At 41.3% G+C, this 243,793-nt stretch overlaps 13 protein-coding genes and 1 long non-coding RNA gene across 21 annotated transcripts; 8 read left to right on the top strand and 6 right to left on the bottom strand.

The window, feature by feature from the left end:
• Positions 1 to 607: 607 nt before the first annotated feature.
• Positions 608 to 27,830, bottom strand: efemp1 (EGF containing fibulin extracellular matrix protein 1). 4 transcript variants are annotated; one of them, XM_066696897.1, is made up of 11 exons: positions 27,693 to 27,830; positions 26,751 to 26,838; positions 25,690 to 25,738; positions 24,985 to 25,206; positions 5,772 to 5,894; positions 5,093 to 5,212; positions 4,310 to 4,429; positions 4,007 to 4,126; positions 3,111 to 3,234; positions 2,716 to 2,908; positions 608 to 2,376 (listed from the first exon to the last, which is right to left on the bottom strand). In XM_066696897.1, exons 2-11 carry the CDS (start codon positions 26,829 to 26,831, stop codon positions 2,215 to 2,217), a joined length of 1,314 nt encoding a protein of 437 aa, XP_066552994.1. In that variant the 5' UTR covers positions 26,832 to 26,838; positions 27,693 to 27,830; the 3' UTR covers positions 608 to 2,214. The 4 variants fall into 4 exon arrangements, with proteins under 4 accessions (XP_066552994.1, XP_066552996.1, XP_066552995.1 ...); XM_066696899.1 differs by having other exon boundaries at positions 25,690 to 25,735; XM_066696898.1 differs by lacking the exon at positions 27,693 to 27,830 and adding an exon at positions 26,967 to 27,087.
• Positions 27,831 to 36,073: 8,243 nt separating this feature from the next.
• On the bottom strand, positions 36,074 to 62,610 carry LOC136719186 (cystatin). Of its 2 annotated transcripts, XM_066697037.1 has the most exons (5): positions 62,218 to 62,610; positions 61,549 to 61,656; positions 60,797 to 60,928; positions 50,527 to 50,683; positions 36,074 to 37,028 (listed from the first exon to the last, which is right to left on the bottom strand). In XM_066697037.1, the coding sequence occupies exons 1-5, from the start codon at positions 62,431 to 62,433 to the stop codon at positions 36,850 to 36,852; spliced, it is 792 nt and encodes a 263-aa protein (XP_066553134.1). In that variant the 5' UTR covers positions 62,434 to 62,610; the 3' UTR covers positions 36,074 to 36,849. The 2 variants fall into 2 exon arrangements, with proteins under 2 accessions (XP_066553134.1, XP_066553135.1); XM_066697038.1 differs by lacking the exon at positions 50,527 to 50,683 and having other exon boundaries at positions 62,218 to 62,605.
• A 1,363-nt stretch (positions 62,611 to 63,973) lies between these two features.
• Positions 63,974 to 71,351, top strand: LOC136718745 (uncharacterized). Its single transcript, XM_066696470.1, has 14 exons — positions 63,974 to 64,215; positions 64,799 to 64,906; positions 65,541 to 65,792; positions 65,876 to 65,983; positions 66,143 to 66,394; positions 66,478 to 66,585; positions 67,738 to 67,989; positions 68,073 to 68,180; positions 69,333 to 69,584; positions 69,668 to 69,775; positions 69,935 to 70,186; positions 70,270 to 70,377; positions 70,537 to 70,691; positions 71,201 to 71,351. Exons 1-14 carry the CDS (start codon positions 64,012 to 64,014, stop codon positions 71,205 to 71,207), a joined length of 2,274 nt encoding a protein of 757 aa, XP_066552567.1. The 5' UTR covers positions 63,974 to 64,011; the 3' UTR covers positions 71,208 to 71,351.
• Positions 71,352 to 71,730: 379 nt separating this feature from the next.
• xpo5 (exportin 5) lies at positions 71,731 to 89,753 on the bottom strand. Of its 2 annotated transcripts, none has more exons than XM_066696468.1 (32): positions 89,512 to 89,753; positions 88,816 to 88,937; positions 88,513 to 88,585; positions 88,052 to 88,189; positions 87,773 to 87,955; positions 87,158 to 87,184; positions 86,656 to 86,841; positions 86,337 to 86,413; positions 86,106 to 86,205; positions 85,889 to 85,972; positions 85,427 to 85,552; positions 84,999 to 85,089; positions 84,296 to 84,502; positions 83,370 to 83,485; positions 83,095 to 83,250; positions 82,724 to 82,765; positions 82,189 to 82,278; positions 81,500 to 81,699; positions 81,022 to 81,121; positions 79,875 to 80,056; positions 77,050 to 77,150; positions 76,467 to 76,563; positions 75,933 to 76,068; positions 75,670 to 75,768; positions 75,129 to 75,175; positions 74,907 to 75,010; positions 74,759 to 74,818; positions 74,481 to 74,581; positions 74,283 to 74,390; positions 74,014 to 74,151; positions 73,397 to 73,561; positions 71,731 to 73,230 (listed from the first exon to the last, which is right to left on the bottom strand). In XM_066696468.1, the coding sequence occupies exons 1-32, from the start codon at positions 89,614 to 89,616 to the stop codon at positions 73,078 to 73,080; spliced, it is 3,714 nt and encodes a 1,237-aa protein (XP_066552565.1). In that variant the 5' UTR covers positions 89,617 to 89,753; the 3' UTR covers positions 71,731 to 73,077. The 2 variants fall into 2 exon arrangements, with proteins under 2 accessions (XP_066552565.1, XP_066552566.1); XM_066696469.1 differs by having other exon boundaries at positions 84,374 to 84,502.
• A 3,110-nt stretch (positions 89,754 to 92,863) lies between these two features.
• Positions 92,864 to 134,997, top strand: LOC136718880 (apoptosis-stimulating of p53 protein 2). Of its 3 annotated transcripts, XM_066696663.1 has the most exons (21): positions 92,864 to 93,373; positions 112,056 to 112,203; positions 114,314 to 114,427; positions 116,390 to 116,466; positions 117,405 to 117,506; positions 117,679 to 117,850; positions 120,244 to 120,425; positions 120,622 to 120,786; positions 122,412 to 122,459; positions 123,605 to 123,830; positions 124,165 to 124,236; positions 125,300 to 125,350; positions 125,972 to 126,094; positions 126,393 to 126,538; positions 126,710 to 127,160; positions 130,036 to 130,850; positions 131,339 to 131,476; positions 131,926 to 132,059; positions 132,283 to 132,449; positions 132,576 to 132,775; positions 132,936 to 134,997. In XM_066696663.1, exons 1-21 carry the CDS (start codon positions 93,347 to 93,349, stop codon positions 132,975 to 132,977), a joined length of 3,600 nt encoding a protein of 1,199 aa, XP_066552760.1. In that variant the 5' UTR covers positions 92,864 to 93,346; the 3' UTR covers positions 132,978 to 134,997. The 3 variants fall into 3 exon arrangements, with proteins under 3 accessions (XP_066552760.1, XP_066552761.1, XP_066552762.1); XM_066696664.1 differs by lacking the exon at positions 124,165 to 124,236 and having other exon boundaries at positions 92,865 to 93,373; XM_066696665.1 differs by lacking the exons at positions 124,165 to 124,236; positions 125,300 to 125,350 and having other exon boundaries at positions 92,866 to 93,373.
• A 91-nt stretch (positions 134,998 to 135,088) lies between these two features.
• On the top strand, positions 135,089 to 145,756 carry LOC136718881 (DNA polymerase eta). Its single transcript, XM_066696666.1, has 17 exons — positions 135,089 to 135,702; positions 136,161 to 136,316; positions 136,388 to 136,522; positions 136,759 to 136,976; positions 137,415 to 137,587; positions 137,871 to 137,974; positions 138,072 to 138,191; positions 138,359 to 138,482; positions 138,709 to 138,774; positions 139,084 to 139,256; positions 139,513 to 139,837; positions 143,114 to 143,268; positions 143,625 to 143,759; positions 144,131 to 144,348; positions 144,738 to 144,910; positions 145,299 to 145,402; positions 145,633 to 145,756. Exons 2-17 carry the CDS (start codon positions 136,180 to 136,182, stop codon positions 145,754 to 145,756), a joined length of 2,484 nt encoding a protein of 827 aa, XP_066552763.1. The 5' UTR covers positions 135,089 to 135,702; positions 136,161 to 136,179.
• A 6,037-nt stretch (positions 145,757 to 151,793) lies between these two features.
• gtpbp2a (GTP binding protein 2a) lies at positions 151,794 to 166,212 on the bottom strand. The gene is made up of 12 exons (XM_066696662.1): positions 165,805 to 166,212; positions 162,279 to 162,305; positions 161,255 to 161,439; positions 161,031 to 161,139; positions 160,524 to 160,721; positions 159,788 to 159,962; positions 156,575 to 156,794; positions 156,183 to 156,318; positions 155,901 to 155,959; positions 155,597 to 155,768; positions 155,067 to 155,231; positions 151,794 to 154,849 (listed from the first exon to the last, which is right to left on the bottom strand). The coding sequence occupies exons 1-12, from the start codon at positions 165,997 to 165,999 to the stop codon at positions 154,685 to 154,687; spliced, it is 1,806 nt and encodes a 601-aa protein (XP_066552759.1). The 5' UTR covers positions 166,000 to 166,212; the 3' UTR covers positions 151,794 to 154,684.
• Positions 166,213 to 168,855: 2,643 nt separating this feature from the next.
• On the top strand, positions 168,856 to 171,934 carry mad2l1bp (MAD2L1 binding protein). The gene is made up of 3 exons (XM_066697010.1): positions 168,856 to 169,360; positions 170,021 to 170,337; positions 170,728 to 171,934. The coding sequence occupies exons 1-3, from the start codon at positions 168,967 to 168,969 to the stop codon at positions 171,253 to 171,255; spliced, it is 1,239 nt and encodes a 412-aa protein (XP_066553107.1). The 5' UTR covers positions 168,856 to 168,966; the 3' UTR covers positions 171,256 to 171,934.
• A 3,753-nt stretch (positions 171,935 to 175,687) lies between these two features.
• ephx5 (epoxide hydrolase 5) lies at positions 175,688 to 181,940 on the bottom strand. The gene is made up of 9 exons (XM_066697009.1): positions 181,790 to 181,940; positions 180,385 to 180,604; positions 179,908 to 180,088; positions 179,380 to 179,592; positions 177,726 to 177,855; positions 177,330 to 177,544; positions 176,639 to 176,747; positions 176,418 to 176,543; positions 175,688 to 176,047 (listed from the first exon to the last, which is right to left on the bottom strand). Exons 1-9 carry the CDS (start codon positions 181,810 to 181,812, stop codon positions 175,843 to 175,845), a joined length of 1,422 nt encoding a protein of 473 aa, XP_066553106.1. The 5' UTR covers positions 181,813 to 181,940; the 3' UTR covers positions 175,688 to 175,842.
• Positions 181,941 to 184,785: 2,845 nt separating this feature from the next.
• On the bottom strand, positions 184,786 to 188,623 carry LOC136719156 (cystatin). Its single transcript, XM_066697006.1, has 4 exons — positions 188,346 to 188,623; positions 186,688 to 186,893; positions 185,724 to 185,843; positions 184,786 to 185,097 (listed from the first exon to the last, which is right to left on the bottom strand). Exons 1-4 carry the CDS (start codon positions 188,476 to 188,478, stop codon positions 185,017 to 185,019), a joined length of 540 nt encoding a protein of 179 aa, XP_066553103.1. The 5' UTR covers positions 188,479 to 188,623; the 3' UTR covers positions 184,786 to 185,016.
• Positions 188,624 to 190,659: 2,036 nt separating this feature from the next.
• Positions 190,660 to 192,968, top strand: LOC136719158 (cystatin). Its single transcript, XM_066697008.1, has 3 exons — positions 190,660 to 190,956; positions 192,117 to 192,233; positions 192,611 to 192,968. The coding sequence occupies exons 1-3, from the start codon at positions 190,738 to 190,740 to the stop codon at positions 192,683 to 192,685; spliced, it is 411 nt and encodes a 136-aa protein (XP_066553105.1). The 5' UTR covers positions 190,660 to 190,737; the 3' UTR covers positions 192,686 to 192,968.
• A 3,020-nt stretch (positions 192,969 to 195,988) lies between these two features.
• On the top strand, positions 195,989 to 198,367 carry LOC136719157 (cystatin). The gene is made up of 3 exons (XM_066697007.1): positions 195,989 to 196,247; positions 197,719 to 197,835; positions 198,000 to 198,367. The coding sequence occupies exons 1-3, from the start codon at positions 196,023 to 196,025 to the stop codon at positions 198,075 to 198,077; spliced, it is 420 nt and encodes a 139-aa protein (XP_066553104.1). The 5' UTR covers positions 195,989 to 196,022; the 3' UTR covers positions 198,078 to 198,367.
• A 1,293-nt stretch (positions 198,368 to 199,660) lies between these two features.
• LOC136719159 (uncharacterized) lies at positions 199,661 to 202,233 on the top strand. Its single transcript, XR_010805366.1, has 3 exons — positions 199,661 to 199,991; positions 201,018 to 201,125; positions 201,580 to 202,233. It is a non-coding gene; the product is annotated as an uncharacterized LOC136719159 (long non-coding RNA).
• Positions 202,234 to 235,225: 32,992 nt separating this feature from the next.
• Positions 235,226 to 237,131, top strand: LOC136719172 (cystatin). The gene is made up of 3 exons (XM_066697025.1): positions 235,226 to 235,550; positions 236,251 to 236,358; positions 236,903 to 237,131. The coding sequence occupies exons 1-3, from the start codon at positions 235,326 to 235,328 to the stop codon at positions 236,978 to 236,980; spliced, it is 411 nt and encodes a 136-aa protein (XP_066553122.1). The 5' UTR covers positions 235,226 to 235,325; the 3' UTR covers positions 236,981 to 237,131.
• The last annotated feature ends 6,662 nt before the right edge of the window (positions 237,132 to 243,793 follow it).

Raw genomic sequence — 243,793 nt, 5'->3', positions numbered from 1 at the left:
GTGGGTGCCCAAGATCGGCCCAGGAGCCAAGAGCAGAGAGGAATTATTTTTCTTGGCTTGCCTACATCCATTAAAATCCTTTGCTTGGAGTGCAAGATGGGCATCAATGCCAGGAGGGTTCTTGTTCAAATGCCACTAGCGGACTGTTTCTGGGTGGACTTCAAAGATGCCTGCTTTTTTGTGTAGATGTACATTCTGCAGGTTAGGTGCCTCTGAGTCCAGCCAATAATAATACGTGCTGTGTCAATTAAACTAAATGCCATAGTTTGTGTCCTAGGATTAAAACAAATGAGGAGAATGACAGGATGCATCAGACAACACAAGCAAATTGTCCTAATGTCTCCTGGGCCAGTATAAGACGTTTAATCACACTCCTTTTTTTGAAAGTGTACAAATGGAGAGAGCTTAATGAGAGCACAATCAAATGTTCGTTTCTCTGACAACACGCACAATTTCCTTTAATAATTACATTCAGAGAAAAATGTCTCTCTATAAATCATATGTCAGTTCCAAACTTGTGACCTGTAGTTTTCCCCATTAAGAATGACTCTTGGCTTGCCTACGATTTGGCCAGTAAGGAAATAAAAGTACACAGAGAAAAAAAAAATCGATTTCAATTTTATTTCATTATAAAATTACTTTGTACATCAGAGCAAATGTTTTTCCAATATTAAACGTGAAACAACTCAGTTTTAAATAGAAAGATACAATGTGTACTTATCAAACTGTTGATCTACTATCATCTTTGAGGCACTTTTTTACAGAGGAAAAATAAACACTTTCTCTTTCAGTCTTTTAAAAGCATTACATAACCTGTAAAAAAAATACAAATAAAAAGTCACACGGATCAGTATATGATAACTACAAATGCTTATGTATTTGGAGTAAAATATGCATTGTGGCCCCCTTTTACAACATAAGAGAGACGGCTGTACATATGAACTAATATATGCCCTATATAAAAATGCTTTCATCTCCCCTTCATACCACAGTGTTCTGCCGCTTGCCATGTTAGAGAGATTAGGTAACAAGAAACATCCCTGGGAATTTGACAATAAGTGCTTTAAACTGAATAGTGTTCAGGTGAATGTTAATAAAGAAACATCTTCAAAAAGCCCATGTCTTGTACAGTGATTCCCAAGATATGTGTTGCGTTTGTGGTGTGATGATGGTAAGGATATATAATTCATCTGTAACTATTCTGTTTTATTCTTGATAGAATTTAGTGAGGATTTTCCATTTTATAAGGTACAGAAAAAAGTTTAAGACGGAGGTATTTGCATCTGAGCTGTAGGTAGTCTCTCGTTGTTTGTGAGAGACTAGTTTCAGAGCAAAACACACTTCTAGACTGATGAGATTGTCAGCTTGTTCTTTTATAGTTTATTGGACTATGGGTGGAGAACAATGCCCTTGAACTCTGACACTCACTGACTGCAGAACACACATCATATGCTGTGGAGAGCACACATTTATTAAGTTTATATATGACAAAGTTAATCTAAAAGACAGGCCACGTTCTTTTAAGAGACAGATATAATTTTTGCCCTCTGTGATTTTCAACAAAGAACAACAAAGACGTTCCAAGTTGCGACAAATTCCAGCAGGCCTTTGTCACACAACAACCCCTTCCATCTGTAAAGCGGTGGAAGTACATTCAAAAAACGCTTCCCAAATTATGTAGACCAGTAGGTAAGTGCTTGGGTAAGAAATACTCCTCAGCCACACAGCTAGAACCTGACATGTGACAAGGGAAAAGTGTTCTGAACTGGGGGGAGAGGAGCAGTTTTCAGTGGATAAGTCCTATTTATTTCTGTTCACGGCCAACTGCGCTCAAGGCTTATTTTTTAGTCGCTTCAGTTCATTTAAATTGTGAAATGAATGTTGATTATATTGCACAGGAGGGGGGGGCTCTTACAAATTGAGATATCGACAGTCCGTCTTCGTGCTGCTTCTGCTCCTCACAATAGTACTATTAAAGAGTAGGAACGTAATTTGCATCCTATAATGCTTGGTTTTAATATGACACCTTACACTTGAACTGAAGCAAGCTGCCCATCATCTCTTCCAATAACGGCATTACATGACTATAGTTTGCATAACTGATAACTCAAAAATTAAGCAATATTAAACAATTAAGTGTTTTTTTGGTTGTTGGGTGTTTTTTTTTTTCAGATGTTCTTTGGTTGCACTTCTACAGCACGTGTGACAGTGTGACTAGAAGGGGTAAGGGCCCACTATAATGGTGAGCCGTAATAGTGAGCTGGAGCGGTAGTTCATGACGGTGTTGAAAGTGACCATCTCCAGGTCCACGATGTGCTCCCTCGGCCCCGACACCGGCTTTGTCATGACCAGCATCGCGCTGACATTGCTGGATTGCTGGGAAGACACAATGGGACAATGCCATCAGTTCATTCCCGGTCACGTCCAGTCCTGTATACGACGAGTGGTGGTAAGAGATGTTGTGTTGTGCTGGTGGTACGTGTTCAATTCTCACAGTGTATTTTGTGTATAGAACTATAACTTGATGCCAGGAAAATGGTACACTCCAGGGGCTGGTTGCATAAAACTATATTAGACTGGTCTTAATATGTAGGCCACAATGGCAGTTAACCCTGGTGGAATGAACGAACTGAGCTAAAAGAGCCAAAAAGCAGGAGCTCTGCAATTTAGGCATTCATCACCTCAGAGACATGCTGGAAGCGGATCCAAACTCACCCTGAGAAAGAACTCCCCTCCCTCGTTGCCCGCTTTGATCCGGAAGGTGTTAATTGTGTTGGGGTAGATGCTGGTGGCTTGGATCTGGAAGATGTCCGCTGGTATGGAGCGATCTGACGGGATGCTCATGTACTTGTACACGATGGACTGTGGCAAGCCTCTGCACACGGCCGACGACGGACACATGCAACGACTGGAGGAGAAGAATGGGAGACAAAGAAAATTCAAGGCATAAGGAATAACATTTGCGTCATACAGTGGTTCCCAACCCTGGGTTCAAGACCCCATTTGGGGTGGCACCATGAAAAAATGGTGTCACATATTCAGGGTGATTGTTAATATTTCTGAACAGTTCTGCTTTCAACTCTAAATAGCAGCACTGGATGAAGACTTACTTCTCTGCCGTTTTCACGTACGGCTCTTGGCAGGGGTTCTTGGGGTAACACCTGAAGCCACCGTAGTAATTCCAGCACATCTCGTCCTCCCGACAGTTGTGACCCGTGTCACACTCATTGATATCTGTCCCCCAGAAAAAGTGAGACAGCATGGTCAAAAGCCTCACAGAACAACACATGGAACATGTTCGGGCAGCCATTAGAAACCAATTAGAGATCACAGAGCTGGTCATGGTGGGGGGGATGTGTTCTCTCTCTACATTCAGAGGGGGATTATGTCACCATGATGAGCTCATAAAATAGGTAGCAAAGGCAAAGTTAACCAGAACAGATTTTATAAAAGGGCATGATTGTAAGAATCCAAGGCCTAACTGGAACTGAGAAACGAAGGCCAACCCTCCACCGGTGAGCATAACTCCAGGCAGCGGAAACCAGCCAGCTGGGTGGCGTCGGACACACGGCGGGGAGCCACAGATGTTCGACAGTCATGAAATGTCACAGAAATAAGATCACGGTCGTCAGGGACAGAGGTGGCCGAGCACCCTGCCTGTGGAAATCTGGACTCTTCTCCCCTCTACATGCCCTGGGTCGTCAAACTCTGAAAACTGCAGATCCACACTCCTTGCCCAAGAGAGATTCAGCTCAGGCCTTTTCATTTTTTGCAATTAAAAATAATAATAAAAAAATAATAAAATAGATGAAGCTGCCTGCTTCTCTTTATTGCCCCAGCATTCTTTCTGCCACAATCTCCTCAGTGCTCATATGCCACTATATATCTCTACCATCCTGCAACTAAAATGGAGAAATACATGGTCCTCCATTTTCTGGGAGGAGCTCTGGGTGGGGGAATGGCCTATTGACATTTCTGCAGTATTTCAGCATAAAGAGGACAGTACCTTGACACATCCGTGTTCCCTGCAGCTGGTATCCATCAGGGCAGGTGCAGGAGTAGCCTCCCGGGGTGTTCACACACTGATACTGGCACATGTAGCTGGAGAAACTGCACTCGTCGATATCTGGATTGGGACCAAGCAAAAACACCAACAGTAGTGTTCATCAAACGGAGGCTTAAGAGGGTTAAAGGCAATTCACGGACAGCTTGTTAAACAGATACATGTTAAAAGTGTAAATAAAAGCCATTGACGGGAAATAAAGGAAATAAACATGCTAAAGGAGGTGAATGCAGTGTGAGTACAGACCTTGGCAGGACACCGTGTCTATAGCCAGCTCGTAACCCTGGTCACACTGGCAGACGAAGGAGCCCAGGATGTTGTAGCACTGGTGCTGGCACTGGTTACTGACTTCACACTCGTTCACATCTGACACGCAAGACAAGACATTCATATGAACAACGGCATTATAATCTCATAATTCTACGGGGTGATTTTTACAATTTTATTTGTGGGAGGGTAGTCCAAGACGCTACGTGTACATGCTGTTTGTTAACACGCACATGACTAACTGGATAATCAAAATCCAAGGTGACTTTTCCCCCTCATGTCATTATCTTAGGCAGTGATAGTTAGGCTGATGTGAGGCCTTCTCCCTTCTTGTCACGGTCTAAGTGTCTCTGAGCTAAAACACTAGGTCTTCCTCAGACATGCGGCAGCCAGCAGAATGTCAGCAACAGTAATCCAATGGAAAAGATCACAGAAACAGACTGGGAATGTGGCCCTGGCTGATTAATAGCTGTCAACGCTATATAATAAGACAAGCGTCGGGACACATTAACAGCACAATGCAGATATAAATGGCTCCTTTAGGGTCTTTGGAGAGGTGGGCCAGAGGTGAGCTTTTGTTTTGGAAAAGGAGGAAATCCTGATAAATGCTGTGTGGCACTCCAAACCTCTAGGAAAGTTTCTTTCCTCGTTCTTTAGCTCTTAGCTCAGTTTTAACAAGCCTGGTAAACCTCTACTGAGATTTTTCATTGTCCTACAGGACGGCGATAGACTCCCTGTACATGTGGGGACCAGGTCACTTACCTATGCAACTGTGATTGTTGCTGGCCAACTGGTAGCCTGGATTGCACACACAGAAATAGGAGCCATGTGTATTCACGCATCTGTGCATGCAATAATTGGGCCCAGCACATTCATCTTTGTCTGTGGAGAGATATGGACCTCATTGAAATACATAAATGAATTAGTCATAATAAATAAATAAATAAATAAATAAATAAATAAATAAATAAACATTACAAAACTCCTTGTGCTCTGTGATTCATCGCCTGCCAAAGACACATAATTGTTGTTGGGACCGCTGAATATAGTCATGCAATATTAAAGTGAGACATTGCTTAGGTGTACTGCTCTCTGTAATATTTAGTTATCAGCGTTACAGAAACTCCTTCTGGTTGTCGAGTCTGAAACTTGCACAACCTCCAGGCATCCTTGCTGCTCTTTGTTTTTGCTCAGCAAGTGTTCTAATGTGTCCTCCCCCCTCCTCGACAGCTAGTTAGCACCAGATCCTATTAAGCCTGATCATGAAACAAAATCACTTTGCTAAAACTCTCTGGGCAGTCTTGTTAAGATATTAAAGGAGAGGTTTTCATAGACCTGGGAAAGCAATGCTATTGGGTGGGGTACAACGAAGGGGCTTTAGGGATCAGGATTTTACCAGGGTACCCAGTGGTGTTCCTGCTTTGGCCACCCCGAAACTTACCTACACACTGTTCCCCATTCCTCTGGAAGCCAGGGAGGCACTGGCAGGCGTAGGAGCCCCTGGTGTTGTAACACATCTGCTCAGGGGTGCAGCTGTGCGTTCCCATGCTGCACTCGTCTACATCTACATCGGAACAAACAAGCGACAACAAGGGTTCAAGGTTACAGGGTGTTCAGGAATTCAGAGGGGTGCTGGGGGAGTAGTTGCCCAGGTTATAACAAGAGCAAACACTCAGACAGCCTTTAATTTGAACAAAGGTGTCAAGAGAACAACCTCAAACTTGCAATGACGGCCAGGCCAAAAGACTGGCACCACTGCAGCAAAGAACACAGAAACACAATAATTAGGCAGCAGACACAAATTAGAAAGAAACAGAAATGCTAACTCAATCGTAATACATATGACACAGCATATCAGACACAGATGTCAGTCAGATTGAGTCAATTGAAAGCATGCTGAGATAGAAGTCAACCTGGCTGTAACTTTATTTTGTTACTCAGTCCTTCCAGTCATGGGCTATGGCAAGCTGGTATGACTTGATGACCGAAAACCGCCACAACCCAATGCCCTGACAATTTTTAATGACATGACTTGATCTAAGTCGTACCATTATGAAGATATCAGAACAGCAAGATCAAAAGGAGACAATCACCGACCAGATCAGGGTGGGGAGAGGTTAGGCAGATGTTATCACACTGTAACGGTTTTGGCTGTGGGAACCATGTCTCTGTGAAGACTGCCACAGGAGAGATGGAAACAGGACTTAAATTGCACAGCAGTTTGAGCGATATCTAGTTTCACAGTCTTACTGAAGTGTGTAAGAGACCTGGTTCTTCTCTTTCTTCTTTAGTATGGCTTTAGAATGGCCTCAGAAATATTGGGAGTCTAATCCAGAATCAAAGGAGGGGAGGGTTTTGGGTTTAAAGCCCAGGGACAACCAACAATTGTCTCCTGCTTTGAAAGGTATACCTAAAAAAGAAGACATCGTTTGGCAGCTTTGATCAGACAGTGCTTTAGTGAGGTGAAGGCACCATCAGTAATTAGTCTGCCAGCTGTAGACAAGTTCAGGTCTGCGGGGCTCACTGGTGGATCGGATGAGCAATGGGATGCGGCGTCTCTTACACCTTGGCCTCCAGTGCCAGGGTTCACTTAAACAGGAGAGTGATGGTTATTCAAGTAACTTACTGTACAAGGTTCTCATTCTGACTCACCACTCGCTTAAGCAGCTCAGCAGTATAATTAAAATGCCATGTGTACCAAGGGGTACCCATAATTTCCTGTTTACAGAGTAGTTATGGACAAACAAATTCCACCTGTCTGTTTTTGTTTTGTAGGGAATGTGGTTTTCCAAACTATTATACCATTATACACACCAGTCTAACATGTGTATAACCGCAAGAAGAAAAAAACGATATAAAAAATAAAAGCTTTAGTTGGATTTATTTTTTGTGCACTCTAGTGAAATCGAATCTGAATCCTACCATGCTCAGTTCCCACTGTGCATTTTGGACAATGCAACACTGACATACATTTTCACTGTGGTTTATACATAAGAAAGGAGGTAAAACAGCTCAAAAACACAAAATCTGTGCACCATACATTTACACGTAGTTGATTTCTTTACAGGCAAGGCAGTTTTAGCAAAACATCACAGATATGTTACTGTAAATACGTATTAACAAAAATAAGCCATTTTCAAGTAATGACTTGCATTCAAAACAGAAGAAAGCAAACAGTTTCAGGTTGCGTTTTAATATGATCTGGCAACGTCTTCAATAATGGTTTACCTTTCCCCGAAACACACTGAGGACTTTTCTGTTTTCTTGCCCGATGATGTGTCGTCCTGCAGCTCCCACTAAATACCAACCCAGTGAACCCATCACTGACTCAAGTTCATCACTAAACACAATGATTTGATACTGGGAGTACAAGCGGCACACATAAAGAGTCATTAAGAACTCTGAAGACTTCATTCAGAGCTGGAAAATATGATCCCACCGTGATCTCACAACAGCAACAGAATGAAACTGCCCATGTTTTCCTTATCGAGAAACCGGCAAGTGTTACTTTGGCTTCTCCACATTCTTCCCTTGAATTTTTAAGCTGATTAAGACGACCACGTATGTTGTCAGATTAAATATGCCAAACTGTGTAGTGCTTCCTAAACACACACACACACACACACACACTCACTCACTAGGCACTGAACTGAGAAGGGCCTGTTAACAGCGCGGAGCCCCTGCCTGCCGCCCAGATGCGCACGGCCCTCTCGTGTTCAAGGGGCATCGTGGGTGGTCTGTAGTTACCAGCAATGCACAGCAAACAGAAACTACAAACAGGGCTATCAAAAGGATGCTTATGTGGTGGGGGGGGGGGGGTGGTTATGGGAATATTGTAGTTTCACATGTCAGTCAGTGGGTTCATAATTGAAAAAAACTAAAAAATGATAGCTGGAGTGAGTTTATCTACTAAAGTATGCTACATGGGTGATTCGGACTATGATAACCAGATGCTGTTTAAGGTAGTCCCTCATTTTTCTGCTTCTTCTTCTTGCGCTAATGTTACTTTCTGGTAACCTTGAGGAGAACATACAATGCGAGGATTATGTCATTTTGGCCCAGAGCCCTAAGTGGAGCCTGTAGTCTGTGTAAACAAATCCTCTTATACGCAGCTCGACTTCCAGTTTACAAACCTCGGCTGAACCCGTGCTTGGCTTGTGCGCAGGGGAAACTTGAACACCGCTGGTAGCAGAAGCAGGCCCCTGTGTTGTGTGGAAAAAGTGATGAGGTCCCCCCCCCAGCTGAGTCAAAGTGCTTTTTCGATAGCCTTTCAGACTCATTCTGTAATTATAATAAATAAGAATATTAATAATAACTAGACTTGGCCCTGCGTGGAGCGTGGCAGTACTTTTGGGTACCCCAACATTTAGAGAAAAAGGTAATTCAGATGTAGTCTAATATTACACCTGATATCAAACAGTCTAATTAGTCAAGGTACTTTATTAAGTAAGAATATGAATATGGAAAATGTGTATATTTCAAGCACAAGCAATAGTCACCTGTACTAAAGCTACATAACTAACCGTAGGAGAAGAAGCTGTTTAAAGAACCGTAAGAAAAAAGATCCAATGCTAGATAAAAATGTCTGTGTCTCCACGCTTTTATGTGTGATTTTCAAGTTTATTCAAGGGGAGAGTATGCAGGTGAGTGGGCAGGAGGGTTTAGTGCACCATGCACATTTTAAGTTAACTAGGTGTGCCTTGAGCTTTAAAGGGTCGAGAACACTGGCCTAAACTGAATATTTGCCATAAATACAGTTCAAAATCTGGGGATTTAATTTTCCAGGATCACCATTAATTCTGAAGTTATTTTTGAGGTGGTGCATCTTTGAAGCCTCTGCATACATTTTAATATTAATTTTCAACAGCATGTCTGGTTAGGAGTTTGTTGGTTAGTGGACTGTGGGAGCTCCTTATTTCCTTTGCAAACAAGGGTCTCCCTTCACAAAGTGTGATGATTAGTATTTGTAACGCACCATACCATAATGAGTGCACTGCAGCACTGAAGTCTTCATCAGTGTAGGACAAGGATCAAACAATAACCACTATATATAAAAAGAGAGCTGAAGTCTCCCCCTTCGTTTGCATTGTTGGCCGACTTTGCGCCTGAACACCTGTTCCGTTGTGTTCTTAATTAGTGGGCCCTTGTTTGTGTCGTGTCGAGGTTTGTTTCCAATATTGCGAGTCAACCAACTTCAGAGAAAACCAAATAGAAGCCCTGTGGTTGACATGACGGTCTGAGCCTACAATAGCAGGCTGTTCCCGGCCCATAGGTGCTTATATAGTCCATTGTTAGAATAGTCAAACAGCCGGGTCACAGTATTCTAGACTGTTCTTTGAATTTGCTTTGTCTTTTGCAGGTAGAGTACACTGCATGCTCAATTGAAAATACTTAAAAAACTAAAAACAATGAATTTCTAACATTAATTGTCAAAACGTGGACACGGATATGGCCTCAATAACAGATGTTTTCAAGGCAAAATGCATTTATAGGGCATACCTAATCTACCTGCCACTTCCCAGTGTGATCATATCGTTAATTAAAAGCAGGATCCCCCATTTCTTAGCCGCATTGACGGCATATGAAAAGGGAACCAAAGTGGCCAGATCTTGTAAATACCAGGCTTTCGGATGGATGCAAATCAAATCACTCCCACAGTTTTACTGCCATTCATTCGATTGGTCATGAAATGGAAATGGTTCCTTTTAAGGTTTATGGAAGGTTCAAAACATTATTTCAGTTTGGATTTTGGGGCGAACATGCCTTTCATCATTTACTTTTGATTTATTGGGCTTCCCAGGCATTTGATCTCCCATCTAGCTGCAAGCTTTCAACGGGATGGATTTTAATGTACTTGTGGGAGTTTAAGGCCGGACTGGATGTGATTCAGACTACAAGAGCTCGGTGGCTGTAACCTTTTTGTGGTTTTATATTTGTATTAATTTGATCCCCACAGCCCTCCGTGGTATGGCAGGGTGTCCACGTTGATGCAGCTGCTCTGTGTTATGTGTCCCTGCTGCCAGGGCTTTGCAAAGTGAACACAGCAACAACAACAACAAAAAGAAATGACAGCATTCGGAATGGAACATGTTCACAGGTTTTTTTTAAAAAGGACATCAAATTAAATTAAATTAAATGCTCCATGAATTCCAGCAAATAATAATCTGGAGAGGTGTAGACATTTGGCAAGACATGGGGCCAAAAATCATAACAGATTCCTTCAAGTACCCTGGAGGACTGCTTCCAAAGTGCTTTATTTTTTCCCTGTGTGATTGCTAAAGGAGACCTCTGGGAAATATGCAGCCAGCGGGGCGCCCTCTCAGAGATTTGCCGACAACTAGACAGAAGTGAAAAAGGCACATAAAAAGATGGGATTTGTACAAGACTGATAAAGGCCTTTTTTGATTTTTTTCTCCTCCTTTCAGTGACTCAGCTAATGTGTTAAGCATCTCGCACTGAATGTAGTCAAGACACTTCAGAGATGCATTCAGAGGGAAGCTGCCAGTCCACAGCTTGGCTCAGCTCAGTTGAACATCCTGCACACTGCGCTCCCTGTACAGCCAAGGCAGGGACACCTCCTCAGAGCTCCGTGCTACGGGCTGGCGCTGTGCCACTCCGAGCTACTCTGGGGCCGCACAGGAACAGAGAGACACAGTCTTGAAGAACAGGGAGACAGGGTTTGACTTTCACTCCCTATGGCAATTCTGGTCCTGGGAGATCTACTGATTTTCATTTCAACCAAACCACCATTTCCTTCCTTATCAAGCCCTTTATTGAACTCTATCTCCAGTGCTAGATGTGCACACAGATCCACGCCAGGTTAAAAAATATAGCTACCCTGTTCCAACTGTGTTAGAAATCAGGAATCACAGCCAGTGACTAGATATGTCAGCTTTAGAAAGGTTAGGCATTCTTAGAGCTCTCCACACACATGTTCACTGACATGTAAAAACTTGCTGTAATTACCAATAAATATTTATGGTTTGTTACAATCCAAAGATCTGTGACGGCAAATATGAACTTCTCAGAAAGAATGTTTGAGTCGTATCATTTGACACGTAGGCTGTTTTGCAAGGCATTAGACTGGATGGTATCATTTCTTAGAAAAGCAGAGACAGAGAGGACAGTCTTAGGTTACCAATTTCAGCAATCTGTGTTTGGGTACCGCAAGTGGTTCAAGTTTTTGCAGGCTCGGTTTGAAAAAAGTGTATTCAGTAATTAATTCACAGTAATAAATATTGATGAGTGATGCCTTGTCTAAATTCGTTGAACAATCTTTCTAACTGGCGGTGATGAAGGTCGTCTTGTGAAAATTATTAACTTAAGTTTGCAAGGTCCCGATAATTAGGACTGCATACATGAGTGCTTGTTCTTTCATGGAGCCTTATGGCTGCAGCTGTAGAGTTTTAACTTCCAAATCTGACTCATTAAACCTCGAGAAAATTAAAATAGACAGTGAGTCTTTGATTCCGACAGCACCAAACCATTTGTTATCTGACCACGTTTATTTAGTATTGGTTTCATGCCTTCTGGTTTCAATACAGCAGGCAGCTTTGTGAAGTATGCCATGTTTGGAGCTAGAGCAGGAGTGTGTGTGTGTCAGTCGGAAAAAGAAAAAGAAATAAAATCAGAAAAAACACTTTCTGTTTTATTAAATGTCAAAGTAATTGCACAATTAGAATGTCCGGGAACTGACCTTGGAGTGTTGTCAATGAGCTCAAATATTTGTTATTTTTAAGTTTGTGACCTAAAGCCGAAATATCTCACAAAGTTGTGGTATTTGAGAAGCAATGAATGATTTCTTGAAGCTGTTGTTACTTCTTGATTACCCCCCCCCCATCTTCATTACCACACACACACCAACTTTATTCTCCTATCGGTCATCTTCAGATTCAAAATGGCGTCATGCTGAAGGGCAGTGGCATCAGTCCGGATGCAAAAAAGGGAAACATTCTCTGTGACCTTCTGAGAATTTCAAAAAAAAAACAAGACAAGACTTGTATCTCCTCTGCATAGTTATAATCTTACTAAGGTGTGTTGATGCTCAGGACTCCTGGGTATCTTAGTTGGGAAAAGCCTCTGTGCAGAGACTCCAGGATGTGCCAGTTTCCAAATACAAATCTACAGTGAGAAACTGGCAGGGCACCCCTGGATGTGGCTGGGCAGACCTACAAGGGAAATCCTGGGCTACTTGTGTGGCTGGTGGTACAGAGAGTTCCTGTCGTCACTGCTGCCCCACCATCCCCGTTCCACTTCACAGAGACTAAGCAATGTTTACAACCGCAGCTAACCTCGGGCTCCCACCGGGGGGCGGCAGCGCAGCAGGTTGAATCCCCCTTGTGCTTTTCACAAGCGCCTATTCTACAAATGTCATTACAAGACCGTGGGTTACTAGACGGTGAGGAAGAGCTAAATGAAGGAAGTCTATTCGATTAGCCTCTACAACCGAAGCTAATATAAAGAATAAATATGTCAACTGAAGGCAATTTCCCCAATTGGTTCAAATCTCTACAGACAGCCTTGACACATTTAGGTCCAACATCTCAGAACTCCCCTTTCCATCAAGTCTTCCCCAGCTCAGATGGGAGCTTTCTCTGTGCTGACCAGCACTACTTTACATGGACTGGCACCTACTTCTATGTGTGAATCTGGAATTCCAGTTTGGAGAGCTGCCTTCACTTGATCCAGTCTACTATGCCCATGATTTGGGTCTGACATTTTGGATGCATTTCCCTACAGTATTTCAAACCTCCCTACATTTGTATTAAATATTTATGTGTGTGTGTTGTTAAACAATGATCATAACTTAATTTGGTGAAGTGCCTAATAGAGTTCACATACAGCCCAACTCCACAGGCCCTGCCACCCTGAGGAGCAAGGGCTTCACTCCCAGCATCCTCTCTTCTGACTGCTTTGGACTTGTTTGTGCATCTGGGCAACTAAATAGTTTACTTAATCAGCAGGACATTTCCCTTGAAGGGTACATGAAGTTATTTACAGTTTTTTATATTATTATTTAAGCCTGGTTTGAAGAGAGGAATAGATATCTTAACTTGAGTGCCAAAAAAAAGAGAAAAGAAAAAAAGCACTTGTTGTTTCCAACGCTCCGTCATCATGTCATACGCTGTAATCACACCGGCTCCTTCACACATGAAAGTGGGAACACTAGCCTGAGGCAAAACGCTGGCTTTCGTTGAGATAAATGAATGGAACAAGTCAAAGGGGTTACTTCCAATCCGTCATCCCCCGTTTATCAGATAAAATAACAAGAGTATTACAAATCGGGAATGACTCCCAATGCTTTCCAGAGGCGCCTGGCCCATGTTTTAAACTTCACGGTGAGCTCTATCAGCGAAGAGGGTCCGCTTGCTCTTAGCACTGTTTTGTTTGCAGGTTTCTAGGGAAACGCTGCCCATAACTAAATCAATCGGACCAAGTGGTGCAACTTCAAAAACAAACTAGGAAAAAAGAAAAGAAAAAACACTAGCCACCAACAAAAACAATTAATTAATCTGTCACGTCAGTTTAAACAGGTTTAAAATAACTAGGGTTTACAAGAACAGGCTGTGGATGTTTATACGGATTTGACATTTGGTATTATTATGCATTTTCCCCCCAATTTGAGATGCCGGTTAATTTCGTGTGATGGATTCAAGGTTCTGTGCTGCTCTTTCTGCTTTGAAACGCGAATTTACAGTTCAGGGGAAGGCCGCTTTCGGACCAGACTCAAGCGACGGCAAGCAAGTGCAGCTGGGAAGCCTTTTAGAAACAGGGAAAGAAACACGGGTTCCCCTTCGTTCGGCAGTTTGATCGATTTCACGACTTAGCTAGTAAAACACGCAAATGACAGTGAGGAAGCACATTTGAAATTAATGACCTCTTGCAAAGGGAAATACTGAAGTCATCAGGACCTATGCTCCTGCCCCACCGCTGTGCTGTGCTGACAGTGGTTTATACACAGGTCAGCGACACTGTCCAACGCATAAAGCACAGCTTGCGGCCAAACAGTGGACAAGTGGAACATTTCATCCAGCGGTGAAACCTGTCCACCCACTGTTCCCTCCACACTGCACATATTTTAACAGCTGGATCGCTGGCCACAGCGTTCTTATAAGTAGATACAAGACAAATTCGCAAATGAATGCTCCGTTTTGTATCTCTTATATTTTAGGAGGAGGCAAGGGAGGCATATCATACACTAAACGTGCACTCTTGACACCCTGATGAGGAACGATAACAGAAGTGTCTTTTCTTGGGATAGGATGTATGGTTTGGATGGCTTTTTCCAGGGAGAGAGAGAGAAAGTGGGGAAACTGTTAAATTCTTGTCTTTCTATGTTGAATAAATGGTTTGACCAAAATAGCCCTGCACAAAAAAGAAAAACAATAAGCTTAACACATGCTCACGTATCACGGATCAATAAGCATGATTAGGCAAGTTCTAAGCACATTACCAGAGCTGTCACAATCCGCTGCCTATCTGAAAGATGATTTCTGTGCTCGGCCCTAGATAGCAGAGGCTGTACCAGCACGCTATAATCTCCACAACTCCTAGTGTAAACAAGCAGATTCCTGATTTTATTCCAACTTATATAAATGTCTTTGAAGGTGTAGCGGTGATTTATACTGGAAGGCAGGCTGGTCTTCCACGATCAAGCTTACCGCAGCCGCGATCGGTGCAGCTGTGCAATGCCACAGACTTTGCTGAAAAAAGCAGGTTTCAGTCATCGGCTGTGCATACGCTATGATGGGAATTATAGGCTGTAGTGTAATCTGCAGTGATGGGAATCAAGTTGTTTATGTATTATTTATTATTACAGATTAAACTGATATTTTAAATTAAAACAGAAATGGGAAGTCCAATGACTTGTTTATGGAAAAGGAGTTGAGACAGCTTTATTCATGTCATGACAGTAAATAATTTCAGTTACTATAAAAGCACTGGTGGTGGGAGGTAGATTATCTGCTTTTTTCTGCTTGCATGGAGGTAAAACCTTTCACATAGATATTAATTAAAATGTATCTGATTCAGGCATTCAGCAGAGGAAAAACAAACAAAACAAACCACAACCTTTTTGTAAAAGCTTCAAAAGTATGATGTGTGGCTGGACCAAACCTAACCAGTAGAGTTAGAAATGTAAATCTCCTGTCGTCTTTATCTGTGAAAGGTTCTGGGAATCACTATGCTACGCGATTCATCTGGACAGGGGAAAGAAAAAGCAAAAAAGCCTTCTTCAGCAATCCCACGCTTGTGCCAGAAACAGAAGAACGGAGCTTTTACCTCCCCCGGAACGATTTGAAGAGAGACATGCTGTGGGAGGGGTGTGTATACTTAAAGGATTTTGATGGCTCCACACATTCCAAGACATTTCAGGCATGTGGAAGTACAGCAGTGCCTTGCTATAAGGCACACTGTTGCAACGCTACTCCTCTTATAGCACCACCGCCCCATGACTCCAGCTTTTTTCCTTCTCCTAAACATGAATTACTTTGTTTCAAACCACATTAAAGGCAGTGACTTGCTAGTCCAGAATGTTGCTATACAGTGTCCATTTGTATTATATATATATTATATGTTCACTGGGTTGGGTCTCTAAAGTAAAGAGGACATTTAAAAGTGCCCCGCATTATCCAGGGAGTTGATCTTCCCAGCTCTACCAATTCCACCAAATCCAAGTCACTTGGTCCTGATCTTCTCCAACTTTGAAGGGGACAGGTGGTTGAGAAGATTATGTACAGATCAATCTGGATTCATTTGAAAGGTGGGGCACTTGGTAGAAGAGTGAGAAGAAGGCCTTGATGAACACAAAGGTTTTGAAGAGCATTGCTAACACAAAGGCAGACCTTCCAAGCCTGGTCTCAGCCTCCTCCACCTCAGTCTCCTTGTGCTGTTCCATTTAATCTCCTATGATGGACGAACCCAACATTTGCTCATGGACAATAGCTTTGTAAAGAGATGCATGCCTTTATCTGATGCTAAACATTGCCAGTCCTTTGATTTTAATTCCCATAATGATCATGTCAATCACAAGAGAGAAAACAAGCAGGCACTCTAGCATTCACAAAACCTGCAGATCTGTAGGAACTCCCAGCCTTGATGCCTCACAAATTGGAGGAGATCTGCTGTAGACACAGAGACCCTTCTCCGGAGATGCTTTTATGTCTACATAACTTTTACGACTGGATTCAGATCTATCCAAAACAACCGACTGTCTTTCCAAACTGAAATTTAAAACTTAAACTTAAAATTTATTAAGATATCAAAGATTTCCTTGTACTGTTTTCCCACCGGGTGTAGTAAGAAAGGAGGGTGGGGGACTTATTGAAGTCTACCTGGGCAGCAGTAGACGCAGCACCTGTGCCAGGAGTTATTATAGCTGCAGGCCCCATGCTGCGGCGTTGGGAAAGTCTCAAGACCCTTTGAGTGAAAGACTACAAAGAAGCATGTAAGTGCTTCGTAAACAATAACGACAGGTGTGCCGCTGTTTTGAGAAACACAGCGGCCTCTGAGCTGGCCTATTACAGGCTCTGAAAGAAGACTGTAAACATGGATAAGAGCTGCTTTTATTCCACGAATATATAAATAGACCACGCAAATCAAAGTGAGCCAGCTGAACCTTTTGTCCACCCCCTCAAAGTGTAGAGATATGTTATGATTAAAGCTGATCGTACCTAATCCACACACTGACTGGCTGGCTGACTCTGAGCCATAGTTTTGGCCATTGCCCCATGTAGCAGGCCTGCTTGGAACAGGTCTGTAGCAAAGTGATCGAGTGCAAATGTTCACCGGAGAAGCAACACACTCACTTAGGACTGAAGTTAAGCACTGGAAAAGTGGATTCAATTAAATAAAAACAAATGGCCTTTATAGCAACAGATATATATATATATATATATATATACACTCACATACTCATACACACTTGCACAGCATTCTCCAAAGAAAATATTATTGTCATACATTGCAATAACCCAAGGGTTTCCTGTCAACCCTCTTCTGCAGAACTGACCACATCTCATTTGCAACGATTACTCAGCTATGGATTAAACTTTGAAGATGTAGATGCTAATAATCAACAGCTGCATTGAATTGTTTGTGTCATATTTATTTTCCCCTGTTATTCATCCCATACTCCTTAAGGATAGGATTGATACTGAAGGGCACACAGAGTTTTCAATGGTTTTATTTTTTTGAGTGAGTTTAGTTTGAAAGAAAAAAGAAAACAGTGATCGTTATTAAAAGTGAGAACACCTTTGTTTCCTCTCTGTGTTTTGATGGTGCTCAAAAGCCAGCTAATAGGTGAACCGAGAAGTTTTTGAGCAGAATAGAGTGCATTGTATTTTTTTGGGGGTGTTACTTTCAAAGTCTTTTTATTCCACCGCTGTTCTTATTGTTGTGTGTCATTTTTATTTAAATCACCACTGATAGCATCAGATCTGAAGGCATTTCCTGTCAAATGTTATCAGCAACATAAAAAAGGATCGCACCCTATTTTTGTATGGAATGCCTTTTGTTTTTGTCCGGTTTTTGCTTAAGGAAATACACTGGGATGCTAAGAAGTTACTGCCAAGACAGTGTAGAAGCGAGTGGCCGCACAAACTCACTTCTAAATGGGAGGAAAATGTTTATCTCTAGTAACCCTGTCAAAATTATTTTTTGGACACTAATATATTTACTTTATAGCCTTATGCAGGGTGACTTACCATTTCACAAAACATTATAATAAGTGCTAATCAAAATGGAAAAGAAACACCATAGAATCAAAAAAAAGTGAACTCAAAACTCAAACACCTAAATGGAATCATTCCCATCATCGGCTGTTATGTATCAGATCACTTCTTTCCCTTTTCCCTGTCATGTTAATTCCCTGTCACGTTCCAGCAGATAATAAAGTGTGGAAAAACTTGCCAAGAAGAACATTGCAAGGAAGAGCTCAAGCAAAAGTAAGCAAGATTTATGTAACATGGAAAATAATTTCCTCTTTCATTTCGGTTCAGCCTCACGGAATGAATGTTTTGGTAACTAGTTCACCGAGAGCAACTCAACCGGCTCTGGCCATTACAAAAAAAGCCAACCAGCTCACAACATGCTAAATGTACACAAGAAAGACCATTCCTACCTTCCTCTGTATCTTAAGGGAGATGTGTGTGGGTGGGTGAGTCACATAGGCATTGTGTAGGCATGACAGCATTGATGAGAACTACAGAGCAGACACACAGACTGAGATGAGGGCCCCAGAGACAGTTGTGTGTGTTAGTAAGAAGTATTTGACGTGTCCCTGTGGATTTAACACTGTACTGAGCCAGTCATTGGTTCTGTCGTGTTGGAACACTTTACTAAGTGTCGTGATGTTGAACCAGCTGTGCGTTTAGTGCCTGAGCATTCATTCGAGTCAAAAAGTGTCATTTAGGAAATGTCTCAACCAAAAACAAAACAAAATAAATCACACAAAAAATAAAAAAAACGTGCTTCAGGTTACTTTTTCCAAAATGCAGTTCAAACATTGCCAATAAACCATGTAGCAACATAGCTTAGTTCATTTCGCAACTGGCAGGTATTTTCCTGCGGTATGTCTGGATTTTAAAACTATCAAATAATACGTGACTTCTGAATGTAGCCGATCATGTACCGTCATGTTTTTTCCAATAATTTGTTACACATAACAGAAAAAAAAATTGTCAAAAAAAAAAAAGAATCATGGAATGTTTTGAACTTTAATTCTGTACTGCGAGACTGATATGTTAATGATGAGATGTGTTTGTGTTATAAGCAATGGAAATGACAAGAAAGTGCTGTAAGAAAACTCAATTCCAAGTTCTTCCAAGCTAGTAGGCAGTTTGGAGAGATTAAAAAAAGGTTGCAAATATTTTTCTTAATGCTTAAGTTTCAAAAAACACTATACAATTTACTCAAGCTCCCCATACAGAGTAGCTGCATTTTCTCCAATAAAGTCAAATGGAAACAACAATCCCAAACAACAGCCATGCTCCCTCTACAGTTGAAGCAATGCATTGTGGTATAAAACATTATGTTAGACTGAACCCTGCAATAGTTTTTTACAATCTATTTTTCAGATGGCTGCCTGAAATCACAGCTTTTTTCCCCAATGCTAGATCACAGAACATCCCTGAGCACTGCGTGACTCTTATCACTGTTTGCTTGCGAGTACCTCAGGCATAAACAAGACCGATTCTGTAATATGACTCTTGTCAAGTTATTTAACTGGTTAGTTTTTCCATATCTGACGCCCATCTTATTTTGGATCTGACTGTAATGCAGAATAGCATTTTGCACATGTCTTTCAGTGTGTTTATATGAGGAACAAGCTGTGCTTCGGATAATGTGATAACATCTGTGTGAATCAAAGCGTGTTGCATTGAATCGGGCAGAAGAGTCTACAATCCTGAGCCCACACTGGCACTCTCTCTACCCGGGGTGGACTTGGCGACTGCATTCACAGTCACAGTGGGCCACATTTCTCTATTCAGAGTGACACCGCTCCTTGCTGAATGAGAAAACAAGTTGTGGTGCTGCGTGCCATTAAGAAGCCATTAGCCAGCAACTCTGACAGTCTTTTCCCAGCAGAGTGGGGAGAACAAAAGCAGCTTTTAATAGACAGCACAGCTCCGAGGCACTAAGTCTGCAGTTTGTCAAAGGAAAAGCACCAGCCGCCCCAGTAGCACTAAATACGCCCGGCTCCAGCATTGTGTTGGTTTAGTGACACACTCGATCCACAGGCACTGCGGTCGGTGTCGATAGCGAACTCTGGGTCCAGGCCATTAACACGCCTCTGCCTGGCTCAATATAAGATCCAGATTTCTGCGAGGAGTGCGCTGTCGTGTAAGCAGTATTTGATACAGTGAGGTTTCTGCAATAATGAATTTATGAAGACTAACTGAGTCAATGTCTAGCCCTTATGCAAACTAAGCACTAAATAAAGCTTATTAAGAGCCGCTTCAGCACAAAACTAACACCCTCCAGAGGAGACAGGGCGTCGCATAATACATTAAAGGGGAACACTAACACTGTAAATACATATACATAGAGATACATACATTGTTTTCCAAGTGAATAACAGACGGTCATCCAGAATGATATTTAACAGCCATCGACAAGACCACAAGATGTACCAATGAGGTTAACGCACAAAGCATAACTTCTTCCCAATGCTCCTCCTCTTTTTAATAAACAATAGCCTCTTTGAGGAAAGTGTCTCCTACCCTAAGCCTTGACATTACATTTACTGGATTACCAGGTCCCTCACTGGCCTGAGAAACATGAAGAAACCCTCACTGTATTTGTTATACCTCTTGTAATACTGCGGACTTCCCTTGACCTGATTCTATTCTTACATTCTAGAATTTTTCACTTCCGCTGTAATGTGGCTCATTCCTTCTTACGGACTTCTTTGTCATATAAAGCACCCTCATAGAAATACAAATTGGCTTCACCTGTGAGCCATCTACACCGAGATCTGTATTTTAATATAAAATCCAACTTCCTAGCGTATCTTAATTCAAATCTTCCCCTAACCCGCAGTATTTCATACGATTTAAGGTATTGACCACATCCCCGGGCGACAAACTGCAAAAACTTCCCTAGCAAAAACAGGCATCCAGCCGGGCCTCTGAAATATAATCCCAATCTTTCATCTTCATCGTCTCAAAGAATTCAAAATAAAATGCAACAGGCAAATCGAGCTTTCCCTCCAAAACCAGGGGATGGGAGGCGAGGAAACGATGCGTGAGAAGATTGATATCTATTGTTGTGTGATCTTTTTACACACACATCTTGACTTGAAATACTTATTTCATGGTGAACAACACCTCGCACGTTCAAGCAGGGCTCACAGTTAAGGTCTAAAGAGCGTACTTCAAAATATATACTGTTTTAGACATAATAATAACTGCTGAATAATTTGTCAGTCGAATCTTCTCTGATGTCAAGAACTGCGAAGCCATAGAGGGTAAAAATGGAAGTCACATAAATGGAGTAGTCTAGGGCATTCTGTATTCTCTGCCATTGATTTTAGTAACACAAACATGTAATTTGATACTGTAATGAGTGAGAATGTATCCCAATGCTCCTGAAGTAGCCCTAATTACTGATGATATTGCGAATACTGTGAAAACTAACTGTGCAGGCATATACACTATAACTTGTTTTAATTAGCGTAAGAAGAATCACCAGAAGTCTTTCTCTGTGGCATGTTTTAAGAACAGGCGTGTTAAGTATCTTATAAAACTGAAAATGCTGAAAAAGAGGGGGCTACTTATCTAAACACAACATAAGTAAGTAATGGAGCCATCAACAGCTGTAATTGTGACTCATACCCCGGCCGTCTTTTATCCAGTCAAACACAGCATAATAAATGTGGTTGGATTGTCGTGTCATGACTCTAGAGGGAATTTACATCTATATCAACACAGAAGCCTCCAACATGATGTCAGCATGGGAAGGTCCTCTGAGTATCGTTTTGTTTTGAACCGAGTTTTCGAAATGCAACGTTGGGTAATAAAATACGATTTCAAAAACACAAATCGCATCCCCGGGGAGCTTCGTGCTGCTGGACTGGAAAGAAAACGCAAAACATCTGCAAGTAATTAAAGAGTGAACGGTACTCCGTGTTTTATTAACTAATGACTTAAACAAACTCTAGCACGCTGCTGGTGCACTGGTAGCCGCGATGCCACAACAAAGGCAAACCATCAAAACGCCAGCGACCTGCTAAAGGATTTGCTGCCATCAAAACATTTTGTTTCTCAATCTTCTCTTCAACTGGCATTTAGATAACACATTGTGATAAAACCCATAGAGAATCATGGTTAATGTTTCAGCTGGTGGGCTTCTGTTTTTTGGGGGCTACAAAGACATTGAGGTGAACTTAGATGAGTACACCTTGTCTTTCATGGATCAAATGGATGAAAGACCATTTACTTCTTAAAAAACATATACACCCCCACAAAAAAGAAACAATTCCTTCATCCAAGTTCAATAAAATGTATGTGTCACCACAATAGAAAAAAAACTAAACATATTCCTAAAAAAGGTGTTTTTCTTTTGATGGAAAGTGATCAGTGTATGAAAGTTTTTATATGATTGGCAGAAACACAGGAATTATCTTGCTGTGAATGAGACCTAATGATGAAAACGTATTTCACTTTTGGATGTCCAAAAAAGTCCAAGAATTTGTCTGAGATCCAACTATATGCACATGCTAACATGGTCCCTTAAAAAAGCATATGATCCCTGGTACAACAATTTGGGGGTAGCAAAGTTTATGTATTGGTTAAAGCAAACATATAATACTGCTCACCTAAAAAAGTGTTCTTACCTATAGTTCTAGGAAAGTCAAGATTAAGTTGTACAGGTTGCAAGTAAAAAGCCGTTTTGAGATTCTGGTACCGTCACTAATTGGGTTTTGTAAGGAAGTGCTTTCTAAACAGTCACAAAAGATCTGTGAAAAGAATCTCCAGTAGTAAAAAAGTCACAGTGAATGTTCTGAAACATGATAAAAAAGGATAATAATAATAGGAAATCCAGCAGTTCCCTGGATTAAGGCAGCGAATTTCAGAGCGTGCCCTTGTAACAGTTCTCTAGAAGTTTCAAAGCAATTTCATGTTCATGTTTTCAGAGGAAACGACACACTGGCCAAAAACATCTTACTGGAAGCAGAGCGAGTCAAAGTAACTTGGCATCGACGCATATGGACCAGAGCAGCCGTGGCTCTGCTCAGCGCAACGCTCTAGATATGTCTTTTGCTACTAACTGGGCTCTTTTTCAACTGTTACCATTAAATTAACAGGGTTAAAAGGGGCTTTAAACTGCCATTCCATTTTTTTGTGTATCATTATTATATTACAAAATTTACAAATGAGAATCAGAGGTTTTATACAGAATAAAAATTGACTTAAAGGAACCCCCCCGGCTCTACACTCAGTGCAGTTAGTACTAGTAGTAGTAGTCAACGGTTAATACTTTAAAGGTGGTGTTTAAAAGCAGAAAACACTGAAAGTTTAATCACCAAGTTCTGTGTATGTTTTTTTTTAACAGATATTTGAAGATAATCAGAAATCCTCAAGAATATATTGTGCAGAGGGGGAAAAAAACACCTAAGAAAGCCATACTTAAAACCTTTTTTTCATATTATTTCACAAATCACTCTTTCACATCCTTCTCTGTGTACCTTGTGACTCCTGCATGTTTCTTCCAACCTCCATGTTCTCCTTTCTCTCTGGCAGCTGGGCGAGACCCCCTGTGTTCCTTAAGACCAATAATGTCTACAGCTCTGGGGACGAGTTACCTGGCTCCACACTCTCTGACACATTGCTTGGTCAAGTCTTTCCAGAAACTGTTCTGGACTGTAATAGAGTCAGCGTGGCTAAATGACAAAAATAACAAACGCAGCGGAACACAGATCCGAGGACAGCCAGCAAGAAAGAAGGCAAGGAAATACAGCTGCTATGATCAATCCCTCTTAAGGTGACTCATATATCCGAGGCCCTCGTGTCTTCTACAGGAATATGTTGTGTAATATTTTGGAAAACGCTTTCGTTCTGTCCTCACGGGCTTCAGTTATAAAAAGGAAGGTGAGTCACTTCACGAGAAGGGACCCTGGATGCAGTGTGCAGACCTCAGCAGGGGAACAACAGAGTGTGTTGCATAAGATGTGAAAGATATACACGCCTGCAAGACAAATGGGCTGCACACGCCTCCATCAAACGGGGAGTACTCTCCAGGAACACACAGAGATATGGCCACAACACGGAGACAAGACACAAGGGCATGGAGAGACGGTGCATCCTGTAAATATGACGTCTATGTCAACACTAAACATCGACTTGGAAAGCACCATGATTCCTTTGAACACCATCACATCAGTTCTGTGTGAACAGTCTGCATTCATCTTCTGCTGACTACTTTTTTTTCGAAGAACAGGTAATGGTGTATTAGAAAAGGACTGCAGAAGTGAGAGACAATCACAGCATCCTTTGACTATAAATTATATACTGACATGCCCCCCCCACCTAACACTGCTGCTCTACACTGTCATTTGTGGGCTGCTCACATCAGCTCCCTGTGTCAGCACAGTTCTTCAAATTGCAGAGCGGTTTCCTTTTCTACAGGGACTCGGTCTGCCCTGTGGTTACAGGTGAAGGAGACATTCCCATGAGCCTTTGCTGCTCTCTAATCCCAGCTCACCATTCATCTCGCTGATCCCCACAGTCAAAAGGCTGTAATAAGGACCTCATGGGGTAAGTCGTGTATTTTAGGGAGGTTACGGCATTGAAAGGGTAAACTGATGGTCTGTGAGGGAATAGTACAGTTTGCCCTCTTATAAAACTGATGCTTCAGCTGCACAGAATTAATATCAAGCAATTAACATTTTTTTTAGGTTTGTACTAATGAAATAACAGATTAATTAGATCATCACATGTCCCTCAAAGCAAATATATACAGTAGGATTTGTTTTGTAGTGACATTTTAGCTTCATTTCAGTCTCAGATAATCAGTTGGCAGGCACCCTCGAACGAAAAAAGGCCTGTTCTTGTATCGAAGACATGGTAGACCATAGTAAATCATAGTGAACCATAGTACACCTTAGTAAACCATGACCTGAGCTCCTGTACAATCCTGGCTGGGGAGGGTCTTACCTCTGCAGTAGTTGTGGTCGTCCAGAGCGAACCCCGCAGCACACTGCACGATGGGGCCACTGGGGGGGACAGTGGGTACGATGCGCACAGGCCGTTCGGGGCGAGGCGGCTCGTCGACAATGATCTGGGCGCTCCTGGGAAGGCAGAGGTATCCGCCAAAATGGTTGACGCACTTCATCCCCCCTTTGCAGGCATCGGACACAATGATGCATTCGTCGATGTCTGTGGGGGTGGAAGGGAAGCCCGCAAGGCATGGGGACACTTAACAAATCAAACCAGAAGATGACAAAAACACAACACTGGACTCCATTTGTTTTGGGTTTCTGGACAACCTTCTTTGCGACAGGAGTCTTTGGATGCATGCATGGCATTTGTTCAATATCGTTAACACGCGGTACACTCTTCCCATCAGAAGAAACATTGACACCAAAGACTTACATGTCAGCACCACATAGGCAGACCGCACACATTGAAGAGCTAAATGGAAGATCAGTCATAATGGTAAGAATTAAAGATTTGACTGCAAAGATTAAGATTGGGGGAAGAGGGCAAATATCTGGATAATATTTTAACACTTATCACAGCAACAGATGTTAAAAGCCGTTTTCAGACTTTTAGAAAGTATTCACAATGGTGCCATGCACAAGTTAGAAGTCTTTAAAAGGGAGATACTGTTAGTCTGGCTGTAAGGTGTGCTTGTCTTACCTTTGCATAACTCTCTGACAGGATCATATTCATAGCCATCAGTGCACTGCTGCGAACACGGAAAGACCATTAAGGCTTTTATAATAGCAAGAAACTGTAGAGCATTAGTAATAATAATAATAATAACATGCTTTAATGCATTGCAATGTTAATTATCTTACGTAGCATTTCGTCCTTTCCTATTCCTAAAACAAAGGCAACAGGAGAATTCGATTTCATTGGCTGCTTTTCTGTGATATTTTACAATGCCACAGGGTCTCATCCACCATGGTTTTTTTTGCCATCAGTCCACGTTCTTTTAAAGGCACCAACCTCAAATGTGAACCAGCCCTCACATATTTTGCTTTAAATAGGTATGTCAACATTATGACAACTACATGGAAAATACATATGTTATGTATGTGCCATTATTTAATCTGGAACCTCTACAGATATGATTTGTTTACACAGGCATCCAGATGATCAACCTCAAACTTTTTTTTAAAGAACTAAGAACTGTTGGCAAGATGACACAAAAATGTAAAAAGTTATTTTCAGAAATTATTTATTATATAGATACACCCAGAATTCCAGTGAGTACACCTGGAGTAAATCCATTCTACATAGAATGCCAGGTTGGCATGAAAACACCTTAGAAAACAAATTAAGATGAAATGCTACACAGATGCATATTTGTTTTTACACTTTTACACCTTGTGTGCACTGCACAATGGACCTATTTTAAGTGACTTGTCAATTAGTAATGCAGCTCTGTTTTTGAATGCAAGTAATCATCATTTAAATCTGAATTAATCTGGTGGATACGCGTCTTTGGAAACCTTCATGAGAACTAGTGTGCACTCTGCAACTGCAAGATTAATTACAATCATCACATTTCTTGCATCCTCCTCACAATCTTCCCTGCACAGGAAAATAAAGGACAAGCGCAACCTCAGATTCAGTCTTGACATCTCCAGAAACACCTGATGAGAGTTCATTATTAAACAAAACGCAAACTTCGCCTCAGTGTGTTTCTGAGGTAACCTTTCTAATAAGGCTTGCATTTTTGTTAGAAGACTTACCGTATAAGTGATGGTATCTTCTCCGTTTTGGGCAAGGATACAATTGACAACCAGGCTCAGACAAAGGCAGAAACTCAACATTTTGGATCTTCAATATTTAAAGAGGCAGAGAGACAGAGAGAGAGAGAGAGAGAGAGAGAGAGAGAGAGAGAAATTAAACCTAAGCCATTGTATTTTAAGGCAGTTTCTTTCCTGACAGTCAACACAATGTAATACCCGTAATTAGATCAGTAGTCGAATTGTGGAGCAAGTGCTAACACATCTCCCAGCGGTTTCGCACTGCTGTCACTGCTGTGTATCCAACTACATCTTAAATCTCCAAGACAGTGGTTTACTGTCTTTCTTTCGTCTCAGTCGAGTTGCTTTGTAATGTGCCCTCTCAAACGCAAGTGCTACTGTGCAGCCGTGACGTTTGGATCTGACATCATAAGCACCCGAATTGCACGTCTGATAAAGCGTCGGATTAGCATTTGCATAAACCCCTGCAAATGAATGCATGTGACGTGCGCAAGCCTGCTTAGCATTTGTCAATACCGACACAATGTAATAACCTGTGCAGTTAACGACGCTGTGATTTCACATGTACAAATAAGTTTGCATGGCCAATATTTGATCATAAACCTCATATTCCACACACACAAGGAGGTATCGCACATACCTGTGGGGGGGGGGGGGGGGGGGGGCGTGGGAGGAGATTGATTCCCACACGGCTACCGGTAGATTTGCATTCGTTTAAACTTAATTTGTTAAAGGTAGTATAATATTTCCACTTCATTTTCTCCTGTCCCGAAGATGCATCAGAGCCATTCATGCAGTCCTGTAACGATGCGCTCCACTGTAACTGATCCAGTCTGTTCACCTGGAGCAGCACCAGTTACAGCAGCTCACCTCACTGCCAGTTCCCTTGCACGCATGCAGGAGTGTGTGTATGTGTCACCGTACCTGAGGGGGATGCTGTCCCGGGGAGGCACACAGGTAGCGGCTGTCGTGCTGGCTGTCCCTTTGATGCGTCCACGGCGCTGTGCTGCTCGGCGTGACGCGCGGGTTTAATAGGAAGCGCCATCGCGGGGCTCGGCGCGCGGGGGGCGGGGGCGGCGCCTCGCTCGCGCAGGTTGCCGAGCGCGGCGCGAGACCGGCGGGGCTGCCTCGCGCCGCACGCGCTGCCGGCGGGGCGGGACCGCGGCGAGGAGCGCCCTCTGCAGGTCAGTGCGCACCGCCGCTACTACTGCTGCATAATAATGATTATTAATAAATCATAATGTCGAAGAGGAACCTTGTTTAGACATTACAGGAATTGAATTCGGTGATGTGCTGTAATGTATATTAAACAGGCTCTATTATGAAAACCTAATATGAAATACGTCACCTTCACTTGGGTAAGACTTTGCTATGTAACGGTATGCTGTGTAAAGTATAAGTATGTTCCCTATCGCGGTTTAATTTTATGTTAACAGTCACTTTATGCTATTTATAAATCAAAACGAGATTTTTGGATATATTATTATTATTATAAAAACAATAATCATGTCGTCATCTCATTCAGTGTAGGCTAGTACTAGTAGAAGCATTTTTTTTCGATACACACAATAATCAATTAAATGTTTTATTTTTGTGAGAAGTACAATATATTATACAGTGTATGCTGTATGCATGACAAAACATGTTTTTGACGGACTGCGCTATATGACCCCAAAATTAAAAGCACTAAAATGTTACCTTGACTAAGAATAAGCAGTATTGTATAGGCCTACAGATTAATTAATAGAATTATAATGTAGAAGCACGTGTTGTTTAATACTAATCAAAAACTGAATTAGTAAATAGGCCTACAGCATATAACTATAATGAAATATTAGGCTATTTAAAATGCTATTAAAGCAATAAATGCACAGAATGGGAGAGACAAATCTCACTGTCCTGCAGAACTCTCAGCTCTTTGTCATTTCTCTAAATAATAATAAATACATAATTATTACCACCTGTTCAACATCTTACGACCTGTGAAGCACACTAACATATTATCAAGAGAAGAAAATGTGCAATAAGACCTAAATCCTTCTTCATATTACCTGTAATCCCAAATAATCTGTAAAGTGTCTTGAAACATTGGCTTTGTAGTGTACAAATAAACAATTTATTTGGATTGAAATGGAAATTACAACATAATGATCTTTCAGATTATATGAGGCCTTGCCATGCTATAGGGCACCATATGTAAATATCCAAATATGCATATCTTCTACATGTGAGGTACCTGTACGAACTCAATACATTTGCATTCACCATTTACTATACAAACATTATGTTAATACCGGCATTTCCAAATGATGTTTTGGTGACAGTTTTTCAGTAGTAACAAAGGAATGCATGTTGGCACTCAATGCTTTTGCATATTTTTAAGACTGCCAGTATGACCTGTGCCAGTATGCCATTTGCTCATATCAATATACCCACTGTGCAATCTGTCTGATAAACAGTCACAGTTATGGTGATGAAAATGGCAACTGCAAGATATAATTAAGAACCCTTGCCCAAAATGGACCGATACACAATTGGTTGTATAATTCCCAGGGAAAAGCATGTGCTTCCCCCAACAAACACACACATTTAAGACCTCTGTCAGCATGAGGCATATTAGCCGCTAATACATTTCATGGTGTTTACTAGATAGTTGTGTTTTATGAACATCTGCCGAGCTCGGCAATGCAGGCCAACTTTCCCAGAGTTAAAAGCATGTGTATGCCAACAGCTCGAACAGCAAATCTCTGTTGTGTGTGTGAGGGGGTGGAACTGGCACCGTCTCTGCTCACCTTTTAACCCCCTTGCCATTTATTAATGGAAACAGTGTTTCTAGTGGTTCAACTGTACAGAAGAGATTTAATAAATATGTAGGCTATATATATATATATATATACATATATATATACACACACACACATACATGAATTCTAAAAATGAGAGACTGTAGCTGTTGCAGCTACTTACAGTTGTTGTTATGCTTATAGTACATGCAGAGTAACCAAAATACAAATATATTTAAATAAAGTAATGACACTAATGTAGGTAGTGTTGGCACAAGTTTGAAAATGGCATATTCAATTCCTTGTGCCATGCACTAGCATAGAAGTAAGGTTCACTGAAAACGATTTTCTGTTCTCATGGTGATTAAATCATTCATGTCTATTAAGAAAACTCCCAGGTTAAATTTATTAGTCGGTTTATCTCTGTGAGTCAGAGCTCCTGTCACAGTATAGTTTATGGCGTGTAAAAATATTGGGTTCTAACTGTGTTGACACCGAGAAAATAGCCACAAACTCTTATAATTGTGCTTTGCAATCTCTCACACAGAAGGCCTCAAATTGGAGGCCCTGTCCAAAAGAAAATAAAAAAAACTACAAGGTAAGGAAAAGGGAAACACAATTACTCAAAACATACAGAAAAGCAAAACAGAAAAGAGAGTTATTCCCTTTTGGTGGGAAAAAGAAATCCCAAAAGAATCAAAGAACATCACAGAGATTCCTCTAGATTTTTAAGAAAGGGGCCGCACTACACATTGTATTTTCTTATCCTTTAGAAGCTCCTTTTTTTACAGTACTGTCGGTTTGGATTAATTAGAGATTGCTTGTAAAACCAAAAAACATTCTCACTTATCCATATGTCTCCATATGTGTAAAGGGAAACATAGCCCTTGGTGATGAAAGCTTTTAACATATTTTCATCTCCTCATTTCTCAAAGTATTCCTCTTGCCCCCGTGCTGAGTTTCTGCATTGATAATCCCACTGCTGACAGATGTGCTGAAATCACCAGAGATTCTGTCACGTTCGTTGCCTGGGCAAATAGTTTAAAAAGCGTCATATACAATTCCCTGCAAACTGATACCCCTCTAAGGGGAGGTGAATATTTTTTGTTATTTGATAACAATGTGTCAAAGATCCCTAGAATACAATCCCTGGAAGAGGCAGAAAGCTTTTAAAATGACTTATACACTGTTTGTTTGTAAAAAGGTCATTGAATTAGAGCCAGCATCAGCTATATAATAAAGATACATTACATAAAAAGTCAGTTGCACAATTGTACAGGCCCCAAAATGGACAGTTTGAAATGTAGTGTTTATACACTTTCAGGGCAATGTGTGACTGTCATTTTAGGAAACTATCATTATAATGAGCTAGAACATCTGATACTGTTGCTACAGTGTCACCTGTGCAATCCACAAAGAAACATCTCTTTGTTTCGTGAGCAACTACCTCTGCTTTTATTTGCATATGCTGCTTCAGAGGAGCTGTTAAAAAGCCGTTCCTCAGCAGTGTCAAAATAAAAGTACATCACTTGGCGCACTGCAGTGTTTCTGTGATTTATACCAGTATATGCTCTCACTGTTCAGATGATAGCCAAAAATTATAGAAAAAAAACAGATGTCGATGTACACCTTATGTAACCATTTCATAAGGCTCTCGTTGCTAATTGTTTTATTCCGTGTTTTCTGTGAGGGATCTCCGTGGGGTTGTAAACCAAACTAGGATCGTTTGATTTAACTTCTGCCAACAAAGAAAAAAAAATTAAATGTTGTGGATACAGTATATCCACTGAAATTGGCTTCCTTCTGAAGGTTTTGTGTGTGTCCATTCAGAGTCAGGGTATGTTTACTCTAAGCTTCAGTTCAAAGGTCATTTTGAAGTTAATGTATTTTACTCTTACAAATGGGGTACTCTCAAATCATCACTATCTCTTTTACTTTTTGGATCTCCCATATTTTTCCGAATCCTTTTTGCAGCCCTTCTCCACTTCCCCAGCCATGGTGAGCATACATGCCATGTTTGTATGGCAGCTTTGCTTGGTCCTCATCTATTTTCAATAGGCAGAGAGGATGATTTTAATTAGAAAATATTGTAGTTATATTTAACCACATCCCACAATATACTTTTAAGCAGATTAAGTCAATTATGTCAGTTTAACCTTTGCATGTTTATCATAAATAAAGCTATAGTTAGACAGATGAAGTCTGTGATCCAATATTTCTGTTGCAGTTCACACAGAGATCTTTCAATCATTATTAAGTTGTAAGGGTTCATGGAGTTGTGTAATTGTGTAATTACTCAGACTGTGTAGTACATCTAATTAGTAGGTTTCAGATAAAATAAAGACCAGTTTATCCTGTAGTCCTCAAAACTTTTATTTTTAAAGTGTTTTATTGAATATACACCAAGCTTTAGATCACAACTTTGACCCACGCGCAGCCAATGAAAACTCCAAACCTAACTGATTCACAATCTATGGCATTAGATTTGTAGATATGAAAATCAATATATGGCAATTGCATTGCCCCTTCTCATCTAATTCGGCCACCATCTCTGTTTGAACCCACTGTATCCAAAAGAAGAACCTAATGCGCTTGGTCAGCCCACTGACACAAGCCACATGCAGGGGTGATGAGATTAATTCTGTTTTCGTCACTGCCGTCTTCTGTCGTAGCAGCTGCATGCGTGTGATCTCAGTTGCACCGGGCTGGGCCTTGCTCCAGCTGCACTGTGGGATTGTTAGGGTAAACAAGGTACTGCAGTTTGTCCAGAGAGGTGGCATGGGCCAACCAGAAGGTGGCTCCCTCTCTCTCTGTCTCTCTCTCTCTCTCATGTTCCCTGTGCATGAAGATCTATACTAATAGGTGGAGGAGCCTTTTAGGTATTCAAACCAAGATCCAGGCTGGCTTCTTTGTGTGACTCTGCTGTGCCCTATTTTAGAGGTAGCCCCTTTTCAATTAAGCACCTTACATTTTCCTGATGTGAGTTACATGTCACAGTGAGTAGCATTCAACATGTCAAGCATTTAGAAGAAAATTTGATTATACTGACAATTTGCCCTATTGTCCACATCTCACTGTGCCAAAAAGTGCGTTTAACTGTCATTTGTTCTTGCGCTAGAACAAGACAACAACAAGTGATTTATTGGGATATTAAAATGATAAAGCCTAGCATAGGATGTGCCTGTGGAGCTGTATAGCTCTTGTGTGAAAGCAGCACATAGGCTAGAAGATGCCTAAAAACATTCCTTGGTGAATTTTTGCTAAGATTAATAATGAGTCGTTGAAATAAATCATTGTTTTGGCTTGGAAGAAAAAAAAAAGAACAAAAGCATGCTTTCCGTGTTTGGAATGATCAAACATTCATAGCTTGATCTGTGAAACCTACCACTGTTATAGAGGTAGAGAGTAAGAAAGAAAAAGAAAGACTTTTCAGTGTCTTCCAGGAGCCTTCAAATCTGCCTAATATTTCAATGACTTATTATTAATACTCGCCAAGGAATGTTTTTAGGCGTCTTCTAGCATGTGCAGCTGTATCAAAACCAAATTTATTTTGAAACCATAATGTGTTTAGTTATAAGAATCTTTGTGGAAGAACTGTAAATAATGAAGCATTGTAAATTATAATTTTGGTACATAAATATATTTACATAGTTGGAAATATACTATAGTATTTCAGTTGTATTTAAATCAGTACTTTGAGTCAGGATAAACATTTCCACATTTAACCAACTATAGTGTTTATGTTTCCTTACCTTCTGACACCATCATAATGATCAATATAGCAGACCTTGCTTTGATTGTGACCAAGATCAGAAGGTTCGAAGAGGAATGGGTCTAAATTGATGTCTGCTACATTTTGACGTTGAACTTTTGGGTGCATTAAAAAAAGATAACTGCTAAGTATTTTTTCATTATCGGTTTTTATTTTTAGACATGATAGGGAATGGACACAGTCCGCCTTGTTGACTACTCTCACACGCCGTGTCGCTTCTTTCGATGCTGAAGGCAATGCATCAAGAACTGATGGCCCCTGTACATTATCCAATCAGTTCCTGATGCAGTATCTGCGACATCAGAAAGCTCCGCATCCCCTCAGCGCCAACACGGGCACTTAAGTGCGCAAAATGGCACCATCTGTTCAGTGCTGTGATCAAACAAAACCCCACGCCTGGAGACGGAAGACAGAGATTACCTGAGTAAAGAAATCACTATGATACAAAATTATACTCACAGGAAGGAAGGAAGAAAAGAAGGAAAGAAAAAGATAAGCAGCAACATAAGGAACTTCTGAGTGGGGCAGTTAAGACACGCTCCTGTAATCGCAGTGACATCTCTTTTCAGATCCCCCCAGGTTTTTTTTTTTTTTTTTTTTTTTTTTTTTTTTCAGGCTCCCAGTGGTGGACATGGGGCGATCGATCTCACAGCGTGGGGAAATTGCTGCGTTTAGCATAATCCCAGTGGCCACTGTGAGAGGAGCCATTTACTGCTCACAGTTGCCAGCTGAGATTATGCCAGATCACAGCCAAGGAGGTATAGGCCAACAAGAGCATGCATGTGGGTCTCAGGCTCCTGGAGGATGTGTGGCACATGTCCACACACACACATGCATCGTCAGTCCCTGCACCTGGCATGCTTGACAGTCAATAAAAACATATTGCATCAATATGTCATAGCTTGTTCAACCGCTGCGAATCAAGCTCCTCTGCGCCTAACAAGCAAGACTTATTAAAAGGTCAATTCAGAAACAGAAAGAAATAGAAAAAAAAAAAAAAAAAAAAACTGGCAGCCTCCTGTAATTCTCCCCTATAAGTAAAGAATAATAACCACTGACTTTTATTCCAAGCCACTGAAGTGACTGACAGAAATTAAAACCGAAGCAGCGTTTTCAATTGATTTCCATCTGCCCCTGTTTTGGTTTTTTTTTTTCACTCCCATCCATTGATTTCTGTTGTTATCCTTAATTAGACTTCCAATTCCATATGTAAGGATGGAAAAGTACTTTTGGTATATATTTTATAGAGCTGGGTGTGAATTTGTACAATGGCTATTACAAGACATTTGTGGAATTTGTAACTTCATTATGACCAGATACAGATATATCTTTAACCAAACATTTGAAAACGCTGGTTAATAATGAACCCAAGCTCAGGAACAACAGTTCTCTCAAGAAGTCCATTATGAAAGATTTTTTAAATGTGAATGTTAATAATTCTGCCTGTGTTCTAGTTAAAAACATGAGTCTGTAAATAAAAAGTTAGTTATTTTGAGTTGAAAAAATGACAGATTGTTCTTGAATTGTTAAAATATGGGTTTAAGTAGACGGGAAAAATAAGTAACCACAAATGTTAAAAACAATATAGCCAGTTTATTTCTCCTTATAACCTATTATCTATATTTCTGTATTTGTATTTTTTTTCCAAGTTACATACCCACTCATTCTGCTAGGAGGGCTTTAACCCCCTTCTTGATGGAGACAGACTGATAGGAAGGAAAATGAGCCGCGCCCGGAGACACAGACTGAGGAACCCACAGTACCCATCCCCAAGCCTCGCCGTCGGGCCTGTGGAGGGTGGGCAGGCTGCCCAGCGATCGCAGGAATGCACAGCGCAGGCAGACCACAGAATCTCTCCAGGTGATTGTGAGATATGGCAGCACATCACAGTTGCCTGCAGAGATTAGCCAGTCTGCCCCTGGCCTTCAGGTGTGCCACACGTATATGCTGTACCAGGTCACCGTGCAAACACAGGGAGCCACACGTCAACACGATGGAGAGACAGACAGCTGTAAACCTGTGCCCATCCACTTGTTAATGTCATGTGAGTAGCATTAAACACACCAAGACATTAAAAGAAACAGAAAAAAAAAACGCTCTGCATACATTGATCTAGTTTGAAAATTGCAAACCGATTTCACACTGATTAAGGTGTAAATTACTGACATTTTCAGTGCTCCTCCATCCCTCTTACGTCCATTTTCATTCTAATCAATATAAATCAGAATCAAGTCAATAAAGGGACATAACATAATCTCACCCGAGTCCTGAATGTCTGCCTCAATGTAAAAAAACAAACTAACAAAAAACATAAGTTAACAGTTAATTTTTTCACCTAAATATATATGTTTTTACTTTAAAGAACTTTAAACAATAAATTGTCAAATCTGTAGAAAACATAGGAATTTGTGGACAACAGACTATTTTTATAGTCTTTAACACTGTGAACCAAAGATATTTTTCGTTCATTAATTATGAGCCCTCTAGAGCAGGGGTCTGGAGTCCATGGGCCCCCACGTGGGTGCCTGGAACATAAATGATCATTAAAGGAAGCTCCTGAATAAAATAATTTAAAACCACAAATCCAGGGGTTGCAGAGGTTCTGATACCTGGAAGCTCATATGGAAACATCAAAAAAATGTCAGAATTTGATTTAAATTAATATTTTTTCAAAATTAAGGATCCCAGCTCTAGAGGTTTTAGTGACAGATGTAAATGGCGAAGAAAAATAATATCCATTTACAAAATCGTAACAAAGTCTTTATGGATTTTAATCTGTCCCGCCAGGTCGTTTTTATTTCAATCAATAAGCACACTTATTAAACCTCGGACTGGAGTTCACCACTGTATTTCACACTGCACTTCAAACCGAGGAGTGGATGTAGCTTTTCAAAACGAATTAAATATTGTTATACAGAGCTGGTCATTTTAGATTTTGCTTACACAGTACCCAAGGGAATAATTAATGTAAATGTCAGATTAAATTAGTTACTTTAATGAGCACGGTCCTATTAAACCTGTGAAACCAAGTATTATACCCGTTAAAGAACCAAATTCAATATTTCTGTTTATTCTCCCATAATGATTAATATTCAGGTGTATTCTGTTTGAGCATTGTTTTTCTGCTCATGTACATAAGTCACTAAACAGGACAGCTGATGCAAAAGTATTTAGCTAAATGTTATGAATGTGGAAAGTAATGTGTATTTTTACAGTTTAAAAATAAAGAAATCAACTCTGGATGAACAATGAAAACCTTTTCTCTGTGGTTATACTAATATTTGAATGCATTTTTCTTCTGTTTGGCTTTAACAATAACATTGTGTGTGTCACATGGGAATGACTTTAGTTGAGCAAAGTGTGCTTTTCATGTAAATAAACACAATATAATGACATTTGGTGACAAACAATCGAAAGCTTAACCTGATAACCAGATTGCTGAATGGAAGCTGGCCCGTTGACGGTTAACTCCTGCTGGTACACCGCACCGGTTTTCCAGTAACAGCTGGCACGTGTACTGTCCTTGCTAAGCCCCCACTGGGGACAGACCTCCGTACTGGTAAAGTCCAGTGGTTACTGTGGCGACCGTGTAGGAGCACGTGCCCATTGTTGTGGTCTCTCCGCCCAGGTCAGCTGGAGGCCTCCGAGACATGCTGCCTTTAAAGTGAGGTCTCGACCCTTTCACCTCGCAGATACTGCAACAAACTGAGAGGGAGAGAGGGGAGAGAAAGAGGGAAAATAAGGATTCTGTTATTGTTCTGAAAAACATCTACTGTGATGATCAAACTTTAAGTAAATATCTGCCATAAATTAAAGGATAATCCTGATTTTTCTCTTCTATAACCTGGTGACCTAATACATCCAGGAGGTTACAAAGGAATTTCGTTAAAGGTATTTTAGATCTGCAGGTCATTTAAAATAAAAACACACTTCCAAATCTTCATAAACTCCACAATAAAATATACAAACTCAATTTAATCTATCTAATGATTATTTTATATTTGTATTCACTAATATTAATACAAATGTCTGCTATTTTTTAACAAGGTGTTGCATTTTTGCTGTTATTTGGACTCAACTGCAATTGCATATTATTTTGTATACAATTGTATGTGCTATTGGCTCCCTCTTCTGGTTAATTGCCATTTTATTTAGAAGAAAGAATATTCAGTATTATACTGGTGATAATTCCTCTTATTGGACATTAATACAAATGAGACCTTGAATCAGGGCAACAGCTCTCTGGCAAACACAGCCCAGACTCCATGTAATGCACCCAATACAAGACAGATTTCTGGTGAATACATAATATCATACTGTAGAATAACAAATTACTTAAACCATTATGATTTAAACAAATAACAAAAGAACGCACATAACATGTTATATATAACCTATTATAGGCTAACAAATAGTATATTTTTTATTTTATTTTTTTTAATACATCGGTATTAAATATCTATTATGTCGTTCATTCCAAGCATAACGTGTATCCGCATTTTTACTTTAAAACGAAAAAAGCAAATCTGTAATACTGCCATTTAATTTAACGCCTTCCAGTGTCATTGTATTTGCCAGACAATTGTAAAATGTGTATATATAGATATAGAAAGATAGATAGGCTTATTTAAAAAAAAAACTCTTGCTTAACGAGATGTATAAGTAAATACAAGATAAGCTTCCACGAAATAAATAAAAATAAAGAACAATTCCGCTGATCTATAAACGTGTCTAAGACATTGAAATCAATACGCTGTCCATGGTTAAGTATGACAATTATGTTTACACGCAAACACTGCCAATTAAAATCTGCGTGTCTTTTTAACAAACGAAGCGTGTTCAACAGGACCTCAATTTATTTCCATACAGTCCACAGTAAATGTGCAATATTCACAACGACATTTAAACAGAAGGATTAAACACTTTGATTTGAAGTCTATTCATGATCACTCTTTTCGATTACATTTTTTCTGCAACTGGTAACAACTCCGTTTTAAAGGCAATCGCGGAATCAAAGGGACACAGGTAACCTACGACAGCTGAGTGCTGAAATAACTGCTTTCGGTGCAGTTAGTACAGTAGTAGGCAAAATATCTTCTGTCTCTAGACTTAGTCGAAATGTGTAGGCTATAACTGAAAAAAACGAAAACGAAATGAAAGTACAGCAACACCAAATAGCAGTAGTTTAGTAAAGGCGATGTGCGCGTATTTGCAGCTGCATCTTGCTAAACCAGGTCCCGGCACGCAGCGTCACAGCGGCTGGGAGGAGCGGCCTCTACCTGCGCCAGTGCCTGTGCGGGGTCTCAGCCGTGCAGGCCAGTGCACAGTAACTCTGAAGTGTTTTACATTACTTTCTGTCTTACAATAGACAAAGCTCAAGTTTATTGGAGGGAGCAGGCTGGCAGTGCTGTGCAGTCAGTGGGCAGAGTCTTTCTGACAGGCCTAACCTGCTAAGCTGCGGCCCCGCTGCGCACAGCGGGACTGGGACGCTCAGTGCCATCTGTCAGATCTGCCCCATATAAGCACCCCGTGTAACCCACCTCCAGAGCAAGCGAATTCCCAATCATTTGCCTGCCATATAACTCATTTACTTCGAGTAAACGGTTAGTAATTTTGCTTAAATATCGAATCACTATCTGCTTGCTGTCTTTAATAATAACAAATATAGAGAGATTTTCTTATTCTGTAGTTTTTGCATGCGCGTTCATATGAAGTCAACACGTTACACTACACACAGGCAACCAGCGCTCTGGCGTCACTAATTGTAAAAAGGTAAATTGGTGACAATGTTAACAGAATGAATGACCGAATTATTATTTTTACATCACTATATTTTATAAGATGGAATTGTTTTTAGACGATATAAAGGATAAATGCTAGTCGGCAGATAATATATGCTATAACTTTTTATAACTTATTTAAATAATAATTGTTTAAGAATAACAATTTAATTGAACACAAATATGTTCAAATGGAAAACACTGTCAAAATCCATATCAATGTATTGTCTAATGCCACATTTGCAACTTTTAAACTGTGCAAAATGCTTTGAATATCAAATATGCATAAGCACAGCTGAACAAACCGCGCATGCTAATCTCAAATGGCGGAGTAACAGAACCAAATGCACTCGTATTTACATAACCAGAGGGATGCGAAGTACTGCCTGCGCGTCTCCAGGTAAACTCATTTCAGTGCCGGGTAGCTGCTACGCAAATACAGCGTCATGATCTCCTTCTTGCGTTCAGCTGTGCTGCAAGAATGCTAAAGAAAATCATTAACCTTATGCTGCATAGATTTAGTTCAGTGTAAAATATTTATGTCAGTTATCTTTTGATTTCAGCGCTGCCTGGGGGTTGGGGGAGCTGGATCATGGATTTTGCAAGTGTGGTAGGATGGTAAAAATATGTGATGGATATACAAGTCTGTGACTTAAATCAGCCTGGAGTTGTTCTCCTTCAGCCATCTCTGTACTGCAGCTGTAGTTTTTCTTCCCAAGAAAAATAAGATGCAACTTGTCAGTTGGAGGCAATTTTCAAAGGCCCACTGTACAATAGCCCTGCCATCTGAATTATGAAGAAGTTTGGGCAGACTGGCCTCCTGGAGAGATTAATTGTACTGTATGTCTTCAAGGGCTCAGTGGATAAAGAATTCGGCTGAAGGGAGGAGAGAGGAGGGTAAACACAGCGAAACGCTATTTAAATGTTATTGAAGACAAAGCCCCGAGACCTCTGGGGTTCAGCTTGCCTGGAAACAAACGGAAACAACGTGAACAGACCTGACATTTTGATTTCTCTGAGTCCAACAAAGCCAGAGCAGCTGAGAGACAAAATAAAACTCAATGTGGAAACATGCTCTTTGGCAGTAGAAACAGGTTTCCCCTTCTTAGGCAATTTTACCTTTTGATCACTGGAGGGAACAAAGTATATACAGAGAGCAGGGAACCAAAAGGTCACAAAGATCATCTCAAATGCCTCCTTCAATGTTTGCTTCTACAGTAGGTTGGGCTTTCCTAATTCGTAGTTATGTACTTACTTGCATACTTACTTATTTCTTTTACTATTTAGATGATTTAGGACTCTTTATTATTTTTAAATCCTTCTTTTGGTTTATTTATTAAGTAATTGATGACTTCTCAGTGTAAGTTTGGCAGTCCTGCTACCAATAAAACTCAGCCAGGTTGGTGGGTCACAAACCATGTCTGTAAATGTTTCTTTCAATATTTTATCTAATCAAGTAATTTCATAATTAAGACTGTGAAGAGAAAAAAACAGCTGAAAGGACACTATACAAATCACTGGGCAGGAAACTAATGGGATTTTCAATGCACCCAGTACTGCAATTTATAATTTATATGTAATATCGGAGTATCTTTCTGGCTCTCCTGTGGCCTTTTAGGATGCCCTGGTTGGAATGCAGTGCAATGTGTACTGTGTCAAGGGCAACTGATTTTAGTGAAGAGTTTTATTGTATAAGGCAAAATATTACTACAAGCCTGTTATGAGCTGGGCTGTTCTTTTAATCAGTCAATTAATTTAATACCAATCCACCCTGCACACAGCTATAGGAACCTTTCCAAATTGCCAATCTGTCTGCTACATTGCTGCATTTCATTTACGGAGCCAATGAAACAGTCCACTGACATGCCAAGCTCCCCTCACCGTCAGGCAATATTTATTTGCAGTCCACTTTATTGGGCACATAATTTCTCTGCATCCTTGGTGTCAGCTGACACAGTGAGCGGATAGGGGTGGCATGCGATTAACTTTTACAGGTTTGCATATATCACAGTGGCAATTTGTAGTGATTTAAATCTGCATCTATGCACCATGCAAATGAAGACAAAGCAATTTAGAGCGTATAAAAGCCACTGACCTTTCTGATGCACATTTTGTTTGGGTGATCCCAGCGATCAATACAAACCACATCATATCAAGAGTTTTATAGCTGTAATTTCATTATGTGGTGACGATAAAAGTGGCTTTTTGTTTTCCCCACTAATTCCACAGCCTTTTATTTCAACCAAACCTTGGAACAACAATGACATATACGTACATAAACTGACTTTAAATAATGCCCCATTAAAAAAAGCTATATCTTTTTTAATCTCTTCACAGTTATAACCTTTTAACTGATGGCAGAATAAAATAATACCACTACTACTACTACTAATTATTCTTATTAGTTACAAAAATGTTTATTATGTACAAAAAGTACAAAATCAACTGAACTTCAATGGTGTCATAACCACTTTAGCAATTTTGCTCTAGTAACACTTATGTATGGGATCTGACAACTGCCAAACAAAGCAAAACTTCTGGATAAACATGCACAATTTAATTTTTAACATAATACACTTAAATCACACTGTAAACAAAGTTAGCAAATCAAAACATTTCTTTTTGCATTTTGCCCAGAACCATTTTACATAAATAATAATAATAATAATAATAATAATAATAATAATAATAATGGCTCTCATGTACAGAAGAAAAAACATGATGCAACATTCCTTACCTTTAAACAGAAAGTGTCCCAAGTGAAACCTAATCAGTTTTTCATTAAATGCCTTCAAGTTACCCTAAGGGAAACTACTCCTTTCCTCCCAGCATGCCGTCTTCTCCGGTCCCTTCATTGGTTTGATAAATGACTGAGTTATACACCTGTTTAACCATCTGGAAACACAATTGTTCAATATAGCCAATTATCAGATGGTTTGGAGGAAAAGCGGCATCAAAGGTTGGGCATTAGAATAAGTGACCTTTTAAAAACAAGTTTATGGCGACAAGGCACCGGGGAAAGGCACGACAAAATCTCCTTATAAAGCCCTGTGCCGGGCTCTGCTGCAGGATGATTAAATTTAAGTATTGCCCAGCTAAGAATAAGGAGCGTGTCTAGTCAGGTATGCCGGCTGCCCACTTAGGGGAAATCTTTCCTGTCATATTGAGAATCGTTCAAGTTGAAATATTGTGTCAAGGAGGTTATTCATTAATGTGGACCTGAAGGACGCTGGGACAGTGTGTTTGGTCTTGAAATCTATGAGACCCTATAGGACAAATAACTGTTACAGAATAACACACCTGAAATGTATATTGTCAGCTTACAAGAGGCGCAAAATCATTTTCAATACTTTAATTTATACTCATCGTTAAGGATTTGGTTTTGTTACCTGGTACATGTTTTTATCAAAAAATAAGTTTTTTCAACCTGTTAAGAAATTGTTGGCGGTTATGAATTTATTAAGTGTGTTTTGCTACCACTAGTGTGCTACTATTATAAATTTCCTTTTATTGAGACTTCTCTCCCATTTATTTCCAAGTATTATTTACGGTTAATAAGAAAAAAAAGACTCGGTGAGTGAGACGGACACAGCTAGGTTGAATGATAACTGCCAATTACAAATCATGACTTATTTTTCTTAAAACCCCCGTCTACTTAATTATTTCACTTGATTTTGAAGCATAAAATTTGTACTCCACCTGTTTTCCAAAGCAAAGTACACTCCTGTGAAAGGGTGTGCTGATGATAAAGTGCCAGGGTATCACGCTGTAAATGTCAAAGGCTATTTTCCTTATTCTCTCTTGCAACATGTTGAGTCTTGTTCCTGAAATATCAATGCTTTGTTACTGACACTCTCTCCATTCTGACTGGCTGCTAAAATCCATGACTGCTGATGTCAAACATACTGGAAACTGGACCAAATTCTCTGGAACTAGAAGACACGGCTTTAAAATTGCGCTTTGTACAGATGTGCTGTTTTTGTTTTACCTACATGTGCCTACTATATACTGTAGTCTTTATAGCAAAGTATTATAAAAATAGCAGGTCAGTAGATTTGAATTATGAAATCAATTCTCAAGTGATCAAAATGTCATCACTTTCCCCTGCCTTAAATTATCTTCAATAAGAGTTTGCTTGTGCAGCTCTGAGATATGAATTATGTATTTATTGCCACTCCATTTATAAATGAAGAAATAAAACTGACCCAGAAAAACTGTTGGGAGCTTCCACATGAGCAGAATTTACACTTTATAATTTTGAGGATATTATATGCCATACTCCTCTTCATACAAAACAAATATTTGGATTTTATCAGGTCTGGGTTACAGGTAAAATGGCAAATTTAGTTACATTAACATCAATGGAGACAAAGATGCTAACTTGACCAATCATTTGACACCCAGAAATGCCCAGAAATGATTTATATATAGTGATCCATTTGAAATTCCAGAATCCTCTTTGTATTCCGGCAGTGCATTAATATGTGAAATGATATTTGGTGGAGAGGACTTTGCTCTTTTGCAACTCTGATAGGCTTTCTTATCATTGCCAATGAGTCCAGCTGGTGTTGTCTCACCAATTCACTTTTTGCTCCCTGTGAAAGTGGGCCTACTGTATCTCAAGGCCTTGTTTCAAGTGAAGAGGACCTCCACTTCACACACAGCTGCTTTTTTCCCCCCAATTTTGCTTTACTTTCCCACTGCAATTGACTTTAAATATTTCGGATTGAAACAGATAGCCATTTTGATTGGTTTAATTCTGTATTTATTTACCATTTGGAATCTCTAGTGTTGAGACTAATTTGCAACTAAAGCTTAAAGGAAGATGTGTATCTTAATTTAAGATCTCTCCAGTTTTCCAAATACTGTTTTCTACTCATTCAGCAGACGTAAACAGCAATGCATTTATGTATGTATGTATATTACGGTATGCTATATCTATATACACAAATTCTTACAGTACCATACAAAGGGCAGTGGCCAATAAAAAAACAAGGCCCAATATTGTAATATAATGCTGTAAATACTGCGCTTTGTAATAAATGAGAACAAAACCAATAATACAAGAAATAGTGATGCGTCACAATTTGAGCCACTTTCATGATTGTGTAGATAGAATATGGGATGACCTGAACCCTGCACAGCTCGATCACAACGTGTACAAGAACTTGTTTTCTGGTGCACCATTCAGCAGCAAATACTGCAACTGGTTACATATACTGTAAAAGCAGACAGAAACCGTGACCCTGGAGACTCCACAGTGCCGTTTGTACAGGTTTTGTGATTGATAGCGTGTCTCAATATTAGCTGAGTGAGCAACACATGCAACGTTCACTCTCCAACATTGTGTCTGATCTGGCCACCGCCCAGATCCAGCCAACAGACACTGAGGAGAACTTGATGTACCAGAGTCAAGGCACTGAAGCACAGCAATTGTCCCTCAAAAAGGATAATCTGAGGGAGACACACGAAATACAAGGCCTCATGAAACAGCTGCACAAGGTGATAGGTCAGATGACAACAGTAAACTCTGCAGAATTCAAAGTAAAAACATTGGTGAACAACAGGTGGGGAAAAAATGAACAAGAACATTCTCTAATCTAATCTCAAATAGATGCAATAGTGCATGTCCAGCTAAAAGTTTCACTCTTTCCTAATTGCAAAGTGTGAGTGTGTACATGTAATACATCAAGTCCTTCATTCATTTGTTGCATTTGCACGTCTCTAGCATGGCTTCAATTCAAAATCCAAATTCAAAAATGCCCTTTCCGCCAATGTATTTTACAAACTATGCAATTCAGAACACAACTGTAAAATGTAAAGGGAAATGCATATTATATTATAGCAATTTCATATATTTCAAAACAATGGGATCAATAACTGATCCACACAAGAGTAAAGTGATTTTAAAAGAATGGCAGCTACCTCTGACTGCAGTGTAGTGTTTTATTTTTTTCCTTTACCTTTTTCATACGATATTGATCACAAATAATTAAACATTTATTGCGGTGCAGATTTCATTCCTACCAGGGACCCAAGCACTTCCTCAAAAGGTTGAACATGTCAGCTTTGAAACTGTCTGTAAAACGCATCCACACACACGCTTCATATACCCTGATTTAAAAAAATATATATACAAAATCATAAAAAACTGCCATTCTCCTTTCCTGACTGATACAAAAACCTGGAGGCTAAGCTGACTGTTCACAAAACACCGCTTTCATTGTTTGTTCACTTTTCATTAAAGTTTAAATATTGATTAATATTTTACAGTCCTCACTGTAGCAAGTCGGTCTAACATTACAGATGCCCAGAGTATTGCAGCAGCAGCTGCAGTTCAGTAACATATCTTGCAGCTAAAAATACGGGGAAGGCAAACACATTGAGATAAGGCCCAGAAAAGTGTGAAGTTTCCCTAGAAAACATTAACATGGCGATTCAGAGTATTCCAAGCGGGGAAAAGGTGTGTGTGTGAGGTTGACTTTAAAGAGCTGATGGCAGGGTTATAAAAAAATATCCAATACATCACCATGTTTTACTTTTCAGTCTTGATATATGTAAGCCTACCTTCATTAAAAAAATCGTGCAATTCAAATTGAAAAAGATGGCAGTCTGTGACTATCAGTAGAGTCTTTTTCTTTATCAACCAATTTTTCTTTAATAACCTGCTTTTTCTTTTCCTTTTTCCCATTCCAAACAAAGTATTTTACACAAAAACGTGGAGGGTTTAAACATGCCAAGTGAGGCATGCTCAGCAATCACAGACATGTTTAATACCAACTCAACCACACTACAAGTCTCATCAGGATTGATGTTTAGACAGAGGACTTCAGGTAGGAATAGTGAACCTAATTTATTAAAAAGCTATTAGCTTCAGTCGACTACAATTATTCTCAATGCCAATCATCTAAAACAAAATCCTTTCTTGTTTCACATACATCTCCAGTGCCTCAACGCAGCACAAGACTGGCGGATGAACTCACTCCCATCTGCTGAATCTGGGACAGAAGCAAGCAATGTTCAGGTGAGGATGGAATCACCCCTAAACACCTTCAACAGTCCAGTTCAGAGATATTGTGTCGGTCGAACAAATTAAAGGGAGTGTGCAGGGAGAACTAGGAAAAATCCTGTCAGAAAGGATGTCTTTGGCCCAGTGAACTGCTCATATTCTAGTCACCACACCTGAAACTAACAAAACACCAACACCTCAATTCCTTAATAATTTTCCTCTGGGTTACAGGTGGATTAAGTGGTATTCCTGTCCACAGTAAATATATAGTATCCTCAAGCTTTGAACCTGTACAATGTAAGTGGAAATGCGTTTCCCATTTTGTTTTTAAAGTTACTCTTTGTCTTAACTAAATTTTTGTTGTAGCAAAGTATTTTTTAATATGAGGAACGAGGTGAGGGGGGAAAAAAAACAACGCAATGGCTACCGCCTGAATAAAATGTTCACATTGAAAACAGAAGGCTTGTGAAGTGTTTATTTCTGCTGCCAGATGGTGCCATGTATCAGTCAGATAATAATCAAATCTTAAGCCATATGTAAAACAAAGCGCTGTCTAGTTGAATTAGATTCCCTCCATCCTCTCATTCTAATACAAGAAATGCAGAACCTGAATGATACCAACTGTGGATATATATTTTTTTTTTATGAAGGCCCGGTTTGAGAGGCTTTGAGAGGAAACAATTGGATGAAATGGATATCTATGAATTATAACATTATGTATTTGTGTGTGTATATGTGTTAAACCACCTGGATATAAATTTAATGCAATTGAGTATCTTCCCTCACCTATAAAAATCAGCCATGTATCCTTGCAGCATGTTTTAAGCCTCTATTCAACTTAATTTATTTCTCCAAGCTTCAATTCCAGCTCTACAGAAAAAAAAACACAAATATAAATATTATTGTTATACTGTCCATTTAATTTAGTGCTCTGTATGTATTATCTGAGAACATAATCCTTACATCCATGGGGCCTTTATTATGAACTTTACTACGTTGTTACTTCAGTATGAAACACAAATACAGTTTAAACCGTACAGGCATTCACACTTTATAATATCCTGCAGAATAAACAAATACATTAATTAACTCAGTTTAAATTGGAATCTGAACCTTTGAGAGGCACTGAGAGGTATTATCCTTTCGTACCACAACAAGCTTCCCTTATGTACTCATACACATTTATATCGAATATAGTGTGCTATATAGAAGATCTCTTTAAATCTATGAGAGCCGAGTGATTTTGTTTTTACAGGGTACAGTTTGCATGACTTTTACACCACTGGTCAGTGCAAAGGAGTGCTTGTATATTATTGAATGATGATTTCAAAGCAAACACTTCATATATATTCCAACAGCCTCTGATTCTTTTGAGTGAACTAAAGTAAGGCTTCTCTCTAGAAAAGCCATTTCTCTTTGCATTTATTAATTGCCACTTATTTAGCAGCATTTAAAGTAAAATTATTTTATCCCACAATTTAATGTCACCTTAAAAAAGACACTGCATATATATATATATATACATATATAACCATATGTTAACACAATTTATAATAACAATAGTTTTTTTAAATTCCGCATGTTTTTTGTGACATCACTCAATAAAACACTTCCTGAATGCAGTTTCTTGGCAGTGTAGCATAAAAACGTTTTTCAAATGCAAATGTTCTTATATTTATAGTGCCAAACAATACATGATGTATATATATTTTAGAATGATGATATAACGTAGTTTATGGAAATAAAGTTCAATTTTTTGTATATACTACAGTTTTGGGCATTTACTTTTTTTTTTTTTTAAGAATCTTGCAAGCTGCTTCCTCTATAATTCTCATTTGAATAAATATGGAAGGTGCATTCACCAGCACTGAGATGGAAAATAATTGAGGACCGAGGTGATTGATTGGGGGACCCTATTCCAATAGCAATCTGGGTAACCTTGCCCTCTGCAGGGATAAACTAATTAGCCTCTGCCTCATAATGACCCCATCTGACCTCTGGCAAGAATGGAATGAAATTGAAAGATGACCACAACCGTATCCTCACTGGCCTTCTGTTAACCCTTTTCAACGGCCATGAAGGGGTCAGCGCTGTAACCCCCTGGAACAATGACCACAACTGAGCCACGCGCCAAGGATTAATACCGTGAAGGAGTCGATATATGCAAATAAATAAATAAATAAATAACAAATGAAGGGGAGCAGGAACTTTGGCCTTGGTCCCTCGATGGAGTCTCTTTATGATATGTATTAATGTAAGGGGCCTGTTCTATGTTTACAGGCCTTAGATATATATTTAGAAACGACAAACAAACAATATTTAGACATTTAAGAGAAGTAAACTAATACTAGGCTACGCAAGAGAATCACAAACGAAAAGAGGTTTTGGAATGAATACGTGTTAAAAAGAATAAAAATGCAGGGTTTTGTTTCTAATAAATAAAAAAATAACACTAAAGGGACACAAAACATTAATTGGCACGAACGCACACTTAGCAGAGAAAAACAGATGCTATTTTAACACACAGAATTACCTTCGAAGCATGGATTTAAGTCTATAACATCACTCTTTCTGACAAATCCAATAAATTATATGATTTTTTTTAAATGCCTTTGCTTCCTTCCCCAAACTCTAAGAGCCAAGATTTCTCATCCCAGGCTGAACCACAGTGTTGCTTTGTCATTCAAGAAGCACTGGCTGCAGCAGCGTCTGTTACAAACGTTCTGCTAGAGTCGGCATGTACCAGCCGATCGCTCACAAGTGATGCTGTGGTCAGAAGATGCTCTCGGAGTGTCATCTGATTTCTGTCTAAAATAATCAATAGATGATTTTTACTAGTATGTGGAAACCCCCCCCACACAAAAAAAAGAACATGGTCATCTTTTGTGACTGTGTATAAAATTGTTTCTGTATGATGTGGCGTGGAAATAGAATAAGTCTCAGACCTGCACACCTACTTGTTGTTTAAATGAAGGCCTATCTGTGTTTATTTCTATTACAGAACGATTTAGGGTTGGCTGCTGTCGGCCTGGCACCGATGTAGCTTCACTAATCTCTATAATATATATTAGGATGCCCGAGTCATCGAAGAGAAAGAACCAAAGGTCCCGTTTCTGTACTGGCCCAGGAAAGCACAATCATGCTTTTAATGTATTACACATTTTAAGGAAATAGTACTCTGTCCCTGACTAGCCTGGCTCTATTTAATGGACTCAAGACAGTAACCTAACAAAGATTGACATTTTGTCACAATTTTTTAACATGTAAAGCTTCAGAAACTACAGAAACAGGCCTAACTGAAATTGTTTTGTTTTGGCCGTTTGATTTTTCTCTCTCTCTTAATTTGAAGGGGTAACCAATTATAAATAAATTCACATGTATATCTAAAAACACAAAGGCAAAATATGCAGCTCTGGAGACCACTACAAATGTTTCTTAAATCAGCATCTCTAGCATGTATGGCAGCCATTCCATTCCATTCCATTCATATTTTTATTTGGAATTTGGGAGAAATGTTGTCAGTAGTTTATAGAATAAAACAAATGTTCATTTTACCCAAACACATACCTATAAATAGTAAAACCAGAGAAACTGTTTTTCTGTTTTTCAGTGTGTGTGTATATATATATATACACACACACACACACACACACACACACACATATAAATGACTGCTTGCTTGGGTCTGCTAACAATACAACACTTGCTGAAGTAAGAAAACATGCAGTTTCTGTGGATTTCTTAAGTGGATTAAAGTGATAACAAAATTGCTTTCCTATAAACAATGTAAACTGACACCACTGAACACTTGGCAAGCACTGTATCAATATCCCAATTAGGATTTTAGAACATGTGTGTTAATTTTGTCCCCATCAAAATGAGTAAATATACATTTTTGATTTTAGCAGTACATACTTTAATTAGCTATTGTCAATCCTAGGCTGTAATTCACTTCTATGCATTACAGTGACAGAGAATGTTAAGAGTTTTACAAGCAACAGTAGTAAGATCAGGAAGAAAATATTTTCATGTTTAAAAACTATTTAAGACATCCTGCAACACTTTCTGCATGAGATTTTGTTTACAGTCGGAAAAGTAGCTGTAAAATTAAGCTTTGTCGAAGATGAAAAGTCTGCACAATTTGTTTTATACCGAGATGTAACCAGCCAGACACAGGAAGGAAGACGCGGCACTAAGTACCAGCCCTGTCTACACAGAAAACACTGTCAGTCAACACTTAACTGAATTAAAGGGCCAGTTTTGCATCCTACTTGCACAAAAGTTGTCCGAACTCTCTGCATTTTCAGAAACACAATCACACACAGGTGGACTCTCCAACCTCAGACACTTATTAGCACAGAAAACCTTTAGATTGCATGAGAAGAATGTAAAAATAAATAAATAGACAAATTACCTCTTGCAACTAGTTGTTTTTTTTTACAGAAGAGGGCAACAACTGAAGTGGAGCAGTCTGTAAGTCCGTACTGAAATTGTTGCTTAGCCAGGGTGTCCAGTTGATGCCTCTGTTTCTGTAGGGATGCTACCCTCCCGTGCTGTCCCTTGGACTGGCCCTAAATTGGATTGAGAAGGCGGGGGAGGGAGGTTGAATGACCGCAGCCCATAGATCAAGCGTGCTCTCTCTCTCTCGCTCTCTGTCTCTCTCTCTCCACCCCCTCCCTCCCCCTTTTTCTTTTTGCAGTACGTTAATATTAATACAGACTCATTAATCTGGCGAAGACATATGCTGCCTTAGATGATAGTCCACAGAAACTGCTTTGCGTTTGGTGTGTGTGCCGCTTTCGGTGCCTCACTCTGTCTCGCAATACTATAGCCAGGGATTAATGCTGGAGAGAGGGAGAGAGGGAGAGAGAGAGAGAGCGAGAGAGAGAAAAATAAAAATCTGGTCATTGGAATAATCACTGCAGTCCAGCTCTCACCCCACACCTCTCTCTTTCTTTCTCTCTCTCTCTCTCTCTCTCTCCCTCCCCACACGAAGCCCCAGCTGATTCAGGCTGTATCCATCCATACATAAATCATTCCCTTATTCCATTGGCTACATGCTACATGGCAAGTATTGATTTTTTCCCCTTCCTCCTTCTTATTGCTAGGGAACCCATGGTTTTAGCAAGACTGGAAGCGAAATACACACACCCAGACATAAAGGGATTGAAAAGATTCTGTACACCGGAGCAGGATTTGAAGGACACAGCCACAGCTCGGATTTATGAAACCACACAACTCCCGAGCCCCTGCCATGACCACAGTTAACCCCACCCTCGGAGCAGCGGAGGAAATCAAAACTGCGCCAAAGTGCCGATGGCTGGAGACCCAAAGTCAACCAGGCAGTGGAAAAACGATCTGATGTCGGCAAGGATCTAAACAGGACCCCAGAGAGCGAGGAATCAAATCACTGCTTGCTTAAGCTAGTATAATATAAAGTAGCACCAACAAGGCTTCACACAGGAGAGAAGCCACACGATGCCAACGAAGAACCCCTTGCATTCACTTCCATATGGAGTCATCTTTCGAACCGTGTCAGCATCCTCCCAAACTCAGATACAAGACAGTAATTCTGCTCCCCTGAGTAAACATTTGATCCAACCCATCCAACACGTTTCAGTGCAAAATTGTCTTATGTCATTTGAATTTATAATTAACAGAAAAAGCATCAGGGTTTTTCATATGTATATATATTTATAAGCAGCAACAGCCTTAGTTGATCCACTGCTGGATGAAGACCTCTCCAAGATGTTTCCACCTGTTTAACGTACAGCATCTCTTTTCCACGTCACGCCAGCAGAGCATCCAATTTCCTCTTCCCATCTTCAATGAGGTGGTCTTCTTGATTTTTATATATATATCATTTTGTTTCATATATCAGCTACTATAAAAAGTATTATCTCGATAGACAAATACCAGAAGACAGCCATCCTAAAAGTGCATAAAATAAACATCGTAAATTTGCAGGCCGGTTTCACAAATACAGATTGCAGCCAATGTTGCCGCCGAACCGGCTTTCTAGATAAATGATCACCAGTTACACCTTGATGAGACAAAAAAAAAAAAAAGATCAGATCATAAGGAAGGTTTACGAGCAAAAGGAGACCAATTGGCCGGTATCACTCTTCTAGCTATTAGTAGCCTATTGATCTAAATTCCTCATCGTGCCAGTTCTTGAGAGGCCCCAGTGACTCAGCATCTACAACACAAATGGCTGTTTTTAAGTCACCCATTCACTCACAATGTAGGCAAAACCTCTTTGGTCAGACCCAATCCCTGAAACTCAGTAAGATAAGTCAACTGGGAACCCTGACTGTACAGAGCAAAATACAAATTTGCAGAACCTCAACCCATTTTCTAAAACACTAAGCGTGTATTACTATTAATCATGAGCCCTCTGGGTAATAGCAGGCAGTAGAACATTGTGGATTTTAGTATTTTCATTGTAAAAATGTCCAACATGGCCATCAAGTTTAGATTCAACAGGAATTTATATCTATCCAGGAGCTTTTTTTCCCAGAAGGAAATCTTTTATCGACCCTTCAACGTCCATAGGATGTTGTTGGAGAATAAACTCTGATTGTCAAACGACACTGTGGCTGACTGTATATGCATACTTTTTGTGGATTTTCTTGAGAAGGGGCTTCCACCTTGGCCTGTAAGCATTGACGCCCTGCTTGTTTATATACAGGTAACCCGTTCTCCCAGGACTCAGGTTCTTCCACATAATCCTGGAGGTCAAAGTAGTGCCGTTTCTGGGTCAGACAAATAGCTGTGTGCTTACTGTTAATTAGCTCATCCCACTGGATTCTGGGATTTGGGAGATTAAGGTTACGATTGCTGATGATTATTGTTCTTCTATTGATTTTTGCTTGTCCCTGTGTATTTCCTATGTCAGTCTACATGCCCAGTCTGTTTACATTTGTGTGTGAGTCTCAGATGACTACATCCATCCGTCTGTGTGTAGTAGATTGGGCTCCACAAGGCCTGTTTTTCTCCCTCTGTTGTAACATGTGAGGCAGTGAGTAAAACAGAGTATAAAGACTGTGAGCTGAAGTTGTTACTTTAAAATACACTAATTGCCAGGGCTCTCAACTTCTGACCAGTCCTAAGTGGGACACTGCTGTTGTACCCTTGAGAAGAAAAAAAAAAACTAAAAAAACAGCTGTATGAAAGGGTAATTGTATGTAAAAATACTGATATATGTTAACAATCCTAAATCGCCTGGATAAGGGTATTTTTTGAAGAAATATAACAATAAAATAATAATATTAAGGGCATGATTCCAAGAATAAGAGAATTACATCAGCTGGTGTTCGTCCTGTAAGATTCTTTGTATTCTGTGTCCAGGTTCTTTGTATTGTGTTATTGCTCCACTGTTCCTGCCTTTAAAGTGTAATCAAGTAATTAAAGCATCCGCATTCGTTATCTAACCAGGCGACGCCTGTTAGCAGCAAAGGAAGTTGAAGCATTTTTATGGCACAGCTTTAACAAAGGCTTGAGGTGCAGCTGGTAAAACTGCGCCAGTGGGGGGAAAAGGACAAACTTTTGTTAAGATGACCTTCTAATCTCCCACAATGCACTGCACTCCTCCAGTGACCCAGGCGCTCAGATGCTCCGGCAATGCGGTTTGAAAAGCAGTGGGACACATCCACCAGCCACGGAACAAAAGAAGCTTAAATCGTAGGGATCACAGAGGCACCATGGGAAGCCACAGATGTGCAAGAGTTGCGCAAATCTGACTGATCAAAAATGAACAAGATCAAGACCAGGCCACCACCAACAGCAGCAGGAAAAGGCTGTGTAGCCCAGACAGAGCCCAGAAAGCCAACTTCTCCTTAGTCTGTATGTCTGAAAAAGCAAAGATGCATTTATATAGTGAAGTTCTTGACTGAGGTCTTTACAGGTGTCAAAGCATATGTGACTAATAAGAGCTTGGAGTTTACCAAGAAGTCTACCAAGTTTACTAGATCTATAAAATGAATGCCACTGTGCCAGTCTGTGCCAATCAAAGTTTCAGGTACAACTGTGGCAGCTTTTTGTGGCACAATGTAGCAGTAAAGAGACATGTCCTTGTCAATTATTAATCTGAATTCTGCTCATACTTGTTTCCAGCATCAAATACTGAAAGAGGTGCCAGGAGTAACCACAGCCAGAAACAGTATGTATGGGCCCATATTACTCAATAGACACTCCCAGTTTTTGTATAGGGAGCACAACTAACACAAAGTGGGCATATTAGTCCTTTCCAAAATGAAACAATCTTGTGGGTATTTATTGAAGAAAAACCAAACATTTAATTTGATTAATTTCTTTTTCACCTTTCTCTGTGTTTAAGATGATAGCCACCACAGGGCTCCAACTCCACTTCACCTGCCAATTATAATTCTTATCAACGTCTCCACGCAGATGTGGCAAAGCCGGGAAACAAGCGACATATCGGCAACAAGAAGGAAACCAGATGAATTTGTTTTCCACAAGTGGGCAGCATTTGAAAATGTAAAAAAAAAAAGGGCAAAAAAAGTGAAACAGACTGAGGAAATACGGCCCGTGTGGCTCACGACACGCGACAGGCAGATTAAACAGCTTTTTCTCCTGACAAGCACATTAGACCACCTCACTGCGTCTCTTCATCGTCCAGCCCACAAACACAATGGCGGGGAGGGAGGCCTGTCTGTTGTTTTGCTCGAACGGCCTACAAAAGAGAGGGGACGTGAACTTTGCCATCTGCCGTGGAGCCGAAGGGTTCTGCTCCCAATTCAAGCTGAAACCTATTAATGGAAACGATGGGCTAAGTCACCGAAATTAGACCAGACCCCCACAGACTAATCTGTAGGAGCCAGCCAATTCTTTCTTATTTTCTTATGTTTGATTAGTGCGGCAGTAATTAGAGAAATTACTGTCTGGCTAAGATTAGGCAACATATGTAGCAGGCTTCTCTCCTTGGAGGCCATCCATACATCCCTCATATAGTGGAATAAAATATATGAATGCTGTATATTCTTGCTCAATGTGGCGAAGACAATCTATTGTTTTATTTTTTTCATTTCCAGTTTTATTATTTATAGTGTCATTTCAAAGCATTTGAAATACAGCCAATTTAATCTGAAACTCAAATATTCTCCATTCACTTCCCGTTTAAAAAGAAAAGACAGGTCCACAAAACGCCTCCGGGGAATCCCAGCAGCTGTGTGTTGATCATGTTATGCTACAGGATCCATTAGTAGACCATGTGTGCCTGCTGCACCTCTGTATTATAAGGATACAATCTGTAAATCAAAATTACAGTAATGGAACCTGTAACATTGTCCACAAGTCCTCTCTGGGACCTAGAAGCTCATCAGTCAACAGCTAATTGACCCAGGAATATCATTCAGCTGTTTCTTCGAGGTTCGCAGCTTCAAGCACAAAGCTAAGTAGCTCCACATCACAAGTCTCACTGTAAAGCTTAGTCTTGTTTTTCTACTTTCAACTCTGTGATCCCAGGCTGCTATTTTTTGAGGGCCTGTTCTGCAAAGTCAGTACAAGATTCATATACAATTACTTACATTGTACAGTTTTAACTCAGCAATTACTTTTGTAAACATTTATTATATATTTCAAGTTTTTACTTTTAATGTAGAGGTGATATTCAAAATGTCAAATGTCTCCTTTTTGAGGTTGAAGCAGGCCATTATTGCAACTGTCAAACTTCTCACGTGGGAAGAGTTTTAGTTTCATTAACTTGTCTTTTGTGACGCTAGTTATTCCAGTCACTATTATCAAGGCAGCAAGAGTTTTTAAGATCAGGCTTTTCTGGAATTGTAAGCCTTAAACTTTAGGTATACCAGAAGAATTTTAAGCTCTCCTTCAAAGATACTATGTGGTGATCACAATTCCCCAGCAATCCTCTCCCTGCTGTCTTCCATACTCTCGTCTCGGTTCTTCCGAAAGCAGTAGATCAATGCAAGCAACTCCTCTTTTGGGGGCCTTGAGAAATCGGGTTAGAAAAAGCCGAAAACCAGAGAAAAAAAAAAAAAAAAGAATGCATACATGTCCAGGGCCACAACATAGCCTCAACAAAATGTTTCCCCCAGAACAATTAGTACCCTACACAAGTCCCATAATGTGTCACAAGACAAAATAGGGGCAGGCATTGAAACAGGAAGGATCCCCTTAGAGTCTCAGTTGCCAATTGCTAAAGCAATGTTGTGTAGCACACAGCAGGATTGCAGGGGCTTACTATACACTGGCACCACCGCTCCATTATTCTGCATTTTGAAGGGAACAAAGGGATTTTAATGAACAGCATGGAAGAAAGACTGGACTAAGCCGAACCCTTCTTCTGCATTGTTGAAGGAGCCATCCACGACTACTTTATTCACTCATTTACCGCTCCTCGAGTTGCATGCAAACAGAAACTGTAGTTTTTCAGGGCAGTGTGACTGAAGGCAACTAGCTCTCCATCCATTTGATTCATTATTTGTTTATTTTATTTCAACAGGCATACGTTTGAGCCATGTCTCTAATGCTCATATGAAGTTTACTGAAGTCACAGTCCTCAGTGTGAGGTTCTCTCCTCCTGTGTGTTTTAAAGGCTTCAGGAGTGTGGAATGGTCAGTCGCCATGGGCTTTGGTTGCAGGCCTTTAGACAGCTCTTCATGACCCACCAGCTGTGCGGCAAAGCATCTGCATTGAACTCCCCAGCTTCATCGTCCCCAGTGGGAGGGTCAAAGAGTGATGTAACAGCAACACACCCAACACTCCCTCTTACGAGGGCTGCCCAACTCTGATGGCGGCCACTGGCTGGGAGATGCCTGGTGGTACATGCGAAGAGCTCAACCAACGTGCCGCCCCAGGGATTACGTCACATTACACAACCAGAACCTGCCATTGCCAAATAGGTGACCGGAGATAGAAATGCTTTGCAAGTGAGTAAGTGCAAGACCTTGAAACCAAGACAACCGCACACAATGAACTGTGAGGGTCATGGGCACCCCCCGGCCATCACTGCATACTGTCCACAAGTCTGATAGTGCAGGTTTAGCAATGAACAGGCGCTGCACTGTGTGAATGAGGAGACAAGAGTGGGGAGTTTGTCTTGTCCAGTAGTAATCTACTAATCTAAACCCAAAGAGCATAACTGGCCAAATCACAAATCAGTGGTGTATAGAGACAACAGCCCTCTACTACCTTACCGATAGTGATGCTGTAAAGGGTATAGAGATGGAGATCCAGGGATGGAGCAAGCAGGGTGAAGACAGATCACCCTCCATCTGCCTGGGATTTAACGTGATCATAAACAGAGGCCTTGTGCTTCCCCTCTGCGTCTTTTAAAAAGTGCTCAGGACTGAGGAGGAAGTTCCTGGACTAGCCGTCGATATTTGGGACACTGGCGAAATTGTGCTCTTCCTTTGTCGTGTAATTATTCTTTTTTCCAGGGGCATCAGTTACCTCCACTTCAGTTGTCCGAGATGCATCGGAACAGGCCAAAAAATAAAGGGGGTCACAGACAGTGACATCATATTGAGACATAATCTGAAAATGCCAGTAATCCTGAAGGAAAAGCTTTGTAAAGACGACAAGGCATCTGCTTACAGTACTCTGCTCGGGATGTAAGTAACTGAAAAGCACTCTTCAGCAATAAGGAAATCACAGCATAATAATATATGTAGAGAGGCCCCCCACCCCCATCTCCACTACTGCACCCCCCTGCCTCTTAAGATACTACAGTAAGAAAATGTGGCATGTTTTTACAATCAGCCTGCTGCTTGGACAAAGAGGGACAATACTTCTGAGTCCCCGCATAAAACTGAATATATTTTACAATCTTAAGGTCAAAGGTGCAGGTCAAAGGGGAAACACCCAGGGTTAATTTGAAGGGACCAATTGCTCAAGGGAAATGGAGGCAATGCAGTCATTTGAAAAGCAAACCGATCTATACCATCCCCTAGATCTATCTATATCAGTCCATCTCTCCTCTAGATGCACACACACATTCAGGGAACAGTCATTAGATTTCATTAAAATAAAATTACATATGAACCTAGAAAGAACCCTGTGATTGCACATGTTCTCACATACCTATCAAATATTTATTCTGTTAATCAAATTTAAAAATAGTAAAATTTTCTAGTGGATTCGCACAAGTCCTCTATTCAAGAGGGAGAAAATATTGACCTTGGTGCATTTAATATAAATAGTATTAATTGTTTTGTTTGTTTTTTGTTTGAGGACAAATAATGTACATTTGTATGGTCCGTTGAATTCTGTACATTTACAGTGCATGCCATTATGTTTCCTGCACATTATGCACCTTCATCGACAGAGTCTGGAATTTGCATTCAAGCTATTCCAGAGAGAACAGCTTCTCAAAACACAGTTAAGTACAAACCGTGTGAAACTGTGGTGGACAGGAACAAACACTGCTCTGGAAGCAGGGAATCCATGTGCACTGAAACCTGTGATATACTGATAAACTTGCCCTGCCTTGCTCCCAATTGTACAGCCCCAAGCAAGCCATTCACAAGCTGCTTCTGCTGGAATATGCAGTGGGGAAAAAAGGAAAGAAAGACTCCTTTAAAACACTCAGGAGAAACTGAATCAAGAATAAGCAGGCAATCTAAATTAAGTTTGAGTTCAAAATGTACACTACATTTATACATTTTGAATAAATAGGCTATATAAAAACTACAGTCAAAGAAACACATCTGAAACGAAGTTTCAAGCGAGCCTTTGTAGCCGATTAGCACTTATTCGTTGCTGTCATTATTATTATTATTATTTATTTCTTGGCAGACGCCCTTATCCAGGGCAACTTACAACATAAGTGCATTAATATCTAAAGGGCTACAGTGAAGACACCAAGGAACAGTTTATTATACCGCATAGCAAGAATAATGGTCAGGATGCATTTGATGACCTAAACTGCGGTGCCTCTGCAATAAACATTGACCTTATCGTCTTTATGAAAACCCTCCCTTGCCTGCTGAGGGGAAAAAAAAAAAAAAAAAAAAAAACACACACACACAAAACAAACTCCTCTATTTTACAACAGGACTTCTGTTTATCCGTCTGTTGCTTTTTGTCTATTTTAATTATGGCTTAGAAATAAGTTTCTCCGTTTTATTTTGATCTCTTATAAGTCTAGAATTTAGACACGAAGGACAATTGGCAGGAAAGCCATTTAATATTTCCTCCACTCACTGTTTGACCCAGCCATCAGAAAGGAATTGCAATGCATAATTTAAACTTCTCATATTATTCTTAATTTTAAATTGAATAGAATGGTTTATTTTGCACAGGTTGTGTTTTGTAAAATGACATTTTCTTGCACAAACAAATCTGGTACAATTGCCAATAAAGGTTCCAAACCATGTAAAGTTGGCATATCAATTTCAGTTAAATGCAAACCCTCAATTTGGGGTTATAAAAAATACAAAATATTAGGATTAATTATTAGGCATGATGATATTTTAACAAATTACATACATTAATATAAATTCCAAGAAAACTAAAATAATTGAATATTTACAGCAACATGTTCGAATAATATTAAGAAAAAAATATATATATTTTGGCAACCTTCGGACAATCAGCTAAGCTAGAGCTTTCGATGGATTACAGAAACTTTGGCATGGAGAAGCCAGCAATCTTTAAGCATCTGCACAGTATTTTCCACAAGACAAGCAACTCTGTTTTCAGATAAACAAAGAAAGCACTGATTTTGTTTGCATATTAAACTTGGATGCCATTTGGAATCTACTTTTGCAGTTAGTAAAACAGAATTGATGGAGAGGAGTCGAAACAGAGACCAGGAAAACCTAATTCACAAAAGTCCCCGTATTCTGGCATCGCATATAAAGCAGCACAAAAGGGTATACAGCACTTAAAATATTACAATTTAAGTACATTCACTATACTGTATAGCACGCTGGAAATAAATTTGCATTTATAAACTGTACAAATATGGATTGTGTGTAAAACTGCAATTCACAGAATGACAGGGATGCACATGTAAAAATCATAATAATCTTCAACTCATGAATACACTGTACACCACATATAGTTTGTAAAGTACTTCTGCACATCTGTGCATTGAAATGTCAGCGCTGGGTGTGACTTGCTTGTGTATTAACCTAAAGGCGCCATCTGCTGGGCCCAAACTGTTACTGAATTAATAGTTACATTAAATCAGTGGTACTGGAGGACCGGTTACCCTGCTGGTTTTTGTTCCAACTGAGCTCTCAATTACTTAATTGAACCCTTAATTGAACTAATTTCCTAAATCAGAGCCTTTTAATTATTTTTAACAATAGGGGGTTTAAGTTGAGTATAGAATTGTATATGGAAAATCTTATTAAGGATCCAACTTATTATCAGTTACACAATTTAAACATTCAAATGTAATCAAACTTCCATTAAGGGTTCAATTAAGTAATTGAGCGCTATGATGCATCAAAAAACAGCAGGGCAGGTTTTCCTCCAGGACCAGGCTTGAAAACCACTGCCTTACCACAGAAGATACAAAGAAAGGCAGTTAATTGAATAATGAATCTGCACTCACATTTTGCCAACCATTCATGCATTTCATTGACCTTTGAATATATTTTTAGTTTTATTAAATTACGGAGGCAATACAAACTGAATTCAGTCAGGATCTGAACTGGCCTCAACATTGTCAGTCATCTTATGTTTCACAGTACCTCAGGTGCATACAAAGAGATTGAATTGTTCTGGTGCACAGCTGACTTCTCAAGTGAATGGCATCTTCTCTTGGTGAGCTCAGTGACACCCTCCCAGGCCACTTCCAGCACTACGAAATCACAGACGAGCTTCTGCAAAACAAAGTGTACCTTTAAAACCGTCCTGACCTGTCAGAGAGCCAGTAAATGAACTGGATGTGAAACAAAGCAGGGGGAAGCAATTATCTCATTATTAGGATTGAGTTTTCTCCAGGGGTTCAATGCAGTTGATTACGGACCATAGTTAAAGAACAGGTGCTTCAATTTGTCCTGATTGCACAGTGTGTGAGGAGGTGGTGAACATTTCCAGAATTTCAGATTAAAACAAATTACTGCAAACTTCTACAAACTCCAGATCAAAGTGAGATTAAGCAATATTTGTGGTGCACAAAAATCGTAAGAAATCCATTCCCGTGAAACTTTGACATTCTTTTAAAGGCACACTTTCACTAAGCATCTTCTATGTGACAAATGTAATGTTATATTGTGTGACACCTAGGGACAGAAGGTTTTAATCTTATTAGGCTATTTGTACCACATAATTTAGCCGGGTAAAAATTACTTTGGAAACTCCATTCACAACTAGTAAGATTTCTAAACTGATCATGTATGAATTTATAACAATATATCTGCAAATAGGCAGTTGGTTCTCTCGAAAGCCGTTTCTTTTTCATTGTCTTTCTACCTGTAGTTTGGTCCGCGCAAGTCTTTACCTTGCCATTCGGGTGTAAAGGACAAGATTGCACATCTTTGCCCTGTCCTTTCTTGCACCGTGTGAGTCCCAGCATTACTTCCAGGATGTAGTTCACTCCCGAGACCACCTGTGGAGAAAGGTAGGCTAATATGATTTCAACAGATTTAAATTATGTAGTAGCTTAATTCAGTGGTTTTCAACCCTAGTCCGGCCTACCCTGCTGGTTTTTGTTCCAGCTGAGCTCCCAATTACTTAACTGAACCTTTAATGTAACTAATAATTTCATTAATTAGAGCCTTAAAATGATTTTTAACAGTAGAGGGTTAAGTATACATGTGTATAAGGAACTTATTAAGAGACCAACTTTGTATTAGTTACACAAAAAGTAAAATCAACACACATTTACTTCAGTTAAGTAATCAAGAGCTCAGGCTAGGAAAGGGGTCCTGCAGGAGGAGGGTTGGGAACCAGTGGCTTAATGGCTGTGCATTGTGCGTCATGCAAGATTTACCCACGATTTATTGAGTTTCTAGTACACAACTAGTGACATAAGATACACTGGGTCTGTATTTTAGCAGTATGTCCTTACTTCTACTCAATTCGTCAATCAGTTACTCATTTTCATCCCTAAACATGTCTAAAGTTTTACCATGAGAAAGAATAGACGCCCCGCCCCCCAAATAAATACCTGTGTTTGAGACGACAGTACCGCGATCATTTTGTAGGCGAAGGCTTCGTCGTTTGATTGATTATTATACTCCTCGACGGCGAAGAGAGCCGCCTTTTTCACATCGCTTCTGTCTGGAGAAACATATCTAGGACTTCCCGTCATCACTTGCATGCAGACCAAAGGGTAAAGTGCGGCAAAGCACAGCAAGGACACAGCCGGCCGCATCGACGCCATGTTCACCAGCGAGGAGAGCGCAACACACCCGTCCCCCGACCGCGTTAATGTCCATCAAAAATAGACACCTTGCGTATTGTATGGGGGGGGGGAGGGGATTGTTTGTCTGTCTGTCTGTCTGTCTGTTTTTCTGTCGGTCGCTTGTGTGTTGGCGCAGTTCGTGTTGGATGTTTGTTGTTGTCAGTTAACGGGGAATTACTGTTGTGGTTTCCGGGGTCGAGGGTTAACTTTGCGCGGGAACAGGGCGGCGCTGTGATTGGAGGAGCCGGTCACGAGGTGCGAGACTATATATATAGGGCTGTCCCGACACTGTCACAAGTATTTGAGAACCCTTGTGGTGGTTGATTTCGGTGTTTGCTGTTAAAATGAGGTTGCGTTGCAATAAACACTGTTTTAGTCCCTGAGTTGCCCTCATTTGATTTGATTTGTTTTGTTTGGTTGTGTAAGTATTTCATGGTCAACATATTAAAAAGAAATGACCTATCATTAATATTTTTTCAGGCACTGTAGATACAATTACAATGTTATCTACGGTTAATGGAACTTTGAAACTTGGGCAATGAAAGAAACGTGTACAAGTCAGATAAAAGTGAGGACAACAAATCGGCTACATAAAATGAAAAGTTGAGAAATATTTGACAAAAAGCTGTTATATTGATGTACTTTAAAAAATTGATAACAGTTGAGATACAGGATAGAAATCTGAAATTGTGCAATAAATAATGGGTTCCTACATCAATTTATCCTTGGAATCAGCACAGAATAATCAGCACCTGTTTCTAAGCAATGTTTGTCATGCAGGACAGCAGCATGGACATCAGCTACGATGCCAGATTGCTGATGAAGTTCAAAAACCTTGTGTAGGCCAATTGTTTTTGTATCATCTGAAATGAATGCTTAAATTTCAGATGTTAATACTAACTGTTCAACCGTCCTGAATTAAGAGCACGAACATTGCTGAAACAATGGGTGAGGGAATCCTGGGCAGACACTTTAGTTGTGATAGCCTGACACTGTATTTGTGGATTGCTTAGGAGGTGTGAGTTGGGACAGAAAGGAAATTGACCTCCCAGAGAGCCTTCCAGATTTGTTTTGCATACTACAGCAGCTTGGCTCAAATAGCAGCCTACATCATGTACAGCCATATTTAGTTCAGGCTAATACTTCAGTGAAACTCCCTTTATAGTGCCACATGTAATCAAAAGACTTGCTTAAAGAAACAGGTAAGAAAGAAGGACACATTGAACACAATACAATCAACCATGTCTCTTGCATTTCTTCTTTCCCCAGAAAAGACTAAGTAAGCCATACAAAAGTCCGATGCACCCTGAAATAGGCTTGTTGGGGTTTCCATCATGTAACAAAAATGTGTCACTTATTTGCTGTGTCAACAGTTCAGTTTCCCAAGTTTAAGTTCAAGATAGCTAGCAGATCTTAAACAGTAGGCAATTTCATTGATAATGGGGTGTCAAACATTGACATTTGCGCAAGTGCTAGATAAGTGCTAGATAACAAGGGTATAAAACCCCAGCAAGACTGCAGTTGGGACACTTCACTGCTCGCCCAACAAGAGTTGCAATGGCTTACTGGTGGTACTCTGCTTGTGTGCTTCTGAGCATTGCTCTCTACACTAATGGAGAGCTGGTGGGAGGTGAAACAGTGGTTTCTCCAGACAGTGAAAGCTTACAGGAGGCCATCCAGTTTACCGTTGCCGAATACAACAGAATCTCCTCTGACCAGTTCGCCTGGAAAATGGTCAAGATTGTCTCGGCAGAAGTGCAGGTATGTTTGACTTTTTATTGCCTTCATTCTTCCAATCCAAGGATTTCGCTAATGATATCAGACTATAGTTCCACATCCTGGATTTGTATGTGGGGAAAAAAATAGATGTCTTTCATACAGTGTTTAATGCAATTTATGTAGAATGCAAGGGGCACCATATGTGAAATGTGTATTGTTTCACTAACTTAACGAATGTGATTTTCCAGATTGAAGAAATAATGGAGCCTTTTTTCCACATTAATAAATATTTAGATTTTAAAACAAATACTTACAAAAAGCATTGCTGTCTGACTAAATATTTAACTAAATCCTAAATCTGGGTTTTGTCAACTAAAAAAGTTAGTTTAAAATAATTCTTAAATCTTCAATCTTTGACTCACAAAATATTTAGCTTTCAAATACATAGATCTCCCCCCCACCTCGAATTCTTAGACATTTGGTTCCCCATAGCAAGGCATTATAAAATCGTAACCTGCCCCAGTATGTTGTCCCAGCAGGGAATGCAGCTCAGTCTGATGATCCTGCAGCTTCCTGTGGGTGGCGTGGACTGCAGGTTGACCTTGTGATGGCTCTGTCCCAACAGGTGGGGGATGAACTGATATACAACTTGGACATGGAGATGGGACAGACCCAGTGCAAGAAGGGAAAGAGTGCCGATGTGCAGTCCTGTCCTTTGAGCAGCAGTGACCAGGTAAAAATCTTCCTCATTGTAACTGGGAAGTGTCTGACATATGGGCCAGGCAGAACAGCGATTCAGTTTCCTGGATGCATGTGTATCTTCAGTCATTTTTTGAAATGGTTGTTCTGTGCAGCTCAGAAGTGACTCCAGAGTTTCCAAAACTCCCCATGACAAAAGGACAGTAATATTACACACTCCAGGGGCGCAACGAGGGGTTTGGCCAGCAGGCTATAGCCTCCCCAAAGGAAAGAAAATAACATCCCAGTCTAGATGCTAAAAATCACCTTACAAATAAACATTTTGAATGTTATAGGGCAGCCTATAGAGTCAGGTTTTACTGAAGTTGAACATGTCTACAACACTCCTGTATGTCTAATATCAACCTTCAAGGTGGGGTCACATGATCACTACAGCCAATGAATGACTAACATCATAGATGAACAAGCAAAGAGAAATTGCCGACCCTGAATTAAGAGTTTCTGATTTCAATTACTATTATTATTGGCCTGTTTTTATAACTGGTCTCAGAAGACAGCCTTCATGAGAATATTATTTCCTTGTTTTGTGTCATGTGCAGCTGTGCTCATCTGTAAAGCAGAGTATGATCTTCTTCTAATGGACTTGGACCCTCCCCTTGTTCCCTCAGACATATCTGTGCCATTTTGAGGTGCTGTCTATCCCCTGGACACAGCTCCCCCAGCTCCTGAAGAGCAGCTGCACAGCCCCTGTCCATGTTCCTGTGCTGGAGAACGCACAGCTCGATGGGGGCGTCCAAGACGTGTCTCCCCTCAGCCTGGCAGTGCAGAAGGCGGCCCAGTTCGCCGTGGACCAATACAACAAAGACTCCAAGGACCAGTTTGCCTTCAAAATGCTCAAGATCGTCTCGGCCCGAGAGCAGGTGAGGCTCAGTCTGATGATCCTGCAGCTTCCTGTGGGTGACATGGACTGCAGGTTGACCTTGTGGCGGCTCTGTCCCAACAGGTGGTGGCTGGAATGAAATACTACTTGGAGATGGAGATGGGACAGACCCAGTGCAAGAAGGGAGCAAGCACTGATGTGCAGTCCTGTCCTTTGAGCAGCAGTGACCGGGTAAACTATCATTATTGGCCTGTTTCTATAATTGGTCTCAGAAGTCAGCCTTAATGAGAATATTATTTCCTTGTTTTGTGTCATGTGCAGCTGTGCTCATCTGTAAAGCAGAGTATGATTTTCTTCTAATGGACTTGGACCCTCCCCTTGTTCCCTCAGACGTATCTGTGCCATTTTGAGGTGCTGTCTGTCCCCTGGACACAGCTCACCCAGCTCCTGAAGAGCAGCTGCACAGCCCCTGTCCATGTTCCTGTGCTGGAGAACGCACAGCTTGATGGGGGCATCCAAGACGTGTCTCCCCTCAGCCTGGCAGTGCAGAAGGCGGCCCAGTTCGCTGTGGACCAATACAACAAAGACTCCAAGGACCAGTTTGCCTTCAAAATGCTCAAGATCGTCTCGGCCCGAGAGCAGGTGAGGCTCAGTCTGATGATACTGCAGCTTCCTGTGGGTGACATGGACTGCAGGTTGACCTTGTGGCGGCTCTGTCCCAACAGGTGGTGGCTGGAATGAAATACTACTTGGAGATAGAGATGGGACAGACCCAGTGCAAGAAGGGAGCGAGCGCTGATGTGCAGTCCTGTCCTTTGAGCAGCAGTGACCAGGTAAACCATTATTACCTACAATGCATGTCGTTTGATGTTGACGATTGCTTTTAATAGTTGTAATAGTTATACACCGGATGGGTTGACAAACAGGACAGAGAACATATCTGAACATATTTCAGCATCAAAGTGAGTGAAAGATTTTCCATTGCCTTCCGTGTTGGAATTGTAAGTGTTCAGCTTAATCTATGAAAGAGCTAAGAACCAGCTAACGTATTTAGGCTGGTACTTCTGAAAATGTCCATTTTGAAAACCATGTTAAAGACCTGAGGAGCTAGTCTTGCTGAGAAGAATCAACCATCAATACTCACCATGACAATGTCAGTCATACTGAATAATGTGTGCGACACATCTTTCATTAATAAGTAGCAAGAGAATGAAAACCTTCTGATGAAACTGTCAACCTGCACAGACTAAATGAAGGCTTGTGTTTATATGTCACTCTAAAGTTCTTTGCTGTGTATTTTCACCAGTTTGACTCAAACTCTCACATCCAATTGTGTTCAATCCCATCTCTATTTTGAGACACTTGACAGACTGGGAAGTGTCTGACATATGGGCCAGGCAGAACAGCGATTCAGTTTCCTGGATGCATGTGTATCTTCAGTCATTTTTTGAAATGGTTGCTCTGTGCAGCTCAGAAGTGACTCCAGAGTTTCCAAAACTCCCCATGACAAAAGGACAGTAATATTACACACTCCAGGGGCGCAACGAGGGGTTTGGCCAGCAGGCTATAGCCCCCCCAAAGGAAAGAAAATAACATCCCAGTCTAGATGCTAAAAATCACCTTTTGGCAAATAAACATTTTGAATGTTATAGGGCAGCCTATAGAGTCAGGTTTTACTGAAGTTGAACATGTCTACAACACTCCTGTATGTCTAATATCAACCTTCAAGGTGGGGTCACATGATCACTACAGCCAATGAATGACTAACATCATAGATGAACAAGCAAAGAGAAATTGCCGACCCTGAATTAAGAGTTTCTGATTTCAATTACTATTATTATTGGCCTGTTTTTATAACTGGTCTCAGAAGACAGCCTTCATGAGAATATTATTTCCTTGTTTTGTGTCATGTGCAGCTGTGCTCATCTGTAAAGCAGAGTATGATTTTCTTCTAATGGACTTGGACCCTCCCCTTGTTCCCTCAGACGTATCTGTGCCATTTTGAGGTGCTGTCTGTCCCCTGGACACAGCTCACCCAGCTCCTGAAGAGCAGCTGCACAGCCCCTGTCCATGTTCCTGTGCTGGAGAACGCACAGCTCGATGGGGGCATCCAAGACGTGTCTCCCCTCAGCCTGGCGGTGCAGAAGGCGGCCCAGTTCGCTGTGGACCAATACAACAAAGACTCCAAGGACCAGTTTGCCTTCAAAATGCTCAAGATCGTCTCGGCCCGAGAGCAGGTGAGGCTCAGTCTGATGATACTGCAGCTTCCTGTGGGTGACATGGACTGCAGGTTGACCTTGTGGCGGCTCTGTCCCAACAGGTGGTGGCTGGAATGAAATACTACTTGGAGATAGAGATGGGACAGACCCAGTGCAAGAAGGGAGCGAGCGCTGATGTGCAGTCCTGTCCTTTGAGCAGCAGTGACCAGGTAAACCATTATTACCTACAATGCATGTCGTTTGATGTTGACGATTGCTTTTAATAGTTGTAATAGTTATACACCGGATGGGTTGACAAACAGGACAGAGAACATATCTGAACATATTTCAGCATCAAAGTGAGTGAAAGATTTTCCATTGCCTTCCGTGTTGGAATTGTAAGTGTTCAGCTTAATCTATGAAAGAGCTAAGAACCAGCTAACGTATTTAGGCTGGTACTTCTGAAAATGTCCATTTTGAAAACCATGTTAAAGACCTGAGGAGCTAGTCTTGCTGAGAAGAATCAACCATCAATACTCACCATGACAATGTCAGTCATACTGAATAATGTGTGCGACACATCTTTCATTAATAAGTAGCAAGAGAATGAAAACCTTCTGATGAAACTGTCAACCTGCACAGACTAAATGAAGGCTTGTGTTTATATGTCACTCTAAAGTTCTTTGCTGTGTATTTTCACCAGTTTGACTCAAACTCTCACATCCAATTGTGTTCAATCCCATCTCTATTTTGAGACACTTGACAGACTGGGAAGTGTCTGACATATGGGCCAGGCAGAACAGCGATTCAGTTTCCTGGATGCATGTGTATCTTCAGTCATTTTTTGAAATGGTTGCTCTGTGCAGCTCAGAAGTGACTCCAGAGTTTCCAAAACTCCCCATGACAAAAGGACAGTAATATTACACACTCCAGGGGCGCAACGAGGGGTTTGGCCAGCAGGCTATAGCCCCCCCAAAGGAAAGAAAATAACATCCCAGTCTAGATGCTAAAAATCACCTTTTGGCAAATAAACATTTTGAATGTTATAGGGCAGCCTATAGAGTCAGGTTTTACTGAAGTTGAACATGTCTACAACACTCCTGTATGTCTAATATCAACCTTCAAGGTGGGGTCACATGATCACTACAGCCAATGAATGACTAACATCATAGATGAACAAGCAAAGAGAAATTGCCGACCCTGAATTAAGAGTTTCTGATTTCAATTACTATTATTATTGGCCTGTTTTTATAACTGGTCTCAGAAGACAGCCTTCATGAGAATATTATTTCCTTGTTTTGTGTCATGTGCAGCTGTGCTCATCTGTAAAGCAGAGTATGATTTTCTTCTAATGGACTTGGACCCTCCCCTTGTTCCCTCAGACGTATCTGTGCCATTTTGAGGTGCTGTCTGTCCCCTGGACACAGCTCACCCAGCTCCTGAAGAGCAGCTGCACAGCCCCTGTCCATGTTCCTGTGCTGGAGAACGCACAGCTCGATGGGGGCATCCAAGACGTGTCTCCCCTCAGCCTGGCGGTGCAGAAGGTGGCCCAGTTCGCCGTGGACCAATACAACAAAGACTCCAAGGACCAGTTTGCCTTCAAAATGCTCAAGATCGTCTCGGCCCGAGAGCAGGTTAGGCTCAGTCTGATGATCCTGCAGCTTCCTGTGGGAGACATGGACTGCAGGTTGACCTTGTGGCGGCTCTGTCCCAACAGGTGGTGGCTGGAATGAAATACTACTTGGAGATGGAGATGGGACAGACCCAGTGCAAGAAGGGAGCAAGCGCTGATGTGCAGTCCTGTCCTTTGAGCAGCAGTGACCGGGTAAACTATCATTATTGGCCTGTTTCTATAATTGGTCTCAGAAGTCAGCCTTAATGAGAATATTATTTCCTTGTTTTGTGTCATGTGCAGCTGTGCTCATCTGTAAAGCAGAGTATGATTTTCTTCTAATGGACTTGGACCCTCCCCTTGTTCCCTCAGACGTATCTGTGCCATTTTGAGGTGCTGTCTGTCCCCTGGACACAGCTCACCCAGCTCCTGAAGAGCAGCTGCACAGCCCCTGTCCATGTTCCTGTGCTGGAGAACGCACAGCTCGATGGGGGCATCCAAGACGTGTCTCCCCTCAGCCTGGCAGTGCAGAAGGCGGCCCAGTTCGCTGTGGACCAATACAACAAAGACTCCAAGGACCAGTTTGCCTTCAAAATGCTCAAGATCGTCTCGGCCCGAGAGCAGGTGAGGCTCAGTCTGATGATCCTGCAGCTTCCTGTGGCTGACATGGACTGCAGGTTGACCTTGTGGCGGCTCTGTCCCAACAGGTGGTGGCTGGAATGAAATACTACTTGGAGATGGAGATGGGACAGACCCAGTGCAAGAAGGGAGCAAGCGCTGATGTGCAGTCCTGTCCTTTGAGCAGCAGTGACCGGGTAAACTATCATTATTGGCCTGTTTCTATAATTGGTCTCAGAAGTCAGCCTTAATGAGAATATTATTTCCTTGTTTTGTGTCATGTGCAGCTGTGCTCATCTGTAAAGCAGAGTATGATTTTCTTCTAATGGACTTGGACCCTCCCCTTGTTCCCTCAGACGTATCTGTGCCATTTTGAGGTGCTGTCTGTCCCCTGGACACAGCTCACCCAGCTCCTGAAGAGCAGCTGCACAGCCCCTGTCCATGTTCCTGTGCTGGAGAACGCACAGCTCGATGGGGGCGTCCAAGACATGTCTCAGAAGACAGCCTTAATGTAACTATTAATATATATAGATAATATTTTGATCTTTCTAATCCAGATATAAGAGATGAGTGTCAAACTGGGATACATTTAAATATATAAACATTCAATATAGTAATGTAGATTCATTTTGTACCTGCTGATAGGAGTCAAATATGCCTAGGTGCCAAACACTAAATTCAGTGTCGATCTCAAACTATTCAGAGCAATTAGTGTCTTTTCAACTGCGGGACTAGTGCAGATGCTTCCTGTTAGAGAACACTGTCCATACCATTTTTGGAAAGGGAATTAGATTAAACTTAAATGTACAGTTTTATCGGAATCAAAACCTGAAATAAGAAGCTAGATAGATACTCTTAGTATGGCAAATTGTGTGTGAAATTATTTGGATGTACTTCAATGGGGACAAAAGATGACTGTTAAAAGCAGTATATCTGGAGGAAGCTTTTGGAATTGTCTTCAGATTTGATTCATAAACATTCACACGATACTAAAGGGTCTTTTCGATTCCTCTTTTGCAGACATTGACTTGCCACTTTGCGGTCCTGAAGCTGCCCTGGAACGGGGGAAATAAACTTCTGGAAAGCAGACGTAACCCTTGAGAGCATGAGACAAACACTTGTGTTGGCGTGTGCTTCAAAATAAAAATTTGAATACACAAGAGAAACACCTTGTGCTTTTTTCTTTTCAGAAGTGAACAAATATCCAAGTTGCTTGTTGCAAAGATCATATTTGGCCATAACTGAAGTTTCCTTTTTCAAAAACTCAAGAGGGTGAATTTCTCGTCTTTTTATGGATGAAGATATGATGCAAATCTCCAAACCAGTATAATTATTCCTCTGCATTAGTTGGTTCACAAAATATCCGTAATTTCCAAGCTGGTGCCAAGTTGAACCTTGAGTTTCATTTAAAGTGATTTATGCTGTCGTGCTGCATTAGTGACAGCTACTTCAATGAAGGGTTTCAACGTTGGTCCTTTCATACAAGATGCATTGCTCTGGCTTTAGCTGCTCAGACTTCTCTTTAGAAATGACTTCCGCAGGGCAGGACATCAAAGTCTACATTTATTAAAAACGCCAAAATGATATAAACAGCACAACATACTTTCCAATATTTGTTTTGATTCCTGTACATTACAAATCTTTTTTTTTTTTTTCCTTAGTGTTAAATGACTAGTAAAAAATTAAATTACTTTTTTTAAAAAGGCAACATTTGTTAAATGTACATTGAACGGGTGGAGAAATTACAACAGAAGTGGAATGTAGTACTTTTTCTTTTGAAACAATAAAAATGAGAAGTTCTGGCAAAGTGGTTTTTGAGAATCGCACTTTGTTCTTAAGGTCTTCAGCTCGTTTGCACCATCTCTAGATGTAGCCCGCCTTGGCCATCTATGCCAGTTATTTTAACAATTTCTTTAAAGATGCACTATGACTCCTTTATATATTTAAGGTCCACACTACAAAGCAGGTCAGAAGGTGGTGGAGACTACGGAACTAATAAGTTAATTTCTGACCGTCACGAGTGAGTACTTCATAATTAACCGTGAACTATAACTTGATTTGTCTTCAGAAATATCCTAAAACTGTAGGATTGATCCTTCATTCTAGATGGCATACCTACAAAAAATGTAAATTGATATGTGTTTGTAATTGTACAACTAAAAACAGAGCGAGAAGGTGCGTCTCTACAGCTCCAGGTGTGCTGAGGTAGTGAACAAAACAGAGAAAGTGGGAGCACATGACTTAACATTCATATCCAAACTGCATGATTGGTGTCTAGATACATTTCATCCAAAAGAATGGGTTTAAGGGTGACCGCTCTGAGCAAGAGAAAGCATAAAGGCTTTGAGTGTCAACGTAAAGATCGGTTTTGTAGTGTGGACGAGGCCTAACTTGAAAAATTCCAACCGTCAGCCAATCGGATTTACAGATTAGCTTATATCTTCATCAGCTTTCACCTCTCCCAGTCTCAGATCACTTTATAAAGGTCAAATCAGTCAATCCTTCACATGCACTTTTGAGCACCCCTGCTGACTGGATGATCATCATCATCATCATCATCATCACCACCGCCTCAATATCACAAAAAAGAATCCAATTTCCTATGTAGCAGGCCTGAAAATTGTGAAACGCGTCCCGTTTCTAAAGGGGTGACAGGGTCCTGGACATGTGAAGATGCACGTCTCATTTCCAGGACTCCAGAGCGAAATACCTGCCAGAAACCAATGTGGTTGTTGTCTTTACCATGAAAGATCAGTGGCCAACATATAATGTCATCAATACTCTACATTTAAAAAAAAAAAAAAGGACCCATTTCATTCCAGGGGGAAAGCGGTGGGGTAACAAATCTGGATTTCCCATGACTACAGGGGCTGAGCCACACCAACTTCTTCCCTTCCTTAAATGTCCTCCGGCTGAGGTGTGAAGAGAGCAGCCAGGCCGCTGTTCTCGCTGTCCAGAGCGTCCCGCTTCACCTCCGGCTTGACCTTCTTGAAGAGTGACGGAAGGTTCCGGATGTGGACCTCCTTCTTAAACTGCTGGCCCAGAGGTTTCTGCCAGAGAACAAAGACAGTGGTCATGTTTCTGATGCAGCTATACATCCAAATCAAGATGGGTCTTCACAAGTTCATATCTGAACAATCAAACTGAAATAAAGAAATGCACATTTCATCACATAAAAAATCATATTTGTTTGGGTAGTAGTTTCAGTGCCCTTACCCCAACTGTGCCAGTGATGAGCTTTTTAAACTGATCCTTCCTCTTTTTGTCCCCTGGCTTCTGTGGCACAGGGTTCAACACCCTCTGGTCAAACAGGTCCAGGGTGTCCAGCTGTATCTTGGGGATCTGGGTCATAACTGCCCTGAGCTCAGAGTAGCGAGGCCTCTGTAAGACAACAGGCAGGACAGATGTCAAGAGGGTTTTGTTTTTGCTGAAAAAGGGGTTTACACTTTGAATATGCCTTTCCATAAATGCCCACATGACACACAACTGGACATGCAATGATATTTAACATTTATTTCATGTAGTTAAATAAATAAAATAAAGAATATAACCATGACATTGGCAGTCAAATTGCATTGCAATTCTAATAACTTGGTAAGAAAAACTACCATTATCATATTCAATCAGAATTGTGTTGATTTGCTATGATGTGGAATGCAAGTTTGGCTAGCAATGTCTGAACAGTGGCCAAAGAGCCAAAACAAACCTTAACATGGAGGCCTTTACAGGATGTAACCCATAACACATCACCCATGAGTGAGCCTGCAGTGGACAATGAGGAAGGTGCCCTTACAAGAGGACCAGCCTGGGCTGAGGAGCCCCTGTTGACTCACCAAAGCGTCGTAGATCAGGAATGCCAGCTGGGTAAGAGCAGCGTTGCAGCCCTCATGCTGCCCGTGCATCTGCAAGCCCTTGAGCACGCTGGTGTAAAACCAGGTGACTGCCTCGGGCAGCAGGTTATCCCCCACCACCTGCACACAAAGCAGAGGCAACACACGGATACTTATGTCACGCTAGGTACAACAAAACTAAACCAAGACAAATTACAAAAGTGAAGAGAAGTGTTTAATCATCCCATAGGGACTCTTAAATCGCCCCCCACCTGTCTGAGCAGAGTCCAGCACACCACAGATGCAGTCCTTTGGCAGTTACTGGTGTCCTTCCATGACAGTGAACTGAAGGCGATGGTCAGCAGGGTCATATAAATGTCCTGAGAAGATCAAACACGGCTCAGACATCAACAGAAGATGATCTCGACACTCCGCTCTCTCATGCAAGTGAGGAGGGGAGGGACAGTTACCTCGTGCTTCAGGAGGCATTTCCCAAGCTCCGTCAGCTCGTCTGTGGGGTATGTGGGAGCGCCTGGGGCCTGAGAGGAGTCTGTGGCCATCATCTCTTCATCTGAAATACACCAAAACATGGCTCTAGGTACATCTTCCTTGATGTGCATTCAGTTCAGACAATTTTTTTTTATTGATTTGTTTTAATTATAACCAAGGGTTTGAAATGACTGTGATTCACAAAATGAACGCATCAAGGAAAGTAGGAAGGAAGCAGAGGAAAGAAAAGCTGCTTTACCCTCCATTTCTTCTTTATTGCCGGCAGACTCAGGGGCTTTCTTCAATATACAGGTCACAGCTGAAACAGAGAACAGGAGCGCTCTCCAATTAACCAGGACAACCCCAGACCGAGAACGACACTGTCAGTGAGACCGTCCAACACTTACTGAGCAGGTCCAGGGCTTCCCGGGTCACCAGTCTCACCAGCTGCTCCTCCAGCATCTCCTGGGTCACGGGCTTCTCCTCACCGGCCTCCTCCTCATCAGAGCCACTGCACACGACAGCAAGACACGACATTTACATTGATGCACAAGCTAACATTTTTGGAAATGCTGCTCTGTGATTGGCTGGTTTATCTTATGCGATAGATAACAAGACTGTTTTCTCACCCAAGACTGCTCCTCTGGTTGATGACCTGCCACCTTTGATTCAGTCTCTATATACAAGACAAGCAAAAAATATATATGTATTACAGCTATGCCAGGGATTTCCTTAACATCAGCATGACAGTAATACAGCCACACAATATAGGAAACAATCTTGTCATCAAAGACTTCAGAGTCTTTTGTGGATCAGACTAATGTCGATCTAAATATAGTGTCTAATCTAAGGAAGAAATCCCCCAACTGGAAATAAAAACGAAAACTAAAGGAAATTAAGAAATTCTAACTAGAATTAGGAAGTCTTAAAAACATTCCCATACTTTTGAAGTATTTAAGTGCTGTCCATTACACTTGGTTGAAATATATTTGCGATTAACACATCCCATGAGAGTGTTGGTAAATAGGATATATACCTCTTTCAAGGTAAAATCAAAACAAGTGGGATTTATTCCCCTCTAGTGGCCATCTGTGAACATTACAAGTTGGAGGAAAGTCAAAGCACCCCACTGAACTGCTCCATATGCAAGGCTGTGCTCGAATGTCTTACCTGCAGCATGTAGGAGAACAGAGGTCCGAGGAGAGGGCACAGAAGGCTGTCATAGTACTCTGTGGGGCAGGACAGCACCAGCTGCTTCATGAAGACCCGTGAGCACAAGGCAATAATTAAGGAAGCTGTATACACAGAGTCGGTTTAATCAAATTCAATTCTGGTCATCCACCCCATTTATCCATTTACACGACTAGAATACACAAACACTTCCTCAATCCTGAAGGGATGGCAGGTGTCTGTCTATCTCCAGTAAGGATATGGAGCATGGGCCGCAGGCGGTGGTCGGGGACATGCGCCAGGCTGACGAAGGCAGAGCTGACCACCTGCTCGGCCAGCCCTTCCATCGTGTAGAAGTCCTGCTGTAGGGAGGGACCAGCGTTGCCCAGGATGTGGAAACTGCACAAGGACAACAAGGGATACAGAAAACCACATGAGTAATAGAGGGGTCTATGGCCTAGCTGTCCTCTTCATTGCTTTTTTTTTTTTTTATTTAGTTTACTCAGAAATCTAAATCACTCACCGCTGTTGTGCTTGGTTAGTACCCCGCCACATACGTTTTCCCAGTAAAATACATACAGTATAATGCTTAATCATATCAATAATAAAGACAAAATCAAGTAAAATAAAGTAAAATCATTCTTACGGCTGTGTTGCACTCTTACACATTTGAACCCCTATGCACACCCACAAACACAATTAACCTGTGTCACTTCGGGAAGGAAAAATGCATTTCTTTGCTTTGCCAGTTTGATTTGGTGCTTCACACCTATGAAATCATATGCAGTGCATCTTACCAGTTGTCATACAGAGTGCAGAAGAATCCCTGCATGCGCTCCAGCATGGTCTTGTACACGGGCGAGTCGTAGATATCCAGCACAGGCTGCGGCAGTCCTGCAACATAAAGAGACGGGGCCCTTCACACCAGCAAAAAACTCAAATCAGCAGCACAGGAATGCCAACCAGATACCAGCTGGCTAACCAGGAAACACAACTTCTGTAAGACTTGAGACTGGTTTATACATCTCTAGCAGACGAATGCTGTACATCAGTCTTCACTGGCATGCTTTCAGGCAACAGATGTTGACATTTCTTTGACGTACAACGACCCTATAAGATTTGGGGTTGCAGACACAAAAGGCCCGCACGATCTGTCAGGAATAAAAAATAAATAAATAAATAAACGCAGCTCGTGCCTGTGTGGATGATGCCACTCTGCTAGTCCGAGACCACCAACTAGAATTATTATTCAAATGGAGGTCGGAAGTGTAAACCAACCCTTGTGCCTCTTGCTGAAAAGGTTTCAAAGACATGTTAGCCTGAATTCTGACAAACTCAGCCCCTGTCATATAAGCTCATTTTGAAAGAAGGTTCGTCTACCCAGAACAACGTTCTTCTCCACCTCCATTACGTCGTATGCCCTGGTGAAGGTCTCGCTCAGCCGGGCCAGGTTCTCAGGCAGGAAGAGGTTGTTGTGGGTCCTGCAAAAGAAAGGCCTTGTAAGAGACTAGCTTGTAGTTTACAGTGAAGGCAAAGAGGAGCTACTGGTGCCTCAAACCGTTTGGCCCAGTGAAGGCCAAAAATTAATAAAGTCAAATATTACACAATATAACCTACAGAAAACGACAGAATTGGTACATTTTAAAATATATTTAAAATATCTTTCAGTTACCAGCTCCCCCATGTGCTACAAACTTTACAGAGATCTGATTTGTAACATGCCACAAAAACTTCCATGCTTCTATATTTAGATCTATTTTTTTTTAATTCATAGTTAGTGCTCCAGAGTGGCTGCCCCCCCTCCAGAACTGTGGACTGTGCATTTAGGAAGACTTTACCTTTGACCTTTTGACTATTTTGAAAACCATTCAGCACTTTCAATGGAACCAAAAAAAAGCAAGCAAACAAAAGCTAACCTTCACATTCTTAATTGCCTCGGTCTGTAGCAGATGGTAATGTACTTTCCATCTACAAGAATGTCACAGCTCTGGTCTGAATTTTACATATGCACCAACATTTTTTTATATAAACATACTACTTTTATATAAACATATATAAACATACTGAACTCATCTCTGGTTCAACAGTCACACACACCCACTAACTGCCTAGCCAATAAATGTATACAATTGTATACATACACATGACCTCGGGACAATACTGATAATAAAAAGTAAAAGAATAGAACATGCAGGTATATATATATATAAAAATAAACCATCCTAACATATTCTCATCCTCATAAAATTATAAATACTGTGATGACGGATAACAACTCCCCACCCCGCCCAACTAGCTCATTTCCAGGTTATGTAAATGATTCATGAACATTACCATTATCCTTGAATGAGCCATTTCATTGTGGTGAGCGTGGGCAACTTACCTTCTTATGTAACTGCATGCCTGTCTTATTTCATGAGTAAAATAAAATAAAAAAACAGTAACAAGCTAACCGAGTTAGTGCTCGCTCTCCCTCTCTAATCAATCAATATTTTAATAACATAATTATGTATAAGGAATAATGTAGAAAAAAGAGCAAATCACTTCAGGCAGCTCGAGTAAATCCAAATTTAAAAGGACAACCAACTTGCATAGTGCATTCTCTGGTTCTCCCACTACACATTTGCCCTGAGAGAACAGATATCTGTCAATCAAATGAGAGCCCGCCTGACACCCTTAATGACAGACAAGTCCAAGCTACTGCACCTGCTTTGACATTGGGAGTTGTATGGGCCACATCACCCCCGTGCCAAAGCTGCCATAAATGTCACAAAGGCTTTGTTAAATCCCAGGACCCCGTCCAAAATAATAAGTAGAGAACAATGTGGAACGTACTATTCCCACCTACCTGTAGTCCTAGTTTGCAGATTTGAACTTTGATGATTACATTTATTTTGCTTTTTCACTAAACAGTTTTGACTAACGGAAGCAGCTCTGCCTGGGCAAATGGGAAGGTCTACATAAGACGGGCAACCCTATAGATGCCCACTGTGATACTTAACTAAAATCAAGAGTGGGGAGTGAAACCTAAAAATAATAAGGACCAAGGTTCTCCACAGGACTGGGCTTTCCTCTGCTCGAGTGAAGAAAAAGGGATACACAATCTATAATTTGCAGCAAAAACATCACACAGGAAGGTCAAGACATGACGCAGCAAGACGTGGCCCTATTTTATAATCAATGTAATTCTTTCTATATGGGTCTGATTTATAATTAGTGAATACCAAGATTACAACCAACTTCCCAGTTGTGGTTTGGATGATCCACTAGGACCCTAACCGTTAAAAACCTCTCCTTTTCACTCGCACAGGCTGCAAAATATCACTTGAGAGGAAATGGTCACACAGCTCCTGCAGACTGAAGCGTTTCAGACCAAAGGAAACCCCAGTGCTGCCCAGGACTCACCCCTACCCCTTTAAACCTCTTAGTCTCCCTGAGCCTTTGAAATGACAAATGTGAGAACTCGGCCACCTCCACCAGGCTGCATATGCCAAGAATAAAGCACCACAGGATCTGAGGGACTGGCAGAAAATACATTTCAAAAGCTTCCCAGCTGTGACAGCAGTGTGAGGTACATTGTATCCTAACTAAACTCATTCATCTTCCCCCTGTGGACTCCCCACAGGATATAAACAGAAGACAAACCAGGATTAGAAGCTGAGGAGGACAACACAAAGGTTTATGTGCTAGTGACCTTCCCTTTCAAAGCAATGAGGGTAAAACACCAGCCTCTGGAGACGAAAGATTTAAAAAATAAATAAAAATAATAAATCAAATAGAAATAAGGGTAAAGGACTTCAAAAATAAAATCAATAAAAATAAATAAATAAAAGAGGGGGGGAAACTAGAAAATGTTGTCTTCTCCCCTGCTCTTGCAGTACAAACTCCCATTGGGTAACCAATGAGAGGTGGTATTGAACATGCGCTGCTCTGGTGACTGTTCCCAGCACCCACACTCCCATTGGCTGAGAATGGGAGAGGTGGCGCCGGAAACTCCAGAGCAGGACGCACGAGAGCCGCGAGACCGTGTGACCTCCAGTACTGCCGCCCACTTTCACAAGCCGGCAGCAGTACTGAGTGGGGCGCCCGCTCCACCGCTTCTCCCACGGTCTCCCTGCAGGAGAGCGCGTCGTAGGCGCACTACGGAAAACCAGTAACAAGACGCCGCCAGGCAGCGCGGGGTACTCACGTCCGACTCGACCCACCTTATGAGCGCGAGCAGGTTTGGCAGCAGGGCGCGGACCTGCTCTGTGCAGGGGTTGCGGTAGATGGGGTTGCCGTTGGGGGTGTACCCGACCACAAATCCTCCGGCCTTGGCCTCCTCCAGATCAGCAGGCCAACGAGCCCGCTTCACTACGCCCAGAATGGTGTACACACAAAAGCTGATCTACAGCAGAACGGGTGAAGGGGAAAGGGGACAGGGTTGGGGTTGTTCGGGTTAAAATAATAAAACCAAACAAACAAAAGAAAACAAAAGAAAATGACAGAATGGGGAAATAAACGAACAAAAAAAAAAAATAGAGGAAAGCGGCTTTTAAAGAGATTAATTCTGGCACAAACACAGAAACAAGACAGGGATGGGAGAGTAAAGTGGTAGAGCAACGGACAGGATGGAACGGACCAATAGCGACGGAGGACACTGGCTCAGCCTGAAGCGTCCCCGGCACCAGCTTTAAGCAGGGCCTTTTAACATGCCCGTCTCAGCAGGTTCCTGCGCTACACAGGTTCAACAACCTGATACTTGTCTGCCCAACTACAGCAGTTTCTACAGCCACCAAAAATGGATTTTAGGAGTTTAGATTTCTTAGACTATAAGAATTGGCATCATTATTCAATCATTCCAGGACTGACAGTCTACTGGTGGTGTTAATACTAAATTCCACTTATTTTATGGTTTACTGTGTATAATAGACAGGGTAGGGGAAATAGCACTTCCCGTGGCAGAAACTGAAAAAAGAAAATACAACAAACAGTGAAAGAAGAGAAACGGGCAAGGTTTTCCATTTCCAGTTCATTCTGTGCCATAAATGGCTCAAACTGTTGTGATGCCAACTATTCAAAGCACAATACTTTGACTGGTCATCAAGCAAGACCCATCCTCAAAGTTCTGTCATTTCTAAAATACAATTGAGATCCATATTAAAAACAACTTGAGGGTCAGAGGATCAAACTGAACACTCATTTACATTATTTGTAATGACTCTAAATGTAGTTATTATGTCAAGCTTTGTACGTGAAAGTCATTAGAGAAGCAGAGCAGTGCCCTTTTCATTACAGATGTCATTACCCTTCTCACTGCTGCCATCGAATTAGCTCCAGCCAGCTGTCCAGTTATGAACCGGTCACACTTACCCTGGACCTGTTAATTCCACTCTGGTCATCAATGGTCGGGTCGTTCATCAACTGGTCAGCACCAACATAGGCCAGGAAGAGCGCTGGATCCCACAGCACACTGATGAATAAAGACAAATAAAGTTAACTACAACAACATTTCACTAGCTGCTCATACTATCAGAACCAATACATTTTGGAGCCTTAAATTATATTTTTTTGCCTCCCCATTTAGCTCCACTTCCATTAATGTTATATAGCTTCTCTTCCCTATATCAAATATAGGTGACATTTTAATTTAACTTAAACAAGCAGGAGTGTAGCTGTCTTGCACCAGAAAGCCTGAAAGTAATCCTGATTGTGCAACCTGGTGCTCTCAACTTGCTCAGAAAGCACAGTATCAAGTACAGCAACAAAGCACATTTTGTAGACGGCTTTACTCTACACAGGGTTGCATCCACGAATACGAAAGAAGCAAAGAAAAAGCCAGCCAGCTTACTGCCTCATCTCTTCAGACTGCCAGCGCGCCGCCACTGGGGCCATCAGCTCCTCCAGGAAGGCCTTCTGCTTGTTGTAGTCCTTGAACTGGTTGCTGATGAGGACCAACGCCTCCATCAGAGCGCACTTCTCCATCTGAGTGAGCAGCAGCTCGTTGGAGAAGAGGTTCTTCACGTGGGTGTAGAGCATGTCAAAGCAGGGCTGTGGCAGATCAGACAGAGCACCCCATTAGCCTGAAAACCATTCCCTGAAGTGCAGTGTGGCTCAAGGAGGGGAAAGAAAACCATCTGGTCTGAGAATGACTCCACAAACACACTCAAAAGACCTTTCAGATCAGGTCACAGCTTCAAACAGCTTCTTTAAACACAGAGCATGTATACACTGATGGCATTGTACAGCAGAAGTTTTAACCCTCCTCCAAGGTCACGTCAACCCACTGTAAATGACTATTTTAAGGGCGTGCTTCACTCTGCAAGACCTTGGTGAAATATTATCGACTGAATAAATTCAAACCTTCCAGTAGATAGCAGAGTCCATCCCACTCAGTTCCAAGGCTATAATTTAGGCAAACGGTGTACTGACATGATGGCAGGAACTAATGTTTATCCAAGACCTACAGAGCAATACAAGTTTCGACCCATTTCAATCAATTCTGACAGTTCTCCCCTTTCCACAGGCCCCGATACGCACCAGTATGAACTGTGGGTAGTCTCGGCACATCTTGATAATGGAGGAGCAGGCATGCCTCCTCACGTTCTTCACAGCACGGGTCCTGGGCGCCTGGCGATCAATCACAGCAGCACACATTTCAAAGCTGCCCTTGAAGCAAAAATCAATAGGCTTCCAAAAAACAACACGCTCGGCCCTGCTCTGATATCTGGGAAATCTACTGCTGTAATAAATCAAAACACCTTCATGGTATATGAGATTTGTTTTGTCTGTTCCTCGAGAAAGCCATGATATTTATTTACAGCTATTCAAAATTACAACAAGGATGGGAGACAATGGGATGCATCTAATCCCCGCTAACCTAATTCTCCATAATTCCCTCATTTCTGAAGGTCACAAAGTCTCTGGCATCTAAGATTGATCCTTTAACTCCCTTTTCTTTGGCCTACCATGCATTTAAATAAATTCAGTGAACACATATAGAGTATAATCAGAGGGATTATGATAGTCAGCAAGTTACTCCACACTGCAAAACATAAACAGATAGTTTTCTTACCTTGCTCTCTTCAATCACTTCAAATGTAATCGATGCAAACAGCTGAAAATTTAAAGACATGCAGATTCTTTTAATGAAGAGGGTACAATTAAAATGTACTGCTGCCTCTCAAAACACTTCTGTACATATAATTCCTGAAAGATAAAAATGCACATAAGCTTCTGAATTGTGCAGGAAGGGGGTAACAGCTGATGGACTCCCTAATAAGGAGGGATTAAAGTCCTGCTTAGGAGAATTTACACAGAACGCAACAAGGAATTAAGGAAGAGAAGCTGAAATCCATTAATTAAAGTAAAATAATTCCAAACCCTGCTCAGATATAAAAACATGGCCTTCAGTACAGAGTCTTAGTTGGTGGAGGGTGGCCTCACCTTGGAGAGGACCTGCGGGAGGTAGTGAGGTCTGTGGGTGACGAAGGGAAACAGGGAGGACACGTTGGTCAGGACACAGGACAACAGGAGAGGGTCCCTGGTCTCGTAGTTCAGCACGGCCTGCAGCAGCTCGATGCCCTGGTCAGTGGGGAGTTTCTGGTTGACAGGGGCGGAAGAGGGAGAAACGGCAGTCATTCTATACTTGTATCAGAAACAGTGTCTGTACGGACAATACTGGTGGTCAAATTAGTGGGACCCCTGCATGAGACGCCTACCTCCTTCTCCACATTCTTGAAGAGCTGTCCCACTACACTCTCTGTGAAGAAGGTCATGGCATCCCACTGGACCACAGAGGGGGAGAATATGGAGCACAAGCCTTCGGCCGTCTTGGCTGTGAGAAAGAGCACAATGAGAAGACCTTAATTTTATTTCTCTCTGTGAAGGGAAGGTCTTATCAGGTAAAATAATCTCCTACGCACAGGTTGGGCCTTTCATAATATTTGACTAATCCTAAAAACATGGAGTACCTTTTCGCTCCACTTGAGCAACGTCAGAGCAAAATATGATTTGGTTAATTATGTTCTCTTGTCTGTAACAATCTGTATTAAACAAAGCAAGGCACTTTGAATGCACTGTATAAACATGTTTGTGTGAACCATGTCAGAATTCAGCTTACATTTCTAGAAACTGTTGCTTAATGCAACACTGTGACAAACCCCTCCCCCCAAAAACCAAATGGTTACCAAATGTCACCTAAAAATGTGTAAGCTAACTTCTTTTGAAGGAGTCCAACCACACTCCCGCTATGAGCTGGTGGCGGAAATGATCAGAACGAAAACCCAACCCCTCGGTCTGTTTCAGTAGCTGGGTGGTTGATGCAAATAAACTAATCTTTAGATTTCCCCGCTGTTCTGCCCCAGTGCTCTTGATTACACACAGGGTATTCCCCTCTCTTTCAGATTCAAATCAATACCGAAATACTTGGCGTGAACAAGAACAGACCTGTTACCTCAACGGCACAGGATTTATGACGTGGTTCTAATACTCTGGTAGAATTCTCCCAAATCAATAAAAATCATGAATAATATAAACCGTAAAACCACAGTGAATTAAATGAATGAAGTTAATTAAACTAGGTTAGTCTTAATCTACCAAAATATATTTTTCTCCAGGTATGTATAGATTGAGGATTCAAAGAGACCTATGAAGCCGCAGGACAAGGACTCTCCGTGAGTCTGGCCAGCTCTGTGGTACTGTCTCCGTCCTTCAGAGAGCTTACACATGGTGGAGCCGATGTCAATGGGGGTGCTGATCTGGTACCGCAGCCACTCGCCCGCGATCTGGAAGGCTTCCAGAGGAATGATTTTGCACGCATTGCGCACCACCTCACCCTGCTGGGCCCGGAAAGCTGCAAGGACACAAGACAGAGCTGAAGACAGTGGCCACCGATGACACCGCGTTGCCGGGACAGTGCCACAGCCTCCATCTTCCTGTAGGTAAGGGAGTGACTTGCAAGAGGTTGTCATCATCTTAAAACGTCATTAAAACATGATGTGGTCACCTTCTTGGTTTTCTAAATGGCCAACAACTGGGATCCCTATATATTTTCTTCCTCTCGTGTGGGCAACAGTTAAAAGGGTCAGAGTAAAATAAAGGAATGATTATCTAGGGTGTTTTCCTACTGTTCTATTTGTTCTTTAAATACCCACACACCTAAGTCAATTCTCCAGCACTTGATAAAGGTTACATACACAGACAAGTGAGATGACGTTCTTTTCTTAAATGCAAAAAAAACGAACTACAGAATTTTCATAAGAGCATCACAACGGAATTATTTTAAATATTGAATAGTTTTAGAGTATATACTAACTGATAGGAACACATAAGGAAATGGATGCACTCACAGTTGAAGAAAGAATTGAAGTCCTCGTCGCTGTCAAAGTCTACACGAGAATACTCACAACTCGGACTGTCATTTTTTGATGGGAACCCAGTCTAGAAGTACAGAGGGATGGGGGAGAAACTTTACAGGAAAAGACCAGGAATATCAATCTCACTCCAAAATTACTCTTTAAACAAGCTCTACGTTCTATTTCATTGATGCAAGACTTTCAGAATTCCACAACATCTCATATTTTCCAAATGATTCTTCAGAAGGAGAATAAAATATTCTTCTAAACACAGGCACATATATCCTGAAGACTGCGTTCTTTTTTATCAAATCCAATCCAAGAATATACAAATTAAATTTACAAGGTGAATTCGGGAGATTGTCATCTACATTGACAGACATCAGAAGGAGAATTAAAACCAGGATGAGAAGTTCCCATACCTTAACAAGGTTGGTCATCGTAGCTCTCAGGTATTTGGTAGTCATTTCTATGACGATGGGATCCTTTGACATAACCTCATGTCTGAATAAGGTGCCCCAGGTGACTTGGGTGGAAGATCTTAAAAACTATAAACAAAGGAAGAGGCTAGTGGGTATAAAAGGACCACACACATCAGGTACAAAGCTAAGTGGAGGCCTCAAAATGTTGGCTGATCAACTCCACAATTTCAAGAACTTCAGTTGAATTAAGACGAATACATCAAACACAACACCTCATACTTTTGGTTTCAGAGAAGCCTAGTTTATAGAGCACACATTACTTAATACATTCTAGCCAACAAAAAATAGTAAAAATCAAGAATCCAGATTTACTGAAATTAGTGGTTTTGCTTTACATTCTCTGAGAAGATCAAGGAACGGTGCAAGCTTTTCCTCAACTTCAGTACAGTTTGTGTGGCTCACCTGGCTGGAGTGTGTAGTAAATGCCAGGAATGCCTCCATATACTTGCTAAGGTTGGCTGGTACTTCTACATCCACATCAGAGCCCTGAAGAGCACAGAAACACCATGACCTTACACAGGGGCCGAGAGCCCCTCCCACAGAATTACAGAGCTGGAGATGCATAATAAAGTCATAATTAATAATAAAGTAGCAATGCCTGTACTTCCTGTTCACTTACCACCAATGAACAAAGTTGACTGCCCAGAGCACAAAGCACCTGACAGAGTCTCTTCAGGAAGACGTAGTGCCTTTCAACCAGTCCGGCTCCATCCGCAGACCTGAGAAAGAGATTCAAGATTTGTGGTCTTTAGCGAGAAAAAAAAGATCAAAAGGGGCCTAATGAAACTATGAGTAAGAGGATTTACGATACCCAGAATGCAACAACCCCAGTGTCCACCCCTGTACTCACTGTGCCGCAGACAGAATGTAGTGCATCGCCACATCATCAAACAGCACCATCAGTGGCTTCCTGTCTTCCAGCTTCCCCTGGGGAGACAAATGCAGGACTGAGAGAGGACTGTGCTTGGACACACCCAGGATCTAAATTCTTCTTGGTGCCATTTCATTTTAAAGGACAGCGAAATAGGCAGAGCCTCACTTAATGTGTAAACTAAGCCTTTATCCTATATAATCCTAAATCTATGAAAATGAACAGCTTACAATACTTTTCCATGGACTTTTGGCTCAAAGTAAAGATAGATGTAAATGTTCACCATCTATGGACTCACCTTCCTACTGATGGCGATGAGCAGGCACTCTGCGGCCTCCAGTTGCAGCTCCGTCTCGCTCAGCAGCAGACACAGCATCTCCAGCAGGCGGCAGTTGTCATGGGTGATGTGCACGAGGGCCACCCAGTCGATGTAGCCCGCCAGTGTGTTCAGAGCAGCCACGCCCACTCGGCAGTGCGCCCTGGCCTGGGGGAAACAAGAGACACCATTTAGGACCACAACTTGTCTTCTTTGGGGAGCTGAATTGGTGACAACCTGTGGTTTGGTCATTTGAAAATGGAGTACAGAAATTAACTAAAAAATGGGTTTGTATCTGCTATCCATAACATAACAAGTCCTAACTGTGAACGGACAGCTACTGTATCGTAATATAAACTACTTAATGTAAAATCTTTGAAGTTGGGTGGGTAGACCTCAGAGACATTACATGCATGGGCAAACCAGTTCATCTTACAACTTTCAATGATTCGCTTTAGTGGATTTATAAGCAATGAAAGCCTACCTTCAATTCTTGGGTGGCATCCAGTTTCTGAAAAATAAACATTTAAACTAGTTATAACAAATATATTTCCTTGCCTTTAAAAGAGATGTGGTACTGAACAATTGTAGCAGGCTTCAGCCACATGAGGAAAAGGTAATGGTCACCTTACACTGGAAACTACTTCCAATGTCCTTAGCTGTTCATCAATAACAATCATGACTATACAAAAAACAAGCATCTATTCAGTGCTGTACTACTGCATTATACAGACTAATGCATTTTCATAACTTATTCATCAAGATAAATATAATGACACAGTGCCTAATTACAATCTGCATTCTAGGGTGTGAAGCAAATTAAAAATAAATATCACTGACATGCTTTCCAAAAGTTAGTTACAGTCATGGTGCATCACAAAGACTTTACAATTAACACATTTTATCAAAGAAATTGCACGTGTTTATCACCAAAACCTTAAACCTAGCTTCTAATCACACTGACACTGGTCTCGTGACTTAAGACAACATATGATAACATGACGTGGTCTTAAAACTCATCGTGCTGGTTCTTTCAACATCCCCATGAGAAGGTATGGACGGGGAGGGCAGTAAGGGAAAGACTGGAAGAGGGGCTGACCAGTTTGCGGTACTTGTTGACATTGAGCTGCAGGATGGTGAGCAGGAAGCTGAAGATGCTGTCCATGTTCTGGGTGAGGGTCTGCTGGATGTCCCGGCGCCGCTGGGTGGGCAGCGTCTGGAAGGTCACCACGTCTTCAGCCAGTCGCAAGAGGATGAGCATCACCAGCTCGGTCTGGGCTTCCTGGAGGAACACAGGAAGGAGACGCCGATCAGTTCAGTTGTGCCGAGACAGGGCCCCACCAATACACCAACCATGAACGTAAGTATCCGGGCCTACCCCTTGCTTGGTCAGTGCCTCCAGTTCCTTGAGCATGTCTGGCCAGTTCTGTGGCCACTCTCTCTTGATCATCTCCACCATGATGCGCGATAGGGCGTCCTTGATGTGGCACTCTTCTTCCAGAATGGGATATGTGCCCTTACAATCATAATAAAGACACCAAACTGCCATAAGAAACCAAAGCAGATGTCCTTTGCCTAGTTTCTAGTGCTTAAGTTGTCATGTAAGTGCATTATGCTATGTAATATATAGCCTATTTCCAGGCACAACACAGACACTACAGGCAGTCTAAAACTTGACCTGACTTAAAAATAAAATGTTGCAATAAAATTCAAGCCCGAGAAGACATCTTATCAGACATAACCAGTTTCATTTTAAGGACTTAAGTTTATTTTAGAATTTCGCTTTTTTTTTTTTTTTCTTAACTGAAGTTGAAGATGGTAAACATGCAGGGAACTCACGGTTGATAATAATCCCATCGCACAATTTTTCAGCGTAATCTTCTCTCGCTGTGGCATGTTGTTCCAGCGAAACCTTCAAGTGTAAAAACAAGGTTTACAGTCCGTCACTCCCTCTAAAGGCCACCACCCACCAGTAGAAGTACAGAAATTAGTTTGTTTTAACTGACAGGACATTAAGCACAGTGTCCTGATGAAACAAGAAAGCAATGAGCGTACATCTTATCTGAATAATTCCTTCTGCATTTGTTTCCTTCAATAAGCAACAGTGTTGATTTTTGGGCGGAGAAAGAAAGATGAACATACTTGATAACATGCTCCAGTATTTGCAAGCCAAAGTGTCTCACAACTGCTGGCTGGGACTTCTCTGCTAGCTTTAGACCACAGGGCACACAGAAGGGGCATTTCTCTTTGAACTCTTCACAAAACTGATAAGGAAAGCAGAAGGGAGGAAAATGTGAACAGATGCAAGTATTGTTTTTGTAACCAAAATGCAGAGGTACATTAGACATTATGTATTTTTTCATATTCATATTATTCATTTCCTCAGTAAAGGACCACGATAGTATTCTGCATTATATTCTGTTGCGGCGATAATGCAGAATACACATTTTACTTCTCCACAAAGTCCTATGAATAGCTACATTAATATACAGAGACACTTAAACCCATGTCCTCAAAAGCTAATTGCGTGAATGATAGAGGACAAGCATTAGCCAGCAGCCCTCCTCCTCAATGCATAAAACAAAATGCAAAGATAACACACGAGCTAGTGTGCACAAACTAGCAAACTGTCAAAGCCTATCTTTCAGAGAATGAATGAAATGAGTACCAGTGCACAGGATAAAACTAAATTACAGAGCACTGCGCGTAGCTGTACGTTTCCTGTAATATAATTGAAATCTGGCCATCGTGTTCACCCCAGCAATGCCCTGTAACACACGAAAGCCAGGGAGGGATACGTTTCCTACATGCACATGCAATTTCATGCTAAAATATTACCTTAAGGGCCTCAAGGCGGTATCGCTGACTGGATTCCGCGTCCATCATCACCTCCACCGCTTTAACAAGCTGCTCACACATTGCGGCTACCGGCTCGACCGCCATGACTTAGATTGTACCCTAAAAAAAATAATACGGAGAAAATATGCGCTAAATGAAAGTGGGAATCCAATACAAAGACACCTGTGCTGCACCCGGAGCGCCCAGTCCCTCCGCTCTGCACACAGACGCAGCGTGCTAGGCCGTGGGGACAACGCGTGGATGTGTCATTGAAAGTGCTAGGGGTGGGGGATGCTGGGACTTGTAGTTTTTGGGTGGCAGATTTGTTTTGGTTTAGATTTCGTGCATATATGTGACCCGCCCCCTCCCCCTTTAGGTATTCGTCACCTATTACGTTATTCATATCTACTGCATGTTGGCATATTAATTTCAAATGACAAGACAAATGTATAGGTCGCGTTCTTGTAGCGCACATGTCCGCAGGTCTGCGCAGATCTGCACAATCCCACCCATCCCATTGGAGGAGCCGCGCAGAACTGCGGAAATGTGCGCAACACGAAAGCGGTCACAGTTCACTGAGCTGAGTAAAGAGAGTTAAAAAATCCCATTGGTTTTCATGATACCGTGGTTTCCAGTGAAAAGTTTGCATGATTCCGATTACAACCATACGTTTTTGGAATAATTAGAAATGAGAAAAACACGAACAGTAACTATAAAAATAGAATATATAGCCTACAGTTATAGACAGCCTACAATACAGATTAGACTACATAGGATGTGACTGGTGTGCAATACATTACATGCATATAATATAATATAGCACGAATACATAATGAAACATTGCATTAATACAGAATATAGGAGTTGTCAGTGTGTAAATCGTAGCATTGCATTGTGAGCAGGTGAGTTTAAAGGACACGCCAGAAGGGGGTGACTGTGGTGCATATTTGCTCAAAAAGTCAAATAAATGTAGAGGAATCAAAAGGCATTCATAACCATTATCCTTATTTCCACCAGAGGCTTTAACTCTTAACTCAGTGACTCTGAGACATGGGTGAGCCACACTTTAGCAGCTAATTTAAGGGTAATGCTCAGGGGGTCAGTGGCAGAGCTTAGCCTGTAATCGTTAATTTTCTTTAACCACTTAACAGCAAATAAATACATATTTATGATACGTATGTTTCAGTACAATGCCGACCACTGAAGTTAATTAATATCAAATGGTTCTCAAATTGATTTTGCTGTCTGGAGGAAACGAGCTCCCTGAACGGAAATTAAGCTATAAAGAACATTTAATTTGCTCTGGCATACAAATAATGGACCCTGAGGAAAATGGTCTATGTGGTCTGGAGTGTCATTGGATGTTTTAATTTTGTACAATTACTCAAAGTGGCCCATGTAATTTAAGTGACGTAAATAGAAAGCTGCCCATAAAAATAGAAGCACTTGGCAAAAGGCAGCAGCAGGGCTGAGACCATTACTCAAAATGAATGACTTTGCCTTCCATTCAGCATCAAGGGCCATAATACAGATATTAACTCAAGGGTTTGTGCAATTTAGCAATGCTGAGGTTGAATAGCCTATATAAATCCACTATATTAAAATAAGACACAAAGTTATTCACTAGCGCTTCAAACTCAGCATTTATTGAATGTCGGGTGTAAATAATTCATCATAAATACAACCTACATTCTAATGATAGTTAAATGCCTAACATGGAAAATAAACGGTAGACGGAGTTTATTATCTATTACTGCTTGATAATACGGTTACCTTATTCGTGTTGGTTAAATACTGTAATTGAAAGACAAATACACTGAACATTTGTTTTATTTCAGAAGTAATAACTCATTCCAGGTCATATGTCAATGTTTCATTGTAGCCCCCACATAAAAATAAATGTATTTCAGTCAATTGTGTTTTGTCTGGTTTGTTTATGTTGTTTGTTTGTAGTTTCTTTCTTTCTTTCTTTCTTTCTTTGTTTTTCTTCAGTTGTAGTAGCTCACAGTATATGTAGTTCAACATCTTTTTTTTTTCCAGGAAAGAAATAGTGTGTAACACATTAAATTAAGAGCAACTTCATCGGGTTTACAGATCAATTTTTCTAAGAAACATTTGTTTAAGGAATACATTATTTAAATATCAGATCAGGGGGGTTATATTCTACTGTAATGTGAATTATGTCATACCTGACTTAAGAACATAGAATCTGGTTGCCAGGATAACTCATGATTCAATGTGTTTAGTCACGTAGCGCAGATTTCATCAGTTCTGCAAGGTTCCGCCAATGGGATTGGTGGGATTCTGCAGATCTGCGCAGACCTGCAGACATATGCGTTACAAGAACACGACAGTGATTTTCCGGAGTGTTTTGATTTACAGTTTTGAGATTGTACCCTGGTGAAAAGGCGGTTTTTAATATGTGGAGATTTAAACAAGTAGAAGAAACAACTCATCAAATGGGAGAAATGGTTTGTAATGTGCCCTGTTGGTGAGCTATTCAAGAAAAGGAGTGTGCAGTCGTTTCTTGCCATAGCATGCTCACATATGGACTTGAAAATATGTGTTTTAGACCCACAGTTGGTTTTAACATTTACAAATGATTTAATAAAACAGATTCCTATGTATTTTTCCTAAAATATAGGTAGGCTATGTGCTACAAATTGATTATCTTATAGTGTTTCACAAATGCATAATTCAGTAGACGTTCTATAAAGTGGTTCTAATCAAGAATATAGTACAAGCTTAATATTAAAACTTAAATTCGTGAATCTTAATTGAGACCAAGTATTATCTTCGGTTAAGATTGACCAACAAGAATTGAAGAGCGTATAACATAACCAGGGCATACACATCTTTTCATCTGTCACGTTTTCCTATCGAATTATCCCAATAAAGTCACATCTTCAGACTCCATAACGAGGGGATAATTGAGGTATTTTATGACGCAATTCGCGACGTCTCCAGCAACTCTGATTTGTTTCCCCAACGGTTGCTGGAGACGCATTTTTTAAAAGCAGGGATTAGGGTCCAGCATTGTCTTTGGGGCGACTTCGGGTTCAAAAAATGTGCCAAAACAGATTTCAAGTCATAAGCCTGCGTGCATAAGCCGAAGTACAGTGAGCTGGGTGGCTGTGGGGGGCTGGGCGTGAGTGCACCGTGCGGGTCTTTTGTCCTCACCGATAGTCGGGGTCTTTGTTGTGCCTTTTTCTCCAGACGACAACCGAGGAGCGCTGGCGACTTCCCGGGACAAAACAAGGAGGAGCCCGGATTCCTGTGGGATGAGTCTCCCCCCGCGACGTCACTCCGGGCTGGGCTGCCGTCTGTGGGTCCAACCGGGAGAGACGACGCGCAGCCACTGAGCAGCTTTCACGGTGGCGCTCACACGGATACCTGCTCTTCTTTCTGGCATCCAACAAACGCGTGTGTCTGTGTTTTGTCCCATCATGGGATTTAAAGCAACGGGGCAACTCTCCCGGACCGGCTGAGCTCAACTTCGGGACCATCGCCTGTGTTTTGTGGGAAGGGAAACCGCCGCGGAAGGAGAAAACTTTCCTGGTTGCAGGGAGAGGTGGATCGAGCAGGCCGCGTCGCGCCGCCGCAACAGGTTTCCACCGAGAGACACTTCATAACAGACGACTGTGCGGCACACGTCGAGGGAGACCAACCATTTGTCCAACCGCAACAAGTGTGTGATATTATCTAGGGGCAAGAGAGCACCAGACAGAGGAAACTGAAGTTGGCCAACTGTTGAAACTGCGGTGTTTATTTGTGGGGGGGGGGATTCGGATTAAAGAAACGCGTCTGAATCCAACCGTCGAGGAATCCAGTTTAAATGCGGTACGGAGCTAAAATGATGCCGGTGAGTGATTTTATGTTTCATTGTACAGTTGTAAATCTTGACTTCCCGCAGATGTAACTCGCATTGTCGTGTTGAAAATAAGTGTGAGACGGAGAGTGCTGTGGGCAGCTGCGATAGACTGGCTATGGCTATAGCTAGACCCATTTTAGGAGTCAATTTGATGCTAAATAGCGATGTGATTTACCACAGTTGGGCTTAAATCGATTTCCTTACTCGGTGTTATCGTGTTATCTTTATTGGCCGTAATGTGGGATTGTTTGCTGTGGTTTTAAATGTAACACCCAGGACCTGGGCTTTGTCCCTGCTGAGCATTAGGCTACTTATGCGAATTGGTAACAGTGTCGTTCACTTAGATGTATCGATTCTGGAAACATTTTAAAAACAATTTAACTAAATAATAAATAAAAACTCTCAGATGTCATTGTGCACGACGCTTTGATATGTACACGAAGCAACCAGATTGCAAAACCACGATTTTAAAGTTGTTGTTGTAGAATGATAATCGTTTCAAATGCTCCTATAGATTAATTAGCACGATCTCCACCATTTGGGTTATTTTATCATGTAATGTGTGCAGTGTGGGGAAAAATTAAATAAATACGTGCAACCTGTTTAGTTTTTACACACGTTTGCAGACTGGTGCAAGGTGTGTAAATTGCACAGAGACGGATCTGATGTGTATATAGACGATTGATATAAGGATATTTATTGGTGACGTAGGACTATGTTGTTTCCAACGCCATACCATTTTTATCCACCCATATCTATGCATTTCTCGATCTGTATTGTGAGTAGGTTATTAAAGTGTATTAGTGGATGTAAACTATAACCTCATCCCGATTTAGTTCTTTTCAAGTGGATCGCTGGCATAATCTGCATTATACTATAGACCGGTTCAGGATAGGGACAGATCATATAGCTTTTTGCGAACTTTGATCCGAAAACTGTTGAATGCATTTACAATAAATAATGATTTCTGATCCACTAAAGCCTTTGTGTTTTGTTGAAGGCTGATTGTAATTTTGTCTGTATAATAATATTGGATTATTTGTTCTTTGCTGTAGTTTGAAACACTTGTCTTTCAATTTGGGACGGCTGTCGGTTGCTCTGTATCAGTTTCAGGTATCGAGTTACTCCTTCGCCATCCGAGTGAGCCCCCACGTCCATGAAATTACACTAAAGTGCTTTATAGATGTCTGCAAACATGCTTGACTGTGCACTGTAAAGATAAGCTGTTTTGGGAAGTCTATGCCATTGCCTTGGTGGGGGGCTTTTGCGTACGCCAGGATTTGACACGTTTGGGTATTTATGACAGCTTTGCATTTGGGATGAGTCGTTTTTGTGGACTTTTTCCAAATGGATCTTACGTGGTTGACACGCAGGTCGCGGTGACATACGAGGCGATTATCTTAAACAGCAGCTTCCATGAAACAGGGTTAACCCTATGTGCAACCAAAGTGTCCTTGCTATCAGATTCACTTTAAAAATACATTATTCAAACTAAAGCTCTTTCAGGTCAAGGTCTGTGAGAGGGAACTGATATTATATGTCTCTACACATACCAAGTATCAATTGGATATAGCTTCCCAGGAGGTGAATTGGTTCATGTTAAATTTTTAGTGATCTTTTGCATATTGTGTCTTCCAAGAAGTGGAACAGAAAAACAAACAAGCCTATGATGCATACTATAGCATGACACTGTGTTCTTTTATGTCACCTGTGTCACCACAACATTATGATAAATATGGGATGTGGCTGACACTTTGTGAAGACCAGGTCTGTATAGGACTATAATCTGTTTTTACTTGCATACCATTATCTCATGAGACTCTAGCTCTTCAGCAACATATATCTACACTGTAAGATTATTGTCCTGTTTATTTGAAGACAACTAGAAGAAAGGTGTTCTCTCCCTGACATTGTTGACCACAAAGATAAGAGAGGGTTATGGAAATAATGGTCTATGTCAGCCAGTTTATTAGAGCTGTGGGTTCTTGAGTAACAGCCGGGACACCAGGTGATGCATCTTTTCCCTTGTTCCCTTTTCTGTGTAAATTACATAGGAGTTGAAATCATGAAATACCTTAGCCAGTTATAGTGCTTGAATGGGATTGTATTGCTATACATGTGGTTGTCTTGTTTCTGTGTCCAAGTAGCATGATCAGAACTTAAATTCAGCTGTGAACCTGTACCTTAGTACCTCCCTTTGGCACCTTGATAAAAATGCTTGTTCTATCACACATTCACTGTCTGTCCCTCCTAGGGCTTGGCGATATGACTTAAAAAGAATATCTCGGTATTTTTATAAGTTTGTGCGATATACGATATATATCTCGATTTCTTCGTTTTTGTCCAATCAAGCCACAAAATAAGACAAAAGACATTCTAACTATGAGTATTTTGTTAATCCTTCAATAAGCAAAACTAACAAATACTACATCATGGCTGTCATGGTAAATATATGCAGAATGCAACACATTACAGGGTTAGTGTTGTGTGATTACTATTACGTATATATATATACACACACACATACGTTTAAAAATAGTTTTAATAAATCTTAAATGCGGCGTGCTTTATCTCAGGGATTTTATATAGAACAATTACCCGGTCAAGGAAGGTCAAGGACAGCAGCTCCCGTCCAAAACAATCCATATTCACCGATGTCTCAAAAATTATTTATTAAAGAAAAAGGGAACATCATAATGCTTACGCGTTTCGACTTATCTTCCTCAGAGCACATATATACATATACACAGTATGATTTACTGTCACATAACAACATTAACACAAGTAATAGTGATCACGCAACACATGCGCTTTAAATGGTACAGATTCAGGTAGATTTACCACAGCCGGGCTTATAGTGGCGCATTAACATCTGCTAGACAGAGACATTTCTCATCTGACTGTCGCGTTTCGATTCTGCATACCGGTACAGCACGTTGTTAATACAAAATTGTTATTATATTATTATTATTAATACAACTGTTGAACCACTTCACCATCTTAATAAAAAGAAAATGATCATTCTGCATCTGTTTGCATTGATTTCCAATTTATTAAAGTGCAAACAAACGTTATTAATTTTATACAAATGATATAAATCTAAATTACCGGGGGGGTGGTGCTTGCAGATCGAGTTTATCCCGACGACGAGAGCGCGGCGCAACGTGTGCGCTTGTGCATTAAAGTATCTCTTGGTTATGTTGGTTAATGTGTGTCAGTTCACTCTCCTGCATGTCTTGTGTTTCTGATGCACATTTCTACCTGCATCCAGCACGTGTGGAAGAACCGGTAAGAACGCAAAGCGTCCTAATGACGTAAAATACTGCCGTAAAGATTGCAATTTGCGACACCACGATATAGCATAATATGAAACGATAGACGTTTTTCTATCGTCATACGATATATATCGTCATATCGCACAGCCCTAGTTCCTCCTCAATAAAGTATTTAATATATTTCAGACGTGTGGAAGAACAATGATATATGTCAGCATTGCATCCAAGAGCAAGCATTTGATCACAACAAATGAGGGTAAAGGTGAGAAACTCTCATCCTCGCATGATTTTTCTGTTCCATTCAAGCAGTCTGTGCATAATTGGTTAATGTTATCAAGCCTTAAGCAATTACACATTGATAGACTTGTGTAAAACCTGTAGGAGTTTCCACCTGCAAGGGTTAGTGTTTTCTAATCCCTGGCATATGGCTCACTGAAACAGAATCCAACCTTTGGAGTCAGCTACATAATGACCTGCAAATAGGCTTGTCACATTACGTTGTGGTGCAGGGTTTTGTGTTTACAGGAAGCTTCCTATAAACAGGAATGAAATCCTGGCCTATCAGAGTTCAGACTCCAGGATTTGTAAAGGGCGATTGAGAAATGGTGAAATACTTCAGCTGGGACCTTGACTCCATGAAAGATCCCATCATGAACCAAATGCTGCAATTACCAAATAACAGAATGGGTAATGGGGTTTATTTTTAGATGCCACACCACACTTTAAGCACAGACCTCTCTTGACAGTTGGTATTTGTAAGCAGTATTTGAAGATTAGGCAACTACAATTACTGCTTTAATGAAACGTAAGTGGGTAGAGACGTAAAGAGGTCTATCTGTATTTGGCTTTCAAATTTGTGTTGCGTCAGGATGAAAGATCACCTTACCAGCATGGGGGCAGGATCTGGAGATCTGCTGCATATTATTTCACAAGGTTGACTTGTTTGTTTTTCTTTCGCCACACAAGAGCCATGCCCCAGCCATTAGAAACCACGTCCTGGTCAACGCTTATGGAATTAATCCACTTCCAGTCAGGTACTAAGTCTCTCATCATTTGAACAAGATTAAGTTCAGTCCCATGCTGACAGCACCTTTTCTGATAATGTTGTTGTTTATTTCCCATGGAGATAACCATCTTACTAATTAAGCAGTTTCTGGTCCCCTGTGTGGGTGACTGTGGTCTCCGTGAACAATGAAAATGATTTTTAGTGTATTGGAAAAGCAATTTGCATTGTGGGTGAAAGCAAAGTACCTGGGATTCAGTCAGGAAGTGAAGAGATAGTCAAAGTTGAACTCTATTCCCCAGGGCTCAATAAGATTAATAACAATTGATCAGGTTTGCAGTGAGAGAAGGAGGTCTTGTTCTCTATTGATTAAAACAGAGGAATGTAAAGGCAAAAGGGATATGGAAATGTTAATTTGTAAATAAGAAATGGTATTCTCTGGGTCAATTGCCTCCACTATGGCTTTCAGATGCAGCAGTTTTGCATCAGTATTTCCTATAACTGAGATTGCTTTAGTTTGCAACAATTATTGTCCAGGTCTTCAGCTGTAGGGTGGGCTTCTTTCCTCAGGTTCCTGGGCTGATGTTAATGAAAGGGAAAGGGTCAAAGGGCATTCAGATGACTGACAGTGGGGAGTGAAAGGGAGGTGTTCATTTCCACATCTGCTTTGCTGGTTGTATAGGAGGAGATGGTGTCTTGTCTCTGAGATGTTTGTCAGATCCTGGTAGCCATGGGGGTCCCTGGCCTACATTCCTAGATACAAGTGTTTATTTGTGGAAACTGATTCTCCTCAGGATGATGTGACATCGGAATGAGCAATACTTTCCCCAGACCGAGTTTTTTTGTTTTGTTTCATTAAAGCAAAGATTAATTTGATGACAACTGCCTTCCTGTGGAGCGTGGACGCACATGACTGTAGCTGAATCTTTTCTAGTGGAGTTTGCTGATAGTGGTATGATGCGTTATCCAAGTTGAAGAGTTATATACACTTAAAATAGGTCCCAAAAACTCCCTCTTGTTTGGCTTTGATGATAAGTTCCAAAATATTCCTGAAGGCAGAAACCACATCCCCCTAGTAGAAGCAGCCACTTGTCTTGTTTTAAATGTGCTTTATAGCAGCTGTTTATTTCTCTGGTTTATTGGCTGATTCCATAACCCAATTGGGCGTTTGTGTTGCATTGATTCTCTATTGCTGCCTCTGCTTTAGGTAAGAAACAAAAAAAAAAAAAAAAAAAAAAAAAAAAAAGCAGGGATGGAAATGAGTCCCTTCTTGCATAGCAGAGCATTTCAGGTTTGACAAGATGCCAGCTCTTGTGTATTTGACAACAATAGCTGTTATTATACCTTTTACTGTATTTGTGAGACGTCTGTGTGAAGTCCATATTTGTGTAAAAATAAATAAATAATAAGTGTTCTTTTTATCAGCGTTAAGTGTGTTAAGTAATAAAATACTTGACTCCCATCAACAGTTAGTTAATTCATTATCTGAGATCACAATGTAAGTCAAATACTAGAGCTTCCAGTCTTTTCTTCTGGACATTGGTGCTGGTTAATATAGTAAATTATCAATTTTAAATCTCAACAGTGAAAGAATGTATTGTGTCAAAAACCAGCAGTGAAATAGATGGGTAAAGTCCGGTTTTTACCTTCCCCAGATCTAGACAGAAGTTGAATTGTTTTACCAGGAATAGTGAAAGCCCAATTACGAGAGAAACGCACTCTTCGAAAATGCAGAAGGGGTAAGAGGATCATACTGAACTGAATTAAGTCACTGAGTGTATGGTCAAAAGTTTCACAAAGCGGCCAGTCAGCCCCTCCCCCACTGTGTACAGTGTTGGAAAGAGCTGGATTCTTGCCGAGATCTGTCATTCGAGATATCCCACTTACAATGGTTACAACACTGGCTTAACTTCCCAGACTCCTTTGAACTCTGTATGCTCTGCGGGGTTTGGGATATTTTGATAGGACTTGCTCGGGAAGTTGGAAAACATGTGATTGTGCCATTTTGTTTTCCCTAATTATAATGAACCAGTTGTGTCCAGTTGAAGGCCACCACCCAATTCCATTAATTACAGATAAGAGGTCGCAGAAAACAATGGACTTTCCAAAATTAGCAATGTAGTCCTGTGTAAACCAAGAGAGCAGCTCAGTTGAACACCAAACACAGGGGTTCTTTCTGTACAGTGCTATTGTATTACAAAGTAGAAGGAGAGGACACGCACTCCCTGGAGAGCTTGTGAAGTGCATATAGTGCCCGCCAGCTGTTGTAAAGCCAAGTGTTTGTTTGTGTTTCCAGGATGTTGAAAAGAAAATGAAAAAAGGGCTCAAATTACTTTGCTGAATTTAATTCTTGGCCTTCTCTGACCTTTACACGCATCTTTGCACTGTTTATAATCAAATCCGCTTAGCATCTAAATCCTAGGGTGGACTTGTTACACCCTGAACTTGAAACTGTCCCACTTTTGTGAAATGAATGGGTTTTGTTCCGGTTTTACTGGTTCATTTAAAGAGGTTCCGGTAAACCTCTCACACATCATACTAAGGACATTTTCTTCAACGTTTAAAAATAAATGATCTAGGGAATGCCTGCAGGAAATTCTACATTTTACTTTGTGTACAGTTGGGTGTTTGACGTGTTACCATGTGTGAGTTTCTGAGTTGGGGGTTTTCTGGTGTCAGGGGAGGAGAGGAGGGTTTCAGTCCCCAATAAGGGCCTCCATTGAAACCTACCTCAGTCAGGCACATAACAATGCCAACCTACTGTGGGATTCATTTTCCAGTTGCCCTGCCAAAGAAGCGGTCTCCGATCACATTATTATGGAGTAAAAAATATCCACGTCTCTCATTTGCTGTCTGCACAATGCGTACAAACAACTTTTCGACTGTATGAAGTGTGATGCATTGTGGGAAGACCTCTGGCGAACACTGATAAGAGCTTCCCATTTTTCATTGGTCTAAAACGTCAACATCATTTGTGCTCCGAACTGTGGCTGATGTTTGCGTAGCTGGATACAGGAGGAGGAATCCACAATCAATTATTTAGGCTGTGCTATCTTTAAGGTTTCCTTTACCACCTGGGGTCTCATTTACTGAAGAGAAGCAATTAATTATTTCCGCGGATGCAGCAGGTTCAAATTTATTTCGGGTTGTACCCCCTTGGTGATTTAAAAGGTGATGGATAACTAGATCAATCTGCTGCCTTATCTCCTGTTGATATGTCATTGGTTTTTATTTTAACTAGTATTGAGTGGCCCCAACATAGATCTTAACACAATGTTTCTTCCCAGTCTCTGCCCCTGTGTACATTTCCACCCACCCATTTAACATCACATTGATGCAGAAGGCCCAACATGACCATATCAATAGGGTTGACTGCTCGTTCATGCTGTTCTTTTTTCAACCCCCTTCCCTCTTTTAAAAAAAATTATCCGAAGAGAATTATATTTAAATCACAGCAAGTGTCTTTAAAAAGTCGATTGAAAACCACAACAAAGCAGTACAGAGAACGTCTGTGTGTAAACTGTGTTGTAAGGTATTCAAGGCAGCTATGGTTACGTGTGATTGTTTTCCAATTATGTAAACAGAAACCTGGAGCAGCTGACTGGCTTAGCTTGGCCTCCACTGACTGTTTATACCATCACAGGACTGTATTTGCTTATGGAGGTGTGGCCTGCTGTGTGGAACATGAAATTAAGATTCAGAGAACACAAACGGAAGACCAAACATGGAATTGTTTGTCTGGAAAGTAAAAAAAACTGCAAAATCGGAGAGAGCTCTTGGTTTACTGTTGCTTAGAAGCCATCTTGTCCATCACAACTGTTTTATCTTTCCTATAAAAAAAGCTTGGTTATTGGAATAGAAATGCAGCATAGGTAAAGGTTTGTATCCTGCTCTGAACCCAGATGACCCTGTGGAAGCTGATTTTGTACACCCCGAGCAGGTATCTGTTGAAAACTCTCATGGTCTCCTTGCCTTCACTTGGATGACAGTTCACTTGTGAAACCTAAGACTGCCTCTCTAGAAAAGACTTACTCAGATTGCTGATTATCTTTTCCTATGCCATTGAGGGAGTTCAGTGGCCCGAATCAGTCTAGCAACTGAATACCCATCCAATATGAATAGAAAGGACAAGCTAAAACAGAGAGGTACGATGTGGAGGAGGAAGAGGGGGAGGTTAGGGATGAAACCTCGAGTCTTTCATCTCATGCGCTTTCAAAAACCTGCTCGGCTCCGAAATGAAATGAGGATCGATTGGTGGTTTAAACCTAATCCCTCATGGATGTATACTCTACATCACAAGACTAACACCAAAGAGTTGAGTACAATCGAGTATTGTGTAGGCCAACTTCAGTCAAAGGGCAGTCGCAGGCAGGCCTTCAGGCCTAAAGCCCAGGATGTGACATGAATGCTGGGGAAATCAACTGAAATATTCCGTGGGGGATAAGGCGGACATCAACGCAGTCATGGGCCAACCTTCAGACATATGTAGATCAGATGTATAATACCTGAACCACTGTCGCAAGGAGTCGATAGGTCTCTGTTCTGATACTTCTCTTCCTTCTTGAGGTTTCTCCTCCTCATCCCCAGCCGCTCCCGTGTGGTGCTAATAATTTGTCATTCGAGGGACCTTGGTGTCCTGGAAAAGTGTCAAAACTTCACACTGCAATCTCATTCTGGCTCCTGTGGAAATATTATGTGCCGCAGTACCTTGGTCTTTTTTTTTTTAACTTCTTCAATAATTGGATTTTGAGATTGCTGATTGAACTGGATCGCTTCCTTGCTTACCTGAGCAATATTCTTAATGGCTGAAGGAGTGTGTCTTTCGGAGTCTTTCCCGCCTGCTGCAGGGAACGAATTGCTTTTTTCATTCTTTCTTGTTTGAGTTTTGTGAAGGACATTGCTTGTCTGTGCTGTGCCCCACCCCCAATCCCTCTCCGATGACCTCTGTGATTACAGCATCCCAGACTTTTTATGACTGGTTGGGCCACAGGACTGCTTAGCACTGCCCACTGCCTCTGTATAGCTTAACCTGAAATATCTGGTTTATAGGCTGCCTGTCATTTAGTGGCGTCTGGAGAAACTGATTCCTAAAAGCCAATTGCAGGTAAATCCCCTGGGGCAGATTGAGGGTTGTAGATGTCATAGTGTTTGGAAACCGATTGCTGAAGGAATTTCGACAGTCTGTTTTCTCGGGTCAGGGTAAGTTCGTCTGCAATGGATATATAATATATATATATATTTTTTTTTTGGCATGTTAGGCTAGTGTTTTAAAAGTTCATTTCAATCCTCAAGCCTGAGGTTACTGTGGTGTTATGGCAGCTGTTTTAAATAGCTTTTGGTATTGTGTTAAAAGTTCTGTAGAAGGGAAATCCACCATTTTAGTATTGTTTCTCATGTTTATTATTTAAGGTTTTATTTCTGCTAGTATTTATAATTCATCTTTGTGCGTTTTATGCTCTGTGGGCTTGTGTCCTGTGTGCCATATGTTTTATTTAGACGTCCCAAAATAACAATGTCCATTAAACCCCGGGGCTATATTTGTGCATTGTTTGGAGGTTCCTAGCTTTCACTTTTCTTTAAAACCCCTTTGTCTTCAGCATGTCACTTACAGGAAGTTCTCAAATGCAGCACTTTCTGAGAGTTTGTGTCAAGTCTCTTAATCAGTTCTGTTGAAGGCAAGTGTTGAAACTTTTTTTCTCAGACTGACTAAATCTGCATTAAAGCACTAGGATGAAGTGAACGCAGCAAGGAAAATGATACTGCAGCAAATCAGCTATACCTGACTGCATCAATTCTTTCTGTTTTCAGTCAAGTTCTTGCAAAGCATCTTGTCTTATCTGGATGGTTTTGAAGAAAATGCTAAAAAGTGGAGTTTTTCTAACAATCTTATTTTGTTTGCTATATTATTCCCTGTTAAAACATTGCTATATAGGCTAGTTTATGTCCTTATTATATTCTGCACACTTGTATGTTAAGTATAATGGCTGGACATGCAAAATCACCTTGCAATGCTCATTTTAATATGGAAGGATTTTATAAGTATAATCCATGGCTGGGCAGGAATTATTTCACTAAGTCTCACTGACTTCATGTGGCTGTACTGCATATCTGTTGACTTTTGATTATGTCAATAGTTAAAATGATTATCTATCCAGTCTTTATGAATATTTCCAACCTTTGTCCTGTTCTACTGTGTGTTCCTTGTCACACCCTGTCGCTTTCCATTGATGGTCTGTGCTAGTTCTGAATGTGAGCAGGTGAGGTGGAAGTATTTAGGCAATAGTGAAGATTCAGTGAACAATAACACATCCTTGGGAATCCAAGTGTTGTTCAGTGCTGTTCAGCTTACGTTGGCTTATGAGCGATTCTTGCTATGATTACCGGAAGCAAATTAAATTATTATAGGACAAATGAGCTCTCAAAAGTGATTATGAGGTGATAAGAGGGGGGAATTGCATTAACACCTGAAGCGCATCAGTGATCGTTGTACACAAGGGCGTGGGTTGATAAGGGTGCCTGTGAGTGAAGCATGCTTTGTGTATATCATGTATCACAACACTTTGTAATATCAACATGGAGCAAATGAAAGCAGAAGTGCACGGTAATATGGGGCCTCAAACAAATTCTCTCGTATACAGTTGCTCATTTTTATATGTCACTGGCCTGGGTAATCTGCTCAGACTTAATGCATTTATTGCTGTATTTGAGAATCGGGAGCAAGTCGAATAATACCTCCTTCACCAAACTTAACACTATTCTTAAAGCCTTCAAAGGGGTTTGGCTTAAAAGCAGCAGAAAATGATCACATTGGAGTGTAACCAAGGACAACTCTGCATCAGAAAGGGATCTTTAGTACTCTGCCATTTTAACAAGCAGTTGCGAAGTCACATTAAGTTCAAATTACTGCCAGTTGTATGAGAGCGGGTAATGAGAAACATGAACTGGGCTTTTGTCACGAAATGGTGACATTGATTGATTTTAAATGGTAAAAGTCTTGCAAAACAAAGGCAATTGACACAAATCACAGTCCTGACGTCTTCTCTTTCAAAGACTACAGCTGGGAGTTTAGGTTCCCGTGCTGCAGTGCAAAGCAGTTAGTTCAAATCCTCCTTTTTAAAACTATAAACCAGGATTTACAAATGTATCTGCTTTTTATACGACATGAAAGGTTTTTACATAATACATCTTATTAGTTCCACTGTGTCACAATTATAAATAAAACAAATGCACACTGTAGTTTGCACAGTGTGGTGCAGGTGTTTAAATAATGCCGTAACAAACGGAGTGCAACAGAAAACGCAATGCTATATGCAGCACCATGGGATGGCAGCAGTACAGAACAGTTCTACAGCCAGTAGCTGTGACAGTCCGTGGATTGCAGCGCGAGCAAGCAGGGTCTGAGGACGCAGTGAGAGGCAGAAGCTGGTGAGAGATGGTGCCACATTGATAAACCTGGTTAGTTGGTTCCGCTATAGGGGGGCAGAGGAAGAAGAAGTGGGCAAACGAGGTAGAAGAGAGGGGAGGGCACGACTTAGCGGGCAAAAGCAAGGAGCCAGTGGGAAAGTGAAAAAGCAAGCATAGAGTGTATTGAATGTACTGATCAGACAGACTTCCTATTTCTGCCTGAAAAAAAATACAAAACTCTTTGGACAAGACTACCTGACAGAAGATGTCTGAGGGAAGTATACGTTTAAGTAATGTTTACAGGGGATGGGGGGGCATAGCCTGTAGAAAATTGTCAAACCTTGGTTGATGGGTATCCCTGAATTATGGCAAAGCAGAGAGTCGTACAAAACACTTAATGTAGGATTGGTGTTAAATAAGGGACAAATGTGTGACATTAAAAACAACATGCATTATTTTTTTACACTGCACATTTCTAATGGCGTACAGGCCTACTGTGATACAGGAGGGTTGTGAGTCCTAGTGTTTTAGCAAAAGCCATACCACAGAGTTGTGTTTACAGTTGCTCCGTGGGAGTTGTTGAATCGCTGCCTTTTCCTGTATTTATTTCGGGCTATTGTGTGTTTATGCATTTCTGAACCCAGTAGGGTCTTTCTCTTTCCAAATAAATGGAAAATGCTGATAAAACAATTCTCTCGTGATCAAAGAGTTTACGCAGACCGGAGCCAGCAGACAATGGCCCGATGTCAAAGAGTTTTAGGGAACCATCAGTGAGTATTGCCTGGGGAGGATCCTTTGAATTGGACAGTAATCCTCACTGTAATGGAAAGGTTTGTAAGTGGGAAGCAGGACACATCCCATGGGCTTCTTCTTGTTTCATCATGTCTGGCAGGACTTCCTGCTAACGTGTGCAGCAGAGTAGATGTGGGTTAAGCTTAACAAGTGAGCCAGTTATGTGTGACAGCTGCACCAAAGATCCTTCCAGTTGGTTGCTCTAGCTCTGCTCTCTGGGATCCCAACTCTCAGGGTGAAAAGAAGCCTGTCATGACAAAGGTGTACCAGAGTGCTGTACAGCACATAATTCATATGGGAAAGCTCATTAGCATTGCCAAACTCCTGTTAGAACTATGTAGTGCAAAGACGCATTGGGAAAGGTAGGTTTCCGTTTAGACTTCAAAGAATCTAGAACGTCTACATTCCAATACCAACTGGTTCTATGCAGGAATTTAGACAATTAGCCAACACAAGCACATACACACACACTTGCATGCAAAAAAAAAAAAAGTGTGTTTACTGTGTGTGTGTAATATATATATATATGTGTGTGTGTGTGTATATATATATATATAGGCCTTGTAGGGCTGTGCGATATGACGATATATATCATGTGATGATAGAAAAGCATATAATGCTCAAGCGCACACATTCCGCCCCGCTCTCGCCGCCGGGCTAAACTCGATCTGCATGCCCCCCTGACAATACGCTATAGCACCCCCCCACCCCCGCTAATTTAGATGTGTATATATTGTATAAAATTAAAGAATAATAAAGTTTGTTTGCATTTTAATAAATTGGAAAGCAATGCAAACATGCAGAAAGTTTAATTTTGTTTTTATTAAGGTGGTGAAGTGGTACAACAGTTTTTATTATTATTCATTATTATTATAACTATTTTGTATTAACACGTGCTGTACCTGTAAGCAGAATCGAAACGCGACAGTCAGAGGAGAAATGTCCCTGTCTACCAGATGTTAAATGTGCCACGATAAACCTGGCTGTAGTAAATCTACCTGAATCTATACCATTTTACAGCGCATGTTGCGTGATTACTATTACTTGTGTTATTGTGGTTATGTGACAGTAAATCATACTTATATATATATCCCATAACAACATAACACGCGTAATAGTAATCACACAACACTTGCACTGTAATGTGTTGCATTCTGCATATATTTACCATGACAGCCTGCATGTGGTATTTGTTAGTTTTGCATATTTAATGATTAACGAAATACTTTTAGTTTGAATGTCTTTGGTCTTATTTTGTAGCTTGATTGGATAAAACAAGAAATATCGAGATGTATATCGTGTGTCGTCCACAATTCTAAAAATATCGAGATATTAATTTTGTCATATTGCCCAGCCCTAAGGCCTTGTATGCATATGCATTTGTATCTTATTTTTTTAACAATTGTTGGTCAGATTGAATAAAGGCTTCAGTCACAAGAACTAACAATAAAACATAATAATATAGTCTGGAATACAGGACGAAAGAATAAATGGGAAAAGGCAGTTATATTAAGCTGTTTTCAGAATTCCAGGCTATAATAAAGCTGCCTGGGATGTTGCCAGAGGTTTGCCCACAATCCCCCAGGCAAGGTCCCTGCCTAGAGGGCAATGGTTTGTAATTGCGTGGCCGTGTTTGTCACACATGGAGTCTGGTGAAGCTGAGGAGGTCGTCTGTGCTGATGCAGTCGGTGGTTCTGCCTTCTCATCAGACCAGAGACTCGTGGTGTAGACCGGGCTTACAGATAACCCACCACGGGCAACACGTTCCTTTTGCTTCAAGGCACCTGGGCTGTCTTCTCCCCTAATGAATCTGAACTTCACCACCAAATCGATTTAAACGTCATCTTTCCATATCGGCAACTGGGGTAATGTAGTGTAAGGGGATTTTATCGTCTCCCTGGAGATGTGTGCATCGGTATGGTTTACTTGTTTTAAAGAGGAAGTAATGCGTGCAGTGGGATAATGTGTGCATTATAACAGCATGTATGTTCTGCTTGCCATTGTCACTTGCTCAATTCAGCATTTCCTGGAATCCATACGGGGACAGACAAATATAGCAACGGTATACGCCAAATTTGTGCGAAATGGAAAAACACAAATAATTGTGCAGTGTGCCTTCAATATTGTCCAGAACAGCAAATGACTAAGGTACCATTGTATGTTTTTTATTTTTTCCTCCCCCAACTGTGCATTGTAGTATTCTGAAATGGAAATCCATCGTGCTTTCTTTGTGTGGGGAAAAAACCCTTGTTTCTTCTTAAGATGATCACACAAAGGGGCAACAGCTCATTATTTTTACAGAATGGCCAGTCCAACATATTTCTGCAGGGCAGGGTAACCAGTATAGATGTGCTGCATTCCCCTGAGGAACATTTAGTCCTGTAAATGTCAGTATTGTGGGGGAAGATGCTGTGCTGACGGAGTGTCCTTGAGTTTTAATGACTACTGGGGACAGTGCTTAGTCAGTGGAAGGAAATGTTGAAGTCAAACGTAATGATTTTATTTTTGCGGTTCAACTCCAAAATGAGGGCAGGCGGCTAGAGAGATTTAATTTTCCTTCTTCCCCCCCCCCCCGCCCCTGACTGCTTTCTTTCCAAAGATCTGGAAGAAATTATAGAGCAAGCTGTGGGGAGAGAGACGGGGAGAAATCTGGTTTAGAAGTATAAAACGGTCACAGAATTAGATGGTGTATCAAGATATAGGTGGTTAGAGAAATATGCAGCTATACAGCCTCGGCCATGGTGGTGACAGGGTAGGAAAACCATGTGCGAAGCATGCAAAATGGAAGACCCTCCGAAGATGAAGACCTCTGAGATCCCTGTGTTTTTGATGATGAAAACCGCGCTGACTGGGGATTGTGTCCGCGCCAACAACCACAACAAAAATTGTGACCTGAAAGAAGATGTTGGCAGCCTTGTGAAACATGGTTTTCCAAATTCCTTTAAGGGACTAGCGGAGTCATCCTGCACCTTTTTCTTCAGTTTACACCGAAGTCCAGGACCATGAAAGCCAATTAAGTGGAACTAATTTCAGGAATGAGAGAGTGGTTTTCTTTGACGCAGTAGGTTGTGGGTGTATGAAACGCACGGCCAAGTCGGAGCTGGGATGCTGACTCATTCAAACGCAGTCTCGATGGGGTTCTTGCCTCACTGGGCATCTAAGAACAAGATGAGCAATACCGACTGAATCTGACTCATTTGTTAGTTTCTCGTGTGCGTTTAGTCGCGCTTACGCTTGACGACGAGCTGCAGGATGTTTGTATTAATCCCCTCCTCCTGGAAAAGAACATCCGAATCTGATTCACCCAAAAACAGAGGGAAGACTTTTTGTCCCACTAAGCCACGTCATTAGGGCTGTGTCACTTGGCCCCAGGCCCCAGTCATCAGCATCAGCAGGAAAATAAGGTAACTGAACACATAGGGTGATCCTTACAAATTATGCATTGTAAACACCAAGCTCTCCTTAGCTGATCTTTAGACTTGAAAGCACTTTCCACATATTCATTTAACCCTGTTGTGCTGTTCCTGATACCAGTGGGAAGCCTTTTCCTCCAGTGAATCCATGTTCTGTGTAACATTGTAGTGAACCATTGTTGATCCACTTTTTTCCCCTTCTTTGATTCCTTAATTCTCAATTATCTTAACTGATAAAAACTTGGACAAAGCTGAAGGAAATGTTTTAGTTTTTTTTTCCAATGCCAAATGTTGAACTAAAAAGGCATTGAACCAGCATAAAAATAAAAGGGGGGGGAAACTGCTGGGAGATAGAGTTGAACACATTCAGTAGAAGCATGTCCGCTTTCCTGACAGACTCATAGAAAACCTGAAGAAGGGATAGATTGATACTCAAAACTTATCCTGGCTCCAACTCTGAAATGTGCTCATGGCAATAGAAGAATCAAATCCTGCCTCTATTTCACAGGACGTATTCTTGGAAGCTTGTTAATATGATTTTTCAGAGATATCTCTCAAGAAACACAAGCCTAGTTGTGTGTGTGTAGAATAAGTCGCAATGCAGTGGTAAAAGCGTTCATCTCAGACGTGCAAATGAGCATGGACATCTCATTCTGCAGTCTTTGATACTGATGCCCTACTTGCAACCTTCAGAAGACATAGTTGCACATCAACCATAGATTAACAGAGCTGTTATTGGAAACTAGATAAGTCTTTATTTGCAGAGTGTTTGTTGGGGAGGGGGGGGGTTGTTCCCAAGACTAAGTACATTTCTTTTTTTTCTTGAATTCGAGTTGCTGACCAGTGTTTGTAACCGGTCCACTAAATATTATGAAATGCATTAATAATGACATAAAAAAATGACAGTACATTTCTTCACATTATTCCTGAAAATGCTGAACGTAGAACATGAAGGCCTGTGATGAATAGGCTCTTATACGATTACTTGGAAAAGGACCGATTTTCAGAAATACAGCTGTTTTGAATCCGCTCTGGATGGTTCCACCTGAAGAACCTTATTTTTTCAAACGTTTACCGTCTTGCTAAGTTAACACTTGGTTTGCCTAATGAGGGAAATTACAAGTTTTTGGTCTCCTATGCAAATTTATATTTCATCATGTTCCTTGATGATTCCATCTCAAAATAGACTCTCATGCTAGGTTTGCACATTTTATTAGTCTGAAATCCATTGTCCATTCTTTGGATTATGACTCTAGTATTTGGTTTTAAATTCATTTTAAGTGTTCTGTGGATACCCCTCTGGGATGTTTAATTGTGAGAATTTGTTTGATCCCTAGTTATGTGCCTCACAACAATTTGATTTGTTTCTTTGCTGGATGGTCAAATTACCCTTGTTTTCTTGAGTAGCAATGGCTTGGTTTTAGTTATCTCTGCATAGTCTCTGTTTAGTTTGGGAGCTGCCTAGTGATGCTCACTTTACAGAGCATGCAATCACACTTCCTTGAACACTTAAGTCTCAACCGATAAATTAAACCCCACTAGTGATTCTCAAGTGCAATAAAACCTTTTGATTTTCTATTTGAATTTCTCAAAGAGCTTCTCGTGTCATTTGAGGGGACAGTTAGGACCCTTGTTTTGACAGGCTCTTGAAGTGACCTGGGGGGGATTGGCCAGTCTCAGATTGCTCAAACTGGGGTGTGCAATGAGAATAGCGATTGACTTGCAAGAGCTCTAAAGTGGCAGAGCGGTAAGAAAACAGATTAAATCATTCCAAGGTGACTTGCAGCCAGGAGTGGAGTTTCGGTTTGCAAGGACACTTGGCTGATTGGTTTATTAGCTGCGAAGGAGCTCATTTAAAGCTTGCAGATTGGCTTGTCAGAAAGTATTAAGACCATCTCTGCACCACCTTGGGTCCTACTGCAGAGATACCTGGTGAGATGCACTCTCCCCCCATCAGGAACCCAGGGGACTGAGGCTGATCGGCACATTAGCTAGCCTGAAGTTGAAATTCATTGTTGAGTGGGTTTGTGTGTTATCTGCAGTTGCTATTTTTGGTCTCTTGCGATTTGAATTTTTTGTCTTAAACTTTGTACTTTCCAGTACTAAAGGAGGTATAGCTGAGAAGAAGGCCCTTTAAAGATGACATTTGATAACCGCCTTTCACTGCTGCGTATGTGAAATCATCCATTGAATTTGCACACAGAAGGGAACATACCTTTTGGACAGGACATTTTTACAGTTTCCTCCAGTATGACTTTTCCAACCCATTGCTGCACTCCACCTACCCCCCATAAATAGTCTTTCCTACATCTCCTACTACTTGGTTAAACTGAGAGACTCGTACACTCCTAGTTTCGTATGTAGTGTGATGATTTATCTTAATTATATACTATTGGGAGGGGTCTTTGTATTCCTCCTGGCCCTCGAGGTCTGTACAGTTTTTCTCTCTTGGTTCAGAACATTCTGTGAAATCTACTGCCTTTCCCAAAACCACAAAGCAAGGTTGCTCTGGAAAAAAGGATAGTTTCGTGGTAAAATTTAAAAAATAATAAATCCTGCTTAGGAATGCTTTCGTTTTACTTACTGTTCAGTCTGTGTCTTTCACCTCCTCTCCTTTCTCTAATTTAAATGTCAGCAAACACTTTAATGTTTCGTGTGTTGTTTCTGCCCCAGGCCAGTCAGTAGAGGTTACTGTGCATGTATACCAAAACAATTCCTACATATCTATGCTGTTCTGATGAGCTCCCTCCCCTATTCCTCTCTCTCTCTCTCTCTCCGTTTCTCAGATGTTCCTGACTGTATACCTCAGTAACAATGACCAGCATTTTACGGAGGTGCCCATCACCCCTGAGACTTCCTGTCGGGATGTGGTGGAGCTGTGCAAGGAACCAGGAGAGACCGAGTGTTACCTGGCTGAAATGTGCCGCGGCTCTGGTAAGAATTTCACTTAATTTCGTTTTGTCTCCAGAACAGAGATTTAAATAAATTGCTATAGAATGTAGAATCATGGAAGCATGAATTGTATTCCTTCACTCTCTGCTTTGTGCTCAGTTATACAGCCCTACCAAAGAACGCTACTGACAGAGTAATTCAGTGTAATTCCCTTAGAGTTTACAGAAACCACAAAACTGATAATCTGACTCAAAGCACTGTCACTCAAACCTAAACCGCTGTTTAGTAATGGGCTCTCCCATTTTGGGAGAGCCCATTACTAAATCACAAAATACAATTGAGTTCCAGAGGTGTGTCGGGAAAATTTGAATATTAATTAATTACACCTCACTACAGTTTGCACTAGTAATATTCCTCACCACTCTGACCTTGGACTAGAAAGAATAGAAATTTAGATCCACTGTATTTGACTGGTGAATTGTAAGGTAATATATGGTTATATCCCACATTTCAAAGCCCTTGGATGGATATGTTTTAGCTGGCAGTCTTGCACGTTCTTCCCACATTTATTTAGGCCCATCATCCTTGTTTTTGGGGCCTGACACTAATTTCAGCACAGCTTTTGCTGAAGGAAGACAACAATACACCCAGGCCAGACAGAATGTGATCAGCTGACATTTTCAGCCTCTCCACAACCAGAATGGACCCCTTATCTTCTCATATGAGACCCCTGGGTTTCACACCCCAATGTTTCCATGGTTACATCATCCTACATATGATGTAGCACCAGAGCCCCGGCATTTACAGAGTTAAAATCTTTGGTTTGAAGTTCTCCATGTCCTGTTCGGTCCTATTTGTTCCATTTTCTGATTTATCTGTAGACATTTCTCACAATACCGTGCTTTGCCTTCTGACCGTCAGGAAGTACGCTGGGGGAAACTAATTGGCGTCACGCACAGCCCGTCCGTGCCACGGTTTCTAGCATGCTGTCATGAGAAAAGTTTGCCAGTTATTTGGGTGGAATTATACAGCAGTATGACAAATCAGTATTTAGGCAACAACTGAAAAGTGGGCTTATTTAGAAGTTTGTTTATCCAATTAATGTATTTTAATGATTTTGTCCTACCTTTAAATTGGGTGAGAATGCAGTCCCCAGTAGCTTCGGAAGAGATTGTTTGCCTTATGTTGCAATTTATTCGAAATAAGTAACAGAAACCATCACATACCTCCAAGAAAATATCTGTTCAAAATGAAAAGCCTACTCCCTGTGAAGCAATCTAAAGAGGATCATCAGACTGTGGCCTTGGGCCTTTGAAACCTTGCCGGTCGAAACTGCTGTGGCACGTCACTTTAATAACTTGATCAAATTTAGTCACAGAAACTGGAAACAACAGTGTTAAATTTGTGATGGCTTTAGAAGAAATGTGGATGGGACTAGTCGGAGCGGTTAGGCTGGTTTTGGTATTGAAACCCAGTCTTGTGCAAGATGCCCACTGTATTAAAAGAAATCTATAGCTGTGGGTTTCTTTCCTCTAGGCAGGTTTCTTTATTATAACTCGGTACAACGCTTCTCAAGTTCCTGTGTTGCAAATTCAATTGTAATTCTTTTATAAATGTACATGTTAAGTGTGGTCTTGAAGAACATAAAAACACAACACAGCTCAAGACTATTTATTTCAGAAAAGCAAGGATTTCTATATAAAATCACGGTTAATTTAACTAGCCTGTTTTCTCAATCCACTTTATTTGTAGTCTATTTGTGTATTTGGTCTCTGCAGCTTTCTGTCTGTCCTAGGTTTATACATTTGTAAGTTGGCTCCCGCTTGTTTTGAAGTCCACAGTTCTTGCATTCCTCCGTATTTTGTCCCCCAGTTGTCTTTCCAATTGAGAACAAGACTGGCTCCTCCAACTTAAAATTAGTTCAGAATACAATGACTTGGCAAGAAAGGTCATGTGGAGTTGAAGTTCACACGGACCGCTTACTAATATAAAAGTGTGAACAGAAAGGCAGATTTGATTGTTACGCCAATTGCACTTGTGGGTCTGGGGGGTGGGGCTTCTTCGGGAGGTGTTGTTACTAAGCAGGTTGGACTGTTTGTCAATTTGATCCATAGTGGGTCTTGATCGTGTTTTTTTTTTTATCTCCGCGCAGAGAGAGCCATTGGTGACGGGGAGCGGATGCTTGATGTTCTGCAGCGCTGGAGCCAGCAGAGGGCGGAAGTGCGTTTCTTCCTGCGGCACGAGAGAACGCCCAGCCGAGAGTCGGGTAAGAGTGTTGGCCAATTGCTTCACATGGGCCGGATTTGCAAAAATTGCTCCGCTGGGTTCCTTGTGTGATTTTTGCATATGGCCCTTGGAGTGTCATTTTACTTCTTGGAAAGCTAAACTTCTCGTTAACCTGGAGTAGTAGGAAATGGTGGGAGAACAAGTGAGAGTGGAAGGACAATGTTGTGTTGCTAATCAATCAATCAATCAATCAATTTGTCAAGCACCAATAAGATCAAACCACTTTTGAGATCAAAATCTGCACTTTAGTTATAAATAAAAAATATATGGAGCCATTAAATCTAATTTTAAGTAAGGGGGTAAGTAGGTGGAACTAATTAGTTTTATTAATCCATTTCTCTACTGGGAAAAATTACAAAACTTGAAGAAACTAACTGATTGATGAATAACAGCAGCACTTCAATTACCAGACACAAATGGGTACCCAACCGTGCCGTCCCAGGGCTGGAGTTCAACTTGGGCTACGTATTTGTTTCCGGCTTAATGAGCTACTACTGGCAAGACTGTTGCCCTTGTGTGCGTCAGTGTACTTTACGCGCCAGACAGCACTGCTTATGTAACTGGATAAGTTGATGAAATCCTTGTCAGCACTGGATTTGTGAGGGCCTCCTAGTCATACTGCCAGTTAAACAAACAATCCTTATTTTTGAGAAATCCCCTTCATTGTCTCCCAGGCCTTTACAAAAAGTGATGTGGTTTCCAGGGCACTGAGCAACTTTATTCTTGAACAAAACTAAAACTCAGATGACCTTTTCAGTTCTTGAGGGCCAAGCGTGGCTCATCCATAGTTAGACTAGGGAGTGACTTTTGGAAAAGGGAATAGGGCAGGAGCCAGAGTTTTGGTCTGTAATTCAGGGGACGGGAGGAATGTGGGCAGCTCTAAGCAGAACATGGCTTTGGAAATCTCAGTCCAGAGTTTGTAGTGGACAATTAAAGTGCGTGGTTTCAGCTCTTCACATTTGTGGAGAGTACAACTGGTTGTCACAAAAACCAGACTCCCATAAATAGTTGCACATTTACTTCTGGGAATATTTAGGCTGCATCTTGAATCCTATGCCCTGCATTTTATCACTTCACTGTACTGTGTGGAGGAAGATGCATGCAGGATTAAAGCTGGGTTAACAATGTAAGCTTATACCGTTGCTGAAATACTGGGAAATTGACGCTAGGTTTCCAAGTAATTCAAGACTTGCTCAAACTGGTGAAGTAGGTCACTATTATTATATGAATTATATTACCAGAAGAACTGTGACAACAGACAAATACCAATCAGTGGCTTTTCATAATGATCTCATTAGAGTGTGATAAGTACAGAATAAGCAGTCTTGTTGGAGTTGAGTTAGAAACTGACACATAATGCTCTCATAACGAGCTGTATTATTCTCAGATTGTGGGGATTCGGATTGTCACGTATCCAGCCAATGTTAACCTGGCTGTGCATTTTTTCCCCCCTGTGTTTATAATCAATTAAGGTCTAAACTCCTTGTTGTATAATAACTAAGCCTCCTTTTTGTCCCTATTCTGAGCTGTAATTCCCGGATTAGTCGGTCCCCATTTTTCCTCATGAATGGCCAAGATGATATCCTATATCAGGAGATGGCAAAGTTGCCTCGAAAGCATTACATAAGAGCAAGAAGTTTGGCATTGAAAAGTGCTTGCATTTCAATCCCCAGATTCTTGACAAAGTCCTTGCGTAATATTCTTTGCTTGATCTTTATTAGATCTTTTAAAATTGTGTTCGCAAAAGTAACTGGACAAGCCTTCTGCTGCACATAATGGATTGTACCTTCCTAGAACACTTTGAGAAATACAGTAGGCATTTTCATTACATATTTTCTGCTGTACTACATTTACCACACTTTTTGTTCCTCCTGTGAGTGGAATCGGTATGTTTAGATTTTCATGACAGGTTTGTATTAATGTTGTGTTGCTCTCTGTGTAGGTGGATCCCGGACTCAGGACCACATGTCCAAGAGGAATGGTGTGAAATTACCCACAGACCGGAGGGAAGAGAATGGGGTGAGTTCAGAACAGACGAGTACAGGGCTTATAGCAACAATGTGTCTACTGTGTGGGAAAAACTTGTATGCTGCGTCTCATATTTTCACCTTTAGCCTTGGGCAGTCTTTTAAGAAGTTGCTGGCTTAGGCAGAATGACAAATAAGTAGACGCGCTGTCAGGTTGAAAAAAAAAAAAAACACATAAGGATTTTATGTAACTTCTGAAATAAAATAAAAAAGTATCCCTCGAAGACTTATACTGACCTCTGCAAACATCTTCAAAGGGGGCATTTTTCATGGGACAGTTTAGGGGTGGTATTTAAAGTAAAGGCTCATTTTATTTCCGTCTTTCCCCCGCCGGTCAGCACTTGTAATGCGTATGGAAACCAGAGATAAATGTTTGCTGAAATGTTATGACTCACTCTATGCTCGGAGTCATTGGTCCTGAATCAGCTGCGGTGCCTTTTTTTTTTTTGTTCTCCCCCCTTTTGAGAATGGCACATTTGAAAACAGAAACAGGTTGACCCACTGCAGTGCCCTGTGAGTCATTTTAAAGCACACAATTGTGAACAGACCGGAATGACTGGTGCTCGTCTTGACGCAGGTGTCAGTGCATGTACAGTACAGCAGTCGGTGTATTGCTGAAGACGACTTAAGGATGTAGGTTATTTTTCCCCCAGAAACCAGCTGAGTAAGGCAAGTTCAGTGCACAGGTCATTTAGACTATTTCAGTTGCATATACAGAGTTTTTCAGTGGCTTTTTCTGAGCCGTGCCCTTTTTTATTTTTTGGCGTAGTTTTTTCTTCCGACTCGGTTTTGTACCTAGCCTGATTGTAATTCGCTGACATGCTTCCTGTAGCAGTTGGAGATTCACAGCAATTCACGTACGAACACTGTGTTGCATTCTGGAGCTCAGAAAGTTAAAGTCCTCCTGGGTTTTCTGTGCTCTCACTCCAGGTGGCAGTGCCTCGCATGGACATGACACTGGCGGAGCTGCAGGACATGGCCGCCCGGCAGCAGCAGCAGATCGACACCCAGCAGCAGCTCCTGGCTTCCAAGGTAGGGGCAGTCGGAGGAGGAGGGGTAGACGGAGATCTGTACTGTGTTCCTTCAGTGTCAGACCTCCGCCGCACTGAGGAGGCAGTATGCTTTTTTCAAAGGGAAGGGGTTCTAATGCCTCAGAGGACGACCCGTTCAGAGAGTCACTATGTGTGTCTGTCGCCCTCTGCAGGAGCAGCGGCTGCGTTACCTGAAGCAGCAGGACCAGCGTCAGCAGCAGGCCTCGGAGAAGGACAAGCTGCAGAGGCTGCGCGAGAACGCAGAGAACCAGGAGGCCAAGCTGAAGAAGGTGCGCGCTCTGAAGGGCCAGGTGGAGCAGAAGCGCCTCAGCAACGGAAAGCTCGGTGAGAGAACCCATAATGCACTGTCAGCACCAGCACCACACACACCATCACGCTGCAGTCTTTGACACAAGTTCTAATTCGTCTGACCTACTTCATTTTGTTTTTGAATATAAATTGCTCTAAATGTGCATGTAAAACATAGGCGCGTGTTTTAAGTAAATAAGTACATTGTAGTGCATTAGACGTCATTAGAGTACAGCAAAAGATCTTAAAGTCCCTGCTTGTAGAGTGATCGTATTGGCAACCTGGAACATTTTTATTTGGAGTGTGGCATTCTGTGGTTTGAGGAACTGAAATTACCTGACTAAGGCAAGCCCAACCCATCCTTAAAGGTGTATCATACTGTTGAAATCTATCTACCTTTAGTTTTTGTGGTACTGTCAGTATTTTGGCAGCTTAGTTTCAACTATCAGTCTTAATAGATTACCTTTCACTTGCTGGAGGCAGAGATCAGACTCAACTAGCCCAGCCTTCATCTGTTTCTGTCTGTCAGCATACTGCATCAGACCCCTGCAATTCATGCAAATCAGTTATCTGGAATGGCCAGCTGGCAGCACACTTGAGATTTCTCAGAATCCAAACTGGAAACCTGTTATTCTAATACAAAACTGTAACGATAATAAAAAAATATTTTAGAGTTAGAAGCAGAGTACGGGTGAATTTTAATAGGTAGATTGTTCAAGTCAGTCTCATGGTTTGAAACAAGTTGTTTAAATAATTCATTTGCAAGACAAATTCAGCCAGGTCACTGTTTTGAAAACAACTACTTGAAGTAAAAATGCACGTTAAGGTGGTATCAAGACAATGTTGGCTGATGCAATTCTGGAAAAATAACACTTGACTGGAACCAGGGACCTTATGTAAGGCAGTGCTTTTTGCGAGTCCATTTTCTGAGGAAAGTAGCCCTGTTTACAAAACATGTTTGCCGTGACACGATTAAGAATGTTCCACAAAGTTGCAGTTCCTTGAATCCTTAAATATCACATTAATCTTTTCAAACATGTTGATCCGTAAATATGCAAACCCTTCTTTATACACCTGGCAACTCTTAACTTCGCAAGATAAATCCTTCAGGTTTATTTGATGTTATTCTAGCATTCAAAGTCTAAACTCTTGTTTCCGAATCTCAGAAGTTTATGTAAAAGATATGTCTTGGCATTTGAACCCTGATTATCTGTCAAATAGACATAAATCTAACTAATATCATCAAGCAGAAGTGCCAGGGTCAGATATACGGCTTTATCAGTGAGGTAGAGAATTATAAAACGCAAGACAGATGTGTGCTAAAGGGATCGTGTTGGGGACCTTTGGGAGTTATCCAAGGGTCTAGACTAAACAGGTTATGCCCACTGTATCCAAAGAGTTACCAAAATCTCCAGCAGGTGTCTTAAGATTCTGTTTAAGAGCATCCCATATCCTAATACTTTTGAACAATGTTTTCTGTATATCTTGCACTCCCTTAGTTAGCACATTGTTACATTCAGATACATGTACTGCAAAATATAGGTCATGCTTGAAGCTAGACTGGTTTTATAATTGCCATTAAAACTGTGACCATTTATCTCTTGTATGATAGGCCCCAGATTCCCAGGGATCATGTCTGTTATTTTTGGCCCTCTAAATATTTCAAAACTGTACTGGAGCACTAAGCTTCCAGTAATGATTCCAGGCCAGGTCTCTGGACCAGAGGCATCAGATGTCATAGATCTTTTTAAAGCTAATTTTCTTGCCTGTTTAATCTGTTTGTATAAACAATCTCAAAGCAATCAGTTGTACCTTGAGTATTAAACCTTAAATGTAGAGCTGAGAAAACAACCAAACTATCAGCTCTTACTCACTATAAGCCTAGTGCAGAATAGAGTGCAGTTTTTAGTTGTCCTGCTATGGCCAGCCATTTTTACATGACCCCATCTTTGAGGTTAGTGTTATTGTCTTGCAAAATGTTCTATTTGATATTAGAAGGGAAAGACGTTCACTATTTGGACAAGAGGTCAAGAGTGCTGGGGCTTGAGAGGAAATCTCTTGGATCCGAATCCCCTTGTTTGGCCACACACATCCAAGCTGGCCTGGCACCCTGTAGGACCTTGTCACAAATCCATTTAGTGTGTTCCCTGACTTCATCACAGTCTCCTGGGGTAATCTAGTTAATCTGCTAATTAAATTGTGTAGGGGAAAGGTGGATGTGGCCCAAAATAAGAGTGATTTAATCTATGTTAATCTGCTTTAGTTGTTTTATTGGTTTGAATTTTGAGGTGAATGTTGGTTTGATTCCAAACTTCTTGTGGAGGTCAGAAACAGTCCAAGTGAGGCCTGTCTCGCCATGTGAAGGCAATGACTGTCCTATGGTAGTCCATCTCTCCATCCCTCCAACCTCTCCACCTCTCTCCCCACAGTGGAAGAAATTGAGCAGATGAACAGTCTGTTCCAGCAGAAACAGAGGGAGCTGGTGTCGGCTGTGTCCAAAGTGGAGGAGCTGAACCGACAGCTGGAGATGCTGAAAAATGGCAAGATCGACAGTTTCCACGACAACCAGAGCTCCGTGGCAGAGCTGGACCGCCTGTACAAAGAGCTGCAGGTGAGACTTCCACTGAACTCATTCTAATCTGAGGCAGGAAGTTTAGGAGGAAACCAGATTTGCAAGAGGTATAATACGAATCATGTAGCAGTGAATCTGTAGCAGGGATGTCCCAGTTCATAAATGTTGGCCCTAAATTGTTAGAATTCACAGCGATGCAGAAATTGTCCTCACGTGGCCTGTTCTCTCCATGCAGCTGAGGAACAAACTGAACCAGGAACAGAACAGCAAACTGCAGCAGCAAAGGGAGAGCTTGAACAAGCGTAACTCTGAGGTGGCGACCATGGACAAGCGAGTGAGCGAGCTGCGTGACCGGCTCTGGAAGAAGAAGGCGGCGCTGCAGCAGAAAGAGAACTTGCCTGTGAGTACAACATCATGGCACTACATGGGGGAGGGTGGAGAGCAGGGTAGCATGTGGTGTGTATCAGTGGTACCAACTATTGCCCTCTGGGACCCTTTTCTTACTTTACATTGCATGTGAAACTCTCATCCCAGATTTCAGTTTAAAGATGAAATTCTAAGTGTTATGAATATGGAATATATATTTTAGTATTGGGTGCTGGCTAGATCTGGGATGATGAGAGAGGTCTAACCGTTTACTATTTCTGTACAATACACTTTATAATATTTTTAATTTGTTAATTGTAAAATTAGATCCAATGTTTTGCCCTTCCATTTCAATATGTAGGTATTGTAGGTCAACGTTTAGATTTTTTTTTTCTCTAGGTTTAGCCCTTTATATAATGTATATTCACAAAATTGAGCACTTTAAGTTATGGACAAAACAAATTCTGAATCTTACTATTGCTTTTATTCACCTCACATTTGTATTGTTGCTGTTTTTCAATGGGCATACAATGTTTGTAGGGTGGCAATATCTTCTCGTATATTTATTAAATAGGTGGTTGAAAGATTATGAAGCACATCCAGCCATAACCCCATGGTTAAGGAGTAAAGTGTTGGCATCTGATTAATACGGGAAGGTATTTTTAGATTAGTTATTTCCTATTCATGTTTTCCTTTTCCCCCGATTGTCACTGATTATGGAAATGGATGAGCTAGATTTGGTTTTGTTATACAGTGATGTGTTTTGGGTTAGGGTTGTATATCAACCCGGATTTAAACAATTTGCATTTTCAGAACTCTTTACTTGCATAGAAACTGCAGTGTCAAGCTCATAAAATATTTACTCTCTGAGCCCTTTTAGGGTCCATAGGGCTGTAGAAATATAAGTTAAAAGCTTAGATTCCTAAATCTTTCATTCAGTTACAGCCTCCTATATGAATGCAAGATTTGTCCTATTGGCTACAGATTGAGGATTCAAATCCAGGCCTGTGCCACTTGGGGTTGATCCATAACTGACCACAAGGGTTGATCATTAAAGTTGTTTTGGAGGTGATCCTTGCCTCTTACCGGGGTATCACCCTGGTTAGGTGTTTGTGAATCAGTGGCATTATCAGGAAGACATGTATATCCCTAAAGGCACAAGTATTCAGTATTGTGCACAAGACCCTAAATAAGAGGAAAACGCAGGTGAGCTCCTTGAATCAGTTTGTAATTGTTCCCCCGAGGAGGGCACACTTTCCTGTAAGCCTCTTCAGTCCTGTTTACGTCCAGCTCTGAAAGGTGCGCTGCTGTTGCTGATGAAAGGCGTTTCACAGTTCTTTCAATAGGCCACTGTGGCTAGGTAATTTGCCTGCTCTCTGACTGGAATTTCAATGAATCGAGCTCATTTAGACGGCTTGTTGTGCAGTAAGGGTTCACATTTTGCCAGGACATTAAGAAGCAGACAGAAATCGCCCGACTAACATATTCACCCTCCTTTAAAAAGATTGAGACGAAGGAAAAATAGAGAAACAGATCAACAGAAAACCATCAACCGCTTTTCTTTCACTCCTTCAATGGAAGCATTCTTCAGGTTTCTAACTTAAAAGAAGGTCAGTTGAATTAAAATTTGTCGTTTTGTTTCCCTCCTCCCCCCTTAAGAATGGCTTTCCCACTAAAGACAAGGCTTCAAAAGACTCATCAATTCAGGTAAAACATCAATGCATGTTAGGGCAGCCAATGATCTCCTTTAAATGTTTGTTGCTTTTTTAAATGTTTGTTTTTTTACTTGAACTGTACAGTAATTGAGCTTGGTTGGACTGGATGTATGAATTATTGCTCTGTCAATGACTTTGATCTTGACATATTTATCTGCCAGATATGCATGTTTGTTTTTTCTAAGGATGTGCATGAGAAATTTTATTTGGCACTGGAGGGCACAACTTAATACAGGTGTTCAAATATATTGCATCTTTCTACTATTTAAATTCAAATTTTGATAAGGAAGCTCAATGTTCTCCTCGATTTTCGGCCTAGTTTGTTTTTCATAATATATATGAGCCACTCAGATTCTTCTGTTCTGTATAATATCTTATAATACAGTATTTAAGACATCCATGAATTCAAGTACTCGATTGTATCATGTTTGAGCTAAAACTAGCCTGCTCTGTTGGAAAAGGTTATTAGTGCCTTTCCTCAGACTACTGTGACAGGAATTTGGTCAGTTTACAAATACAAACATTTTAACTTAATTTTTTTATGGTTGTTTTATCAAAGAAAATTTAAAGATAAACTTTCTTGTGTCCCACTTGGGAGTCTATAGAGAAACTGATGGGGGAAGTAGGTTTCTTAAAATAATATACAAAAAGAAACCTGTTTAGCCAAAATTTGCCGGATCTCGAGGGGAGCATTTGTTTCCAAGGCATGGGTTTGTCTCCTGTCTCTGGTAATTCATAGCTGTCAATGCTACCTATCTCGTGGGAGGCTCATGTAATTTGACCGCTTCTCCCAAACATCTCCTGTAATTTAATATCTCCCGTATTTCTAGAATTTAATGCAAATTATATTTGCAGCAAAATGTCTTAACCTCAGCCCAAAACTGTAAATAAAATAAATCAGATTTTAAAAGAAGTTAGGACACAGGGGGAAGCCAGGCAAGCTAAAGTGGAAGTATAAGATATAATGTTCAACCAATAAATGTAATGAGCAGAGATTTTGTTACTTTTTTGCTCACCCCCCTCCCCCCACTTCCCAGTTAAGTTCTGCCTTATTTTTATTTCTGCGTGTTGCCAGGAATGCTCATTATCAGTGTTTTCTCATCCAGTCTCTCTGTGTTCCTCCCTCCCCATGTTCAGATTGTCCACGATGGCCACCCCTCGCAGCAGCCGGGCTCTGCTCAGAGCAGGGTGGCGGCAGTGGGCCCCTATATCCAGTCCTCCACCATGCCCCGTGGTAATGCGAGGCATGACCTGCTTGTGAAACCGGCGCACCCCGACGGCACGGCCACCCTGCCTATGCAAGACGGCCCCCTGAAAATCCAGGCCAGGATCGGAGGAGCGCCCCCGAACAAACCTCCCTCAGGTACAGCCCGAGAAAACAAGCTAACAAACAGTATGCCTACTACAAAGAGACACTGAAGTGAAACCAATCAGACAAGCTGCTTTAGGTAATTAATGCCGTTAGGTTAGAAGAAATCACTTTGCTGCTACTCTGATATTTGTGTGGTATCTGTTCTATGGTACTTTTTTCTGTTTTGTTTGTTTTTCTCCTGAGCGGCTGAGCTCTCGCTTGAAATGTATGCATTTTACCAGCCAGCCACCGGCATATGGAATCAAAATATAGCTGCAGCCCCCTTTTGCGTTTGTCTGCTTAGTGGCGGTTTGTAATGGCAGCGTTTCTCACTGTCCTTGAGCAGGGAGAAAACTGGCCAGGGCCTCCCCCCAGCCCTGGGCCGAGTCCAGCTGTGACGTGAGTTTGAGCACTGAAGGTAGAGGACTGCCACAGGCTCCCAGTGGCCTTGGTCTTCCTGTTGCAGTGGTGTGGAGCCTGCATTGTGGATACTGTTTGCCTTTCTTGCTTGCTTGTCTTTCTCAGTGTACCGTGTGTGTGTGTGTGTGTGTTTAAGAGACTAGGCCACAGCTAAAATGGGACAGACAGACCGAAAGACAGATGTCCTCTATGAATCTTGATGCATTTGGAGAGCTGTCCATTGATATCTTAATATAAATTCTGCTAACAAGTACATTTAAGATGCACCTTCATGCAATAAAATGTCAACTTTAGAAAAAGACAATACATGATCTTGAGTCTAGACCACGTATCTGAGAGCGCTAAAATGCCTGAATACCCTATTGCTCAGAAGTACCCTGACGACAAGTGGGTTTTGCATACCTGGAAAGTTTAAGGTGTGCCCTGAAAATAAACAAGGCTGGTTGCATGTGCGCACATGATAGTTTATTGTGATGACGTCTATGATTGCAAGTGAAACGGGAAGGAACCTGTCTGAGGTGGAAGATTTTTAAAGTGTAAGTCAGCATGGGTCAGTCTTTAAAGAACTCTCCCTGAAGATGGTTATGCAGCTTAAAGATTCAATAAATAAAGGACAGTGGCGAAAATAATGTTAATATGGGAGTAGTGTTTGGATGTCCGAAATCCCATCCCCAATGTGTGTTTTTGTTTTAATTGCTCTTGCATGGAGAGGCAGGAGTTAAAAGTAACAGGTTTTTACAAGTCTGCTGTGATGTTGGATGCAATCATTTCTGCATGATGAACGAAAATGCAGTGGAAAGAAAAAAAAAAAAAACGTGAATCTGCATACTGTGTAGAGCATTCCATGTTCTGACAGCTCCCTTAAGAAGCTGCTGTCTTTGTGGGATTGCAAGCCCAGGAATTTGCCATCATTGTTTTTTGTACTTTGCTTTCAAGCGTGTCTGGATGTTGGTTTGTTTTTCTGCTGTGACTTGTGGCTTGAAAAGAGTCTTCTGTTTTATTTTTTGTTTTTTTTGTCCCTTGTCTTTTTTTCCCCCCACGTGTGCATTTGTTTGTTGTAGAAGCGATGTTCTTACTAAAGCCACTAAAAGATCTGCGGGCAAAAAGAAAAGGTACATATTGGGTTTGTTCTGCTCCGTTTAGTTTTTGAAGTAAACAACAACAAAAAACTGCTTTGTGATAATTTTCTGCTCTGTGGCGATGTGCAGTGTTTCCGTTTGAATACTCTCTAGCACGGATGTTGAGCTCTAACTGTCGGGAGAAACAATGACAGCATAATGTGTCGTGTTGAATGGTCAGATTTGTCTTCATGATCTGACCTTAGCGTGGTATTGTCTTAGTTTGCGTTGTTTCTTTAAAATCAAGGAGGTAAGGTTAAGTCGGGAGGAAGCATTGTTGTCAGCTCAGTCTGCTTAAGTATAACCCAAACTATTAAAAACAGTCGGAGGTCTTCGGTATACCACAGAGCCGCTGTGAATATATTCTGCTCTGACAAAATATTTGGAGGTTTGAGAAGTGTGCGGTGCTCCTTTGGCCTTCTTGTGGACTTAAATCTCATCAAGTGATTTGTTGAATGAGAGAAGATGAGAAGCTTCTTTTGCCCTACCCAGGAATTTCAAGGCTGACACTGTCTACTTGCTGGATCAGAAGGCATTGTGTGCTGAGACACTCCTGCGAAATCCTTCCTGAGAGAAGTGTGTGTTAATGATTTTTTTTTTTTTTTTTGTCTGCAGGGGTTGGACAGCAGTTACCCAAGAGCTCCCAGTCCCTTCCAGAGTGGAGTACAGAATCCAACGGCAACCACGGCTCGTCATCCACCCTGCCCAGGATGGGAACCCACAGGACTTCAGACCAGGGTATATTCAAGACTATTTTTATGGCCAGTGTGCAATAAAGTAGCTTTATTAGGCAGTTATCCATCAGGTGTACAGACAAAAAGTGGAGACCACAGTCTCTGTTCAAACCGACCAACCATAAAGGATGTTGAAAAGTAGCAATGTGAAATGTTGTCTTGGTCTTTTTAAAGTACACCCAACATGAACAGTAGTTGCCTCGGTAATGGTCACTGGTGTTTCCAAAGTGACCCTTGTATGTGTTGTGTGTAATTTCTGCTGTGCTGACGGACTGCTCGTCTCTGTCCCCGTGTGGATGTAGAGGACAACGAGGTGCTGAAGAGAGAGAAAGACAAGAAGGTCCGTCCCTTCTCCATGTTCGAGTCCAGCGAGCCCACCCCCGGCCCTCCCTCCACAGGGACGCTCCGCAAGAACCAGAGCAGCGAGGACCTGCTGAGGGACGCACAGGTAACTACCTGCACTCTCGCGCTTCTCTGCTCTTTTCTTACTGCAGAGACACCATTCTGCAGGGATTTTAGATTGAAGCATCTGCAGTGTCAAAACTAGACCTATGTGACTCATGTGATTTTGCTGATTTCGCTCCATCTAGTTGAACGTTTTCTTCTCCTCGGTTCATAGAATGCTGCAAAGGCCCCAGTTAAGGTCCCCCCGCCTGTGCCCAGCAAGCCAAAACCAGTCAACCTGCCCTCTGGTGGTCTACATGGGCAGCCCGCCTACGGGAAGCTGCCTGGCACAGGGACATTCCCCGGCAAGACCAAACCGCCTAGCCAGCAGCAGCCCCCCAACACGCAGGCCTCCCAGCACAGACTCTCCATCCCCTCCTCGCAGAGCCACACCCTGCCCCTGCCCTCCAAGCAAGAGACACCCCCTGCTGCCACGGTGCGACCTTTCACCCCCGAGATCCCAGCCAAGGAGCAGGGCAACCAGCCCTTCCGGAAGCCGCAGACGTTGGCGGCCAGCTCCATCTACTCCATGTACACCCAGCAGCCCACGCCGGGCAAGAACTTCCAGCAGGCCGTGCAGAGTGCGCTGACCCGGGCGCAGACTCGCAGCAACCCCTTCGTCAGCGGTGAGTGTGACCGAGATTTCTTCACCCACGCTTTTTAGTCACAGGACTAAGGCTGCACTCTTGGGCCTGGAATTTGAGAGTGGGACTCTAGTTATTTCTGCTTCAGTTCATTGTGTTTCCTGTCTGTATAGCCTGGCTTTTTCCTTCAGAATGGTTTCCTTTTGTTTCCTCACGGCCCAAGAAGTAACCTAACTTTCTTATTTACTAAAATCGCTAAGGAAAAAAACAACACCAACACAGACATTGAATGTTCAGTGTCATTACCTGGATTTTAATCTATAGCTCTAATACAAACTCCTGTTTAATCCAAATTAAAGCAGGATATTGATGAGTTACATTTTCAATCGATTACCTAATGTTTACCTATCTATGTCTTTTAACCAGTTTGGTATACCCCACTCTCTGATTTTTGGCAGTATAGCTTTAACTGCTGGGCATTGTTACATCCAGTAAGCAAACACTGCAGGTGAAAGCAACTGCCCTTGTTTTATTTAGCCTGACAGCCAGCTGTTCAGGTCCAAAAAGGTGGAAGCTGAGCATTTGTCCTGGATCTACATTCGGGGGGAGGGGACCCTGCATGAGTAGAGCCTTCAGTAGTGCATTATGCTTATTAAATGAGCTTCTTACAAAGGGTTAAAATCATTTTGATGACTTATTGATTTGAACTTCAGTTTTTGTACAGGGGGATGTGAATCAAGAGATAAACAGCACACTGATAATATCAAGTCCATAATTCAATTTATTTAATTTTTTAAAAGGGTAACTTAATAGGATGTGCATATTACATCAAAGTTAAGTGTATCGGTTTGCTTTATTCTTTTTTGTATTACTCGCTAGACCAAATCAAATCATATCATGTGCAAAAGTGAAAAACACACTTCAAAATGTGTATAAACTATACGGCTCTGGAAAAAATGTAGACCACTTAACATTGATTTCTGAACTCTCAATTTTTTTCAGAGCTGTATATATATTTTTTGTTATTTATTTATGAACAGCTATATTACAGAGTCTTTTTGTCTAGATTTCTAAATCTGCTACAGCCATCTCCTCTCTGGCAACTTTGTTTCTGGCAATCCACAACAGACAGACCTGTGTCAGGTAAATGCAGAGGATTTGCTGAAACCTAAAGACAGAGCTGTCCAAAAAACTCAAACTCAAGAGAGGAACGTCTGAACACCCTCAGGGTTTATTTTCCCAGACATACTTAGTGAAGAAAAAAACAACGTGAAGCAATCATGCGTGGAGCATCTGTCAGACCTGCACAGTCCAGCACAAGCAAGGCCTAGCTACTCCACCACCCCCTTCCACTTTTTATGTGTACCTCTGTTGACCTGTCTGTGTTCAGGACATTTCCACTGAGCGTTTTTGCAGCTCAGGGGTGGCTGGACGTGTCCCAGATAGTGGTGCAGTTCTGCATGTCAGACCCAGTGAGTCCCAACAGAAGGCATTTCAAAAGGATTTCGATAATTCTGCCGGCAAAGGAGATTAATTGCACCACAATCCAGTGTCCGAGCAAAATAACATGTTTAATAACTCGCTACGGAATTAAAAAGATTGGCAACTGCAGAAAGATTATTATTTTGTGATCTTTATATAATACTTTTTCAGAAATTAAAAATTTTCTGAATTCTCAATTATTTTAGTAGCATATAAGAACAGAGTTTACAAACGAGAGGAGGCCATTCGACCCTTTGTGCTCGTTTGGTGCTTAGTTATCCAAGGATCACGTCCAGTCTATTTTTGAATGTTCCCACATTGTTGGCTTCAGCCACATCGCTGGGGAGTTTTGCTGTGTGAAGTCTCCCGTTTTCTGTCTTGAATGCCTTGAAGCCCAATTTCCATTTGTGTCCCCGCTGATCTGGAAAAGCTCCTCTGGTTTGATGTGGTCGATGCCTTTCATGATTTTGAAGACTTGGATCAAGTCCCCATGTAGTCTCCTCTGTTCCAGGGTGAAAAGGTTCAGTTCCTCAGTCTCTCAGTAGGACATTCCCTTCAGACCTGGAATAAGTCTGGTTGCTCTCCTCTGAACTGCCTCTAGAGCAGCGATATCTTTCTTGAAGTGTGGAGCCCAGAACTGTACACCTTATCCAGTTGAGCTCTAACTAGTGCATTGTACAGTCTTATTACATGTGTAAATATAAAATATGTATGTTTAAAATGTTATCCTCCGAGAAGACCCCTTATGTCTCCTGTATCTCTGGCCTCATTACCCTATTCGTACAATCAACAATGTTTTTTTCCGGTCAGGCTGTGTAAAATAATTAAAATGTGGGCATGTTTTAAGAACAGAGTACAAAAGCAAAGGAACCTGGCTAACCTTTTTACCATCTGTATTATCAGTGCCGGGAGCAATTATTTTAATTTTCTTTCTTCATGTTTTATTAAGCAGCTTCCAAAGCTATAATCAGCAGCAATTAAAAGCCTCTCGCTTTCCCCTATAACATAGTGAGGTCTATTAATAGCAACCGCAATAGCAGAAGCAGTGGCAGTATTTGTGTTATAGCTCATATGTATTTCGAACGGGGACAATTACCTAGTTAAGACCTAACAGGGATACGTTCTTATCCTGATTCATCCTCACACATTCAAGCTACAGAACAAAAGCATAGGAACATGGAGACCAGTAATGAGCTTTTTCCTAGCTTTTGTTTGAGGAACGGCATGAATGCAAAGTATGTCAGGACTCAGTTTGATATATTTAAGATATGTTTCAGCAGAGAAATTTGTTAATGGTGAATAAGTTTTGCTGATTAATGAAGGACATTCAGTTGTCCAGTCTAGGGTATTCCAACCCAGGTGCAGTTTGTTTCTTTATTTCTGTATGTATTCTTTATTAAATATTGATTTTGGTTTCCTCTCTCTCCCCCGGCAGTGTATGGAAAGCCGGTCATCTCTGGAGCCGGCCCTGCGCCTTCCCAGCAGCAGTCTCATCCCCAGTATCCTGAAAACCCCTACCTTGACCGGCCCGGAGGCCCAGACGCGGAGGTTGAACATGTGGGGAGCTCACCTGCCGGGGAGACCCAGGAGGTGGAGAGGATCCCCCGGCCTCTGAGCCCCACCAAGCTACTGCCCTTTATCTCCAACCCCTACCGCAATCAGAATGACGTGGACCTGGAGGCCCTGCGCAAGAAACTCTACAACGCCCCCCGCCCTCTGAAGAAACGCAGCTCTATCACCGAGCCCGAGGGCCCCAGTGGCCCCAACATCCAGAAACTGCTCTACCAGAAGACCACGCTGGCTGCCATGGAAACCACCACCACCATTGGTGCCCCCTTCTTTCAGCCCAAACCTGGCGCCGAAGAGGAGAGCGCCCCCCCTCAGAATGCCGAAGCGGCCCCTGCAGACGGGGAGGCACCCCAGCCTGCCGTTCTGCCCGCTGATGTCCCAGCGGCCCCTGAAGTGCCACCCAGCCCGGAACCTGTAGATCACGACTTCATCCCCCCGCCCCCGCCTTCCCGTCCCCCGCCCATTCCCGAGAGGCTCCAGGACGCGCATAACGTCCCACCACCGCCCCCCATGGAGGAAGAGGAGGAGCCCGGTCTGCCCCCACCACCAGAATCTTTCATGGAAGAGTATCCACCCTACCCACCCCCGCCCTACCCCATGGCTGGGGAGCAGGAGGGCCTGGGGGAGGACACATTCAGCATGCAGCCTCCAGAGATCACCGGACAGATCTCCCTGCCGCCGGTATGCCACAGCCCGGGGAATTGGTCTCTTTCACAGGATGGGACAGGGGGGAGGTTCTGGAGTCTGTTTTCTGTTGCTTAATTATGGCTCTCCATTGACCAAAGTGCTGTCCTTTGCTTTATAACCTGGTAACTCCTCAGGGCAGCATTATGTAACTATGCCTGAGATCATGCATTATGGAGGCATCCGTTATGAGAGAAATCAGTTCACTGGCCCAGATCAAAATGCCTTTTGTCAGTTAATCTGATGACCTGAGTTGTATTAAACCCCTAAAAGGCTTTCTTTTCCAACAACATGGAATAAAAATACATGGAATCTGCTTTTGTAACCTGATTATGGCCAAAACAGTTTCTTTTTTCACCAGTTATACAAGAAAAAGACTGATAGGCATGTTAAGTAGAGGAGTGTTTTGTTTTCATCCATTTTGGTCACTGTGGTGGTTGTGGCGATGCGTTCTCACACTGAGTGGTTGTCTCTCTCTGACCCAGGGCAAGAGGACCAACCTGCGCAAGGTTGACTCAGAGCGGATAGACCATGGCATGAGGGTGAAGTTCAACCCACTGGCTCTCCTGCTCGACTCCTCCTTGGAAGGGGAGTTTGACCTGGTGCAGAGGATCATCTATGAGGTATGTGGCATGCAGGATGACTATGATGTATGAGTAGAAAGTTCCAAAAATTCAGAGCCCAATTTAGAGATTTATTTTGAGGTAGAGTAGTATAACAGCCATATCACAATATTTTAAATATATTTTTTCTTTCACTTATTTTTAAGATTAAGCTTTGCATTTGGAATTTTCTCTTTCTTCCTTAACTTCCAGCTATAAAATAAATTGCCAAACCCTTAACAATATTCAGAGACCATTGCACACTTTACTCCTCCTTGTGGAAACACTTTATTATAAGGAAAAAAACAATAATGGCAGGTTCACATATTTTCCCCTGCTGTAAAAAGTCATGACTTACATGATTGTTTATTTATACATTTGTTTATTTTTGTCCGTCTAGTAGGGAAGCCTGACACTAACTCACTCTTTCTCCCTCCCTCCCTCCCTCCCTCACTCACTCACTCTGCCAGGTGGATGACCCCAGCCAGCCCAATGATGAGGGCATCACAGCCCTACACAATGCTGTCTGTGCAGGCCACACCGAGATTGTGAAGTTCCTGGTGCAGTTCGGGGTCAACGTCAACGCGGCGGACAGCGACGGCTGGTGAGCTCCTCTCCCTGAGACTCGGAGGAAACTGACTTTAATTCGACCGTTCCTTTGAGAAGCGTCCCTGTGCTCCAGTCAGTTAGCCAGTCAGACTTGCAGCACGACTGGATTTCCTCTGAACAAAACTAAAACATTAAATCTAGACAAGCAGGTGAGAATTCAACAACACAAGTAAGTGTTCCTCAGTTTGAAGTCTGTTTCTCCCTGCTTTCGCTCTCAGGACCCCCCTACACTGCGCCGCCTCCTGTAACAATGTGCAAGTGTGCAAGTTCCTTGTGGAGTCGGGAGCGGCCGTGTTTGCGATGACCTACAGCGACATGCAGACCGCAGCGGACAAGTGTGAGGAGATGGAGGAGGGTTACACGCAGTGCTCCCAGTTCCTCTACGGTGAGTCAAGAGGCTTTAATTTTACATGGACCCTGATGTAGATTGTGAAACCAAACAAGCTATGTCGTCTTTCCTCGATAAACGTACTAAAAGGCCGGTGTGAATGTTTGCTCATGTGTCCTCCAGGCGTCCAGGAGAAGATGGGCATCATGAACAGGGGGGTGGTGTACGGCCTGTGGGATTACCCGGCTGAAATGGACGATGAGCTTGACTTCAAGGAGGGCGACTGCATGACGATTATGCGGAGGGAGGATGAGGAGGAAATCGAGTGGTGGTGGGCACGACTGGGAGAGAAGGAGGGGTACATCCCACGCAACCTTTTAGGGGTGAGAAACAGGATGCCTTTCCAACACAATGCATTTTACTGCTATAACAAAGTCGAGTTGTTTTAAGAATGCACTAAAATGTCAGATCTTATACATTATTACCTTTTTTAACGCATATTTAGAGACTAATGTTTTTTCTTTTCTTTTTTCATTTGAACAGTTGTATCCAAGAATCAAGCCAAGACAGCGAAGCCTGGCTTAAATCGAGCGGATCTTGGCTGTTCTTCCACCGGCTCCTGTATATGCTCGCTCACCAGTGAACTGTAGCATTGTGACAGCTGTTACAAGATAGCACGCTCTCATAACTCTTTGGACAAACTCTCCTGGACAGAAGGAAACGAGTGTCCGAAATGAAGAAAACTAGTACATGAAGGAACACTTTCTCGTGAATATAAACACTACAAGGAAGACACTGACTTTGACTATGGTATAGTCTGGATCACGGTGTCGTCTGTAGAAGCTCCACTATGTTGATCTCAGAGGATTTTAAACAGAGGAGATATTTTTTCAGCAAATCAAAGACAGATGATTTATATGTATACTGTCTGTGTCTTATTGACAGATTAAATATTGTTACTGATTCATATATTTTGTATAGAATGAAGCATCAGCAGCACAGTACTGTTATACAGTAATTTGTAAATGAAACGAACAGTATTTTTGTGTAGGGTGTTGAGACATTCTTTTGAGTCTAAATGTAACTGGGGCAGCAGGACTGGGTGTGACTGGTTCCTGGGTGATTTCAAGGCTTTTCAGCAGAAATTCAGTGTATTTGCGTGTGTATGTTTTCATATAATAAATATATGAAAATGTACATGTATATATAAATATACATACACACCCACCTTTTATAAATAAGCAGCCTTCACATTTTAAAATGTCTGGAAATTTTTTATTTCACAGGCTTTGAGAAGAAAAAAACAAAAGGCATTTTTTTTTTCCAGGGTTGCTCATTTTACTATACACACACACACGCATATGTATGTGTGTGTGTGTGTATGTATGTATGTATATATATATATATATAATATGAATTTCTGCCTACTGAAGTCTTCGTTTCAGTGAGTCAAGTGGAAACATGTATATCTACACTTTATATACTTATTCCTGCTGTGTTTAATGCACTAGCACTATAGGTTATTCCATTATGCATCCACAATTTTAATACCAGCACAAGTCGTTTATTGATTTATGTGAATATGTACCCAGATGGCAGAGGTTGCCTATGTTCAGTTAAAAGCATTACTTTTTGGATATAATATTGTGCTATACGTGTGCATGTGTCTGTGACCTCCCCACACCACACTCTTCCAGTTGCAGTTAAATGGCAAGCCTATGGTTTTGAAATCTGGCTAACCTGTCCTTGTTGATATCCAGTCGGTATATGGCTGCACAGATATTAATGGTAATATTAACATGTTTGGTTTAAAATGGCTGGAGTCATTTAGGGAGAGACACAGATGCACAAAAATATATATTTACATACACAATGCATTTTTCAGATATGTAACCAAGAAGCTTTGTCCCAACTAAAGGCCCAGCCCTGTTCAGATTTGAGTGTGCAAGTACAAAGAAACAGGCCTTTGCTGTAAGTCCAGCTTTTTCCATTCCGGCTCACCTTCAGAGAGGCCCATCTCTGCCGTGAGGAGACAGGACAGGAGCACACGAGACAGCTCTGTGTGCAATGTGACTGCTGCGTTGGCAGGCGCTGTGGCTGCAGATGTCCCGTGATTATGAACGCTTTGCTCAGCTGCAGCTTCACGCTGGACTGAGTCCTCGGCGATGTATGTTGTGAGGGGGGGGCTGTAATTTCATTACTGCTTCCAAGCATGGAGTGTTTCAGACGCGTCTGCACTAGGGCTTCTCAGCGGAGGGACATCATCTGGTTCACAGCACACCCTGGAGTGAGTTTCAATCAGAAGAACAGCGGAGCCCCGATTCTCTTCAAATCTCACTCCACACTGAAGTTGTTATGCTGTGATAATTGCAGCATCCTGCGCCCTGATGCGTAGCTGCTCATTGTCATGGTTACCACCACTAAGGGATGCTCCACTGCACGGGGTAAGAGAGAGGACACTGCCTGCCTATATCACTGGCTCTTTTCCACAGATATTTATTTTATGTTTGTCCTTTTTTTTATTTGGATGATGCTATTGTCTAGAATGTATAACATCACTTGTAGAGTTTAAGAATTTTCAATAAAATACTTTGCTTAAAAACTGGTTGTTTTTTCTGTAAATGAGTGTGTAAATCTGTGCCACTTGTTTCTCGCTCTGGTTTTCTGGGATCTGAAGTACCAACACTGAGGTTTGGACCCCCTTTACTGCTTCTCTATACAAAAACCCTAAAATTGCAAAATGTAATGTATTATTGTGTAATTCATTACAGAAACAAACATGAATACATTCACCTAAAGATGTATACATATTTATATTAGCCCTTCACTGCAAAACTGCTGTCAGAACACTGTACTACACCATTGATAATAAAATCACAGCAGTTTATAGTCTTAAGAATCTGTCATGATGGTATAGAATATTCTATTCATTTTCTGTCCATTCACTTCTAAAGATCTCTTGAAGCCTTATGCTGTATGCTTTTCAGTGAACAGAACAGAAACACCCCAGCATGTCTCTCTTCTAAAAAAAGGATTCTAAAAGAGGATATATTCTATATATATATATACATGCATACACATACACACCCGCACACACACACCTAATTGTATGGTTTCTAAATTGTACAAAGTAATTGTGCTTTGTTTAAAGACTGTCGGTTTCCTTTACCAATATGGCTTCCAATGTGTTCCGGGTTACTCTCATGCATCGCTTGTTGATGACGACATGCCAATGACGTTTTAATATTTGTGTTCAAATTCGCTGTTGGAGGGAAGTCGGGAGTGTAAAGGTTGTTGTGGTTGTGTAAAGGTAAGTTACTGTATAGATATATTTAATTTTATTTTAGACTGTAGATAAACGATAGTTACAGATTATGTAATTATTTCGGTAGTAGAAGACGGTTTCGCCTGTGTTACTGCATTCGTAACCGGTTGCTTTATTGTAATTATTCGCAGACGATACAGTGTTTGTTTGTTGCTTATCCGTGTTTAATGCATTCATCAGGTTCGCATTTCCAGATGTCATATTTGTTTAACCAAGAACTGCACCTTATTCTGTTTTTAACAATATGCATCTGTTTCTGTGTAACTAGCAATAACTGAATATGATCTGGAAAACCGAGGACGTAGTGCTGTCTTCGGGCAGAATCCGTTGTATTGCAGTATCGGCGTATTTACAGTGATGCGTGAATTAGCTGAACTCCAGAATTAATTAACAACATAAAGAAAAGTGACATCCATATAAAGTTGTTGTTCTGTTCACTTTAGCGCACAGCCGGTCCCGGAAATGGATTATGGGAAGGATCGTGTGGTGGCGCTGGTGGACATGGACTGTTTCTACGTCCAGGTGGAGCAGAGACTGAACCCGCAGCTGAAGAACAAGCCCTGTGTGGTGGCCCAGTACAAGACCTGGAAGGGAGGCGGGTGAGTTGGCCTCTTTGGGATGATATGAAATCCGAGCTGTGTTCGTGTTTCTTACAACTATTCTTTCCCAGGATTATAGCTGTGAGTTATGAGGCCCGGGCGCATGGAGTCACCAGGAACATGTTTGCTGATGATGCCAAGAAGCTGTGTCCCGACCTGCAGGTGGCCCGGGTCCGAGAGTCTCATGGCAAAGCCGACTTGACCCTGTGAGTACCGGCCCAAGAACAGCTGCCTCTTCTGTTGTATTAATCCAGGTCGCTAGTCTTGAAACTGCCCCATGAAAGGATAGTTCACATTTGTGCCATGTCATTTCTTTGTCGCTGTAGTTTTTCTCTTAGTAGCTTCTTTAATATCTTAACATACATTCTGTATCTGCCATCCAAGTTGTCTCTCGTGTGTCTCTTACCTGACTTGCCATGTCATTGTCCCTGTCCCTCTCCAGTTACCGGGAAGCCAGCGTGGAGGTGATTGAGGTGATGTCTCGGTTCGCCGTGGTCGAGAAGGCCAGTATCGACGAGGCGTATATGGACCTGACTGGTGCCGTGCAGCAGAGGCTGAGAGCGATGCCGGGGCGGCCGATGGAGCCGGGCCTGCTGAAGACCACCCACGTTCAGGGCTTCCCACAGCGGGTGCAGGAGGAGGAGGCTGTGCTGGATAAAGGTCTGCTTCTAATCAGCGGCACCGACAAACCAGCAAAGCGCTAATGTGGAACGCAGTGTTAGTTCGGCCCGTTGGCTGTGTGTGTTTTCAGGAAGTGAAACTAGCAGCCGATGCATGTTGCTGTACAGTCTGCAGCTGAAGATCTGCAGCAGAAGCTTGAGAAGCACCTGCAAGCTTTCCGACCTCATCTAGACCCGCAGCATTTCAGTTTGAATAGTTAGCCACATTGCCTCATAATCTAAACAGATACCACAACAAACATTTAACATAAACAACAGGATATGAAATTGACATGCATTATTACTTTTGCAACACCATAATGGTAAATGTAATTTAGCATATGAATAGGTGTTGCTGTTTGCTGGAGGTTAAACCCTGCTCTTCTCTGAGGGTGATGTTCTGCCTTTGGGGTAACACCAGCTCTTTGTGTGTGATCAGAGGAGCATCGTCATCAGGGCCTGCAGGAGTGGCTGGACTCCCTGCCCTCTCTCTCCGGCCCGGCCTGCCCCGAGCTGCAGCTGGCAGTGGGCGCTGTGATCGTGGAGGAGATGCGGGCCGCTGTGGAGGAGCACACTGGCTTCCGCTGCTCGGCTGGGATCTCGCACAACAAGGTGAGAAAAAATAAAAGCTTTAAAGGAATTGTCCTGCTTGATAGGTTGGAGCATTGACAGCATGTTGCTTGAAATGACCTTTTATTCCTTTATTTTTTTAATGGTACCTCTATATTTTGTGTGTTTCTTCTCAAGACTTTTCTCCTAACAAATCACAGCTCTTTCCATATCAGCGTTTTGGGTCCCTCTTAGAGAGCTGATGGAGTTTGCTGATTTTATGTCTGATCTGCTTTGTTACCATTTTAAATGCGTACACTCAGAGAAGTCCATTAATCCTCCACAGGTCTTAGCAAAGCTTGCCTGTGGGCTAAATAAGCCAAACCGACAGACCGTCCTGCCTCTGGGATCCATAGCGGAGCTGTTCAGCACACTGCCTGTTGGCAAAATGTAAGTAGAGTATGTAAGTAGCTGTGGAGCCGGGAGAGAGTGAACGGGAAGCTGCTATGTGATCCTAAAGCTGCTCTCCTGTCCTTGTGTGCTGAAGCCGTAGCTTGGGGGGGAAACTGGGAGCCTCCATCACTGAGACCTTGGAAGTGGAGAACATTGGGGAGCTCACTCGCTTCACACGGGGACAGCTGACTGAGCACTTCGGCGACAAGACTGGGTAAGACACACTGCCCTCCATCACCATCATGAGGCCGACCTCAGCGCTGTGCAAAAAGAAGCAATACAATATTATTCAGTTTTGTTGTTTGTGGCTGTAAGTGGTTCTGTACTGTCCACTGGCCCACAGTGTGTGAGTGCCACTGATGTATGTGTGTCTCTCTGCAGTCAGTGGCTGTACGACCTGTGCAGGGGCATCGAGTTTGAGCCGGTGAAGCCCAGACAGCTGCCCAAATCCATTGGCTGCAGCAAGAACTTTCCCGGGAAATCTGCCTTGGCCACTGGAGAGCAGGTACTGAGCGGCTCTGTGATGACTTACCGATGCTGGGATTAAGCCACTAAGGAAAAGCAGGAGACCCTGCAGCTCGCCATGATTTGAGTTAAAGACCTCTGCACTGCTCTGCATGTTTGCTCTTTACAATCAGTATGGGCAGAAAACAATGGGTTGGGAAGCACCAAACTTGTAGAATATAAATAAGTTCTTGGGGATTTCTTGAGGCTTCTTATTGTCTTCTCAGGTGCAGCACTGGCTTAAACAGCTGGCTTTGGAACTGGAGGAGAGACTGACCAAGGACAGAGAAACGGTGAGAGAGAGCGAGAGTACACACAGTGATCTCCACCATTCCACACCTTAGAGCTGGAGGAAACTTGGTCATCTTTTTCCTGTTGTGTTCTGATTATGAACAGCAGTCAGTCGTGTTTATTCAATCCTTCCTTGCTTCTAGTAAGAAGACTTATTTCCTGAATGGTTCTAGATTTGATCAAATTGCTTCATTTTTAGCATTCGGATGTAGAACACGGCCATCCATCAGATCTCAGGCCAGAGGGGAATGTCAAGAGGAGTGAAACAGGGCTTTGGGACGGCTGTGGATTGACCGTGTCTCTCTGTGCAGTATAACAGGGTGGCCAAGCAGCTGGTTGTGGGTGTACGTTTTGCGGGGGACCGCAAGGCCAGCAGTTTCTCACGCTGCTGTGCTCTGGCCCGGTACGATGCCAACAAGATCTCCAGCGACAGCTATGCCATCATCAAGAGCCTCAACAATGCTGGGAACCACCAGGCCGCCTGGCAAGTCACACGATCACAGTGTTTACAGCAACGTTTTCTATCAGATCTAAAAATTCCTTCTTTACAATGGGTGTGTGATTGGGTTGTCAGTTAGTTACTCAGACTGAGATGACTCCCTCTATACAAGTTTGGGTGGGAACGTGCTGCTAGAATGGTGATTGTAGTGTGGTGATTTTTTTTATGATGACAAATTACAGTAGATCATTGGAATGAGTCTGTGCTTGGGTTATAATCGCTCTGTGCTGTGTCACTCCAGGTCTCCTGCTCTCACTCTGCTTCACCTGTCTGCCAGCAAGTTCTCCGAGCCTCCGACGACATCGGCCTCTGGAATCTCCACTTTCCTGAGCAGCGATGTCAGAGCTATGCAAAAACCTACCGTGTCCAGTTCTCCAGCTCCAAGCCCACAGAGAAACACAACACCAAAGAAGGGTGCCATTCAGTCCTTTTTTCAGAAGGCCTCTGACCAGAGGAAGGAGGGCTGTGAAACAGAAGGATCTTCTCCCTCAAAACCGACGTCACTTCCTGATACAGAAACACGTCTCCCCCTAGAGTCTCCTGTCAGGGCATCTGTAAACACCAAGGTCAGTATATCCTCCTTCTTTCAGAGAAAGGCTCAAGAAAATGCCACTAAACTTGTACCTAAAACATATGAGGAGGTGGATTCCAGTGATTCTCTGATTGAGTCCGGGAACAAAATGGGAACTGTAAGTATAGCCGAAAAAGGAGAATCTAAAGCGGACACCTGGGCTCCTGAAGCTGATCCAGAACCCAGTTCCTCAAAACTCTCCTCAGACAGAGTCTCGGTCGGCCGTCCCAGCTGTGAAGACACCCTCATCGCCTCTGTGTCCAGTGTGGACGTGGTGAGGTGTGACAGGTGTGGGCAGGAGGTTCTGGTCTGGGAGATGCCCGAGCACACAGACTATCACGTCGCCCTCGACCTCCAGAACTCCTTTTCCTCCAGTCCCTCCACGGCCCCCCCGCTGCAGCTTGGCTGCCGGACCCAACTGTCATCCAGAGGCAAGAGCAAGCCCAAGACCCAGCCGGCCCCTCACCCAAAGAGGCCAAAAGCACAGGGCTCCACCCCCACCCTGGACAGTTTCTTCAAGAGGAACTAGTACTGATTCGAAACATCTTTTAAATTGGTAAATAATGTGAAAGAAGGCAGGGGTTTTTATGCTATGTTAGTGCTGTTACCAAGTTTATTTTAACAAATGCAGAATTTGCACTTAAAGAACCGGCGAATTGCTCATTTTAGCAAACAAGATATTTTCCTAATGCACTTTTTAATTTTAAATACAACTAAGAATATTCACACAAAATATACTTTTTCTATCTTTATAAGCAATTTGATAAGGATGTTCTTAAGAATAATGAGCAGATAAAGCTGTATTAGGCCAACAGGTGTGTTAGAATAAGCAAGTATTTATTATAACCTGACCAAATTATTAAATTATTTGTATGTATTTGCACTATATTGGCAATATTGGATCAAGGGCCTTCAAGCACCCATAGGAACTAAATGAATATATACTCAGGTCTGTATGAAAAACCTTTACACAAGCAGACAGCACTGAATTCTCAGGGTGCCCAACTGTGAAACCTGAACTAAGCCTCTGTACAGACACCTGAACGAAGGAAAAGTTTGTTCATGCGGCTCCGCTTTGCTTGGCACTCTCTACTTCGCTGCTCCTATCTTCGTTGTGTCTGAATACCTGTCTGTGTCAGTGGATGTTACTGAATGTTATTTTTAATTATATTTGTGTATGTGTGTGTATGTATGTGTGTGGGTGTGTAATTATATATACACACACATAGGAGTAAGCAAGAATACACAGGTGTGTATGCTGTATTTTGCTATACAAATAAATGAATAAATATTTTCTTGTCTGTTAGTGTTATCTGGGTCAATAGGATATATGTGAATCCTGAGGAGGTGATTCCTCTACCTTTTTCACAGGGTCACCACCTTCTCAGGACAGCTGTTGCACCACTCCTCCATGCAGAAGCTTTTTCCAGTCAGTCCATACCACACATTTTCTACTCGAGTGAGGTCTTGACACTGTAGGCTGATAGCCATACAATGGTACTGAATGTGTGCGCCTTGAGCGTTTGGACATGCGCACTAACCAGGGGTTCTTCGGATCATAGAACTTGTTTCACAACTATTGTTCATTCATAACAAATTCAGCATCAGTTCTGATGACTGCATAACCGTTAATGTATGACATGTCGACGCACTACGTGTAAGTTTTAATATACGCGTATATCAATTAATTGTCGTACGTCATTAACCGTAATACTTTTTAGCTCTGTATTATCCTTAAATATTGAATTAATATTAAACTCGAAAGCAATATCCCCTAGTATTTTTTAGGTTTCAGAAAGTTTTCATCATTCTTGGTCATTTTTAATTTCGTTATCGTAGGTTAGATGGGGGCAGTTATTGGCATTAGTAGGTTTAAGCTGGTTTAGTTGAACAGCGAGCAAATTCATCCCGTACATATTCAAGTGATTTATCTTAATTCAAAATTGTCATGTATAATCAAAGCCAATACATTAGGCTCTAATTCAATGTATGGGTTTGACAGTGTATAGCATCCCTTACAGTAGCACTATATAATAGTATTATTCACTTTTTATTATATGTGATTTCAAGTAAACTATCTCAAAACAAAATGGCATTACAATGACCAGACACGTCGTTTTAAAACTTTCCGATACTAAAGCGAAACGCTTATACATGATCTTATTTGAAAGAGAAATTACGTATTGAAATCTGCGGGGAAAAAAGAATAGCAACCCAAGAAAAGTACTTGATCACTTTCAAAATCTCCTATCGTCACGTCGCTCACACTAATACTACAAGGACAGTGTGCAATATTCAGTACGGTGTAGTAGAAGGGTACATAAGTGTGCTTTTGATTTTGCTAACACACAAGAGGATGTCGGACAGTACGATGGGTAAATACTGACACTGAAACCCAGGATAAAAGTGGATCAGATAGTAGAGGAGTGAAGCCAATTAACCAACACCCCAGCAACAAGACACTCATACACACCATCGAACAATTAAATAGCCATTTATTAGAAGGACTGATGACGAGAAAATATATTGAAAGTTATTATTTTACCTAGGCTGCAAAACCTCTCTCTCGCACCGTTCTCCATAGGGAGTGTACGAATAGTAATGCGTATATATATATATATATATATAAAGTAATATAATCATATAATCAACGAAAAGTAACTGATTGTTAACAATCGCAAAAACATTTGTTATTCAAGTAATATTTCTGTTCGGCTGACTCGTATCCCCTCCACCTTCAGGCGCAGCAGGTCCTCCCGCTGTCCGTCAGGCTGATTCACTTTTGTTATATTAAAAAATAAAACAAATATCTATTATAATTTCTGCACTGTAGCGTTTATTTCTAGCATGGTGCTGTTTTGTTCGTCTAGTTAATTGGATAATTGGAGTGTTCAAGATGTCATTGAAAAACAAAACATGCTATTCGCAAGATAATTAGGGTAATTAGCTTTTTATTTGTGTGTGTAGTTTAACAAAAGTATTGCGGCAGAGTCTTAAAGGGAATGTGTGAGGGAGACTATTGAAGTAATTTCTCTATTGACAGCTGTCCCGTTTCAGGTGCATGATATTTGGGTGGAATCGTCCAGGATGTTTTTGTTCCTTTTCCATGCACACTCTGCCTCCTCCTCCTCTGCCTGGTTCCAGCATTGCAGTGATAATAACATGAAAATCACACGTCTTTGAATGAGTTTTTTTTTTTAAATAATGTGCACATAAATGAGATGTTATGCTGTTAGCTCAAATATACAACTTTCCCCCCACAACACCACAGGAGAAGCCGGTCCCGGTGGTGGAGTATGGGAAGGATCGTGTGGTGGCGCTGGTGGACATGGACTGTTTCTTCGTCCAGGTGGAGCAGAGACTGAACCCGGAGCTGAAGAACAAGCCCTGTGCGGTGGCTCTGTACCAAAGCTGGAAGGGAGGCGGGTGAGTAGGACAGAAAAGGAATAGCCCAGTCCCAGCCCCTGTCACAGTCACAGATGAGTGTGCTATCCTATAGCAGTGGCATAATATTTCTCCACCCCATATTTGGCCAAGAATATTAATATAGCTGACTAGAATTCTGTGTCTACTGCCGTTTCACTTTCCCAGTTGTTGTTTTCAGTGCCTAGCAAAACCTCTCACTCCAATTGTATTCGTGTCTTTTCTTGCACCGTTTCTTAGCTTTGGATTGGATTGATTTTAACTGAAGCCAAATCACTTCAGTACTGAGCTGTCCTCTCTAGGACGATGATAAATCAGAGCCTAATTTATTCTAATTCATGACAAATGTGATTCCCCAGGATTATAGCTGTGAGTTATGAGGCCCGAGCATATGGAGTCACCAGGAGCATGTGCGCAGAAGATGCCAAGAAGCTGTGTCCCGACCTGGAGGTGGTCCTGGTCCGAGAGTATTATGGCAAAGCGAACCTGAACCGGTGAGTATCGGCCCAATCACACGAGTCACAGAGGAGAGAGAAGCTGCCTCCATTCTTTTAGTTGCTCGATCCTAAGCTTCAAATCCCACCTGCGAAAGAATAGTTGATCAATGTAATGTAACCAACTGTAATCTCATGTAGTTTATATGATCTGCTTAACAACTATTCTATATAAGGGATGAAAAGAGTGAAGGAAATCAAAATATTTGGTGCATCCCAAAACATTTTAACCAAGAGAATGCAAATTAGTTTTTATCGTCTACTTTTCACCTCCTGCTTGCTGCTATCCAAGTTGTCTCCCGTGCGTCTCTTACCTGATGATTATGTCGTGGTTTGTGACTTGCCATGTCATTGTCCCTGTCCCTCTCCAGTTACCGGGATGCCAGCGTGGAGGTGATTGAGGTGATGTCTCGGTTCGCTGTGATCGAGAGGGCCAGTATCGACGAGGCCTATATGGACCTGACCAGCTCTGTGCAGAAGAGGCTGAGAGCAATGGCGGGGCGGCCGATGGAGCCGGGCCTGCTGAAGACCACCCACGTTCAGGGCTTCCCACAGCGGGTGCAGGCGGAGGAGGCTGTGCTGGATAAAGGTCTGCTTCAAATCAGAGACGAACCCGCAAAGCGCTAATGTGGAACACACTGTTAGTTCGGCTTGTTGGATGTGTGTGTTTTCAGGAAGTGAAACCAGCAGCCGATGCATGTTGCTTTGCAGTCTTCTGCAGCAGAAGCTTGAGAAGCACCTGCAAGCCTCCCAACCTCATTTAGACCCAGCATTTTCAGTTTGAATAGTTGGCCACATTGACTCATAATCTAAGCAGATACCACAGCGATATGTCTAACAACACCAATTATTGGATACGAAAGCGAAAAATACATTATTGCTTGCCGTGGGCTTAGCCCCTTCTCTGCTTCTATGTACCCTTGGAGACCCCTGCTCTTTAAACTGGCTCTTTGTGTTTGTGTGTGTGTGTGTGATCAGAGGAGCGTCGTCATCGGGGCCTGCAGGAATGGCTGGACTCCCTGCCCTCTCTCTCTGGCCCGGCCTGCCCCGAGCTGCAGCTGGCAGTGGGCGCTGTGATCGTGGAGGAGATGCGGGCCGCTGTGGAAAAGCAAACTGGCTTCAGCTGCTCGGCTGGGATCTCGCACAACAAGGTGAGCCCACTCCCCTCGTCACACCCTAAACCTGCTGTGAACGTAGCTTTAGGGATCAAACATATCTCCATCTTGGATAGCCAGAAACTGTTTCAGTCCATCAGTTTGTTTCCAAAGCTCTGCTGGCATCTTAAGAGAAGAAACCTGAAGGAGTTATTCTGCATTCTAGGTTTCATCATTAACAGCACACCACTTGAAAGTTGCTTTTTTTGGTATTTATTTGTAATTTTTAAAGCGTTTCTTTTCATGACTTTGCCCCAAACAAATCACAGCTCTTTCCATATCAGTGTTTTGGGTCCCTCTTAGAGAGCCGATTGATCTTATGTCTGATCTGCTTTGTTACAATTTTAAATGCGTACACTCATAGGAGTCCATGAATCCTCCACAGGTCTTAGCAAAGCTTGCCTGTGGGCTAAATAAGCCAAACCGACAGACCATCCTGCCTCTGGGATCCATACCAAAGCTGTTCAACACACTGCCCATCAGGAGAATGTAAGTAGTAAGATCAGTGTGTTGAGTTCTGTTCTTTTATACCAGTGTTTATGTTGATACACAAGAAAGTGAGCATAACAAGAAAGCAATGCAAGCTTCTGTAAGGATGAAGTGGGATAGAATGGCTGGGGGCTGGAGGTCAAGGTTGGTGTGTTTCTGTGGAGCTGGGAGAGCGATCAGGAAGCTGCGGTGTGGTCCTAAATCTGCTGTCTTGTCTTTGTGTGCTGAAGTCGTCACCTAGGGGGGAAGCTGGGAGCCTCCATCACTGAGAGCCTGGGGGTGCAGAACATTGGGGAGCTCACTCGCTTCACAGAGGGGCAGCTGATGGAGAACTTCGGGGACAAGACGGGGTAAGACCCACCGCCCATCCAGTGTGCTGTCCACTGGCCCACCGTGTGTGAGTGCCGCTGATGTGTATTACTGTCTCTCTGCAGCCAGTGGCTGTACGACCTGTGCAGGGGCATTGAGTTTGATCCCGTGAAGCCCAGACAGTTGCCCAAATCCATCGGCTGCAGCAAGAACTTCCCCTGGAAAAATGCCTTGTCCACTCGAGAGCAGGTACTGAGTGGCTCTGTGATGACTTACCGATGCTGGGATGAAGTCAAGAATTGGGAGAGTTGAGTCAATCAGATAAAAGCAGAAGACAGCAGTAGCTTTTCAGAATCGGGGCTACAGATCTCTGGCCTAGACTGTATGTACATGAGTCTTGGCCATTTTTAAATCAGTCTGGGGAAAATAAAGGCTTGAGATTAATCATACTTTCACAAACATTTGTATTCTATTCCTATTTTGTTCACCCCATGAAGGGATTTTGGATATGAGTTGATTGGGTGCTCTGACTGACGGTATTTCGCTTCTTATTGTTGTCTCAGGTGCAGTACTGGCTTAAACAGCTGGCTTTAGAACTGGTGGATAGACTCTCGAAGGACAGAGAAATGGTGAGAGAGAGAGCGACACTCGCACACATTGCTCTAGGCTACAGCGTCGCTTTCTTAACCTAGAAGAACTTGGTGGCTTTCACAGTCCAGGGTAACTTCAAGAGAGTAAGCCACAGTAATCCCAACCAATCCACAAGTGTCCTGAAGCTGAACGCTGACTTACTTAGACTTACTTTGATATATGACTATATTACACTTAGTTTATAGTGATGAGACTTATGTCCTAAATGTTTTTAGATTTGGTCAAATTGCTTAATTCTTAGAACAAGGCCGCCCATCAGATCTCGGGCAGCAGAGGAGTAAAACAGGGCTTTGGGATGGCTGTGGTTTGACACTCTCTCTCTGTGCAGAATAACAGGGTGGCCAAGCAGCTGACAGTATTTGTGCGCGTTCTTGGGGACCTCAGGGCCAGCAGTTACTCACGCTGCTGCTCTCTGGCCCGCTACGATGCCAACAAGATCTCCAGCGACAGCTACGCCATCATCAAGAACCTCAACAATGCTGGGAACCACCAGGCCGCCTGGCAAGTCACACGATCACTATGTTTGCAGCAATGTCAGATCAGTTTCTTTCAGATCTATACAATCCTTCTTTACAATAGGTGTGTGATGGGGTTGTCAGTTAGTTACTCAGACCTGTGGAATGGTGATTGTAGTGCACAAAAAGAGTAGCTTTTTAAAGTAAGGTGTTCTGGAGCCATGTATTGCAATCAGTTGCAAAACTACTGTAACTTTTTTTTCTATTAAATGCACTGAAAGCTGAAATGTGCTTTGCGTAAGAGAAAGTTGTATTGCTCTCAGGCTAATATCACTCTGCACTGTGTCACTCCAGGTCTCCTGCTCTCACTCTTCTTCACCTGTCTGCCAGAAACTTCTCCAAGCCCCCTACGTCATCACCCTCTGGCATCGTTGCTTTCCTGCGCAGTGATGTCAAAGCAACGCAAAATTCTCCCGTGTCCAGTTCTCCGGCCCCTAGTCCACAGAAAAACACAACGCCAAAGAAGATAGGTGCTATCCAGTCCCTTTTTCTGAAGGCCTCTGATCAGAGGAAGGAGGGCTGTGAAACAGAAGGATCTTCTTCCCCCTCTAAACCGACGGCACTTCCTGATACAGAACCTCGTCTCCCCCCGGAGTCTCCTGTCAGGGCATCTGTAAACACCAAGGTCAGTATAACCTCCTTCTTTCAGAGAAAGGCTCAAGAAAATGCCACTAAACTACCTAGAACACACGGGGAGGTGGATTGCAATGATTCTCCTATTGATGAGTCCAGGAAAACTGTAAATATAGCCGAAAATGGAGAATCTAAAGTGGAAACCTTGGCCCCTGAAGCTGATCCGGAACCCTCAGTGAACAGCAAACTCGATGTATCCACTTTCCAGAGAAAGTCTCAAGAAAACGCCACTAAACCTGAGCCTAGAACGTCTGGGGAGGTCCATTCAAACGAGTTCCCCATTAATGAGTCTGAGAGCAACACAGAAACTTTAATTATAGACAATAATGGAGAAATTAAAATGGAAACTTTAACCCCTGAAGTTGTTCCAGAATCCTCAGTGAACACCAAGCTTGGGGTATCCTCCTTCTTTGAGAGAAAGGCTCAAGAAAACACAGCTAAACTTGTGCCTAGGACATATGGGGAGTTCGTCTCAAGTGATTTTTCCATAGATGACTCTGAGAGCACAATAGAAACTATAATTATAGATGATAATGGAGAATCTGAAGTGGAAACCTTGGACCCTGAAGGTGATACAGGACCTTCAGTGAACACCAAACTCTGTGTCCCCTCCTTCTTTCAGAGAAAGGCTCAAGAAAACAGAGCAAAACATAATTCTGGAAAAGGTTTGGATGCTGATAAAGAATGGTCCACCGCTGCCAAAATAATACCTAAAACAGATGAGGAGGAGGATTCCATATATTCCAAATATTTTCCTGTTAAACCTGAGAGCACAATAAAAACTACAAGTATAGCCGTTAATAGAGAAACTAAAGTGGACACCTGGGCTCCTGAAGCTGATCCAGAACCCAGTTCCTCCAAACTCTCCTCAGACAGAGTCTCGGTCGGCCGTCCCAGCTGTGAAGACACCCTCATCGCCTCTGTGTCCAGTGTGGACGTAATGAGGTGTGACAGGTGTGGGCAGGACGTTCTGGTCTGGGTGATGCCCGAGCACACAGACTATCACGTCGCCCTCGACCTACAGAACTCCTTCTTTTACAGTCCATCCGCAGCGCCCCTGCCCCTGCCCCGGCCCCGGCCCCGCCTCGGCAGCGAGACTCCACCTTCGCCCAGAGGCAAGAGCAAGCCCAGGAGCCAGCAAGCCCCTCACCCAAAGAGGCCAAAAGCACAGGGCTCCATCCTTACCCTGGACCGGTTCTTCAAGAGGTCTTCTTCAGTTGCAAAACTGTGATTTGATTTCAGTTGGAAGTCTAAGCATTATGTATGGGAAGAGGTCCAGGGGACTCTGACTTGCAGCCCTTTTGCACACCCCTGCTCTGGCTCAGCTGTTGTTCGTGCTCAGGTTCACATTTTCAGGACTTTGTTTGTTTGTGTTCAGCTTTGATTGTGTAGCTGTAATTGTGCCCACTTCCCACAGGAGGGCAGTGTTGGTTAAGTGGAAGGTGAATTCTGCCCATTCTCAGGTCTCTTTATCTCCTCTTCACAGTAGAAATGTGCCAGATGCAGTTAACCCATATTACCTCACACCGTCACTTTCACAGTTTTGGCTTTTGGCAGAATTAAGTGCATATTTTGTTTTAGTGCTAAGTTACCAAGTTTATGTTTACATAATTGAAGCAGAACAGCAAATCCCCAATTAGAATCAATTTCTATAAATTTTCTTAAGACTAATTAGCAGATAAAGTAAGACTTAATTAGACCAACATTGCGAACTAAATTTGTACTGGAGTAAAAACCACTAATATGTGTTTATATAAGGGGGTTTTGTGTACGCCTGTTAAATAAAGACAATTGCCAAACTTATTATTTGCATCAGAGCTTAATTTAAAGTGGAATTCACTAAATGTTTTGTCTGAATTCAATGGTTATCTCCTGTGGGGATATTGCAACCTATTGTCTTTAATTAGACTCTTTTTAGCTTCTTTTGTATATAACTATAATAAATATAGTTTCACACCAGCAGGGCCCGGGGTTTTGTGGTTGTGTGAAGTGGCCCTGTTCAGTTGTTTACTGAGAGGTTGTGTTTACTCTGTGAAAGACCAAAAAGAAAAAAAAGTGTATCAGTGTGAGAAACAGCCAAAAAGCCTTGTAAATAGGAAGATAATGATTGGAATGGATATTACATAGGTTTTCAAATTATAATATATTAATCTTGGGTTCATTGTGAAATTGTTGAAGTGGTCTCTGTGGTTCCGAAAGGTTTTTCCAATAAGGTTTCAGTGTGACGACACATGGAGAACTTTTAAAACTGCATCTGGGCTGCCTTAACTACAGTAGCTAGGAAGCGCCCTACGATTATCTGACAGAAACTGCTGCTGGTTCTTACTGATTGGAGATGGAAGCACCAGCACCGTGTTTGCATGATGTTTTTACATATTTGACTGGCTTTTTGAATGTCACGTGACTGGGCCCGCTGTGTTATACGAGTCCTCGGCAGGTCAGTGTCACTTGGCCGGTGCTGCACCGTCAGCTCTGTCGCACAGCTGTGATGTTCTGTGCGGAGTTGGAGCAGGTCCTGCACACGGTGTAGAAAAGCCTATTATCTCACCCTGGGCGGCTTTCTGGCCTGTTCTCTTGACCTTGGTTTCCATCTGCTTTGTTTTAGTTTTTCCTGACATGGCTGAGGCCTCGTTGTCTGTCTGTGTGGCACAAAGACTTGATTGCTGATCACTGGCTTCAAGCTGCACTTTCAATAGGATATCCCGCGGAATACAAACACACTGGAGCAGTTCTAGAACCTTTGTTTGTTTTTGGGGGGGCTATTATCCTTGACTAGGCTTTAAAAAAAAGACAGTCGCTAATCCCATTAAAGTTTGTATGGGTCCTAATAAAATGTAATTGTATGCATTGTATGTTTTTTGCAGTTGTTGGGCAAGTGGTTCTCATGCCAGGGGCCTGCTGGCATCTGATACTGTGCCCTTTTCCCACTCGATTGTAATCAGTTGAAGATTTGAACAGGGTGTCTAGGGTGCAGTGCAGGGAATGAAGATGTAAATAAGTCATCTAAAAAGACAGTTCCACCAAGCTGAGTCCAGTGTTGAGCTGTACTGTCTGTGTGTTTACTGTCCTTATTTGTGTGAGGCACATGTGACTGTGAATCATATTTAATGAAGGTTTTGACATTTGTTTTGCTTTGATTTTGAGGAAGTTACTTGTCTTCTGCTATGACGTATATAAAACAACCCTGTGAGCACAAGCCCCTCATATAGAGTTGACTAATCGCTCTGGCATCAGTAAACAGAGTAGTTCTTCAAAATAGAAACATAAATAGTTACATTTTCAGTTGTACTATACATCTTTACAAATCGATGTGAAACTTTGCTGGTAATGTTTACATTTCCCCTACCAAGCTGGGAAACCTGGCTGTTTATGGTAACTGAATTAATGCAAAGTTACCCCCCCCTGTGTAGAGATGCTCATGGATTGCTGGATTGCGTTTAGTTTTGCCATGTCACCTTCTTTTCATGTCTAGGGCGTTTTGTTTTTTGACGCCATAGTTACAAGCTCATTCAAGTGTATGCAAAGGCCATCGCCAGTCTCTTGTATCTTGATAGACAAAAACAAGTCAGTCAGGGTAGAATTACAATACACCCATCTCATTATTACGCTCTCTTGCATCAGTTTATTACCTGTCCACAGTGCTAGTCTAGGACGCAAACCCATTCCAGACAGTCTTACTTAATCTTGCATCAAGCATTTATGAGTCAGTTTTGTTGTTTTGATTGTTTTCCATTAAGAAAAAAAAAAAACTCTTGGTTTTGAATGGCATCATTGAAATGTTTCCGCCTACTAATTCCCAGCAGGCTCTTCTAAACATCTGCTTTTGATTTGATGAATCCTGGCGTTCTTTTTGTCCTCTTACAAGAACGAATTGTTATAAATACTTTGAGTACAGCCCTCGTTGTGCTTGGTGTGTGTGGGTTTCCAAATAAACGAAAAGACAATCGGGGAAGGAAATACGGGAAGTATACAAATGACATAATTGTATCCTTTTGGCTTCAAGGTTTGTTTCAAGTCAGTATGCATAATGTCAGATCAGACATGCATAAGGTCAGAGTCTCTCTTCTCTAGATTATATGCTTTTAAATGAATCGGAGATAATCAGGGAGTGGTTGAGACCAAAGTATATGTAATTACATCAGTTTAAATGGTTCCCTTTTTCTGGCGATGGTGACCTAATGTATGTGATTATTCTACACCAAGGTGCATTGTTCATGGATGTCACAAGAAAGATTTATTCAGTTTCACGTTCTGCAAAGAAAACCGCACTAATGAAATTAAACTCGTTGTGTAATAAAACTTTTATTTATGTACACCATTATATACAAACTGGATTTGTACATAAATCGCAGAAATTTCACACGAAAGGAAGATTAAAATATTACAATAAAACTTCAAAAGACTTTACCTCGGGTTGGGATTAAACAAATGACACGGTTTCTTTCCTTTTTCGTGTCCATTGTGTAGGGTATGTGGGACACCCAGCCTGCATAGGAGATCAGTGCTGAATCTGAATAAATCAAACAGCAGATGACTGTCAAAAGGCATTTGGAATCTGTATGGAAATCGAAACACTACTTCAAAGTTGTAAAAAAATTGTGATGGATGCAACAGAAAACAAGTATTTTTTGCAAAAGGTTAATGTGAACATTTGAGTAACATTTCTCTTAAAAATATATATATTTACATATATTTTGGTTCACATACATTCTATATATTTTGTCGTTTGCAATTGCACAAGAACCACATGTAAGAATAACAATTAACGACACAAACTATTATAAATATTTTTTTTTGCTGCGTTTGTTCAGCGAGGCAACACACACTCCTCAGTACTGCTCTGTTCAACATGCAGGGAGAGTCTGGACACACAGCTGACACGGCTGCCAACAGCAGCAACCTTAAACAGAACAGTCGACAGTGAACCGATTCCACGTGTGCATTATCTACATGTCTTCCTAAAACGTCCTTTCAACGAGTAGCACCACATGAGAAAAATAAAATAAAAATTCAAGTGTTTTCCAACACATTAGGACTATACAAGAAGAAATAATCGAATATTCCTTCTTTTGTAGGCACTGTAACTTCAACCCCATCAATAACAAACTTGTGGTATCACTGTCTAAAAGGAAATGCAAAGACTCATGTACAATTGAGGGATAAGAAACTACAGTCACGCTGTAGGGGAGTTTTGTATTACAAAAGGGTTGTCGTGTCTGTGGTTTTAGGTGGTTGATGACAAGCTGCTGTGAGGAACACTGTGAGGATGGATTTATTTTCTAAAACAATGTATTTTGGAGGGCTTATATAAAACAATATACAGCAAGAAACAATCCAATTTGATCTAGAATGTGTGTCTAGGCCCTTCTTGGTTAAATAAAGGTTAAAATCGACAAATAAATAATATAAAATGTCAATGCTACAATGTTGCCAGTGGCTGATGGGAAGGAGCTGAGAGAAGACCTAATCTAACTTCTGACCCTGTGTGTTCATGCAATGGGGGACGTGTCATAAAGATGTGTAGTATTTATTAACACAGCAGGGCTGGTTATAGCCGTCCTGTACAGCATGATCTGAAAGCATCAGTGTTTCAGACACCGGTTTATTCTGCTTTAAAATACCAATTTTTAAAGCAAGTGCTTAAAATCATTCATTTTTTGCCGTCTTAAGCAGTGCAATGTTTAATGGGGTTTGTTCTGTACGGTTTTGACTACCCTCGGCTAAACACTAGATTTAAAATCTCATGATAGTTTTCAAATACATAGTGGGCTAAATTGGCCAAAAAAATAAAAAATAAAAATCTTCCTCTATTTAGGACTGAATCGGAAACAAATCTTGTAGCGAAAGAACAGTACTTTCCTGCCGCAGCAGAGAAACAAAAGGCTCTGACTGCAGAAAGCTAATCCAAAAGACTGCATTTCTCAAAGCCGTCCCAAAACACTAACTTGGTCATGAAAAAATTCAAATGGCCTGGAAACAGAGAAACTTTGAAATCCACAGATCAACTAGTGGAATTCTAATATACACTTTGTGAACACTACCTTCAATCTCTATAAAGTCAACTGTACATGGCCTCAGACACTACCTTCTTCTTTAAAACCATGTTAAAGGGGCATACTGCGTCAGAAACAACTTTGTTCTGCTAGTCCGGGAGTCATCCTGCACTTATGGTGCCACCAGCAGACCAAAAACAGAACCTGATTCAGAAAACCGAGTCTAAAAGGCAAGTGTTTCTTAAAGGCTATCCGAGATTAGGCCATAAAGTGGATTTCTTCATCCCACCAATTTAATTTAACGCCGCGGACCTGTGCAGGGTGATGGGGGCTGGATTTCGAAAAGGACGCGGCTTCCGGGAGATCAAAAAAACCCATTCGTGTCCTGGGCAACGGAAGCACTTGCAAAAAGTAGGCAAATACCAAATCATGGGTTATCTACTGCGGTTGGGTCCTGCGGCCTCATCCTGGTGGCCACTCTGAACATCTCTGACGGCGTCCATTTGGTTTTTGGTATTGTAAACATTTCACAGCAGGAGGCTTTTAAGTAATCACTTGCTGTGTTTTTTCGTATGATTTTTATTTATTTGTGGCTATATTTAAATCTGCTCAGCGCACTCCAAATATTTTGCCTCTCATAATCGCACTCCTTCTGACTTGTCAGCGGTTTATCGATCGTCAGAAGGCTGCTTTTGTTCTGCCAATGCAAAATTCTAGAGGCAACCAATCGAGCTTTCTGTTATGCGCTCTTGGAGCCGGTTATTAATAGTGGAACCAGTTGGTATTCCATGCTGGTTCAGTGTAGGACTATCAGGGCTGAGCTCTGTAGAATTGTGAGAGTTACAACAAGTCTCCCTCAGTTAATGCTCCTCAAAATGATACCAAACAAACACAAAAAGAGAGAGAATGTGAGCAAAAGCCTGTTGATATAAAAGCATTAGCTCAGACTACAAACAGTTAAAAAAGGCTGTGGGACAATGGGGCAGGCAAGCTCCTGAGCAATGGTCAGGATCAAAGCATGGGGACGTCACGATGGCAGTGGGGCAAAGGATGCTGGGACTGATCAGAGCAGCTCCCTCTGTGCGGATGGGCTGGTGCTGAGGTTCCCGGGGAGAGCAATCCAGGTCTTCCTCTGTCTGTCTCTCTCTCTCTCCCCCTCCATTGCTCTCTCCCCCTCTCTCCTATGTATGATGCTGGTACAGGGAGGCAGGCTGCAGGTAAGTGACGTGCCCAATGCCTTTGGTCACCCCCTCCCTGAAGAGCAGTTTGGCCCCCACCTTCAGGTACTCTGGGTGTTTGATGAATTTGAAACGCACCACGGCCTTCTCGCCAGTGCGCAGCTCATCCTGGGAGAGAGAGAGAGAGACCAAGACAGAGACGGAGAGAGAGAGAGACAGAGTACAATGACACCGCTTTGAAGAACAGAACGGGGAAACCGCTGTAATCCAAAATGTCACAAACATGTCTCGCCATTGCTAAAACGCTTGCCTGCAGTGACATTTTTATTTAAAACAACTGGATCATACATTCAGGGGCTTCCACATGTGCTCAAGCCGTGCTCACCTTGCCATGCAGACACTCCACAGTAGCAGTCTGCCGGACGTTGCCCACGTGCACCGTGACCTGGAAGCCTTTCCGGAAGGTCTTGGCATGGAAGAGCAGCACGATCTCGGCCTCGAACAACCAGCAGATAGTGGGGTTCATCTCCGGGCTCACCATCACCATTCCCTGGAGAAGGCAGCACAGGACATCAGCTGTCTGTTAATGAGGAACAGCAAGGGGTACCAAACAAACTTATCGACGACTGCGTTTTCCCGGATTTCATTTGTTTCACGAGCCCTCTCCTCTCCGGTTTGTTCTGCCATGAGAACTCTCTGCCCCAGCAACTGTCTGAAATGCACGGTCGTGATCCATGACTCCTAAACTGGTGCATTGTGGGTGTATCCATATTCCACTTTTTTTCGGCATCTAAAACTATCAGGAACCATACGCTACAGTCGGAGCAGAAAAGGCTGCAGAGATTCGTGCTTGAAAGGGGAGCAGATAAAAAAAGAGTAAGAAAAATAAAACCCGGATTTGGGGTGCGGTCGGACCTTTCGGAGCAGCGAGCGGTCGAAGTTGCCGAGGGCCAGCGTGGCGGCCTGGCCAGCCCTCAGCACCCTACAGGCTGAGCGGTTCCTCTGGATGCTGCACACCTTCAGCCCCAGGAAATTGCCCTCATCGGTGGGGCCCACCACTAGGCGCTCGCCCTCCCGGCAGATCCCACTTGGGAGAGAGAGAACATTAATATTCAGTGTAACAGGTCTTTAAAAATTAAAAAAAAATCTTAATCTAGAATTGGTCTTATTTTGCATTGTGGTCTTTTGACCCAGGATGAACGCCCCCTCGGATGCTGACCTGTACAGGGTTCCTCCGACCACCGTTCCCACGTCCGGCACTGTGTAGATTTCGTCAACCTGCGGGACAGATCGTAGACTTCAGGAAGGCAGCCAACCGAAACAGAATCAAGGCACTCTTTAAGGTGAATTGGAAATAAATCAGCGTTAAAGACGCACTTTATTTATTTCCAATTCTCATCGTTATATGCAATGAGAGAGAAAGGCAGTGTTGGCGACAGTTTTTTTAGGTGTGGGTTTTGAAAGAGAAAGGCCCTGGACTGTGCCGAGCAGCGCGCCATACCTGAAACTCTGTGAGTTGCTGCATGAGCTCCTCCTGCTCCTTGCTGTTGCTGAGGGGCGGCAGGATGTTGAAGAAGACCTTGAGGAGGTCGAGACTCTCCCCTGACACACTGGACAGGGTGAAGATCGGGGTGATGCTGAGTAGCCAAGCAAGAACAGAGAGACAAAACTGTTAAAAAGTGCTAAATACTTCATTTTGTGTAACTGACCAGTGGTCGGCCTGCAAGTTCCAGAACAAACATGGATTCCAAAAATAGATTCTACATGCTTAGGTCTAGTTTCTGTATATTCCACTTGGTTAAATCAACCTATTGAGTCTCGTGGGTCTCCTATGGTGGTAGACGTGTTTTTCCATGCAGTTTGTTTTCTCCAATGAGAAGACAGAGAGGGTACCTTGGGGACTGTGCGAACTGCTGGGCGGCAGTGACGGCATCATCGGCGCTGGACACCACCATGGGGATCTTGTTGCAACCGGGCTGTTTGAGGATGCGTTCCAGCTGCCGCACTGTCCGATCAATGGTGCCCTTGGTGCACAGGTCCACCTTGCTCACCACGATGAAGATGGGCACCTTCAGAGCCATGGCCAGGCCCAGGTGCTCCCGTGTCGTGCCCGCTGTGGACAGAAATACCACAGCTCAACCAAAGCCGTGTTTCAAAAGGCAAGGCTCTCCTAGCCGTTTTAACAGGTAAAAATTCAGTTTTGGCCTTATTCTGTCCCAATGTACCTATGATGCATTCATAAAACAGGCTAAAGGCAGTCTAAACAAATAGGATGTGACATCACTGAGTTGTGCGACCTACAGTGTTGCATTGGCCAAATACAAAAAATGGGAAATAGGTTTTTTCATGGTGTGCCAATGATTAAAACTAGTTCAAGCATGGTGTGCCCTGGAAGTGTCTCATTACCATTTGTTCAGGAACTGTGGTACTAATTCATGGCACCTATGTCAAACGCTACTGCTAACAGCCTTGCTTTGATATTAGGAGTTGAAATCGGCCTGTGACACAGCTGCCAAGACTGCTGTGCTTATGATACAATGTGGAAAAAGCACTTCTGGAATGCTGCTTATGAGAGATAACCTTGGGTTATCTGCAGCTTCACACACACAAAGGCCGGATAAGCTATGGCATTATATACTGAAGAAATTAATGTGTCCGGCCTGCAGCTCCAACTGAGTATGTACACAGAGCCAGACAAGCAGTCAAACACTGAGAGAAGCTATAGAAAAGATTGCAGGAGTAACACGTCAGCAGCCAACACACCAAGAGGGTTTTTGTTTTCCAGTCCTAATGAATTTGGATTTCAAATAGAAAACAAAACAAAGCAACCCTGGTCTTCATGCTTAACTCTTGGCTTTGAGGGAATGATAAACACAACATGCAAGGGTTGTGCACTTGCATCGTTTCCTTTTTTCTGTTTTTTATTTAGATAAGACACATACGGATCTCAGATGCTGTCGGCTGTTGAGATTATGGTTTAAATTCCATCATTGTATATCACTTAAGAGTCAAAAGAAACCTTGCCCAGAAACTCAATCCCTTGCTGTTAGAGGGGAAGAGACTTCTCTGTAATCAGAACTGAAACGGGACTCCTGTCCTCTCACTGACCGGGTTCACCCTGCTATTAAAGGGTTGATGTCTAAATTGTTAACCTATTTTATTACACCTGAGCATCTGCTTAATAAGGGACATTACAATAAAACTATAACACACACATGCTAGCTTATTATCCTTTGAAACTACAATTCAGAATAACAGAATTAGAATAGAATTGCTTATACAAGATCTTTCACATTTCACCTCCTAAAAATACAGCACCACAAGCAGGTTATATAATTGTCCTCACACACCAGAGATAGCCTTTACAGACTGCAATCTAATTAACTTTCAGTGTCTGAGTCTGTCTGTGCCGTGTCTGCAGACACTAACTGCATCTGTGTGGGGATGATGCGATGGAGTGTGTAGCAGCAATGCAACATGTTGAGGGAAGACCTGTGTTATGAGACACTAGTGAACCAGTAAGGCTACATCCTCTCGCCATTTGGGGGAAAGATAATATGTTGTTTCCCGTTAAATTAAAAAAAAAAAGGGAAAAAAAAAAGCAGAAATGATGCATGAAACATCAAGCACTGCAGTAATCTAACTGGGACACTATTATTGCGTCACTTTCATTTTTTCTGGCAGATAAGAGTGGGCATGCCTGTCCGGCTACTGTTTCCCTTCATCAAGGGTACTAAAAATGTTGACGAACACAAACAGAGCACAGTAACTCATGAGTTTTTAAATTCTCATTGGTATTGGATGGCCCAACAGCGCTTTTAGTTTGATCGTGACCGCACAGCATTTGTATTCACAACCCTCCCCCCACAAATTGACCTGGACTGCCGTGATTGAAATTACTTAAAGAGGTCAAAAGCCAGGCAGTGTGGGGAGGGAGCAGGACACTAGAGTAGTCCAGGAGTAGTAACCCCGTCTAGATCCATGAAGTGATCCACAGATATCACTCCAATATAGCTCTCAGCTTACTGAGGTATTGGTTCCCAAACCCTCTAACTCAAATAACACCTCTTACATAACATTTTATTGGAGCAATCTCTGCCCTTATGCTGTGAACATCATGTCCAAAGTCTAACATCAGGTGGTATAAATTATTAACCCAACAGACATGAGCCTCCTTGAATGAACTAGACTCGGCTTGGCATCGTATTACAAGCCTTGGCCAGCGTGAGATTGGTGGCTCAAATTAACAGTTTCAATTGGAAATGTATTTTCAGAACACACTGGAGTTGGAAGGGATATATATTGCAAGTATTGGGTTTGTGGTTGCATGAACACAATGTGCTATTTTCTGTGTCACCTCTTATCTATTGCTTGTGTGGATTCCTGACCCAGTTCCCCAGATTCCTACTATTAATTCTATGCAGTGCCTGGAGTAACCTTTTGCTCAGTGTCTCATATCTCTTGTGACTGATTCAGCTGGAAGTGTTGTGGATATATTTTATTATCATTTCACAAACGCTTTCCTTGGTTTGTTTTGTCCCTGTATTATGAAATTATTCAATTTATAGCCACAGGTATGATTAACTTTTTTAATTAATACTAAAACAAATACTTGATTCTTTACTGGTTTTGATGCCCTGCCACTTCCCGATGTGGGTCACCCGGCAAGCTGCTTTAGCCATGTCAGCGGCTCTCTGTACTCAGACTGTCTGTACTCTCCTCATGTTCTGCTCTCTATCTGCCAGAGACTGAAACTGATACTTGGGAGAATTCCAGGTGAAGATATTTACATCAGTGGTGGAAAAACCTCTTTCAGATTAATTTCAATAAGGCTCTCATAGTCCTAAGTGTTGCTATACAGGTGTTTCAAGGCTGAAAATTACTTGGGGGCATAATAGAGTTAGTGTAGGTATGAATATCCTCAGATGATACCAGAGAATAAATGAGAGATCAAACATTTTTCCAGAAAAATCCCAAATAATCCCACCAAATGCACTGTATTCTGGTTCTTCTGTTAGACCCTGGAATGTAATCACCTTTCTTGACTGTCCCCCTCAACCCAAAACCACAAGGCTTTCAAAAGAACAGCCAATGACCAAAGCCTACCTATGCCTGTGTTGGCCCCAACCACCAGCATGGCAAAATCTGGGCAGTAGCTGGTCAGGCCGAAGATGGTGGTCTTCAGGTACTTGTGGTGCCCAGCCAGGTCAATGAAGGTGATCATTTTGGAGGCACTCTCACAGATCTCCTCCGCTGTCCGCGATTCGCTGTAGTTCACCACCTGAGGAGAGAGGTGGGTGTAAGCCAGGATAACAGCACCCAAATCCCTTCAGGCAGTATCTCTGCAGGTCCTAATTGAAAGCAACACCGTTATCGCTACGTTGGGACAATTTCAATGACGAGATTATGCAATCAAATCCTCCAATGAACAGTTTCTGGGACTCATCTGTAGTGAATGATTCAGTGCCTCCAATAGAAACACTTGAACTCATGAAAGGCTACCGGTGAGTGAAGTCGATTTGGCCCATTAGTGCATTAGGCAGTTTTAACAGTCTACTGATCCAAGATGAGGCCTTGAATAATATCAATCAATGACCAACGACAACATCATTATGGAAATTTGTTAGAGAACCCTCACTCGGTCACAGTAATGAATTCCAGTCAATAGCCCCGAGTTTGAAAGAGACGCTAGCATCATCTTCAGGATTTGGAAGGCCTTCTCACTCGTCTACATAGCATGTACCTGTAAGTTTCTGGAAGGCGTGGGACCATCACAGTTGCCCATCTTTAGTTAAACAGCTTGTAAAATGAGAACCCCTGTCCCACTTTGCATATTTCTTACCTCGCCCTTGCTGTTAAAGCCCAGGATTTCGAAGCTGATGCTGGAAGTCCTGCCCGACTGGATCTCGTGGAGATGTCTGAAGAGGTTGAGTCTGGCCCGTCCTCGCCCGTTGTCCAGCTCGCCTTGGGTCAGCACCCCGAGCAGAGTGGACTTCCCCGAGTCTACATTGCCAAGAACGGCCACACGCAGGTCCAAGAACTGTACACATACAGGTACAAAAACAGGCAGGTCTGACGAGAGTAATTGCTCAAGCTTTTTTTCTTTTTGGTTTATTGTAAATTTAGCAAAACCAATTCGTTTTTTTGGGCCACAAAATTCAGGAATCAACTGCAGCCTACTAAAAACCAAATTCAACACTGCCAATGACAGGATGGCATTCCTAAGGGTAATCCCTTCACACTGGGATGGTTATGTCTACCCATGTCTAGCACTCCCTAAAGATGGCAGGAATTACGTCTGATTGAATAAAACTAAAGGTCAAATAACTTAAATAACGATAATCTTCACCTGTTGGTCATCTGGCACCTTCCTTACTAACACCTCAGCAATCTTCCTGGGGATGTCAGAATCATAATCCACCTCTCTCTCTCTTAGTATAGTGATGTCAGCGCCAACCCTGGACACAGAGACAGAAACAGGGGGTGAGATTCCGGGGGTTAATTAAACTACAACTCTTGGGGTGTTCTGTGGGAATATGGATGGATTTTCTAGGGTGTGTGAGCTGTGCATACTTCTCGGCCATCCTGCGCAGAGTCTTCAGGGAAGCCCTCATATCCTCCTCAGACAGCCCCACCAGTAGCCCGTTGTCCTCCACTCCGATCTGATAGACCGCCTCTCCCCGACCCTCCTGTAGCCTCCATTTCATCTGTGTCACCAGGTGCTCGAAGCGATACTGTGTGGGGTTCACCAACTTCAGCTGTCCAGACACACAGGAACACAAAGAACTCCCTTAGAACGGGGCTTCTATGGGAAGACTAAGCACAAAGATACATGGGATACATGCCCTGAGGACTCTTCAGCTATCTCCAGATTTATTCCCTGGCTAAACTACTTCCATACCACGCTGCCACAAAATCAGTTTAGGAACTTTTTTCCTCCTCCTTTTTCTTCATGAACTACTACAGTTTCCTAACCAAAAAACAAAACAAAGGAAAGTGCACTCACAGATTAATACACAATACATTAGAAATTAAATGTGAAAAATGCAGGTGGCATGAACTACAGCTTTAGAACACGTTCGTTTTTGGATGGTTTGGTTTATGTGTTATTTTAAAGACAGCAGCTGGGGGGTGGGGGTCTACAGATTAATCCGCCGTGGTGTGGGATTGCTACCCCCGCATCTGCTATGATTCTAGGTCGACTGTCCACTTAGTACTCGAGCTTCACTCAGCAGTGCGCAGCCACATCACCTCCATACATGCGAGGACACTTTAAGTGAAACTGCATAGCCAGGGCTGACTGACATGTTGTTAATACCACCCAAAGGTGCTGCTCTCTACCCACACGTTCCCTCTTGTAATTGTATTTCATATCCTCCATTTAACATGCATACTGTAGGGCACTTGAACTCTCAAAACACATGGGGACACTGGCATTCTTACTTCAATGCAAAAGTGCATACAAATTCAAATGAATACCTATTTGACTATCATTATTCTGTCGCTTTTGCCAACACAGACTCCTCAGTTTGGAGACTGAGAATGAGATACAGCACAAAGGAATGAGGGAAAATCAGGCAGTGAGACCGGTTCTTACCTTGTACTCGATGTTTCCTTCTTCGGCCTACAACAGAGAAGCAGAGAATGGCATTAGGCTTGCAACCACTCCTGGTCACAGTACTGATTAGCAAGCTATATTACTGCTAGTAGGCCTCATAAACACTGACATCAAACAGGGCAACAGACAGGAACACACTTCAATGCAGGACAACATATGATAAAACCAGTAGAAAGCCGCCAGCACTCTGTGGAGTCTGTCAGACAAGGCCGAGGCAATCTCACCAAGTGGCAGTTTAGACAAAACCCCTCACAGAGCTTCAACAGAACTTCTTAACAGGTGAATTATTGGGGTTGCTATGGTGAACAATACTTATTAACAACTGTCAATTTTAATGTAAATATAAATATTGGATGTTACTGTAAAGGCACTGTCAATAGCATGGTTATAGCAAAGTTACTTTTTTTTTTTTTTTTCTTCACACCCACAAATAACTTGCATCTCTCACTCTTTCAGACATCAAATTGCTCAACAATCTGCCTCTTTTCTTGTACATGTCTGAAGGATGATCAGAGGTGAAAGCTGCATTCAGTGTTTCTAAATTGGGCAAAGAAACACAGGGGGGGTAGAAAAAGGATTAGAAATTTAAAGAGAGAGAGAAAGAACCTGATACTCATTAAATTGGCATAGCAACTGTGTGAGGACCTGTCGAGTTCTCCAAGGCGCACTGTAATCAAACACAAGCACATTCCTTAGCCTCCAGTACAGTAATCCCTCGAAGAGGTCCCTCACTGCACTGCAGCACAAAAGAGCTCTACATGTTGAGACACGCGCTTAATCTCACAGAGTTCAATGGTAAGGCTTTGAGTTGTCCCTGTGCATAGATACAGCTCTGGTAGTAATGGGAGTTCTCCGAGACATGCTGGTGAGAAATTAAGGGCCAAAGAAATTCAACTCAATATCAATATAGGGAACTTTAGCCAAGACCTACACATACAGGCCTCAACAGACCAAATATGCAGCCCTAATTTACTTTCTCTGTATTGTAGATTCGGAGCAAAAACAGCTACAAATAAATAAGAAAAACTAGATAAGAGAGTGCAGTAGGTAAATTCTCTGTAAATTCCCTTACAGAGAACACAAAAAGGAGAACTCTGGCCTGCAATGAAACTGGTGGGCAGCTGGTGTGCCCAATAGATGCCCGTCTGCTTGTCTCAGTAAGTCTCCTAATACACAAATAGAATTACAAAAAAAGGCCCAATCTGACACAACTAGCCAGCTCTATAGACAGGCAAACCACTGATAGATATGGAGAGTGACACATGCTTATCCCTCTTAAGAGGTCACGGGCTTCAGTTTGCAGTGAATTAAGTACCTTTCTTGTCTGCCAGATAGAGAACTTATTATGTAAAACTGAAACCGGTGGCTCACTTTGTGTTAGCTGATCTCCCATACTCTCTCCGAAACCACAGTGTCTTCCCTATGCCTTGCAGCTCGCTATCTAGGTGTATTTTTAGTCCTCTGGCCTCTGCTATGGAAAGATGGGTATCAAATTACATTCCAACGCAGCAAGTTTGTGGAGGAGTGCTACTGTTCAGCCATACCCAAAATGAGAAGAACAATTCAATTACCCGGAGATCCTACAGACTATAGATTATCACAACTACAGCAGTTTACACTAAATCTGCTTTTTGTTTATGAACTGCAAGAGAACAATCAGTAACTTACTATCCTGGTCACTTAAACACGGTTATATAATTTATCTAACAAATACTTCCTTTAAAACCCAAAATAAAAACACAAATACATAAATAAGCAAGCCTATAAGACCCTATGACCCTCTTCTGTGGGTCTTCAAACATAACCTGAATTTAAGTTTACTTTCTGATTCCTACTATCTGACTTATGCATATTTGGCAGCTAATGAATGCATTGTTCGCCGGCCAGGTAACGCCCATAAGTCGTGTGTTTGAATGAAAATGCCACATGGACTGAAGTTGAAGAGGCCCTGATAAATCAACTTTGTTTAAGTTATTGTAAGCCGTAGAAACCAGTCATGCATTTGCAAGCCGCACAGAGGCGTGTGGTGTTTTTACGGCTGTAATACCATAAGCTATTGTACAGAATCCTAGATGAGAAGAACAAGGGCACTGAAAATACAGCAGCTTTTATGGCATTAGAAAAACTATAGAATAACCCTTTCTTTTTGGTTTCCTTTTATTTTAGTACAGTGTTTGATGAGCTTAACTGGTTTACACTGTTAAACACAATTACTTCCCTTCACAAACATGAATTAGGAAAGAAGAGCTCCATCACAACGACCTAATCGAGAGGTATCTGTTGTGTGCAGAGCTCTTTATTGTAACTTAATGTGGATTAAGTTTAAAATCTTATTATTAATTCAGTGTACAATGTATTTTTTTTTTAAACCCTGCTCAACCCCAATAGAATAGAGAATATATCACACGTTTTAGGCCTCAGAGCAATTGTAAGCTATAGGTTACAAACAAGTGTCCTCTGTATTCCCCAGAAAAGCTATATCCACCTGCCACTAGTTCTTTAAAAGTCCAATGACGATAGGGAGCAATCTTTACCATCACAATCATTATTAAAGGAATTCACCAGCAGTCATCTCTTGTATACTTGCGGTCATATTCCAAGGCTGACAAATGCGCCTTTATACATTTCTGGGTTTTCCATAACGTGTGGGAACCCTGGGAAGCATCTGATGCCAGAAACAGTTTCTTGCCTTACCCCAGGGACCGAGCTCAGACATTCGGTTTCCCACAGGCCAGTGTCAGCACTTGGACTGGGTGGGGGAATCGGAACAACTAGGCACATGGAAATTCTTAGTTTTATAGCATTTTGAGATGTTTTGCTGCACCACACATACACACTCTCTCGGATGCTGTTCTTTCATGTTGATTTTCCTTTTGGCTACAGCACAACATCTCCTTGTCAAAATACGAAATGATGATAGTCAAAACCTTAAAAGAGGATCCCCATACACTTGATACTGTTGTTCTACAAATTGCAGTCAGTGGGTTTTCCATTAAGAAATTGGCTAGATTTTCTCCTAAAGCAGGGCTAGGTGTCCCACACACCGTTTTTGTTATGTGACAAAAATGAGCAACTGAAAACTAATTTAGTAAGTATTCCTAATGTTGATATCGTACTGCTAGCATATGTGAATAACTGAAATGTCAACATTATTTTGCATTGCTTTGCATTGCTTTCACTGCCTGATCTCAGGGTCAATCGGACACCATTTACAAACACAGCTGTCAGTTGCATAGGATCTGTGACTCAATAGCACTTGCCTGAAACCTGATCATTTGTAAACACGTTCACTTATACAGTCTTGCTGTGTTGGCAGAGGAATACAATAAACCCCCCCCCAAAAAAATAAGATCCATAGTTTAGATCTGTATTATAAGAGCACAGGCATGAGCAATATCGAAAGATCTGCTTTAAATGATATGACATGAATCAAATGATATCTACCAGGAACTAGAAGCATTCTTTGAAAAATAGGAGGCATTCAAATGTATCGACTAGGGCTCACCTCTGGAGGCAGGTAAGGCGGGTTATTGTTGGGCTTCGTATTTCTGGTCGCCCGGTTCTTCACTTTCTTCCCGTTTTTAGAGCATTTTTTCGACATCATCATCCCGAACCCGCCGCCCGAACCGGAGCCGAGTCCCTGGCAGCTCGACTTCAACACGGAACCGCTACCAAACAGCTCTGCTACCCGCGGATCCATTATTTGATCGGAACCTGTCCCCCCGTCGTCAAATTATCGTCGCCCTTTTGTTTTCCAAAACCGGGGCATTCGTCCTAACGCATCGGACAGGGCTGAAGGGGGGAGGAAAACTAAAGAAAATTAGAAAAGAAAAAAAAATCCCTATCCCCTTCACTTCGAACAAAAACAATAATAATAACTCCGTGCCCCTTCACACTGATGCGGATATACGTCAGGGAAAAGGCTGCGTATTATTCATGAGACGCGTCACAGCTACTGAATATTCATGAGGTTGGAGGCACGTGACCGCGACCATTGGGCAAGAGGACGGTCGGTCTCATTTGCATATAAAGACAAACTCTTGCTTGCCTTTTGCATCAGCGAAGACATAATAACTAGGAAATGTAAAGTGAGCTGCAAACTTTGTTGACAGCACATCACTCAGTGCAAAAGTTCAAATGATATGTTATGTCATAGGACAAGCTTATGACTAAGCAAATGCCTAACTTGTTTTATTTACTGTATTTTACACGTTTTAAGGTATTATTTACATTCTGATCATATTTAGTTATGGTTTTATTATTATCCAGTAACCTGACACATCTAAAATAGCATTGCAGGCAATATATATTTTTAACGGATGGTGGTTGTGGGTTTGATTTATTTATTTATGTGGTTTGCATTGTATCCTCCAGACTGCTACCTTGCCTAGTCTTTGCACCAAACAGCATATGCATTGGTTTTTCTTATATTTTCTATTCAAGTAGACGTGTTTTGGGGGAACTCTACTCCACATGCACATAATAGTCTTGCATGATTTACAGGAAAGGCTATAGTAATCATGTTTAATTGTATTATTAATTTTTGCATTGCATATGTAGACATTGGAGTTAATTATAAAATGCAGTGAAATACTGGTCAACATTATTACACTGAATTTCTCATAATTATCCTGTTTACATCACGACAGAGTTAAACTACAGGCATGTTATGCCACCTTGTGGTTATAATGAACTGGGACGTGAAGATATACACTCACCTAAAGGATTATTAGGAACACCTGTTCAATTTCTCATTAATGCAATTATCTAACCAACCAATCACATGGCAGTTGCTTCAATGCATTTAGGGGTGTGGTCCTGGTCAAGACAATCTCCTGAACTCCAAACTGAATGTCCGAATGGGAAAGAAAGGTGATTTAAGCAATTTTGAGCGTGGCATGGTTGTTGGTGCCAGACGGGCCGCTCTGAGTATTTCACCATCTGCTCAGTTACTGGGATTTTCACACAACCATTTCTAGGGTTTACAAAGAATGGTGTGAAAAGGGAAAAACATCCAGTATGCGGCAGTCCTGTGGGCGAAAATGCCTTGTTGATGCTAGAGGTCAGAGGAGAATGGGCCGACTGATTCAAGCTGATAGAAGAGCAACTTTGACTGAAATAAGCACTCGCTACAACCGAGGTATGCAGCAAAGCATGTGTGAAGCCACAACACGTACAACCTTGAGGCGGATGGGCTACAACAGCAGAAGACCCCACCGGGTACCACTCATCTCCACTACAAATAGGAAAAAGAGGCTACAATTTGCACAAGCTCACCAAAATTGGACAGTTGAAGACTGGAAAAATGTTGCCTGGTCTGATGAGTCTCGATTTTTGTTGAGACATTCAGATGGTAGAGTCAGAATTTGGCGTAAACAGAATGAGAACATGGATCCATCATGCCTTGTTACCACTGTGCAGGCTGTTGGTGGTGGTGTAATGGTGTGGGGGATGTTTTCTTGGCACACTTTAGGCCCCTTAGTGCCAATTGGGCATCGTTTAAATGCCACGGCCTACCTGAGCATTGTTTCTGACCATGTCCATCCCTTTATGACCACCATGTACCCATCCTCTGATGGCTACTTCCAGCAGGATAATGCACCATGTCACAAAGGTCGAATAATTTCAAATTGGTTTCTTGAACATGACAATGAGTTCACTGTACTAAACTGGCCCCCACAGTCACCAGCTCTCAACCCAATAGAGCATCTTTGGGATGTGGTGGAACGGGAGCTTCGTGCCCTGGATGTGCATCCCACAAATCTCCATCAACTGCAAGATGCTATCCTATCAATATGGGCCAACATTTCTAAAGAATGCTTTCAGCACCTTGTTGAATCAATGCCACGTAGAATTAAGGCAGTTCTGAAGGCGAAAGGGGGTCAAACACAGTATTAGTATGGTGTTCCTAATGATCCTTTAGGTGAGTGTACATGCAAGGTGTTTCATCAGAAACCAGCAAAAAAACCGATAAAAAACACCAATCACAGAGAGAGTATTCAACTGGTATTACAAATAATACACCATCAGTCTACTTTTTTCATAGTATCACTTGCTGTACATATTATTTGTGTATTATTTTTCATTTTTATTATTATTTTAAATAATGTATCTATATATTATAAATATACTTATTTCTGTAATAGCCTATAGCCTAAACACCCTAATATTTGTACAGAAACAGTTTCTGTAATAGAAACATATGCCTTTGCCTAATGTCTACTAAAAATTGTAGCCTAGAGATGATAATATTGTGATTTAGTGATATATATATATATATATATATATATATATATATATACACACACACACACACACACACACACACACACACACACACACACACACACACACACACAAATGCGTCTGTAAATTATATTAGTGATAATTTCCCAAGATGACGCGTTCCAGGAAGTGACGCAATATTTTCTTAACAATCCAAAAGGATTCGGCGACTTTTGAATCTGAAATCGAATTACGTATATTAATGACATTTAAAATACGAATCGCGTACCAATCCTATTTAATATAGTTAACTAGAATATAATTATTTGGTATATATTATTGTTATTAATATTGTATTTAGTTCCAGTGTCCTGCTTTCCCATGATGCAGCAGCAGCCGCAGCAGTAGTGGGAGATTCAAAAAGTCAGGTTTGGAGGCTAGGATGATGGCGGAGCAGGGGGGCAGTGAAATGCCCGCTGACGGAGCGCAGCAGGACAGATGTGAGTTAGGATCGGACTCCGGCGTCTCTACCGACAGCCAGACGCAGACGGACTCGGACCCGGACAGCCGGGTGAAGAGAGATTGCCTGTTGAACTCCTCTCAGTCCAGAAATGACAACCCGGAAGTGGCGGCTCCGGAGAACGGCGGATCGCCGCTGCACTTTCCGCTGCAGGACCTCTGTTTGGACGAGACGTCTGTAGACATCAGAGTAGCTGAAAACAAGAATCTGTTATTGAGGGATAAAACCATGACACTGCCAGCAACCTCCACCACCAGCGAAGACAAGGAGAACCACAATCACCTCACCTCTGGACCCAGGGCCGCCACTGCTGCAGGCGAGTGCATTATAACCACCAGGACAGCATGCTGCTCGCGATTAATCACACCGGGAAAGCGTTAGGAAAATCATAATTCCCACAATGGTTTACATTTTCATTTGTGTTTTTCTAGCAAAAAATGTTGACAGATGTTTACGTATTAGAAGGAATCGTACTGTCAAACTAGCATAGTGGGCATCACACACCTTTTGTCCTGGCTTCTAGTTTACAAAGCCATCTTGTATTTTTCATGTATGTAGGTGACTTATCACAAGAACTGTTAAAAAAAGTATTTTGAATTTGCCGTTATTTACCTTGTGACTTTGATACCTACGACTACATCCTAGGACAAAAGAGGGGGGAAATTAGATGGTGGTCGGTTCCTGTTTGTGTCATTTTACCCATTACTATAGAAATCAGTATGGGTCCTATGCAATGATTATTTTTCATGCTTTTAATATGTATTTCAACAATCTTCCCTATAAAGAAGGGGAGAATCCTGTTGGCATGACCCTATTGTAAAACGTATACCTTACATGTATATATATGTCAACAATTTACTGTTTTTTGTGATAAAACCTGCAGATTATAATCACATGGGGCAGGTGGATAAAGTGTCTCTTGATGTCCCAGGTATATTAAGAGACAATTACATTGTAACTCCTTTGTCTTGTACAGAAGTTGACAAGAGTCTAAAGGGTCCACAGCCTTTAGACGCCAAGACAGAACAGACGAACTTGAAGAACGCTGCCGATGCAGCTGTTGCCCCGAGTCCAGCTGCAAAAAGGCAGGGTGTAGCTGAGCAGCAAGAGACTGAGCACACTTCGAAAGAGGATGGCAGTGTGTGTGTTGTGTTCCCTGGCAGCGTCACTCAGGACAGCTGCTGCAAATTTGTCTGTGAGCTGCTGAAGTTTGTCCTCTATCAGCGACAGCAGCTCCCTATGACTTACGACCAACTGGTGATTTCCCAGAAAAAAATTCAAGCAGCCAACCGTGTAAGAGTTTTTTTTTTTTTTGTGGATAAATAAAGGGGAAGTGAAGTGTTTTAGCATAAATATGTGAACAAATGGTACAGACTCAAGAATGCCATGACAGTGACAACACCCCAGGAGCTACTGATCTTTTTGTTTGATCACCCCTACTAGATGTTTAATGGCCTTTGAATATCTTCAGCACTCTGCTGTTTATTAAATGGCAGCCTCCTGTGAGTTGACAATTTTCCAGTATTAGTTCCTCTGACAAAGACCCCTTTTCCCCAGATACTTAAGAGGGATGTTGGTTGTTAGGTTTTTGCTTGTGTTTTGAATTGTGCTGGTGTCAAAGCCCAGTTCAAAATCATGTTATTTGCTCTTGGCTCTGACGGCTCAAATCTTTTTTTCGTCCAGAATGAGGACGTGGTGGGCCGGCGGCCGGTGAAGAAAGACGGGTTGGACGGGAGGAAATGCCAGCAGACGTTGCAGGACCTGGAGGAGGTTTTGCAGCACCTGGAGTCCCTGTTCTCCCTTACCCTTGTGCCCCGTGTGCTCCTTCTAATGGGGGGCAATATCCTGTTGCCCAAAGAGGTGTATGAGATTGACATGATGGCTGTGGCCCTGGGCGCCACCAATCACAGCCTCGAGACCGCTTCCTGTCTACGGCAGCTCTTCCGCACCCTCTTCGTGACGGGCGTTCTCTTTGATCCCAAACCAGTACGCCTCATGGCCACCACCATCATGGTGCTCAGCCACCGGGAATGTGGGGTGGACTGGTTTCGGCCCAAACTGGATTACAAGGTCCCAACCAAGGTGAAGAGGCAGGTAATCTCCCTGTCATGTGATGATTCCCATCCAAGCATCTCCCAGTGTGAAGACACTAACTGGGACAATTACGTATGGTTCCAAGCACCTGTGACCATTAAAGGGTTTTGCAAATGACCTCAGGAAAAAAACCTAAAAAGAATGAGCCAAATGGAATAGACATTATACTAAGATAGGATTTTTTTTTTTATTTTTTTTTTAACTTTATAAAATGATATTGGAAGCTTTGGTAGTGGGGTATTGATGGCACCGAATGAACAATCCCACCCACACTCTATCCACTATACCTCTACAGTGCCTCTCTCGCAGTGTGAAAAGGCACTTGGTGCTGTTTTTTTTTTATTTTTTATTTTTATAATTTTATTAGTTAGTAAAGGAATGATGCGTGCCTGTCAAACAGTGTGTGGTCTTGTCTGTCTGGTTTAATGAACTATTGCTGGGTATTCATTTTTTAAACAATACAAAGCAAAAGCCAATACAGTAATTTCCTATGGGCTTTGATGAAACTTGAATTGTACATTGAAGTGTCCAGCCACTACAATCCCTCTGTTTACAATGTTTGTTTTGAACCAGATGTGCCAAAGTTGCATGACCTATCACAGCATCACAGGTGCCAGTACCTCCATTGTGTATCATTTGGGTTCTGTGATCTTCCAGATGTGTTCTTTCATTTTAATGCAGATTTTGTCCCCTCTGAAGTATTATAGTTTTAATTGAGTTTTAAATCATGTTTTTATATGGCATTGTGCCAAAGGAAAAAAAAAATCAAAGGGAAATTAAAGAGAAATTAAGCCTTGTTTATTTTCACCTCTTGTTTATAGCTGCACCTCACGTCTTGCTGTCATGCAGTGGTATATTGATTGCGCTTTCACAACACATTAACATCCTGTCATGTAATTAGAATATGAGAATTTAATGGGGTTGCCGATTTCCATCTGTTTTTTGTTGCTAAATTATCAAACTGTCTCATCTTTAATTCTTTTAATTCTAAGAATCTATAAAATCCTTTAGCAGATTGTCCACCTACTCCCTTTAGTTCTGATTTTACTTGAAGTTAATTTCCATATAAATTCTCAAGGTGTTGTAGTAATCCAAAGGTCAGGCACAACTTGAATAACAAGTACTTTTACCCAGTGTACATAGTCTTCTGACTTTTGTTTTTATGCAGTTCTCTGTTCCTTGCAGAGATGTGTCTTGTGGTGTGCACTTTGTTTTTCAGTTATAGGCAGAGTAGTGTCTTTAATCTTCCATCACACGGCTTTGTCAATTTGATCAATGCTGGCTGACATCCATCTAAGATTTGAATCAGTCCTTGAAGTGCCTAGGCTGTGAGGGTTTTTCATTATAACTTGCCTTTTGTTTTTTAACATAGATGATAATACAGTGACTGCTCTATTCCATCCATGCCTCCTGGTGAGGGTTGCAGGGAAGCTGCAAGGCAGGATGGGACGCCAGGCCATTGCTGGGCAACACACACACAAAGGGCAATTTAGCATAACCACAGTACCCAGAGAAAACACACACAGACACGGGGAGAACATGCAAACTCCACACAGACAGTCCCCCCCGAGCCAGGACTCAAACCCAGGACCCTGGAGCTGTGAGGCAGCAGCACTAACCACCACACCACCTCAAGATGGCTCTATTCTAACCTTAAATCAGACAACTCTGATCCATCACTTTCTGTCCCTGTTGGAGTCCCGCAATGAGGGGGACGAGGAGGAGGAGGAGGATCCAGAGATCACCACCACTGAACTCTCCCAGGTGATAAAGAGTCTTAACTCTGGAAGGACACCGGGTCCCGACGGGATCCCTGCTGAGTTCTATAAGATCTTTTGGGAGGTGCTTAAGGAAGATCTGGGCCAGGTCCTGGGGTCGATGTACAGAGAGGGCAGATTGGCCCCTTCGATGAAGAAAAGTATCCTCTCCCTTCTTCACAAGAAGGGAGACCCGAAAGATCTGAGGAACTGGCGGCCAGTCAGCCTCCTGTGCACCGACTACAAGATACTGGCCAAAGCACTGACGCTCCGGCTGCAGCGGCCACTCCCTCAAGTCGTGGGTCCCGACCAGGTCTGTGGTGCCCGGGGGAGATCGGCGGCCGACAACGCCATGCTGCTCAGGGATGTCGTGGCCTACTCGAACGAGAGAGGGCTTCCCCTGGTCCTAATCAGCTTGGACCAGGAGAAAGCCTTCGACAGAGTGGGCCACGAATACCTGCAGCTTGTTATGGAGAGGATGGGTCTCGCTCTTGGCCTGAGGAAGTGGGTCAAGATCATCTACAGCGGCCTAAGCAGCAGGGTCCTTGTGAACCGCCACCTGACCGAACCATTTCCGGTCGGGTCGGGGGTCCGGCAGGGTTGTCCCCTGTCGGCCCTGCTGTACGTCCTCTGCTTGGAGCCGTTCATGCAGGCGATCCGCCGGGACGTCCGGGTGACAGGTTTCCATCTCCCGGGTTCCGGCGGAGAGCAACTGAAGGCCCTGGCCTATATGGACGACGTGGCCGTGGTCTGCACGGACGCTCCGTCCATGGCCAGGGTCGAGGAACTGCTGGACGGCTTCTGCAGGGCGACGGGGGCCGCTGTGAATAAGGCCAAGGGCGAGGTCTACCTCTCCAGGGCATGGCCTGTCGGCCGGGGCCCGCCGACCGTGTTCCCTGTGAAGCCGTTTATCAAGGTTCTGGGGATCACGATCGACGGGACCAACACGGGCACCCGGAGCTGGGAGGAGGCCATAGCAAAGGTCCAAAGGAAGATCCACGGCTGGAGCACAAGGACCTTGACGATGGCTGGTAAGGTGCTGGTCGTAAAGGCCATCCTCTTCCCGATACTCCTCTACGTAGGAATGATCTTCCCCCCAGACAAGGTTATCGCAAAACTAGTGACCCGAATTATATTTCGGTTTGTCTGGGGGAGCAAAATGGAGAGGCTGAAAAGAGTGCAGATGGTGAAGGGTACCCTGGATGGAGGCAGGGGGGTCCCGGACGTTGTGCGGCTGATAAAGGCGCAGGGGCTGGCCTATGTGGTCAAGAACATCCAGGCTGCTGGCAAGAAAGTGAGTTTCATGAACCGCTTTTATTTTGCCAGCAGCCTGAGACCATTCGGCCTCTGCGCCATGGACAACACCAGGCCGCACTCGTGGGATCCCCCGCCGTTCTACAGGGCGCTCCGAGCCTTTGCGCTCGAAGTAGGCCTCCATAAAGTCGTGCTGGCCTCCTGGGATTATAAGACCATCTGTAGTCAGATGAGATCTGCCCAGGAGACCAGCCGGATAGAAGATTTCCCTCCCGAAACCTGCCGGTTTATCTGGGCTAACGCTACGCACGTTTGCCTCACGAACACGCAGAAAGATGTCTCCTGGATGGCTGTGAGTCGGTGTCTCCCCACCCGAGTGTTTATGCACAGAAGGGGCATAGCTCCTTATGACACCTGCCCCTATAAGGGTTGCCTGGGGAAGGAGACGGAGGCTCACATCTTTAGTGAGTGCCCCTCCGCCCACAGGGTCTGGCTCCTGTTTTCTCCGTTCCTCCACAGGTTTGCCGTTCCTGCGCGGGCGACCGCCCAGCAGATCCTATACGGTCCAGCCAAGGGAATCTCTACATCTACCTTGAGGTGCTGGTGGCGTGTCGTCTGCGCAGTGAAGCAGGCACTGTGGGAGGGACGGAACATCTGTTTGTTCAATAAGCAGGAGCTGGACCCGATCGTCATCGCGCGGAGGGGCATGGTGTTTGTAAGAGACTACGTCAATCTGGAGGTCCATCAGAGGGGCAAGGAGGAAGCCTTTAAGAACTGGCGCATACAAGATCTGGGGGAGCTCAGGATCCCGTGATGGGACCCACCTCCGGGGACGGTTAGTTCCCCCTGCTGGAGCCCGAGTCCAAGATCTTTTAAAGATTTTATGAATGATTATTTTTAAAAAAAGATTTTAAATAACGAATCTTAATTGTTTTTAAAGATTTAGTTGTTTTTAAGTCACAATTGTTTAGGGTTTTGGTAGAGTTTTGTTATATTTTGTTGTCAAATACATTGACCGTTTTTGGGTTTAATTTAAAATGCATTAGACTTTTTTTGTTTGTTTTTTATTTTTTCCTTTTAATTGTTTCTTTATTTTGTCTAATGCATTTTCTGTTATTTTCAATGTATTTGACTCTTTTGTTGGTGTGCAGTTTTTGCTTTTATCACGTTTTGTTTATTTGATTTGAGCACGTTTATTTTAAAGTTAATTGTTTTAGTTTTGTTAAAAATCACAAGATTTTAAAAATTTTAAGTGATTTTAAGAATTGATATTTTAAATGATTTTAATCACAAGTATTAAAATTGAAATTGTTTTATTTTAAGAAATGTAAAATACTCAACCTAATAAACAGTATTTTAAATCAGACAAAGTGAAGCAGAAACATAAGGGACACTTTTAAAGCTGTAGCTGCCTCAATATTAACTACCTCTCTCCCTTGTCCCTTCCCCCTCCCCTTGTTTGCTGATGGGAACTGGGCAGAATTTGTTTTTCATTCCAATCAGTAGGCATTATTGCAATAAGATCAAAATAAATAGCCTTGTTTTTTTGTTTACAGCATATTTATTAATGACAAATCATAAGACAATTGAAATATCAGGTATCCTTATCCTTCATTATTAGTGTTGCAAACCTCAAACTCAAACTATTGAAACATCTGTGCTTGTGTTGGTTTGTTTATTTTACTTTTCTCCTCTATTGTAATTTTTCCACTTTCTTGGTAAACTGGCGGATGTCATCAGCCAACAGTTGGGGCTCCTCAAAGGCAGCAAAGTGCCCCCCCCGGGCCATGTAGTTGTAAGACACGATGTTCTTGTACTTCCATCTCGCCCAGGGCAGGGGGCAGTGAAGCATTTCATGGGGGAAGGCTGCCAGGCCCGTAGGCACATACACTCCAACCCTGCAGAAATACAGATGCAATGCTCTCACTGGCAGGAACCTCCAATCTATTCCACTAAAGGTTTTCAAGACAGACATCTTTAATTATATCATCTATTTAAGTATTTAAAACAATGAAGAGGTGGTGTTTCCTCAATCCTGCAATGCAGTGCTCAATATTGGCCCACCCTTGCCCTTCCTTACATGCAGCCACTGTTGTTTCCCGTCACTGTGACATCTTTACACATGGAAAGAAACTCGGCTGCTTATTCTGACTTTGTGGTATCTGACCAAAACAGAATACATGAATATAACAGGAAATCTGGAAATGGTTTGGTAAGCCAAGAAGGGAACCATGTCTTATAACGTCTTGAAGTAGACTGGGATCTTACCTGGCATCAATCCTCTTCTGAATGTTTTCCTTCATGTTTTCTTTGTAGAAGCGCATTGAGGACACGATGGAGGCAGTGGTCCAGTAAATCATGACATTAGTCAGCAGATCGTCTAGGGAAAACTTCCTATAATGGGAAGAAGAGCATGTATCAGCCATCAAAAGCCATCAATGCACTCCAAGGACTGAGAGGCAGGTCCGATTATGATTAAATGTTTTTACCTCTCCAGCCCCCCATCAGCCAGGTCTCTGTTTTCAAAATCCGTCCATGTGGAGAACTTCTCCACGAGATAGGCAGCCAGACCCACAGGAGAGTCATTCAGCCCACAGCCTGCAGAGGGAGCAAGAGGAGCTGGTCAAAGTGGGGGGTGGTTATCCAATCATTGGTCAGAGTTATTTTGATCATTTCTAGATTTCCAAACTACCAAATTGTACAACTTACTGGATAAATATACACTACTAGTTAATTTATGCATTTCATGAAGGTGGTAACTGAAATGTATACAGTGCAAGACAGTGGTTCAAGGATGATGTGTTATGATTGCCTGTCTTTATTTATTGGCTGAGAATATCAGTTTAATCAGACTACTTTTTATCCCAGAATCCTGCAAGTGTTTCTACTACTTCACATCCCACTAAGATTTTTTTTAAATGTATTTTAGTTAAATGCAAGTTGCTTAATAGTTGACAGCCTATTCCAATTATTAAATGTATCTTAGTGTGTGTGTGTGTGTATATATATATATATGAGAGAGATTTTGCCTTGAAAGAGGACACACATTTTACTTTACTTAACTGAAGTCACCATTTCTTCCAGGTCTTTAACCATTAAGGTTTATAAAAGACTGAAGTGTGACCAATTGATATGCGTTTGAAGGCTCTGAAGATTTCCAGGCTGTGCTGCTGTGCTGACCTGCAGTGTCCGGCTTGGTGGCCTGGATGTGAAGGTACCCCGACTCCCTCAGCATCTCATACACGTTCTTCTCGAAGTATGGGAACAGTCGTCTCACATCCTCTCTGGTGAAGCCCACCAGGAACGGCAGGTATGGCCCCACCAGCAGGGAGACCAGCATTCCCATTCCCCCTTTCGTCACTGGGAACATGTTCAGATGAAGCCCCTTCACGAGCCTTTGGGAGCGGGGTCGGACAAAACTTTGAGTTGGTCTAGGCCTTGGCATTACTGTACAGTTACAAACTGACAATCACCCTGTTCCACACAAAACTCACACATTCTACCGCACTTTTACCATCCATTCACCTTGACCACATACAGACAACCATGTCATTTCCACAGCTCAAGGACACTCACTGTGGCTTCATCTGAGCCATGTTAGTTGTGATCAGGGACCCCCAGTCGCCCCCCTGCAGATAGAACTCGGTGAAGCCCAGGCGCTCCATCAGCTTCAGGAAGATCCGAGCTGCATCCATGGAGTTAAAGCCTTCGAAGAACGAGAAGAATAGCCATGGAGATGCAGAGACTAAATAAAAGGCCTCATTGCCACTAACCGATAATCTAATTGGATTACACAAAGGTATTAAAAGGTAAGTGTAGTTTTAACCTGGGCAGTGGTATGCTTTTGTCTGGTGATATGTTTTGTAATTCAGATCTATACAATTTGTGCTATATATATATATATATATATATATACACTCACCTAAAGGATTATTAGGAACACCATACTAATACGGTGTTTGACCCCCTTTCGCCTTCAGAACTGCCTTAATTCTACGTGGCATTGATTCAACAAGGTGCTGAAAGCATTCTTTAGAAATGTTGGCCCAGATTGATAGGATAGCATCTTGCAGTTGATGGAGATTTGTGGGATGCACATCCAGGGCGCGAAGCTCCCGTTCCACCACATCCCAAAGATGCTCTATTGGGTTGAGAGCTGGTGACTGTGGGGGCCAGTTTAGTACAGTGAACTCATTGTCATGTTCAAGAAACCAATTTGAAATGATTCGACCTTTGTGACATGGTGCATTATCCTGCTGGAAGTAGCCATCAGAGGATGGGTACATGGTGGTCATAAAGGGATGGACATGGTCAGAAACAATGCTCAGGTAGGCCGTGGCATTTAAACGATGCCCAATTGGCACTAAGGGGCCTAAAGTGTGCCAAGAAAACATCCCCCACACCATTACACCACCACCACCAGCCTGCACAGTGGTAACAAGGCATGATGGATCCATGTTCTCATTCTGTTTACGCCAAATTCTGACTCTACCATCTGAATGTCTCAACAGAAATCGAGACTCATCAGACCAGGCAACATTTTTCCAGTCTTCAACTGTCCAATTTTGGTGAGCTTGTGCAAATTGTAGCCTCTTTTTCCTATTTGTAGTGGAGATGAGTGGTACCCGGTGGGGTCTTCTGCTGTTGTAGCCCATCCGCTTCAAGGTTGTACGTGTTGTGGCTTCACAAATGCTTTGCTGCATACCTCGGTTGTAACGAGTGGTTATTTCAGTCAAAGTTGCTCTTCTATCAGCTTGAATCAGTCGGCCCATTCTCCTCTGACCTCTAGCATCAACAAGGCATTTTCGCCCACAGGACTGCCGCATACTGGATGTTTTTCCCTTTTCACACCATTCTTTGTAAACCCTAGAAATGGTTGTGCGTGAAAATCCCAGTAACTGAGCAGATTGTGAAATACTCAGACCGGCCCGTCTGGCACCAGCAACCATGCCACGCTCAAAATTGCTTAAATCACCTTTCTTTCCCATTCAGACATTCAGTTTGGAGTTCAGGAGATTGTCTTGACCAGGACCACACCCCTAAATGCATTGAAGCAACTGCCATGTGATTGGTTGGTTAGATAATTGCATTAATGAGAAATTGAACAGGTGTTCCTAATAATCCTTTAGGTGAGTGTATATATATATATATATAAAATGAGGCGAGCGAGATAAAGTTTGTATTTAGGGAAAAAAAAAATCTCGCTGCTTCTTGGGAGTATAGCTCATACCTTGCTTGTGGGGGGCCTCTGAGAAGCCATATCCTGGGATGGAGGGACAGATGACCTCGAACACCAGGCCATCCTGGGGCTGCGTCAGCAAAGGCAGGATCTTATAGAACTCATAGAAGGAGCCTGGCCAGCCATGAATCAGCATCAGAGGCCTGGCAGAGCACTCCTCGGGCAGGCGGGAGGGACGTACGTGGACAAAATGCACATCCAAGCCTGAGAGACATGGGAAGTGACTGAAATCAATCCTCACAGACCAGTCAGGGCCCTGTACCAGAAACCAGCTCAACACATGTCTGTACTGAGCCCTGGGTAGCACCATGACAACATTTAGAGAGAGGACTAGCTTAGTATAATTGTTTCAATGGACCCCCCCAGCTGCAATAACCTTAGTGATGTCCCTAAACCATACAGGTTAGGATTCTTCAAAAAAATATATAAGATGGAAAAATAAGAGTTATGGACAGTTAAGCCATGAGACAAAACCCCAAAGTTCCATAAAACGCCATGGCACCATGTACTTGGTCTCACCTTCAATTTTGGTTTTGAAGTGCTGGTATCTGTTGAGGACTTTGACTTGCTTCTTCCAGTCAAACTGGTTCCTCCAGTAGGAAACCACTTTCCTGAGATACGTAGAGTTAAAGCCATAATGAAAGCGGCTGTCCTCCAGGGGCTGGCTGTATCTGGTCTGGTCAATACGCTTGTAGAGGTCCTGAAGGCAAAATTGGTGAAATTTAAACGCGTCGTCTTCACAACCTGTTTTTGGCTATAGTTTCTTAGCTAATCTTTACAATGATATACTTAATCCAGTGACTACTGTATGAGTATAAATATACATCATGCTGCACCAAGCATTTCGTTTTATAGTGGTGACTCTGGATGAATTGAGTTTCTCCTCTAACCTGAATATCTTCAGCTCCTTCAAGGTGACTAGCCATATATGAATTCAAGATAAGAAACATATATATTGCAATCAAGCCCAAACATCTTCCCAGCCTCAGTTTTTACCTCTATTTCCCTTTCCGAGGTTTCCACGACAAAAGTGTGAATCCTTTCATCTTCCGACAACGGCCTCGCCCCAGCCCCCCACCAGCCGTCCCCTACAGGAATGGTCTTCACTCTCCTCCGATGGACCAGATAGAAAACCAACAGCCCCCCCAGCCCCGCTGCAGTGGAAACTGCCAGGAGCTGCATCCTGGGGGGCTCCATATAGTTGGCAAGTGCCTGGCTTCAGCACACAAACAGTACACGTTATACGGGCAATAAGAAAACAAAGGTCAGTGCTGGCTTTAATTTAACTTTAGGACACTATCAATAGGTTGCCTCTTCTTCACACCACTCAGACAACAACCTGCAAACTTCCGACTTGTCATCTACCTACATCTAAGATGCTCAACAGTTTTTTAAGACATGGTTTGAATCTAATAGTAAAACATTGAGACCAATTCAAGAATCGGGGACTGGGATGGAAACGTAAGCCAATTGTGGATGAACGAACTTGGCGTCTACAGATTTGTAGAATCCGCATTCTGCAGTTATTTTCTTCTTTAAGTGCTGCATATCCAATTAAGTATTCAGCTTGAGCTCCTGTTGCTATTACTGTTAGGTTACTGGTGCCTATCGTGTAGCGCAGATGTCCGCAGTTCTGCGCAGATCTGCAGAATCCCACCGATCCCATTGGCGGAGCCGCGCAGACCTGCGGACACCTGCGCTACACCAGCGCGACCTTTGCGCCAGAACTAGTTAAGGAAAGGAATAACAGTGGCTTCAAACTGGAAGAAAAGAAATCAGGCCTGTGCATTAGCGCCAGTGACGCACCAGTTATAATCCAGCACCTCGGCTGGGCTATGATTTATTTTTGATTTAACTTGCTTTGCCATCAAATGCAAAAAATGCAAAAACGTACTATTATTATTATTATTATTATTATTATTATTATTTTTTCATAAATCAGCCCCATAACCTTTGAAACGCAGGTATAATCATGCATGTTTGAATATCTCCATGCCTAATCCCCGTGAAAACCATGCATTCGTTTGATCAAGTACAGGGCGTGGTATTTAAGACTGCGTTTAAATCATACAGACTGTTTTAACTACTGTTATCATGATAAAGTCATATCCATAAATTACAACTGCCCATGCATACTGCACATTCCCGAAACAAATGACGCACGACAGCCACGCAAATATGTCTGATAAGTGTCTGAAGATTGAGCAAACCTTGGATACATGAGAAGTGAATCCTCTGCAAAGTGTGCTTCACCCCCCAACAGTACCCCTTAAATACTGATGTTTAAAGCTTAACTGATGTAATATACAAAGTACAAGAGTCCACATACCCTGCCTAAACATACATTTGCCATCTTCATAATATTACATTAGACAGATTTGCAACGATTTAAGTTACTTACTGAACTGCTTCCAGGGTGTGCATGGCAGTAGGGCCAGTGAAAAGGAAATGTGGCCGTTCAAAAGCACTTCAGAGGTTCACGCTGAAACGCCACCGCACAGCTCAGCAGCGCCACCGCATGGGCAGGCATGGGCATCTGCGGGGGTTTAGTCTAAATTCTGCGGGAAATCTGCATTCATTAATTTTATATTGTTTTATACAACACCAACACAAAATAAATACTTGAATTATTATTTGAACTGTATTACACCTCAGTAACACAACCAATAATATATCATTGTATATCAATCTAATCCATGAAGCCTTCAACTACGATACAAGCCAACTATACACTCACCTAAAGGATTATTAGGAACACCTGTTCAATTTCTCATTAATGCAATTATCTAACCAACCAATCACATGGCAGTTGCTTCAATGCATTTAGGGGTGTGGTCCTGGTCAAGACAATCTCCTGAACTCCAAACTGAATGTCTGAATGGGAAAGAAAGGTGATTTAAGCAATTTTGAGCGTGGCATGGTTGTTGGTGCCAGACGGGCCGGTCTGAGTATTTCACAATCTGCTCAGTTACTGGGATTTTCACGCACAACCATTTCTAGGGTTTACAAAGAATGGTGTGAAAAGGGAAAAACATCCAGTATGCGGCAGTCCTGTGGGCGAAAATGCCTTGTTGATGCTAGAGGTCAGAGGAGAATGGGCCGACTGATTCAAGCTGATAGAAGAGCAACTTTGACTGAAATAACCACTCGTTACAACCGAGGTATGCAGCAAAGCATTTGTGAAGCCACAACACGTACAACCTTGAGGCGGATGGGCTACAACAGCAGAAGACCCCACCGGGTACCACTCATCTCCACTACAAATAGGAAAAAGAGGCTACAATTTGCACAAGCTCACCAAAATTGGACAGTTGAAGACTGGAAAAATGTTGCCTGGTCTGATGAGTCTCGATTTCTGTTGAGACATTCAGATGGTAGAGTCAGAATTTGGCGTAAACAGAATGAGAACATGGATCCATCATGCCTTGTTACCACTGTGCAGGCTGGTGGTGGTGGTGTAATGGTGTGGGGGATGTTTTCTTGGCACACTTTAGGCCCCTTAGTGCCAATTGGGCATCGTTTAAATGCCACGGCCTACCTGAGCATTGTTTCTGACCATGTCCATCCCTTTATGACCACCATGTACCCATCCTCTGATGGCTACTTCCAGCAGGATAATGCACCATGTCACAAAGGTCGAATAATTTCAAATTGGTTTCTTGAACATGACAATGAGTTCACTGTACTAAACTGGCCCCCACAGTCACCAGATCTCAACCCAATAGAGCATCTTTGGGATGTGGTGGAACGGGAGCTTCGCGCCCTGGATGTGCATCCCACAAATCTCCATCAACTGCAAGATGCTATCCTATCAATCTGGGCCAACATTTCTAAAGAATGCTTTCAGCACCTTGTTGAATCAATGCCACGTAGAATTAAGGCAGTTCTGAAGGCGAAAGGGGGTCAAACACAGTATTAGTATGGTGTTCCTAATAATCCTTTAGGTGAGTGTATGTGTTGTTTAAATAATGGACATATTCTACCAGCTATAAAGTAACACTCAAATCTTTACATTTTGAGAATAAGAAACAGAGCTATTTGCTCTAAACAGATGTACACAAAAACTCAGCCAGTATCCCCTTTACAGCAGGGATGCTAAATCCAATCCATTAGGGTAGTTTTGTTCCTATCATGGTCATCGTATCTTATTTGTATCATTATAGGCTATTTTAGGTTTGTATAAATATTTATGACCTGACGGGAAGCTTTTTTGGGCACCAACGTTTTGGTAATATGATCGGGCATTAGGTTACCATTTAAGTGTGTAATGACCTGGATCAAATTGTTTAAGAAGAATAATAGCTGCTTTGACAAAGTCCATATACGCACAGTCGGTGGAATTGTGCAGATCTGCGCACATCTGCGTAAAACTGCGCTACAAGAACGCGATCATCGCTCAGGTAAGGGTATTTGCTAATTAAAAAAGAGATTCATGTAGGTAATTAAATGTATGTATTGTACGATGTACGGGTATTTTTCACAGACCACAACGAACGCATTGAGACACTCTCGTTTATATTAATTTCTAAGTAATTAAGTAATACCACTTGTAAACGTATGCAGACATCATACTTCAGCGACATAAATGCAGTACGATCTTCTAAATGTTGATTTACTTATTTATTTGTAAGTAATTTAATTCCTGGCAGCTTTTCACAACTATCACAAACACAGGTGAAGCAATAACAGAAACTTTGAGCTTTAAAGGAGATTATAATGGTCAATTATTTGCCATCTGTATGCAGACTCAACCACTTTTGTGACTCTGGTGTGTATTTGCTCCCAATAAGGAAGGGGTCACCATTTTTTCCAAAGGGCACATTTTCTTACAGCCACTGGAAAATATGGTGACCCCCTGTAAATCAAGCAGGAGTTCTCCAAAAATGTCCAAACCTTTACTGCTAGTGTGTCCCCCTCCAACCTGCATATTCAACCACTTTTGTGACTCTGGTGTGTATTTGCTCACAATTTTTTCCAAGGGGCACAGTTTCTTACAGCCATTGGAAAATTTGGCTGTTTGGATTTACTATGTATCTATCTTCAGCCTAGAGATCTTATATTTTTTACCCAATCACAGACCGTGAGTCTACAAATATCTAGCCAATTTTCACGAATTTTCCACCGGCTTGAGTGGATTCCGAGCTTTTTCGTTACAAATCCACGCCCGTAGATTCCACCTGGCCCTGCTTATGGGATATATCTTTCTGGTTAATACATCTCTCTTCCATTGTACCTAAATTATGCAATCTGTCCTGTTCGCGTGCAATATTTACAGGACTTTAACCTGCAATTCACTTTCTGTTCTTTTTTCAAAGACAATAAGAGAGACACTAATAATGAAAGACTGAAAAATAACTATGCAAGAAATGGAAAACCATGAATAAAAACAAACACGAACACATTCTATGTAATTTATTTCAGCGTCAACAGGTACAGTGGGGGTTGATACAGTGCCTATTAAAACAAGGAGTTTAATGACAATGTATTTGCTGCCAATTGTTAGAGTAGGTCTGACGTGACACTGAAATGAAGGGTTATTGTCTCATGTGTGCTGCTCAGATTTACAAACTGGGTGGAACCAATCCTCTCTCTCTCTCCTAATCTCCCAGTTGTGCTGCTAGGCCTTCATTAGAAGCACTGGTCCTTCAAAAGGTAGCTGGAAAAGTCGGTGTTTGGGACAGCCAGCACAACAAAGTTACAAGTCATTGTCTGAAAATGAAAAAAATATGGAATTATGGTAATTATTTAAAGATTTAAACAAACATAACAACTATAACCTGCTAGCCTTGGGCTTTTGAGTAGTTGATTATAGATAGATGCACATAAATATGGACTTAAAATGTCATCTGACACTGTGTGCTTGACAATAGTAAACTCTTTGCATCGCCACCATGGTTATACAAGCAGGAAAAAAGCACATGCAAGAGCAAACAAATATCAGCTTTTCAATATCCTGAAACTCCACTAGGCATGGCCATTGGTGTTGGCAGACTATTCCACTGGAGATCGTTTGTAATCCTATTAAGGATTATATTATATTAAAAGCATAATATTATTAGACAGGGCAAACCCAAGGGAATAAAATGTTGGCAATGTGAGTCCAAGTATGCATTGAATGAAGGAAAATACAGAAATTGTTTTATTCATGTAAAATGTGACTGTAGTCCAGTTCCTGTTTAAAGTGACTGTCATTTTCTGTTTAGAAACCAAGGTAGGCTCTGGCAAAGTCGTTATTTATCGGTTTTGTTAAGACAGCAGGAAGACTTCAGACTAATGAAGTATAACGTTGGCAAGGTTAGCTTTCCACAACAGCTTAGTGGCATAAAGGAGCTTACTTGAGCATTGGCCCCTGTTTCCAGGGCGCAGTCAGCCAAGTTCACACCGCGTACGTTCTTACACACAGTTTTCCCGACTTCCACGGTCATGGTGTACTTCGCCCGAGAGGGAGGCATGATCTTAAACACATGTGCAGACAAACAAATCAGTCAGCTCATTCAATTCTCATTGTACTCACTTTGTGCTTCATCAAAAGTTTATTTGTTACAGGTGGCAGGACAATAATCACACATCGGTACTTTTAAAATCTGCCTGCCAAAAGGGTGACAAATTGCATTTCTTTATTGGATACAGTTAGTTTCAGTGCAAATGGATCTGTGTAATATTTAGAGGTTATATGTTTGAAATCAAGTAATGACATGATTTGGTCTTTGTAAACCGCAAATTTAGAAAATGTACTAACTGTATTATTGTGCAGTATGTACTTTTCTAAGCATGTATGTGCAGAGAAAGAGAGAAATTAGGCTTCAATCTGTTAGTATTGTGACTTGATTTTCTTTTCTATTTGTGAGGCACATCATCTATTTCCTTGGTATTAAATTCCACTATATCGTCCTTTTCATTATCTGCATCGGTCACAAATCATTAGCCATAACAATGACTGGAAATAAAAGAAAAACAAACTAAATTCTGGATTAGGCTCTGTGAAAAAATGTAAGACTCATTGCATAACAATATGATCCACTTCAGGTTTTTAAAAAACAAGACACTTATTTAATCACCAGAAGTCAAGAAGTTCCCATGAATAAACTAATATAGATGGATATGGGAATATATTATTTATAATGAATATATTTCCCTTCTGCTTCATCACTACAGTTTTGAACAGCAAAATCTGAAAGGGATCTCCTTGGAGATTGTGAAAGGCATTCGAGTTGGAGAGCCGAGGGATTTCTTGCTATAAAAGCTATACAATAATCAGAAGATTTCACAAACAAATGCATACTAAATGCTGCAGCCCACCTGATATTCGACCGACTCAATCTTGATGATTTTCAAGGCATTCGCGTTCTTGGAGACCAAGTTGTGGGACCCTATAGCGAAGTCAGCTGCCATTTGCACCCCACGGTTGCTGGTGCTGATGGGAACTGAGGTGGCGGTGCTGAAGAGACATGCCACGGCCACCGCCAGGAAGGAGATGAGGAATCTGGCCATCTCTATGGGGTAGGCTGAAAGACCCGAGTGTGGGACCGAAAAACTGAGGAGGCTGCTATATATATATGGCTGTCTAATCAGAGCGCAATGCCATCACAATGTCATCGATCATAAGATCATGATATTAGAAATAACTTCACAATGGGGGTATTTATTTTAGCAATTAATTTAAATAAAAAGCACTTAAGGCAAGCAGATAATTATCACAGTTTTATTAAACAAACCATTCCCTTTTGTAATCCATTATTTACAAGTGATATCAGCCGAGGTCTACATTTGTTTCTCTCTTTTCTTTAATGCTGATGACTGTTTTTCTATTTGAAATGCATTCTGATGAAAAAGAAACACAGATAACATGTATTCGGTTTACAGGGCCAACACAACCTTTCCAAGTCTGTGGAAATAAGCAAATACTGCTTCAGGAATTTAATAATGCCAGCTTTTCAATTTATACATGGCAGAGAAGCCAGGGAAATCTGAGAATCGGGACATTGAATTCAGATATGAACATTACACTAAAGTGACTTTTCTTTCAATTACTATTTTACCAACTATACTTCATCCATTACACTGTTGTGGACAGTGTACCATGAAACACTGCATGCCCATATGCTACCTTATAGTTTTAGAGTGAAATATGAAAGACCATGGCATTTACTGTCATTGTCAGTTCCCTGTAATTTAAATTGTGAGCATAATATCCCAGATTAAAGTTCTCAGGCATCTAAAGTCTATTGGTTTCAGTCTAGAATGGGTCACTCGAGAACTGTGACAGTGGACTCTAGGGGTGAGGACAAATCATACAGTAGTTTGCAATACCTTCTATGACTGACCAGGTATTTGCACCTGCAGTTAAATGTTCTTGATTTTAAGCCTACAGTGAGACAAAGAGAAAACCGAAATTACAGGATCTGTGTTTGATTCTCCCTGGTCAAACAACAATGGTTATGACAACAATGGCCAATCACACAAGCAGTCAAGAAATTGGTGCATTTTTCTCTCTTGATGGCTGCACAAAAAAATTCAATCAACCCGGGCTGAGTACATCTCTTTTTGGAAATAATGCGTTGACAATGGGTTCCATTGGTAAAAGATGTTTTGTGCGTGTGTATTTGGAAAAAAATATAATCTGAAAAGTGACAGACAGTGGTGAAAAAGACCATTCATTTCACATAGTGTGCCCTTAAAGACAAGAGAAACCTACGCACAATAATACATGGAAAGAAAACAGACAGGAGATGAAATGGAGGGACAAATGACACCCTTTAACATGTTCAATTCCCAGTGATTCACCAACATTAAATATGCAGGAAGGGGGGCTTTGGACTGGGATGAGAGCTATGGCAAGCCTTGTGCTAATCCTATACTGAGACGCAGGGATTGGGATCAGGGGAAAGGCATGCGGACTCTATTCAAAACAAGCAAGCTCCTTAACCAGCAGCAGGCAGTCTGTATTATTCACTTACAGGATTTGGCTCCCAGTTGTTCTGTCTTCAATGCCAGGTTCAGCAGATGGTTTTCCTGGCTTGATAGTCTCCTAGGGTTCACCTCTCTACCTCGGGTGTTCCTTACTGAAATGCTGCATCTCTGTTTTGGCATTCTTGCCAGCTATTGCTGTACTTCACTGCAGCACATCCTGCAGTCTCGCAAACACAGCAAAAAAACAAAAAACGGCAACAACAAAGTGTGCCTGCACAGACCTGCTCCTGTCAGCTTCCTGGTCACCTGACATTAACTCATCCCAACGAGGACCCTTCCATGAGGTGGCTTGCGGATTCCCTGTCAAAAATAAAACCGGATTATATCCCTCGGGCTGTGCTCTCTTTGGGTAGCTGAAGATTGTGCAAATATTATTATTTTCTGCACAATGAAAGCAGTGAATTAAAGCACTTACAATAGTAAATAACAAAAATAAGCATCTTCATTTAAGTTGTGACACTGGTGTGATCGAGATGTACAGGATACTATGTTTTTTAAGAAGTACCAGTAATATGAATAAAACACTCTTAATATCAGGAAATAATAGAGAGAAGCAAGTAACAGAAACATGACCCCTGGACTCAGCGAAGGGCCTGTAAGTCTGTTACGTTGATGGTAACTGCTGGAGACAACGGGAAACTTGTTTAGTCTCGTTCAAATCCCTCTTCCACTGGCAGTGTCAAACCAGAGATAGTTCAATGTTTTTAGAACACAATGAGAGTGTCTGCACAGGGTGTCTTGTATGAAAGATCCAAAACAACAGAGATTGAGGGAAGCTGAAGGACAATGGGAAAGCCATCCCATGTAGCACAATCATCTACACGCAACAGACTCATACACAGTTATATATTGTGCTTCTTACTTTATAATTTTGTATTTCTTTGCAGGTGCCCTTTACCTGTTTTCTGGAAGTGGATGTCAGTCTGTGTAAATGACAGCAGCATTTAAAAGACACAGAACGTCATCATGTGAAACATGGAACAGTCAAATGCAAATGATGATGAACCGATCTTTCGAGATTAGGCTGTTTCATGTTGATGTTGTTCACTGGTAAATCATTTGAATGTTTTGCCCTAGTTTATGGACTGATTGCTGTGAGTTGTGGAACATACTGGAAACACATAGAGTTAAGTAACAAAACTATCTGTAATAAGCACTGACAGAAAATATAACTATCAGCCTCACAATTGTGAAAACTAACAGGCCTGTATTTGTCATATGGGTTTGGGAAAACAAATGAAGCGTCAAGAAGTTGAATTAAAGCGGAAAGAAATCTTCCCAAAACACCAATTGTTAAAGTTAATCTTTAAATAATAGTGGACAGAGACAAATACCTCAAAGAGGGAATTTCAATAACGCAGACAATTACAGTGTATAGTATAGTGTGTATTTGGAGGAGATAGTAGGTTGGAGTCTATTGTGATGTGGTGCCTTTTTGAGGAATTAACTGATGGGGGCCTTAGGATGAGACAGAAGTGCATCTGTGATTGTAGGTAATAGCCTGGTCAACTTGTCTATATCATCAGTCCCACTCCAGTGATGTCATATGATCGTTGACTTGCTCTAAATCTCAAGTTGCATGTGTATTTATTCTTTAAGGAAGATATAAACACAAATCAGTTGCTCAGTGTGCATTATAGACTCTTAACACCCAGTCTCACCAGCCTGAGAGAGAGTCACCGTAATGGATCACTTTATATCCTCTGCACTTTGCTAGCGTTTCACTGTCTCACTTGTTCCATACCTTGTTATGTGTGTTTAAGGTGAATCCCTGATGCTGACTCCAGCACACTGGGCATCTTTAAAGCCCTGTAATAGAGAGACAGACAGAAAAGGCATGGGACACTGCACATCAATACCCTATGCCCTGTTCAAGTTATGACAAATTCAGAGTTTGACATATCTTATCACAGTACTATTTGTTATATAGATAACAAATAGTGTATGGTAGCATTTGCAAACTCTTTTTCGACAAGCTTAAGCAATATTTGACAATTCTGTGAATGCCCTTCAAACACCATTCTGCACTGATCTGTGTAGATCTTCTCTTGAGAAACCACAAAATGTAACAGTCGAGTCTGCTGCTCGTTTTCGTTTTATATTGCAGACCCTCGCAGTTAACTAGTACAGATTATGGAGTGCACTGAACATGCTGTATCAGATTTACAGCTAGTAAATCCTGAGTCCTGCTGTGCATTGTGTTGCTCCTTGCCAATTAAATAAAAACTCGCTGAGCCCAACAAAAACTAGAACCTACAGGCGCAGCGTCACATGGTCTGCGGGGTGGGCAGCCCCGCGGTGACGTCATCACAGTAATCCGCCGCGGTCCGGGCTGGTTGTTTACTTCGTTTCGAGCGGAGAGAAGCTGTGCGTGTGAAAATGGCTGTGTCCTGGAAGACCGGGTTTCTGCTGCTCGCTGCGACGTGTGTTGTAGCGGCTGTCGGTTCGGCTGAGAGGCTGGTCGGAGGGCCCATGCAAGCAGACCTGTCCGACGCCGGGGTCAAAGATGCGCTGAGATTCGCAGTGTCCGAGTATAACAAGGCCAGCAACGACGCGTACATCAGCAAGGAGTCGAAAATCATTGATGTCAAGAAACAGGTTCGTTAAATATATGTATATGTATTTTACACGTTTATGCTAATATAAACGGGGCTAATCTCTCCCGGCAATTATGTAATCGCGGTTGCCTGTGCAATTCATTAGATAACCACTCGTCGCGTTCGTGTAACGCTGTTTTCCGCAGATCTGCACAATCCCACCCATCCCATTGGCCAAGCCGCGCTGAGCTGCGGGGATCTGCGCAGCGCGACCGCGACCATGCAGCCAGAAAAAGAATAAAATAAAGGGTTTGAGTTGAGATTATTGACTCCAATGGCAAGGCGGTGGCCGTGACCGGATTCATTTATTTGCATTCCGGCAAGTTTATCTGTGTGAACTGCTGCAGAAATGCGCGTTAACTTAAATTGCAGCGTCCAATCTGCGCAGTGAAGAAATGAGCAGTCGCGCACTTTGTAAGACACGGGATAGTCGGATATGTGACGTATCATTAAAAAAAAAAAAAAATTAAGAAGCGATTTACTGTTCATCTTCTTTGGATACGTTATTTGTATTGCAGATAATTTTCCATGAAAAAGATCACCCAAATATTTGCGGATGTTGTTGTAGTAGGATAGGTGTGTTACAGTAAAAGCTTTAATGGCGGGAAATTCTAAAAGACCAGCTAGCTAATTATTGTTTCCTCTTTATTATACATGAGCAGTGTGATCATAATTTAGACATTTTCTGTACCATGTAATTTCAGGGTTTCTCCAAAAGAATTATTCTGCGTAGTGATATTTGCAGTTTCAGCACCCCCCCACCCCCCAAAAAGAGGAAGCTCGTTAAACCCAGTAATAATGCAATCCGAATCCCAGCCACTTCTTTTAAACCCTATTTTTCGTACTTCTCCTTCACTGCAGCTCATTTTCCCATTCTGTATGAACCAGTTTCATTAATCTTTGCACATCAAGCAAGATTAACAGTAATCCTGAACTTTGGGACTAATCTGGGTAATCCTACATAACACTTACACGTAGGCAATAACGCTTCAATAGTTTATGAAACATAGGTCTAGTATCGCTCCAAAAGCAGGCTTAAAAAGTGAAATATATCAATTTTAAATATAATACACAGTGATAACATAAGTGTGGTTGTTATTTTCCTAGATAAACCTGTCCTAGATCAACATGAAAGCTTTCAACCGAATCTGTTTGTCCCAGGTTGTTGCAGGGATTAAGTACATCTTCACAGTGGAGATGGTCCGCACATCTTGCAGAAAGGGAGGAGTTGAAGCTTTGGAGCTGTGTGCCGTGCACGGGGATGCTGAGGTGGCTAAGGTAATGCAATGTCAAGCGCGTGTAATGATTTTGCTGCTCTGTGGACATTTATGATTATATCAGTTTCACTTTCATTACATGTAGAGTGCATAAGTTTCCTGCACAGTTACTTTAATGAACTGCATATGTTCAGCCAGTTGCAAACTCAGTGGAATATTAGTATTGTCTGTTTCTAGATTTACAGTACTGTGGTGCCCATGAAGGACAACGACAAAATCTTGACTACAACAGACTCCTGATCTGCTCGGTATCCAGGCTTTTGGAAAACTGTTGTATTCATTGTACTTTCAGACATCACAGATGGAAATCTCCCAGTCTTGGGAACACACTGAAAATCTGCTTGCCCTGATCGTCTTTGTCTTTCTTCTCATTCGCAGGCCCGCACATGCACCTTTGAAGTGTGGTCCCGTCCTTGGATTCCTGAAACCAGGCTGATAAATAACTGCAAGTAGATTAGATCTACAAAGCAGAGATGACAGCATTACAATACACTGCATTGAGCTGCATCCCCACTATGATAACAGCCAATGTTTAGTTAAATACAAACATAATCAGTATTAATAAAGTGTAATCTCTTCCAGTATTACAGAAATATTATTAGAAATCTTATATTCAGTTTTTTTTATTCCTGTTTTTTTGTTTGTGTGTGTTGGGGGGGGGGGGGGGGGGACTAACAGATGTGTAGTTCAAGCAAAGCAATTTAACAGTGATTTTAAATAAACCTCTTATTTAGAATATTTGTGTCCCGTGTTATTTTTCGTTTTCCTATGAAACACAAAAACAGTTTGTCAATGTACAGCTAATACAGCACTGAGGTATTGTAGGTTTCTTATAATTTGCTTTGTTTACTAAACCCTGGTGTTTCTGAACATCCAGATTGCATTAATTACTTAAATAATAACTAATTGCACAACATAACTGCTTATAGAGAATGGAAACTCTCCTGCCTGAGCCTAACTGGACTTAAGATTTAAAAAAAATAAATAAAAGCTATTGAGAAATCGACAGTGCAGGTCTGTTTGGTCTGTGGTGTCTAAAGGTTTATCAGTTTTATCAGGGTACTTTTGGTAATTCTGTGTTTTGAAAAGTTACAATATAATTAATATACTCTTAATATTATTAAGAGTATAGTTAGGCTTGGTAAAGAGCTAGGCTGTTTTGTTTTCCTTCACCTTCACCCGGCACTGCAAATAATAATAAATTACCTCCTTTGCACCATACTCCATATTCATATTTAGGCCATATTCAATATACTTCTTCATGCACTTCTACTTAGCTGGCACTGACATTGTTCTGGCTGCCATTACTGAGCTTGCACCATGAATCCTGGGTATCTTTATATCCCGTTTGTGATGACTACCAGCAATCTATGAAACCAGAAATGTTTTATAATATACAGATGACAGTATGTTGCAATAGATTATATTTTGCGGTAGGGTTTTAATAGTTTTCCCTTCTACTTTGTCTAGTCATGGCTGTGTTTCCTCAGATTACTATGTAAAGAGGTTGCAATCTTATTTCACAATGTCTACTACGAGAAACAACACTTAATGATTACATTAATTTCACTGAATGATTTTAAAAATAGGATACATTTCCATTACATTGTTAATGATTAGTCTACAATTTGGGGTCAAAGATAGCAGGCCCAGATGCAATCAGTGCTTCCCCTTCTATTTCCCCCAATTATTATTATACATTTTAATACCTGCATAATATAGGGCCTGCATGTTACATACACTGATAGGAATTTGAAGATTTTAACGTCAGATGCATTAAGGTACTATTTAGTTAAGGTCAATTGTTTCCATACTTGTTACTTAGCTAAGCACCCTTTTCTGTCTTAATGGTCTGAGTTTGTGCCAGTCATGATTGGAGAAGCACTTTGTTCTGCTTGTATCAATATGGAGCAATTACAATAAGTGTGTCAGAGAGCATTTAGTTTTAGCAGTAAGAGGCAGTGAAATAACAGATCAATATTTTGTTTTTAAATATAGGATTAGATTACATTTATGCTACCCTGCCGAAGGACACATCCCGGTTAAAATATTACGCTGGTGCGGTTAATGACATTACCACACCCCAGCCCGCTGCCTGCCCAGATACTGTGTTGTTGTGTGGGATAAAATAAACTCCAGAAATTGTGTATCAAAGTAGGAATTTAAAAGTCAGTGGAATACAGTTCAGTCATGAATAAGTGTTAAATGCGGCCTTCATAAGTTTGAATGTTTGTGTACAGTAACTCAAAATAAATTACTGGTAATGTCACTGCCAAACCAGACAGCTAAATACTGACGTCCAGAAACAATCTCTGGGGGTGTAAATTAATATACAACATGTAAGTTTTGCAGACAGGTATAGTAGTGTGTAGGTGGAGGACATGGTTGGATTCTATTGTGATGAAAATCATTTAACCTCCAGTGCCTTTTTGAGGAATGAACCGATGGGGGCCTTAAAATGAGAAAGAAGTGTTTCTGTATACAGGTATTAGTGTGGTTGACTTGACTGTATCATCAGTCCCACTCCAGTGATGTCATATGATCGTTGACTTGCTCTAAATCTCAAGTTGCATGTGTATTTATTCTTTAGGGACGATATAAACACAAATCAGTTGCTCAGTGTGGATTATAGACTCTGTAACACCCAGTCTCACCAGCCTGAGAGGGTGTCACTGTAATGGATCACTTTATATCCTCTGCACTTTGCTAGCGTTTCATTGTCTCACTTGTTCCATACCTTGTTATATGTGTTTAAGGTGAATCCCTGATGCTGACTCCAGCACACTGGGCATCTTTAAATTGCTTTCAAAGAGAGAAAGAAAGAAACAACATGGGATACTGCACATCAATATTCCATATCTGTTAAAGTAATCACAGATTAAGAGTTTGACATATATCTTATTTGTTATTTCATACTCAGCAGCAGCCTATATTGAGCCACTGCTGGATGAAGGCCTCCCAAAGATGTTTCCATTCACTTCCATCTATAGTTTCCCTTTTCCATGTCATGGCTGCAATGTTTACTATTTCATCTTCTCATCTTTTATGTGTTTTTTTTTCCGTCTCTTGGCATCCATTCGATAGCTTATTTTGTCCTTCTTTGATCTGTTCATCTTGTAATATGTGCAGCCCACTGCATTTTTAACATCAATCCACCCAGTGAATGAGTTGAGAGATTGAAATGAAATCTGTATTTCATCCATATATTGCCAATATTAATATGTGTATAACACCAGTTGTCTCAGTGTAAATAATTCCACATGACAACATAATCGTATCCATTCATTCAGGGTAAACAATGTTAAAATCAATATCTAGGTGCTGGAGGAAGGCATGTTTTGACTGAACGAGTTTGGAAAACCAAAAATAATAGAAATTTAAGTGTATAAAAGATTTCATGATTTAATTCTCAGAGATCTTCTATGTATGAGGAGGGTGAAGGGGCAACTGTGCCTGCCCTTCAGGAATGCAGTTCTATACAGTTCTGTGTTGCATTCTTCTGTTGAAAAACAAAAACCAAAATTACAGTTTGAGTCTGCTGTTATTTTTTGGTTTAATATTGCAGACCCATGGCTACATACTACAAATTAGGGTTTGCACTGAACATGCTGTAACAGATTTACAGTAAACTGTCCAGTCCTGCCCTACACTGTGTTGCTACTTGCCATTCGTTTGAACCAACAACCACATGGTGCAGGGGGGGCAGACAGATTAGCGTTGACGTGAGTATTTATATAAACTCCTGCACTCAACTGTACTCATTCACTTAATTGAGAGCAGAGCTTTGGATATGAAGATGTCTGTGTCCTGGAAGGCCACTGTCCTGCTGCTCGCCATGCTGTTTGCTGTAGTGGCTGTTGGTGCCGCAGACCCTATGGGTGGAGCGCCAATGGAAGCAGACGTCAACGAACCTGAAGTCCAAGATGCTCTGAGGGTGGCAGTGTCCGAGTATAACAAAGCCAGCAACGACATGTTTGCCAGCAAAGTGGCCAATGTCGTTGATGTCAAGAAACAGGTTAGTTAAAAAACACTTTTTTCAATTTTAAATTGAAGTTTATATATAAAACTCAGAAACAGGGCATGTCTGTGTAACTACTTATAATAATCATGATGTTTGGCTGTATGTGTTTGGTAATCACTAGATAGTACCAACAACGTTAAAAATGTGTATTTCAAGATCAGTTATGTGCATTTCAGCAAGAGTATGTTTGTGAACAAATCCTGACATGAGTATTACTGTACCTAGTTTTACAAAATGTAAACGTGCACAGTGCAGTAATAAGGAATGGGACACTTTGTCTAGCATTGGAAAGATGGATTAGTGAAATATGCGAGGTATTAAAACAATAACCAGAGAAATCCTTTACTGTTTGTATCGTCTGTGCATATGTGATTTGTATTGCAGATACATTTCTGGAAAACAAAGATAGCACAGAAATATTGACTTCTTATTTTAGTACACTTGTAGAATAGGTAAGTTTAATAGCAGAAGCTTTAATTCAAGGACAGTCCTAAAGACAACCTAGCTAATCAGATTATTGGATGCCCTCACAGGTTTCTCATTAACATCAATAACAATTAGTCACTTGTTTTAAAACATCTTTTATGTGCTGCTCCTTCACTGCAACAAATTTAACACCTACTTCCACGATACCATTACTGTGAATATCATTGTTTCTAATATTACAGTATTGTTTTATCATTGTAGTTAACTTTGTAGTAAACTTAAATTGTTATATATGTCCACAGGCAGTACTTTAAAACCAGAATATTGAACAGAGTTACATTTAGTTTCTTACTAAACAGCATGTTGGGGTTCATATTCTGACAGTAGGAACCAGTTTTATTAGTCTTTGCACAGCAAGCGAGAATAACAGTAACTGCAAACCTTGGCCAAATCTGGGTAATCCTACAAAACATTTATTAAAGCATTATTGCACATGTGTATGAAACTTAGTAATTACTCCATGCACAGGCTTAAGAAGAAATAAATACAGTACTGTTGAATATCAGATCTATATATTTATCTGTCTCCTGTTTGCTATTTGTTTACCATGTGTGTCTTTCTCATGAAAGATGCAATTATTGTATGAATATACAGTTCACTCTCCACACTTTAGTAATCTTCAGTGTTTCCATAATATAATTCACAATGATCAAATAAATACGGTTGTTATATTTCTCTAGATCCAGGGCGTCTAATTTGTGCGGGCGCATGGATTTTAGATTGATTACAATGGTGAAGTATAGTTTGCTAGCATGACACCTGGTGGCAGTTAGTTGCACAACAGTAGTGGTTGGCAGGTGGTTAGGCTCAATTGGCCTACTAGTTCATGTGTGCTAGCTAGTTAGGTAAAAACAAATGTTATACTAAAAATCTCAGGTGGGCCACATTTGGCCCGTGGAGCACATGTTGGACACCTGTGCTCTAGATTAAACTGTCCGGGACCGACATAATACCTTTCAACTGAATCTGTTTGTCCCAGGTTGTTGCAGGGATGAAGTACATCTTGACAGTGGAGATGGGCCGCACATCTTGCAAAAATGGGGAAGCTGAGGTGTGGAAGCTGTGTGTCATGCATGAGGAAGCTGAACTTGCAACGGTAATGAAATGCACAGCTTGTGGAATGATTTTGCCAGTCTGTGGACATGTATGAGATCAATTTGTTTCATCTTTGTTTGAACAACAACTTAACTGACTCTCAGTCTTGGGAACACAATGAAAATTTGCTTGCCCTGATTGTCTTGTTTTTCTTCTCATTGGCAGACTCGCACATGTACCTTTGAAGTGTGGTCCCGTCCTTGGCTTTCTGACACCAGGCTGCTGAAGACAACTTGCGAGTAAATAAGACCTGCCAAACAGAGATGACAGCATTACAACACAATGTATTGAGCTGCATCCCCACTATGTTAACACCACAAGCTTAGTCAGCCAATGCTTAGATAAAAAACAAAACTAACTAACCCAGTAATAATTAAGCATAATCTCTTCCAGTATTACAGAAACATAATAAGAAATTTTAAATTCTGTTTGTATAATGATTTAAAAAAAATTGTGTTGGGGGACAGACTAACAGATTTGTAGTTCAAGCAACGCAATTTAACAATGACTTTAAATAAAGTTATTATTAGGAATTTTTGTGTCCTCTGTTATTTTGTTTTATTTTAATATGGAGCACATACATTTGTAATAGTATTTTTCATGACAGTAACTCAAAATATATTAACTGCAGTGTTCCTGCCAAACCAGATTGTAAAAGTACAGGAGAGAACAGAATATTAAATACTGAAGTGCAGTAGTACAGAATCTCGTTTCTCTCTGAATGAATCCCACTGATGTAGTGAATAGAATGTGGAAGTTTTAATAAAGCAGACACAGAGTTCACAGCAGTGTGTAGGTGGAGAACAGAAATTAACTGATGGGGCTCTTACAATGAGAAAGTGCTGCTGTGCTTCTAGGTAACAGCATGGCTGCCTTGACTGTATCTTCAGTTCCTCTCAGTGATATCATATGACCGTTGACTTGCTCCAAACCTCAAGTTAGGTGCTATATATAGACGTTACATGTAAAATTATTACATGTAAAATCACACATTTATTACAATGCGTCTTGGGAAAGAGTTGTGAGATTTAAACTTGTGTCTATATTTCACCCATATTTAACCAATAATGGCAAGCCGAACTTCATTGTATGCACCAGAAATCAGAGATCGAGAAATAGGCCACGACGTCACGAGGGTACTAACTCTGGAGTTGCTTTGCTGGAAGTCAATGGGAAAATCGAATTAAACAAAACAAAGGTTGCCCAATATACATTCTTCAAACTGCCACCAAATAAGCAAGATAAGCAAAATGACTAAACAAAGGTGATTGTGAAGAACATGGTGTAATGATAGAGGCTCGATGACGCTTGTGCGGCGATTAAGGGGCTGACCTAAACTGCATACTGTGACTGAAGGGTCCAGAGATCATATAATAGAAATCATATTTACTTAAATGTTTCTACATACGTTTTATATTAAACCTATGAACAATAGAAATAATTGCCCCCCGTGCCGCCACTAATGATCACTTGTTTTTATTTTAACTTTACTTTGTTTGTTAATTGCACTTGTTTTACTTATTCACTCAGATTGATGTATTCTCCTAATTGTTTTGTGCCGATAGCACGTTTTTCTTTATTGAGCTTTTGTATGGTTGCCAAACGAGACGCACCTGCGCTGACCTGGGCGTTGCTCACTCTCTCCCAACTGCATTGCGCTGCAAAAGGCCTGAATATAAGTGAAAAACGCGCAATGGGTTGAGGCCATTACATAAGCCAATACATTTGTAAATACTACAGATTAGGGAGTGCTACAGGTGTACACTGACGAGTCCTTTCCACTCTACATTGTGTTCATATTTCTCACTGCACTGTAATGCAACCGCACCCCAAACACCTGCACAGACACATGATCTGCAGGCCAGGCTTGTGCCATCGTCGGGACATATAAAGCCCTGCGCTCAGACTGGGGTCCTCATTGGCGCAGAGGGGCTGTGGATGAAGATGCGTGTGTGCTGGAGGAGCGCTGTCCCGCTGCTGGCCGCGCTGTGCGTCATTGCGGGTTTGGCAGGCTCTATGCCCGGGGGGGTCACGAAAGCAGACCTTACCGACCCCCTAGTCAAAAATGCTCTGAAATTCGCAGTATCCGAGTATAACAAGGCCAGCATCGACACGTTTGCCAGAAAAGTGATTAATGTCATTGATGCTACGGAACAGGTTGGTTACAACACAAAAAACAACTACTGTGAAAGTGGTATAAGAGGAAAGTTTAGCACGGGGTTTTCAAACCGGTGCTGGGGTACCCCCTGTCCTGCTGGTTTCTGTTCCAACTGAGGTCTTAATTGAATCCTTAATTGACCTAACAAAGCAATATACCATTTGATTAAGTAATTAAGATTTAGGTTGGAACAAAAACCTGCAGGGCAGGGGGTACTCCAGGACCGGTTTGAAAACCCCTGGTTTAGTAAATGAAAATCCGAAACCGGGCAGCTCTGTCTACTAAACACACTACTAATACTAGTACTAATGGTAACCTGCAATACATATGATAAGCACTAAATGGTAGCACGACAAAAAATGTATTTTGATCGCGATTACTTATTGTGCGCATTTCAGCAAGTGTCTGTGTGAACTAATCCTGAAATACGTGGGTCTTTGCACACGTTTGTATTGCAGGTCATTTTCTGTAAAAAAAATATAAAAATATATTATTAAACAAATTGGCGCAGAAGTATGGGCTTGTTATCTGTAGTATAGGCCAGCAAAGAACACCCAGCTAATCGGATTATGGTTTCCTCTTTATCTGGGCAGGTGTGTAATACTTCAATAGCTTCCAGATCCAGCGTAACAAGACCGACAACCTGATCTCATTTCAGCCAGTCTTTGAAATTGTTCTTGCAGTTTTGGTGTTCTCTAAAGAATACGGAACTATTTGTCTTCTTTGCATAGTAACAAACTGTATTTTTTTTTTCTCCCTCTGCTCGTTAATTTAAATAATGAAATCCGAATCCCAGTAACGTGTTTAATCTTGTGTACTGCTCCTTCACTGCAGGGATTAATTTATATAATCGTTTACAAGCGGGTTTCGGTTGCATACCAGAGAAACAATGATTGGGAGTTTTGGGGAGTTTTTGGGGATCTGCTCTCCTGAATGTACAGTTTACCCTGCAAAATCTATTCGTCAATCTTCCAGATTCAACTGGCCTGGATCAACATTAAAGCATTCAATTTTGTTTGTCCCAGGTTGTTGAAGGGATGAAGTACTCCTTCACAGTGAAGATAGGCTGCACATCTTGCAAAAAGGGAAGTGTGAAAGATTTGGGGATGTGCGCTTTACAGAAAGTTGCAAAGGTAATGCAGTGCCAAGCTTGTGGAATGATTTTGCTGATCTGTGGACATGTATGATTACATCTTCATTGTATGTAGAATGTGTACGTTTCCTTTATGGTTATATTAATGAACTTCCTATGGTAAGCCACTTGCAAACTCTAGTGGAACACTTGTGTTGCTGGCTCTAGATTTACAAGACTGTGGTGCCCAAGAGGGACCAGTTACTGTCTACTGGCTTTCATCCAAGCTGTGTTCTATTAGTGAATTGAAGCTTTTAAACCTTGTTTGTTTAATCTGAACTCTTAAAGTTGGAGATTGAAAGTTGAGCATTTCTGGAAAAGGGGGAAAAAAAAAAAAAAAAAAAAAAAATCCCACACCAAAACACTCCTGATCTGCTCTGTATCCAGATTTTAGGAACCCTGCTGTATTCATTGTGCTTTCAGACATTGCACTTATGGTCTGTTTTTCTCCTAAGTTACAGACTCTCACCTGTACCTTTGAAGTGTGGTCCCGTCCTTGGCTTCCTGACACCAGGCTAACAACGAAAATGTGCAAGTGAATAAGACCAGGCAAACGGATGACTGCTTTAACAATACTGCATTGATCTGCATCCCCACTGTTAAGATGGCTTTTTTTGTGTGTGGTCTTATTGTAAGTGAAGCAACCTAATAATTATTTCAAATAAACATTCTAAATATCTGTATCCTGTTACCCTATGGAATGCAAAAAATGCTATACCAGTTTCACCCCCCCCCCCCCCATGTAGTTAACTGCGTTTTGATTTAGAGCCTAGTATTATAATTTTAGTGTTGTATATCTTGCCAAACCCTGCTTTGTAAAGACAACCATTGTGCAATTCAAACTTCAGTCTGGACGTTCAAAATCTGCTCTGAGAATGGATACTGTCCTGCCTGGAGCCTAATTGAGCTGTTGATGTGTGGATTGAGGTCTGATCAATTTCCCAGACTAGGCACTTTTGTTAATAACTGTTTTTCCAAGGTCAAAGTTTTAAAAGTATTAGAAAACCTATTGAAAAGTGTATACTAGTCTGGGTGTTGTGAAATCTGTAATGTTGTATCCTTAACTAATTTGCCCTACAAAATTGGGCAATAAATCCATTTTAACTGTACTTGAGTATTTAATTTCTCTTCAGTGTGGTGCTGCAAGTGAGAAACTGTCTCTGTGTGGGAAGTTGATAGTCTGGTCAAACTCCTGGGAGGACATTAACCGCAGAGATAGTGGTGCATTGACATGCATGCATGCATACATACACACCCCTGTGCATACCATGCGTTTTTCTATTGAATTCAGAGGAGTGACTGTTTTAGGACAAAGAGAATACATCTGACGTAATCCAGGAAGCAGAGCTTGGGTTGGTTGTTGCACCAAGTGAAGAATACTGACCTCAAACCTTTGCGTATGGACTTGGATGTGAATATTGATTTGGTCTGCTCCTGCCTGACATAGACTGGGATCTGAAGATTATAGTTTGGCTTGGTAAAGAGCTAGGGTTTTGGTTCAGTTTTTCTACACCATCACCCGGCACTGTCAATCATAAATTGCCTCCTTTGCACCATAGTCTTTGTCTTTGTATGTCTGTCTCCCTAGGCCAGCCTGTTTAAAGAGCCCAACACCTTGGCAACCTCACACGGTACTACAGTATGTAACATTTTGCTCATGGGTGTATGTCTACTGTAACACAGTATTTTGGCCATATTAAATCCACTTTACAAATACCTTTATTTGTCAGCCAGACCCATATTCACGACAGCTATTACTGAGCTTGCACAAGGAATCCTAGGTATCCTGTTTTTGGTGCCTAGTAAACCAGAGCATGTGAGAGGGTGTTCACTTCTCCAGTAACAAATATTGTTTTTTCTACAAAAAACACACAAAACCAAGGTAGGGGAAAACAAAAAGCCAACTACTAACAATTTCACTTTATTGCAGTCAAGTCAAACTGACTGAAGTACAGTATATATATGTGTCAGTACACTTCATGCAAGTTATGCAGTTAATGTGTTTTATTGCAAATGTTTGCTTTATGTATTCGTGCTTTTAAACCTTTCCATCCTTATACTAAAAGGTCAGTTTATAATGAAGTAATACAAGTATTGATATATTTGGTAACACTACGATAGTGTAATGTTTTATATTTAAATGTGTGGTAATCCATAGCGTTTTGTAATTTCCCTTAACAACAAGGCTATCTAAAGTACCTAAATGTGTATTATGACATTGCAAGCATTCATATTTCACTAAAACTAAAAAATAGACCATATATTTTTTGCAGTATGGTTTTAATCGTTTTCCATCCTAATAAGAGCCGTGGACCCCCTTGGCCAGTCATGGCTGTGTTTTCTCAGATTATTCATATAAAGAGTATGGGATCTTATTTTACAGTCACTGAAGTTCTATGTCAAACAACGCTTCATGTCTAAATTAATATCACTAAATGATTTAAAAATAGGATGAATTTCCATTACTTTGTTAATGATTAGCTTATACACCGATCAGCCATAAAATTATGACCTCCTGCCTAATATTGTGTAGGTCCCAAAACAGCCCTGACCCGTCGAGGCATGGACTCCACTTGACCTCTGAAGGTATGCTGTGGTATCTGGCACCAAGACGTTAGCAGCAGATCCTTTAAGTCCTGTAAGTTGCGAGGTGGGGCCTCCATGGATCGGACTTGTTTGTCCAGCACATCCCACAGATGCTTGATTGGATTGAGATCTGGGAAATTTGGAGGCCAAGTCAACACCTTGAATTCATTGTTATGTTCCTCAAACCATTCCTGAACCATTTTTGCTTTGTGGTAGGGCACATCCTGCTGAAAGAGGCCAGTCCCATCAGGGAATACCATGTCCATGAAAGGGTGTACATGATCTGCAATGTGGTACGTGTCAAAGTAACATCCACATGAATGGCAGAACCCAAGGTTTCCCAGCAGAACATTGCCCAAAGCATCACACTGCCTCCGCCGGCTTGCCTTCTTCCAATAGTGCATGCCATGTGTTCTCCAGGTAAGCGACACACACTCAACCGGCCATCCATGTGATTTAAAAGAAAACGTTATCGTTATTCATCAGACCAGGCCACCTTTTTCCATTGCTCCGTGGTCCAGTTCTGATGTAGGCACTTTTGGCAGTGGACAGTGGTCAGCATGGGCACCCTGACTGGTCTGCGGCTACGCAGCCCCATATGCCACAAACTGCGATGCACTGTGTGTTCTGACACCTTTCTATCAGAACCAGCATTAACTTTTTCAGCAATTTGAGCTACAATAGCTCGTCTGTTGGATCGGACCACACGGGCCAGCCTTCGCTCCCCACGTGCATCAATGAGCCTTGGCCGCCCATGACCCTGTCGCCGGTTCACCGCTTTTCCTTCCTTGGACCACTTTTGATAGGTACTGACCACTGCAGACCGGGAACACCCCACAAGAGCTGCAGTTTTGGAGATGCTCTGACCCAGTCGTCTAGCCATCACAATTTGGCCCTTGTCAAAGTCGCTCAGATCCTTACACTTTCCCATTTTTCCTGCTTCTAACATCAACTTTGAGGACAAAATGTTCACTTGCTGCCTAATATATCCCACCCACTGACAGGTGCCATGATAACAAGATTATCAGTGTTATTCACTTCACCTGTCAGTGATCATAATGTTATGGCTGATCGGTGTATATCTTGTATTATGTATATTATGCCGTGGATTGCAAGCTAAGTTCTGAGCATATATAAAGAAAATTAAACCGATTTCCTTTCAAATTATACCATCCATATGCATGTTTACATATATTACATAATATTTACAGAGTAATGGGCTTGAAATAAGGCCAGTCCTTTTAGCATGAAATATTTTTTTTTTAATGTCAGCTGAAGGACTTAAATTGTTATTTATTGATTCTATCTAGCTGTCATGCTCTGGACCAATTTCCGGACCCTGAAAATGAGTGCAAGAAGGAGGAGATAAAGCAGATGAGCAAGCAGTTCATGGACCGTCATTGCGGCCATCCTGGGGGGCTTTGAGAAGCACAATCTTGACCTTGTTCTTCGGGAATACAGGGACCTCATACAGGATTTCACGGCCATCAGCGAGGAGTACGAGCAAATTCTCCTTGATTTGAACTGCATACAGTGAATGACCACTGACAACAAGAAAAAAAAATCTCTGTTCATCCCCTCTCTGCCCCCATCTCTCTCCCTCCCCCTCTTCGCCCACCCTCTCTCCCTCCCTCCACCTTATTCTCTCCCTCCCCCTCTGCCCCATCACTCTCTCCCCCTTCGCCCACCCTCTCTCTGTCCACCACCTCGCTGCCCCCATCTCTCTCTCTCCCCCCTTCCACCCTATCATTCTCCTGCCCCATCTCTCTCCCCACCATCTCTGTTCCTCCCCTCTGCCCCACCTCTCTCCCCCCAATATTATACTGCATTATTTCAGCAGTGTGTTAAAAACTTACACATGCTTAAGGTTTAAAATTTTTAAACACAGTGTAAAAGCACTGGTGTGAATCTGCAGAATACAAATTCCTTACTGCACAGCTTTTGTGAGCTGTATAAAGTTACTATAATTGAAGAAGGTAAAATGCTGCACAGCTGTTCAGGTGTGTGCAGATGTGTGAACTGCCATGTCAGTAGAGTCACTGTAGTTGAGCTCTGGTCGAGCGGCCAGTTATTATTATTAATATTATTATTACAGTTCATCTTGTCTCAAGGCAGGAGACGAGTGTCTGGAATTTCCAACTCATGCCCCCGAGACAAGGATGGGGTAGTCCAGCCCACCCCATAATCCCCACTTACTTAAGGCATACAAAAAACATAAATTGTAAAGACATGCACACCCTTAATCTATACATATCATAACAGCATGCATACATTTAGAAACCAAGCTCAAATGCAAGGTTTACATTGCCAACAAATACTCATGTATTGCAAAATGATTTTACACACATCAGAAACACACACAACATTGAAGATGCTTATTTATACTACCTGATCGAGTGTGGTAACCCAAGCCCTTGCACCCACAGCTGATGTGGAGACATGTTTGAGGCTGTACCATTTTCATGATTGTTCCAGTCTCCCTTGAATAAAGACAACTGCCTTTACAACACAGGTAAAAACACCCGTTGTAATCTGTTGGATTTTGTCAGCTGGATTTAACTGTCCCAGCCTCTCCATCTCATAGAAAAGGTGATGGAATTGTTTGCAAAACCGAAGTAAACACATCATGCCACACTCTATTCTGAAAGTGATTGGAACAAATATTTTAAATGAGTCATTTAGATAAAAAATGCAAATTATTAATATTGGTTTAGCAGAAGGTGAATTACAGAGGTTGCAAAATAAATTATGTACAATTACAATAATAGCTATACAATCAGGCATTAACAAAAAGTGCAGCAAATCAGGTTAAACCTTTGTTGTGCAATTTAAAGCGTATACAGGCAGTGCAGATAAACTAAGTAATGCAATTTAGGGCCCTTTTTTCCCCCCCAAAGGTGATGCAAAGACACATCTCATTTAAAACCATCAGGCTGTCCTGTCTAACTCTTTTGAGAATGATGCACGAGCTTCCCTTGTCACCAGTGAAATCATGCAATAAGGGTTGTGTACTGCAAATGTTTTGTATTAATAAGTACTGCAGTGCCCCAGTCTGCTAAATAATACAAATAATGAATAGTATGACCACAAAACGGTTATGTATCCATACATTTAAACATTCTGTAAACTGAAGAACATACACCTATATTTCAGTCCACATTAAGTATACATAGAATATAGAATATTATAAAACATGTTTTACTGTGCCTTCGATTATGAACTCTATGTCCTGCAATATGGCTGTTTTGACCTGTATCCATCGTTGCTACCATATGACCAGTGGCGGAACTAGAGTTTTATACACGGGGTGGCCAAGGCTACTTCAGGGGGTCCATAGACCATGATAGAAAATTAGTGTGTAACCCTAACCTGGCATGTAAGGAGCATGAATGAATCCTAGGATTGCTGATTAGAGGTAGACGTGATTCACTTAACCTGGAGTTCTTCAATGTGGCAGATAGTGTGGTTCAAAAGGGTAACTTGACTAGAAATCTTTAACATACTATGAATAGTCAATGTCTCTACCTTGGAACTGCAGCTCAATTTCTTTCTCTCTCACACACACTGTACTGTACTCACATACTGTTGAGACTTGGGTCACTGTTTTCATTAATATATAATCTGGGTCTGTAAGTGTTGAAAATTCAAAATATTTTCAGAAAATAAAGCTCAAGCACCAAGGAGATAAGATAGCATTTGTGTGTTACATAAATTGCATAGTTTATTTACAAAAAAAGTAAATTTACAAAAAACACTGCGATTTGACATACCAGTTATCAAGCAGAAATGGACTTGAAAAATAAAAATAATTTTGGTGCCCATCAATTTTACAAACTTACAGTATCATATTTATCTTACTATATGTTAACTAATAGTAAAGAAAAGTTTTGGAATTGGACTAATCAAGACCAAATTAAATCTGTGTGACATGATGCCCTTTGGATTTATCATTTTAGAATGTCAGTGTACTAGCTAGTACACAGTGCAGATTTTAATAATGACCAGAGGGACCGCCTAAGTGCCAAATTATCCTAGGTAGATTTAAAACAGCATAATTCTGCGGTTCTGGTGAGAACTGGCAATAGGATTCACAAACTCATCCATGTTGAGGGAGCGTGCCCTCCTTGACTCAACATTGAGAATTTCGAGGTGACTTAACCTGTAATCAACCATTATTGTCCTAGGTGGGTTTTAATCAGATTTAAAGCTGAGCAGCTTCTCTCACAAGAAGCACTGCTGACTGGTGTAATAGGTAGCGAAATAGCTCATGGAAGACCTCTTTATAAAGGTTCTAGAAACACAACAAAGTCAAGGAGAGCAGACGGTCTGTCCCTTCCACTTTTCTCTCTCCAATCAAGAAGCCACTTGGTTTGATGAACCTCATGTTTCAGGTCCTCTAAATCGGACTCAAAGGTCTGAGCAAAGGCAAACAGAGGCTCCTCATTCAAGAATGTTGTACTCTTTGGGTTGAGAGACTGGACCCCTTGTATTATTTCACAATTCTTCCTGGAAAAACGCATCTGCAGTTCAGCAGATAAAAGATAGCTCTTTGCAAGCTCTCACCATCACTTTGGTCACTATTTCTCTGTCCTACAGTGCTCATCAATGAGTTGTGAAATCTTAAGCTTGTTTTAACGCTCTTTTACACACTGTTTGTACACTTATTTTGCAGTGCTCTGCAATCTCTTCAACCTCATTCTATAGTTCTCCAAAGTAAACCTCACTTCTGTAGTCCTGTAATGTGTCTGTAAGGGCACCTACTAGGTCCACAGCCCTTGCTAGGTCAAGAGAGCTTGATTGGAGGATGTCAAAAAGACATTTGGCATCACCAAGCACTTTACAAAAGTTAACCAAAAGCCCGTCGACAATTTAAATCTATCGGAGAAAGAAGGCCCCTTGCCTCCCCTGATCTATTACCACTATTTTCAAGTGCCATATCCTGTAGCACTCTCAGAACTACTGAAAGCCTATCCCTCAGATTACGGCATGCCAAGTATCTGCATGCCACCTTACATCCGATGTCTCTGTAGTTCCCTGGGCTGCTGCTGTGGATATAGCTCTTTCTGAACTGCAAGCCACTTGAGATGAACGTATGAGCCAGATACAAAGTTATAAAGCTTCTGCAGGAGAGCAAAAAAGTGCAGGCACTGATTTTACAGCATCAACAATGTGCATTACAATGCAAATCTTGCACTGTTTTTAATCCGCGCAGACACACCAGAATGCTTTTCGCTAATGAATGATGCACCGTCATAGCCTTGCCCCACAAGATTATTTCTGTAGTCCAGACCATGTTTTTTCAAGCCAATCAATTATCAATTTTGTGAGGCCTGCTGCATCAAAGCTTTAAGCTGACTGAAAGAGTAAAAAGCTTGCGTGGTTGGCCCCGTTGTAATAGTAACTAAAGACATTTGTTCATTATTCTTTAAATATTTGGTTTCATCTGCAATTACACTAAAAACTTACATTTCTTTTACTTCTCTTATTATTTCACTTCGTACTATCTCAGCTAAGCCCTCAAGAACTTTGTTCTGGATTTAGTGGCTTGTGTACTTAGCATTGCCACATGCATTTATCATTTTCTCTATGAGAAGGTCATGCTTTGCTATTTCTTCTAAGATTGTCAAAGAATTACCCTTGTTGTGAGAGTCATCAGACTCTCGATGACCTCTCTGTGGTATATTTTGAGTGGCAGTTAATAGGAGCACATCTGCAATTGCTTTAATGTAAGTACAGTTTTCCTCCATTTTCTTTTTCTGGTCCTCATTTATGAGATCTAACATTGATGAGTTGCTGCCCTTTTATGCGGATTCCAATCATACATAGCATTGATATGATGCTCTGCCTTCAAATGGAACTTAAACCCAGAATTTTTAAACAGCGCCTTTTTCCACTTGCAAAAACCTGACTGTGATGTGAAGGCAGATTCAGGTGTATTGGGCAGAAAAAAGTGCCTACAGGCAAAACAATAATTCGAATCTTGACTTACAGAATATTCAAGCCATGAATTGTCCTTATACCAGGAGCTTTTGAAAGCCCTTTTCCTAGTACCGAGTTTTGGTAAATGTTTTCAAACACGGCTGTACAGGACCCTCTTATCTGGATCTTGAAATGTCTGAAATCCATGTTAAATAATGCATCACATCTCTATGGAAATGTATAATTAAGGGATCCACAAGATTAGATACTAACAGCTGGCACTGGCACTCTTAGCAGCACAGACCTGAAGCCTCAGCACATGGGTGGCAGATGAAGCCAAGAAGCTTGTAACATGGACAACCCGAGTAGGAAAATAAAATAAACAGCAGCTGCTGTTTAACCCGAGCACTGAGCAGTCGCACAGAGTAGCGCAGACCTGAGTGCACATGAGTGGCAGGTAATTGCAGAGACGCTGGTACCTAGCTCAGGGTTGCACAAAAATCCTTTTGCATCGACCCATCTCTATGAAACTACTTTTTCCACACTTACACACATTAGAAACAAACTATACTGTCCCGACTAATAAGAGTGTAAATCAGTTAATGGTTATTGGATTATTCCATATCCAGTCCTGGCCAATCAGAATAAGAGGATTGTCAGCTGTGACTAAAATGTTTTTGGAAAGTTTTTGGAAAGTTTGGGAACCGCTGAACTAGACTACTGGTCTACACTAAATCAAATCGGAAACATACCCGTGCTCTCGAGTTCCTGTGAATAATAAATAAATAGCCCTAGACAATAGCAGGCTGTGTATGTGGCTATAATATCAATTGGTTTGTTGCGGTCCCATTTCCTTTTCTGTAATTGCTATGGTCACAGAAGGGTGTTTGGCTTTTAGGTGGGTTGACATACCAGTTGTAGATTTGTGGTAGTTTAAGTGCACTGCACACATTTCATACTGAAAGGTGTTTTCATTTACTTATTTACTTAAGGGTTTCCATGCAGTACTTTTCTGAGAGGAAGACATTTTTATCAAAGGCACGTTCTAGTTTAGCCAATCACAAAGAAGAAATAACAAATTCCACCCTCCAGTCAGCTTGCATAAGAAGACTTCTTTCAGCTGACATCAACTGCTGGGTCTCCTCATGGTTGTAAGGCAAGCCCTCCCTCTTGGCCTCCTCAGGATGAGGCCTTTGCAGTTGTGTTTTTGTGCACAAAAGATACATCCATGCCACGAATGAGCACGCCGAGTGATGGTCACTCAGGCCTGCTGGAGGGTGCTCTGGTGGTGGCGGTGCCCTCTCACTCTGACCTCGGGCTAATTATCCACTTAGTGGTTCTGACGACAGATGCCTCTAAGTAAGGCTGGGGTGCAGTCTGTGGTGGACGAGGGGTCCGAGGACCAGTCCAGAACGCCAGGGATTGATGCGCTGGCACACAGGTGGCCGTACGGTCTCCTCTATGCCTTCCCACTGCTCCTCCTTCTCCCTATGGTACGGGAGAAGATCAGGCAAAACGAGCAATGGTTCTGCTGGTAGTACCCAGGTGGCCCCGCAGACTGTGGTTTATGGACCTGGTCTCCCTCATGAGTGTGAGTGTGTATGGATTACAAACAGGTGAATTCATCTAGCAGTGGTTTATACTTACAGTATCTTTCAATTAAACTTAAATAAAATGTTCAAATCAAAAGCTCACACCCAGAAAAGTAATGTATAGCATGGTTTAGTCATAGATAATAAATACTGTTTTTAGTCAATATTTGAGTCACCATTCATATATAAACTAGTGTGAACAAGTCATACTTTACTAAACCACTCGTGCCCACATAATGAAATCTGAGTTATACAACAGCCCTGCACTGATTGTGGATACTACTTAACAGAACAAAATGTATCAGGCGCTAAATGCTTATTTCTGGTGTAATCATTACACAGTCATTTTAGCTTCCATTACAGAAGTTGTCTTGCCAAAAAAATAAACCATGTTAAAAACCAAACAAATGTATAATGAAGAGTATAATATTGAGAAATGTTTTTTCAAAGTGGATTTATTAATTTGTCTGATGAAATTGATTTCAGAATTTTAGAAAGCGCTTTTATCTAGGCATTTACAGAGTCACAATCCTAAAACAAAGAACTGGTGAGTATTCATTCATTTCTTCGCCTGACTAACTTTACTGTAGGTCTCCTCATCCTCTGCACTCCGTCCACTTCTTTACACTCTTCAGTCTCTAACTTACTTTCGGAAGTCTCTCCCCCTTGAAATGCATGTGTCCACTTTAAATACCCCCCCCAGTGATGACACCATCATTTACAGATATCTTCAATATTAATATTTAAATATATCTGTAAATATATTTGAGGAATCTTTAAAGATATATTGAAATGAATTATCAGTCCAATGAATTAGATTTAAATGTTATGAAGATATCTTTAAATGCACTTTAAGATATCTGGAATACATTTAAACATATCTGAATTCCATTTAGAGATCAGAAAATTTTCATTTTCAGATATCTGTAACTGACTTCTTGTTAATTTAGAGATATGTTTAAATGATTAAAAGATATCTGTAATTGCCTTCCTCTTGATTTGGAGATTTCAACAAATCATGTCAAGATATTGTAACACCTTTTGTGTGGTTAGACAAGGCGTCTGAGCTCTGAAGGTGGATTTCAGGAAATGCTGAACAAGTATCACAGGACGTGACAACAGCTTTTCATTATCACCAGGGGCTGGATCACCAATCATGTAAACCAAAACCTCTCTCTGATAATAGTTGTTAATGGTATGCATACTGTATCATACAAACTATAAGGAACAATTGGGTAACTATTGCAACTGAGCTTTTAACAGTCCCACTCAACAGTATTAGTAAAGCATTTATTTGGTCCTGTTCTGTTTTAACCATCACCATAAACGATCTCCACCCCCAAGCTTTCTGAACCTCACTGGTGCTGGTAATACTGATGCTAAAGCTGGCTTCAGTGGAGACTTCGGTCACAGGGGCTTAAAAAAGAAGCACTGCTCTGTATCCTTGCTCAACATATTAATTGTTTAAAGAGGAAATCGCTCATCGCAATGTATTGAAAGTAAATGTACAGTGCCCTCCAGATCTATTTATACCCCCTGATTCAATGTAACAAAGTTGGTTTTAGCAAAGAGTTTTGAGTGAATTTATTTATTTTTCTTCTTTTCTTTTTTTTTTTTTTTTAAATACATGCATATATAAAACCCTAAGACTATCAGTGTTGGATATTGCAGAAACCTTTCAGCCCAACGTTTATTGGATTTTAATGTTTATGGTATGGATTATTTTGAAACTCCAGTTTTTTTAACAAATATGCAGATATATTGAACAAATATATAGTCTATGAAGGTTGTGAATAATTCTGGAGGCATATAGAGGTTATTCTATAAGTATAAACATTCTGTGGAGTGAGCTTATCATGTCCAGCTCATTGTATGTACCAGAAATCAGAGATCGAGAAATAGGCCACGACGTCACGAGGGTACTAACTCTGGAGCTGCTTTGCTGGAAGTCAATGGGAAAATCGAATTAAACAAAACAAAGGTTGCCCAATATACATTCTTCAAACTGCCACCAAATAAGCAAGATAAGCAAAATGACTAAACAAAGGTGATTGTGAAGAACATGGTGTAATGATAGAGGCTCGATGACGCTTGTGCGGCGATTAAGGGGCTGACCTAAACTGCATACTGTGACTGAAGGGTCCAGAGATCATATAATAGAAATCATATTTACTTAAATGTTTCTACATACGTTTTATATTAAACCTATGAACAATAGAAATAATTGCCCCCCGTGCCGCCACTAATGATCACTTGTTTTTATTTTAACTTTACTTTGTTTGTTAATTGCACTTGTTTTACTTATTCACTCAGATTGATGTATTCTCCTAATTGTTTTGTGCCGATAGCACGTTTTTCTTTATTGAGCTTTTGTATGGTTGCCAAACGAGACGCACCTGCGCTGACCTGGGCGTTGCTCACTCTCTCCCAACTGCATTGCGCTGCAAAAGGCCTGAATATAAGTGAAAAACGCGCAATGGGTTGAGGCCATTACATAAGCCAATACATTTGTAAATACTACAGATTAGGGAGTGCTACAGGTGTACACTGACGAGTCCTTTCCACTCTACATTGTGTTCATATTTCTCACTGCACTGTAATGCAACCGCACCCCAAACACCTGCACAGACACATGATCTGCAGGCCAGGCTTGTGCCATCGTCGGGACATATAAAGCCCTGCGCTCAGACTGGGGTCCTCATTGGCGCAGAGGGGCTGTGGATGAAGATGCCTGTGTGCTGGAGGAGCGCTGTCCCGCTGCTCTGGGTGTGATGGCGGTTTTGGCAGGCTCCATGCCCGTTGGGGTCACGAAAGCAGACCTCTTCGACCCCCTAGTCAAAAATGCTCTGAAATTCGCAGTAGCCAAGTATAACAAGGCCAGCATCGACACGTTTGCCAGCAAAGTGATTAATGTCATTGATGCTACGGAGTAGGTTGGTTACAACACAAATGACTACTGTGAAAGTGGTATAAGAGGAAAGTTTAGCACATGAAACTCTGAAACAGGGGAGGGCTGTCTACTAAAAGCGCAGTTAATAAGCCGAATGGTTACCCGCAATACATATGGTAAGCACTAAATGGTAGCACAACAAAAATATATACATTGTATTTTGACGATCGCAATTATTTATTGTGCGCATTTCAGCAAGTGTCTGTGTGAACTAATCCTGAAATACGTGGATCTTTGAACACGTAGTTTGTATTGCAGGTCATTTTCTGGGAAAAAGGTAGCGCAGCAGTATTGGCTTGTTGTCTGTAGTATAGGCCAGTTATAGATGAAACTTTAAAGCCAGCAAAGAAGACCCAGCTAATTGGATTATGGTTTCCTCCTTATCTGGGCAGGTGTGTAATACTTCAGTAGCTTCCAGATCCAGCGTAACAAGACCGACAACCTAGCATGACCTCATTTCAGGGAGTCTCTGAAATTGTTCTTGCAGTTTTGGTGTTCTCTAAAGAATACATAACTATTTGTCTTGCTTTCTTCTTTGCATACTAGTAACATACTGTATATGTAACTTTTTTTTTTTCCCTCTGCTCGTTAATTTCAATAATGAAATTCTAATCCCAGTAACATGTTTAGTCCTATGTGCTGCTCCTTCACTGCAGCGATTGATTTATATAACCCTCTACTATGAAGCAATGATTGGGAGTTTTGGGCTGGGAACTGCTCCCCTGAATGTACAGTTTACCCTGCAAAATCTATTCGTCAGTAATTCCTCCAGAGTCAACTAGCCTGGATCAACATTACAGTGAAGATAGGCCGCACATCTTGCAAAAAGGGAAGTGTGATGGATTTGGGGATGTGCGCTTTACAGAAAGTTGCAAAGGTAATGCAGTGCCAAGCTTGTGGAATGATTTTGCTGATCTGTGGACATGTATGATTACATCATTTTCATTGCATGTAGAATGTGTACGTTTCCTTTATGGTTATATTAATGAACTTCATATGTCTAGATTTACAAGACTGTGGTGCCCAAGAGGGACTGGTTACTGTCTACTTGCTTTCTGTGTTCTGTTACTGAATTTAAGCATTCAAACATTGTTTGCTCAATCTGAACTCAAAGTTGGAGATTGAAAGTCTTAAGTTAGAGTCTGCTCATTTTAGAAAAAAATAATAATAATAATAATGCACCAAACACTCCTGATCTGCTCTGTATCCAGATTTTAGGAACCCTGCTGTATTCATTGTGCTTTCAGACATTGCCAGAATGCAGTCTGTCTTGGAAATAGTGAAAATCTGCTTTGCAGATATGGTCCATTTTTCTTCTCAGTTACAGACTCTCACGTGTAACTTTGAAGTGTGGCCCCGTCCTTGGCTTCCTGACACCAGGCTAACAATGAAAATGTGCAAGGAAATAAGTCCAGCCAAACGGATTACTGCTTTAACAATACTGCATTGAGCTGCATCCCCACTGTGAAGCTACCTAATAATTATTTCAAATAAACAGTTTAAATATCTGTATCCTGTTTTCCTATGGAATGCAAAAATACTACATCAGCCCCCCCCTATCTAAATACAACCATTGTGCAATTCAAATGTCAGTCTGGAAGTTCAAAATCTGCTCTGAGAATGGATACTGTCCTGCCTGGAGCCTAATTGAGCTGTTGATGTGCAGATTGTTTAGGTCTGTGATGTCTAATCAATTTGCCAGACTAGGCACTTTTGTGAATAACATTTTCCAAGGTCAAAGTTTTAAAAGCATTTAAAACCTATTGAAAAACATACTAGTCTGGGTGTTATGGTGGGTTTGGCAGGCTCCATGCCCGTTGGGGTCACATACTAGTCTGGGTGTTGTGAAAACTAATGTTGTATCCTTAACAAATTCACCCTACAAAATTGGGTAATAAATCCATTAAAACTGTACTTGAGTATTTATTTCTCTTTAGTGTGGTTTTGTGTGACGCTGCAAATGATACTTGATGAGTATGAGCTGTCTCTGCATGGGAAGTTGATAGTCTGGTCAAACTGCTGGGAGGACACCAATCACAGAGATGGTGGTGCAATGACATGCATACACACCTGTGCATACCTTTTTCTTTTTTGGGTGTTTTTGTATTTATTGTGATCTTAATCACAGGACATAATATCAGTGCTATGAAAGTATTGACAGACCATTTGTCATGCTAAGCCTTTTTCTATTGAATTCAGAGGAGTGACTGTTTTAGGACAAAGAGAATACATCTGACCTAATCCAGGAAGCAGAGCTTGGGTTGGTTGTTGCACTAAGTGAAGAATACTGATCTCAAACCTTTGCGTATGGACTTGGATGTGAATATTGATTTGGTCTGCTCCTGCCTGACATAGACTGGGATCTGAAGATTATAGTTTGGCTTTGTGAAGAGCTAGGGTTTTGGTTTAGTTTTTCTACACCTTCACCCCACACTGTCAATCATAAATTGCCTCCTTTACACCATAGTCCTTGCATGTCTGTCTCCCTAAGCCAGCCTATTTACAGAGCCCAACACCTTGGCAACCTCACACATTGCTACAATATGCAAAATTTCTCTCATGGGTGTATGTCTACTGTAACACAGTATTTTGGCCATATTAAATCCACTTTACAAATACCTTTGTCAGCCAGACCCATATTCACGACAGCCATTACTGAGCTTGCACAAGGAATCCTAGGTATCCTGTTTTTGGTGCCTAGTAAACCAGAGCATGCGAGAGGGTGTTCACTTCTCCAGTAACAAATATTGTCTTTTCTACAAAAAACACACAAAACCAAGGTAGGGGAAAACAAAAAGCCAACTACTAACAATTTCACTTTATTGACAAAAGTCTGCAAACAAGTCAAACTGACTGAAGTACAGTATATATGCGTCAGTACACTTCATGCAAGTTATGCAGTTAATGTGTTCTATTGCAAATGTTTGCTTTATGTATTCGTGCTTTTAAACCGTTCCATCCTTATACTAAAAGGTCAGTTTATAATGAAGTAATACAAGTATTGATATATTTGGTAACACTAGGATAAGAGTGTAATGGTTTAATATTTAAACTTATGGTAATCCAGGGTTTTGTACTTTGCGTTAAAAAGGCTATGTATTAAAGTACCTAAATGTGTATTATGACATTACAACTATTCAGATTACACAAACTCTTGAAATTTACAATTTGATATTATACGGATGACCGAGTGTGTAACGGGGAGACTAACCGGGAAGAGGAACCCAAGTGCGGATGCAGGGAGACGTGAAACAGCCAGGCGTCGAGGCCGGCAAACAGGAGCGTTCAAGGATATCCGAGTGTCGTAGTCGATGAGGCAGGCAAGGTCGATGATCAGGCAAACACAGAGTATGCAATCCAGGAGGCGATGAGTAGACAAGTAGACAAGTAGACAAGTAGACAAGTAGACAAGTAGACAAGTAGACAAGTAGACAAGTAGACAAGTAGACAAGTAGACAAGTAGACAAGTAGACAAGTAGACAAGTAGACAAGTAGACATTGCTATAGGAATAGACAAGACTGAGCATAGAATGGAAGTCACAGGAGGTTTATATGCAGTGGAGAGGAAGACAGGATACCAGTGGTGGAACGAATGGGAAGGAGGACAGGAGAAACAAGTGCACATGGTGTTGTGGAATGTTAATAGAATAATTGGACAAGAAGCTGAAGTAGACTGAAGGCAATTCGAATTCAGGGGAAGAGGACCTGTGGTAGCTGACTGTGGAAGTGTGGGGCACAGATGTGACAGAGTGTTACAATAGACTATATATTTTTGCTGTATGGTTTTAATAGTTTTCCCTCCTAATAACCCCCTTGGCCAGTCATGGCTGTGTTTTCTCAGATTATTCATGTAAAGAGCATGGGATCTTATTTCACAGTCACTGAAGTTCTATGTCAAACAACGCTTCATGTCTAAATTAATATCACCAAATGATTTAAAAATAGGATCAATTTCCATTACTTTGTTAATGATTAGCTTATATATTGGGCAAAGATAGCCGACGTAGATGCAATCAGTGATTCCCCGTATGTAGGGCCCTATGATATCCGTTTTATTTTTTTCCAAATTCCATTTTATTTTTTCCCTAATTCCATTTTTTTCGTTTTAATTTTTCAGCATTATTTGTTTTACGATTTACTCTAAATTTATCATCAGAAAGAGTGTCTAATAATGTGAATGCATAAAACACCAACAATGTAATAAGATATAACAGTAAATTTGTAATGATGCAACACAACATTGCACATTTTTTTATCAAGGCAAGTGCTTCGATACAGTTTTACTAAGTGTTTCATTATAAATGAAAAAAAGGAATGCAAGAATCTAGTCAACAATGCAGCAAGCAATAGGCAAAACCTAGTTATACGTATGTAAAAAAACTAAATGTTGCATTCATGTGTTTCATTATAAATAAATAATAATAATAAAAACATGCATGCAAGAATCTAGGCAATAATGCAGCAATAGGCAAAACGTATGGAACTACCTTATGAGCTCCTATGTCTGTCCATTGTAACTTTTCCGTTTATCACAGACATGTCCATTGAAGTACACGATTGTCAGCTTCTTTGTGAGTTATTCAGGTCCCTCAACAATGCTCTTATGTTTTGAAAGTCGCCCTGGATAAGGGCGTCTGCTAAGAAATACACAATAATAATAATAATAATAATAATAATAATAATAATAATAATAATAATAATAATCCATTGTCAGCACTGCTGGCATGACTGTAACAGCGCTTATTGTGTATTTGATCTTCTCTTACTGTAGAATATGTATGTTTTGTGTAGTAATTCGCCCTGTGCTAATTTATGAATAAATTCATTTTCGTATGAATCATGGGCAAACCAACCAGGCACACATGACTCGTAGGGGCGCTGGATTCGGCGTCATTTCTGCCAGTGTCGGAAGAAGCTGCCCGTAAGGAGCAGTTAATGACCAGTTCATTAAAAAAAAAACATTTCTGTCCAATCTATATCGTCGCATAACTCTCCATCATCATAATATCGCTGTGACATCTTTCCTGTCACGGAAGGTGCGCTCAGTCGTCTCTCATTGCTGCCGTTTGCCAACTAGTTATTGACCTGGTGAGAGCATATTGCTACTGTAGTGTCTCTCTCTCTGTTCGCTGCTGATTTCGCTCATTTGTAATCAAAACTCTCCTCACTGCTCGCGTCTCTGCTGGCATTTTACAGAACCAGCACCGGCTCCTTGTCGGTGGGAAAAGATCTCCATGGCACATGACACACACATGACATCCTCTCCATTGGTCACTGGTCCCATGGGCTGCTGTTCGAACTGAATTTCTAAAACAAACCGCACATGGCTCTTCTCAGCAAGGCATCTAAAAACACTGCTCTTTATCTCAAATGGTTTCTCAGATAATTAATACTTTGTAATTGATGCACCAATTGTGGGCATTTCCGCCTAAATCATCCTGGGGGGGGGGGATTACATTACTTGTCATTTAGCAGACGCTCTTATCCAGGGCGACTTACATTTGTACCCATTTATACAGCTGGGCATTTTACTGGAGCAATCTAAGTGAAGTATCTTGCTCAAGGGTACAACAGCACTGCCCCACCTGGGATTTGAACCCACAACCTTCCCTAACCACTACTCCACAGCGCTGCCTGCCTATGTCTTTTAAATTCATTTCTGCCAAATGATGGAACATTCTGCAATAGTACACGTTTTACACTTGATTCCCTTTTTATTACCAAATTCCGCGATTCCGCCCATACGGAAAGGAAATATATTGCAATATATAATACAAATATGTGGACATATAATTTAGGAACATGTATTTTGAACTGAATATATTTCACATTATATCGAATTATATCTAAAATACATTTAAGAATATATTTACATTAATACATTTCACCAAATGTATATCATTTCCAATTTCAATAAAACATGTTTAACATTTCATTGTAGTGAAATGCCCGAGTCTCAAACTCAGTTTTTGGAGGTATGTATTGTCTACTAGCCATTGTCTAATTTGACTGGACAAAGCTGTGTCCCAAGTGGGTAGTAGCTGGTTAGGCTGGGCTCAGTTAGGCTTGGGCTTTAGACAGGGTTTGCCAATATCTGCAACTCTACAGACCTGTATCTGTCTTAACTCAGTTCAATCAACTGGAATCTTCACTGCGGCTCAATTTGAAATAATGAAATGCATATTAAACTAAATTAGTGAAAAATGCTTTTAAAAATTAAGGGTGCCAAAACTTCAGTCTCAACTGTATATATACCAGTATACATTTTTAAATATTTTTTACATTAATACAAAAATATATATTCCTAATATATGACTTGTAGCGATCTATCCATTTATCCATCTATTATCTATAATGAGTTTGAGCCGTACAGGCGCCGAGCTGACGTGATAAGCTCTGTTGTCAATCAAGTTTGAAACCCTTGATACTCGGAGCTGATTGGAGGAGAGAGAGAAACGCGCCAGACGGAGGCGGGGAGAAGGTTTGAATGAGTCGAGCGTTATTATAAAGTATACTATTGTAAACTAAAAAGTTATGTATATCGCATTTGCATTGTTTTATTTTTTCTAACAAAAAGTGTTTTTCTCTCTTGGACATGTACACGGGAGCGTAAAGGGTTAATGAAAAACACATTTTGGTTCTTTTTTTCCATCCATCATATATTTACAGTTTTAAAGCAATGTCAGGTGTTAAAACCTTATAATTATTTTCAAAATCTGATACCTGGGAAAGGTTTTCATTTCTTCATCTGGAGTTATTGTGGTTAAGAGGAAAATCAAGGTGTATGTTTTATATTTAAAAGTATGTTAACAATATATTTAGAAGTTTTGAAAAAATGTATAAAGTATTATGTATTTCAATATATAAAAGTGGCCATAATTCACATTTTTATGTTTTAAAAATATCTTAATGTATTTCACAATATACAAAAACTGCACTTTTATGCACTGCATATTTTAAAGTATATTATAAGATACTGTAATATATTTTCCAGAGAAGACAATATATTGTAATATACACTCACCTAAAGGATTATTAGGAACACCTGTTCAATTTCTCATTAATGCAATTATCTAACCAACCAATCACATGGCAGTTGCTTCAATGCATTTAGGGGTGTGGTCCTGGTCAAGACAATCTCCTGAACTCCAAACTGAATGTCTGAATGGGAAAGAAAGGTGATTTAAGCAATTTTGAGCGTGGCATGGTTGCTGGTGCCAGACGGGCCGGTCTGAGTATTTCACAATCTGCTCAGTTACTGCGATTTTCACGCACAACCATTTCTAGGGTTTACAAAGAATGGTGTGAAAAGGGAAAAACATCCAGTATGCGGCAGTCCTGTAGGCGAAAATGCCTTGTTGATGCTAGAGGTCAGAGGAGAATGGGCCGACTGATTCAAGCTGATAGAAGAGCAACTTTGACTGAAATAACCACTCGTTACAACCGAGGTATGCAGCAAAGCATTTGTGAAGCCACAACACGTACAACCTTGAGGCGGATGGGCTACAACAGCAGAAGACCCCACCGGGTACCACTCATCTCCACTACAAATAGGAAAAAGAGGCTACAATTTGCACAAGCTCACCAAAATTGGACAGTTGAAGACTGGAAAAATGTTGCCTGGTCTGATGAGTCTCGATTTCTGTTGAGACATTCAGATGGTAGAGTCAGAATTTGGCGTAAACAGAATGAGAACATGGATCCATCATGCCTTGTTACCACTGTGCAGGCTGGTGGTGGTGGTGTAATGGTGTGGGGGATGTTTTCTTGGCACACTTTAGGCCCCTTAGTGCCAATTGGGCATCGTTTAAATGCCACGGCCTACCTGAGCATTGTTTCTGACCATGTCCATCCCTTTATGACCACCATGTACCCATCCTCTGATGGCTACTTCCAGCAGGATAATGCACCATGTCACAAAGGTCGAATCATTTCAAATTGGTTTCTTGAACATGACAATGAGTTCACTGTACTAAACTGGCCCCCACAGTCACCAGCTCTCAACCCAATAGAGCATCTTTGGGATGTGGTGGAACGGGAGCTTCGCGCCCTGGATGTGCATCCCACAAATCTCCATCAACTGCAAGATGCTATCCTACCAATATGGGCCAACATTTCTAAAGAATGCTTTCAGCACCTTGTTGAATCAATGCCACGTAGAATTAAGGCAGTTCTGAAGGCGAAAGGGGGTCAAACACAGTATTACTATGGTGTTCCTAATAATCCTTTAGGTGAGTGTATATTACACTATATTGATGTTTGATAATGTATTTCTTATATATTGCTTAATTCTGTGTTTGTATTTTCACATCCCTGTTTATATTATGATGTTATTGTATTACTCTGTTGTATTGTACAGGACTCTGGTCATGCCAATAAAGCTAATTTTAACTTGAATTTGATATGATTTGTAAAATATCTCAATATACAAACACAGCAATAATTTATATATTTTTAAATATACTGTAATATACACTCACCTTTGCCTTTCAAAAACAAAAACAAAAAACAAAAAGTGTTCATGCACACAGTTTCCGAGGTCCGCACCACTGCACTGCACTGCTCTGCGGCCTGGTCCTTTTTGATATGCTTGACATTGTTTGTGTATTGCAGTTTACACTGTTACATATAAACCATATAGCGTCCTTCTAGTACAGTACTGTTTCAGTTTGCAGACGTGTTCAGGTACATTAACCTGTAAAATCAACCGGCACACAGTACACAGCACCGTAACAGAGAAAATAATGCGAGTCTAGTCCAGGCTCCACTCGGCTTGATTAAAATCACCTGAAGCGCGTTTCTAGTACTACACACACAAGAAATGCATTTTTACTGCTAATAATAATAATAATAATAATAATAATAATAATAATAATAATAATAATAATAATAATAATAATAATAACAGACCAAATTAAAATGAATAATACAAACTTAAACGTACGCAAGCAAGGAGTAGACAGCTCTGCGCCGTATCAGTAGAAGTGCACTAATAAATGCATGCATGCTAATACAGGAGGTACAACTCCGCGTTGGTCGGGACCAGTAGAAAAAAAATATATTACAGATAAATAAATTCAGTTTTCATACTGCAACTAGTCCTGCTATGGTAATCTATGTTCATAGAAAACACTGAAACAAAAAGTGCAAAATACATCAATACAGACACGAATAGATACAGGGATGTCAACAGGGACCAGGGAGTTGGTCGCGACCAATGCAAATGTCATGCTGTGAATATTCATATTTTAAGACAACTATGCAAATCCTTGAAACAGGTACATTAATTATAGAAGTGTAAGCTACACAGTGGTTTATCAGACTTAATTAAATTACCAGGGAGGGCTGCGACTGGGTAACACACAATAACAAGCACTGGGTGAAATTAACTCCGTAACAATACATTAAAAAGAAGAAGAAGAAAAAAAACATCATAAGGTACTTAAAATCATTTTCTTTGCAGTCCTGTCAAAAGCGTCTGGCGGTCTGGATTTGGCCCGCAGTCCGCCGATTGACTACGAACATAATAAGCGTTTCATCCTGATTCAATAATATGCGTTTTACATGGAATTAAAATTCTAGATTAATTTCTCATTCATTAGGAAATACCACGGGTAGTGTATGCCTTTTACTACAATGGTCTGCTCATGTAGTGTTCATTAGGAAATAACATGAATAAGCGCATGTGAATAGCTTGTAAATAAGCATGATTCTTTACAAGAAAACGTAACCTGGCCCAATTATTGCAAGAAAAAAATGCATTTTAAAATTCAAAATTGTGATGAATGCATACATGTTGTTTGCTTCTATTCATATAGCCAATTTGTACACGTGATTAACACCATTTGTTGCAAAGGAATTACGCGTGAATTCATGATGAACATCCTGGAGAAAAGAAGCCCCTTAATAACCATGAATCATAATAAATTCATACCCTCTTACTCGCTCACCAGGGGGTTGTGAAAAAGAACAACCTAGTTTGTGCCAGATGGGCTGGTCCGTTTTATAGGTATGTGGGCCTGTCGATTCGTAAGTGGGCTGGCTGCCCTGTGTAGAATAATACATGAATTTCAAATGAATTTTCATCTGAGTTCACAAGAATTGCATCATGTATTCATGTGTTTTTCCTGTTAATGTCCATTATTGTAAAGTGTTACCAAATAATCTGATGCATCTAAAAGAATTTAAACAGTCAAATGCATTGGACAAAAGAAAAAGAAAAAGGACGAGGAGCCGGCATACAGGGCTGTGTGGTTTGAGTTCAACAACTAGTGTGATCTCCAGAGACAGCATTAATACTGAAGTAAGTCACACATTTCAGAGAGATAGAAAGGTTTTCTAGCATTTTCTCAGTGTAAGACAGGAGTACAGTAGCGGACTGGCCATCTGCACAACCAGAGAATTCCCGGGGGGGCGTTGACCTGTGGGTATTAAGTCTTATAATACTGTGTACTATTTTACTTTGTTTTTCAGCCCCAGTTTAAAATAATCTTTACCCAACCTCATAGTAGAGCTGTTGTGCCTGCTGGGTTAGACTCTGACTAAATTGATGGATGGAAAATACTAATGGATTATGCCTTTTTCTGTTTGTCTTTGTACAGGGTTTCCTTTTCAGTCATTTCCCAAACTTAGCCTTTTAGAATACCTTAAATCTAAATCTTGTGTAATCCATTGGTAAGGAAGTCAGCTACAAATGCACACAAACATGAAAACAAATATATAAAGTGCTCCATCGCATTTGTGTGAACAAACAAAGAACTCCTGCCCTTAGGCTAACTAGGACTGTTAGTTTCTCCTCAGTGTATGATGTGGTTATTCTGAACTGGAGCACAAGCCCCAAAAACATGACACATACTTTACTGTGGCAAATAATTGTTTTCACTGTTTTTTCACTTGGCATCAATAAAAAAACAACAACGAGCTACAGTAGAAGAGTCAGGATGAATTGTATCTCTGCAAAAGCACTATCTCGTTTTGAGAATTCAACTACCTTATGTCATTTTATATTTCCCCATCTGTTTACAATCACTCAAAAGCTCAAAAGTAGAAAAATTATGACTGCACTGAAAGTTCAATGAAGTTATTGAGAACTTAACTGGAACAAAACCAAGCAGAACCAGAACTGAGAACTACTGATGTACCTAATACACAGTAATTTCTCTGGAATTGTTTCTTATATTCATATAGTCTTGCTCATTGTGTTTAAAGAAGTTAAAATCTGTACCTGTACAACGCCAGTGAAGGCACCACCTTCAGATTAGGTAATTTTCTATTTGGCACTGGAATAGTGGGCAAGCAAACAATCTTTGTCTGTTATGGACTCTTGCAGGCCCTGAAGCAATGTAATAGGACTAGAAACTAAACGAGTTGCATAACCTCTGCCCAATCCCACTTAATCTTGTTTTACAGGCACCTCAGCTACACAATGCTTTTAGTCTATACCAATTTACCAATTGTATTACCTATTATGAATAAAGCCATTGTTGTGCATTTGTGCACAAACCCTAAGAGAGATCAGGATAAATGAGGAGGAGGTACTAAAGGGACTAGCAGAATTAAAAACAAACAAATCACCTGGGCCAGATGGTATATTTACAACAGTATGTAGAGAAATGAGGGAAATTATTCACAGGCCGCTAACTCAAATATTCCAAATGACACTTAGAACAGGGGATGTGTCAACTGACTGGAAGACAGCAAGTGTCATACCAATCCACAAGAAAGGGGACAAAACTGAGCCAGGAAATTACAGACCAATCAGTCTCACCTGCATCACATGTAAAATGTTGGAAGAAATTATTCGACAGAAAATAGAGGATCATCTTAATGAAAACCATATTCTTGGAGATAGTCAACATGGGTTTAGATGAGGCAGATCATGTCTTACTAATTTATCATGTGAAAGCATATGATATGATATACTTAGATTTTCAAAAAGCTTTTGATAAGGTTCCACACCAAAGACTGATCCTCAAATTGGAAGCTGTAGGCATTCAGGGTAATGTAAGTAGATGGATTATGAACTGGTTGATGTCTAGGAAACAGAGGGTGTAGATTAGAGGAGTTGCTTCTAACTGGAGTGAGGTTGTTAGTGTAGTTACACAGCGATCAGTATTAGGGCCTTTGCTTTTTCTAATCTATATTAATGATCTGGACTCTGGGATAGTCAGCAAACTTGTCAAATGTGCAGATGATACTAAAATAGGTGGCTCAGCAGATACAATCTTGGCAGCACAGGTTATTCAAAGGGACTTAGATAATATTCAATTGTGGGCCGACACCTGGCAGATGAAATTCAATGTGACGTCAGGATTTATAAAGCCCTGCGCTCAGACTGGTGTCCTCATTGGGCACAGAGGGGCTGTGGATGAAGATGCGTGTGTGCTGGAGGAGCGCTGTCCCGCTGCTGTGCGTCATTGCAGATGCTGGTGTCGCATTCTCTGGTCCAGGAGGGATCACGCCAACAGACATTTCCGATCCTGATGTCCAAGATGCTCTGAGATTCGCAGTGTTTTTTTCTAGCTTTCTATTTTGCATACTATTCGAATACTGTATTAAATTGACTCAAAGGGTTCAATAATTTATTCTTCTTCTGTTTGCTCGCTACAATCTATAATGCAATGTGAATCCCAGTCACTTTAAAAACTGGTTTTTATGTGCTGCTCATTCACTGAAATGATTGGTTTATGCAGCTATCTGACTCCTATGTTTACAATGTGCTTCTATCACATACAAGACGTGATGACAGACATTACGACTTTTAAAAAGCCAATCATAATAATTCTGGCAGTCCTACAAATACCACAAGATCAGGGTAAGTGGTGATGTTCCAAATAAATCCATCCAATTGCAGTGCCAGCTCATGTAAACTAAACATCTCATCTCTTGAAATCTTAAGCTCATTCCTTTTGGAATACACTGTATTCTTAACCTGCTTTACATTTCCAATTTCCATTTTTCTTGCGAGCAAAACCGTTTTCTTTCCCAAGTAATGTATTAAGTAGTATTCTGCAGGACTTTTTTTTTTTCCTTGATCAAACTGTACAAATACTTACAGATTTCCGAAGAGCCTTTTTTGTATTCTCTGGTTCTAATATGATTTTCAAAACATTTCCTCCATACATTTTAATGTTGTGCAGATTAGATCCTTTTTGTTTCCATCTATATTGATCGAAACAAAAATCCATGTTTGTTTTGTCAGACTTTGAGGCCTTGTATAGGTATACCTCAATTGATTTTGGTTTGATGGGTGGGTCCAAAGAAACATATTCGGCATATTAACTGATGTTTATCAAAAGAGTTTCAGCTCCCTTAAGGGCAAAATCGATATCTCTTTCCATAAAAACGTACATATTTACACATTTGGAGAACACCACCAATTCTCACCAGCATAGTATGTAACCTACTGTGACCTCAGTCAGGCGCTAGGGAGCTGCGTTGTGGGAGAGAATAGCCAGTCAGTTAACATATTACATAGTTTACTTTCGTACTTATATCAATTAAATACATTTCAAATTTCAAATACATAAAATCACACAAACACACAAATGTAGGTAGATAACAGTGTGAGAGAAAATTGCAAAGCCACTTTCATGTAGCTTGTAAACATAGGTTGGGACACATTAATCATTTTTACTTTTAGCCCTTTCATAAATGTTTGACCACATTTTGATATTGCAGATCCATCCATCCATCCATCCATTTTCGAAACCGCTTTTCCATATGGGTCGCAGGGGATATTGCAGATGTCAGAAAAAAACACCACAGCTGTTATGAATGGTATTGGGAAGTTACATACTATGTAAAGCTTGGGTATAAACTGCTGATACGTTTGAACATTAAAACAGATTTTGCAAGGTCCTGTGAGGTCCTGCGCAATTCATACTGCATATTGGGTGAATTTAATATTGATTGTGTTCCGTTAAATGCCTGTTCTGTTGTATATAGGACTGGTAGGTGTGGGTCTTGTCATGAGTAAAGTTTGGATCCAATTGGTTAATTTGTAAGTACAGTAAACCACGTTAAGCTATTTCCACATTAACCACATTCAACATTAAGTGCAATTCACCTTAACAACATGATGCAACATGATGCTTTTCAAAATTTAAGTACACTAAATTGCATTTAGAGCATTCAATGTTAAGCACATTCAAAGTTTGTGTGCTGCTAGTGCTTTGTTTAAGTGTCAGAGGGGGCAGTGGAAGGAGATGCCAGATATTTGAACAGGTGATTTCTTATGAGAATTTGTTGTTTATCCAGTTTTAGTGCCTTTGGGGGCAACATGCGTTTGATATTCAAGATCTTCGATAACATTAGAAATCAATTTGTAGCCCCACAGTGTTGCTGACTGTTTTTAAAGCTGGAAGGCAATATATTCAAACCCTGGTTCAGTTGTTGTGCTTTGTTGTACTGCCACAGGGACTGTGTGAGGCAGATATACCAGATCATCGAGGTAATAGACAAGTCCTAGCATTAAGGTTAGCAGAACTTGGGTTCAAATGTTGCTGTAGCACATGGCTTTTGAACAGTACTTAATGTGTAAATCAGAAGGTGCCAGAACGCAAAGCGTATATGAGAGCAGAGAGGTGACGAGGCAGGCGCAGTCCCGGAACGCGTACAGAACAGTGCTCTTCATTCAAATCCCCACTTATTAATGATTTGCATGATATAAATGTAGGGGCAATACGTTAAAAATAATTTCAACTACTCTTTATGTTTTTTTACCACGTCAGGTACCGGGTCGGCGCAAATAGGTACTGGAACACAGACATTCAAAACCCGTGAGGTCCCGGATCCTGTCCCGGTAGTATCCGGCACAAATGAAACACTGCTTTTGAATGTATATTGTACATATTCTGTTTCAGTGCCTGAGGAGGCAGTGTGACATGGATATGCCAGATTTTCAAACAAGTAAAAGAGCATTGATTTTGTGAATCACCACAAATTGTGACTCTCTTCAGGTTGACAGATCCAGGGTTCAAAGCCTGGTAGAGCTTCTGTCTTCTGAAAATATATAGGTTTTGTTTCAGTAGCAGTGTAAGGCTGATATACCAGATCTTTCAGATCTGAGAACCTTACGTTTTTAAAATGCTAATATAAGACATGCACATGTTTATATTTGTATGTGAAAGTGCTAATTCATGCTTTTTTCCAATGGTTATTATGATGTAAATCAGGAATGTGGAACCTTTTTCCTATTAAGGGCCATTCGAGTGTTCACAAATGTATTCACGAGCCACAACCTTAATACACTTACACCAAAAGATTAATACAGATGAAACTTGTATTCTAATGCAAGAACAAATCACTTTTTTCTAAACGCACACACTGCAGCCTACATATAGCCTACAATAAGCAAAAAGCTCAAAAATGGCATACAATATGAGAATGAAAGAAGTGTAAACGTAAATATTGGAATAATGCTCAAAGCAATATTTTATTGTTCAAAAATAACTATTGCATTTATCAAAACATAATTGTACACTAAAGTAAACATTTTCAACACTGTGTAAACTTTGTTTTCAAAATACAAAGCTACAGTGAATAACAATCAGTGTATTTCAATAAACGATTTACTATATATTTAGCCTGCATACCTGACAGCTCGTACAGTCACACAGGACACGTTTCTGCACGTTCCCTGCATGAGCTCGTACCTCACACTGCATTTTGACAGCCCTCTCCGGGTGAACACTTTTACTCCAGGAATATATAGCATTGCAATAAATGCTCCTCCACTGATAATGTCCGTGAATCATTATTTTGGTGGATGTGCTGCTTTGTTGCACTCTGTACTGTGCAGTAGCATCGCGTATAATAACCCGATTTTGGCTATTCTAGGTAAATGTGTTTATAACTTATTTATTTTCATGCTTGTGCAGTTTAAACGCATTAGAGATGTTTATTACATAAGCAAGGCGCTTCTAGTGTTAATTGTTTGTCACAGAAATTATTTTTTTCTAATGGACTCTAGGGCCGGAGCAAACAGCCTCAGGGGCCGCATACGGCCTGGAGACCTGACGTTCCCACCCCTGATGTAAATTAATGTTAAAGTTTATTGTTCAAATGTGAAAATCCTGCTTTCAGTGCATATCTTAGTGACAATTTCGAACCAGTTGTGAGGGATCCATACTAGAACACATCTGTTGCATGCTACATATCAGTAATCTGAAAATGTTGCTCCCCAGTTATAGATATCGGACCCCAAAAACCTGTATCTGTGAGACTCTACTTTTAATATTGCTAGCAGTATCCATGAGTGTTTGTTCAGATGTCCTGGTGCACACTATTTGTAATTTCACAGGGCTCTTTGCTGGGCAACCTCCCAGTGGTGGTAAGTGAACGATATAATATTCAACATTTCTGCCCAAAATCATTAGATGCATTTACAGTGACAAACATCTATTACTTATCGACTGTTTTGTCAATATCATGGTTGTCCTAAACAGGTGTTTCCCTTTTGTTTAGTTTTAGGTGGTGCAAATGTGGCAGTGCAAATACTGTGACACGTCAGTATTGTTTAGTAGAATCAAAACCCGGTGGCCAGCTCTGTTTAAAGTGAGCGAAGTAAGTCAAGTGAGCTCTGTTTTGAGGTGATTACAATGCTGTGTGACTGTCTGTGGTAATATTTTACATTCTCTCTCAAATTAATGAATTCTGCCTGATTTTGACATCTGGCTATCAATTGTATTTTCATATTGATCCAGAATTCATGCAGATATCGACTGTACCAATGCTGTCGAAGTTCACGGCACAATTGGACAAGTAGAAAAACGATTAATCACACGCACATCTAAATATCTATATAAGGAAATACCCGCACATGTACTAGAGCGCCAAAAAAATTAAAAGTATTAATTTAGCCCATGCATCAAGATCTCTGGTAGATCGAAATGTTATTTGTGCTAAAAACCTTTGAAGCATTTTTTTTTAATCATTTTTTGAGTTGCCTGGGGCTGCAAGCTGCAAAACATATTTAACCTATTAAAGAGAAATACTTAAATTGTCCTGCTAAAAATAATTTGAATAAGTTATATTCTCCTGTATTTAGCATGCATACTCTTGTTTTACTATAGCAGAACATGTTTAGATTGCATTTAAAAAGATAATTCTGTGGTTTACCTGATCTACACTTAATCTGCACTTGTTAAAGGATGGTCAGAGAACATATGTCTAACATTGAACAACTTTTTAGTTGGGGTTAATTTATTATGTTTATTACTTTTATTATGATTATTGATTATGGTGTACTTAAATCTTTGTTTCTTCATTGAGTCATTTCCCATTTTAACATTTCTTATTGTTTAGCAGCATACTGTAGATTTTTTTTGACACTACAAAGCACTTTTCTAAAGAAATTAGCTCTGTGATATCAGTCAGCTGTTCAGCAGCTGCCTAATTTGATTGATCATTGACAGAATTTGTTTGTTCTGTAATCAACTTAATCTGCTTTTGTCTGACTTACTGGATTTATTTATATAGTTTCAGTATGATAAATACAATGTAATTAGATTTGACACCAAATAAGAATGCATACAATAAACATAAATTAAATGTATTCGTTAGGCCACAGTGAATTATGTTCATCCAAAGTAGTTCAGACAGGTTAATCTCATTTAATGTATTCATGTTGGAGTTACATAACTGAATTACATGTGATGAAACCACTTCATTTTAATGCAAGTTATTTTATTCAATTGGATGGAAAATTGCCACATAATTAAAATATGTTCATCTTATGAGTTATTTTTTTGAGTGCATGCTTACTCAACAATATTAAGGGTCTTGTAGTGGTTTTAGTAAGTCCCAGGATGCACTGATGAAGAAGTGACAAGTTTATTACAGAAAACATAAATACAAAAACACGGAGCCCTCCTCTCACATTAAGTGAAGAAAATAACTGAGGATGTGAGCTGGAGAAGCCTTTTTGTATCTTCAGAGACAATGGGTTACAGTCTTCTCTGTCGGAAGTGATTACATCTCATTAAAATACAGTTGTGCATAGTTTACCACATACATAATAATTAACACAGAACCAAATTTGTTACTGTTGTTGAAGTGTTTGATGAGTTGATTGGTGCTGGTCAGCATTCTTAGGCAGCAGATGTTTATCAAACATCACATTGTTGTAAGTCCTTAACCAAATAGAGTGAGGGACAAAAAGTATTTGATCCCCTGCTGATTTTGTACGTTTGCCCACTGCCAAATAAATTATCAGTCTATAATTTTAATGGTAGGTGTATTTTAACAGTGAGAGACAGAATAACAACAACAACAAAAAACAGAAAAACACATTTCAAAAAAGTTATGAATTGATTTGCATGTTAATGAGGGAAATAAGTATTTGACCCCTTCGACTTAGTACTTGGTGGCAAAACCCTTGTTGGCAATCACAGAGGTCAGACGTTTCTTGTAGTTGGCCACCAGGTTTGCACACATCTCAGGAGGGATTTTGTCCCACTCCTCTTTGCAGATCCTCTCCAAGTCATTAAGGTTTCGAGGCTGACGTTTGGCAACTCGAACCTTCAGCTCCCTCCACAGATTTTCTATGGGATTAAGGTCTGGAGACTGGCTAGGCCACTGCAGGACCTTAATGTGCTTCTTCTTGAGCCACTCCTTTGTTGCCTTGGCTGTGTGTTTTGGGTCATTGTCATGCTGGAATACCCATCCACGACCCATTTTCAATGCCCTGGCTGAGGGAAGGAGGTTCTAACCCAAGATTTGACGGTACATGGCCCCGTCCATCGTCCCTTTGATGCAGTGCAGTTGTCCTGTCCCCTTAGCAGAAAAACACCCCCAAAGAATAATGTTTCCACCTCCATGTTTGACGGTGGGGATGGTGTTCTTGGGGTCATTCCTCCTCCTCCAAACACGGCAAGTTGAGTTGATGCCAAAGAGCTTGATTTTGGTCTCATCTGACCACAACACTGTCACCCAGTTCTCCTCTGAATCATTCAGATGTTCATTGGCAAACTTCAGACGGGCCTGTACATGTGCTTTCTTGAGCAGGGGGACCTTGCGGGCGCTGCAGGATTTCAGTCTTTCACGGCGTAGTGTGTTACCAATTGTTTTCTTGGTGACCATGGTCCCAGCTACCTTGAGATCATTAACAAGATCCTCCCGTGTAGTTCTAGGCTGATTCCTCACCGTTCTCATGATCATTGAAACTCCACGAGGTGAGATCTTGCATGGAGCCCCAGACCGAGGGAGACTGACAGTTATTTTGGGTTTCTTCTATTTGCCAATAATCGCACCAACTGTTGTCACCTTCTCACCAAGCTGCTTGGCGATGGTCTTGTAGCCCATTCCAGCCTTGTGTAGGTCTACAATCTTGTCCCTGACATCCTTGGACAGCTCTTTGGTCTTGGCCATGGTGGAGAGTTTGGAATCTGATTGATTGATTGTTTCTGTGGACAGGTGTCTTTTATACAGGTAACGAGCAGAGATTAGGAGCACTCCCTTTAAGAGAGACACCTGGGAGCACTCCCTTTAAGAGAGTGCTCCTAATCTCAGCTCGTTACTTGTATAAAAGACACCTGGGAGCCAGAAATCTTGCTGATTGCAAGGGGATCAAATACTTATTTCCCTCATTAACATGCAAATCAATGTATAACTTTTTTGAAATGTGTTTTTCTGGATTTTTGTTGTTGTTATTCTGTCTCTCACTATTAAAATACACCTACCATTAAAATTATAGACTGATCATTTCTTTGTCAATGGGCAAACGTACAAAATCAGCAGGGGATCAAATACTTTTTTCCCTCACTGCACCTGTGCCCCAAAACACAGAACCTTATACTGTTTGACTGTTTAAGTTGATTGAATATCCTAGAAGACAGTGGCTGAGTGAAATCATGAGATGACAATGCTTAATTGAAGTAACCCCTCAGACAGAAATGCATTAAGAACTAATAATTAAAGTAGCCCCCAGAGAAGAGTAAATACAAACGAGTGATTGCTTTATAGACCAGACTGGATTAGCAACATGAAACCATTTATAATATATAGAGAATATAAAGGAAATAATAAAAGTATTTTTTCCCACTACAATCTAAAACAAAGAGGAAAGTCTCTAACAAAGTCCAGAGTTGCATCTACAGCTATTTCTCCATCTCCATGCAGTAACGTATCACATTGTACTAATTAAATGCAGTGCCCTCCAGATCTATTTATACACCTGATTCAGTGTAACAATGTTGGTTTTAGCAAACAAATGGAGTGTTTCTTTTGGCATTTCACCCAAAAAAAAGATAAGTAAATATACAAGTTTTTTAACTTTAATATTGTTTCAAGCAGATTGCATAATGATTCAAAACGATATGAATTGTCGAGTTTTAAAATATATATATTTTTACAAAGAATTTACCTTCTTCAAACTGCTACCGAATAAGCAAGATAAGCTAAAATGACTAAAAGGGATTTGTGAAGAACACTGTGTAATCACCAACATGTTGTCCAGTGTGTACTGTGCTGCGCTATCTTGCACACAACGCGCATCTGACGTACCGGCGGCGCTGATTACGCCCCCCCCCCCCCCCCCCACACACACACACACACACACACACACACACACACACACACTGATAATCACGTGTTATAATTATTGACCACTATTTTTCTTTTTTTTTAAATTATTATTAATATTGTTACAATTATTCGCTATTTTTGAATAGGACATTCTCCTTATTGTTTAGTGGTTGTTGCACGTTTATCTTCATTGATCTATTTTAGCCAAACGAGTTGCACCTTCCCACTCCCATCTCCCAACAACTGGAATTAATCACAGAGAAGATCATGCAGTGGGCTGTGGCCGCGACATTAGCATGTCACAATAATGGCCAATACTGCACATTAGGCTGTAGGCTGAACGTGTAAATCCTGAACTTCAGGGACGTGCAGAGACACAGTGGATCCAAAAAAAAAGGAGCGCCCCAACACTAGCCCGAGGGGGTACTGCCAGACAAAAGCAACTGTCCCCCCCACCCCCCACACACACACACGTCCTGCTGTCTGCGATACAGTGTTGGTATGTGTCACTGCACTGGAAACAACTTAACGCACAGACACATGATCTGCAGGCCAGGCTTGTGCTGTAATCGGGTCTATAAAGCCCTGCGCTCAGACGGGGGTCCTCACTGGCGCACAGGGGCTGTGGATGAAGATGCGTGTGTGCTGGAGGAGCGCTGTCCCGCTGCTGGCCGCGCTGTGCGCTGTAGCCGCTCTTGGTGCCGCAGCAGGTATTCCCGGAGGGATCACGCCAGCAGACCTGTCCGATCCCGGAGTCCAAGATGCCCTGAAATTTGCAGTGTCCGAGTATAACAACGCCAGGAAAGACAACTTTGCCAGCAAAGTGTTGAAGGTCGTTGATGCTATGCAACAGGTTGGTTTAAAAAATACTTTTCTTTTTTAAAAACGACTGCGAAAGTGGTACAAGTTTAGCGCACGCAACTCAGAAACAGTTCTGTCTACTAAACCGTTATATTGGCTTATTATTAGTTATTAGTTATTTTTAGTATAGGTAGATTTGTATCTAAAGATTCCAATCAGGAAAGACCAGCTAATCCAATTATTGTGTCCACTTTACCTGGGCAGGGGGGGTATAGGTCCAGGTCCAGCATAAAAAGACTTCAGCCTGTTCTCATTTCAGGGAGTCTCTGGAATTGTGGTTTGTAGTGATTTGTTTGGTATTTGCAAAATCATAGGTAACACTTTTTCTGTAGCTTTAAAATACTATATTAAAGGTATTCAAAAAGAATGTCTGCTCGTAAAAATCTATCATGAAATCCGAATCCTAGTCACTTCTGATCTGCTCCACTACGGCAACGATTGCTATTCGGCTTTCCCATGTTTACAGTGTGTTTATATCACGCACAAGAAGCAGTGATTGGGATTTGGGGCCAGGATTAAGTGACCCTGCATGAATGTACAGTTCACCCTCCAAATTTTGTAATCTTTCTATCTAAAATAAAAACAAATATCGTAGAATCTATCAATGGCAAATATATTTGGTTGTTATATTCCTCCAGATTCAACTGGCATGGATCAACATTAAAGCATTCAATTGAATCTGTTTGTCCCAGGTTGTTGCAGGAATTAACTACATCTTGACAGTGAAGATTGCCCGCACAACATGCGAAAAGGAGACAGTGGAGGATTTGGAGATGTGTGCCTTTCATAAAATTGCAAGGGTAATGCAATGCCAAGCTTGTGGAATGATTTTTCCAGTCTGTGGACATGTATGATTAGATCAGTTTTACTTTGCATAAGTGCATAACACAGGTTCATGTACGGTTGCATTAATGAACTTCATATGCATTTTCTGTCTCTAGATTTACAATACTGTAGTGCCCAAGAGTTGCCTGGTGTTACCCTGCGTCTACTGGCTTTCATCCCATTTGTGGTCTTAGTTATTGAATTGAAATCACTAAGCACTGAGACATTTATTTAATCTACACTTTCATCTGAACACCTAAACCATTTTGATTGAATGTTATTTAAAACACTGATTTGCAGGTACCTTGAAACCTCCAGCCTCTAAAACAACTGGGGAAGACAAGGTTAATTTAACAGGTTATTAGTCACTAGAATGCAATCAGTTATTGTACTGAGTCAGCTCAGTTTCAACAAAAATGTATTGGACTCCTGACCTGCTCTGTATCCAGGTTTTAGGAACCCTGTTGTAAATGAAAATCTGCTTGCCCTGATCGATTTTGTGTTTCATCTCAATTGCAGGTTCGCACGTGTACCTTTGAAGTGTGGTCTCGTCCTTGGCTTCGTGACACCACGCTGATGAAGACAACTTGCAATTAAATAAGACCAGCCAAATGGAGATGACATCACTACAATGCATTTTTTTTTTGTTTGTTAAGCTATTTTTCAGTTTTGGTGTAATGGGATGTATTTGTATTTCAAGGGAAGCAATCTAATGATTATTATTTGTAATAAACATTTAGAAAATCTATATATTGTTTTGTTTTCATATTGAATGTAAAAATGCAAAACCATTTTAATGTCCAGTTAACCGCACCCTGAGTATCACAGTGAAGAAGGATAAATGAACTTTCCTAAGAGACAGACTGGACTCTGCATTAAATATAATGGCCCTCACTTGCAGAAGGGTTGAGGATCAGGTTTGCATAAGGAGATCGCCGGGTACAGCTCTAGCTCACAGACGGGTGTAACGTTTTGCCTTGCATGTATAAATAACAAAACAACCTTGAAACAAAACGTGTATGACCACCTGCAATGACAGGAATGTGATGTCTGCCATTGAGTGTCCCAGTATAACAAGGCCAGGAGAGACAAGTTTGCCAGCAAAGTGATGAATGTCGTTGATTTTAAGAGACAGGTTCGTTAAAAGATTGAAAACTGTTTTATAAAACGCATGTGAAAGTGGTACAAGAGGAAAGTTTAGTACAAGAAACTGAGAAATGGAGCAAGTCTGTTTGCTACACCATTGTGTAATAAGCCTAATGGTACAATATTTGCTAATCACAAAACTGTACCACGAGAAAAAAAATCATATTGTATTGGAAAATGGCTTTTATTTGCTGTGTGCATTTCAGCAAACTGTATCTGTTTAACCCTCCTATTATCTTTGGGATCAATTTGACCCCATTCAATGTCTAACATCTCTAAATATTACATTGCATTATTTGTAATTTAGCAGCCAGGGGGACTTACATTTGTAATGTAAAAAAATAAATACATCTTAATGCAGTTTATTCTTAACAATAAACTGCATTGGTTAAGAATTGACACATCTGACGCCCCTGCGTTTGCGTTTTGTCTCTCTTGCTGACGTACTTTAACTATATAAAATGGGACAGGAATAGCTCCGTTTGGAGGACAGTGCGGCTGCTGAATAGTCGTGCAGGGTATCATTAGAGGTTGACATACCGGATCCTTGAGCAAGTTACAGGATAAGCCTTTGTGGCTCATTGTGTGGTGTACTGGTAAACAGGATCTAGATTCAAATCCTGGTGAAGCACCTGTCTGCTCTAGATCATGTACTATTATTTTATTTTAGGGTCAGAGGGGGCACTGTAAGGTTGATATAAATGTTATTTATTATGAAATTATGAAGTGAAGACATGTCTTTAACTGGTTTTAATCTTTTCATTCCTTATATAATGTAGGCATTTTTTTATCTTTATAGTAATTAATCGGATGTTTTAATTACTATCCATTCATTCATTTATATAGTTGCATAGATTGTTAATTTGTTTTTAATTAAAACAATTACTGAACATTGCTTACTACTCTTTCAACCTGTTAATTTAAAGGTTGGACACTTATGCGATTTCCCTGAAATCGGCCGATTTTTTGTCACGGTAAAGCATTAGAATCAAGGAAAAAAGCACACGACGCTCAGAATAGAATAGATAGTAAAGAATAATAACTTAAAATATAATTTTTAAACGTGGATTTAATTTTGATTGTTTAAAGTATATGTATTAATCTATTTAGTTATGTGGGTATTTCGTTTGCTTTAGATAATCTGCGTGCTTAAAATAGAGATTTTTAAATAATAATATTAAATATTAAAGTATGTTTTATTTGACATCTTATTTTGTGTTGGACGGTTAGTAGCAACAATGCATTTAAAGTCTTTAATTCATGCATTCGGCCACCTGGGGGCAGTGCTGAGTCGTCTGAGTTTTTCTTTAATTCAAATACTTTACCGTGAGAAACAAATCGGCTGTTTTCAGGGAAATCTCTTAAGTATCCAACACTTAAATGAGCAGGTTTGAAAGCAGTCCGCAATGTTCTGTAATTTAAAGCATTTGAATCTCTAAGGGGATACTAAAATAACAAGAAACAAAAACAAAACTAACTTATTGGGGAAGATATTACCTTTCAAGTCACAATTTCAAACACAAGGTGAAGTATCAATCAATTATTCTTTCTTTAACTAATAAGTTAGTATTTTTTGTTTGTTTGTATGAGGATGAGGACTAATATTGACTACCTATTCCTTAAACCTGCTTAAACAGCTGACATATATTTAATTAAATGTCTATTCATTGTTTGAATAAAGTCTGTATTTATATTTTGTATTTAAAACTGAATATATTTCAGTACATTGTATTGATTGAATAAAGCAATGTGAACACGTGTAAATAAATTGTTAATTTAACATACTGTAAAGAGAGTTACCTACATGCCTACTGGATTTATATTTAAAATCCCAGAGTCTACATTTAAATTGGAAACCTCCTTAAAGCACTGTTTAGAATAGGAAAGCTAGGCATAATCTATCTTCTTTTATACTTTATTTTTAATTCTCTGAAATGTGTAGATATTTATTTTTACATAATTGTTGGTTAGTGCTTCTTAAGCCATGCAAGTTATTTTCTTGGATAAAGGTATCTTCTCTGTCACAAAGTAAACATGGGAGAGTGGTCACAAGCAAGGAGCGACACAAATCAATCAATTGTTATTTGTATAGCGCAGAGTGCTTTACAGTGAACATACATACAGCAAAATAAAATTAAAATATTATTTATTTCTAAGCAGACGCCCTTGTCCAGAGCGACATACAAAATATAAGAATACAAAGTGCAATAATACAGTGCAATTCAAGGCATAATACATTTCACAAATTCACAATTTACACAAGTGTATACAATATATACAGTAAACAATATATAAGGTCTTACATCCTAGAATGAAAAAGCTGATAAGTGCAGACAAGATGTTAAGTCAAGGTTAAGAGCTAAGGGACAGGAAGCGTAGGGGAAATCAAATCTATGCAGAGACGAGGGTCTGCATGTAACTTGGTGCAGTGTGGTCGAAACAGTGGTAGGTGAGGGTCAGTGTCTTGAACTGAATGCATGCCGGTATCGGGAGCCAGTGGAGTAGCGTGTGCGAATCGGGACAGAGAGAATACCAGATGAGCCGCAGAGTTCTGGATGAGCTGGAGTGAGTGGGTAGTAGTGCAGGCAGGCCAGCCAGGAGGGAGTTGCAGTAATCCAGGTGGGAGAGGATCAGTGACTGGACGAGCAGCTGAGTTGAGTAGTTGGTGAGGAAGGGACAGATTTGGCGTATGTTGCTCAGGCTGAATCTACAGGTGCGTGTCAGTGTGGTGATGTACTGAGTGTAGGAGAGCGCAGGATCAAGGGTGACTCCTAGGTTCTTAGCGGAAGAAGAGGCAGAGAGTGTTGTGGATTCCAAGGGGATTGAGATGGAGAGATCAGCAGAAGGTGAGGAAGAGTGGGGGAAAAACAGGAGATCCAATTTGGAGAGGTTGAGCTTGAGGTGGTGTGAGTGTATCCAAACAGAGATAGCAGACAAGCAGGAAGAGATGCTAAAGGGGATGAAAGTGTCAGATGAGGGAAAAGACAGGAAGATCTAGGCATCATCTGCGTAAAAATGGTAAGAGAAACCATGGGATGCGATGAGGGGCCCAGGGAGTGAGTGTAGAGAGAGAACAGGAGGGGGCAAAGGACAGAGCCTTGGGGTACGCATGTGAGGAGAGGTTGGGGGGTGGATGAGAAACCTCGCCATGTCACTAGGTAGGTCTGGTCACTGAGGTAGGAGGAGAACCAGGTGAGAGCAGTCCCAGAGGTTCCAAGGTCAGCGAGGCAGGAGAGGAGGATGGAGTGAGGCCGAGGGATCAAGGAGGATGAGGATTGAGGAGAGGGAGGCCGCCCGAGCACAGCTGAGGGAGTCAGTGACTGCCAGGAGAGCCGTCTCGGTGGAGTGAGCTGGGCGGAAGCCGGATTGCAGAGGATCAAGAAGTGAGTGATGGGAGAGAAATGCAGAGAGTTGGTGGTGGACAGCATGCTCCAGGGTCTTTGAAAGGAAGGGAAGTAGGGAGACAGGGCGGTTGTATATACCTTAAAGAGTTGAAATTAACTAAAAAAAAGTAAACCATTAGGCGTGTAGGAGAGAAACAAAAACTTCAATGGTGCTGCTGGCCGTAGTCTTCACTCTGGTGGGGTCCCCTTGCCAACCCTCGTGGGTGCGGGGGTTTTGGTTCATCAACAGCCCTTGGGTGTTAATGACTCGTCAGACCTTGGGGTGTGGGTGCACTGTTAGCCCTCTGGGGTGGGTTGTGCCTCGCCGGGCCTCCACAGAAGGGGACAGGGTGCCTCATCGGCCCGTCAGAGGGAGCTATTAGAACATAAGAACATAAGAAATTTACAAACGAGAGGAGGCCATTCTACCCATCGTGCTCGTTTGGTGTCCATTAATAACTAAGTGATCCAAGGATCCTATCCAGTCTATTTTTAAATGTTCCCTCATTTTCAGCTTCAACCACATTGCTGTGGAGTTTGTGACTACTCTCTGTGTGAAGAAGTGTCTCCTGTTTTCTGTTTTGAATGCCTTGAAGCCCAATTTCCATTTGTGTCCCCGGGTGCGTGTGTCCCCGCAGATCTGAAAAAGCTCCCCTGGTCTGATGTGGTTGATGCCCTTCATGATTTTGAAGACTTGGATCAAGTCCCCATGTAGTATCCTCTGTTCCAGGGTGAAAAGGTTCAGTTCCTCAGTCTCTCAGTAGGACATTCCCTTCAGACCTGGAATAAGTCTGGTTGCTCTCCTCTGAACTGCCTCTAGAGCAGCGATATCTTTCTTGAAGTGTGGAGCCCAGAACTGTCCACAGTATCCAGATGAGCTCTAACTAGTGCATTGTACAGTCTGAACATTACTTCCCTTGTTTTAAATTCTACACTTTTGACAGTATACCCTATCATTCTGTTTGCCTTTTTTTATTGCTTCCCCACACTGTTTGGGTGGAGAAAGTGAGGAGTCCACATAGACTCCTAGGTCTTTCTCATGTGATACTTCATCTAGTTCTATTCCTCCCATAGAGTAATAATAGTGGACATTTTTGTTACCTGCATGTATTACCTTGCACTTGCCCAAATTGAATTTCATCTGCCAGGTGTCGGCCCACAACTGAATATTATCTAAGTCCCTTTGAATAGCCTGTGCTGCCGAGATTGTATCTGCTGAGCCACCTATTTTTGTATCATCAGCAAATTTGACAAGTTTGCTGACTATCCCAGAGTCCAGATCATTAATATAGATTAGAAAAAGCAAAGGCCCTAATACTGATCCCTGTGGAACTCCACTAACAACCTCACTCCAGTTAGAAGCAACTCCTCTAATCGACACCATCTGTTTACTAGACATCAACCAGTTCATAATCCATCTACTTACATTACCCTGAATACCTAGAGCTTCCAATTTGAGGATCAGTCTGTGGTGTGGAACCTTATCAAAAGCTTTTTGAAAATCTAAGTATATCATATCATATGCTTTCACATGATCTACAGCTGCAGTTGCATGTTCAAAAAATTAGTAAGACATGATCTGCCTCGTCTAAAACCCATGTTGACTATCTCCAAGAATATGGTTTTCATTAAGATGCTCCTCTATTTTCTGTCTAATAATTTCTTCCAACATTTTACAGGTGATGCAGGTGAGACTGATTGGTCTGTAATTTCCTGGCTCAGTTTTGTCCCCTTTCTTGTGGATTGGTATGACATTTGCTGTCTTCCAGTCAGTTGGCACATCCCTTGTTCTAAGTGTCATTTGGAATATTTGACTTAGCGGCCTATAAACAATTTCCCTAATTTCTTTAAGTACTGTTGTAAATATACCATCTGGCCCAGGTGATTTGTTTGTTTTTAATTCTGCTAGTCCCTTTAGTACCTCCTCCTCATTTATCCTGATCTCTCTTAGGATTTGACTGGACTGATTGTTAACTTCTGGCATGTTATCTGTCTTTTTCTTTTGTAAAAACCTCTGTGAAATACTCATTTAGAACATTTGCTACATCTTGTTCATTTTCCATGATACTTCCATTTTAGCCCTTTATCTGTTTCACTTCCTCCCTTATTGTCCTCTTGCTGTTGTAGTATTGAGCTATGTTTCTTTCTATTTCCCTCTTTACTTTCCTGATCCCTTTCTTAAGATCTCTTTGCAGCTCAACATATTCTATGTATTTTGTTTCGTCCTTTTGTATGCGCTATACAACATTTTCTTCCTTTTGATATTTTTTTGCATATTTCTATTAAACCATTTCGGCCACTGTTTTTTGGTACCCAATTTGCTAAATTTTGGTACAAATTTCTCCTGAGCCTCAAGTAGTATATTCTTAAAATATAACCATCCATTTTCAACCGAATCTGTATCCAGTGTGCTCCAGTCGACCTCTTTTAAGTGCCGCCTCATACCTTCAAGGTTTGCTTTTCTGAAATTGTAGACCATTGGTTTAGACTTGGGCCTTGTTTTTTGAAAGAATGCCTCAAAGCTAACCATATTGTGATCACAATTTGCCATTGGTTCTCTAACTAGTGTCCCTCTGACTCTATTTTGGTCATTTGAAAAGATCAAGTCAATGCATGTGCTCTCCCTGGTTGGTTCCCTGACAAATTGAGTTAGAAAGCAGTCATTTACCATCTCAACCATTTCTATTTCTGCTTCCATAGTCCCAACTGGGCTTTCCCAGTCTATGTTTGGGAAATTGAAATTCCCCATTATAACAGCCACATCCTTACTACATGCAGTCCTGATTACACTGTACAATGCAACATCTTGCTGAATATCTGAGTTGTATGGTCTGTAACACACTCCTACCACTAATCCTCCACATCTCTTGTCCAAAAGTTT

Source organism: Amia ocellicauda, chromosome 23 (assembly GCF_036373705.1).
Source record: "Amia ocellicauda isolate fAmiCal2 chromosome 23, fAmiCal2.hap1, whole genome shotgun sequence".
Lineage (NCBI taxonomy): Eukaryota > Metazoa > Chordata > Actinopteri > Amiiformes > Amiidae > Amia > Amia ocellicauda.
The sequence above is the reverse complement of the archived record's forward strand: the minus strand, read 5'-3'. Positions and strand labels throughout refer to the sequence as shown.

Bases quoted from the DNA above. Each gene is read 5' to 3' on its own strand.
- mad2l1bp (XM_066697010.1), top strand. From the start codon at position 168,967: ATGATGGCGGAGCAGGGGGGCAGTGAAATGCCCGCTGACGGAGCGCAG. The intron at 169,361-170,020 runs GCGAGTGCATTA...TGTCTTGTACAG, and splicing joins CAGGGCCGCCACTGCTGCAG to AAGTTGACAAGAGTCTAAAG. The intron at 170,338-170,727 runs GTAAGAGTTTTT...TTTTTCGTCCAG, and splicing joins AAATTCAAGCAGCCAACCGT to AATGAGGACGTGGTGGGCCG.
- LOC136719158 (XM_066697008.1), top strand. From the start codon at position 190,738: ATGGCTGTGTCCTGGAAGACCGGGTTTCTGCTGCTCGCTGCGACGTGT. The intron at 190,957-192,116 runs GTTCGTTAAATA...TGTTTGTCCCAG, and splicing joins TCATTGATGTCAAGAAACAG to GTTGTTGCAGGGATTAAGTA. The intron at 192,234-192,610 runs GTAATGCAATGT...TCTCATTCGCAG, and splicing joins GGGATGCTGAGGTGGCTAAG to GCCCGCACATGCACCTTTGA.
- gtpbp2a (XM_066696662.1), bottom strand. From the start codon at position 165,999: ATGGATCCGCGGGTAGCAGAGCTGTTTGGTAGCGGTTCCGTGTTGAAG. The intron at 160,722-161,030 runs GTGAAGATTATC...GTATGTGTACAG, and splicing joins AGGTGCCAGATGACCAACAG to TTCTTGGACCTGCGTGTGGC. The intron at 155,769-155,900 runs GTCAGCATCCGA...CTCTCTCCCAAG, and splicing joins GTCGGAGGAACCCTGTACAG to TGGGATCTGCCGGGAGGGCG.
- LOC136718881 (XM_066696666.1), top strand. From the start codon at position 136,180: ATGGATTATGGGAAGGATCGTGTGGTGGCGCTGGTGGACATGGACTGT. The intron at 138,192-138,358 runs GTAAGACACACT...GTCTCTCTGCAG, and splicing joins CACTTCGGCGACAAGACTGG to TCAGTGGCTGTACGACCTGT. The intron at 139,257-139,512 runs GCAAGTCACACG...GTGTCACTCCAG, and splicing joins GGGAACCACCAGGCCGCCTG to GTCTCCTGCTCTCACTCTGC.
- xpo5 (XM_066696468.1), bottom strand. From the start codon at position 89,616: ATGGCGGTCGAGCCGGTAGCCGCAATGTGTGAGCAGCTTGTTAAAGCG. The intron at 83,251-83,369 runs GTAGGCGTCTCA...CCTGTCAACCAG, and splicing joins TCAAGAATGTGGAGAAGGAG to AAACTCCCCACTGACCAGGG. The intron at 73,231-73,396 runs GTAAGGGCACTG...GTTCTCTGGCAG, and splicing joins TCATCACTGGCACAGTTGGG to AAACCTCTGGGCCAGCAGTT.
- LOC136719156 (XM_066697006.1), bottom strand. From the start codon at position 188,478: ATGCCAAAACAGAGATGCAGCATTTCAGTAAGGAACACCCGAGGTAGA. The intron at 185,844-186,687 runs GTGGGCTGCAGC...CATGTGTTTAAG, and splicing joins TTGAGTCGGTCGAATATCAG to ATCATGCCTCCCTCTCGGGC. The intron at 185,098-185,723 runs GTAAGCTCCTTT...TTTCATTTTCAG, and splicing joins AAACAGGGGCCAATGCTCAA to ACAATGACTTGTAACTTTGT.
- LOC136719172 (XM_066697025.1), top strand. From the start codon at position 235,326: ATGAAGATGCGTGTGTGCTGGAGGAGCGCTGTCCCGCTGCTGGCCGCG. The intron at 235,551-236,250 runs GTTGGTTTAAAA...TGTTTGTCCCAG, and splicing joins TCGTTGATGCTATGCAACAG to GTTGTTGCAGGAATTAACTA. The intron at 236,359-236,902 runs GTAATGCAATGC...TCTCAATTGCAG, and splicing joins CCTTTCATAAAATTGCAAGG to GTTCGCACGTGTACCTTTGA.
- ephx5 (XM_066697009.1), bottom strand. From the start codon at position 181,812: ATGCACACCCTGGAAGCAGTTCA. The intron at 180,605-181,789 runs GTAAGTAACTTA...TGTGTGCTGAAG, and splicing joins CACACCCTGGAAGCAGTTCA to CCAGGCACTTGCCAACTATA. The intron at 176,048-176,417 runs GTAAGATCCCAG...GTATTTCTGCAG, and splicing joins CAGAAGAGGATTGATGCCAG to GGTTGGAGTGTATGTGCCTA.
- LOC136718745 (XM_066696470.1), top strand. From the start codon at position 64,012: ATGGCTTACTGGTGGTACTCTGCTTGTGTGCTTCTGAGCATTGCTCTC. The intron at 65,984-66,142 runs GTAAACTATCAT...TTGTTCCCTCAG, and splicing joins CTTTGAGCAGCAGTGACCGG to ACGTATCTGTGCCATTTTGA. The intron at 66,586-67,737 runs GTAAACCATTAT...TTGTTCCCTCAG, and splicing joins CTTTGAGCAGCAGTGACCAG to ACGTATCTGTGCCATTTTGA.
- efemp1 (XM_066696897.1), bottom strand. From the start codon at position 26,831: ATGTTGAGTTTCTGCCTTTGTCTGAGCCTGGTTGTCAATTGTATCCTT. The intron at 4,430-5,092 runs GTAAGTGACCTG...CTTGCGTGTCAG, and splicing joins CAACAATCACAGTTGCATAG to ATGTGAACGAGTGTGAAGTC. The intron at 2,377-2,715 runs GTGAGTTTGGAT...GTGTCTTCCCAG, and splicing joins GAGGGGAGTTCTTTCTCAGG to CAATCCAGCAATGTCAGCGC.
- LOC136719157 (XM_066697007.1), top strand. From the start codon at position 196,023: ATGAAGATGTCTGTGTCCTGGAAGGCCACTGTCCTGCTGCTCGCCATG. The intron at 196,248-197,718 runs GTTAGTTAAAAA...TGTTTGTCCCAG, and splicing joins TCGTTGATGTCAAGAAACAG to GTTGTTGCAGGGATGAAGTA. The intron at 197,836-197,999 runs GTAATGAAATGC...TCTCATTGGCAG, and splicing joins AGGAAGCTGAACTTGCAACG to ACTCGCACATGTACCTTTGA.
- LOC136719186 (XM_066697037.1), bottom strand. From the start codon at position 62,433: ATGGCGTCGATGCGGCCGGCTGTGTCCTTGCTGTGCTTTGCCGCACTT. The intron at 61,657-62,217 runs GTATTTATTTGG...CTTTCTCCACAG, and splicing joins TACTGTCGTCTCAAACACAG to GTGGTCTCGGGAGTGAACTA. The intron at 37,029-50,526 runs GTAATTTGTCTA...TCTCCCTCTCAG, and splicing joins AAAACAACTAGTTGCAAGAG to TTTGTTGCAGTATCTGCGAG.
- LOC136718880 (XM_066696663.1), top strand. From the start codon at position 93,347: ATGCGGTACGGAGCTAAAATGATGCCG. The intron at 124,237-125,299 runs GTAGAGGACTGC...TGTTTGTTGTAG, and splicing joins CGTGAGTTTGAGCACTGAAG to AAGCGATGTTCTTACTAAAG. The intron at 127,161-130,035 runs GTGAGTGTGACC...CTCCCCCGGCAG, and splicing joins CAGCAACCCCTTCGTCAGCG to TGTATGGAAAGCCGGTCATC.